The 206,213-nt window shown below is 44.9% G+C and overlaps 7 protein-coding genes and 1 long non-coding RNA gene across 13 annotated transcripts; 5 read left to right on the top strand and 3 right to left on the bottom strand.

Annotated features, from left to right (window-relative positions):
• Positions 1-1,983: 1,983 nt before the first annotated feature.
• Positions 1,984-31,905, top strand: PUSL1 (pseudouridine synthase like 1). 3 transcript variants are annotated; one of them, XR_005102957.1, is made up of 9 exons: positions 1,984-2,140; positions 3,426-3,483; positions 10,649-10,836; positions 17,902-18,051; positions 20,298-20,471; positions 25,203-25,257; positions 29,146-29,308; positions 30,354-30,440; positions 31,804-31,905. XR_005102957.1 is itself a non-coding variant. In XM_037378954.1 (8 exons), exons 1-8 carry the CDS (start codon positions 2,082-2,084, stop codon positions 30,383-30,385), a joined length of 879 nt encoding a protein of 292 aa, XP_037234851.1. In that variant the 5' UTR covers positions 1,985-2,081; the 3' UTR covers positions 30,386-30,501. The 3 variants fall into 3 exon arrangements, 1 of the variants encoding a protein (XP_037234851.1); XR_005102956.1 differs by lacking the exon at positions 31,804-31,905 and adding an exon at positions 31,481-31,552; XM_037378954.1 differs by lacking the exon at positions 31,804-31,905 and having other exon boundaries at positions 1,985-2,140; positions 30,354-30,501.
• Positions 31,906-36,177: 4,272 nt separating this feature from the next.
• LOC119144072 (lysophosphatidic acid receptor 6-like) lies at positions 36,178-39,515 on the top strand. Its single transcript, XM_037378953.1, has 2 exons — positions 36,178-37,273; positions 38,038-39,515. Exon 1 carries the CDS (start codon positions 36,199-36,201, stop codon positions 37,255-37,257), a length of 1,059 nt encoding a protein of 352 aa, XP_037234850.1. The 5' UTR covers positions 36,178-36,198; the 3' UTR covers positions 37,258-37,273; positions 38,038-39,515.
• Positions 39,516-39,628: 113 nt separating this feature from the next.
• Positions 39,629-52,058, bottom strand: INTS11 (integrator complex subunit 11). Of its 2 annotated transcripts, none has more exons than XM_037378952.1 (18): positions 52,001-52,058; positions 51,148-51,236; positions 50,120-50,217; positions 49,063-49,136; positions 48,635-48,863; positions 48,404-48,502; positions 48,275-48,309; positions 47,441-47,579; positions 46,787-46,851; positions 45,950-46,139; positions 45,173-45,256; positions 44,539-44,628; positions 43,784-43,946; positions 42,862-42,969; positions 42,181-42,242; positions 41,293-41,435; positions 40,622-40,751; positions 39,629-39,796 (listed from the first exon to the last, which is right to left on the bottom strand). In XM_037378952.1, the coding sequence occupies exons 2-18, from the start codon at positions 51,173-51,175 to the stop codon at positions 39,731-39,733; spliced, it is 1,803 nt and encodes a 600-aa protein (XP_037234849.1). In that variant the 5' UTR covers positions 51,176-51,236; positions 52,001-52,058; the 3' UTR covers positions 39,629-39,730. The 2 variants fall into 2 exon arrangements, with proteins under 2 accessions (XP_037234849.1, XP_037234848.1); XM_037378951.1 differs by having other exon boundaries at positions 51,148-51,333; positions 52,001-52,052.
• Positions 52,049-54,349, top strand: LOC119144074 (ceramide-1-phosphate transfer protein). The gene is made up of 2 exons (XM_037378955.1): positions 52,049-52,230; positions 52,308-54,349. The coding sequence occupies exons 1-2, from the start codon at positions 52,118-52,120 to the stop codon at positions 52,819-52,821; spliced, it is 627 nt and encodes a 208-aa protein (XP_037234852.1). The 5' UTR covers positions 52,049-52,117; the 3' UTR covers positions 52,822-54,349.
• Positions 54,350-56,233: 1,884 nt separating this feature from the next.
• Positions 56,234-62,290, top strand: TAS1R3 (taste 1 receptor member 3). The gene is made up of 6 exons (XM_037380844.1): positions 56,234-56,412; positions 57,458-57,758; positions 58,497-59,276; positions 59,652-59,855; positions 60,150-60,270; positions 60,866-62,290. The coding sequence occupies exons 1-6, from the start codon at positions 56,234-56,236 to the stop codon at positions 61,798-61,800; spliced, it is 2,520 nt and encodes an 839-aa protein (XP_037236741.1). The 3' UTR covers positions 61,801-62,290.
• A 6,926-nt stretch (positions 62,291-69,216) lies between these two features.
• Positions 69,217-173,860, bottom strand: DVL1 (dishevelled segment polarity protein 1). 3 transcript variants are annotated; one of them, XM_037378841.1, is made up of 16 exons: positions 173,343-173,859; positions 136,340-136,409; positions 119,805-119,926; positions 114,691-114,803; positions 97,310-97,448; positions 90,372-90,465; positions 89,299-89,368; positions 88,361-88,500; positions 87,963-88,039; positions 87,439-87,506; positions 85,859-86,008; positions 80,741-80,872; positions 79,653-79,820; positions 78,924-79,130; positions 77,498-77,544; positions 73,791-73,903 (listed from the first exon to the last, which is right to left on the bottom strand). In XM_037378841.1, exons 1-15 carry the CDS (start codon positions 173,510-173,512, stop codon positions 77,534-77,536), a joined length of 1,731 nt encoding a protein of 576 aa, XP_037234738.1. In that variant the 5' UTR covers positions 173,513-173,859; the 3' UTR covers positions 73,791-73,903; positions 77,498-77,533. The 3 variants fall into 3 exon arrangements, with proteins under 3 accessions (XP_037234736.1, XP_037234737.1, XP_037234738.1); XM_037378839.1 differs by lacking the exon at positions 77,498-77,544 and having other exon boundaries at positions 69,217-73,903; positions 173,343-173,860; XM_037378840.1 differs by lacking the exon at positions 77,498-77,544 and having other exon boundaries at positions 69,217-73,903; positions 85,931-86,008; positions 173,343-173,860.
• On the top strand, positions 173,383-190,371 carry LOC119144048. The gene is made up of 4 exons (XR_005102952.1): positions 173,383-173,461; positions 175,239-175,398; positions 180,042-183,358; positions 190,144-190,371. It is a non-coding gene; the product is annotated as an uncharacterized LOC119144048 (long non-coding RNA).
• On the bottom strand, positions 185,134-205,914 carry MXRA8 (matrix remodeling associated 8). The gene is made up of 11 exons (XM_037378850.1): positions 205,774-205,914; positions 205,314-205,391; positions 197,770-197,790; positions 197,024-197,332; positions 196,353-196,454; positions 194,710-195,168; positions 190,384-190,542; positions 189,279-189,309; positions 188,221-188,297; positions 186,407-186,484; positions 185,134-185,523 (listed from the first exon to the last, which is right to left on the bottom strand). The coding sequence occupies exons 2-11, from the start codon at positions 205,360-205,362 to the stop codon at positions 185,498-185,500; spliced, it is 1,311 nt and encodes a 436-aa protein (XP_037234747.1). The 5' UTR covers positions 205,363-205,391; positions 205,774-205,914; the 3' UTR covers positions 185,134-185,497.
• Between the last annotated feature and the right edge of the window lie 299 nt (positions 205,915-206,213).

Raw genomic sequence — 206,213 nt, 5'->3', positions numbered from 1 at the left:
ATCCTGTTACTGCTTAATCTAGTTTTTAATTTTCTCTACGCGGTGGATTTGTTGCTGCCATCAGCCATGCAGTAAATCTGCAGTAACTCCTGGGAAGCCAATGTAATCACCCAAGGAAGGAAGACATCTGGGCTTGTGGGTCTGGCCGAACAGATCACATTTGCCACAGGACATAGCAATGTAATGTGGCATGGATAAATGAGGCTAATTACAGTGAGCTTAGTTCTGATCCTCCACCCATCCAGCACCACACACAGAAGAATGGTGTAACACCCCTCATTCACTGCAAGTTTTAGGTGAATTTAAGACTAAGAAAAGGGCGTGAAGTGTCAGGGTCCATGACTTGAGAAAATGCATCCTGTGTAATATGGACCTAAACTAAAACCAGGAGCCGGACAAACACCAGGGCCAGGGCATCTGAATCCAGGACAAAACATGATGATGAGGCCTTACCTCAGCCATGGGCAGAACTGTGATGACATGAGATGAAATAAGATGTTCAATGCTGTTTCTGTACACAAACTAGAGCCAAGAGTCACCTCTAGACCAGGCTCCCATTTCTGTCTTGAGTTCCCAGATCTGCTTGATTTGTCAGCCACAGTCACAAGTATTTATGTGCAAGCAAAAGTCTGACTTATTTGTCACAGTTATCAGATGCTGGCGTCTTCTGAGGAGCAAAGGAAGTAGCCCCCATCGATCACCTCCGTCCAGGAGAAGGGGCAAGGTGACCTCTTGTGGCCTCTGTTTTACATGGTTTCATAAAGGTCAAATCAACACAAATCTTTTTTTTTTTTTTTTTTTTGGTTCTTCCAGCACAGATGAAAGTGTGCGGGTGTTTCTGCCTGCCTGTGTATGCACAAACTCAGGGATTAGAAATTACCATCCTCTTTAAAGCTGAGATTCATCAGTTTCGTTATAATAGAGTCTGGATGCCATTGTGCGAGTTGAAAGCTGGTGGGATTTTTCCATTCAAAACAGCTCTCAGATTTGTATGAGGCAGCCAGGGATTTTTCTGTTGCTCTCCCTCTTTCTCTAATGAGTTGGGCATTTGTTTACTGGTTTTAGGCCATTGTACATGCAGATATTGCAGTTCAGTATGACAGAAAGATGAATAAAGATTTTAAAATACAGAACATAGTCACGAAGAACATCTGCAGCCTTTTGTTAATTCTCCTTATCTCAGCCTATTTTGGTCCCTGTAGCTGTTCTTTACCCTCAGCAATTGGTAGCCTGCACACATCTTTCCACAGGCAGGCTGACCGGGATGAACGTGGGCTGGCCTGCAATGCCCATGCTGGTTTTTGCGGGGATTCTGGCACAGCTCTTGGCAGTCGGGAGCGGTGTCGCTGCAGGTTGGGAACATTGGAGCCTTTAGTCAACAATCCCAAACTCCCAAGGAACCAGCAGGCAGCCCCTTGCCACGGGCACTGCCATGTCCTGGGCCTCACCCGGGAAACTTATGGCCCCATATAAACCATTTTTTCCTGTGGGAGTTACATTCCTGCTCTGCTGCTTGCCGAAAGGTGGTTGCCTACAGTCAAACTTGAGAGCCGACAAGAAGACCAAGCACGCGGGTTCGAGGGGGTTCCTTCCCCCGCCATCGCTGCCCGGGTCACCTTCAGTCAGCCTCCTCCACGCACAAGGGAAAACTCCGAGGTGCCCCCGGGGCTGGGGAGCGGCGGCACAGCCCGGGCCTGCGCCCCCCGGCCGACCGGCGGCTCCAGGCAGCCCGGGCCCAGGCCGCGGGCAGCAGCCCAGGGCCACCGCCCAGCTCCCGCCCGCCTCCCCCGCGGCCCGGGCCGCTGCCGGGCCCGCCCGCCCCGGGCCTTGAGGCGCTGCCGGCGAGCGGAGCCAGGCCCCGGCGGGCCCGCGCTGCTGCCCCGGCCGCCGCCTCTGCAGGCCCCGGCGCTGGCGGCCCCCCCCGGCGCGGCGGCGGCGGAAGCGGCGGAAGCGGCGGCGCGGGGCGGGCCGGCGCCCGGGGGAAGGCGGCGCGGCCCGTGGGGGAGGGGAGGGGAGGCCGCTGGGCGGCACGGGGGCCCGCTGGGGCCGGAGCCTTCGCCGTGGGGCCGTAGGCAGCAAAGATGGGCTCTCCCCCAACTCGATACCTAGTGTTCTTTCAGTACCTTGGCACTAAATATAGGTAGGTGCCTCAGCATGTGCTCAGCCATGTGCGGTGGAAGTGACCAGCGCCTGCTGTGGCCCTGGGGGTCACCCACGGGCCGTGAGGGGGGAGCCGGCCCTGCCATGGGGGTCACCCACGGGCCGTGAGGGGGGAGCCGGCCCTGCCATGGGGGTTACCCACGGGCCGTGAGGGGGGAGGTGCAAGGAGGTGGCTGGGGAAGGATGGGCAAGTGCAGTGGTTTTGGTGAGGGATAAATCCTTTGCTGAGCAAGTGAGAGCAGATGGGGAGCTGGACGATGCATCCTACTGCTGTGTAGAAGTGTTAGGAAGGGGGATGGTCTGGGCAGGAAATGCATAAAATGGGCAAAGAGAAAATAACAAAGGATGGAGGAGGCGGCATAGTTGTGGTCTCAGGCTGGATGGGGGAGCCAAGTTACTGTGTTTCCTGTGGTGGTTTGTGGGGTGCCTGGTGGTGTGGGCAGTTCTCAGTGGTTCAGATACCTGCGCTGCTCGAGAGATGCAGGTGAAGTGAAATGTGGGCTGGGAGTCCTGCAGGGTAGCAGAGGCAGGGTTCCCCTTGGCCTTAAAACATCCCACATGTGTTGCTGTGCTTATTTACATATTAAAAAAAAAAAAAGTGTGTGGGAGAACTTGTGCAGCTCCAACTCATGGAATGGTGCCTATCTTCATGAGGATTTTACAGATTAATAGCATCATATTCCAAAACCCACGATTCTTTTGTAGTGTGCGGTCTGTGTCACTGTGGGCACTGACCTAAGTTACTCTGAGTAGTTACAGGTAGGTTGGGTTTAGCCTTAGATGTATCTCTGCACTTCAGCAGGGTTTGTGAATGGCTGTGACTTCTGTAGTAGAGAAGGAAGCTCATCACAAACTGTTTTTGTGGTGTTTTAGTACTTTTATGACATCCACAGAGCCTGCAAGAAAGGGACCTGCAACTGGCAACCAACTGGCCCTGGAATAGTTTTATCCTTAAACTCTTTTCTACTGTAATTTGTCTGCCTGACCTTCTTGTCAGTCTCCGTCTGAAGGGCTAGTCCAGATAGTAACATTTGAAGACATTTTTATTTCCAGCCGCCTTTCTTGCAAAATCAGCGCTACATCTGTTTTCCTGTCTGTTCATCAGAGTGTTTGGTCCCTGCAAGTTCTGTAAAAAGATCGAGGTCGCTCAATAGCAAACAGTTTCTTAATTGTCCCGCATTAACTTCTGGATGTATTGGTGGACTCTGTCATGTTCTGGTGTCTTGACTCCTACCAATAACTATTGTATTTGTTTTGCTTTGCAGTGGGGTTATGGGGACTTCGAATGATCAGTCAACAGTTGGAGTCCAGAATTACTTGGAGGTACGTCCTTGCTAATCATATTGTTATTAAAATGAAACTTTGAGGGTCACATTGTTGAGCTACAGATATTATCAAGGATAAATATTTTTAGATTGACACTCAGTAAAAGACACTTGCATAGTGCTAAACACTGTAATACTGAAAACACTCGGAGTGCTTTAGAAATTATGTCAGTATACAGGTGGGAGAAATAGGTCAGGGTGAAGTCAGGGACATTAAAATCCTGATACTGAAAAAGATGTGGATCCTTCAATAAGATTTGAAATTGAGGCATCCAAGTCCAGAGCTATGACTCTGAGAGCCCTGGCTCAGGCGCTGGCCCACCTGAACGTACTTTAGTATGTGAGCTTCATTAGCATTTGTTGCCTTGCCTCCTTTTATTCTTAGAACTACTTTGGTTCTGAACAGGCTTAGCTGCTCTGCTTCTGCTTTGTGTCTAAGTCCTTTATGGATTTAGAAATTAGATGCTGTGTCCTCCTGGGAGAGGATATCTAAGATAGACATTTTTCAGAACAAAGCATAGCAGGATATCCATTGTTCCAAAGAAAAAAAATGCTTGGTTTCCATTCTTCTGGAGTTCTTCTAATATGCTGGGGATAAAAAAAGGTATGATCCTGTCATTGCTGTTGTTCCTGCACTGCTCCCAGGGATTTCCCAGAATGTAGGAATGGATTTTGGAACCCAGATGCTGTTTGGGCTTGGACTGTGCAATAGGAATGCAAAAGACCCACTGTTACACCAGGAAGTAGGGAGTGGGTTGCTTGTGTAGGGTAAATGCTCAGCACACCTGGATGTTTGTGCAACCCAGTTGTAACTTAATTACAAGCTGCTGTTGAGCTGTGTTTGTTTGAGCGGTGCTGGTGAATCCTGTGTGTGTGTGCAGGGCAGGAATGAAAAGGAAGCTGCTTTATTTTTCTCTCTTGTCTTGGAAGTAGTCAAAATGAAACTTGTGCCTCTTTATAAGATAAGAGATTGTTGAAGAGGTTGAAGCTGACTGCTTTAGGTCAGATCACACCTGTATATTAATAGCCAACCTTTCTGTTACTCAGTTCTCCTTTTTGGTCGGACTGTCTAACCGGACATGACAAACGGTAGCAGTTTGAAGGTGGTGCGCCAGCCATGCTTGCCTGTGATCGTCTGCGCTCTGCCTGCCTTAGCTACAGTTCTGGTGTTGTGAAGGAACAGTTGTTGAAGAGCTGGTCCAGGAGCAGACTTGCTGTCCCACCCAGCCACGCTGTGACCATGGCTAGGATTTCCACACTGTGTCTTGGTTTGCTGAGTGAGTTCTTGCCTGCTCTTGCTAAGTAGTTTGCAGAAGGAAAGTGTGATGAATTATGGCTTGAGTAAGAGTTCTCAGGGTGTATTTGTATGGCTTCTTGCCTGAGACCATTGTGGAGAAAGTGTATAAATATTGTGCAGATCTTGAAAGAAAGAAGAGCCCCGAAGGACTTTCTATCTCATTTATCTAATCCTCTGAACCATCCAGTGTCTCAGCCCCAGGCGCCGGACTTTGGGTGAGCCCAGCAGTTGTTTTGCATTATCCAAGTAACTTTGTTTTAACAGGCAAGTGGGTAGGATGGGTGATTAAAGGAGAAAAGAAAAAGAAAAAGATAAACTTATTTGGTGTTGTCTTTTCACAGTATCAGCACTTTGCAGGCCAGTTCTGGGATATATGCTTTGCTTTCATGTGGTGGTATTGATGCTGGGCACTGCTGAGCAGGGCTGTGTGTATTAGAACCACATGGGAAGTCTTAAAGCAACTTTAATAGAAAACTTCTGGGGCCTGTAGGAATTTAGCTTCCTTCCTCCATTTCTGTGTAGCCTTGAACTTCACAACTTTCCAAACCCAGGAAGGCAACTGAAGGGAAGGGCAAAATTAAAACTCTAATGAGATCCTTATTGTATTCTAAATATGTTCAGACATTTGTTTGCAGTTACAGGCAGGCAAATAACCTGTGAGGTGTAGACCTTGTATTTCAACAACTGTATCATTAAAAGTGTAATGGACTGGTTTGTGAGAGTGTACTGCAGCTCTCTGTGTGATAAAGTAAAACTGCTGGACTGGGGCTGAGCAGAAGGCCTGTCTATAACCCTTTGTCACTGTAAAGTGCCATATCCTACAGGACACAGAAGCTTTTGCAGTCCTCAGTGCTGCTATGTAACAGAGCCCTGGGACTGTATGGAGGAACTGGAGACTTGTTATAGTTTGGGAACAGATGTAGATATTTGAAGGAGCTTTTAATGTATCTTTGAGGGGGGTGAGCTTTGCAGGCAACACTTTCTTGGAGGCAGCATACTTGTCTTGAAGTACTTGAAGCCCAGCTTGCTAGTGATGGGTTGAACATAAAATGCCAGACCTTGTTCCCCAGGTGGCAAAGGCTGAGTCCTGTGACTTGGCTCCCTCAGGTTCCTTGTGGAAGCTTACAAGATGCAGGACTTCGCTCTCTAGTCTCAATTCTTACACAAATGTCATTACTGTAAAGGAAGGTGTCCTGTGTAGCACCTTTTGCTAAAGTGGGTATCTGTTGCTTGTGCTAACAGGCACCGTACGCAGGGCCTGCTAGGATCTACAGAAAGTTCCCTTTCATGTTTGGTTTGAACCATCTCCGGAGTGTGCTGTTTCCCATTGTGCTGGTGAATGCTGTCCAAAACTAATCTTCCCCACACGAAGCTCTGTTTTGGCCAGCAGCCTTGTGCTAAGGCCAGATATTATTCCTCACGAAAGGAAAAGGGGGAGTAGGAGAGGAGAGAAAGAGAACATACACAATCTCCCTACTATGCAAGGCAGCTTTGGTACACACACATGCACCACCACCCCCCCAAAAAAAAGAAAAAAGAAAGGAAAATGGACCAAGAGTACTGTCATCTTCGACCCCTGTTCTGATTATGATTTCAGCCACATAGAAGATTGGTTTGGAAACCCTTTCTTCTAGCAGAAGCTACTTTCTCAGTTTTTTCTTCCTGGATTTCACTTCAACTTGTATCTGTTCCGCTAAAAATGAGTTAGATCTTTAATTAGTTTCAGTTGACGTAGCACCCATTGAGTCAGTGAGGCTGTGATGACTTGCAACCAGAAGCTTGCATGTTGTTATTAGAACACAGCAATTTATAAATCATGCAGCATCCCTGACAACACAGCACAGTCCCTTGTATCTGTGCAACTAATGCCATCATGCATGATGAAACCAGTAAGCAATCCAGCTGGTGTGAAAGAGAAATAGACGCTTATTTTTCCAAAACATTCCTAATGCCTGTAGAGATACCTGGCTGAGTATCTTGAGGATCTTTTTATTTAGACTTCAGGGAGAGAAGTGGATGAACTTGTGCTTCTCCGTCATAGGTGGTATACATTAATGGGCCTGTTCTTCATCTTGCCTTTCCAGCATTTGTACAGAGGAGAGAACTGAGCTGCGAGTAATAATAGCAATCTGGAATGTGGATCCATATCATTCTGGCATGCAACAGTGGAAACTTCAGTGTGATTCAAAATGTGGAAGTGCTTAGTGAATGAAACCTGTTAGCAGAACAGATCTACTAAATGCAAATAGTACTTTCCCCTGCATCACCGGTATGCAGGGTGTTAGAGGTATAAATGGACACCATGGGATGCTTGTTGCTGCGCCAGGAATATGGTTGTCTGGAAAGACTGTGACTCAGGAAGTAAAAGCCAAATGAAAATGGATGAGATCTGGCTCCATGAAAGTCCTCCAGCAGGTGCCAAGCCAAGACTTCAGTGTGTTTGTAACACCTGCTAAAGAGAAGGATATTGGCGTGCTCTGGGGCTTAAGGAAGGGAACAGAGACCTGTGAACTCCGAGCACACGGGAGGACAGCTCAGCTCCCTCCTTTATTCCTGTATCTTCTCTGTTGCTTTTTAGCTGGGTGCCCACGGGTAAAGTGCTTAACTTCTGCCTCAGTTTCCCTCATAGGAACGTGTAGATGATACCCAGCAGGGTAGGGATCTGGATTAATAGCAGTAAAGCCTTTTGAGTGCTTCAGATAAAAGGCCTGCTTGGTTTTGGGGGCTTGTTTTTTCTGAAAGGGCAGGAAGAACTGGTTGCTATCCAAGCAATTACTAAATGTAAATAATGCATCTTTTTTGAAATTCAGCGTGGGTGATATTAACAGATTAAAGTATACAGGAACCAGAGGAGGAAACAGTCAGCTGCCTATAGGCTCAAAGGACATCTGGATGGTACAGATATGAGACATTTGCACAGGTGAAGGGGTCATTTCTGAATTGCCTGCAAAGAAGTTCAGCAGTTCTGAAATTCTCTCTTTAAGGAGATTAATTAGGATGGGCTGTAAATGAAATTTTAAAATTGAAACTGGAGGCAGCAGTTGATAGTATATTATCCGCTGCATGCCTGTTAGGCTGGAGGAAGAATCCATAAACACAGCTTTCAGTTTTCAGAAACTGATTTATTGTTGATGGTGGTCCCATTCCTCCTTAGATGCCCAGCACATACATCCTTCGGTCATCCCTCCGGAGAGGTGCACCTGGAAGAAAATTGTGCTAAAGGCTGCAAAAATCCCATTTGTTAAACCTAGCATCCAGTCCTGCACCTTTGTGGATTCATTGGCTGACCTGACGGGGGAACAACCAGATTTGCCTTGGAGTCTGCAATCCTCTCTTCCTCTCCAGCCTGCTCTCCAATAAGGCTCAATTCCCACTGGCAGAAGAGAAGAGATCCAAACAGTCTTATTATCCAGCTTTGTTCAGATGCAGTGACTGAAATGGGATGCAGTGTGGGATCCAAAAGAGTGCTGCATCCAAACTTCTCCAAACCCCTAACAAGGAAGGAGGATGTTTTCCATGTTCGCTCCTGTTCTCTTTCTCCCTCTACCCCCATTCAACTATGTTCCCACTGGCTGGTTTTTGCCTGATGAGAAAGGAGGGGGAGAAGAGGGTGGAGAAAGGGAGGAGCCTGCAAAACCCAAACGTTATCTTTGCAGAAACTTTGCTCTTAAAATGCAACTTCTGCTTTAAGACAGATTGCTGAGGCAGAAATCAAGGTCGGCTGCTGAACTATTTAATTTCTGTCTGCTTCTCTGTGCTTAAGGGTGATAAATAAAGATTTTCATTGTTAATTGTAACCACATGTGAACTCCAAACAGAAGGATTAGGAAGGGAAAAAGGCTAGGGTCATTTTTGTTCTGTTTCCCAGGTCTTCCCCAGCAGCTTGGTTACGTTTTTTCCTTGCCTCCCTGTGCATTTTAAGAGTATGTTTCTGGGAGCCCAGAACCCCGTCTGCTTAAATAGAAGAAGTCTGGAAGGTATTTGTGAGTCAGCAGTTCAAACTTTACTGACTCTTGGTACCAAATTAAAGTCTAATCAAGACCACTGCTGGGTTCACTACTCGGGAGCGGAGATGGGAGAGAAGGAAACTAGCTTCTAGTCATTTGGTTTTCTGCTTATTTTTGGTGATGTTTTTCAGTCTTTCAGATATGCTTCACTCATTCCCTGTAACAGATTACGTTGGATTTTCTGTCTAGGGCCTGTCTTCACAAAGAAAAAAGTTGCATTTTGCAGTGCTCCAGCAACCTACTTTAAAACCTTATTGTAAGTAAGAGCTACTATAGTTTTAACATTGCATTAGAAACCTTGGTATTCCAATGACTTCGTGACCTACCAGCATTTGTCCCTTACCAAAACCCACCCTGGCTTTGCTAAACTTAGGCCAGTCTAGACAGACCCTTTAATATAGAGCTTCTAATTAACTGTGTTAGCATCTCTTTTGCTCTGCCTCTTTTGTGTGTTCGTCTTGATTAAAAGACACCATATTAATGACTCATTTAGCAGGATTTTATTTACTTTCCCAGCAGGAGCCTGTAGTAATTCACCCAGTTGTTTTTCCAGCCCTTTGTTAGTGGGCAGAATGAAACGGCAGAAACAGGGTGGGGATAAAATCCAGCCGTGTGGAGAGGAACACTTGGGAAGGGGAAACAACAATCCTAGCATCGGGTGGATTCTCCATGCCAAAATCTGTGCACAGAACCTAGAGGATCTGAATTACTGTCCTACCCCTTGTGTTAATAGTAAGTTTCAACTTGTTGAAATACAACATTAGCCAACTAATTTTTAAAGTGTGTCTCAGCTGCAAGGGTAATTTAGGGCCTTTGGGCTCCAATAAGCTTGAACTCTGTGATGGTGTAAATGTTTGTCATTTTCTGCTTTAGCCTTGCTATGGCAGAGGTCTTAGTGTGAGTGAGACGTCATCTGAATATTAAGGCAACTCTAGCTCCTGGAGAAAACAGTACTCTTGAGGATTAGCCAAGTCCTGCATTAATGCAACTGTGGAAGCAGCAAATATAAGGAAATTCCATCTTGTAACTGCCAGTAGCGTGTGTTTGTCCTGTGGTTATTTGTACCTGCTGGGATAGCTCAGTGTCAGCTCTTCAACTACTGGTGTGTTTTATGAGTGCTGTGTCTTGATTCTTAGATCTGTCTATATTTATATTTCTCAGTGGGACTAATAAATGCATTACGTCAGTGCTATGCTACTCCTCTTCTGGTCCCCTGGCTCCTCCTCTGCTCTCAACAATGAATGGAAGCATGTTGCTCTCTGTAGCCTTGCTCCCATTGGGGATGGAAAAGAACTTTGGCCTGCAGCAGTAAGCTGCAGTATTTTACACCATACTTGGCCTGCACTGGAAGCAAAGGATGCAGCCTGAGCTCCTTCAGGTGTCTTGGCTGATGTCATTCAGACGTCACTGCATGCTGTTTCCATCCCTTTAAGGACTGGGTTCTGCAGCTCTTTAAGAACTGCTAAAGTAATCTGAGTTCTTAGCAGTAAATTGCAGGGGTGGTGTCTGGGTTTAAATGGGTAATTCTGTCCTCTTTCCCACTCACCCAATGATATAAAGCAAAGGATAGGGAGATGAATATTTTTTTACTTTGTACACATAACATCCAAAATGCCATGTGAGTCTCCTTCTGTTCAAGGTGATTTCAGGACAAAAGGTGAGAAGCCGCAGGTGCTAGGAGAAGTCCCCCAAACATGCTCCCCTCCATCCCTTTCTTTGCAGCCCACAGTAAAACTTCCAATTACTTTTCTGTGTGAGCAATCAGGAGACATGTGGTTAGCAAGGAGGACAATTTTTTTTTTCCTGGTTAACTTGAAATGAGTCCACTATTCATGAATCCACCTTGTGTTGGCTTTCAGAAGGCAGCGGAGAACCTAAAACCCGTTGTTCCTATCAAGTTCCACATCTCCAGCCGAACAGATACTGGTGTCCATGCACTCTGCAACTCTGCTCACCTCGACATCCAGAAAGCACCGGGGAAGCCAGCTTTTAAAGAGAAACAGCTCATCTACAGTCTTAATTGCCACCTGAGGCCTGAGCCAATCCGGTGAGTTAGTGGCAAGTCAAAATTTTTATTTTGCCCTTGTTGGAGAAAGGAGGAGATGCAGCAATGATCTCCCATCTTCACCCAGGCGATGTATTTTCCCGTTACATGTGCTGGCAAACCACTCCCTTGCACATGTGTATTTCTGCTGCTACCAGACCCCTGGCATGTTAAAGATCAAACTTGTTCCACCATTGTCATTATGAGATAATCTATGCTGGTACCCCTAAAACAGGAGGAGTTTTGAGAGACAGAGATCACCATGTAAATATTGAATCCACTGGGATGACTCTAGTTTCACGTGTGAGCCAGAACACTACTATTTTAACTTCCAGTGCTGCTTTATTCCCCAAACTCCCTAATTTTCTTTGTTCATTGAATTGGCATTTAGCAAAAACTTGGCTGCAGTATTGCCGCTCACCTATATCTGTGCAAAAAGATGAAGAATAAGCAAACAAAATTGTTGTTAGTGTTAGCATAGTCTACTCTTCCCTTCCCACGTGATCAGACTCTTTTTCTTCCCTGCTAGACCAAGGCAACTGTTTGACGTGGTTTAGAGAAGTTACATCAAAAGGCCCAGTTTAGTATTTTTATAGCAAGACTTGATGTTTTATTCACTGTTCACGCTATACCCAACTGTTAATGACTAGGGAGAGCTGCATATGAATGTGTAGTGAGGAAGTTGGTACAACAATCTGCAGAGAGCAGAACAGCCATTTCTTCTTCCTGTGTTCTTCTTTCTTCTTGTTAGAGCTATTACTCTTGCAGAATTCCAGAGCAAGCTTATTCTGCATGAGCTGGGTCTGAATGCCCACCCTCAAAGGCAGAAAAAAAAGATCATTAAACTAACAGTTTCTGTTAGGATATTGAATCAATTACATAATTACTATGCCTTGTGAATTTTTCAAAAGGTGGATTGAATTTCATTTCCTTTGCTTTTCTTCTCAAGCTGTTGTGCAGTTTCTCTGTCAGCCATCAGTTTTTGTGTTCTTCCCCAGACATGGGCACATTTTCATGGTTAAAGTGTAAATTGAATGTAGCGTTGAGGTTTTTGGACTAAAAACTAAATCTGTGCTGTGTCATAAAATCAACATATCATTTGCCAGCAGCTGCTTTGCTGCGCTCTATTCTTTCTTGTGTTACTTTGTCTTATTTGCATAAACTAAAAACTCTTCAAGGTACAGACTGTCTTTGTTTGTACAGCATTTGGCACAACAGGACTTGGATCTCCATGCAGTACCCTACTGACGAGTGTGTCAAAGCACTACAGAGTGTTGTGCAAGAAGATGGGTAATTTATAGGAGGTATTTAGATGAGCAGAAAAACTTTGATGCAAGATGCCAGCTAGTAATTACTCAGAGGCCCAGGCTGCTCTGCTTCATGTTACTGCAGTCTTTCTGATGTCTGGTGATGTGAACATGAAGGAAGATCGTGGAGGCAAGTTTCCCGTGCCAGAGCAAGGGCCCAGGACAAAAAAAGCACATCCACCCCAATCAAGGGATTGTTGTGAGAATAGCAACATTACTATGAAGTACGTCCCTCTTCCCTTGTCACCCAGTTAGTTTTATTTTCTGATCTCTTCTGTATGAAATAAGGCCTGACCCAAATGCTGACATAGCAAGGCCTGTGATTTGAGGACTGACATCATACTTGCATCTGTTCTTGGTTTTGCAAGGGAGGATTCAAGTTCTCCAGGGCTTGGGGAGCGGTGAATCCAGCTCTAAATGTGCAGGTGCTCAAAAAGTGTTTGGGGTCTGAAGGAGGGAGACATGAACAATGGTTTAACTTTTTTCCCAGGAGGTCTTCCGTGCATGTTCCACATGCTGTATAAAGTGAAGAGTGAGTTAGTCTAAGTTGGCTGAAGCTGTGGTGTGCTCTGCGCAAGGTGTTGATCTGCAATTCAATCAGCTGTTTAGACTTTTTGAGAGCGTATTGCAAGCATTCTAACCTTAAGCAAAGGAAGGAACCCGAGGAAAGCAGTCCCAGGTGGCAGAGTCTTCTCTAGCTTTGACTACACTGGCGGGCATTGAGTACCTCTGGAAACCAGGCCCTCAGGATCAGACTCTCCAAGGTGTCTGCTGCTTTTTAGAGGCAACAAAGCAGACTGCCTGCCCCTGGTTGGCAGCAGAGATAGGTTGCTAATCTGCAGATGTGACTAGGGGGTGAGACATTCCAGCGTGCCCTGGACATGCCAGTGGCACCTGCAGTGCTGGGCAGAGGCTAGCTAGGTTGCAGAAACTCTGCATCTGCTTTAACATTCTGTGAAACACAGGTTAACTAGTTGTTAAGCTAGTGCTGGAGCAACAAGTTACTTGGAGTAAAATAAGTTCAGTGTTGGTCAGCAGTCCCTGACGTGACTTGCTCCAGACCTTATACTGACTCGGTGTGAATCACAGATGGACTGAAGGGGTCACTTTCTGGTCTAGTGGCCATTCTCTAGACCATGTGCTGTGATGATGCAAGGAGCGCTATTAGGTGGAGGGCCTCTGCCGCCACAGTTCTGCTGTGTCACGTCTAGAGGGCATATTGATTCCAGGGAACGAATTCCAACCTATGCTGATAGTCGTGTATGTGTGTGAGACTGGTAATTTGACATTTGTTGCTGTAACAAGGTACATTGTGACTGGGATCCCACCTAGGTACCGTCTGTAGGCCTATGTCGAAGAAGTGTTTAGTGCCTGTAGCTCTCATGGCCTCAGGACTGGGTTTTGCAGTGTCTGCATGCAGCGTTTCTGGAGTTGTATGTCAGTGATGCTTTGCATTTATTTAAGTATAGTGGGACTTTTTACTGGTGGGCTCTCAACTCGGTCAGTGACTGGAGCAGAAGCTGCAGCAACAGTCTTGGAGCCAGCTGCATTCTTTCGCCTCTGAGCAAGCACCAGGGGAGCCATCAGAGGGTGAAGGGAAAGAGGAAGTAAAATCCGTGGAATCTGAGCTTGGGAAGGAGGGCAGGAAGGCACTATGAGAGCCTTATTACCAGAGGCACATAGTTCTTGTTAGTGACTGTTTATTAAGTTGGTTTAACTGACCTTTTTCCCTGGAGGTTTAGAGTTCCTTTGACAGCCCTCAGACAGTTTGGGGACAAGCATAAGGCCACACTGCTTTTCCCGTTTGATCCTAACAGTCTTCTGACTGTCAATGTTAGCTGTTGCTGTCCCTCCGTGAGACCCTCTTACGATGTCTTGGGAGTGGGTGAGCTCAGCCCAAGGGCAGTGTGAGATGACTGTTATGCTGCTTGGGCTTGATTTAGAGTGCATCTGCTGTTAGAAATGCATGACTGTCAATCCCCAGAAATCCATAAGGGAAATTTCTCCCGCCTCCCCCACCTCATTTACAAAAATGTGTTATAGCAGTTTGCGGAGCTGATCGAGTGTTTCTCTGAAAGCAAAGGTTTCGCATTGGGTACCTGAAAAAAAACCAGATACTACTGATTTCACTGTTTCTACTGCACAGCCCACAAACAGCCATCCAATAACAAGTCAGACCGTGCATCCCAAACCTGAGATTGAACATTAGCATGATAATACAGGACTAACAGTTTTGCACTTAAAAATGGCCTCTAAAGTAGCAGCTAGATTCCTCTACAGTGAGAGGCTAGAACACAAAGCAAATCTCTCTCTCTCAAGCTAAGTTGCGTGCCTAACATCTGCGAGTTACTGTCCCTTGACAGCTTTCACCTTTTTTGACGTATGCGTGAAGAGTCTAATGCAGCTGCTGTGGGGTGAGGCTGGAGAAGATTTCTTTTCAGACTGCTGTGTCAATTTTAAAAAAAAAAAAGGATTCTGAAATAGAATTTGACTTATGCAGGGTTTTGGTTGTTATTTTTGCTCAGACTGAAAACTAGGTCAGAATATATACTCCCTGGAAGTCAAACTGTTTCTGGGCATTCTAGCAGTAACAGGGAACATGAAGTAGGTCACAGTTTTGATTTCCTTCCTTAAAAGACTAAAGCAGTTGTTTGGGAATCAAAACTAGCTGATTCTACAGCCAGAGGGTACCACAGCAATAATCGATCTGTTCTGTCCATCACCAGCCACTGAATCTCAGTCTTTTCCCCCCAAGTTTAGGCTTGTAACTTTGAGTTGTGTTACCTAGCTTTAGTGGAATAAGTTGTCCTCAAGAGCTAAAACTACTGTTGTGACCATGCCACTTTCAATAATAGTAGTCACACATACATAGTTACTGCTAGCTTTGTGATACCTTGACTGATTAGTCCAAGAGCAAACAGGAAATTTGCTGCTGAAGAAAGTTTTAAGTTAGAGAGTGTCTCCAAAATGAGGGAGCAGTGGGAATCTCACAGATGGGAAAAGTGTTTTTTTGTCTCTTGCTAAGATCTGGCAGGTACGTGTCAGGAGGTGGTATCTTCTGACAGGATGCAGTACAGCCCTGATCAGTTAGAGTTGATCAGGATGCAGTCAGCTCTACTCCTTCTGCCTTGGCCTGAACCTTTTAAAAATGGTTTAGCTGCATTCCATTAAGGAGCTTGGTGATGGGCATGAGTCTAAGTGTATTCAGCAGGCACCTCCTCCCTGTGTAAATACTACTTTGCCAAGAAGAATTCTCTCCTAACGCTGAAGAGAAAACTCAGCACTTTCATGTGGTTGCAAGCAGGGGGTGGTGGAGAGGGATCTTTGTGAGAGCACATTGTTGTTGATAGAGCTTGGAAGCGAAACAGAATTCCAAGCTGGTTGACTGACTGTATCATCAGCAATAATAATCTTCTTTGTAGCACGATGGGTCTCTTCTATCAACTGCTCTGTCTTAGATTTGCAAAGCATATGTGGAAGGACCTTGTCTGCAAAGGCCAGGGTGTGTTTCAAAGATGGGGTAACTTTAGGAGGACTTAGCTGTCCCTTAAGTAGCGATGGTAATACAGTAGACTCATACCTCCTATTTCTGGTTTCGGTTTTGTGAGCACACAATAAAAGCTGTCTGAGTGACAACAAGACAGAGCTGGAATTCCTCCCACCTCTTGCAAATTGGCATTTAGTTTCTGTTGTCAGTGGAAAGAGAAGGATGTACTTCTGGAGACGGTCTTTGTATCTAATATATTGCCATTTCTGGTTAGATGTCTTCAGGCTTTTTTTCCTTCAACCTGTGAAATTCAGGCTGTGTTGAAAAGGTAAAGAATGCCATGAGACTCTTATTTTCCAGCAGTCTTTCAAAAAATGGGATCTTAATGAGTGCTGAAAGGTAGCTGCTGGAATAAATGCTGGAAAGACGTTTCTAGCTAGCTAGAAAGAGCCTATGGTAGCGATTACACCTGCTAGGAGAGGCAGGAAAGGATGCCTCTGTTTAAGAGCATAAATAGGCTTTTCTGAAAGAATCACTCTTATCAGGGGGACTGAAAGGATGGTTACTTAACAAAAATCACATAAGTGTTAACAAGAGCAGTTCAAGATAGATTAAATGCTTGTGGAGGCATGTAGATAGAGGAAGATAAATGTAATAATTATATTACTGTGTTTAGAAAACACTGGAGGTCCCAGGTTCAAACTCCAGTGCAGGCCTGGAGGATGTAGTTTGCATTTCTACTGAGAGTTCATAATAGTGGAGCAATCTCCTGGGCTTGTTATTGCAAATCATTGTGGAGGCCTGTGGCTCAACTTTTAATTTCTTCTTCTGTGGTCTGAGCCTTTGCAGTCAAGGAATGGGAGCCAGAGGGACTTGAGCTGGCAAAAATCCCTGAAGCACCAACCTTTTTAAGTAAATAAATAGGTTTGTCTATTACCTGATCCCAAATGGTATCATATGTTTTGGCTTCCCTGGGTCCCTTTTCCTCACTATGCCAAGCTCCAAAGACAGAAGGGCGTGCAGCAGGAGAAAAACTACCTTCTAAGGAGAGGTATCCTCTAAAGTAACACCTGTAGAGAGATTATGCCTGTGTAATAGCAAATTCTTGCTGTGTGATCCCTGCAGTACGGTGAGTAGCCAGTACTCTGGGATAAGAGAAACAAATCCAGTAAAAACTGCTGCTGACATGTTCAAATCAATGATAACACTTTGGGAGAGGTGCAGAAACATAGGGAAGCTCTGTTTTCTCCCTTGCCAGAGAGAAGGGTGTTTTCTTCTCTGACAGCCTTCATACCTTTCCTTCTGGCTACCAGGCTGTCTGCGTTTGATGGTAATGGTGGTGCTGGCTTAGAGAAACAAGGCAATTTCTCCCTGTTGCTTATAGAAGAAAACAGGGGAGTTAAGCTGCCTAGAAAGCTGCTTCTTGATTTAACTGCCCAGAGTCAGTGGAAGATAAGTAGACACGAACATCCCCAAAAGACATTTTCTGCACACATGAAACGCGAGGTTCCCAGGAGGTCTCCTGCATGTAGCATTCCACTGTTTTCAAGATAGACTCAGTTGAGATGATGGGTGGGAGGCACCTTTTTTTTTCATTGCTGCAGCAAAGTCCGATTTGTCTTGGAGGTTGCGGGGGGAGGTGGGAGGGAAGTGACCTAGTTTCAAGTATCTCCGTCTGCTACAACGAGCTGCATAGCCGCCTTCAAGCACGGAGGTCTCTGTTACTGGGGGAGTCCGTCCCGCTCTTGTTTGGGACTGTGGTTCTGCAAAAGCGGAATGGCACAGTGTTCGTAAGGTGTGCTCCTCGGCTGGAGGTAGAGGGAGTCAGCTTGCTTTGGGAAGTCGCAGCCTCTCACCTTAAGCATCGCTAGGAACACATGTGCTCTCAGCCAGATGTGCAGTACAGTTTGATGGGCTGGGTGAGCTGTTTGGTTTCACGGCACAACAAAGAAATCATGCTATCAGTTGCCACTTCTCAACTGTGGGCCTTTTGTGATGGTGTGAGTGTCCCCAAAGCGTGGTAGCAGATGACCCAAAGTCAGTTTCACTGTGTATCTGATGACAGGGGTGATGCCAGGGCTCTTCTGCCACCTTGTAGATGCCTGTGGCAGCCTACAGGTGCATATCCTCGGTCACTGGTTAGTCATTGGCTGTCAGGAAGTGCAGTGTCTCGAAGAATCCATTGTATGTTTTAGTTACCATCTATGTGGTGACCAGGCGACAGCTTTTGAATTAGCACATGACATTTCTCTCCATCTCTTTCTCTCCTAACAGCATTCTGAATGCCTACCAAGTGGCCAATACCTTTCATGCACGCTTCTGTGCACTGTCAAGAACCTACGTTTATCGGCTGTTGTTGGGCTGCGCTCATCATTCTGAAATACCAGTGTTCGAAAGGGATCTCTGTTGGGCTCCTGCGGGAGGGTAAGTGTGCCCCATTAAACCTCCCTGGGGAGCTACCTCATCAACATTTGGAAAAGGCTTGGCTTTTGGGGAAAGCAAGGGGGGAGTAATTTCCATGCGTGAGACCAGATTCCCCATTTGTATTGACAAGATTTCCCTGTTGGAAGCAGTGCAACTGCACTGAGTTATGTTCACTGAGACCTGAGACTTACAGACTTTTTTCATTGTACTGTCAGTTGTACCTGTGACAGACATGCTTAGCACTGCTGAAATAACTCAGTGACTCCAGGCACAGTCCATCAACAACTTTCTGTGTCTCTCCCCATGGCGGTGATGAGCGTTTCCTCAGATGACCTTGCCAATTCATACAGCAAACCCATTTGGACAGCTGGCTGAAGGGAACAGCGCTCTGATATGATGCAGAGAGGCAGAAATGCATTGCACGGCAGATCTCAGAGTTTTAGGTGTGACCATACAGGCAGGCAAGAATGAAGGCTGAAAAGTATTTATTTATTTACTTATCTATTTATTATTTCCCCCGCCCCCCCCCCAGTCCTGTTTCTGGTAGCAACTGTATGTAAATCTGCTGTCTTATTCCTTGTCTGCGTGCTTGTATGTTTGAATAGGGAGAGCCATGACTCTGAGCAACCCTACAATAACAAACCCGTGTATCTAGCTCAGTGTTCACTTGCGTTCTTGGAGTAGCCACTGAGTAATAACAAATCAGTGCTTGTATATGCAAGGGAAGAAAAACAAATTCAGTGCCATTTAAAAAAACCAACAACTTAGGACATGATAAACAGTGAGTGAGGAAAAAACAAACAAACCCCAGAAGATAATTTGTCATTGTCCTTTCAGTTTATGTTGTACTGAGATAAACATACATTGGAGAAAACTGGTTTTCCACAACATTATAGAAAAACAGGTTTGTAGCTGGTTGTGGCCATTTCATCATCACTATTGGAATAACAATTGTGGGTAGTGGAAAAAAATGTAATCTCAACTGTCCTAGCAGAGGAATGAAGATGACATTGTCCTAACGTTAAATTGCTGACTTTCTTTTCTGTGGGCTGTGGAAGGGAAAAATAAGTATGAAATTGCAAAATTAGATGTTATGTGCACAACGTGCCTTCATCTCAAGCTTTGTGAAACAGCATTTAATTTAATCCAGACACTGCAGTTAACTTTCTCAAATAGCAATACTACATAAAGGATAGGGTGAGTATTTAAGAAACTCTGAATGGGAGCTGTCTCACTAAAAGTTGGGATATTTGGACTGCTAGTAGTGGAGAAGCTGATAGCTTCTACTACTTGCACTACTGAACACATCTGGTGTATGAAACACATAATAAACTTTAAACTTCTGTAGGCATCTGAGTTGCCAACTAGGTGACATCAGCGCTTCTCAGTGTGACCAGGATACTAGTAATTTTTCTTGAACACAGTGAAAAAGCTTAATGATGTTGGAAAATCTCATCTTGATTTTTTTTTTTTTTTCTTCAGGAGCATTTTGACTTCTGCTAAGATCTGAAAAACTTAAGCCATACATCATGCATACTTGCTCAGGGTGTTCTTAGGAGAAATTTACAAAAATACAATAAAAATAAGCATCTGTGCAGCAAATGTATTTGTAAATCTAAATTCCTTTGCTTGAGACCTAGATACTTCCAATGAAAAAATCTGAATGACACTTGACATTTGGAGTTTTACCCTTGGCCCTTTCTTCTGTAAAATCCAACTTTGGGTTTACGCTGGCTTCACCTCTGAAAGTTTGCTCACTCATTCCATTTCTGTTACTTCCTAATTTCGGCTTTTGGCTGTTGCAAATCTAAGGTTTGGAAAGCCATCATAGTGTTTGATGTTTTCTTACCTGGCAACATCTTTTTCAGTTTATAAGATCCAGATACTGCAAAGGATTTTGGTTCGGTTGCCCTACACTCTAGCCAACAATTTGAATAGAGTTATTTGAATTGAGCTGTTACAAGCACAGCAGGATAAAGGTTTGCGTAAAAGCATGTGCCTGCCAACCCCTCATCTAGCCTGGGGTTTTCAATACCTTCAGACCTCAGGTCACTTGGCATCTTGGTTTGTGGTTTGGGCTGTTACAAGACAAACTCCATTTTGCAAAATGTGTTTCCACAGTGCTGCAGTGTTAAATCTGCATGCCAAATTTAAGCCTCTCACCAATTAACTGGACTTTTGACCCACTTAACGTACTTGGTCCCACCTGATGCTCCTTTCCTTTTGCTCTGCATGTTTGATTTCAGCTACCTGAATGTGCCTGCCATGCAGGATGCAGCACAGTTCCTGCTGGGAACCCACGACTTCAGCACCTTTCGCTCACTTAACTCTGAAACACCTTTTCAGTCTCCAGTCAGAACCATCCTCCAAGTAGACATCCAGCCCTCTTCTGGTTTCCTGTCCCACCACTATGAACACAGGTGAGAGCCTCGATACTTCGCTGCAGAGCTGCTCTGGTCAACTGGTGCTTGCTTTGTCAGAAAAGCTGCTTTCCAGCACTGCTTTGGGAACTGGCCTCCTGTTTGCTGTGCATTGCTTTCACAGTCCTGTGATGGTGTCAGCAGGGTTCTGCCTCGTGACAGCTTGGAAAGGACGTTTCTTGCCCTCTCCTCCCCGATGTCCTGAGGGACAAAGATGAGCAGGAATGAGGGCAGGGAAACTGGTCCAGTTATTTGTACATTAAAACACAGACTGTTATAAACTGGCGTATGGAATCTGGTACGGAGTAATTCCTACGAGGTGCTTCCAGCGTTTATGCTCATTTTTGTTGCTAACAACCGGCTCCGCCATGGGAGGTGGTATTTCCCCCTCTCTGCCCCCGCCCCAGTGGTGTCCTGGCTTTGCCTAAAGGCTACAAACAGAAGGAAAAAAACCCACCCAACACCTAGGTCACTGCTGTAGCTATGCAGATCATTCAGTTCACACCAGTAACTCCTACTATCTTCCCAGGGAATGCTGATGAAGGGAAGTCCAATATTTCTCAGTCATTACATAAACAAAAGATTGTTGAGTGTCAGGTTCTTTCAGGACCAGGTCTTGCAAGTATTGAAATTAAGTGGCGGGATGTCTTCTCTCTCTAGCAGAAACTGAAGTTTTTTTCCCAGAAAGATAATGGGTATTTATGATCTGAACATGGATTTTGCTTTCATGCTTGCTTCTTTCACGGATAAGTGGCTGATGCGTTTCAGCTTGAAAGCAAACCTTGCTGTTGCCTGTCTCCAAACCATATTTTCCTGTTTTCTGATTAGGAGAAACCCCTTTTCTTTGTAGTTTTCCCCAACAACCTTCCATTAGATTTGAATACCTACCGAGTTGTCTGTAACAACAAGTGCCATGCTCCAAGCTTTGGCAGAGCCTCGCTGCAGTTTGCAAATAGCCTACTGTTTCTTTGTCCATGTCATAGAACAGTGTATGTTGCTAGCAGTAGTGTAAGATAAAAACTGAAAGCGAGCTGCAAAAACAGAGAGATCTGTATGCTCTGAGTAACCCTGGTCTTTCAGTTCCTCCCATCTTCTCTGATTCCTGCTGTTCCTGCTCAGCGTTGGTGCTTGTCAGTAAACAGCTGCATTATAAAGAGCCACCCAGTTGACTATGGCACTTCCACTGCTGCTCTCTGCTGTATAAGCACAGGGATGTGGGCAGTTGGTGCCAGATACAAACACTTCCTACCTTCTATGCAGCTGAGAAACATCATCCCCATGGGAAAAGGAAGGCTGGAGCGGAAAATGGGTGCTTTCGTGTGGCTGCATTCTTGCTGTTTATTATTGGGTTGCCATTGCTGAAAGGAGAGCTTGTCCTCCCTCTGGCAAGTGTGGTTGTGCTTGGGGACGCAAGTAACAGTGAGATGCTTCATCCACAAGATTATCTTGTCCTTTATGATGAGTAGCATTGTAAGTGGCAGGGTCCAGAGTTAACCTGAAAATAACCATTAAAAGTCTTGTTAAGATCACCTGTGAGTGCATATATACCAGGTTACTTTCCAAATCCAGAACTGCTGTTGTCGGTTGTCTGATTTCCGAGATGTAATACGGATCGGCTCTTTTCTTACGTCTTCGATTTTAACGGTAAAAGGGAAATTGCCATTCTTCGCATAACTTGCTGCATAAACCCATCCCACATGAGGCCAAAAACAGCTCATACGAGAGAGAGAGAGCAAACCTAAACTGGATCAAAAGCATCAAGGAAGTTGCTGATGGAATATTTTTGCTTTTGGTGACACATGCAGCCAAACTTGTGTTTTATAGTGAGTCATTTTTATAAAGTGTTGATATTAATTGATTTAATGAATGCTTAGGCTGAAGGGGATGGCTTTGAGAAGCCTAGTTTCAGTGCGTTAAAATGGCATTTAACTCTCTTAGACTACTTTGTTAGTAACAACCACAACCGTGAATTTTCTGATCTAGAAGAAAAGTTGTGGGGTTTGGGTCTTTGCGACGGGCTAGGTGGTGTTGGGGTTTTTTCCCCCTTTGTTAAGGGGTTTTTAATTACAGTGTTGTAGTTACTTTTAATCTGTAAAACTCTCTGAATGTGAACAATTGCACTCATGGAGTTCAGTGTGTGTTTGTCCGTTCTGCAAATAAGACACCAAATATGCCTGAATTTGTGTATATGTGTGTATTTCTTCACTGCAGTAGCAGAAGTGAACTGTTCCTGCAATGAAAGGGCTGGGACAGCAGTAAAGCTTAGAAATAATAGAAAAAAGCTTGGGTTTTTTAGCCTAATCTAAGGAATTTTTTTCCTGTTGCAGAGGGAGGAATCCACAGAATGATAAACTGTGGTCTCTTAGTCAAATAATGCAGCTTTTCTTTCCTTCTTTCCTTCCTTTCTGAACTTAAACTGTTCTTCTCAATTGACCACTTGTCTGTTTAAAAGACTAACTGTTAAAATGATTCTTTCCATCAAACTCGGTTGCTCAGCAACAGTGGAAATGGAGTTAGTGTCCCATCCATACAGAATGCTTTTGAATGCTAAGGATGTGTTCAGAGACTTAGCCCCATCACTTATTCCTAGGGAGCGATTGCTCCGTCACCTGTTTTCGAGCAGAACATGTATTATTCATTGCAAGGTGCTGGCTTCTGCTGCCAAATGGAGAAAGACAGCTGGATTTTTTTGCTGGTAAGCAAAATTATCTGTGAGATTGACAAGAAAAACACAAATTCCCCTTAAAGAAAAACATCTTGTTCTCTTTTGAAGTCTAAGAGATATTTTTCCCCAAGTATCTCAGCTCATCTTTTGTGGCTTAATATATCTTGTCAAGACAACCAAGACAGGAGAATCCTGGCTAAAGAAGGTGCATGCAATTTGATGAGAGGTGGATTTGTCTCTGTTTGAAAAAATTGTCTCTTGTGCTTTGCTAAAGAGCTGAGCTGAATTATGACCTCGATATACTGGGCGTTTGTGCATGTGTGTAGCAATGCACATGCCTGCATGCCATGCACGTTGAGCTGGGGTAGAGCAGACCATATGTAAGTGGTAGAAACACTGTCATTTCCTGACATAAAGAGGAATCCGGAGGTAGGAGCTGCCTTTGCATATGCCCACATACACAACAAGGAGGGCTAAAAGCAGTAATTTATCTGTAAATCCTGCGACAAAACAGCTTGTGGCTGCTCTCTGCAATGACTATTTCAGTTTCTTTTCCTGCTAGCCCTGCCCTGATGCCCCATGTGGGCCTGTGAATCGTGGTGTCCCTGCTTCACCTTTCTTCTGTGGCTTGCAAGAGCTGCCTCCTCTCCCAGGGAATGGGCAGCCCCTTTCCTGATACTCAGGTGTTTCCAGCAAACCCAGCCTGTCCATCTGAACCCTCCAGGTGAATATGTTGCAGCTGTGCTTTTCTCACAGCTGATTCAAATCTCCATAGCCCTTTGATACCCAGCTACTGGGCTCGTTGCAAGGGAGGAGAGCAGAGGGTTTGCATGCAAATACTTAGTTTTCTGGCTTATGTCAGGTAAGTTTCATTTCTTTTTGCTGTAGGAATGCTATGGGGTATAAGGACCACTTAGAAACAAACTTGCTAACAGTTTATTTTTATTGTTATTTTATTGTTACTTTTATCAAAGCAGCTTCTAGGATTTCTTGGTAGCCTGAAAGTTTGAAGATGCAGGTATTGAAGTGATAACCTAATTTTTGTGCTGTTGATACTTGTGTACGTGTTCTTATATATCTAATATGCATATCAGATTTTTATAATTTGTAGGAAGGAAACGTGCATACAAGTTCTTCCCTGCAGGACTATTCCTGAGAACTGCTTTGCATTGGGTTTTAGTGTTGGAAGTGGTACTAGAACATCAACAAAAACACAGAAGTATTTAGAAAGCAACTTGGAAAGATTTAGCAGAGGATGCAAGTGTCGGTGAAGTGTTGGAATAGTTAGCTTCAGTAGAGTTCTTATGAGAAATATAGGTTACTACCATAAAACCTTCTGGAAAATTGTATCTGTATGAACAGACAGATTTGGTGAGGAGAGAGGATGTCTTCTTGCATAGTAGCATCCATGCAGCCATCCCCAAATATTCATCTGCTATTTCCTGCTCTGCTAGCTCTTAGCCTGGAGTGCTTTCTTGTCTGCCGTCACTGGTGTTCTTATGCTGCAGCTCAATTTCTCAGGCATGTCTGTGTCTTGAGTTGCTTCTCCTGACTTTTCCCGTAGCATGTGGATGTTGCAGTAGGCATTGCTGAGTGTTGGAATCCATTCTGCAAAACCTGTAAAGACGACATGACTCTCTTAAGACAGCTCCAAATGAAATGGTAGAGTTGCTTCGCTACTGGGGGTTGTTGCCTCCTTTCTCCAGGAGGCATCAGACTGCATTCCTCAAATCGGTAGTACCTTAGCAGACCTTAGCCCTTTCCCTTTTATTTGAATCGTTATATACCTAGGCGTAAGGTAGCAGGAAGATCAAGCCCCATTAAAACTAGGTACATACAAACCAGGCAGGAATTGCCTCACCCTAGAAAATGTCTGCATTGGAGTAGCAAATGAGCAGTCTGGTATTCAAAAGCTCATGGTGCTCTTTGGGGTTAATTGGGGGCTGTGCAGCTTCTTATCCTCTTATCCATTCTGCTCACCTTCACCTGTGATTTATACTTCTCTTGTGGGTAGAAGAGCCATTTGAAATAAGAATTTTAAATGCTTTTTCTGTTTTTTTCTTTAGGGGGCTGGAGTTTTGGGAGTTGACGTTCAGGAGCAGAGCATTTCTTTACCGACAGGTACTATTTGGTGTTTTATTCAGCACACAACCTTCCAAGAACCAAAGTGTTGCTGTAACTGTTAATCAGTTTAACAATGTTGTGCCATCTCTGTTGCACAGCTGGTGTTACAGCTGCGTGACACACACAGGGACTTAGCATCAGAGAGGTGAGGTTTTGTGTTCTTTGTTTGATCCAGTAGAACCAGAATCTCTTAAGTTTGTCTCTAAAATGAATGTCCGAAGTCACAGAATTGTGTGGGAGGACGGAAAGTTTTGTTTTCCGCAATCTTTGTCTTTGCAGGCTGAGTGGTAAAAACCAACAGACATATGTTCTTGCTCTGCTGAATGGCACTGGGCCCAGCAAAGACTGCCTGGAATTTTACTTTCTGGCTTCGGAGCATGAAGTAATTCTCAGTGTTGCACAAAGGAGAGATGGGAAGACCTGATTCAGCTATGCAGGCATGACTGCAGGATCTTTCCCTCTGCCATGCTGTCTAGTCTCCACTGGGTTTTCTTTGAAATAACTCCAGTGGGGTTTTCGCTGCTGTCCTCAGGGGAGACTGCTTTCTCCGCAACTTAATGGATCATCTCATTAGGAAAGAGTTGGCTGTTCTCAGTCTGCCCATCCTGGCCATGGTCACACTCTGGAGACAGAGAATAGGCAAGAGAGGGCTTGTTTTTTAGAGGAGAGAGGGGGTGTTTTGTGGGAACAGCAAGCAGCTATTTTTTATTCTGTTTTGACAAACCAAATTTGTTTTTATCCTGTGCCAAGTAATGCTCTGTAAGCTCTCTGACAGTGGGTGTCTGGATACGAGCAAGGGAAGAACAACAACATGCTCGAGAAGGGCTTGACATACAGCAGGGATTTGCTTCATCAGATACTCTTGTGACAAGGAGGAAATGCTGGTAACCCATTTAGTGCGTTAGGACGGAAATGGTACTTAGTGACATTTTGCAGAGAGGACAGTTACCCGTAATGCTCGCCTCAGCCTAATGCCTTCTTTGAACCTTGTTCACAGCAGCCGCCTTGCAGTGAGCTGGCAGGCTATAGGGTAGCAGGAGCAGGCTGCACTCGCTGAACTTGCACTCTTCTACCTGAGCATCAGCTTCCACCCTCCGTCGTAAAGAGCAGACTGAACTAGATGGATCTCTGCTGTCACCTCATATAGCTGCTACAAGTATTGCCGTTTGGATGGTTTTATTAGAGAAAAGGGTTACACAGCCCAAAAGGTGTACGTATGTATTTTTGCTGAATAGCATGCAGGAGGGAGACACCAAGCACATGGCTGTTTCAGACGCATACCATTAGTCCACTTTTACACTAGCAAACTCCCAAGTGTGGAGGCATCAAAGCTAAGTCACAGCATACAATGACCTCTAGTGAGGGATGGATAAAATAACATATGTCAAGTATCTGTGCTTCCTCTCTGCTGTCTGCTTAAAGGCAGGCTCTCGGCACTCCACAGTCAGAGCACATGGGGAGAGACAGTGCTTGCCTTTGGATTAAATATATCTTGGTTTGCTGGACCTTTTATGTTAATGGTGATAAACATGCTCAGGATGCTTAGTGGACTTTGGTTTATTCTTTTGTAAACATTAATGGGTCGGAAAGTTAGACCAATGCTTCATTATAGCACTGCGTTTATGTTTCTGAAGAGCTTGGTGCACTTTGAAAGGTCACTCATAGAATGAATGTTGATTTAGGCCAAATGACTGACTGCACCTGCACAAGTCGGGGGTGTTCTGGCAGCGGTACGAGAAGGTGAACGAGGCAGGACAGTGTCTGCCTGACCGGTTTCCTCCATGTGGGCTGGTAACTGCTGTTGCCTGTAAAATTTGAGACCGGAGGGCAGTTCTTCCAGTGTGGACGAAGAAAAGCAACTTGGAGATGGTGAAAGTGGGGTGACTTGGGATCAAGCGGTGTGAAGGGCTGAGTTTCAGTGTGGCTCCTCTGTCAGATAAGACTTGGGTCTGGCGAATGTGTGGCATGTTCCCTGAGGTAGCGTGATCTCTCCTGTGAAAATGAGTGCAGGTGAGCCCAAGCAAAGTGCTGGCAGGTTCTGGGAGGGGGTTCAGCTCTTGCCTAGCTGGACACCACTGGCCTGGTTAAGTTCACTGCACTGTGCTGTTTCTTTCCCCTCGAGAGACACGTTTCTCATGATGGGACTGTTTGGACAAGCCTGTTCACCCCAGTGGCACTGGGACAGAGCCTGGCTTTCCTTGAGTTTCATCTCTTGCTGAACAAAAGGCTGGAAGCCCTTCTCTATCTTCATCCTTTGTTTCCCCAGGGATCCTCTCTAGGATGCCTTGCTGAGAGTACTTTGGGCACAAGTTGAGGGGCTCGAGGGGCTCTTCCTTGTCAGTTATTCCTCAGCAGCCACTTCATGAGGTTGCCTTGACATGAAGAAGCAGCAGGAAGATTGGTGCTCAGTCCTCTGTTTTCAGAAGGACGCCTTCAGCTCATGAAAGGGGTGGAGAGGAATGAAGCCACCACACAGAGGTGTAATAGATAGCTAGCCATAGGGAGCTAGCATTTGGTGTGCAGGTGGCATTGGCAGATACATCTTGGCCCTCCTGGGACAGCATGTCTTCCAGGGATGTGGAAGCAAAGGATGTTCTTTAGCCAAGAGGATGCTGGAGTGTGAGGGGTGCTCACGCAGGAGGCGAGCTCTGCGGTGTGAAATATGCACTAACCCGCTAGGTCTGGAACTGTTGAGTGTGGAGGGAGGGAAGGGAAGTCGTGACATGCAGAGGTGTTTGAAATACCAGCTTGCTGCGCTGGGATGATGTTGCCTGGTGGGCTGTCCTACTTGAGTGGTTTTTTTCTCTCTCTTTTTAAGCTTTCTGAGAGAGAAGCAAGCTGCCACATAGTCCCCCACCTGAAAACAGTATTGCTTATGTATTAAGAACCTGTGAGCTCAGCTCTCCCAGAAAGCATATGAGCTTCCTGCCACAGACAGATGTGTGGGTGCTGCTGTTTCTGAAGCAGAAACCATCCTCTGCTCAGCTTTCTTGCCACATGTGATAAGACCAAGCCTTGCTTCAAGGCGATGCAGTGTAGCTGGAGATCATTCTGTTACAGGTCCTCATTCTTACCAATGTCTTTAGCTGCAGGGAGGGAAGACTTAAAGGACGCAAGATAATTTTGCTAGTTCTTCTCCCTTCCCTACCATCAGCTTTGGTCACTAGAAGATGCTGTGCCACTACACGTTGCAGACAAGCTTAGCTGCTGCATGCTGTCATGTCACCCCTGTCAGTCCAGAACCTGGGCAGCCCATGCAGTCCCTGCTAGAAGGGGAAAGAACACCTTTCCTCTGCAGACTGTGGGGTGACTGTGACTGCTGGGGTGTGCTTGGGGACTAAGGGAGTATGAACTTTCTGAAGAAATAAAGCGAGCACAGGAAATGCTCCCTGGAGGTGTGTGATACCAAGGGCATACAGGGGGCAGCCAGGACTGGCTTGAACCCAGATGGGTGAGTCTGGACCTGGGATACTTCAGTGGCACCTAAAACATGAGTCAAAACATTCTTTGTGTGGAGCAATGCTTGCTTCTTAACACCCAGCATGTTGGACTAGGAGCAAAGTGCACAGCACTGGGAACAACTGATAGTACTGGGAACAGCGGAAGAGCGCCAGAAATCCGGCTTTCTGGGAATTCTGGGTTTAATAATGATGTACCTATATTCAGGAGCAGGCTCATATGAAGAAATGGCAATTTTCTTTCCTGAGTGACAGACACTAAACTCTCTGATTAGGGTTTCCAGTTTGACTTGCCGTCAGTAGTAGCAGTGGGCTGTTTTAACAGCCCAGTGCTGCTGATAGCGCAAGTCCAGGACTAGCCAGAACTTCCTAATCTCCTTAAATTTTATAAAAGGCAGCTCCTAAGCTATGTTCTCTCTTTGTCCAGGTCCGAAGAATGGTTGGGGCTCTAGTTGCAGTTGGCCAGGGAAAGTTAACACCTCGTCATATAAAGGAGTTACTGGAGATAAAAGATTCACGGGCTTTTCCATCAAATGCCATGGCTCCACCATCTGGACTCTTTCTGAAATCAGTGGAATATAACGAAGCAGGTAAGAATACCATTCCTTTTGCATTCACTTTTTGTAGGAGTCGGATCTAATACTGAAGGGAGCAGTGACACCCACAGTCTCCCCTTTATGTGCCGCCTGACCTGTGGCTCACAGCTTCCTTCATTGACACCCACGTCACAGCGAGTGCCCCAGACTGTACAGGTGTTTACAGCAGTTGCTGTGGAAAAAATGTGTATTTTTTTTTTCCCCAGGTAGATTTCCCCCTCTTAGTTGCAGGGTAGTAAAAAAGAAGTTGACAATGACTTTGAGATCTCATGTGAATGATACTTTAAATTCTCATAGATTCTTCTTCTGCCCCTGACTGCGTATAAAGACCAAATCTTCTGTGGTATCTGGGCACCTACAGATCCATTGCTGTTCACTGACTTTCCCCCTTGGTATTTGAGTACAGACTGGAGGGCAGAAAGCAGATCATCCTTTTGCTTATGTGGTGGCTCTCTTTAACAGCATCTGAACTAAACTATTTAAATTTTTTAGATTAAAAAAAAAAATAAATGGGTAGGGGGCAAATTTGCAGAAGTAGCAAATGGTGACGTAGTGGAAGTTTGACATCCATGCTAGGGGTAGCAGGTATTTAAACTGCAAGGATTAACCTGCCTCTGATTAATCCAGTGCCCACAAAACATAGATAGAAAGGACTTTCCACCTTTCCACCACACTGCAGACCTTCTCCAGGCTGTGTTGTCTCATGCAGGTGGGCTTAGAGTACGCTGTCTCCCGCAGCAGCACTGCAGACACTGGGGCTTAAGGAAGACACAAGGGAAAGGGAAGCAACGAAGAGCTGTGCGAGGAGCTTGAACGTGGTCCTGGGCGCTCGGCCTGCCCTTGGGAAGGCAGCTGCTGCTTGCTGGTTGTGGTCCTCTCCGATGGTGCTTTTCCTCACGGTGCTGGCTGCGGAACTGTCTGTGCCAGTGCGGAGGGAGCCCAGGCAGGAAATGAAGACTACAGATTTTTAAGTGCTTTCAGGTGGTTTCAGTGCCAACTTTTTCCCTAAATCAATGTTTTCTTTTTTCCCCCCTCTCAGATTTGAACGCTACAGTTGCCCCAGGAGAATAGCAGCTCTGTGAGATACAGCCACATCCGAAAGGACTGTTGTGGATGTGTGATGGAGGTTTGCCAAGTGCTCTTTACACAATACACGATCTTGTCTCAATAAAAATCATTGACCGTGACTGTAGGCATCTTCCTATGATTTCTTCTTGCTCACTGAGACTGTCAATGGGAGAAGGAAGAACAACTCCATGCTGCTTTCAGATAACTTTTATTTTTTTGAAATTCTGGTGCCTGTCTCTCAAACAGGAGGAGGGAGGAGTGGGGCTTGGTGGTTTTGTTTGTGTGGATTTGGGTTTCTTCCCTTCTGTGGTGTGTGTGGGAGGAATACAGGTTTAAAACGGAGGAGAATGAAGCGTTTCCAGCCCTCTCCTCTGTAGCCCTGCCTTTATACGGCATGGTTGGGACAGCAGTTGCTGTTTGATGCAGCGACTTAACAGAAGCAGCCTTTGAAAGTACTCGCCACTTCCTCTCCTCATCAGCAGTTGCCCTTGCTGAACTGTAGTAGTTTTTACATTATTCTGTTCCCTGGTACAAAGTCACATGTGTTACACTTAAGATGTGGCGTGTTACAGAGCCAAGTTCTTTTGAGGTCACTTAAACCCTGTCTTAACAGTCGCAGCCTGGGCTGGTAGCAGAGGCACAGCTGCCTGAGTGAGAGCCTAGCGGGCCGTGAAGCGCGGTCGGCAGCGGAGGCTCTGTAGCCGGAGGGTGGCTGCCACGCTCTTGCTGGGCTTTGGTTTGCTCGTTGCCACCTTCTGCTGTTGGCAGTTGTTGGTGCAGTGGTACTGCAGAGCGTGCTGAAGCCTAGCAGTGATCTAAGGGCGTGTGAATCCTAGTGCAGAGCAGGGAGCAGAGAGAACTCTTTTTTTTTTTTTTTTTTTTTTTTTTAACCCCGCTCTAACCTCAGGTTTTGCCTGCTTGCCCAAGCAATAAAATACACATTGGGTAACTTGTGGGGTTTTTTTCTTATGAATGACACCAGAATCTCCGTTTTGGTTATAAAATGACTGAGTGCCAGGTTACAGGAAAAAGGACAGGGAAAAAAAAAAATACTTCTGAATTTCACAGAAGAAGCAATACCCGATTTAAATCCTGCAGTGAAAGCAACGTGCAGCTGAGAGGCCTGGCACCACCATAATTAAACTCCCCTCTGTCTATGAGAGGAGAAGAATCACCGAGAAAGCCAGAGCAGACAGCCCACTTGAGGACTGTGGAATTTCTGGTCTCTGTTTGCACGGTGGAGAGCAGCAAGGTAGGCAGAGGAGGGGGCAGCAGTTCTTTTTGACCTCTTTTAAGGCCTCCCTTGTCTTTGGCAGCGGGGGGTTGAAGTAGTGAGTGGTCCTGATACAGAATACGAGGATGGCCCATTTCTAGGTGTCCGCTCACGAGAACTGATGCATCTCCTCCCCGCTCTGTTCCAGGTAGCAGTTTTGCCAGCATGGGAAGGAAAGGCAAGGTACTTCTGGTTACTCTCTCCCTTCCCGTGGAGCATGCAGACTGCTCGGAGGGACCAATTCCCAAAGAAGACAGAACCTGGGAGGAGCCCTGGTGCTCTGCCGTGGAGAAGGAGAGTTGAAGCCGCTGTGCCGATGGCGTGGTGCCTGTTGGTGCTTCTCTAGTACAGCCTTGCCGGGTAAGTACCCGGGGGCAGGGATGCTGTAACACGCTGGCCTGATTTTTCAACACAAGCACCGGGACTTCCCTGCTCCAAACCTTGACGTGCCCGTGTGTTTTTACAGCAGTTTGTCTGGAAGGGAATGGCAGCGGATCTCGCTTTTCCTCCCTTTGAGGGGGAAGTGAGCGCAGCTACGGGCCCACTTCAGAGCACCTCGGACTGATGCCCTGGTACCTGGTTCCACAAAGGCAGGCCTGGCGCTGCAGGCGGCTTTGGGTGGGAGCGTTGTGCCTCCTCTTGCAGTGGAGGGAGGTAAAGCGTGCACTGGTGGTGTGTTGGCTGTGTGCTGTGCTCTCCCCCCAGGTCTGGGGGGGGCCACGTCGCTAGCGGGGCAAGTGCTGTGTCTTGGATCTGAGTGACAGCTTTTCATCTTCGCTTCCTGTGGTTTCTCTCTGTAGAGCAATGTGGGAGAGCTCTGCAGTGTGTCTTGCAGGGCAGTTTGCTCTGGTGAAGAGCTTAGTGGTGACCTCTGAATTGCGAGAACTCTTTGGAGAGGCCAGTGCACTCACCTGCAGCTTTTGCAAGAGGGACAATGCTCTGAGCTCTGGTAAGTTAACTTTCTAACTAAATTTATTACGGATATTTACAGGGCAGAAAACTGACCCAAATACTAATGCTGTTTGGGTGTTAAAACACGTTAACTGCTGCTGCAGACTGGGGTATCGTAGCTGCAGTGCAAGAATCGCTGCTATCGATGTTTCTGCAAATGTTTCCCAACTTCTGGTTACAGTAAAAACGTATTGTGCTTATGGGCTGGTCATCGAATCCAGTAACTGAGCGCCCCAGGTTCAGCTGGCCGGGCAGTAGTCTGGAAGCAGACTGACTGGCGAACTCTGCAGTTAGCGTAAAGAACTGTTGTGGGGTTTTGCTTTTGTTCTTTTTAAATCCCAGAGCAACTGTTAAAATTAACCTAAAGACATTTAATTAAAGAACGTGCTCTCTTAGCATCAGAAAATGTACCATCAGTAGAGAACTTCTGTGCACACTCCTACTCTGAATAATTTTTTTTTATGTCCATCATTAATACTTGTTAGTTATCAAAGGGTATTTTAGCATTCTGCTCCTTTTTATGTTGCTGCATTACTAGTTTCTTTTAAGCTGATTCAATTTGGACAGCCAGTACACGGGGAGATCTGTCTTTCTGATTGTTTGACAGTGATGCTTTCAAACTAAAACCCAGTAAAACCTCACACTTGACCAGAGTTCAAAGACTTAAGCTTGGCTTTATATGAAAACAGTTCTAATAATTTAATGAACTCAATATCCAGTGGAAACTTCAATGTATGCTTTTATGTGTTTTTGTAAATCAAATCGCTTTGTACAGAAACAGAAGTTCAGTAGTGTTTTTTGTTTGTCTAGAAGAAATAACAGCCTTCGTCCCCCCTCAAAAAAACAAAAAAACAAACAAACAAAAAAAACCCCCAGAAAACTACAAAAAAACACCAACCAACCAGCCAACTCCAGCCAACCAAGCCAAAAGCAAACAAAAAACCAACAAACAACTCTGGGAAGCAAAGCTGAATTTTGAATTTGATCAGACTCACGGTAGATAAATAAATGATATGTTGTTATAGGGTATGGAAGTGGCTGTATGGTTGGAAAATGTATGTTTAGTCGTAGACTCTGTCACTGCTATTACCTCTCACAGGGAATGAAAATATTTTCGGGCAGATTTAATGTACATGGTGGGGTCCTGCAGTGCGTATGCAACTGTTTGCAACTGGTAGAAGACTGACTTGTAAAAGATTTGTAAAATACTCCGTGACAGCGGTTTATTTACCCCTCCACCTCTCTTCCACTGTTTGTTACTTCCATAGTTAAGCTTAGATGGGCTGCATTTAGGCGCGGTGGGTGCCAGCGGGCACAAGGGTCTCTGTGGCCAGTTTCATGTGTTACTTCCCAGCAACGGAGCTGGTGGCATTGCCCACTGCCCACTCTGAGAATATAAGACATAATCATAGAACCATAGAATTGTTTAGGTTGGAAAAGACTTTTAAGATCACAGAGTCCAGCTGTTCACCTAGCAGATGCGGGCTCCTGTTTCGGGAGGGATGTAGGGGATTGAGACTACAGGTGCTGAAAGGGAACAATATTCCTGTGGTATCACGGTGCAAGCAGCTTCGTAAGGCCTCACAGCCGTACTGCCAGGGGTGTGCGCGGAGGCAGTTTTAGGCAGTCAGCAGCTCTCATGTCTAGCTTCTACAGAACCCTGGGACCGTGTGTGTGCTGTGTGGAAAAACTCCTTTTGTTTTGGAGCCGTTACCCGATAGTGTCTACAGCTGTCCTTACTGTGCTTGTCTTGTGAGAAGCGGAAGCTCATCAGTCTGCTTTGCCTGTCCTGCCCCTTCAATGATTTTACAGGCCTCTGCCTTATCTTCCCGCAGCTGCCACTCTATACTTTGAACCTAGAAGAGAGATGTTCAGTGGCTCTTGCTCTGGTAAAGCTCTGAGATAAAGGCTGTTTCAAGTCCTGTGCTGCTTGAAGTTATGCCTTAGCCACGCCTGGGTTTGTATTAATTTTCTTCTGTGTGTACAAACCCTTTGCTGGTCAGTGAAAGACCCGTGTAAGCAGATACGTGTGCTTGCCTACTTAAAGTGAAACCATTTTTTTCCCCATTTTTAGTCTTCCAGTTATCATCTTGGGTGCTTTCGACTTCATTAGATAAACAACTGTTGGGAGGAAGTGTGATTTCAGAGTTTCCTTTGGAAAGTACCCACTGAATTTTGTTGTGCTTTCAATGGCTTAACTTGAAGAACACTGCACATATTGTACTTGGGTTTAATTTCTCCACTGCCTTTAAGGGATTCTGTTTAGGTGTCTATGTTTAGGTGTCTACATTTAGCTTAGTTGGATTTTGTTTCTATTTGATGGAGAAAAACTGCACTGCTGGAGTGCGGTTTATTGCTTACGTGACACGAGTGACCTAGCTGAGAGGCGTTGTGCTTGGACAGTGCCTCTTTCCCACGTTTCAAACACTAAAACTAGTCCTTCAGGCCCCCTTTGTAACTGGGGTGAGTGGTAGTTTCCCTCTGCAGTGTGCCTGCAGAGGCGGCGTAGGGTGCTGTAAGTTCACCCAGCAGCTCACACCGAGCCGTCCCGTGTGTACCTGAAGGTCAGCTAAGGCGTAAAAGCGTGGGTGGGAAGGGTGGAAATCCCGCTGTGTCTCTCACGTTGTCTGCAGGCATGTTAACCAGGTCTTACGACGACCTCGGCCTGTATCCTGTGCTCAACACGCTCCTGCAGAGCAGTGTTTGTTCCCAGAGGCCTGGCACATCTTGCCTGCAGTGCTGAGCCCTTCCACTTACCGTTACGTGACAGTGGTTAGCTTTACTCCTGGCGATCCGCCCTGAACTCTCCTCCTGCTGCCACTTTATGGTTTGCGTAACAGCTTGGTACGGATGCCAACTACCTGTTTCAGTTCTGTGCTTTAAATACTATTTCTTCATTTTAAAAGGAAGGTTCCACACGTGCTCCGCAAAAAAACCTGCGGCAGCAAGGTTGAAACAGCTCAGTCACGCAGACTGCAGGGCTAACTGTCACCTGGGAGCCACTGGAAAAGCACTCCTGCTTGTCTTTTTGGCACTCCTGCTTTCCTTTTTCCTGGGAAGTCTGCACAATCCAGCCCTGTGGATTTCTAAGGACAGAATAATAACATCATAATAACCCCTCGGCAGTGATGCAGGAATTTTGGTAGGGCTTAGGAATGAAAAATTAATGGCAGGACGTCCAAAGGTGTATCGCTGCTACAGTTCTGTTGTACCGCTTCAGTTTCTGGCCCATCCCTAGCCAGAGCTATAGCTTTCCACGTCTCCTTTTGGGGCAGGGGGAATTGCTACCTCTGTTATTTCAGTATTGTCACTTTGTGATGATTTTAATGCCAGTGAGGACTCTGGCTACTGCGTAAACTTCAAATGCTTGTGTTTTAAATGATTTATTCTCCCATACAGCCACGCTGCTTTCCATCTAAATATACCGAGCGCAGGCGTCTGGATGACAAGACTTCACCAGACTTGACGTCGCTCAGCTGTGTGGCTTTAGCTCTTACCTGCTCGAGGTGAAATAACACTCAAGAACCTCCTGAGGTGAGGATGGCTTAAGACTCTTATCCCATGTCGGACATCCTACGCTCCAGCAGAAATCATGGCAGATGTTTCCTGGACTGGAGAAGTCTCCAATGAGACAGCTGCCAATGCCAGTTCAGAATTCAGTGTGGAAGCAGACTTCCAGTATTGCTTGTTTACTGTCATCTACAGCATCGTCTTTGTGCTGGGACTGATAGAAAATGTCTTGGCTCTGTATCTCCTGTCCTGCAAGGTAAAGCACATTTCTCATTCCTATATATACATGATCAATCTGGCTCTGGCAGACACCTTGTTTGTTTGTGTGCTGCCTTTTAAAATTCATTACCACCTGAACTGGAACAACTGGATCTTTGGTGACATGGCCTGCAGGATAACTGGGACTCTGTACTACATCAACATCTACCTGAGCATTGCCTTCTTCACCTGCATCTGCGTTGATCGTTACATTGCGGTGCTGCACCCCTTCACGTACATCCAGATCAAAGTCATCCATTACGTGACGGTGGTCACGATCCTTTGGGTGGTCGCTCTGAGTGTCACGGTTCCACTTATCCTTGGAGGTCCCCTCCACAACAGAGGGGTGAGGAACACGACGGCATGTTTTGAGAACTTTGCTACGCATAGCTGGACTTACCGCATGGCGCCTTACAACATCCTGGCCTTAGTTTTTGGTTTTGTGATCCCATTTTCCATCATTCTGATCAGCTACCCTCTCATCGCTAAGAGGATCTCCCAGATCAAACACGCCGCCCGCAAGAGGAAGGCCGTGAGCACTATCTACATCATCTTGGTCATTTGTACTTTGTGCTTTCTCCCCTATCACCTCACTCACTTGTTCCACTTCTTAATGAGAATCCAGGTCATCCAGAATGAGTCATTCACCACCTTGATCTACAAGATGCGAAGGGTCACCTTAGCCCTGGTGAGTTTCAACTGTTGCCTTAACCCCCTCTTGTACTACTACACCTCTTCCAGCAAGAAGTGGCGCTTCAACCTCAAGCTCAGATTCAGGTCCAAAAAGGTGTACACGATCTGCGACCAGAGACTCGGGGAGTCCTGCGTTTATAAACTCCAGCAGACACATGGAAATAAAAACCCCAGAGATGAAATCAACTGATCTACTTCGGAGTACGGTATTTATCTTTCAGTTTCTTTGAAAACAAAGCTGTAAAACCTACCCTTTTTTTGGTACAGTGGCTCTTCCATCAAGGCAGCACTGGAGGGAAGGGCCTGACAGCGGTTTTGTTAGTCAGCTGGGACAGTGCTTGGGGGAGCTGCGTTCCCTGACAGCACATGGTGGAACACTGTGCCTTGATGTTTTTTGGTCTCCTTTTGTTGACCTTCGGGGCTGGTAGGACACAGGGCTCTTCTGGAAAGCCGTACAGCCCGGGAAAGGGTTTATTGAAAGAAACCAGCCTCCTAATTGACACTCTAAAAGCTGAGTGGCTCAGGGCAGTCCTGCTTGGCTTGCCCTATTTTGGAGGGATCCCGTTCTCCCCAGGGGCAGGCTGTAGCCAGCCGGGCTCAGAGCCTTCCTGCCTACATTCCACGGCCAAATAAGGGCTTCTCCTCCCTGCTCCTGAATCGATTGATCGGCTTCCCAAGGAGGACTTCAGCCCAGGGTTTCTAGCCTGCATGCCTGTGGATTCAAGCTGGACAGCTGTTAATGAAAGTTTAGACAATAACAGGGCCAGGTATTTCTCAGTCAGTTAACCCTGTGTGCGACCAGTGGTAAACAAGCTCCTCTCGCCCCACAGCCGCGGAGGGGCAGTGACCAGGAGCTGGCACACCTCCTCAGGCCCTGCAGTCCTGCCCGTCCGTCACGGCTCCCCGTTCACCGTTTGTGACACTGTGTTTGTATCTGGCCTGTCTCCCCCCTCCTCTTGTATTAACACAGCCGCCGAGACCTGCCGGGTTTTCCAGGCTGTGACATGGAGACTTTGGAGAGAATTTATCATTTGTGGGTTATCAAGAGTCACCAGAAAACCACTGGCCTGGCTGACAAACCTGCTTCATAGCCAACGGGTTAAACAAGAGGATGCGATTTCTTTGGCAACAGCAAAACAGACTCGCTCTGCTGTTCCTTCCCACGCCACCCCCAGACTTACAATGTGTGTATGTGCTACTGCCCCGGAGGTGCGCAAGGCTCGGAGCAGAGGGGGTCCCGGGGCTTGTTTAGCCGGGAGCAAGGGCTGCCCACCCGCGGCAGGAGCTGCACCCGCATTGCTGTTTCCACTGCCACAACGCAGGCTGAAAGCCACGCTTGGCCCGGCTACCTGGCGCTGTTCCTGGGCTTGGAACAAGAACCACTGCGGACCCTAAATGAGGGAGGGAGCAGGATGGTTGGGGCAGAACAACGATCGCGTGTCTCTGTACAGTGCAGTTATACCTCTTTGCACAGCCACGGATGCTGCAGCTTCTGCCCGTATTCAGCCGGTTTTCTGATGGCACAGTCAACGCTGGTTAAGGACGGGAGGGGAGAGGTTTGGAAAACAAGCAGCAGTGGTGCTGGGGTACACTGGGGGTCTTGGTTTGTGGGGAAAGCCCACGCGTTATGCTGGCAAGCAGGGGCCGAGTGTGGGAGTCTGTATCGATCAGTCAGAGCCAATTAATAAACCACTTTAGCAATGTGAGCTGGATGCAGCAAGCAGACCGAGAGCAGAGCTGAAATGACAACAAGCAGCGCTAAGCAGCTTTTGTGGGTGCAGCATTGCCTGTTAGGGTGGGCCTGACTCACGTCAGTTATCGCTACGTGGGGGTTGGACACCCGTTAGTGACGATGGGTCTGCTGCTGACCTCTCCCTTCCTGCATTTTGTTTTAGCTTGGAGGAATTTTTAACGATTGGTGAGAAAACCTCCTCAGACTTTTCTAAGACACTGAAAATAACGATTCCTGCCTTCCTTTGCCTGACCAGGCCGGGTAAGGCAAGTGCAAATCCTTGCACTTGTAAAATGGAGATGAGGACGGCCTCCGAGGGAGTACTGGGACAAATTAATCTTTTACCTTCCATGAGAGACTGCTGGTGTTGTCCCATTTATAGGCTATGGAAAAACCTCCCAGCCCTGGAGGGGCTGTTCTTTCCAACTAAGCACAATTTTTATGTCCTAGACAAAAGAAGGAATTTTTTTATTAGAGACTCCAGCCAGGAGTGCAGTTTTCCCGCAGGCTTGTCAGCTGTCACGGAGGGAAGTATGGATAATTAGAGAAGTGACACTGCTGAGTAAATAGCGTGTTTAGGGCTTTATACTGTCATCCATTATACTCTGCATTTTAATTGTGAAGCTTTGAAAGTTCCTTGTTTCGGTAGCACTGCTGAGGTTTCAAGGGAAGCGAGCTGGGGGAGGGGAAGGACGCTGTTATCACTCACCTCAGTGCTGGCAACTCGAAGCTTGTTCCTCAGACTCTTTACAGCCGCGATGCCTCCCTGGATGGGTCTCTGCTGGGGGATGATCGCGGTACTGTTGAACAGTATGCACTGGCACTGCACTAATTGAACACTTTAATTCCTTTATTAAAAGAAAACCAGAAACATTCACCGTGTAAACAAAATAAAATCTAAGTCTCTCTGAAACACCGCTGTGCCTGTTGCTCATGCCGTGCTCTGGGGCAGTCCCTTTTTCAGGAGGGATGTGAGATAGCTGCCCAGTTCTTCATCCTAGGGAGAACAAACAGGATGAAAGCCATCGCCTTCTACTTGACTTTCCCACCTGGGCCAGCAAATTCAACTCTGGTACCTAGAAACAGACTGAAACAATTCTTGGGCCCAGCACAATCTACTGTTACCGCTGCTCGGAAGCGGAAGCCAGTCCGGTTAGCACAAACCCATTTCTGGGTGCTCTTTCAAAACACCAGTGTCAAACTCTCATTTGTCAAAGTCGGCGCCTGGACCTGAGGTGTCACATTTGAGGAAAAGGACCATTTTTCTTGAAAGCAAAGCATAAAGAACCATTGATTTTTACTTGTTTTGCTTTGCCCTCAAGAAGGCATTCCCTTACTGCAAATAAAGCATTTAAAAATACAGCCATAGAATGTGTACCTTTGAAAGGAAGAAAACACAATGACTATGTCTAATCTTGCCACAGCTTTGTGTTAGCTAGGTGTAAAACTTCAACCAACAAGCAGAAAGCTAAGAAATAGAATATAAAACACTGCCACGCTCTGTATGGCAGCAGTGATACAGCTGAGCGTTCAGGAGCTGGATACTACAGTGTCCTTGAAATGACTGTAACTATGTAAGTGCAGTTACTTCAGATCAGTCGCCTTGAGGTCAGCGGTCCCAGAGAAAACCGACTCAGTAGAGTTCCTGTAAAACGATTTGTACTAAACCTAAAATGGTGAAGAAAACGGCAGGGACTGGCCTCACCATCTTGACTCGAGCTACCTCAGTGCGGTGGCAGAGCGGCCCAGGGTGCAGGACAGTTCGGGCCGCACGGAGTTAAGGTCAGAGCTGCCGGAGAAGCGTGTCTGCAGGTATTCCTACCTGGTAAGTCCAGGATACGAGCAGGACTTTGGTTCCTTGATCCTCTGAGTGTGCTGTGGCTTGGATAAGAATGGACTCCACTGTTATGGAGCCGTCGGGGAGGTGCTGCACGGAATAATCCTTCAGGACCCTGGTAAGAGAGAAGACACGTGAGCTATTTTCAGTGGGAAGTGCAAACCAGCTGAAGGGTGGGTCACCCCCTCTAGTTCTGGATCCCAGACACTAGCACGTCGTTACTACCTTCAGCATGTCTGAGCCAGCAGGGAAGGGAGAAGGGGCCCGAGTCATAGCTTGCTTGGTTTGGTTCTTACATTAATCAAGTAGGGTTCTTACAAAATTTGTTTCTGTAGCTCCAATGTGAACGCTGTTCATCTGAGCAAAGGGCTACTCTGAATCCGCCAGCGTTTCAGGTTTACCTGCTGCTGGCTTGTGAAGGAAGAGGTCAGGTGGACCGCTCTAAGCTTGGCAAAGACTGCGGGCTTGTAGGCTGACTACCAGCCTCTGCCACTGCAGTGTAACTGCTGCGCTGGTTACATCAGCTACACAGACTAAAATCTAAAAAAGAGAATTTTCTCTGTGTTCCCTGGAGGAGGGGGCACTAGCACGACCTACATTAAGTGTGATAAGCTCAAGTCCATCCCTGGGAGGGATAAAAGCGGCTATGGACTCACCCTTTGAGGTGGTTGTACACACGAAGCACCGTCTCATGTTCTTTCCGTGGATCCTGGATGTGAACGCGGCAGGTGAAACGCAGCTGATGTTCTGTAAGGCCCAGCTCCTTCAGGGCCTGCTCAGGAGAAACCAGGCGGAAGCTCTGCAAAGGAAAATACAAACCCCTTATAAACCATTTCTTTGCACTTTCTGAAGTTTTACTCCTGCTCACAGGTCTTTCTCCCTCACTGCAAAACTCCAGCAGGCAAGATCCTTTCCTTTCAATCTCTGAAATGTCTCGGCACATTTCTGTGGCTACTTGCAAGCAGTAACAGCTGGGCACGAGCGTATGACAGACAACAAAGGCAGAGCCAAGACAGCGGCAAAACATCCACCTAAAGACTCACACCAACACCTTATTTCCCCAAATGGAAGTTGCTCTCTGAATGGAAGCTGGTTTAACCTCTTTATCAGGGGGAATGATTTGCTTAAATATAAACATGAGGTTACAGGGTAAGAATTCCTCCCTCGGCGCCTTTCCATCCCTGTCCCACAAACCGAGGCGTACCAACAACAGGCTGCTTTGGGAGTCTTTTGGTTTTTACAGGCACGGTGAACCGGGAGCACCTTGGATTCGGAGATGGAACCCCCAGTTTCCTCAGAGTGGCTGCAGGGGGCCAGGGGGGGAAACAAGCCTTAGGACAGAAGCAGCTCTTCAGATTTACCCATTTCATGAGACTACCTGTGAGCATGCACCAGACTGACCAGTAAAAATTCTACCACCACCCGCCCTGCGCTCATGAATAGCAAGATCCTAACTCTGGAGTTGTGGGACTAGTGAGGACTATCAGTCAAGACAACTGACAAGCTAAAGAGTCTGTTTTACAGATTGCTCTTCTTTTACTTACATTATCCTTCATCATTAATGTGCCATGCATTAGCTTGGGCTTCTTGGCATCCGGTAACAGACCTAAACCGAGGCCAATGGAAGAGAAAGACGACAGCGTTAATGACGATGCACGCACTTCTCACACCAGATGACTGCTACAGGACCGAACAGATTGGATTTCTGAGTCCCTGCTCAGGTTCAGAGACACAGATTTTACATCTTTGTTCTCCTGTCCGTTGGAGCGCCTGGTGCTTACACCATTGTCAGAGCTCCAGGCACATAAGAAGCCATGTTTAGTAATACAGAGCAACTGCCTCCCTTCCCATGGCGCTTCCCGATTTGGAAGGTTTTAGATAGCTTTTTTTAAATTGGGTTTATAAAAGTAATTATAGTTTTCACAGACTTAGCGAGTAAAAGCATCCACGGACTTTGTTTTCATAGGGAATGGGCAAAACAAGGTAGTGTGTGTACTTGTTTTTAAAAGTTATTGAATATACAATCCCAGCACAGTAGCCACTTCATCTCACAGGAAGCCTTCTCACCCCCTACGTGCTCATAAAAGCAGTTCTTGGACAGGAAACGCTGCTGTCAGCCACCACTGCTGCAGGCAGCCCTGCAGCACTGCTCCCACCTAACGCAAGCAGCATGCGACACAGCGGCAGGGCCCAAAAGATGAAATCCTTGGCTCAAAGCGCATCACCTATTGCTGTTTCTCTCTTCAGGAGTCCCAGGGATATGTCCACTGGAATGCTGGGATTGGTGAATATTGTGGCGGTCTCCCCGTTTGCAGGCATGTAACAGTTGACATCTGCAATGTGAATGACCCACGTCAGAGGGGCTGCGGCAGCAGCATGGCCAAGCCCAGGCTGCCAGCGCACCCACAAGCAGCCCGCGCGCAGCCTGCGAGCGCTGTCGTTTTGGCAGAGGCCTCTCGCAGCTGTGCGGGACAGGGAGCGAAGTTTAACAGCGATCTGCTGAAAATTAATACCAGGGATCTGAAAAGAGGCTGTAAAGTAGAACTGCTGCTCAGACTAGAGGCTCACAACCTTACCCGAACCCTCAGAACCCCCCTGGGGGGCAACACCCAGCAGCCTAGCTGTCCTGACCCCCTGCGGGGCGTGACACACTAACAGACTGCAACAAAACGGCCCCCACTGATGCTGCTAACAAATCACTGCAGTGACATTGTGACAGTGACCATCCCATGTGAACTCTATGCTTTCTCCACTCGGCATTTAAGAGCTGGCTGTTTCCAAGGAATAATATTTTTTTTTCCCCAGAGTTCATTCCATTTAACTGGAGTTGCTAACTTACAATTTCAGCTGTACCCTGCCCACCTCACCTTCTTTTAGGAGTCTAAAGAAATAGAAATTCAGTAAGTGCTGAACTGTAACAATACAAACATAACAAAAAAACCACCTACTTCAAGTCCAAACGGGCATTAAAATTAAATGAGCTTAACATGTTAAGTAAGATATGTCATGGATACTACATTTCTGAAGGGTGCCCGGTCCCGTGTGTTAATTATGCCTGACTGTGCTGAGGTCCGGTGGATTGAGCACGTGAGCTGTAAGGCCTGCCTTCCACCGCCATTCCCTCTGCAGTACCAACACCATACGTACGAAATTCCTGTTCTATTTTCTGCTTCAGAAACTCCATTTTCTTCGCTTCACCATGGACCAGGAGAACGTTTCGTGGCTCAGCCTGGCGAATCAGCTGCATTATTCCCTTGGCATCTGCGTGGGCACTGAAGGACATGTACTCCACCTGCATCTTTACTTCCAGCTGCAGAGGAGCAGAAAGCACGGGCTTTGTGGGTCAGGAATCGCTGTGGCTCACTACAGCTTGTACACCACACGCAAACAGACCCCCCAGACTCCTCCGTATTTAGTTTAAGGCAGGAAGCAGAACAGCTGAATTGGAAAATGAGGTTGGAGAGGGAGCTGCTTCCCAGCACAGACCGCAGGCGATGCTGTGCAGAGCAGCTTTCAATAACTTAAGGATCAAACTGCCCCATTTCAGAGCACGGTACATGTCACACATCTGCCAAAACAAATCAATATTTAAGGACAGCTGGTATCAGGTTTCTTAGTGTCCCCGTCTGCCTAAAAATATATCAGTTTTACCTAGCTGGCTAACGGGGCCTAGTTATTAAACATCCTAAATATGCCCCTGACAAAGTCTTACAGCAGAAAAAAAGACAAACTGTTGCTAATGTAAAGTATGGCAAATGGGAAGAAACCCTAGTCCAACCGTTAATTGGGCATTTTCAATGCTGTATGTAGCACGTTCCCATTACAGGTACACGGTGGTGTAACTACCACCTGAAGTTCTGAGGAACTTCCCCCAAATCCTCTTCCTTGAAAATAAAACTTACTATTTGTCTTCCTTCCATTTCCAGCTTGCGCTGCCCACTCAGAATCTTATGGCCTACAGTTCCCTGCACACAGTAGCCAGGCATGATGACCTGAGAAGGAAACCAGAAACATCTACCAACTCGGCACGCGGACTGTGCGCAGCGTAGCTGCCGTGAACAGAAAAACGGCCACAAATGCATAATGCTGATGTTAATTTGTGTTCCCCCCATTACACAGACCACCCCACACTGGAAAGCTGCTTGCTTTGTTCTGCAGCTTGCGAACACCCAACCCCAGCACACACATCAAAATGAAATTAGAAAGCAAACCGCTGAAATCTATACACCACTAAGGATTAATGCTAGTTACAAATGTCTCTGAAGCAGCTTCATAGTAGTGAAAGCATTTCTGAAAATAAAGTCTCTCACAGCCTCCTGTCTGAGACAATGACCTCCTCCTCTGCGTGCCCCGTCACACACAGCAAAGAAAACGCAGTTTGAAAGACTCTGCCCCGGGCTGGTTTGGTAGAGGCCTCATGTCCCTTACCCCCAGGTACTCGGGAAAGCCTTCCCCACAGCCTCTGCTCCTACAACAGCATCAGTGCCGCTACCACGTTAACACAAAACATCACTCAAGAAAACAAGAATTTCTTACCATATTCTTTTCATTCCCTGCCCATTTCCTGAAGATTTGAAGGGACTGTCCCGCATGAAGCATACCAGGCGTTGCAAACACAACCTGGAATTCGAAGGTGTGCCAAGAATCACCACACAAAACACAGGTTTTTTCCATTACTTGTAATATATAAACAAACACCCTAAAACTGTGGAGTATCCACTAATACACGTTACAGCACACTTACTACAGCAAAGCTCTAATGGGGACTTTTCCTATTTTATTTTTTCCAACCTTGTCTAATTTTCATGGAAGTTGAACTACTGTTGTAGGAAATTTTTGTGAGCATCCATAGTGCCTGATAAAAGCTTTGAATGGTTTTTTAATGGCGCTATCATGCTCGGCAGATTCCTCTTGCAACTGCTGCCTAATAAACCAGAAATAAAACCAGCAATAACAGATTGTGTTGGGAAGGATTTGTCTCCTGACTTAAGTAAAACAATATACTGTAAAAATTATCATTTGGATCAAACCCAGAGGTACAGATTATATGAACATGCAATCATTTTTATTTTCTCTGGGCATTTTACCTTTACTGAAATGAAGATGGAAATATCTTTAATAGTTACAGAGATAAAAGCACTCAGATGGCCTGGCCACAGAAGGGTTTTAGATGGGATATTAAAGCTGATATTAATGGGGTAGAGGATGCCTAGCTTTTGCAACTGCCTGTTTGCCTTAGCCAGAAACAAAATGGTACAAAAGCAGTTCCCTGAACCTGCAGCCCTGCCCCATCAGGTGTTAATGCCCACCTACCATAGGCCCTGGGTTGTCTGCAAAGGCCCGATCGAACGCTTTGATGTGTTTGAATTCAAACATGTTCCTCTGCACAAATGTTTTCCGGATTTTCTGATTCGTCCAGGTGATGAAGAGCTTGTAGTAATGATTGGCCTTCTCCGTCAGTCCCGTGGAAAAATAAATTGGAGCCTTCAAGTTCATTCTTTCCCTGTAGAAAGAAGCATTCCAGATAGGTGTGAAGGCCAAGTTAGGATCCTGGCTATCCATGCTGGAAGTCCGTAAATCCATGTAGGCACCAAAGATATTTTTTAGTGCATACCCGACTCTCAACAAGCTACAAATCAGTACTATGATGATGCTACGTCACTATGCATTAGCTTCACCCCCTCACCCACTACACACAACTTCCTTCTGTTACAAACACTAATCACTCTGCTATGGGAAATAATTAAAAGCAGTATCATTTAGTATTATCAAAAACATTTCCAGACAATGTTTATGCGTAAGTTTAATACTTGTTCATCCCTCCTCCCACTCCCATGAAAACAATTTTACAATGTGACAAAGACGCAATCGCGTTTTTTAAAGGACAGTTGATCCCAAGTGTCTGGGGGAGGAGTGGAGAGTGACTGGGGAGAAGAAAACGTTAGTTTCCTGCTTAGAGCCAGGAACATGGGGAAGTACGTGGAAAGAAGTAATTCTGCAACTGCCAGCACGGGCCGACACAGAGAGGAATATTAATGAGAATAGCTGTACTAAACAGGCACGAGAGAATCACAGAAACCTGCCGGGACCACAGCACGAGGAGGACAAAAAGGAGGTGAAGGAGTCACACACAGGGGAGACTGCACTCACCAGAAAGTTTCCAATAAAATGCAAAGTTCCTGGGCACGTCCAAGGGCAAAAACTGGGATAAGAACCTGCAACAGAGAGATGATTTACAGGCTGAGACCCCCAAACCGCCATCTCTGAACAAGCCCTCAGTTCCCTCTCACTCTCTGATACACTTTTTGCCGACCTTTCTTTCCACAGCAACGTGGTGTTCTGCAGCTTTGGAGCAAAAGGCACTGAGATTTGATGAGCACCTGCCTGCTCGGCTAAGACCTCTGTCACACACACTGAGGAAGATCTCTGGCAGGGCACGGTGCTCATGAATACATTCAGTTCTGTCCTCTCCTGGGTTATACGAAAACAAGTTGCTGAGAGCAAAAATTCTGGCATCATTTATAGAAATGGACACCAAGATGATACCCTCAATATTTGCAGACTGTAAGCATAGCACTTCCCTTACTCTCTCATTAACTCATAGTCTGGTTTCCTTCCTGGCATAGTTTAAATGCTTCATATTCTCTCTTTTAAGGTACAGACGGAGGAATATAAAAATTCTTTTTCAGTTTCACATAGTAATCATACATAGGTGCCCGAGTTAAATAGTTGCACAGCACTACAGAGCCAACAAGAGCTTCACAGAGGAAAACCAACATCACTTAGATTATCAAAATGCCATACCTTCCCTCCTCTTTCTACAGTCTCATGAACTTTCTTCAAGAAGTCTCTTTCTCTGCAGCGTTTGGAATCTCTGATAGTTGTGGCATAGGTAGATTCACTTATTAATAAATCTGGGCGACACTTATCGATCCAGGCAGCACTAAAACAAAAATAATTTTATAAAACACCAATCAATTTAAGAGAAGGTAGCTGGCACTTCTGATCTGCAGGTCTCAAAGGTGGAGAACATCACCATCTCCATTTGCAGGAGCTGCAACATGATGCAGATGTGCATCAGCTTCCCAAAGCCACCCAGGAGTTCTGTGGCAGCACCAGGACCCTCTCTCTGCAGGCTATGCTTTCTTTAAATGAATGCAGTTCAGAAGAGACTACAAATTTTGAAAAGCAGTCCTTCTCCAGTCTATTACTTCTTCTAAATGCATTAAAACATTACTCTAAATAGAAGTATTCTAAATCTCTCATATATGCTAGTAAAAATAAAATTAACATTAAAGTTTGTGATTGGCACTCTCTTAGAAAGTAAACACATTTAGAAGATACCGTGACAACAAAACATTTCAAACATCTAAGTCCCATTGTAATGCAGCCTTAAAAATAGATTAGTGTGAGTATTCAGAAGAAGATTACATTAAGGTCTGTCTGGAAGAATCAATGCAGCTCTGTTCATTCTCACAATTCAAACTTGCATTTATCTTTCCAGCAAAAACATCACTAAACATTCCAGTCTCCTAACAAAGAATCAATGCTGATAAGCCCCTAGTATAAACAGAAGCTGTGCTAAAATCTTCCTGGCAGAAACATATACAACTCACAGAAACTCAGCTTCCTACTCACCCTAAATGTCTGTCTGGTGTCATGTTATAATCACCCTAATGGAAGAAGAGAGATCCGTTAACATGCTGAAGGTAACCGGGTGGGCCATTAAAAGGCGGTGCAGGTATCTACGCCGTCGTCCTTACTTACAGTGTACACAACTGACTCGCAGCCAACCTTAATCTGGAACATGGCTGCTCCTAGCACATGGCCTGCATAGTATGCCTTGATCTCCAGCTCCTCATCCACCTACACAAACAGGCAAATGCAGCATTAGAGCAAACATTAAAAAAAAAAAACCAACCACAAACGTAAAATTGCTCTGCCTTCTACAACAATCCAGTTGGTGTGACCCAAGAGTATGCAGAAATGATCGTTTACCTGAACTGTCTGGTGAAGATGCACAGCAACTACTTTTTTCATACAGTCTTTAATCATTTGAGAAGTGAAGAAGTTTGTTTCCCCTTTCTTATCTACAGTTATTTTCCGATAGTCCTCCAGGAGGATGGGGCAGATGGCCTTGGTAGGATGCGTCATGTAAATGGGCCCATCGTAACCGACCATTTCACTGAAATATGGTAAAGCTCCACAATGGTCCAAATGAAAGTGGCTGCAAAAAGACACAAAGGATAAAGGAAATGTGGCACAGGAATTTAGCTTGCCCGGTTCTCAGATCTTGCTTCAGATTTTTAAAGCTCTGCAAGACATAGAGGAACTAGCCAAATGATGAAAGTTTGTGTTGCTAGGGACACTATACAAAGCTTTCCCGTTTCCTGTTTGAGCTCTGACAAGGAAGGAAGCTTCCTCACCTGATGATCACGCAGTCTAGAAAGTCAGTCAGCCTTCCATTCTGAGTAATGTAAGAAAAGTCAGGAAAGCGTCTCTGCAAAGACAGGAAAAAAACAGGCAATCTGTCACACAACAAAGCTGGTTAATACCACATTACTAATCCAACAAAACAACGGCGTGGATGACCTGGAACGCTGGGAAGGTGCTATAATCCATCTCGAGGCAAAACTGCAGTAAGGCAGCAGACCGCACCAGTGTCAGCAACACGGTAAGAGCTGCAGGCAGCACCATCAGTGGTTTTGGGCAAAAAGTGTCAAAGAAGGGAAGGGCTGCCAGAGGGCAGACAGGGAAACTGACCTCACGAATAAATAAATTACAGCCAAGTTGATCTTCAAAGTAAAACAGGTGACCAATGTGTTTTAGCTTCCCCGCAGGCATTAAAGCAGAAACACTCAAAACCGTTTCTCTAATGGCGCGTTTGCCGTGTCATGCTTTAGCTCTGTCTATCTCTCAGAGGATTTCTGCCATCACTCCTTTCCTGTGAGTATCAAGTGACCAAACATCTGGAGTATTTCCTGGCGCTCTCTCTAAAGCATCAGAGATACATCACGCAGATCCCGCAAGTAATTAACTGCCCAAAACCAAGCGTTGTGTCAAGAGTAGCCTAGCTATGCTTTAAAGCATTAATCCTGTCATTAGAAGAAATACAGGAAGACCAAAACCTCCCCAAATGCAGCATTCACAGCTTGCTGAGTATTTTTTGAGTCCACAACCCTGGGAAAGGATGGTCAGATGGTGGCACAGACCAGGAATACCTCTTATACAGGAAGGCAACATGTTGGGGGGGGCAACAGTTCATTCTCTGGCACAATCCAGCTCCAGCAGTGGCTGATACACGAGCCCGATAATGCACATCTAGCTAATGTTACCCCCACATCACCTAAGATGAGCCAGGCCATGTTCAAAATAAAAGGGAACGGAGCAGAACAATGCACCAGGAGCCCTGCTGGGAAAGGCCAGGCAGACGCACCTGGAAAGCATCTCTACACCATGTTCAGGCTTCTCCACCATACTCACATCATCGTTGTAGCCCATGTGCATCCCACAGTCAAGCATGACATTTTTCCCGGCAATAGACACAAGGATACAGCTGCGCCCCACATCCTGGCCAGCTCCTGACCCAAACAAAAGAAAGACAAATAAGACATTTCTGGGAATATTTACAATCACTTCCCAAGAGAAGCATTTAACAGTCCATACAGAGTTCCTAGCCCTTTTCTGATGCAAGAAAAGACTACGTTCTTTCGCCCAAGCGAGTACACCTGTTGCAAGCAGATCCTGCAAGCAAGCAGAGGGTAAGCAAATCTGAACTGACTTACCTGAGCTTACGAGAGGGTCTTCCAGCAGCAGCTGCAAAACTGCAGTGAATACAGCACTGCGCCCAAACCCATAAGCAGCTCAGATGCAGGGCACGTGTGTTCTCTGCCCGCTGCTGTGTGATCCCAGCTACAGCTTTGAGTAAGAGTAAAATAATCTCTTATCTGGAAAGGACTAGCATGGAACTCAAAGTTCCCAGGGCTGCACCGCCTCAAGTACTCTGCCTCTCAGTGAAAGCACAGACCTCTGTTAAGAAGACTCTCTTGACTAGAGCCAGGTCCATACCAAGCCAGAAAACTATTCCCCAGGATAAAGCAGCTGTTCAGCACATCCTCTGCCCTCACAGTACATAAAGGTATCTCAACAATTTCTGTGCAACCAATAAAAAAAGGAAAGAGAGAAAAATTTACTTCCTGTAGATCTTTAACACCGTTAACTAATGCTCTATCAATACTGTAAAATACTATGACGCCTTTACCAGTATGCGCTAATGAAGCCTGTAATCAAAATAGTTACCAGGCTGTTTGAGGCTCAGTTGATTGAAAAGGAGGACAGTAACATACGAACAAGAATCAAATCAGGATGCTGCGTGATGCGACCCCATGGCCAGCTTTTGGTGGCATGGAAAGGCACACATGTCCCCAGCAGTCCAGCGCATATTACTTTGAATCCTGAACTCCACAGTTATTCTGTGTTTCTATTCCAGGATGATTTTAGATTGGACTTACCCAAGGGAGTGACTTTGATTTCAGGCATTTTAACAAACTCTAAATCTCAAACTGCATGGCAAATTATTTTCGAAACAGTCTAACGGGGACTGCAAAAAGAAGAGACGATTTAGCCTGTTTTACAGCTGCCATTTCAATTCTTTTTCAGTACCAGGCAGAAGACTTAAGCAGAGGTCCAACTTCTTCCTGGAGGGAAGACAGTCAGAAAACACAAGTCAGATCAACACATGGATGATTAACAGCTCCTGGCAATTCGGGCCTGATGGGCTTTGGTGATGGGCATCAGCGCTGTGAGCCAGGAACAGGGGCCCCGCGTGCAGGCAGGGAAAGGAGCAGGCTCCTGCGGGGCAGCAGCAACGCGGGGTTTCTTTATTCATACCATACACAACACCGCATTTCTGAGCGTGACCTGGCAGCGCCTGCTGGCCTTCGCCCTCATCGAGGAGCCGGTGCGAGGCAAGGACAGGCTGGCCCCAGCCCCGGCCCTGGTCAGGGAGAGCTTGTGCAGGGTGTGGATGAGCCAGCCCCGGCCCTTGCCAGGGACAACCTGCGTGAGGGACAGACAGGCCAAGCCCTGCCCCGGTCAGGGAGAGCCTGTGCGAGGCGCAGCCAGGCCAGCCCTGGCCCTAGCCAGGGAGAGCCTGAGTGCAGGACGGACAAGCCAGCCCCGGCCCTTGCCGGGGACAACCTGCGTGAGGGGCGGCCAGGCCAGCCCCGGGCGAGGTGCATAGGCCGGCCCTGGCCTGGCCTGGCCAAGCTGCGTGAGGGGCGGCCAGGCCGGCCGTGGAGCTCCCGCCAGCCCCGGCCCCACACCCCAGAGCGCAGCCCCCCGGCCCCGGCCGCCCCCTCTCACCGCCGTGCCGTGCCGTGCCGGGCCCTGCCGTGCCGGGCCGTGCCGACCCCGCTCCTCTCCTCAGCGCCGCCGCCGCGCAGGCGCAACCGGCCCCGCGCCGCCCCGTGCCGCGCGGCGATGGCGGGCGCGTTCAGCCTGCGGGAGGTGCTGGCCGCCTTCCAGGCGTGCGTGACGGAGCGGCGGGAGGTGCTGCTGGGGCCCTACCTCAGCGGCTGGCGGGGGCTCATCCGGTGAGTGCCGGCCGGGGCGGGGAGGGGGAGGGGGGGGCCGCCGCCCGCTAACGCCCGCCCGTCTCCCCCGCCGGCAGGTTCCTCCACACGCTGGGCGCCATCTTCTCCTTCATCTCCAAGGACGCGGTGGCCAAGGTCCAGCTGATGGAGGACTACTGCCGCGGCGAGCAGCGGGAGCAGTACGTGTCGCTGCAGGCCATGGTGCGCTACGAGCTGGCCCAGGGGCTGCTGGACGCCCCGGGGCGCCCCGACTCGGGCTGCCGCACCGTCCTGCGCCTCCACAGGGCCCTGCGCTGGCTGCAGCTCTTCCTGGAGGGGCTGAGGACGGCCCGGCAGGACTCCCGCACCTCCACCATCTGCACCGACTCCTACAACGCCTCCCTGGCCGCCTACCACCCCTGGGTGGTCCGCAAGGCCGCCACGGTGGCCTTCCGCACGCTGCCGCCCCGCGACGCCTTCCTGCAGATCATGAACGTGGGCACGGCCGAGGAGGCTGTGGCCATGCTGGGCGAGGCCTTGCCCTACATCGGCGATGTCTACGACATCACCCAGCAGCTCTTTGCCCAGCACGAGCTGCTTGACCTCCCCTGAGGGGGGGCACCCACCCCAGCACCCACCCCAGCACCCACCCAGCCCCGGCCGGGCGAGCGCGGTGCCACGGCAGGGATGCACAAGTGCCTGGTTCTCTGTCCCTGGCCACTCGTCCTTCCCTTGTAGACAGCTGAAGCTGGCAAAGCTATTCAGGATGCCTCACTTCATATAAACGTGCCGATTTTTTTATATATATATATATACACGTATCTCCATCTGTATGCACATAGAGCCTGGGCTCTGCACTAACAAAGCGTGCTTAAGGGATTTCTTCCTGAATTCACCTTCAGCACCCCAGCTAGCCTGGGAGGAGGTGTTTTGCTTTCCTTTTTAACTCAAACTCTACAACTGAGGCAGCTCCTGTGCGTTTACATCGATAGTTAGGACCTCACGTGACAGCACAACTTCCAGACCTGGCGTCCCAACACACGTTATCATGCAAGCTCACATTGCCACTTTTTTTTACAAGCTTGTGCCCTTGGATAGATGGGGGGGTGGGGGTGGGGGTGTTTACCTGTTTACCCTCTGTTACACTGTAACCTTGACTATAATCCTGAGCAATGCACATCTTGGTCTTTGTGTCCTTGTGGTCACAGACTCATTCGATTACTGCTGCTATTTCTCTGTCCCCTAGAACTAAAGAAGGAAAGGGTGGTGCAGGACACTTAAGACTGTACCTTGCTTTCCAGCCCTGCTTCTAAAATTGTGTTGTTATGATTATTTTTTTAATGAATGTGTCAAACGTCTTCAAAAATGACTTCTCTTACTGTCAGGGGAGAAATCCAAACTTGCACTGTTAAAGTCACTACCTTGTGAGGCTTATGGCTTCTATTGCAAATCACTGTATATAGCTGGGGTGTCTGTATATATACACCCCAAAGTATGTAAAATGAAGTTTACTTAGCTTTTTGAAAGCTGGAAAAGTACCACGTTGTTAGTTCTGTGAGGGAGAAGCCCACAGGCTGTAACATGTTTTACTGTATCTCAGATCGGAGGCATTTTAGTCTAATATAACATTATGTAATTCAGGAAATCACTATTACCTCATGGAGATGAGACTTAACTGGACATTAAAGTATGTGAATAACATGCTTCTGAAGAGTATCTTATAAGCTATCTGGTTCTGTGGGGCTGGAAGGGAGCAGCTCCACGTTAGAAACTACAAAATGCTGGGCCTCCCTTGCTGTCTGATGCAGATACAGCTAGTGTTTCATCTGTGTAGCGTATTAAATGCCTTAAATTATGTCAGATAATGTTCTGTGTCAAGTCAAAAAATGTTGAGGTTTCTGGTATTGGTTTATCACTTGAGGAAATGGTAGTATGACCACATGGGAAAATGAATGGGACAAGGGAGAAAAAGTAATTCTCACCTATTCCTCCGATGAGATAAACATTGATGTTGAAGATTAACTTGATTCTTGCCATTAAAGAATTTATCAGTAGGGGAAAAAAAAAATATCTTTGCTGTAAGTTTATAACCATTCCTTTTGTGCAAAGTATGCCTCAAATAAAATACAGCTTTCCATCAGTCCGCCTGTTCTCATTAAAACCAGATGTTGCCTAACGGTGATTTTGGTTTCCTGGTGTCCTGCTCTGCCTCCAAACGACGGGGACCTTTTTAACAGCCCCAGTGAGTTACCACGGAGTAAAACGAAGGTCTACACTTGGCTTTCGGCAAGCTCAGAGCCTGGCAGCTTTCACTAATGGTGCCAAACTCAGAAAAGTAAAACCTTCCCCAGCAGCGAGTGTATTTGAAAGCTGCAACGGCACACAGATTCACTAGAGGGTGTTGAATATTTTGCACAAAAGTCCGTCGCATCAGCTATCTCCTGTGGCACAGCAAGCACGGACAGGAGTAAGTAATTGTCTGTGTGAGACTTCTACACCATGCAAACAGCTTTTTTTTTTTTTCTTTTTTTTTTTTTTTAACTCTCCCTCCAGGCAGCTGAATTTGTATTTTGTAACTTCTTTTGAAAAAGTTCTTAGTTAAAGCTAACACTTGAATATTCCATTAAGGGGAAGGTGTCCTCAAAAGGATGTCAGTATTAACATGTCTGTGTAATGTAGCGATGGATACAACTGTTGCTTGCCTGAATTACTCACATACTTGGCTTCCTCCAGCGTACCTGCTTCTCTTCATGCACGGAAAAATACCCTACCCTTGTAGCAAAATCGGTGTAGCACTGTGGCAATATAAGCAGTTTTTATGATACAGTATAAATATATAATAAACCAATAAAATGCAGTCGTTTAACTTTCCAATTTTGAGCCTATCCTGTTTTCTACAATTCAAACCTGACAGAAAAAATGCAAACCACGATGCAACCTAAATTACTATGCTGTGGAACTTACACCTAAACCAAAGTTTTTAAACTGAAGTTGAAGTCACAGCTCAGGGTGAGAAAAATTTAGATCGGCCAATAACAATTTCCTAAAACCAGCAGAACAGCTCACCAGCAGCTCACCAGCCCTGCAGTTCAGGGATGGATTGCTCCAGACACGTTCTTGCGATGCACTGAGGAAGATATGATTGTCGCCACAGCGAGGGGACCTTGAATTTAAGAACAAAAAAAGAATAAAAATTACCGCTGTGTAAGTTTCCTACCATTACCCTTTAGTTCAGGCAACAGAACACACTATCCTGAAGTTCATTTAAAAATAAACTACATGCCATTTATTCAGTGCAGGCTGCTTCCAAGTGAACGTTTGGGTGGGAGACAGCCAGGGACAACCTCGGGTGACAGCAGGAGGCAACGCTGGCGAGTAAATTTTTTCCTCCTCAGCCTCCGTATGGGTAATGGTTGCGTGATGGTAACAGGCACCACTCTGCACAGGGCACTTCAGCTCATTGGATTCTGGTCCTGCCAAAGTGCCTTCTCCTTGGTGATGCTTTGAGGCGAGCAACCTGCACTCATTTTTTAAGATCTGCTCCCAGCATTAGACAAGTCACGCTGTTTGTGAAAGCTGTAAATGGGGACAGTTTCCACAAACATATTCTGTTAAAGATGAGGGTTCTTCTTGGGTGGGGGAGTTAAAGCAAAAAAAGGTGTCCAAATTAGAGTGAGGCACCTGAATTCTGCCCTACAGAAGTCCGGAGCTGTGACAAGGACCTCAGTTAGTCATTCTGCTTGAGTAAGGGCTACTCACTGAGCAAAGGAAACCACGATCAGGCCAGTGATTTGCAACCAAGCGCACTCCCAGGGTGTTGCGTATTTAACTATTGCCCACTAAGCACAGAGTTAGACATTCAATGCATTTTGCTAAACAAATTCTTCCCCGTTATTTTCATCTTCCCAAGTTCTATTTAAAGAGACCTCCCCGGAACCGATGAGACCGGATCCGCTGCCCCGTTCCCTCTCCCACATTCGCTTGGCGATTTCCTCGCAACATTTCCCCCAAAAACAGACAAATAATGGTCACTGACCTGCTGCTGGGCTTGAGCTTTGGTTGTGCAGCAGCCCTCAAACCCACGTGCCTATCAGCTCAGTTTCAGCAGCCGGGTGATTATATCATAGGAGGCTTGTTCCCTCTTGGAACGGAGACCGTAAACCTGACGGCACGATCAGAGCCCACACTGGTTGTGTGCAAAAGGTAAGAGGAATCTTAATTTCATGAGTAGTTGCTGGGAAGAGAAAGGAAAAGAAAGCAGTCCTGAGAGCAACTGATGGTCCCACAGCCGGGCGCGAAAGCTGAGAGGGAAACAAGGATTATCTCCAAGGTGCTGGAGCGCTGGTGTACGGCGCCATCCATTTCTGATCCCAAAATGGAAAATGTGTTTGCATTTTCTTGATGCTTCGGCATCTTCACGCTATGGCAGTCACACTTCAGGCACAACCAGCCCCATGCTGATGAAAGCTTTTAGTAGCACCCGCTTCCTTCGTGTGTTGACTCTAACACACAGAGGTGCCAACGTCGCTGTCGCTTGCACTGCGCTCCATGGGCAGATGACAGGTGGAGATGGCACCATCACCTTTTAGAAGGTAAAAGGACACTCAGTGCTGTGCACAAGGCAAAGGGGGGAAGGGAATCACCTACCCTGCAGGCTTGCCACCCTGTGAGCAGTATTTGCTACTCAGTTACCCCAAGGGGGCTCGCTCCATCCCACTACAAGCTCCTTACAGCTCGTTGTGAGGAGAACGAAAAGACAGGCTAGTGTCCTACGGAAGTGCATGAAAGCGTGGTCCAAACTCTTTGTGTCTTTACAAGCCATAAAGCAGGGGATATGCCCAGTGCACTGAGCTCTACAGCGGAGGAAAACCCCAGGAAGGTGGACATCTCTCCTGAATGAGCTCACACAGCACTTTGGGAGCCCCTGGCTTCATGGCCAAAGTACACAAAGCCAAAAGCAGGGGGTTGTCCAAGTCTTGACCCTCTCAGCTAAACACCCTGGTCTGTCTATACCTCTGCTTCTTCTCCTGTGATGCCCAGAGGATATATTTGCTGATAGACAAGATTAATAAGATTTGAAAGGTGCTCAGAGCTTTCTCTACTCACAGAACAAAATTCACAAAGGCTATGGGGGTACAGGGATGCTCTGCTGACAGTGGCAACAGACAGGATGCTAAAATGTCAAGGAAAACCTGACCACCGTTGTAACAGCTCGATTAAACCACGTTAATTCCACCTCCCTTTGCAGGTTATTTGTAGATGGGCTAATATGGGCTCTCGGGATGAAGTTTGCCATCGATCAGATCAACAACTCCACTTCGCTTCTCCCAGGAGTCCAGCTGGGCTACGACATGTGTGACAGCTGCTTTGAGCCAGTGGTGGCCTTACAGCGCAGCTTGCTCTTCCTGACCCGAAAGGGCACCACGGGCATCGGGGTGCTGTGCAACTACACTGACTACCAGCCCCGTGCAGTCGCTGTGGTAGGACCACATAAGTCAGATCTCTCTCTGGAAACGGCCAAACTCTTCAGCTTCTTCTTGATCCCACAGGTAAAGAAACTCTCCGGAGAAGGAAGAATTCTCCTTTTTGCTGGGGGAAGGGTTTGGATCAGCAACGCTGTCGATGCTCTAGGTCTTTGAACCTAGAAAAGACTGGAATCTGCGCTTTAACAGTCGATTCCAGCCTTTTCTGTGCCACGGATTTCCCAAGTGATCTTGGGCAGGTCACTAAACTTCCCTCCTGCAACACCCTCCAGCGTCTACCTTCCTGCAGAGAAGAGGGATAAGTCAGGCTGCTCTGTGATCCATGTAAAATGGGAATAACGGAGCCCCCAGCGTAAACTGGGAGCATCCCATGAAAATACACCTGTGACTAAGTACTCGGGTACCACAACAGAGCGAGCTATAATGCTCAGGTAAATTTAGCCCTGAGCTAAGATACTACTGAACCTTGGGTGTGCCGCCCTTTGTAGAAAGTAGCTAATTATCACTGCCATTAATGCTAAGGGCTGGTGCTGTGATGACGGACACCACTGGCAGTGGAAGGAGATAGCCACGGGGGACAGTGCCACCAGAGGCAAGTGATGGGCCAGTTCATGGTTCTCCTGGTAAATGCACCACGTCAAACCTCTCCCTTTAGATGAATTCTTCCTTCCCACTACCCTGACCCAGCATTTTGGAAAGTTTAGCACGCTAAGGCTAAGCAAGGAGGGCGGAACGTGATCTGGACTGTGAACACTTCCCTCCGTTTTACTCCTTGACTTGCGTTGTCTCTTCTCTAACTTGCAGGTCAGCTATGGAGCCAGCAGTGAGAAGCTCAGCAACACAGAGTTGTACCCATCTTTCTACCGTACTGTTCCCAGCGATAAGAACTTGGTGGAAGGTATGGTCCTGCTACTGGACAAGTTTGGATGGAACTGGGTTGCCACCATTGGAAGTGATGATGAATATGGCAGAGGAGCCCAGGGGCTCTTCTTCAGCACAGCTGTCAATCACAGCATCTGCATTGCGTTCGAGGGGCTAATTCCTACAGACCTTGCGGACCCTAAAGCCAAAACCCAACTGGAAGATACCATTAAGTTAATTAACAAGACTCAAGTCAACATCATTGTGCTTTTTGCCTTTAGTCAGCCAGCCCAGGCCCTGCTGGAACACAGCATCAGGATGGGACTAAGCAAGAAAGTCTGGATTGGCACTGAAGCCTGGATTTTGTCTGACATCGCTGCCTCCACCCCAAACATTCAGAGCATTGGGACGGTCCTGGGCTTCATAATGAAAGCAGGCACAGTCCCTGGCTTCCAGAAGTATGTTGCTGATCTCTTTACCTCTGTTCAGCAGGATGAATTTTGCCAGGAGACTAGAGAATTCCACCACCCCACGAATTCTGACACACTGGACACACGTTGCGGAGAGTGTGACCACATCTCACTGCAGGAAGTCTCGCCTGTGCTGAGGCACTCGCAGGTACAACCGGTGTACATCGCCGTCTACAGCGTGGCCCACGCGCTGCACAGAGCGCTGGGCTGCACCCACCAAGCCTGTCCCAAAGCAGCCGTCAGACCTTGGCAGGTGAGAAAAGGTCGGGGGGACAAAGAGCAAGTATTTGTGCCCTATTTCTGCACCAGAGCTGCACGCAGCTGGACAGGGAGGGGGTAACGCTGCGCTCCTGCCCCCTGCCCTGCTAGAAATACAGCATCAGCAATTCCTTCAGCCAGGCAACCCCCTGCATCCCCCCACCCCGGGTCTACATCCTGGCTCCCGCTAACTGGGCTTAGCACAATAGACAGAGCAGTCGATAATACACCCAGAAGGCCAGTAGCTGCAATATTAACCCAGGGAAGGGGCAACCGATTTCAGCCAGAAATCAGCTTACTGCTTTACCATCCTCCAAGCAAGAACATCAACTGTCCCCATATTTACTACTAATTTTCATTTTCTCCTCAGCTGCTGCACTTCATGAATACCCTCCCGTTCAAGGTGAACGGCCGAAGTTTCAAGTTTGATCCATCCCACGGCACAAACACTGGCTACAAGCTTATATTCTGGTCCTGGACAAACAGCACCCTCACACATCTGCCTGTAGGCAGCTACAAAGGGTCCTTGTACGTCAATAAATCCCAGATTCAGTTTCACACTGCAGATCAGAAGGTAAAGACAGTCAATCGCAAAATGAAGTAAAATTATTTGCCACTTTAGCAGGACTGTTCCTAAGGAGCTCTTAGCCTGTGTGCTGCTCCGACGAGATCTGGGGGGCATCCAGTCGTGGCTCCTCTGCAAACACGTAACGTATCTCTGTTGTGCAAAACTAGAAGGCGGCATTCCCAGCTCTGTGGGAGATTCAGACCCAGGGTTGACCCCAGCGCAGCCGATTTCCAATTTGCTTGATGACACCGTGCTTCTCCTGAAGGCACCTGGCTGACATTCGTTCCTCCTCTTGCCTAGGAACCCGCATCCGAGTGCTTCAGGCACTGTAAACCAGGACAATTCAGACAAATAAAAGGATTCCACCTCTGCTGCTACGACTGTATGGATTGTCCAGAAAACACCTTCTGGAGCACTAAAGGTGGGGTATGAGAAATTAAATGGCTTTAATTCTCTGTATTATGTCTATTTACTGGTGGTGGAGGTTACACAGGCTTACAGAGTGAGCTCTGCCTCCATGAATCACTGCCAGGGCAGAATATTTGCCTCCCTTTTGTTGTGCTGTGCGTTGCTCAGCCTTGCTGTACAGATCCTCAGTGGGGGACCTTCCTCTGTTGATCCCAAGGACGTGTATGTTTTATCTCAAGAGGTAGGAGAGAGGGGTATGATGAAATCCAAGGGTCACAGGTAGGAAAGAGTCATATGATGAAATTCTGGGATCTTCTGGAAACTGGTGATCCTCCCTGGGGAAGGGAAACAAAGCCAAAAAATATGTGGACCCTTTTTGCGGGAGGGTGGAGAAAAGAAGTGGGGAGGGGGGAAACATTAAAAAAGAAAAAGACCAAACTATCAAAAACTCTGGAGATCCAATACTTGGGGGTGGGGGAAAGCAGACAAAGCAGCACCCAAACTAGCCACCCAACTCATGAGTGTGATCCATCCTCAAGGACTGCCTGCAGCAGGGTAGCAGCACTCCACTGCAAGGTGGTCCTCAGCTTCTTGCTGCTCCTTTGCAGACAGGTCCACCTGCACTCCCTGCCTAGAGCATCAGTGGTCCCCTGCCCGCAGCACACAGTGCTATGACCGCAGCGAGAGATACCTCTTCTGGAACGAGCCGCTCACCATCGCCTTGCTAACGCTGATGTCCATCATCATATCCCTCATCTGTCTGACAGCAGCGCTCTTTTTAAAGAATCTTGAGACTCCCCTTGTGCAGGCTTCTGGAGGTGAACGGAACCTCTTTGCCTTGTTCACACTCACGCTGCTCTGCCTCAGCTGCTGTCTCTATATAGGGAAGCCCAGCAACAACCTCTGCGTGCTCCAGCAAATAGTCTACGCCCTGTGCCTCAACGGTTGTTTCTCCACCTTCTTCATCAAGTCCCTTGAGATCACCCTGGTGACAGAGTTCCCTCGCTGCGCACCCACCTTCCTGGGCTGGGTGACCCAGAGGCGGGCCTGGCTCCTCGTCATCTTGTGCCTCCTCACCGAGTGCTTGTTCTGTTGCTGCTATCTTCACCTGGGCCCTGACTATCTGCTGTCGGACTACAAGTCGCTGCCCACTGAAGTTCTGCTCGTGTGTAGCACGGAGTCCTGGTTTGCCTTCGCCCTGATGCACGGCTGCAACGGCTGCTTAGCCTTCGTCTGCCTCCTGTGCACATTCATGGTACAAACGTCTGGGAAGAAGTACAATATTGCCAGGGGGATCACATTTGCCATCCTAATCTATTTCATCATCTGGATCTTCTTCATTGCTATTTTCACCACGCTGAAGACCGTCCTCAGGTCTGTTGCTCAGATTGGTACCATTTTGGCAACCAGTCTGGGTATCTTGGGGATCTACTATATCCCCAAATGCTACATCATCTTGTTTAAGCCTCATCTGAACACAGTGGATTATTTCCAGAATTCCATCAGTGAGGAGCCAGAGGAGGACTCCATGAACAGACAATAAACCAGATCCACGTCACCTGCTGCTCGGCGGAAGGTGGCTGTATTGCAGGGAGCTAATTCTGTTTATGATGACTCCAGCAGTCTGAGCTATGAGCCTCAACCCAGGTCACTTTCCTGTAAAGGTCACTGGTAATTTCCATTTCTATTAACTAGATAACTGCTCCAGAGATATATCCATGAATCTTTTCCCAGGCCCTATAAGAAATTTTGAATATGTTTGACAGCACGGAAATAATAACTAGAAAACCCTAAGGGAATCACATGGAAAGGTGTGAGATTATAGACCACAAATCGAAACCCTTGTGATAAACCAATGACACCCAGTCCCTACCTACGCAGTGTCCTCTCTAAAGACCTTCTCCTAGCATCTCCTAATGTCAGGAAACACGGCTCCTATGCAGGCTTCCCCCTGTGAGACACAGGAGGCAGGTGAGGAGGGGGAGGGAACAGACAGAGAGAACCGAAGGTCCTGCACGCTGCTCCGTCACTGCAGCCCGTACACCTGATACGTGTTTGTGCGCTTCCTTTATTAAAAGTGGAATCAATTACATCCTACAGCCTCTGGGTCTCTTTTTTTAATGGTTACAGTCAATGCAACCTTCTCACCTTCTAGGCTGGGAAGCAACCCTGCCCCATTGTCCTGTAAATAAGATTCCACGATGAAACACACTGATCCCTCGGGCTGCCCTCTGTTTAAACAGAGGGGCTCCAACTTACCAGTATGGCACCAATTTATTTTTTTTGCTCGTTTTAGATTGACCTTTAGAGGATACCTGGAAAGATATACACTCAATTAAGAACATGGGTGAAGAGTACACAAAGGAATCGATAGGTCATACACAAACTGAAGTTTGTAGGGAAACAACTGCGTTCGGATGAAGAAGGGCTGACCATTTTCACTAAACTAAAAGATAGAAACGTTAAGTAAAGCTTGTGATGACAAGCATCGCTCTTCTAGTTCGTGACACCAGCAGTGCACTGCTGCACCATATTAACTAAGAACTGGTTCTTGTATATCATCAAGTGCTGAAACAAAACAAAAGCAAGAACTCTGATTTCTCAAGAGATTGCACGTTTCACTCCAAGTCAGAATAACTGCAGTGATTCAAGCCAGAATCTCAGTAAAACTGAGAGTTTTTTCAGATAAATTACACAGTAACAGTTGAGATATCATAATGGAAATATCATAATTTCACGCTTCTTTTGCAGTAGGAAACTCAGTTTAGATATCATTGTCATGAAACAAAAAGCTGAACTTCCCAAAGTCAACGTTTACATTTCTGTTAAGTAATGTTTTCTATGAGAAAAACGTCAGTTTTAATTTTCTTGACTACTTTGTCACAAAATCCATAGAAACCATTCTGATACGTAAAGGCAGCTGTATGCATGATATGAAGAGTATATCACCCATTCAAATTTCAGTTCACTCATTTGTATTTCATTAGCGTGTGTTTGCAAAGAACATGGAAATGAGGACCAGACCCATGGAAATGAACAGAGTGCAAATCACACTATCCAAAGTCACAGCCAAACGTTCCTCCCATCTCCAAAAACATGCAAAAAAAATCACCAGAGAGAAACATTTCTTATCCAGTGGGATGTTCTGCAAAGGGGACAAAATCAATCAAAGGCTTTGAAGTTTAATAAATCTCTCTCAGCTGTATGCATACATGTACCACATGGCTCCTGCTCCTTGAAAAGCAGAATTCTCACGTGCATAAAGGCTACCGGTTTGCCCTGTTAAGCAACGGATTTACAGGAACAGGTAATGGTGACAGTTTCAGAAGGTGTGACAAATACTCATACAAGAAAAACACAGACTAGCTCCCTCACAAAAGGCACTTACTAACTATAACCAGTTAATATCTAGTTTATCTGTAACCCTTCGTGTTCATCATGGGTTACTGAACAAACGCTGATCCTCTGAAATGCTGAGCGTGGAGGTTCGATAACCCTCGGTAAACGCTGCAAGCTCTTTGCCGCTGGGGAGTACCGTCTATCATGGATTTCACAAGCCTATTTTTGTGGATGCAAAAATCACCTCTAATTGTCAGTCCACCTGCTTGTACCAGATAGATGTTCCTCACTGCCTAACAGCCACACGCTCCAGGCAGGACCTTCTGCACAGACGAACTACTCAAATCAAACCTGAACAAAGGCACAAGAAAACGCCCTTATTTCCATTCCTGTAACGACCTTTACCTTGCCCAGCAAGGGAATCGGCCCTTCCACCCAACACTGGACATCTCTCTTCAAAGTGGCACGAATCTGGGCCTGAAGGCGGCTAAAGGCAGGGAAGAGACGTGCAATTAGTAGGTACCTTCTGCACAGCTGTAACTGATTTGTTAATACCACGTAACATGCCCTTAGCAGGTCCCTTCTGCAGCACAGCAGTAACTGATGGCATCTGGATGGGCTGCGTGTGACAAAAGCGCACCTATAGACCCTCTAGACACATATATCACCAGAGCATTTCCTCCAAACCTACAGCACCCTCCAGGTTCCTGCCTCCCCTGCAGGCTCAGCTCCCACCCCCACATCCCACCCCCCCGCATGAAGGCGAGAGAACTGACCCACGTCACCACACCAGCTGGACCATGCTAACACTTAGGGGTGTGCTGGTGGCCTCCACCTGACAGGGGTAACTACTTAGTTTGTACTACTTAGAAAGATGCTACTAGTAGAATCACCAGGGCAGATGACTTGAACTCAACTCCTATTGCTGTCAATAGCAAAACCTCACTTAACTTAAACACAGGCACCTACCTGACCACCTTTAAAGCAACCAGACATGCAATGGACTGAGGAGCTTTGCAGGTGAAGACAAACTTCTGTTGACTTGTGTAAGGTGTTACAAAAGCATTTCAAGGTTTGTCTTTACTCACTACTCAGCCACTTGGGCATTTACGCTTGAGGCCATTTATTCTTCCAGTTGATTTGGACGTCATTTCTGTCATTCCTGCAGATCAGACCATGGTGGAAGGACCAGGTTACACAGCTTGCCAACCCTCTTCCGAGGGGTTGTATCTCTACCGGTGCCTGGATTCAGCCCCAACAGCTGCCAGGTAGGAGCTGACAGCAGCACACGGAGAGGCCAGATCATCCACCACCTGTCAGGTTCCTCCCGCTGGGCAGGGGGGTGTCACGGGTGGGAGTGGGAGCTTCCCCCCTCCGGCTGCAGAGCCCAGGGAGGGGGGGTCCCTGCTGCCAGGGAGGCTGGGGGGGTTGGGGGGTCCCCGCTCCCACAGGGGCCAAGGAGGGGGTGGGTTGGTGTCCCGGTGGGGGGTCCCTGTTCCCACAGGGGCCAAGGTGGAGAGGGGGGTGTCTCCGCTCCCACAGGGGCCAAGGAGGGGGTTGTCGTCCCTGCTCCCGCAAGGGCCAAGGAGGGGGGCCAAGGAGGGGGGTCCCCGCTCCCGAAGCGGCTCCCCCCGCGGGCGCGGTGCAGCACCACGGACAGCAGCCGCCTGGCCGCCGCGCGACGGGGGTCCCGCCGCGGGGGGGGGGGGGGGGGGGGGGGCTGGGGGTCCCCGTGTCCCGCATCCCCACTGCCAGCGGGGACATCACCACGTCCCTTATTCTTTCGACTGTCAGCAGGGAAGACCCCCGTGTCCCTTACTCTGCCCGTCAGCGGGAAGACGCCCGTCCCCGTCTGCAGAACGCTTTACTGTTCAGAGCTGCTCCTGAACCATCCTGCTGTGAAATAAGCAGGTAGCGCTTCCAGACGCTGCAGGCACACGACACGCAAGCTCTTTGAAGTACAACACGTCACATTCTCGCAGTAAAACTCCAGCAGAAGACAGAGGGTAAGTCGCTGTGCGGGCAGGACGGGACGCTACGGGATCTGACGAACAAGCTGCTGCTGAGAGCACAGATAAAGCAGTAGTGGCACCCGCTGCAGAAACCTGAGGGTGCCAGAAAATGAAACCCATGAGGGCAGAGGCTTGGAGCAGCACGACTCGTGCGGCGCTTCCCCTTCCCCTTGCTCCTCAGAGTGCCAAAGCTACAGGCACCTTGGGTACCCGGACACAGGGCAGGCAGTAGATGAAGGGCAAATGGACCTGCCAGCATCACATGATCTGGAGCTTTTCAGGCCTACTGCTCCGTGCAGCGACTGTGACAGCTCTCCAAACACGGGAAAACTGCAGAAAGCCTTAGCCTCCTCCTGCTGGCAGAATGTGTTTGCACCAAAACATTTTTTATAGCCAGTAGGACTAGTTCAACTACAAGTGTTAGTCCCATCTGTTCTTGCAGGTGTGGAAATTCCTCCATCCTTCAGGTCCCCCCTGCCAACTTCAAGGCATTGTAAAACCAGCGGGGGGATTGTAGCACGTGACAAAGCTGACTCTGCAGCTCAGGGGGTCACCACAAATCTCAATCTTCCAAAAATCGGCTCAGAACCGCAGACCCCGAGCAGACTCTATCCCAGCGCACCTATGGTGTTTTATTTTTCGCCTTGCCCTTTGAGACTTCTGGCTCCGCATAATGGAAGGATTATAATCCAGGACAGAAGAAGCTACGTTGCTGCTCCTACCCCTGTGCCTTCTGCCAGTTACTTTTAGAACACACGTGGTGGTGAGATCACACTGCCGTGCTTCACTGTGAGCACGCTGCCGGAGCACCAAGCGTTTGCCAGCCTCACAACACCACTGTACAGAAGCGGCTCTTGCCTTGCTTTACTCCTCCAGGTTTTCTAGATCTTTTCAAAGTGTTTACTATGACTTACTAGGGCTAACCTGACGCACCTACGTGCACAGGTGGTACAAGCTGATGAACTGGGTCTGCTTTGCTCATTGTCACGACTGCAGGATCGTTATCCCTGCCTCGCAGAGTCCCAGCAGCACAATCTCTTCTGTGTCTTAACTATTTTCAGAGCTAGTGGGGATGTCTGGCACTTTTGGTCCTTACTATAATACCGTGTTCTACATTATACTTCTTGTCATAAACATGAAAACACATTTATTACACCTCTGTACTCGTTATTACACACCTCTGTACTTCCAAAAGGCTGGAGAGAAACCAGCCAGCCCAGTACAGACACCAAGCAAAGATGGACAGAATCTTGGACTGTAATGACCAACAGTGTCTCAGTGTCCACTGAAGTACCACAAAGGCTGCCACGTGTACTAATGTAATATAAGGTGGCAAATTAGGTACGCTGCGCTACCAACTACCAGCCAATACTTGTTATCAAACGTTAGCCACTTAGTGTCTCATCGTGTCGGGAGAAGTGGCAGCTACCACTCTACTGTTACTTTACCTAACAGTGCAGATGAAATACAGTAGATTTGTCTTTTATCATGCTGTATCATGAAGGAATGATGACAGTATCTCTCCTTCAGTTCAAAACCAAAGGATACAACTTGATCCAACACTTACTAATCAATGCCATCACACTTATCCTTTCCTAAACCTGATAAAAGTACAATTGGACTCCAATCCAATTCTTAAAAAAACCTGATTTCGTGTTACTGAAATCAAGGAGCCAGCCAAGAACAAGTACTTTCTCAAAGCAAACCCAGGAATGTTTCAGTAAAGGCTGTTCACAGTTAATTTTTTATCTTTCAAGCAATCTTTATTCTACACTCCTTCTGCAAAAAATTGTCAGTGGCAAACCACAAAAACTGAAAATGGAAAAACTTCCACGTTATTTCACATCACTACCAGTGTCAAGTAAATACCAAGTCACATCACTAAAATCTTTTCTTTTCCCCACCCAATCTGACAAGCAACTGTATTTCCCAAATTAGATTTAAATGTTTTTCCATCTATCCGCTACGTGGTATTGGAAGTTAAGTCACCAATTTAGCTCAATTAAAGCACTTGCAAATCAATCTAAACCAGAAAATATTTTTATTCTTAAAACAAAGAGCTTTTCAGTACACTGCAAAGCTAGCCATCCTCGATTTCTGTAGCTACCTGTATCTAAAATTCTCCTCGTATGCTTGAGTAAAAATAATGTGAGACGTTTGACAAAAGTACTCCTCAGTGTAATTAAAGATAGCAAAAATCTGACCTGAAGACTGGAAGTCCTTGTTTCTGGAGACAGCAGCAAGTCTTCACCAGCATATTGTTGCACCTGATAATCTCAGCAGTACTCCTCACTTCAGCGCTGTCAGTTCATAGCAGAGAAGCATTAAGTAACTTTTGATCATCATTTCAGAAATAGAGAAGGCAATAAAAAAACTAAAATTGAATTTACTTCTATTGCTTCTCTTTCTGGCACCAGAGCCAGAGCCATGGGAAACTGTTTTCTCTTTGGAGGGAGGGAAACGCAGCCAACTTAATCGTTCAACCAATTCCAGTCACCTGCAGACAGCTCATGCTGGATCAGCTGCAGCCCGTCAGCCCCTGCAGCAAAAAGGCTGCAAAAGCACATCCAGAATTCTGATCTTTTAATATACGTTTCACTGGGGGAATACTGGTTAGACCATTTTGCGTCCTCTGTAAACAAATATGGTTTGAAAGGGAGAACAGGGGAAACTCTGCAAGGCTGTCTCATAGGTTTTTCTATAAATCTGCTGCAGAATCGCACCGTTTACAGTGGGTGGCTCCTTAATAACTATTACTTTCTCTCTCCCTTTGCTGCTTGATCTCCACCAGCTGAGATGAGGGAACCTGCCTCATCAAGCTGTGGTTGTTCCTTGTACGTAAACTACTCAGACCTGACAGGGAGGCTGGGCGTCCTTGTGTTGCATGACAAATCTGCTGTGGTTTAAAGCTTACCAGTTAGTCTGCAAAACGGTGTCCTAACGCGCCTAGCTCGCCTCTGCTGGAGTTTGTGCACAGAGTCCAGAACAAGGGAATATTCCCGTGAAACAGCTGAACACATTGATGGGCTCTACCGGCAGATTCATCTCCAGGGTCTGCAGGCAGGAAAACTTGTTCCAGCTCCTGTCCTTGTAACAGGACGTACCCTCCTGCTGTCTTTGACTTCCACAAACTTCCTTCAGCCTTCCCTGCATACCTACTCCTGCCAGGCTGCAAGAGGGAGAAGCTCAGTAATTAAGAGGGAGGGCAATTTAAGGGGAAAGCACAGCTTCGTCACCAATACATGAGTCATTAGCTCAAAGCTACAGCACTTCTGATGAATGGCAGGGTCTTGTCTCATTAACCTGCGCAGAAGAGCCAGGCCTCTGCACTTTAATCACCTGTGCCCCACTTTAGCGGGGAACTTTTACCGCATTCCTGTCATATCTGGAACTGTAAGCGCTTCTGAAGTACCATTAAATCACAGAACAGAACGCCCAGCTGCCTGTCAGCTCCTGAACAATCTTCTCCTGTCAAAAGGACAAAACTTCAGTGTGGCAGGGGGTGGGGGGGAAGAAGAAGAAGAAGAAAGTAAGATTCAACCAATATTTCATCATTCCTGAATAAAAGATAATGCAGTAGTGCAAAGAACTGAAGACATACACTGCGGTTATCACATAAAATTAAAAGCTTTTTAGTGTTTAAAATAGCATTTACACATAAGCAGCTATATATTAACTATACAGACACTTGGGTTTTAATACAATATCTACAAAAAAGAATTCAATTATGCAATAGACATTTAACGGGAACAGTGCAGTCCATGCTAGTAAGAGGTCACTCTTTGAGTAGAACCAATTCTAGAATAGGTGATAGTCTGGGTTTTCATTATTTAAAATCATGTAACTTTGTTCCTCTACTGTACATAAAATTCTTTACATGTATTTCTAATCACTGATTAGAATTAATAATTTTAAGTCAATCTTATTACAATCCAGTTAAATGCAAAACAAAAACAATTACATCAACTCATGAGCCGTCAAGCCTCCAGGTGGGACTGCCCATTTCAATAGAACAAAAACAATATTAAAAGTCAATGTCTGTGCATCATTGCTTGCCATCCAATATACCTTTGGATAAAGCGTCCAGGGGACTGCTACCTTCGAAAAGTAGATTTATTAACAGGAGGTAAAAGACAATAGCAGTGCTTTTAAGACTATTTGCCAAAAACCCCTACTCCTCAGAGTTAATACACTGGGAGGGTACACAACTCTAACAGATACCACCTCCTTCAGATTGGAGACATCATCCTGCCCTGTTTTCTCATAATTTTCGGTGGTCCTCCAAACACAGCTGTTAGTCCTTGTTAAAAGCTGTCAGCAGGTACGCACGAACGTTAAGCTCAGCTGCGGAGCACAGGCAGATGGGGACAGTCTCACTTCCAGAACAAAACCATCAGCTACTTCAGGCTCCCGTTGCGAGGCTGTTTCCATGCTTAACGCAGCAAAGCCACACCACCTCGCCGCCGTTAGAGGCACAGGTCATGCATTCTACAGCCCAGCCAGTGCCCGTTACTGGACATGAATATCAGAGGAAAAATTCAAGCCCTGGTGAGAGAAACAGACAGTTCTGCAGCACTCCAGCCTTCCCGCTTTCTTCCACCTGGCACAGTACTCCCCGTTGTACGTAGCTCGGTTGGCATCAGTGGCACTTCTTGCTGCAGGTAGTACTGTACCCAAGAGGAGAAACTCGCACAGCGAGGCCCCCAGGCCCCCTTGTTGCAAAGACACATGCACATGCATTGAAAGCCAAGGATGGGACCTGGGAAACCTCCCGTAGTCGTTCACTTCTGAAAATAAAGAGCTAGCAATGTTTCAGGCCTCACCGGCCATTCAGGCAACCAGCCCCTCCACCGTACGCTGCAAGGCGGGGAAATGAAGCTTTTGGTTTACACCCAGTGGCCGTGACGTATTGCACCGTTCACAGAAGGGTCACGTACGTTCTCCTGCTGCTCTTTGTGAGCAGCAGGTTGGACGCGCTCTACAGCATCAAGCCCCTCGCACAGCCGTCAGGACAGTCAGAGCGCTCCTCGTCGGCCTGAAAGGGATGCCTGCTTGGGGATGAAGCTCCTGCAGGCTGGATTTAGCAGCTCAGTTTCCTCAGCAGACAAATCCTTTCCCACCCCTACGTTACGGACCGTCAGCCTCCTCCCAGGGATACCCATAAACACGCAAGTATATAACACAGTCGTTTCAACATAGCAGCAAAGACCAGCAAGACACAGAATAGTTTCTGCCAACAGCATAACAACAAGACAAAAAAACCCAACAAAACAACAAAAAACTAAACAACAACCCAGCAGGTGTGTAAACTGCAACTCTTGAAAAGACAGAAGGAAATTAAACACATTTCTTCCACGGGTGAAAGCTCAGCCCCCGGCTTTAATCCCTTTTGGAAATACCTTATTAGAATGACAGTCTTTTCCTCCAGCCCTGTAAGTTCTGCCTTAAGACAAAAGTGGGTCAGAAAAATCGTTATATATAAGAGACCAGAAAAGTTAAAATTCATTTAAAAGTAGAACCACTAGTGATTGTCAGCAAAGTCACAGACTCCTTAATAGTGTCTCCTGGAGACACAGCAGAATTACAGAATTATTTCACCCTGATTTATTTCATTGCTTTCAATGTCAATCTCTCAAAATAGTTTACTGAGTTTAGTTAGCATCTTTGTGGTGTTACTGGGAGGAGGAAAGGATAAGAAAAGATACTGTGGCACAGTCAGGCTTTAGGTAGTGCTAATCTTTTGAAGAAGCCATCACCAACGCTGCAATCTATGCCAGTCTATCAGATGGATTATGACGAAAGCACTGCTTTCAGAAATGTCATGTAGCTTTTTCGGGAGATTCTTTTTATATAGAAAACTGTCCAAACCCCCTCAGCTAGTTTAGAAGCCTAGTAATTGCAGTACCTAGTCTGAGCGACACACAGTGTCCTAAATGCCCAGCTCCCTTTTGAAAGTATTAACACAGACATTTGAAAATGTTACTCTGACTTTTGTAAAAGGGATGTGTTTTCACGCAGACCTGGAATAAGAAAAGTAGTGGTGACAAATCGATCAGAATGAACAACAGGCAAAACGGGCAGTTTGAAGAGTAATTTTTCAGGGACAAAGGAAGATGAAACTGCACGTATCTAGTGGGAAAGACACGTTCTCTTTTGACATTCGTACTGGATATTCACACTACCCATAAAGCATGGAACATAACAACAAGAAGCTTCTTACCAGTGAAGAAAATGCTTATATACAGTAAAGACTGATTTTAAAGCACCTGTCCTAAAACCTGCCAGAAGCAGGTATCTCACCAAAGAAGATTTAACCGAGGCATGGCCCCATGGTCAATGCCACCGACTGCAGCTTAACACTTACTTCCCATTAAATGAGCCACCCTCACAGAGTGTGTGTGTGCTCTTAACCATGCCCTCACTCAGTGCCTTTAAAAAAAGCTTCTTAAACGTCAGTGAACGTTCCTGAACATAATTTATCAAGCATCCAGAGCCTCGGAGCAAAAAATACACAGTAATGCAATCCTGGGGATATACAACAGCAGTTGCTTCAGTCAAAGCTCCCCAGCAGGAGCTTTAGTGTGGGTCTCACTCAGCGTCAGGAATAAAGACTCATTCCTTGTACCATTTGTGAACTGTTCTCCAAACACCCTCTCCCTTCTCTGCTAACATCTGCGTTCAGAACCCTTGGGCAACACTGCAATTGGGATCAGACATCTCCAGGTTTGCCTTTCAAAAGAAAAAAAAAATAAAGAAAGAAAAAAAGAAGAGGGATATGCTCAGAAATTAAGAACAGAAAAAGAAGTGATCAAAATGAATAGCCATGTCTCAGCAGGAGCCAGGATTGCCCTGCATCTCTGCTATAATGGGATAAATATCCCCTTCGAAAGGGAAAAGCTGCAGCTACACTAACAGAATCATAGCGGCAATTGTCCTATTTCTGTGGAAATAACTTTTAAAACCTGTAAGCAATTGTGCATTATAACCAGAAGAAACAGACACATCTGTCAGCAGGGATGTGACTGAAATGCCCAGGAACGGACTGCAACTACAAAGTCACTACCATGATACTAAAGGAAATAACTTTACATGTTCTGCACAATGAACACATACAGTAGCAAGACTCCAGCACTCTCCTGATAGAATAATATCCCCCCCCCCAAAAAAAAAAAAAAAAAAAAAAGAGAGAGAGGGAGAGAAAGAAAGGAAGATTGATTCATACTGCCTGGACAGCAGAAGGTGGTCACAACTTTTTGCCTTCTGCCAGGAATCGGTTTGAGCCTGCTCCTTCCCAAGCACACGTTGTCCGTACACCTGCAGGTCTGACTGATGCATCCCAAAACAGCCTTACGAGGCAGTATCACGGGTACCAGCCAACGAGCATCTTTTCCTTGTCAGAGAAAAAGCAGGGAACAATAAAAGTGCTACTATGCATTACTGGAAATTTAGAAGTCGTGTGAAATAATAGTCCTTGAGTCAGCCCAAAAGATACACTAATTGCATTGAAGTAGGTGCCACAATTACCAAAGCTCGTTAAGATGTGAATATACACCAGCCATTCATAATCAAAAACAAGGAGGGGGTGGGGGGTGAGGGAGGGTAAAGAAAAGATGCCATCGATTTGCTGACATTTAACAATCCCAGAAGAATTATTTTTTTGTTCATTTTTATGGTTGGGTTTTGTGTGTGTGTGTGTTTTTTGTTTTGTTTTGTGGAATTTTCGGCAACACAATCGCAAACCAGGCAGGTGTGACATGCAAGACAGCCAAGTTTCTTCCATTAAGTGTTTGACAATGACCAGATTTGCCCACCCACCCCCAGCCCAGTCCCCCCCGCGCCCAGCCCTTCCCCGAGCAGAGTCTGAAGGCACTTCTTCTCACATGATGTCGACAAAGAATTCACAAGGGTTGCCCATAGCCTTCTGGAAGGACTGCCGGCTCCCTGTCAGCTCCGGAGGAACGGAGCTCAGTTCCCTCACCGGGGGTCCTCCGGGGGGGCCGCTGGTCCCGTAGACTTTGGAGCCCAACTTGGGGAGATTGTAAAGGGGTGGGACGCCCGGCGGCCCGTACGAATGGTGGCTGTGGTGGCTTCTCTCGCTGTGGGTGGCAGAGCCGTGGCTCCGGTGGCTGAGCTGGCTGACCGGCCTCTCCCGCCGCCCCCCGCCGGTGCCGCCCCCGCTGCGGGCGGTGTGGTCAGACTCGCTGCCGCTGCCGGCTGACTTGCGGTCCTTCTCTCTGCCAAGAGCTCTCCTGCTGTTCTCGCTGTTGCTTCGGTTCGAGCTGCTGCTTTTGCTTCCTAAAGCCCCCCAGGGAAAAAGGACACACAGAAAAGCAGAATTAGCTCAGCTCCCCGGCTGGCTCCCCGCTCAGCTCCTACCGAAACCCACAGAGCCCGGTATGACCATTGTAATGGCAACGGCGATGACAAAACCGGGCCTGAACGTGCTGATGGTGGCTTATGGGATTTAGCAATGACGGTCGGTCCAACAAAGCGGACAAGGTTGTGCCATGCACAGGTACACGGAGACACCTTAGGGCTTGCACAGTGAAAGCAGCAGCTAGCCTAAAAACACCGGCTGAAAGCCACCTCTGCCACCGCCACCGCGCCGGCTGGAGAGGGGGGATGCAAAAACCGAAGGAAGAAAGCAGGCACTTGGGTTTTGACTCAAGCAAGCGAGGTTCAATCCAATTGGAATTGTCTCTGCTATCTTCTATCGGCAAAAATATTTCAAAAAGAAACTCATTTGCCTTCTCTACCATCCTTGGTCACACTGGGCATACTCGCAGCCAGGGCCACATCACCTGAGGTTAACAGATGTCCTTTTCCTGGCTTCAGTGGGTAGATTCTTTTAGAATCCATCACTACAGTGTTCCAGTGTTGAAGAATTCGTCAAAAAACAGTCATTTGTTGAACTGCTCTACAGTGAATCAGTAACATGCAGGATGCTCCCAGCAGAAGCCACTAAATCAACTCAGAAAAACAAAGGACGGCTGCTGGCGTGTAAGCTGACTTGTTGTTACATACAACTTCATACATACATACAACATACTAAACCTCACTTTACATGAAAGTTGAAGGTCATACTCTTACTGTGAGATAGGCTAGGATGATGTCAGGAGACATTTCCAAGTTAATTATTCTTTTAAAAGCCCCAGCAAACCAAACCACTTCTCATGAAGTTCATGTCATCTTTGTGCACTGCCTTCTCAAAAAGGATCCCCAGCCAGCTGAACAGGGGACAGCTTTTGAGTCTGAACGAGCCACTGAGTCACTGGGGCCACTGAAATGGGAAAACCAGAACGATTCTGAGCTGCTCCTTTCTTGAACTACAGATGATCATCACCACCTGTCTGCTCCGGCTGATGTTTAGAGCAGGCTGATAGAAGAGACAGGAAAACAAGACTGTATGTCTGGTGGCACAGTGCGTACAGTGGCAAGGCGAGATTCCCCTGCAGCGTGCAAGAAAAGCTGGGCACAGATGGAAAACACAATACGAAATCACCAGACTTGAAGTCAATACTCTGAGCCTGGGGCTCTGAAGTGGTATTTGCTGACTGTAACCCCTTATCAGCTCTCCTCTGCTCTGGGATAAACTGTCCTGCTTCATGCCTCAGTTTTCTTCCATCCGTGTATAGACATCTTAACGTAGCATCAGCTACCTCCACCAAATACTACAAAGATTCACTAAGGTGAATCTTTTTGAAGAGGTAAGGTGCTCCCTGAGCTGTCATTTCAAATGTTTCCTAGCAATCTTGTAAAAAACAAATAAGTGAGGTGAAACTTATTTGTTAGCAGGTTGACTGTTCTAAAGAACAACACAGAGATGATCTCCCAGAAGCATCTCTGTAAGCTCCCCACTGTGGCACACTGTTCGCACCAGAAGAAAATTGACATTTTAACACTTCCAGGGCTAATAGGGTTTTACCTTTGGCTCATGAGGCATTTTGTTGCCACCCACCCAAGCCCTGATGCAGGCTTCCCATACATAAGGATTCATTGTCAGCTCCACAGCTTTTGGCTGAGTAAAGATCACGGTGTGGAGAAAGCAAGCTGCCCTGAAAGCGCGTATCACTGATCTTGAGAGGTTTTCCACAGTCAGTAGGACTGGGAGTGCCTTGTGGCAATCCATCACGTTGCTACTCCAGACTTCAGTATATCTGGAGTAGCAGCTCTAGCTGATCTGCCAAGACTCCAAGAGGTCAAGTGGGTAACGCAGGCTTCTTTTCTCAGAAGAACCTGGCTTTCTGCAGCTGGGCTCCAAGCTGATTACACGGCAGAAACAAAACAGAGAAACCATCTGTCATTACAGCAGCCTGTGTAAGAATAATCAGCAGCAGAGCCATTCTCCTCTGGTCGTGCTGAGGTTCACTCTCTCCCTGACATGCCTTTAAATCCTGCCACAGAACAAACAATCAGAAAGTCCTTCGAAGCCCGAGTTTAAAGGCAAAGTAACAAGAATGTCACCTTCTTGGCAGCCAGGGACTGGTCTTGGAGTCATGCAGCCCAACCTAAAGCTGAGGTTTGAGATGCTGCTCTGTCGACACAACCCATGCAGTGTTTGCTTCCATCTAAGGCCAACTTGAAACCAGTGTCATAAAAGGGATTTAACGAATCTGCATTTCAAGTGCCTAGAAAAGCTGCACTCAGCACTGCCACAATGTATTACCAGCCTTCACTCTCTGGTACTGCTGGACACCAAACCTCCACCGCCTGAAGCCACCGAGACTCCAGCTGCCTCAGTACTTCATGGGAACAGAGTTTCCATGTGAATCCTCCCGGGCAGGGGCAGGAGAGGCTCCAGAGGCAGTCTAGGGAGGCCCTGAAGACCCTTCTATTGTTCCTGTCTCAACAACTGACATCCTGTGAACTTGAACAAATCCATCCTTCCTACTCCTTTCGTCTCCTCTGGCTGTAACCTGACGATCCCTCACGATCCAGCTGTACAAGGAGCATCGGCCAGAACAGGGAGGTGACTCTGATCTAAACACTGCGGTAACAGAGGTGACGTTCCGCAGAGGAGCCGGACCTCACACCAGTGTCATTCCCCACAGCAAACCTGCCCAAGCCTTTAAAAATAACCTAAGCCCCAGGTACCACAAGCAGGGACAGATGATGGGGCTCAGACGAAACGAGCAGCAACCTAAACTGGAACGCAGCCTTGAGCAGAACTGGAACACCACATAAAACCTTGCTAAATCTTCCTTCCCATCTGCTGCTTGCCAGAACACAGTCACAGTCTGGCTCTTGACCCAAATCTTGGGATTTTGTCCGTAGTCATCAGCAAATACACTGCATCCACCAGGCTCTGGAGCAGTGCGCTTGTTCACCAGATGAATTCAGTTACAATCTAACATCACACATAAAAGAGAGACTTTGCAAGAAACCCAATTCTAACACTATATGGAGAGTGGGCGATGCAACCTTGTGTCCCAGTACTCCCGATACCTGCCTGAGACATCTGGACAGTGCTCAAGTGTCTTTTAGTAAATGAGCAGTAGAAGGGCATTGGTAGATAAATCCGATCCATATGGATGACATCAGTCTAATACATTAGCAGCTGGGATTACTGATTTATTTAATGAAGAGCAGTGGATGACTGGCAATACCATTTTCCCATCTGAGCTGACAGTGAGCTATCTGATGCCATTCCCTCCGTAGCTGCTGCAGCACAGTCACACAGGGGCCAGACAGGTTGATAGGCTAATGCCACGCTATCGGACTACTGTGCACTGAGACAGGTTGAATGTCCAAGACAATTAAAAAGAAAAAAAAAAGAAAAAAAAAAAGAAGGAAAAAAAAAGAAAAAAATACAGCTAAACATTTGGGTCACAAGAGTCTAAATGATCATGCTGTGAATTCATTATTATTATGGAGGCATTTGAAGCTTACCAATCCCCTAGAGTCAGCCATTCCTCTATGAATCCTTCAGTCTAATGCTTGCTCAGAACAAAACAAGGGAATAAAGTTACAAAACAAGAAACAACACAGAAGTGTAGTTTCCAAAAGAAGAACAAGGAAGGTGTTGAAACCCTTCAGAATTAAATACCTTGGCACCTTTCCAAAGGCTCTCTTTAGCCAGTAACACAGGTCGCATGGATAAAATACCATACCTTTCCTATTCCAGCAGCAGAGATCTAATATTCTACTGCCCACAGAACCAGCTGCCAAAAAAAAAATATAATCTCATACTTTCCAGTACAATCAGCTAGCAGTTCTAAAACTTCCGGATACAACTGTGAGCTTCCTCACAGACACTTCTTATTTTGAGATAAGATGGGAAGCAATAGTGCTAAAATCTTGTGAGCAAGTTCCTGTTAAAAAATTCTTTTGTGCAATTTTGCGAAATCTAACTGCCTGCAATGAACAGGACAAAGTTACATCCAAGTTACTGGATGTTAATGACAAAACCAGAGAATCCTCACCCTTTCTCTACTGGCAGCGTTTCCAAAAGCAAAACTCACTCTGGAATTGATTTTTTTTCAAAAATCAAAATCTGTACAGCCAAAAAACCATAATTTTTATCTACTAAGGTTTAAAAATCAACCACAAAATTATCCTAGGGCAGGAAAGGAGGAGGTCAGGTTTTTAATCCATGCAGTATCATCTTTTTTTTTCCCTGGCACATATTCCAAAAGAGACTCTCCTCCCTGTGAGCAGTGTTTCAGCCCTGTAAACCATCTGGCTGGCCACGTCACGCTTGTCTCACACAAGCAAAGAGCGTGATTTTCCTTCTGGATTGTGCATTGAAGTGAAAGCCAAGAGCACCTTGGTTCTAATCCCTGTTCCATCAGCGATGAAACGGCCTAATTGCTAGCAATATCAAGCGACTGCAGCCCCGCTGCTGGCAATGGCTCTGACCTCTAAAAAGGAGGGCGACAGTTTATCTGTTTTAACAGGGTGGACAATTGAGTCATTAATGTTGGCCTGATCAGCATTATCTAAGCAGCAGTTAACCGTGTGGGGCTGGGGGGTAAGAAAAGTCCAGCTGCCCACACCACCACGGACACGACAAATACTTGGCTCTGGTTCCCCATGGGCATTTTGCACGGGGCAGAGAACTACAGGATAACTATAAAGAACATGTATTCTGGTCTATTCTGCTGACTCAGAGCATCGCTGGCAGTTCCGATACAGAGCTGAAAGGCTAACCCACTCCATCACACACACAAACGGTCTCGATTAAGGGCGGTCGCACCAATTCCATGCAGGTAGCACACAAAACCACAAGACAGGAGCACAGACAGTACGGAGGAACTCAAGCCAATGGTCAGGGATAATGACAGCTGTAGAGATAAATACCACTGAACCGTCTTACCTTCACTTTGCTGGCTCCCTGCGCTGCCGCTACCGTAGCTAAAGCCTGGGTCTTGGTATGCTGGTGGGAAACATGGAGGGGGCAGAGGATACTGGTATGGGTATCCTTGGCCTAATGGCCAGGGAGCAGCAGGATGGGGAAGTGGAGCAAGGGTATCCTGATCCGAGGCTCCGCTAGAACCGTTGTTAAGGTTCAGTGCAGCCATATCTGGAAAAAAGAGAGAAAAAGTGAAGACTGCGCTCCGACCTGGCAGCTGGCTCCTGCACATCACTAATTCCCGACCCAGCACCTGGTGTGGCGAGGGAGCAGAGGGACTCAGCCTCAGGGTTCACTTAAACACCACAGACGGCAGGACAGACATCAGCGTTTACCGCTGAGCACCAGGGTACCGCTGCAGCACTTCCGTAAGGCAAGGAGGAATTATCCCCATTTTACAGATTGGAAACTGCCTGGCTGACAAGCAGGACGCCTGTGGCATCACCAGAAATAAATCCTGCCTTCCTGAGCCTCGGTGCACTACCCTGTTTGATGAGTTCATTTTTCTCTTCCAAACGGTCTAATTGCTTGGTCTGAACAAGTGTCAACCACTTATCAGGCACCCTCAGGCTGACGACCCGTTCCGAACCGCCACTTGTGAGATCCTACAGGGCTCCCTGTCCCCTGCGCATCCTGCCAGCACAGCAGAGACGACGCACATGCAGCTTTGCCCCTCACAGACGGGAAACTTACTGCCACAGAGGTCTCCAAAGACGTAATAGCACTGTTCCGAGAAGGTGATTTTGTTCACAGTGTGCCTGAGGTAGCCGTGTTTTAACATGCTGCTGGCGTATTTTCTAGCCTCCCGTCGGTCTTTGAAGCCTTCTACGTGTGTGTAAAGCCAGTCGACCACATCTGCTCCTAAAATGAGGAGAAGGAGACACAGGATCATCCAAGCCAAACTGACCTTGTTCAGTTTTTTAATCTTCAGATTATCACAGCCCACTAGTACTACCGTGCCAGGGACCGAATGCAAACATGAATATGTAGCAATCTTGCTGCAAAGAGTTTAAAATGTCATTTTCATGACTCAGCCTAACTGCTAAATTACTTACCACATCAATGGAGAAAGCAAAGAATTACCTTGCATCCAGTTGAATACTCCATTAACAGTGATACCCAAATACACACAGAGGAAGTTTTACAGGTACACTGTTCAACCCTTTCTGAGTCGCAATAATGAAAAAGGGTATAGAATGAAAATAACAGGAGTTACGGAACAGAAGTGACTGGGAGAGTCATCTTCCTCCAGAGGCAGATGTTATGTGGTCAAAAGACCTGGGTTCCAATCCTTTTCTCATCAAAAAGTAGCTACAACCCAGATTAACTAAATGTGACCACAGTTCAGGTCACAGGACAGTCAGAATCAAAGGCAGGCTAGTTGTGGTAATTTTAAATGTAATTAAGATGCTTTATTAAGCTTGTGTGGCTGTCTGGAACTGGAATTACAAGGATTTTTGCTTTGCTGAAATTGGGCAGATTACTAGAGCCACAAGTAGTTGCATGGAAAACCTAAGCTATAACAACTCAGGATGAATGACCAGATGTGCACAGGCATGAGAAACGTGCAGGATTTCTGGCTGTCCAGGCTCAAACAACAGCTATTAGTTATTTTCTGTCACACTTAGAGCTGTTCATGAATACCAAGTCAAGGGAATGTAAGAGGTCACAGCCAGGGGGGAAAAGGAAAAGTTCATAGAAAGGTAGTTTCTTCAGCCTGTTTCCAAAAAGCCACCGATTTGGGGTTTTATCCCCCCCCAGCACTCCTTTGATCTGCTTACCTATCACTGCGTTGGAGATGGTAATTTTTAACCACATCCTGTCCCGAATTTCAAGGCCTGAGTCCGGGAGCTGCATAACCTTGACAATAGTAGCCATGTCACTCTTCACAGTTAAGGGGCATTCTTCTAACTCTAAAAGGAAGAAAGGTTACATGCTTCTTTGAAATGAACCAAGTCTGAAAGGAACTTCTCAGCTCCCAGTCTGGATGAAACATTTCAAGGCACAGCTTTACCAACAGATGTAAAAAAAAAAAAAGACACAGAGGTTCTCAAATGCATCTTCGTCGATGGCATAAATTACAGCAGTCGTACCAATTCTCTCAAGATTGTGCTCAGTGCAACCGGTTTAGTCACTGGGATGGTGAGCCCCTACATGTCTTGACTTCACAACCCAGCTATGGGTCAGTGCTGCACTCTTCCAATCCACACTGCACCGAGATTTGCAGAAGAGTAAACCCAAGGAGCTCTAGGACCACTGCTTCCCACTTCAATTTGCCATGAGCAGCCCCTACCCACCCAACGGCTTGGTGCACTGTATGCAAAACTCTGTAGGACAAGTTTTCTTGGCTTGTTCTTTGGCTTTTGGTTTAATTGTCAGGAATAATACTCATCTGCATAGATGTGGTGCTTAGAGGCATGGTTTAGTGGTGGAATTGGCAGTGCTGGGGTAACGGTTGGACTGGATGATCTTAAAGGTCTTTTCCAACCCAAACGATTCTGTGATTCTATGGAGAAAACTGACAACCATGTCTCAATCAATGTCCGTTTGGTTTTTTTAAGATGTGGACATCAGCGTAATTGGGGAGAACTGAAATTAGAAGAGAAAGCTTCCATCACCCGGATAAAGGCTAGTGGTTTCCTTCAAAAAAAAAAAAAGCTTTCCAGGATCCCGATGACGGCAGTCTTACAAGTTAACAAGTTGCTTAACCCACCATCAATCATTACTTTGCCCTGCATCTTTCTCGCAGAACACTTAAAAAAACGCTGTTCCTAAATGCCTCAGCAGCCACCACTGCTCCATTCTTATTTCACACACACTTACGGGCAGAGCTGGCCCACCAGAGGCTTCGTTTTTTCCTGATCAATTTTTATAATAAAACCAGAACGCTAGGGCTGAGATTCACCCTGCTGAACTGGGTGGGCACCACAGGAGTCTAATTCCTTTAGAAACTCCTTCCATACCATACATGGAGGCAAAGTGGCATCTAATATTGAAAGCCCAGGGGGATGAATCTGGGTTCAAGAGTCTCCCAGCCTTTTGGTGTTCCGTGCAGAACTCAATCATCCTGTCTACACATAAAATGTTCTTTGGATACAACACCCAGTCCTTCCTGCTCCCACCTTCTCGGCCCTAGAAAATTAATGTTGAGCATGTGTGTCCTGTGCAGGTAGTTCAGACCCTTCTCCAGCAGGAATTCGGAAACCCTCCTCCCCTCCCTTCTCCCAGCTCCCCATATCACCCACCTTTCAAAAGCACAAGGGAACCGATTGTGTCCTTTTCCAGCAACCCAAAAATTCGATAAAAGGTACAACAAGCATGAAACAATGAAAACTGAAAATGCACTGCTAAGAGACATGAAAACATCCCAGACCACTTATGCATGCGGTTCTTACAAAGTTTGAATAAACACTAAAATTTTGCTTTTGCTTTAAGTTAGTTTGGTTAGTGGCAAAAAGCAACACATTTCTTTGGGGGGAAAAAAACCCAACACACCAATATTCAAGCATGTGGGGAGTAACGTATTATATTTTCTTGGAGACCTGCGATCTGCATATAAAGAACACTGGCCAAATGATCATCAATGTTTTCTAAGTTTGCTAGTTGCTGTACAAATATGAAAAATTCTAAGATGTATCTAAAATGCACCCACTTTGGTCTGAACTGAGTAAACCGTGGGTCTGCCCACCTGTACAGGTACGTGATAACCTGAAGAACAGCACAGGCACGAACTCCTTTCTGGGGAACCAGATTTCCTGCAAAGCTCTTTCTCAGGGCTTTGGTTATCTGGTTTGAGAAGCACTTTTCTCCCGTTAGCAGATCCTGGTAATACAATGAAAATGAAGTCCTACCACGTGTCACACCACTGCTGGTTTGGATCCTTATTTGAGTAAGGAGGTAAGCATTTGCCCAAACAAAAAACCCCCAGGAAATTCTGCAGTACCTCAGGCTGAACACTGTTAAGCAGAAATAGTTTGCAGTCTCAGTTCAAAATCCTCTGAAGTCCACACAAGAGCAAAAGAGAACTTTCCAACCACGTCAGTGGACCACCTTGGGAAATGGGAAGACTTTCAAGGAACACCTGAAGTTAATCTCATGGAACGGGACAGCACCACTGTGCAGAAAGTGGTCCTGTAGTGGCAGTACAAGGGCTGGAAAAATCTACCTTCAGGAGAGTAAACGAGGAGCAGAGTTTGCACTGACTGAGGCGGCGAGTCCGACATTCACAAACCACTGTGAGAGAGTATTGTCCTGCATCAGCCCGAACACTGCTGGAGAACGAGGAGGGGGGGTGTTAAAGCAGTAATTACTATTAAACACCTCAGTCTGCCTTGGTTTGCAGAGTCCTGTTTTTGAAGAAATACACCTGAGAAAATAAAGAGCTAAGACAGAATAATTCCTACTGTATGGTGGTGACTGATGTGGCCCCAAAATCTCAGCTACTTTAATCACTAGCGCTGATGTGATGGTGGCTGTGCAAACGCTTCAGCTATCAGAACTTCACTTTTGATCCAGAGGCTTGAGAGCAAAGGAATGTCAGAAGGAAAGCAGTTCTTCAGCCCACTGACGCCATCCTGGCCTTGCTACGCAGGGTAAACCAGCAGCCATTCACAGTACTTAAAGCAAGGAACCACGAGACAGACTTGTCTAAGGTGACTCCGTTAATTCACGGCTTCCCCTTTCACGGCCAGCCGCTATATTTGTAACATTTATCTAATAAAACAGTTGTTATATTTGCTGCAAACCTCAGTGACTCCAGCCTCAGAGGAACCAAAACTGAGAATCTTGCACTGGCACGTGAAAAGGCAGAAAACAATTTGCGTGAAGCTCTTCGTTCAGCCTCTCCTCTCCTCTCCCAGCCTCCACTCCTCCCCAAGCTTGTCTTGCCTGCCAAAGAGGATGGCAGGAGAGGTGCTGTGCACCTAGGGCCCTGCGGTGCTGCCTGGGGGGGTTGTGGGGGGGAACAGGGCTGAACTGAAAGCAGAAGGTCACAATAAAGGTCAGGGGTACTCCACGTTTTCTTGCCTTCAGCAAAGAAAACATAGTAAGCCACTGGCATAGAAATGAGAAGCTGTCTCCAGAAATGTGGTTCTGCTCCCAAATAACCTTTATTTTAAAAAATATGATTGAGAGGGTGCCTGTGTTCCACGCTTCCCAATCACATGGCGATATATCAAGGCACATGATACATGAATGGTTCAAGAGGAATGCAGAGTAACAGACTCTCGTCGTTTGACAGCAATCAGCAGATACATTTGATTCCCACGATCTTTAGTACCTGTAAGGCTGAAAACACATCTCAGGATAAAGCGGTCACCAGGTGAGCAGTTCGCTTGCTTTCTACTGCGGATGTATTTTCCCTTCAGCGGTCCTGCCTACTACCTACGGAGGCACTGAGCTACTACGCCGACTGAAAGGATAACTGCCCTCTCAGTTCAAGGTGAAGTGTCATTCCAGGAACTACACGCTTATAAAAATCTGAGAGAGGACAGAAGAAAAAGATGCAGACACCTATGTAGTCTGATAGGACTTAAGTGGTCCCTGCAAATGCAACTTTTACACTTCAGCCATGCATCTGTCCAGGGAAGATTCTGTCACTAATCACCAACACCACAGTGGTCTTTGAAATCCACCAAGTGTTGGTTTTCTTGTTCATTGTGTTTTGCTCAGGTTTTTTTCTAAATGACATCCTGCCTTTCTCTCTGGAAAAATCTTACAAAATGAAAAAACAAATAGTTACTCAGTCCTAAATGTAAGACTCCAGGTCTGGCAGACACTTAAGCATCCCTTGTTAAACATGTAAGTATTTATCTGGCTTTCAGTGAATACACACTGAGGTAGCATCATTCCACAGATGAGATAAACTCCTCAGAACTTTAAAGCCACTTCAAGATTTCTACGTGTATATAAACAACCAGAATAAATCTTGCTACAAGATGAACAACTCTGATAGAAAGGTTGCACCTCTAGGGAAATTCTTCCATAGTAATATTAAAGGCAACAAACACATACTAATGAGGTGTAAAGTACCTCAAAACTTTCCTGTCAAGCAAACAGAAGTGCGGTTTTAAATAGGGACACTTTTCTGAGACAGGACTTCGGTGGCCAGTGTCTCCAGAGATGTCTCCAGATGTCTGCAGAGATGTCTCCAGAGACATCTGCTCCTCGTTTCTTTGTCTTGCCTTACTGCCATGTATTTCAAACCAAATGCTAGCTCTTCTCCCACGCTTACAGCAGAGAGCAAGGGAAGAGGGGAAGAAAGGAAGAGTTTATATTCCGTAAACAAAAACTTCCAAGATAAGGAATCATGACAACTTGTTGGTTACATGGCTATGACTTTAGAGACTGCCACAGACCAGGAAAGAAGGCTGACCTCTAACCATAACTTCACGTGGGACATTACATTTGTTTCTCCCTTGCTCAGTAAATTCTAAAAGTATAAAAAAGTATAAAAGAAGGCAATGCGAGTATCAGAGGAAGACTTCCTAAACGATACGTTAACGTTATTATCCAGTGATGCCTACCTGAAGCAAATTATTTAAATTTATTTTAAAAGAAGTCAAATGCAAGGAGGAAGCTCTCATATTCATCTGAGGGTCAGAGCTGGAAGCCTGCCTTGCAACTTTGAAAGGGACCAGAAGCCACCTCTTCCTCAACGTGAACCCTGCCACAACACCACTGCGCTCACTTCTGACCTTTGGGGGTGCGGGGGGGGGGGGTGCGGGGGGGGAAGCTTTTATGCTCCCCATCAGAATTACAGATTTAAGAAAGCATTCGAGAGTTCTGTGGCGGCTGTCGTTTTCATCGTGCTTGTGGCTGGGGTCGGGTTTGTGCACAGCTCGGCACTGCTGGCCCCGAGCAGAAGACGCCTGCCCTGTGCTGGCCGCAGTGTGACTTACTTTCCGAATCGGGAATTGAGCTTGTTAGTGAGGAGCTGGTAGATGTGGTGATGCTCATGGAGGGGCTCATACCGTAACGGGGGTACGCTCCCGTCATGGCTGTGGTATGAGAGATCCACGCTGCAGGGTCAATTGGCCTCACTGGTTCAGCTGCAAAACAACCAGGAAGGGAGAGAAAAGACAAATGGAATCAGTGAACAGTAAGACCTAGAGTAAGAAGGAATTTTGGTTTTTTTTGGAGGAGGGGGGCGCACACGTCCTTGCCATTCTGATGGTACAACTGGGATAGCCCCAGCACAAGGGAACAGAAAGCACCTTGCCAGCAGCAGTGTGTTTCCTCTAGCAACTGCTGCACCAGCCTAAGAGGATAAAACTGATGCTCCTGTTCCTGTAACTGCAGTAAGAGTGAAATATTTCGCCTTCTGGGAAAGAAGCTACCAGTCCAAGTAATCATATCTCACTATTATTCTATACAATGAGATAGACTCTCATTTTGCTGTGATGTGAATTGGTACCAAACGCTTTGCCCCAGCTGATGGGAAGACCTCTTCCTACTCTAAGCATCTTGGATCCAAAATAACCTCTCAGAGCCACATAGCAATTAATTTTTAAAGCTGGGAATAAAACCCGATTTTCCCCACAATCTGGATGACTTCTTTTCTTCTGAATTATAGTGACTGTTGTTCCATTGCCCTAAAACCAGAAATTATATAAAAAAGAGCTCTGCCTGTGTTAGGTATTCCCACAAAACACACATTGCTGCAACCACTTTAGCCTACAACAGTTATATGGCTGTTTGCCTGGGATAAAATGCATGCACCTTCGCTGGACAAAGGACAAACTGATACCACAAGCTCTCCCTGTAGAAAAATCTCAAAAATGTGATTTGTGGGATTTTTCTGGTTTTTTGGATGCTGGTGTTCCTAAGGACTTCAGCTGAGTGAGGTCCCGCAGTCTGCACAAGTCTGTTGCATTAATTTCAACGGGCAGTGCCAGCCTCACCTGCTTAGGACTGGTAACAAACTGGTTTCAGTACCATAAGCTGAGCACTCACCAGTAGGAGGCAGCTGTGCTTGTCACATGAGCACAGATCTTTTATTACTACTGAAGGCTTTATTAAGCCAGAAGTTTTAAAACTAGATCATTTTCAAGAGGTTTTATGTATATTCATCAATGTTGTTTGCCCCAAATTTTAAAAATACTCTTTTAAAAGCCTTTCCAAGAAGTGTACATGTGACAAAATGAGGCTTTTTAACACTGAAGTATAGTTATCCTCCAAACTTTCTATCAACTGAACAGTTAAGATCATGAGGATATAACCACCAAAAGGTTAAAAGCTTGGTCCAAAGCCATATGAATCAAAAGAAAAACTCAGATGAATTCAGTGGGCACTGGAGTCTCAGAAAGAGTATCTTAAACCCCCACACCTCCCAAAACAAAAAGCAAACAAAGAATGCAACCAAACTTAAAAGTATCAAACTTGTAGGGATTGAAAATCTATTCAATGCCAAAATAGCTGAAAATATTCTAGACGTGAGGGCTCCACAGGAACCCAGCAAAGAGCACAAATATGTACTCACCCCTGGGGATGGTGAAATAACTCCTGGGAGTAGGGTCCCAGCATTTGGCTACTGTTAGGCTGATAGGTCTGGGAAGAAAGAAAACAAGTCAGGGTGACTCTTAAGTTTCCCTACAGAAATTGTGATTGCTACAATGAGCTCTCTGAAACAAATTTACTCCTATCCAGCAGTTGTCAAGTTATATGCAGAGAATGCTTTTGAGATGTTTGGTGAAGTATTTTCAGTAGGAACCAGTATCAAAATGTTTCTGGTTTTGCATAGATCATGCACGCTATCAGTGAAATCTGTCAAATGATCAGCTCTTGAAATATTAAAACACTCATTGTATAACCAAACAGCACTACTGAAACCAGGCAACTCCTAGTTTGTGTTGGTTTTGGCTGGTACGTTGGAATTGGTCTCATCAATTCATCATTTAGAGTGAGAAGTTGCGAGTTGAGATCAGCAGTCACGCTGGTTACTTATTGAGATCAAAATGTTAATTTCTCTGAGGTTTGCCCAAAGCGGTTTTGTCATATGCTTACCCTGGTTTGGAGACTATTTCCCGTAAAACCCGTACTGCGTCGTCATTGCTCATGTTCTCAAAATTGACATCATTCACCTAAAACATTGCAAAAATCAGAAGTCGGGCTTTGCAACAGGGAAGTTAGAAATTTTAGTTATTAATTTCCAAATACAATGCCTTTGCAACTGTTCCCATTCCCTTGAGCAGCTGCAGAAATACTGTTTCTCAGAGCACATCAACTATCCAGCAGAATTTGCAAAGGATTATCGATTTTAGTGAGAATAGTCTTTATGACACATTTCTCTGGGTATGAAGGAATTCTGTTAACGGATTACTAAGGACACGGATCTGGTGGGATGACTGAGCTAAGCCACCAAAGCGCAAGCCAGCAGCATGTATTTTTGGACACGGACCAACCTGCAGAAGCATGTCTCCTGGTTCAATTCGGCCATCTGCTGCCACAGCCCCTCCTTTCATTATAGAGCCAATGTATATGCCACCATCACCCCGGTCATTGCTCTGTCCTACAATGCTGATGCCCAGGAAGTTATACTTTTCTATACAGATAGAAAGTGGAGGGTGGGGGGGGGGGGAAAAAGCAAACAAAGTGATTGGAATGATAGTGAAGAGCAAACACCAGGCTACTTCAGTTTTGAAAAATCAGTTCTTTCAACACACCAGCTGGGCCATGGTTGACTTACAATTATCTCAAGTTGCCCTATTGGTGTGTGTCTGCCTGGCACGTTCAGGGAAATGCTGCTAAAGACATTATGTTTTCATACAGCACACTGAAAAGTTACATTAAAAAATAATAAATAAATGAGCAAGAGAAACAACATTGAAAAGACATGTCTACACCTAGAAATTACGCACCCAATCAGCATTATTAGGCAACTTTCTCTCCACCAACTTTCTCTCCACATGTCAGAGCAGCAGGAAGAATTTGGTGCTACTGAAAGGTGCTGAGTTGGCAGTCCTACACATCTCTGCCTGGCTAAGCAATGAAATGCGTAAGCCACAGAAGCGCAAACCTCCAGTGTCCTGACAATGCCTGACCCCTTACCGTTCCTAGAAATAATGGCAGAACGCCATATCCTGGAGTTCCAGCTCCTCCCCTGGGATTCTCGGGAAGAATACTCATTTGCTCATGCCACCGGCAGAGAACTCTCCAGCACTGCACTGGGAATCCAGGTACAGCCACCAGAGTAGCAACTCTCAGCTGCCATTCCCTTTAGTTCAGCTGGCATCCTTCCCAATCAAGAAACTTTCTCCTGGCTCCAAAAGCGACTACGCCATAACAAAATACATCTGTACCGCTCGAAATTCATCATAGAAAGCATCGCTTATCTTCTTACCCATGTTGAGTGTGACAGTGATGATATTTAGGGACATGGTAGAATCAGTGATGCTGCTGAACGAAGACGACTGCAAAATACAACAGAAAATTCTCAAGGTTTTAAACGGCTCAGAATAAGACAATAAAAATAATTATTGAGGATTAATTAATCAGGAACTGATTAATAGGTTTCCATTTGGAAGGCATCCACAACCACTGTGGCCACCCCAAAATTATTCTTTGTTTAGAGTCAGTAAGGAAAAAGATCTGCACACAACCTGCACTTTCTCCAAAGACTTGTTTACAAAACACACAGAGCAAGCTCCTAAGAGCTTTCTCAGCTGATCTTTACAATGAATCATTTCTGCCTCCTCGCTACGTGACTGACAGGCAGATGTTTAAATACTACAGTGCCCAATGTGAATTACTATGTCCACGGCTCTTCCCTAAAGAGAGGGGTGAACAACGCAGGATCCTTCAGAAAGTGAGAAGAAAAGACATTCCCCCTCCTCCAAAACGAAATACAAATGTGCTTATCAAGTATCTTCTAAAACATTGCTCCAGGTCTTGTGATGAAATGTGTGCATACTCATTCTTTAATCTGGGAAGACCAGTACTCATAGAACGGAGAAGTATGTCATTTGGGCCATCTTCATTCTGCTCCCGTAGGACTAGCACGGAGAAGGGCAAGAGAACAGATCTGTGATTGCCTATAAACGCAGATTTCTCCTTTCAGCAGAATGCCAGTCTCAGCAATTTACACATCAGATGTCTACCAGCACAGAGCTGCCTTGCCCACCTCAGCCAGCAGCGTAACGGAGGGTCTCCTGCAGAGGCTGGTCTTGGAAGAGACAACAAGAAACGCAATCACTTCCCGAGGAAAGGAGAAAGGGAGAGGAGAAAGGGAGCCTTGACTGTAGTGCTGCAGAACTTCAAACGTTAGAGATTTAGTCCAAGGTAGACCGGAGCCAAAGGGAGCCTTTCCAATGAATTCAACAGGGCATAGCCCTCTTCTGGGTCCCTTCCTAATTTACATGCTACACTCAAAAAATCACGGTTCACCTCCTTGGAAAATTATGATGCCAACCTTACCCTGTCAATCTGCCGCATCCTTTGTTTCCTCCTCCTGCGTTTATGCTTCCGTATGAGCCGGGATGAAGTGCTTTGCTCAGTGGAGCTACTCAACCTGAGGGAAATTGAGAGCAAATGTCAGCTCCGTAAAGCTGAACCATTTGCCTTTCTCTGCACCCTGCCAAAAAAAAAAAAAAAAAAAAAAAAAAGCTGATTCCTGCAAACGCAGGAGAGAGTAAAGCACCCCGACACCGTCAGCGGGCTTGCAGTATATTGCTCGGCTCGTTGCTGAGTTCCTGCTCAATCCTACCAGGTGCTTCTGCCCAGGAGCACAGAGAAGACACCAGCTAAACTCCAGCACGGACTGGGGTGCCATTTACTGACTTGCTTTCTTTTAGGAGCAAGACTGAATGCAAGCCACATCTCACCAGGCACAGATCACCCCCATTTAACCCCCCAAAAGTCAGAGGTAGAACATCTTCCACTACTTTAAAGGTGCTCCTGACTCCAGGCTCATCGAAGAAAAATGCACGCTATAAGAACAGCCATACATTAAACAAGGATTTTACTCTCTACTCTGAGAGAACAACAGACAACCGGGAGAACCTCTTAATATTCATTTTTGTCAGTCTCGTCATGGTGCTGTTATTTTCTTCTGCTGCTATCTACCCTGATAACAGGAACTTAACGTTGGGGCTTGAACTCAATGAAGTAAAGTAGCAACTGATAATAGTTACTACCAAACAGTGACAGAGGATAGCAAATGTGATTTACCTTTACATATTCTGTTAGTTTTATTCTGTTGTGGGGTTTTTTTCAGGCTCTTCAAACTTGCAGAACCTAAACGTGCCACATTCTACATACAAATCCTTAAGATCTCCCTAAGAGTTAGGAATGCCCATCATTCTCATTTTACAGGCAGTGGACTGAGACACAGAAAGACATAAATAGATTTGCCCAAATTAATTTCAGAAGCCTGGAACAGAGCCTAGATTTCAGATATACCAGTGTAACACCACAGAGACATCTCTCTTCTATTTAGTATGTTAAGAATGGCAAAAAAAGACAAAGTAATGCCCCATCATTAACCAAGATTAAAACCCATCCAACCCTATACAACACAAGTAACTGACTGGCACTATCACAAAGAAAACAGTGCCAGTCTTTTTCCCCTGTCTCCATGTCCCTGTCTTCAAAGTTCTTGCATTCCTGCATGTGGCTAGAATACCTCAAGCAAACCTTGGTACCAGCAACTTCAAAAAGGAGCTTGCTGTCATGAGATTACAACCCACCACACCGGGAAACCCATCTTGCATAAAGCAGGTGTGTTTTACTCAAGCAAACGGAGCTGAATATTAGTGCTGATGGAACTGCTTCGAGGGTTTGAATCTCTTTACAATCCCTTTGAGTTCACCAAACTATTTCAGGCATGTTAACCTCACACACTCCTTTTTTCCCCTCCCAGCAAGGCAAATTAATTTAAAGAGCCAAGAGGTGGTATTTTCAAAAAAGATCAAAACGTTGCTAATTCTTTATCTATGGAAACAGCTCACAGCTCCTGGTTTTCTGAGGCTTCACCATTTCAAAAGGAAAAATAAAGAGGTCGCTCAGAGCAGGGTTCCCAAAACTGGGCTTGTTCAACATTCACCACTCTTCTTGAAAGTACTGGCAAAGATCGTACATCTTACGTTTTAGTCCCAATGTTCTCCCTCTTTCTATTTCCTCTCTGATTTCATTCTCCTCTTCTTCTCTATGTCTCATTAGTAGGATTCAGCTAAAACTTTCTAGCACGCACCACTTTAGGAGAATGGGAAGAAAGGCAAGGCATGTTGCCCACATCACAGTGAGCCTGCCTGCTCTTTGAGAAGGGCAGCAAAAAGAAGAGAGGCAAAAAAACCTGGGGGAACTTTTCTGCATAAACACAAGTCAAGCAACAAGATACCTTCAACGACTATGAGAGAGATGTGAGTGCCCTTCTTCCACTGATAAGAGTATGAATTCAGCACTCCAGTCTGCAGACAACCCCCCGCTTACAGACTCTCCTCCCTGCTAGTTTTGGAGACAGCTGAGCTAGTCCATAAGAGAAAGGGAAAAAAAGCTTAAAATTTTATCTGTCTTTTTGGCTGCTATAATCACACCTTGAAGTCATTCACAGCATCCAGGCAATTGATTTTCATTGTTTACACACATACTACACCTACTGCCATATCGTATTTTTGACTTTATCCCAGTGTGCATCACTTAAGGAGTATGCAATACCTCCTGTCACCAACCTTTTTAGAATGGCATCCTCTAATGGTTACTGTGGATAAAGAGAATTCATTAAATCCATACGCATCATTTCATTTATTCGGTTTCCCATTGCTACATCCCTGAAAGGGGCAATGCCTCCGGCTAAACATTGCCTGCTGTATGAAACAATTTTAAGTTAGCAATGTTCACAGAGCAAAGAAAGAAAATGGAGAGAAAAACTATACTGCCAGTCAACCTGCCTGCAGCAGGAGACCGCGAAGGGAATTCACCCAGTGGCAAAGATCTTCCTTCCACTTTCCAGACAACAGGTATTTTATCTGGATAGCAAGTTAGGGAAATGAGGGATAGGAACAGTAGAGGTTCAGCAGACAGTTCACTGAATTTCTTTGTCTCAAGCAGTCTTGGCAATAATCTGGTGCTATGTCATGGCACTTCACATCCTAAGAAGCAAGCTACTTAAAAGTACCTTCCAGTGCGTGTTAGTATGCTTCCTCTGTCAATATTTTTCCTGATCACAGCCAGCACATAAGAGATGACTGCCAGGGGTGACTGGCTATGCCAATTCCTCCCTCCTGCTCTCGAGCCCATCAATACGCTGTTGCTCAGAAAAACAAAGAACTATTATACCCAACTTTTAGTCTCATTTTCTAAAATTGGACTGGGCAAAAATACCTTTTGCCAGCACTGAGCATAGCTAGAAAACAGGATTGCTCTCTGACTCCTTAGAAGAGATGTTTTAATCTACCATCAAGTATGGGACATAATACTTTCATTGCTATCTTTAGAGCGATATAGCAGCAATGAGTTCAAAAAGATGGGCTGGAAAAAAAAAAGAAGAAAAGCCTAAGTACACTGCAGAAAGCAGGCAGTGATGAGGTGATGAAGGTGTGAACAATTAGCTGATACTAGTATCAGCATCTTGTTCCTTCTTCACTTTCGCCGTCCCTATTTACTTTGACAACCTGGGGGTGAGACTACTTTGGAATATTCGTTCCATTTCAATACATGACCGCAAATTTGGATTCCTCTGTAAGCAGTGAACATTTTGAATTTTTCTTTTAAATTAAATTTAAAATTAAATATAGTTTAAATTAAAACAGCAAAACTAGAGTTTACTGGCAAATCTCTAAACTTTTCTAAATCTCTAAATAGATGATAATACGTAAGAAATTAAGTTCCTTCCCACAGTATTTTTTTTTTTTTCATTCTACTCAACATTAGATTGGAAGAATGGAAATCAGTTCTTTAGAAAAGCCACAGTTCGGGTTTAGGTCAAAAGGACAGACAATATGTCAGAGAAGTAACTACTTGAGCTGAAACAGCCTCCCACATTAGTTGCACAAAACTGATGATCAGAAGGCACTGCAGAAACATTTTTGTGTGCTTACACATTGACTTCTATACAGATAAATTTAGAAAAATGTTACTTATTACACCGGAGAAACCATACACAGAGAGCTCGCTCAACTCTGGGGTTTCATCCCTTCTTGGGGGAAGCTGCACAATGACTTAAGTTGCCTTAACAAACCTATATGTAAGTAGAAAGCAAGACAGCTTCTTCTGCAAGACTCCCACATCGTGTGAAAGCGTATTTGTAAACATCAGGTTTTACGGTCTCTGCAATTTCTTAACAAGGAGTCAAGCCTGCATCTATTTTTCTGTGGCTATGGTACACTTCATCATCTCTTCCTGTTATTTCTTTTAAATCCAGAGTTTTAATACATCCTTGCTGAATCATTCATAAACACTGCATCTCTCGTACTCCAGGAGTACCTGGATACTAAATAGCAGCTCAAACCTGTTCTAATGAGGAGTAATATTTTGATCCGTGAAGTATCCCTAGAAATGAGTAAAAGTTGTTATTATTACAATTTGATGGACAAAACAAGAGGGCATATTTGAGCTTTTGGGACAAGCACAGAGATGAAAAACAAATCTGGAATCATAACTACCCGTTTCCTGCACTAGCCACTGGCCAAAACCCTTCTAACTTCTAACAAAACACTTCTAACGGAAGGGCTAGTAAATCCCACAGAAAAGACTTTTACCAAGAAGAATAATAATTTATCCAATCTACATTCCCCAAAATAAGGAAAAAAAAAGGTAGCAATTTGTTAAAGAAACAAAAGGGGAAAAAAAAGCTAACAACTTGTTAAAGAAACCTTATCTATATAGTTTAAAAAGAACTAATGTTAATTTCTTAAATGCGAAACAAAAATTCTGCAAAAAAACCTGCATTTTTTTGCAGTGAATTATTTTAGTTATATTGAACTAAGAATACTAATCACAAGCTGCTGACAATAATCCTACAGCTACAGATGACATATCTGCTGGACCTTTATTTTCTTAACAGAAGACAGAAATCAGACTCTTACTGTAAAGTTCACCATGAGCTCCCTACAATCTGTACCCAAAATACCACCTACCTGCAAATAACACTAAAGTTCAATTCTAGTATACTTTGAAAACAAAGGAAATAAGTTATCGCACTACTGCTTGAAGGGTTCTGTACTGTCAGGTAATATCTCTGAAAAAAATGAATTCACTGAAAGAAAAAAAAATATTCTTTCTCTCTAACTAAATGCAACAGAGCTTCCTTGGACTGGAAATGAACCAACTGTGTTGCACTGCTCCAAGCTAAAATAAAACAAACCAATGTCAAACACACACTCTTAGAAAAGCATCCTCAACCTTACAGCCTCTTTGCTTCCAAGACAGCAGCATCCTTTACATCCGATTTCTTCTCTCAGTGGCCTCCTCCACATACAATCTCCTTTACAAGGCAGGTTCTGATACCAGTGTTCATCAGCTGTTATTAAACAAACTTACCCCCTCCAACCTCTCTTTCCCCAGGCCGCTGGCTCCAGCAGTTCTGGAGCATTGCTCCATCTTCTATTTGCCTGTATTTGCCTCTGAAGTAAACTTCTCCCTGCCAGCACAATCTCTCATCTGCTGGAGAACATCATCACCCTAACACAACAGCATACCTTGGAGCATTCCATTTAGTTGTTCTTCCTGACTAGCTGGCCTGGCAGCTATTCTGTGTGCCAAAAGCTTCTGCCCTAGCCTAGAAAGGAAAAAAAAAAACCCTGCGCAGCAGCTTCGAAGAGTCTCTTTCTTCTCAGGTCAGACGCAGGAAGCTTTACTTTATTAAATATCGAAAGGTTTAGCCTGGGCTAGTATAATGTGCTTCAGTGGCCACCCTGACTGTGCTAATCCTGCCCTACCGCATATCTTGCTGCCATGGAAATTATTAATTTATTTACAAGCAACAAAACCAGCTGCAGGGTTGTTGTTCTTGTGGGATTGATTTTTTTAGGGAGGGAAGGAGGGTTAGAAGCCCTAAAGGCTTTAGGAAGGCTCAGAGTGCATTCAGGTTAACTACTGATCTTGCCAACCCTTTATGCACATGAACATCCAGGTGAAGTACAAAGCATCCAAAAGGCTAATTTTCTGTGTCTTCAGGTGTTGGCAACTTCACTGTAACTGCAAAATAGGTTCTTTAAACTAATTCAGGACCAAATCTTAAATGTTCTTTTAGTTACCCTTTCAAGCCTTTGGAAACACCCAGCCTGTAAACAGAATTTGAAGGAACTGCTGTTCTTCAACAGGTGTTTAAGCTATGACTAACTGCAAGCCCAAATAGATCCACTGAGTTCAATCAGCTAATAACCTGCTTGTAAACACAGCAAATGTTTAAGTATCTCCAGGACGAGCTGTTCTTTGCTGTTCCCATTCTACCTAGAATCTAAGAATATCACGTTGCACCTTATTTGTTTTAGCTACAGGTCTCTATGAACCACCAGATATCTGTAACCTTGTTCTCTAACAATTAACAGAAATCCATAATGGGTTTTCATAGCTCATTTGGATGGACAACAGCTCTAGAGACTCCGTTCAAATGCTGTCACTGCAGCCAGCAAAGGGAAGAATACCAGTTTTGACTGATTTTACATCTTTAAAAACAAGTGTTTTGAATCTGAGAAATTTATTGGCTTACAGAACAACGGAAATATCTTTAGAGGTTAACAAGGATGTCTTGAAATGGAGAGTTTTTCTGTAAAAAGCAAGGAATAATTCACATTCTCTCTGTCTGCACAAAAGGAAAAAATAATTAAGTCATAAATATATGGCATCACAGCCTGCCTTTGCAAAAGCATTAACTTTGATGAATTCCTGTACTGCTCATAGGTCTTAGACTATGCAATTACATAGGAATTCCTTTGCAATTCAGCATTAATGAAGTGCATACTTATTAGGAATCTATGCTGAAGGTATTTTGTTACAATATTCACACCATTACTTCATAAATAGGTACAGTTGCACATCGCTTTGATCTTAAAATGTGATCATTCTTGCTATTAAAAGGAAAGAACAGGAACAAAATTTTTCTCTTAATTGGAACAGTGGCTATAGGCAGCTTGGACAGTGATCCCAATAACTTAGCTTGCTTCTCAGAGCAGTAATTATATACAACATGATGTTATGGATGAATTATCAGTGCTCAAACCATATGTAGCAGAAACAGAAAAGAAAAGAAAATTTTAAAAGGGAAAGAAAAAGGGGGGAGGGAGGCGGGGAAGAGAAGATATAAATCTTCTCATCTGACCAGTCAGTGTGTTTCAGGAAAGCCTGGAAATAGTCAAGTGGCTGGGAAATTGATGCAAATAGTATTTAACAGCTCACTTGCTATGCCCATGCCCTACCTGCTTGTGTTGTCATCATCATCAGAGTCAATGAAGCTGCTGGATTCCAGCTCGCTGCTCATCATGGTAGAAGAGCTGTCATAACCAGGAGGGTGCTCGCGGTGTCTGTCCAGTTTCGGATGGCCATTGATCCGAGGGACTGTAAAAACAAAACAAATGGAGTATTACCAGGCAAAGAGGAAGAGCAAGGAAGAAGTGGCACAGTGAGCAGCACGACAATCACACTGACAGCTGCAGACAACTCTGCAGGAGCATCCCTGTGCCAAAAGCAAGCTCTTTGCAGAACCTGATGTCATTCAATGGCTGGAAAGCCTACTGCCCTGGCTGGCCTGCCTGCCTACCTACCTTTTTCCATTTCTCTGTGGCTCTGTTCATGGGCAAGCCATAAACAGATCGAGGCAGAAGTAGCAGGCATGAACAAGCACTATAATGGTACCAGAACATCAGTTAGAATGGCCATGAGAAGTTGACGTCAATAGGAAGGTACCTATGAAGATGTTGGAAAAGCAGCAGATAACACAATTTGAGTTTGCTACGGATAGGCTTAGCAGCACAGAAAACATTAAACAACATGACTTGATGAATTCTATTAATATCTCACCAATAAAACCACCTTTCCCTTGAGCAGTGCTACGCGTTCCTGTTCCCAAACCCTCACCAGCCTGTCTGGGCAGTACAGCTATATCAAAGTCACATTGTCCTGACCATTCCACATGCGTAAGATGCTTCAGAACAATTTCTTACTAATCCCTGGCTGTGCCAATGTTGTCAGACACACAAACATTCCTGATCACCCCCTCAGTGAGAACGCCATTTACTTGAAGGCAGCGGTGATTCATCTTTTTCTAGAGATGTTTTATGGATTTTCCTCTGCAAAGCAAACTCCTCTGCCTGCTTCCTTTCAATGACCTCTCATTAGAAGACTCAGAATCTCTAAGTGCTCTATTTTTGCCAAGAATATTCCTTTCCCTGAAACAAGAAAGGCTCTGCTTGATAAGGCACCTGGTGAAGAAATAAACATATCAGGCTTCACAGACAGACTGATATTTTAAAACGCACTCTCCAGACTCACACTTCCCTCCCCTGTCCAAAGGATCTGCTCTTCAATTACAGAATAGAAAACCTTCATAAAGGAGGAATGTCTGCAGCAGGAATTGTATATGATGCTGGGCAACTGTACACATCCAAAGTTAATTGATAGCTCTTGCTAACTACTACAGTACCATGGTTTGAAAAACCAAGAGCCACCCTAAACACCTGGCTATGAAGCCCACCGTGGCTAGCCTTCGCTCCTCTGTTTCAAAATGCTCAGCAGTGAGATAAAAAAACCCAAACCTGATTTGTTTTCTTCCTGCCTGAGGAACATGGGCCTAATTATTTATGTCCATACAGGATTTGAAGAGATTCTGTAAAAGGTAACAGACATCTGTAAGATCTCTTCTGAATCTAAACCATAAATTTATCTCCAAAGTGAAATAACTGAGTAAGGCTGTAACAAATTCTCCTGCTACGTCACTTCCATATCCCGTTTGATCACCCATCTTCCAGACACCTCTACCAGCACACAAAATAGGTGTGAAAACACTTAAGATGGCTCCCTCAAGATGACCAAACCTTCTTCCAAGTCACAAAGCAAAACCAAAGCCCCTTCCCCCCTGCAACAGCACCAAGCTTTGGTTGGAAGAGCACCTGAACAGTACCAACCCTTCATCTCCCTTCCCGGAACTGATACTGGTTTTTCATCCTGCCGTACGCTGAAGGGCAGCCGAGATGGTACCGGTTCTTCAGGCTATGAATCCTCTTCCAAAACCAGCACATGCTAGCAACGGTGAGGCAGGGACCCACTGCTGTCCTCCAGGAGCTGCCTCCAAGCCAAAGGCTGGGTGGTGTTAAAAAAATGAAGCTTACCGGGTTTCGGTTCCAGACTCTGCCTCCAGAGTCCCTGACCCCTAGCATTGCCATCTCCCACCGCCCCGTGTGTAAAACCGACAGAACAGCATTTGCCAGAGCTTTTTAGGCCACGTGTTCTACAGTACAGAAATCCTCTCCTCCCAGAATGTGGCCATCACGACTACCCTAATGTGCTCCCAGTACCGGGTGGTAAAACCAGATCGCACTGAAAAACTATTCATCAGCTTGTCAACAGCATCTCACGACTGCAGAATGACAGCTCTTCAGAGAACAGTGGGGAAAAAAGCATTTAAAGGCTTTTTTATTCATCGGTTTCCTCAAACTCTACAGTCCAATGTAAAGTGGACGTTGACTATTAACGTGCTTCAGCCGGTACCACAGATGATCAGGTGAACATCAAGTACCTTCAGGAATCCCACATCCACACTGGAACAGTCTCCTAGCTCTGCCTTTACACTAAAATCTAAGGAGCAGCCAGCTATGCTTGCATATGCCAGATGTATCCAGATAAACAGAAACAGAGGCTGGCCCAATTTTACTCCTAAAGCTGGCACGAACACCTCTCTCAACCAGACAGCGTAGGAACAGATGCAGCTGTTGATGGCATCGTTACTGAGGAGGTGAAGACTACTCTGCATTGTTTCTTCTCATCAGGAACAGGCAACTTGGACCTTTGAGAGTCAAGGTCAAGTAATCCATGAATTACAGAGTCCCTCAATGTCCAATCCTGGCTACTCGTCCAGGCTTTAATTTTTTTTTTTTCGTAAGTCGCTTTCATCCACAACAAAAATGGGAAAAAAAAGAAGGGAAAAGACATCCAAATTCTAAACCTGAGAAAACAGCGCTTTTCAGCAAATTAATAGGCTTTAGACAGAGTTCTGTCTTTTAAGACTAAAGAGAACATCACAGACTTCAACAATTAAAATCCCTCCTTTTTGTGTGTTACAAGTCTGGTTTTAGGTCTTTATGTAGTGCAGCCTAGAGTCCAAAATATTTCATTTGATCTGGAAACCTGGCTGACAATCACAGCACTGGACAAATTCAACACAATCTCTTCAGCCTCAGTTTAACCACAAAACCAAGCCCAGCCACCTTCCCATTTATTTTTCGTTTCTACGCAGTGAAACATCAGAAACCGTGGAGTGAATTAAAGCCTCTTATTCCAACAGATTGCATAATCTAAATATGCATTCATTGGAAACAGTACTGGAATGGCTAACGACTGACACTGGCACCAACAGCCAGATAACTTTCAAGGAACCAAAGCATCCCATGCTCTCATCACATGAACCCCCTGCATCCCTCCTAAACACACAGCACCTTTAAGCCTGATTTCAGGAGGAATTGCTGGCTTGCGAGGACATCATCACCAACAGATCACTGCGATGGACCACTAGAACACACAAGGTCTGCACGGTTTTCCTGAAGAGGGAACAGCAACCAGAAAAAAGGTGGGGGACATGCGTAGAGCATGGTTTGGGGCAGTGCTGGTGATTCTGAGTTATAACGGACACTCACCTAATGAAAATCCCACACAGTCCCAAGCAACTTCGAGTTGGTTGCTGATTACTCGATAGTCTGGCTTCCACTGGCATCTCTTTTCTGACTTCAATAAGAAGCAACAGCAAATCTTAGAAATTAGCTAGCTAGCACACAATTTACAACAAATTTATTATCTTTGTTCCTTCCCGGTTTAAAATTTTTATTTTTCATAGAGGAGTGTTATAAAAGCTAGGACAGATGGAAGTCAGAACATCAGCCATGGAGAAAACTGACTTACATTTCTCCACTTGAAAAAAACCATTTTTTTTTTTTAACTGTGCTTGTTTTTCCTGCCTTCCTCTGCTACTCCTCACTTGCAACTTACAAAAGTAATCACATCAATGTTGGGTGAAAATGCTGATTTCATCTGGGGAAGCCGACATTAAACAGAGCCCTGCTATTAAAAACAAGCCCCTGTCAGAAGCAGCTATCCCAGCTCTGACTGGGGGGTAGCAGATTACAGAAAACAATGACTTGGATTTTATCCACATTTAGCTGGTATAAATAGGAAGCAAATTTGGGCAGCATGCTTCTCTCATCAAAGATCTTTTATTTACGTTTGGCTTTGATTATTATTAAGTATACAGCCCAGAAAGAAAGTTGCCAGCATGATTTTGTCATCTTTCTCTGCAAAACTAGTCTGTTTATGCAGCTGGGGAGGGTGGGAGGGTGCCTCTGGATATCAATAGGTGGGTTGTCTGAAGTGCCCACCAGAAATCACCAGTCCTGGCTTTCCCACTGCAGGTCATGACTGGTAGACAATGTAGATCCTTCATTCCATTCCAAGTGGGTGGTCTAAAAGCTTTCAATCTTGTGGCCCCTTCCACTCTAAAAGTCCATTTTGCATTCACTTCTCTGCTGAGAATTCTGGATGTCATCAATCAGGGGCCGTTAAAAGTAGGTATCTACCAAGTGCAGCCTCCAAACTCTCACCCAGACCTTGCACAGCTGGCAGCAAGGATTGCTACGAAACCAAGATATGTTTCAAAGTGTCACATCTCATCCGCTGTGGGCTATTTATTCAGAAAATATTTGTCCTTAAAAACCTCTATGAGCAGATCGCTATTTTAGTGAATTTGCAATTCGGAGTCCTTTGCCTAATACCTTCAACAGATAAAACTGGCTGTAACTCACCTGATTTGTTTTTCCTGACTCCAGCTACTGGACACCACACTCAGCAGTTGTGTGTATTTTCACTCCTAGTAAGAAACTTCCCAACTCCAAATCGGAATTTGCTTCCCGCTAGCATCCGGAAAGACCATTCTCATGCCGACCTGAAGCAAGCTCCCTTCAAAATTTAACTTTGTATCTATGGCACTAAAGAATAAACTAAGGTGTCCCCCAGCTCTAATTGCTTAGCACTGGGCTCAAATACCAGCTTTCTAACTGCATTCTGTGTTCTTGTAAGTCTTATTTTGCGTGTGTTCTTATAAGAAATGCTCTTCTGCTGCTGCTTGACCTACGATACATGGATTACAGCACAGCAAGCACATACAACATGCCGTGATTATTTTGCAGTCTACACTGATGGGAGCTGAAACCTCTTTGGCTTCCCGGAACATCCTACACTTTACATTTCCCCAAAGTACATGTTCGCTGTTGTTTCAGAGACTATAAACTTGAAGCCAGGACTTGTGCTCCTATCAGATGGACCAGGACTACTAATCCCATGTCTAACACCGAGTCTCAAACAGTTTCCTCATTCATTATTAGATGAATAATTTCTCTCACACAGAAACTTGACCAGTTCACAAGCATTACGAAGAATTAACGGCCCACATCAATGCTCTAGGCTCTATAGTTCTCAGCAAGGAATTTCCACACAGAGGACAATTTAAAGACCAGACAAAATTTGCAACCAGCTGAAGGCTGCCTCGAACACGCTGTGCAAAACCATGCCAGTGGAGTGCCTTTTTTAGCATTCTGCCTTTCAATGAAACAGCAGTACCTCTACAGCACCTCTGTTACACCGCTAGATCACCTGCATCTGGCAGTGAAAACACCAAACTTTCACTCATTTGCTTTTCAACTCAAGCAAAAAAGTTTAGAAACCTTTTTTAGTTTAGAAAACTAAAGAGAAAGTTTAAGACAAGTGATGCTTAGTGCTCACCAAGGATTTTCCAGCACCAAGAGAACAACCAGCAATACAGAGGGAGCCAAGGTGTGGAAATGGCTTCCAGAGGTATTTTCCCCTCCAGCCTGGGCATTTTCTGCGTTTAACCAAAGACTAAAGAAATTGCAGCTCGACACAATGCCACGGCCTGTATATGAGGTATGTCTGAACCACTGCCTGTCCCCGCAGGGATGCTCTACTAACGCCGAGGACTCGCATGGCTGGAACGCTGCAAACTGTGCTGTACGACTCGCTTGAGAGCCTACAGGACCACCAGCAGTCCGGAGGGCTTCTGGCAACGGTCCCTTTTCTGTGCAAAGGCAACAGAGCTCGTGCCCAAGGAATCAAGGGCAGCACCTGTGCTGCAGCTTATAAATCCCAAGGAATACTCAGAGCAACGGGTCCGATGTGGCAGGACCCAAATTCAAGAGACTGGATTGCATCCAGCTGAGGATTGGATCAATGCTACAGGACATTAGCATGGACATAAACTCCCCAAACCCAATAATTACCACCCAAACTTTCACATACCCTTTAGATCTGGTCCTTATCATCTCATTTTTATACTGAGTTTTTTATCTCCGTTTCCCTGCACAAAATAAGGGCACTGACTGCTTAGAAACTTCAGCTGAAATGAACATTAATACCTACAGCGATACATGCGGGGCTGTGCTTCTGGATAACATCTGACTGGTTCCAGTGGCCTCAGCAGGTGGTGACGCCACTTGTGACAATATCTCCTACTGGGAGCGGGTCTCAGAGGGGAACGCTGCTGTGAGCGGAGCTCCTGTTGCCTCTCCTGCTGTGGCTGTCTCCTACCAAAACACTTCAAAAACGTGCGAGTGACCATTTCCCTGCCCAGGCTGTGCCCACTTCGTGCACTGTGACTATCACTCTGTCCAAGTCCAACCAGCGTATCCAGATGTACGTGGAGCTTCCCACAAGTAGTTATTTTTCACGCACAGTGTGAGAGAATAAAAGAGCCAGTTGAGGGCTCCTGCTGGGACACTGGAAAATTCCATGTCTGAAGACTCAAAGATTATGAAAAATACTATGTATTTTTGCATGCTCTTCCTCCATGACAGAATCCCAGGGAGGCCTGTGCCCAAGAGGCAGCACATCTGGTAAGCAGTGTATCTTGAAGGACTGGGGAAATAGAACAAAAATAATTTGCATTGACTTTGCCAGTTGCCACTCTGCCATTTCCACAACACACTCTGTAATCGCATCTGCTGCTACAAGTCACATTTTTCACGGATCAGTTCTGAAAATCCAAATCCTTTTACAGCCACATTTTTAATGGGATCCTGTTATACAACATAGCACACTCTATCCCAATAAACCACACATAAACAGACCCTTGGAATTTGCATAATTACTTTTTAGAGTATAGTCAGGCTACTAGAGATTATACTGATCTGGGGATTCTTTTAAATCATGTCTTATTTTAAAGCACTACAGAAATGTATCTCAGATCTAAAAACTTGGTTTTCCAGTCTCATAACACTCGTCTTTCTTGGAGACAGAGGTGAAGGAATTTTTCACCAATAATAATAAAAAAAAACCCCACGCACAGACGTGTGTTTCTCATCATTAAATTCCATATACTTCTGCTAGCGTCTTTACCAAGAGTAAAATGTTTCTCAGCTTCAACCCAAGGTAAATGCTGATGATGGAACGACTCTGCTTGTTCTGGAGAAAGTCTAAGGCAGACAGATTGTTCTGTCAGGACACAAACCACTTAAAGCAGCAACACTAAAAGTTCACAAGGTCTAAACATGGGTGTCATCATCAGCAATGGTGAGACAGACAAGTTTCACAGAATCAGTTGAAGTTTGCCACATGGCAAATGGCAGCCACGCTATAAAAATTGATGTCGGGTCTCGTACGTGTACTAGCTGAGATTCACCGAGACTGGTATTTTAAGGTCTTCACGCAGAATCAGGAATGGAGCACACCTTGGTATCAAGCAGAAGTTTCTGTTTGTTCTGGTGAAACCTGTGCTTGACTTACAACTGATAGAACTTTCTTTCCTGTACCTAAATACCCCCCAACCCACCTGCCCGGGCGTTACCGGTGCGTACTCACACCCCGCAGCACAGCAGCAGTGTTTGCTGAATTACTGACTTCTTACCAAGGAACAAAAACGTCAGAAACTGTGAAAATTTGCAGCTTCCATGCCATTTCACAAGGACTCAAGGCTCAGCCATTCAAATGTTACAGAAACAGTTTCGTGTCCTTTGACGGGGTCTTCAGGACAAACACCAACGAAATCAATACAGCTTTAATTTAGTAAGACAGCACATTTAAAAAGATGATCCTTCCAAGTGATATTACAATTGCATCATAAATATTTTTCAAATCCTCATTTCCCTGAAAGTTTTTTGTTAGCCTTTCTTCCCAGTTGTTCCTCAGAAGTGTAAGGAATTAGGACAAAAGCAAGATGATGATATTTTGTGTAAATTAGTGTTTGCTTTTAGTGTCATTAACAGCAGCAAAGTTTAACATTAAAATTCTCATATGGTGTTAGTACAGATGCGGTGTTACCGCAGATGCTAAATTAGTACCACAAACGCTAGATTTAAAACAGATTTACCATATTTGCTCAAGATTTTCACCTGAGCTCTTCAAAAACTAAATGTCCTCTAACATCATCCAGGTTTTGTCATCTGACTGGGAGACTGTCCCACTATTTATGGATTACTTGGGTATGAAGGAATCCATTTTTTTTAATAAGTCTCCATGAAGTTGTAATGCTTCATAGGGAACAGCATTTTGAAAGGGTACCTTTGCTCCTTGAAAAGTTCACTGTCTCTAAAGCTGAAGGAATCGTCTCTCCCCTTGGTTTTTCCCCCAGACTATGGTCATCTTCAGTCATGCCGAACACCCTGGGATGCTTCCCCCATCCGAGAGCTGTCTCCTGCCGCTGGGCAGCATCATCCTGCTTTTCTGCCAGTCCAGAGCGCAGCCGGCTCCCCTGCAGCCCCACCGATCCCAGCACAGCGCCGGGAGCTGCAGCAGCAGGGAAAGCCGTGGGGATCGTGCCCGGGATCGTGCCTGGGGGCTCCCCCGCCACCTCAGCTGCATGTGGGCACCGACCTTAGAGTCCTTCCACCGAGACTGGGAACTGCTGACAGAAGTAAAACCCTCCCCTGCGGATGATGCCTTTGGGGGTGGGCAAACTACAGCTACTCCTTGAATGACCTGGGACAAATTCTTCCAGCGGGAGCAAGGCTGTCCTTTAAAAATAAACAAAACAAAAAGGACAGTCCTACTGACACGGGAGCTGGAGTGGCAGGGTATCATGTTCCCAGTATACAAAGAAAACACAAAGCACGTGTTTTTAGGGTTGTCTTGTAGGTTCAGGAAACCCACCAGAAAGAATAAGCAAAAACTTTGTCCCATCCCATCCCTGTCTTCTAATGGGGAAGGAAAGCAAATTGCTCACGTGTAAAGCAGATTGCGGCAGCAGGCGTCACACACCACTCAGGGGACTAGACACAGATTTACAGGGTGTTTTCAATGGTCCTTGGATTCGTCACAGGCGTTAGGTACAAAGAATAGAATCACAGACTCATTTCGGTGGGAAAAGACCTTTAAGCCCATCAAGTCCAACCATTACCCCAGCACTGCCAAGCCCACCTCCAAACCATGTCCCTGAGCACCGCATCCATGTGGTTTTTAGACACCTCCAGGGATGGTGACTCCACCGCCCACCTCCCTGGGCAGCCTGCGCCGGGGCTTGAAAGAAACGGACGAGTTGAGATGGATGAGTGATGGAAGTGCTGTGTGTGTTTTGTCTGCCTGCCGTGACTCAATCTGACGGGGATTTTGCTGCCTGCAGCAGGACTGCACCTGGAATGCAGCACTCAGATCTAAATACCACATCAGCAGGAATCTGCTGGCACCTTTAAGCCCATTCCAAACAGACAAAGCAATGGCCAAAACACTGTGAACACAGGTTTACAGGAGGAAATGGAAATGACCTTAAATCAGTGCCTTTTGAAACATGGTGGCGATTTCTAAGTTTGTTTCTGCGTGTCACATCCAAGCCACAAACTTGGTCCCACTACAGAGGTGCAAAGGAAAGATCCCAACAAAGGAAAAACCTGTATTTAACTGCAGTTTCCCTCCCCTTTCCTCTTTAATTCTTAACATCTCTGCAGTGACTTAGTTATATCAAACATAAACATCATATTATTATTGTTGTTATTGTTATTATAATAACTAAATACCCTTATTATACATACATACGTATATTTTTTAAGGCTTCTGATTAGCAATGTGTTAGCCTACCTGTGTAAATTAAAACTTCATTATATGGCTTTTCTCATATTGTTCAATATAAACCAAGAATGGAAGTGAATTGTTCTTTGAGCGCTGTTAAAGGTCCCCTTCATTGCTTCCCTACAAGCCAGTGCACAGCTGGATTCAGCTGGAACCGGGATGAGCGAACAGGTAAGGAGAAGGGTTTGTAGTCTCATTTTGCAGATCTGAAGATGCACGTCTGAGATCAACTTCCATATTTCTAGATATTCCAACTAAAATACACCGGGTTTATATATTAGATCAGAAGAGCTCACTATACTAATAACGCCTCCAGTTTACATTTTTTCCCTTTCCTTTTTCCAGCTCTATCTTCCCTGTTAAATTTTAAACAGAAAAAATGGGTTCAACTTGACATGTTTCCTGTTTGAACTAAATCTTCTTTATGGAAAAGCTCCTATACGCTGCTACAATAGATAGAACAGGCTTTACCAGTATGCAAATACACTTCAGTTTTAGCAACACTTTATACCTCCCAAACAGCACCAGGTATTGGCGTTCGCAGGAAAGGTTTGCTTACTTGAATTCACGGGGAACGTTTGCTGTGTAATTAAGGTGTGCATTGAAATCCATCAAGATTTTGTAATCTCTCTACCCATTTAAAATTCCCTTTTCTAAGTTTTTCCAATTTAGAATTTGTTTGAGGGGTGGGGGTTGGGAACCATTATTAGAATTGAGTGAGTACTTTCACAAACCATGATTAGAAAGGTTTTATTCATAAAATGCTTGCATGTATCCAAGTGCTGAGCCTAAACAAGAATCAATCATTCTCTGCTCTGGCTGAACGCCTGTCCCACTAATAACAGGACTTTCTGCCCTGCTGGCTCCCTGCTCCTGTTTCTTCATTACAGGATGACAGAGTTCACCGAGACTGTCTGACAAAAGCCTTTCAATGTTTCACAGAGATTAGAATAAAGCATGGCCTAGGAGGTTAAAATACGTCCTCCTTGACTTCTGTCGAGCCCTGCCTGAGGGACAAAGGCACATCAAAGTGCTAAAGCAAATCAGCCTTGAAAGCGGAAAAGAGCGGAGCAGCATCTGCTCAAGGAGGCTGTAAAGAGGGTCCTGTGCCACTGCGGGGAACCAGGGTGGCAGTGTCCCAGGAAGAAGCCAGAGCCAAGCTCCCAGCTAAGAGAAAAACCAACAGAGCTTCCAGTCACCACTGATGCAGAGAGTCTCTACCTGTTATGGACAGGAAAAACATCACCACTTTTTCGATGAAGGCTTGCAACCCCATCCGTGCAGCTCGCTGCTGCGTGCAGGGGTCAATCTCCGCTACGTAAGCACGGAAGGATGAGTATTACAATGTCTGCTCCTGCTTGACGCTTGCTATGCATGCTATATATACCCCTAGACCCTGACCTGTCCAGTGCTTGAAATTCCCTGGAACCCTTCAACAGCCCCCCTAACCCCTCCTAACCAGAGAAAGGCTCCAAGACATTGCCATAGGGTAGACTACGAGCAGTACCGACGTTCCTGCTCTCACAGGCACACAGTCCTACGCTGCCAGTATCCCATGGCATGGCCATCTGGGCACCTCAAACCTTCAGGGGTTCACCAACCACCTCATAGTTGTTTACACGTGAGAGAGTCTTTAAAGAGCAACCACTGTCGCAAACTGCATTTTCAGCTACCACTGTTTAAGTTCCTGCTGCCATTGCTTTGTAGTCCCAGCCCTTTTTTTGTTCAGATTCCTTGGCATGCACTATGGTAAAGAATACATACGCTGCAGCAAGGACTGGAAATCTGCAACAGCTCCTCTTCCCAAACCTGTGGGGATCCTACAAGTGTGTCCACATTCAGAGCTCCTGAAAGCATAGGTCATTATCCAGCATTTTTCAACTGGCTGCACAATACTGAAGTTCACCCCACAGCAAACCCAGTGTTGAAACACTAGTGTCAACACTTGACATCTGCAGGCTTGTCAGAAACCGAGCAGGAGCTATAAAACATTCTCTAATGTCAAAGAAAACTTGTCCCTTAATTACCTCCCTAATTAGAGCTTCCACAGTCCCCTTTCCCACTCCTCCTCAGGAAAGTGACATGGGAGCTTTGTTCTACACAGCACGGGGTCCCAAGAACATGTGCCAGGCAGACCTCCCACATTTCTAATTAAGATCCTCACTCTACTTTCACTTAATAGGACTTTGTCAACTTTCCAAAGCAACAAGGACTTTTGTTGCTTTAAGAGAGAAAGTGAAGCTCTGACATACTGACAGCTCAACTCTTTCAGACTAATTTTAGATGAAGCTAATGCCAGGGATAGATTTGCTACTAATTAGTGTGAAAGATGATCAGGAGAAGACGTATTCCCCAACACATACAAAGCCTCTTTGGATACAAAGCCTTTAAAAAAAGAAATCATTTCTCTGCATATGCTGCCTTGACAATATAACCATCATTATACCTTTATACACATATATATAGATATATATACACACACACACACAGAGTAGCTTTGTCCATGCTTACCTCACAGGGCTCATCCTTCTCAGCTAGTTCACTTTATTAAGCTCACTGAGAATACAGCAGCAGTATCAGAGCAAAACCTCTTTCAATTTGCACTTCTGGTGTGCAACCCCATGCTTGGAACATCAGAATAATACAGCAAATTTAAACTTAGGCAATTCCCTGGAGAAAAATTACATCTATGCTTCTCGATCCTTCATGGTTTCCCGAGCTTTACTGAGCATCTGTGGATAAGCGGTGTGTGCTTTGCATGCATGACATCATACACCATTCTGGTTCCCAGCAGCAGAGAATGGTGTATTAAAACTTACTGAAAAGGAACACAGATGAAAAGCTGGAGACTGTATAAGCAAGCACTCGTGCTACAGGTTAACAGGTCGGTGCACAAATAACCGCAGCCCCGGCAGAGGAATGACATAAAGCTTTTTTTACAGCGTCAAACAGCTATAAATCAGGTCCAGGAGCAAAGCCCGGAGAGCAGCTTCCCCTAGCACCTATCAGGCACTCAGTTCGATGCAGAATTTCAGCACATACTTCAACGATGTAACTGAGGTTGACCAAAATCACTTGGATTTAAGTAGACTTCCCTTAAAGTTAAGCAGGTGCTTAAGTGATGAAAGACTCAGCAACAAAACCAAGAGCATCGCACGGCTGATGAGGCTGGGAGCAGGCTCTGCTGATGTGTATTTGGACATTTAGAGTAGGTAAGGAAGGAAATTAGTGATGCATTGATAACTGCCCCCCCTGGCCAGCCTTCCTCCCACTCTCCATTTAAAAGGAAAACTCACGCTAGGCAGGATTCATCCGAGCCACTGCTGTTCCCTGATGCCGTGAGCTGTGCAGCGCTACCACAGAAAGGCTTCTAGGCATTGGCATGGGACAGATTAAAAACCTCCTCTCAAGCACAGCAAGATCCAGGGTGATAATTCTTTTGAAACTACATCCCTTCTCACTTTTCTCCCTATCTCTGGCAGACGTTTCACCACAAAAATTATAAATGCACTTTCATAAACTTTTTTCCAGATCAGCTTCCCTTATGATTTTCTTAGTATCTGAAATGTCACATACTCTCAAACGCACATCGATGAATGAAGGAGTTTCATTATGTTCCTCAGCCCATTCCATTCTCTTTGTATGTATATTTTTGAAGACACAAGCATAGGAGCATCAGTGGCTATTTATTGCCTCTGGTCTTAAAATAATTTAAGGAAAATGGGTGGAAGAGCTGGCAAATGCCCTAGCCTGTGCTGTTATCAGAGTGGAACCCCGGTCTAGTAAATCACATCCTCTCTGCTGCAAAATTCTTCTGCATTTTCAATGGAAAGAGGTGCAAAAACTTTGCCAGACTACCAGGTGTGTCCCACATCTTCTGCCTGCAGTATGCCATCAATATTTATAATGGCCTCTGTATGGAGGAATATAATTGCCCATTAGCAATTCAGCAGAAATAGTTTTTCTGTGATGAGTAATCCTACAACAATGAAGCAAAGCATTTGTCAACAATCCGCCCATGATACCACAGTTTTAATTATCAGCCATCAGAGAATCTGGCTAGTTTACCAACACCCAGACTCCTCAAACCAAAACTGAAGGCCTCAGTCAGAAACCTGTTGCAGTTCAGGCACCGACTGTCAGACTGACCTACCCATGTTTTCCAGTCTGTTGTACAATTAGGAAAAAAAAAATGTGCAAATTAAAATGGAGGCTAGGACAGAAATTGCAAAGAAACTGGTTTAACTCTTTAAGGAGTTCAAATTTATTTTTTTTCCTAGTATCAACAGTAGCTACAGAGGAAAACTCCCTTTTTCCCATGCCTGTTTTCCCTGCCAGCTTTTGTCTCGCCTGTTTCCACTATCAGCTTTTCAGGGCAAAGCATCTGTCTGTTCTGAGCTCTCCATATAAAACTTTGCCCTGCGAGCATTTTGAATAGCTGTCACTGCAAAACAAAGAGGAAACAAGTCGGCAATAAACATTTTTTAGTTCATACACTGTCCTCATGCACAGACACACAAAAATGCTTAACCCTTCAGCTTCTTGCCAACTCATTCCTACCCCTTTCCCACACCATTACTCCCCCCCCCAAAAAAAGAAAAAAAAAATTGCATAGACCAATTATTTGAGCATTAAACTGGTCTTTTTATGAATTAAAATCTGTGATTTAAGAAAGACAGGGATGATGCTTTAAGGACTCCACTGCTATGTAGAATGACTGGGGAGCAAAAATAGGTCCGTGGGTCTAACCCTTAGTGAGAAGGAATGAAAGGCTGCCCACAACTAATGGTACCTGTATAGCTCATTACCAAGTATTATTTCAGTCTTTCTAAAAGATGAAATTTAAATCCATTTGGGAGATTAAGATGAAATTCGCTCCTACTCATGATGGAGCCATGCAGTGGGGGGCTGGAGGGCATTTAAGGGAAAACTAGCAGCCAACTGAAAAGGAAACTTGTGTCATGCTCTGAAAACGGCAGTGATCCCTAAACACCAGGCTGACAGGAGAGAGGTTTTTCTGCATAGTTAGAACTCTGCTTTTCTGCTTACATTTACTTTGAGATATTTTCATTTTACCTACATTCCCAACAGATCTGTTTTGCTTCCCTTCTCGTCCCTGCCCTGGGGTTTTCCCAAGTCAGAGCAAGAACCTCATTCTGTTGAGCCTCCCAGTTCCACAGTGACTGGGGATCAGTGGAGCAAGCTTGCTTGACCTGTACAGGTTTTAGTTCACTGTGTCTACACCTATGCAGGTCCCAAATGGCTCATTAGCACCTTCTCTCACTTCACCTTGTTTGAAACAAATGCTATAATACACTCGTCAGTTTTTCCTTGTGGAACAGGTACTTCTTGCCCTTTGCAGAACATCCAGGGATATCCTCATTGTCAGGGTGGGTAAATCTTTGTCATTCACTTTATACCATTAATAAGCTCAAACAGTTACAAACACTATGTGGCACATGTTGCTGTACAGCTTGGTGAGCTGGCAGGACCGTACATATGTCTTGGCTACTCTAATAATACCTATGGAACAAACCTATGAGTAAGGCAGCGCTCCAAGGAAGATCCCTCACCCTGCCTCTCTGTGAACTACCAGAGCTGTAATTTTGGTATTATTTAAACAAGTCTCTACAGGACAACATCAAACACCCTAAGTGCATTTCCTTTTCTCTGCTGGGAAAGGAAGATTTACCACTAGTTCATAATGACAAGCGAGCGCACAGCTTCTGCCCCTGAAGTAACTGTGAGCCAGGTGTCACAACCTCCCTGCCCTTCTTCCACCCCTCTCCCCCTTTTCCCATTTTCCACCCAACTGTGCCCCAAGCAAATAATACATGAAGACTCAAGAAAAGCATGGCTCTGCTAACATGCGACCATTGTTATGAAGAAGCCTTAAAATCCTTCTCCAGGAGAAGACTGTTTTACTTTTTTTAATCTTTTTAAGTGGCAGTTCAGGATATAGTGCTGAACTGTGCAATTTGGAGACGTGCTTTCAACTGAAAATAACACACTGGTTGTTTCGGGTTTTTAAATAAAATATTCTGAGCACAGAAACACTGTGGACATTAAATAATATATTTCATGAGACCAAAATGATACAGCAGTGATCCCTGCTTTATGCACATTAACAAAACACCTCTTGCTCACACCTTTAGCCTGCTTCAGGTAGGAGGCCTAAATTGTTTTGAGAACAGGTAATGTTAGCATTGCTGAGTGACATGTTCTTGCCTGAGTACAGCTTAGGCTGACATGAGAAGGAGGAATTGTTATCCCATCTCCATCTAAAGGGAAAAGTATGAATTAGTTGCGGACCACAAGCAGGCAGAAACTCCTGCGCTTGAACAATAAATAGCAGACGAGCAATCTCGACTCTGTTCCTAGACTAGACATGCAACAAACAGCTCTTTTGCCACGGATGTCCACGGCAAAACATGCATTGGCACAAGTTTAAACCAATGTTAAAACCAAATCACCTTCTAACATTCCTCCCATAACAAGTTTTTAACACAGCACTGTCAGGAGATTCTGCCTCTTTCTGTGATTTCCCAAAGGAATTTGCAGTCGGATTCCTGCAAAGACAGCTCTCTGCTCCACCCACTGAGTAATTTCCCTTCGCTCTGAGTCAGTTGCAAGTTGGGAGGGTTAAATGAACAAAAAGACACCTGCCTCTAACACACAGTATATAACTTCTGGGTTTCTAACTGGAGGCAAATACTTTAGTGGGTGGAGCTGTGAATGAAGCCTGTGATGGCATCTCTTGGGCCTAAGTATTCCATATTTTGGACCATTTTAAACTCAATGGGTGGCACCTATTAATTCTTAATTAAGCCTAGAAATTCTTGCCTGGCAACAAATGAAAAAAAACAAGCTTACTTTGATGTACAGACTAGAGGCAAGGGATGAAGTTCTGTAGTTTATATATGTCCTTTGTGTCTATTTATGTACAAAAAAAGATCTTGAGAGCCAATGCGCTGTCGTTATACCAGCATAAAACACTACCGCTGATCCAAGCCCAGAGAAATCAACTTACATTATTTCAGAGTATTTTGGCTCACATCTTGCAATGTTAAAATACTAAGACTCTCAAACTGTCTACCCTGCAGACTCCCAGCACATCACACAGTGTGTTCTACCTTTAAATGAGCAAACTTGAATAATGGAGGCAGCCTAGCTGTGACAGTATGGAGCTCAGCATTGGGTGTCGTTATTCCTCTCCAAGCTAATCATCTTCTAACACTATAGAAAGTTCTGCATATTGTCAAAAAGAATCTCTCTGACACTTTACTGTAGGCTGTCTGACATCTTAGATGTAATATGTCTGACATCTTAGAAAATGCTGAGCTTCAAAGAGTTTCAAAGCAATTATCAAATTATTCCATTGAAACAATAACAGTCCCTGAAAGCACACAGGAAGGCAGACACACTTCTCTTCTGCAGGATTGATGTGAAAGTAGTTGTTGCTCTGAAAGATTATCAGAAAAATTGTTCTCTCTAAATGAAAAAGAAGAAAAATGACAATAGGACTCACCATCCTCATGCCCTTCTCTATTTCTCCGTCGATGTCTGTCTCGCCGGTGGCTAATAACTGACTCTGTTCCTGTCTCATTGTCCAGGCCATCCCGGCTGCTGGCAGCATTTGGGCTGTAGAGAACAAATAGGAAGAAACAGTGGAGTCATCTCTTCTTTTCTTTTTGATAAAAACGGTTGCAGTCATGTTGGTTTAAAAGCCAGAAAACTATCAAGCAGATTAGCTGCAGTCTTGCTGCAGCACTGCAAGCTCCCCCAGACTGCTCCGCTCACCCCAAAACCACCCGAAGGGTGAAGGCAGTTCAATATCAGCACTGTGAGACACAGTGCTATTTGCACAAGTAGTATCATCACGACATTGAAAAAGCTGCCACAAGACTGTTGCATGAAATTTCCATAGAAAAAAACCCCAGCCTACTGGTAGGCTAACACCAGCTAAGAAAAGGATGATTTTAGCACATGCTGAGATGACAACTACCTACGAGACAGCTTTAGCTGCTAACGCACTGGCAAAGGACATGGGATTTCAGCACAGTCCTATCATGACAGCTTTAATGTCACAAATTTGCACCAGACCTGCCTAACACAAGACCAGGCGGATAACACTGGTTTTTGGAAGAACAACACTTGTTGACCCTAACACTCATCGTGGCCTCCAAAACACCCCAAGTTCCTACGCATCTCCCAAACTCTCCCACGTTCATTCTGAAGAACACAGATCCAAGCCATAAATACAAGTACGTATATGCTCCTCTAGTAACGCCAGCGGATGACCTGCTTTATCAGGGGCTTATTCTCAAGCCTGGGAATTGAGCTGCCTTTGCTACAATATCCCAATACAAAATTTCCTTTTTTTTTTTTTTTAAACTAAACCCAGTGTTTCAGCTCACTTCCTTAAGTGCTTGTTCACCCTGAACAGGTTTATTTTCCTGACAATAACAGGCAGCATGCTGACAGCCAAAGAGCAGAAGCTACAGCTCACCGTGGCCACTTTTGACACAGAGTGCTGACCTTGAAGGTTGAAGTCTTGCAAATCACAGTAAAGCTCAAAATAATTAAGCACCTATCTGTGAAATGTGCAAATAGACCCAAGGTCCTTTCCTCATGTTCTCAACTGAAAGCTACACAGATATGCCAGCACCATACGAATCCAGTAAATCCCAGTGAAGAACCACTATGAGCAAGGAAGCTTTGGGCAAAAAGCAGAAAGATCTTAACGATGATCTCAGTGGCCAGATTCCTTCCGCTTTGCTTTTGCAAGGGGTTTACTGAGAGTCACTTTCTCACCACTACAATTAGCCAGAACAAAACGTTTTGAAGAGGCAGCAGAGAATTTGCGTGGGTTAGGGCCACTTTCTGGGATGAATCTAAATAAACAGCAATGACAGCTCCATACTCTTGAACTTCCAAGCATCAAGGAAGGACCCAGTTCATACAAACCAGTCTGGCTTTCACTTCTAACTCCAATAGACAAGCCAAGTCGGATAACCAAGAGCAGTGGTGAATATATATGACTGCTTATTTGCAACCATCTGTTTCAAGATCTCTGCTGAAGGAAAAAAAAAATATATCAGTCATGTTAAAGCAGAGTTGGCTGGAGCAAAGGGGAAGATGGAGATGCTCTTTTTCCCCCTGCTGAACAGAACTAGCTTAGCTATTTAGTTTTCCCCTCAGGCTCAATCTGTTTTATGTTTCTCTGCTATTCTTACATTTAATAAGCTCCCTTGAAGTGCTCACATGGAAGGAAATAAGAAAAGCCTCTTGCAGTGCTGGCAAAGGCCATAGCTCATTTTAATGGACTAAATTGTGGAAACTGATCTAAAGCTCCTGAAAATAGAATAGTGCATGATCTGCTGCGGGCTAATGCTCTGTGGTGAAAGATTTCCCTTCGAAAGTTACTGGTCATAACCTTTCTCTCTGTCCCATAAATACCACCCGCTTAAAAAGGAGCCCAAATTCACATCTGCCCTTTGCACCTGCTACTTATGCCTGACATATCCTACTTATGCACAGCGAGTGCATAATGGCCATCATTATACTTACACCAAAGCATGAGAGTCATTCATTTATTTCTCCTAGAATTCCAGGAGGCCAGAGTACACTGCCATGCACATTTTACGTGGGGAATTAAACTACCAACAATCTAACCAAGTGGCGCCACGGGCTTCTGTGGAAGTTGGACCCAGTGCTGGTATATGTGTAAGCGCATCTGGATAGCGTTACCTTTACGAGGGCTGCTGAAAAGGCGTCCGCACACGCACGCACCTTCTTTGCCTTAATGAAATGTACAGACATGCCCAGCACACGAATTGGGAAATCGAGGTTGTTATTGAAGAAAACATTTGACCGCACATTTGAAGCCACCAAAATGCAAGCAGGGATGTAAGTGTTGTCACGAGCCACGTTCGCATTTCTTGTTCCAGTCCAGCACAACTGGAAAGGGACGGAGGGTGACAGTCTCCGAAGGTCACCCTGCGAGGCTCCCAGACATCTCAGCAGCACCATCTAGTGAACACTAGTGACATACTAGTGAACGCTGACACTTCCCACTGCTAAATCGCTTCCAAGGCTAGATCTGCCCCCAAAGGTGGCTTACGCCCTAACACAGGGTGCAAAAGGAACCTCAGAGCTGGCTCCTCTCCCCTCTCATTGCTGAGCCAATTCAATTCCGTTCCATTTTTAGTGCACGTACCCAAGAGCTGTGTAAGAAAGGTAGCTCAGGGGTCACCATGCTCAACTCACTCCTGCACCTCCACCACCTGACCCGGAGCAGCCTCACCCATTCGCATGAACGTGGATTTGGCAACCACTACACAGAAGCAGCGGAGCATGAAATACAGGATGAACTTCAGAACCCTCCTTAGGGAGGAGAAAAAGTAAATTTTCTTTGGATTTAATCAGTAATGAAGCAAACTATCAATGCTGTCAGGCAGCTAGTTGAGATTACCACTTCATCTCTGATAAGGATCTCATTCCCTTGGATGGTATTGCCTGCTGACCTGTCCGCTTCATCTCTTCTGTTCTTTGTTGTCCAGCAACACCTCTGTTTGTACAATCATACAACACCTAGCTCATTTGGGGCCTCCTACGTAAATAAGGCCTCAATCAACACTGAGGAAGGAAGACAGGACAGGACACATCTCTGGTAGTTTGAATAGCATCTAAAAAAAAAAAAAAAAAGCTCTGGGATTTAGGAGCAAAGAATCTAAGTCACACAAGGGGAGGTGACAGGTGAGTATCAGCAATATTGAAGTTACAGTTGCGAAAGTTACAGGGTTGCACGGCTGAGCTCTTTAAATGGAAATACTATTCAAGGAGACAGTATGCAGAAATGGCACTGAACTCACTACTGCAATCACCGTGCCAAAATCCCAAGAAACATAATTTTTAAAAATTGCTGGAGAACCGTAAGTGATCAGAAGAAAATAGTCATGATTCAAGTTCTGAAAGCCACGCTTTACAGTGAAAGACTTGAGCAGCTCAACTTACTTTGTTTATCCAAGAAAAACAATTTCAAAACATGGCACATTCTTTATCGCTTGAAATCTTTAAACCTAAAGTGGGTGTGTTTTAAAGCGAAATTCTAATAGTGAAACAGAATTAAGGGCTTCATGCATAATAACTGAGTGTGATACTCTGCCCTGTGTTATGGAAATAAACTTAGGTCATCATAAGGCTCTCCTCTGAATTGAAAAAATAAACCACATCAGCCAAGAACACGGCAAAACGTTAAGACAATCAATTGTGACAATAAGAATCAACAAAGGTATTAAGGGAGAACAAGTTTTAGTCCAGAAGACTAAAGCCCCACAAGCCACATTCGCTACTGCAATTTAAAACAAGAAAGAAAAAAAGGCTCAGGGGAGAGAGAAAGGAGGAAGGTGGTTTACCTAGGAATGAGAACACAGGCCACAAGGCACAACCTCCTGTGTTGCTACTCCTGACTCAGCATGACCTGCATAAATTACTTCACCCCTTTGAGGATTCCCACATTTGCTTTGTAACATGAAGATATTATCACTTGCAGCACTGTGCTGACTGACAGCAGGAAGATACAGACAACATTTTTGGAATACCATGGAAGGCAGCAGGTGCATCAGCAGAGCACAGCTTAAATCTCATCATCTGAGTACACACAGTTATCAGCAGCAAGTGGTTCCACAAACACAGACTTGTGCCTAACTTACAATGTAATGATTTTTATTTAAATACAGTTCGATCCCGCAGCTATGACGTGTAGGTATAGGTCAGGAAGACAATGCACTGGTTGGATTTGCCGGCCATGTGGCTGCACTCATACCGGCCTCTCCAGTCACCAGAAAGCAATTCCCGAACGCAGGAGGGCAGTAAAGCCTTTGCAAGAAGACAGTGTCAGGCAGGTTAGCACTTTTCAAGATTTCTTTCCCCCTCTCAAAGGTATTTACCTGTAAAAGACTCATTCACCACACTAAGGGCTCTTCCAGGCAATAGCTATCCCAGAAAGCAATGGAAACACACAACACCAGGCAAATCAAGACCAGGTTTCCTTCTCCAGACATGAACCAAGATCACACCTAGAACCAGCTCCTGCTTTAAATCCTCCTTGTGTATGTTCAGAGGGCCTCCCTGAAAACGAAGGTGTCCTAAGGATATACATTGGCCCTGCGCATGTAAAGGGCAATAACAAGGCTACCATTAAATCAGATGATCCCCAGCCTGGCTCCACGCAGTTCAAGCTGCCAGCCTGTGGATGCACGTGGAGGAGGCATTCTTCCTGATGTAAATTTTTTCTCTTGATACCAGTGCTCTGCTGGCTCTGCATGCTACGTCATCAAATAGTAATAAAAAGTTGTCATCTGTACTCCACGAAAAGAATTTTTGTCTCCCTTGCTAATTAAGTCTCCACAGTGGGTTTCAAAATGAGATACATAGGATACATATTTCATCCTAACAATGACAGGGTTTTTTTTCTTCCCATTCCCCTTTTAATTCTTCAGTTCTAATAAGTATATAATTTTTCTAACTATTAGAATAAACAGCTGGTTTGCAGCAGCAGGGAGAAATGCGGGGAAGAAATGGACAAGAATAGCATTTTCTGGTTTAAAATAATAATAAAAAAAGACAACTTGTTCTTACTGGAATGACGGAGGCCGGGAGTCTCCGATGCCGCCTGTTCTCTCAATGGGTGGCGGAAGGTCTGTGTGGCTCTCGGTGCACTGGGAGCCTGTGTCAGAGTGGGAGCTTTCAGCCAGGACCAGCTGTCAACAGAAAGAAGAGAATTGCATACACTTGTAAAGGTTTCTCCACTCTGACATAAGGTGTTCAGCCACTGCTTTGCTAAATATTCGGTGAGATCTAAGGGAAACCAGAGGAAAGGAAGCGCTTAGTGTCTAGTTGCATGGATTCCTGCCAAACTTTCATAAAATCAGGTTACATTCAATCTCAGCATGAAAACATCCTCAGCTAGGATACGCACAAAATCCTGCAAGCACCACAATTTTTTTCTCATCTAAGAATGAACAAGCAAAGCACACCAGACAGGGAGTGCACTTTTTCTTGTGACTTGCCATTACAGCACTCTTGGAGTTGCCCAAGCGTGCAAGTTGTCAGCATTCCTTGCAAAACGCACGCACATTTAAGACTGTGCTCTCCGCCTGGTTTTGCCGTGACAAAACCAAAAAGCAAAAGCTGAAACTTGACCGTATGATGGCCCAAACATGGTATAACTGCTTATAAAAAGACCTTCAGAACCCCTAAAAATTCACAACTTAGTCTGGACCGATCACCAAAATCTCAAGAGTTGCCGCCCTCTCTATTAAGAGTCTGAATTAAAACCAAAATTCACCGAATCTCAACAGCCATATACTTTAGGAGGAGGACCAGGATCCTGATGTTCATCATACTTTTGTCTTCTGTGCCTGTTTTGTCTCTTAATGTTTCCTTAAGGCTAAGCTGCAGATAGGAAAAGTTATTTTCCAATTGTGCCATGAAAACAAGGACATTGCGTGCACCCTTCTGTAATTCGTAATGACCTGAGAAATACACTTCTATAAAACGACACAGCTGTAACCATCACCTTCAAAACTCCTCTGACACTGACATTTACATTCACAGAAGGTGAAGGTGCCTGGGAACCTGCCAGCCAGGGCAGAAGGGTGCTGCAGAGCACCCAACACACAGCACCCACGTGGGAAGAGGTAACTGAAGACAGGCTGCAACACCCAGTCCCCTCAGTACAAACAACAAGCATCTACATACAGTTTGGGAATTATTATATATTCCAGTCCCATTACAAGGCAGGGTGTAAATTCTTCATTTACTAATGCCAGCACATATTTCTATTTCCCATTAACATCCTCAATCATTAATAGGGATGCTCCTGGATAATGGATCACAGGCACAGTCATGGCACACAAGAAGCTTACTGTACTCAATTTTACTTCCAATAAATTCAGGACAGAAAGACCATCTTCATTTAGTATGCCTAGCGTGACATCTTTAATCAGCAGATAAACAGGAGAAAGAAGAATGAGTCTCTCTTCCCACCCTCACCCTCCTGGTTTGTAGCTCGTTGTAATATACTGATTGACAGAGGATCTACCATTTAACTATGATCTGATTCTGTCCACTTATCTACCAGGCTGGTATCAATTTTCTGTATTAAGAATTAAAAAAAAATAATAATAAATAAGACAGAGATGCTCTGTGTTAAAGAATCCTTCTGTACACCTAGGTGAAACTGGTTTTCCACATTAATTTTTTTTTTAAATCTTAGTGCTGGAAGAAGCTCTTGGTTGAAGTCTACACCCAGGAACCAGAGTGGGTCTCTTCTCTAATACTAATTCAGTAAATCTTTTATAAGAAAATTGGCACTTCTGCCTCAGTTTCCTAACCCAGAAAGGAAGGATACTACCAATTTTGCACAACCGAGTTAAGATAATTAACATGCCTAAATGCAATATAAATCCTAGGATAGAAGAACCATACACACTGGGTAAAGCATCACTACAGAAAAACAAACAACGTGCGCTGATCCAAGATTCTTTTTCATTTGATTCCTAATTAGCGGTTCCAGTTCTAATTCAACTTCACCTGCTAGATTATGTGGTTATTTTTTATTAAAAAGCGTAACAGTGGAGAAAGAGATTCCAGTCCTCTACTACTCAAATCAGGAAGGCAGATGACTAAGGTGCGAGGTTTTGTTGCCCAAGATGAAAATAGAATCCCATCAACTGAAAGACTTGGTTAGTATTTTAAATGACCACATAAAATTACCCTCCCGTTAAGCTGGGCATCTGATCTGGATGAACCCCCCCAAGGCCTGTGGGTACTTCAGACAAGCAAGATGAAGGAAAAGGCAGGGAGGCAGCACTGCCGACACCACTCCACTTGCTCAGCCTCACACAGGAGGTCGAGAGCAGCCTTGAAAGTCAGTTCAGATCTTGCACACCCTCACCTAGTTCCATGCTTCCCTTACTGTATTTGCAATGTTTTTGCAAGAAGGGGAAAAAAAAAAACCTGCCTAACCAGAAAGGAAGCTAAAACCGACTCATGTATTTCAACAGCCCACTGACCACACACAGCACTCTCTGGCCAGTACCAACAGAAGTTAGACTATAGTGACCTAGAGGTGAAAAGGTTTATATCCTATTACCAATCCCCTAAGCCACCTAATCACTTTACTGTGTCCCTTTTAACAACATAGTTATAAGGTCTTTAATTAAATAAATGCTCAAATATAGATTATATATAGAGATTATTACCTTTCAGAGCACCTTAAAGAGGCAACAAGGTCTCAGCTTCCCTCTATTTTTAGCTGTAGAAGAACTAGCCCTATATAAGAGATTCCACTATAACTGGTTAATTTATCAAGGGCTAATTCTAATATAATCATCAGACAGATGCTAAAGAAGCGGATGGAGAAGGAGAGGAGGGGACTGGCATTCAGGATGCAGCATGTTACTCCTAAGAGCCTGTATCATAAATATGAGAAGGCAAACACACATAGACTGTCAAAAAGGAACTGCCTGAAGACAAAACAGTTCTCCAGCACCCCATGGAGTCAGCTGCGTTATTCAAACTCTTATCACCAAAGCAAGAGCAACAGAGGAAACACTGAAGGGAAAAATAACATGAGCTTTCCTAATAACTTGATAATTAAGGTTTCTTTCTTTCAGGTAGGGAAGTTAATGGGCGATGTTTAGAAAGCCTGTTGGCATGATGGGGATGCAAGAATGTCTCTGAGTCTGGCTCATCCCCTGAGGATCCTCTGTGCAAGTGCTTTCACTAACAAAAATCAAACCAAGGGATAAAAAGAAGGAAAAAGAATGAAAGGAAAAAAAAGAACAAAAGGATAAAGAAGAAACTGGGTGCAGGCAAGACCTATACATCCCCTCACCCTTCACATCCTAAATTATATCAAACTAAGCAAACAAGCACCTGGCCTGAGTTACCTGAAAACAGGAAAACATGTTCCTCCTTCAAGCCTTTCTGCTGAGCAACACCTGTCTCAAAGATGAGCTTGATGCGAAAAGAGAGATGAGCCAACAAGACAAATCCTTTCCATATTTCAGGATATTTGTTCTTTAGTATTTCCCTGCTCTGGAGGAAGAAGTCTTGGCGATGCAGAACCCATTATGAAGGCAAACCCACCAAACTGATCATCTCGGGAGCGCTGCTGAGCAGAAGCAAAATTCACTGCAGCAAAGCAAGTCCTTTGTGAATGTTGCCCCTGGGCTGTGATTTCCTGAAGGATAAAGCACTGGGTCCCCACTTCTTCTTGGCCTTCAGTGGGATCAGAGTCACAAACAGCCTCAGACTATGCCATTACCATTATAAAGGGAAGAGAGCTGCAGAAATTACCCACGCTCATCTTTCAGCTGCATTCAGGAAATAGACTGCTTTAAACCTCAACCAGTTCACTACCAGACATAGTGAACTGGAGATACATGCCAATTTGAGAAAAAATAGTAGCAATATCTCCTGTTTCCAAGCAGCTTGTTAATACTAGATGAAGGTCTTTCAGATTTCAAGTAGTAACTCATAAGCACAACAGCCGTGATGATGCAGTGGCCAGTGCAGAACTTCTCATGTTCACCTTCCCTATTAAGATCTGCTACTCGCAGCCTGGCTGAGGCGTTTCCACCCAAAGTACATTTATTGTAATTCAGACACATCCTCTGGGGTGAAATCTTGCCCCTGAGGAATAATAATAAACAAATAAACAAACGAACCCAATAGCCTAACAGTTTAAATATGTTGCCTCATGTGATCTTACTCTTATGAGAAGCAGGACCTGGGAGCTCCTGCAAGAGGACCTGATTTCAGGGATTTAAGTGAAAGAACTTGAAGCAATTATGTTCTTCAGACACAGATTGTCCAGACCTCTGTCTGGTTACAAATGGAGCGCCCGCCCTTCATCAAAGCTTTTATTCTTGACTTACAGATCTCTATGCTCATGAGCACTAAAAACCACAAATGGATGGCTGCAGACCAAATTAACAAAAACACCCCAAAAGAGCATTATAAAAACATTGGTTGTGCTAGAAAAGAAAAACTGGAGGAGAAGATGGCACATGCAGCGAGATGAAGGCCGCGCTGTCTAGCTGATTTTCCAAAGGATTGGACAGGTATGGAATACCGGGGTCAGGGGGAGCTGTAGTGAGTTAGCAGCCCCACTTCTTTCCAGACACCTCACATAACACCTTGATTTGATGAAGGTTTGGCTGTGACTGCCTAAGAGGAAGAATTCTAGGGGGGTGTACGCTTGTTGACAGAATTCACATGTCAGTGCCCTGGCTCCATGTGTGGGCATACAGAATCGCTGCTCCCTGCTTTGCCATGCCAGCTAGGAGTTCCTCATTTCTTCCAATGACGAGGAACACTCTGTAAATCATTAAGCATTTTATCAGCTTTAAGATAAATTGTGTCCTTTCCATTGACAAGCTACGGTAGGAATAGAACGCTCCAATCTTATATCACTTTGAATGGAGAAGACAATGCTCTACTGGACTGCTGCATTATAGACTTCTCACTGTGCTTCTGGGAGAAAAGCAGCGTTAACCCCAGCCTCCTGGCCAGAAGCCAGCCCTGATAATTATATTTCACCCATCAGGCTTTCGCTGCAGTTTTCACTGGCAGTTAGCATTTTAATCCACTTCTTTATTTGCACTGTGTTGGTACTGTGTGCTGCTCGAGAGCGTGCCTGCGGGCTGTAAAGTCCCACCCCAAAGGACTGCATTTCCATGTGAAACGGGGATGTCTTCCGTGTGGCGCACATGGAGGAAGTTAATAAAGAAGTGTGGAACTAATTGCAACTGTTGATTCAGTTCATTCCATCCTACTGAACGCTGTTTGTTTTTTCAGCTGAGATCCTACCGTCACACTCGCTACTAAATCTTTTCCAGGAAGTGGAGAAAGCGTATCATCCCTGGCAGGTTAGCTAAGGATCTCATGTTCTTCAGATATCCCCAGCGATTCCCACACAGCCACTTCCAATCCATAACTGTACATGCAACGGCGTGCTGTGCAAGTTGGCTACTCTACGCTGGGCTACCAAAACACGCAGCCTACTCCTGCTGACAAAAAGCACCTCTTTCCTTCCGTGCTAGAGAAGGCTACCCAGGCACTGCTAGGCATCTGCTAAAAAACCGTTATCTTGGAACTCACTTGCAAAAATGAAGTGTTCAGTTCTCCGTCTGCGTCAACACTGCCCACTTCAGCAACACTCCCCATCTCAAGTCCTAGTACCTGCACAAAAGCCAACTACACACCAGCTCCTTCTGCATGTTGTAAGCAAATCCAAGTGATGGAAGAGCAATTAGCAGGAAGATGGCTGAGCTCTCAAATGCAAGCAAATGAGGGTAGGTCTCTTCTCCCAGATAATGAGCAACAGGACAAGAGGAAACAGCCTCAAGTTGTGCCTGGGGGGGCAGGGGTTAGATGGGATAAGAGGAAAAATGTCTTTGCTGAAAGGGTGATGAAGCCTTGGCACAGGCTGCCCAGGGAGGTGGTGGAGTCACCATCCCTGGAGGTGTCTAAAAACCACATGGATGCGGCGCTCAGGGACATGGTTTAGAGGTGGGCTTGGCAGTACTGGGGTTAATGGTTGGACTTTGTGATCTCCAAGATCTTTTCCCACCTAAATGATTCTGTGAGTGGCTCAAAACACCAGCACCCCAGCCAGAGCCAAACAGTGACACCAGGCCAGTGAATGCTTCCAGTGCCAGGAGAGCTCATTTTCTTCCCATTATTGCTACCAGTCTTCAGTGAGTCATTGGATCAATTGCTTCACCTCTCTATAGCTCAATTTCCCTTTTTCTCCTCTCCATCACATTTGCTTCTGCTTTTCACTTAATTACAGCAAGGACTGCCCTTCATAGCACTCAGCAGACATCTCCAGCTCAGGCATTACACCAGCTCAAGGAACTGGTCTGTGCAACATCCATGGCTGAAGACACCAGAGAACAAGAACCTGTCTGGGAAGGGGAAAGAGCAAACATGGGTACACTCTGCTCTCATATTCTCACCTGGCAAAATATTTATTCGTCTACCAGCATGAAAACGACAATATTTAAATTCTCAGCGTTACTGAGAGCAGCAGCAGCTCTTGGTATTTCACTCAGCTCAGGGAGAGGTGAGGGATTGATAACAGGAACTAAAGAAATACCCCAAAAGAGCCATTTGTATTTCTGACAGCAACTTCAGAACAGCCACATTCATCTACAAGTTGAAAGTAATTATTTCCTATAAAGCCACAGACATCTCAAATCCCAAGCCAAAGCTTCAGAGACGTGGCCCATTATCCACACGATGGCTGCTCCCTGAGGACCAATTGCACAAAAGGACTTATAGATGAGGCCCTTTATTCCACCAGGAATTCTGTCAAAGGCAACAGGACTCCACATTGCTAGAAAGCCTGCAAAAGCCTAACAGGAACGTGATGTTTATTTTAGCAAGGAGAATTGTCTGTGCTGGGTAGATTAGGCCTTCCCTTTTTTTCCTGCTGAAAACTACAGTACATTTGTTTGGGGTTTGCTCCAACCACGGACCATAACTACTCAGAGAATACAGGATCAAGCTTATATAGCCTGGAAATCAGAAGCTGTTACAGGCTGAAAGGAACAATTTTAAGAAATCTGTGGCTGCCAGGTAAAGGGTGACCTTTAGTGCTCAGAGACAGAAAGATACAGACTGGGTTTCAAAATAAAATTGCCAACTTGTATCTGTGATTTTATCATCTTCCGCTTTCTGTCATTGAAAGAACATATTGTATCTTCATGAAATATACGATCTCAGATTACTCCCAGATTCTGTTAAGCATCTCAGGTGTTTGTTTATGGCACAGTATAGCAGGCTAGCTGTGAAGCACATTCAGTTTCACGCAATGACGTTTCACAGCAAGTACTCCAAACACAGGATTACCTGCCTCGTGGAGAACATGTGCACTCAGAATGGGAAGGAAATAAAGGATCTGCAATCCTAGAATCCTATTTCCCTGTCTCGCCCTTCCAGATTTTTTCAGCAGGTTGGTCACTTTTTCTGTGAGTTTACACATTCCTCACCCCAGCTAAAAACAGGTACTTTTTTTAGTGAAAAAAAAACCTAAAACCCCCTTTTTTTAGTTTTTTTTAGAGTGAAGTGGAGACCTAGCGTCCCCACGCTTCTGCAAATGCTAGCGAGCACTCCAGCCCCACGACTAAGGAGGTAAGGCTTCCTTACAGGCTCCTTTCCCCACCTGGTGCTGATTACAGTTAGAAACAGGACAGCATCTTTCGATTCAAATGTGAAATAAATCTAAGAATCCTTGAACGTATCAGACTAGAACCACCCAACGTTACTTTAGCAAAGAGAAGACCGTAAGATTGTAGAGCTCTGAAGCTTCCTCATTCAGCACATTCTTTCATTATTTTTTTTCTTCAAGTCCCCCATCCTTCACGTTAACACGTTTGCTTCTTCCCCACCTCTTTCTCATAAAGGTCTAGCACTCCAACCCCTCAGAGGAATTTAATTTTCTTATACTAGGACTCGGGTCCTTCCCTAATAACTCATCCCGGTACATTAAAGGTTAGGAATCTTTTCGGTGCTCCCACCTCCCTTCTTTATAAGCTCTAAACATTACGGAAGAAGATACTATATTGTGCTAATACCCTTTTCGCTTTGGGTCAGATTTCAGACACAATATTGTGGTAATACCCTCTTCCCTTTGGGTCAGATTTCATGCACAGCTCTCTTATTTTCTCCTGTGCAATAATTCCATCTATCAACAGATGAATGAGTGTATATATATAATCTGTGGAGAAAAGAAACAGGTCCTGAAATCAGTTCATTTGATACAGAAAAAAATCAACCAAGCATCTGCATCTGCGGATTTTCATTCCCTGCTTCAGTTCTGTGCCAAAAGGCACCAATGCACTTTGCTGAAGATCATTTAACAATTCCGAAAGCTCCTGTGTTGCCTTGTGTGGTAGAAGACTAAATGGTTCTACCCAACAATGTTAATTGCAATTGCAAATGCAGCGTCTAAAAAGCTTACATACAAACAGGACAAGTATTATCTGTTGGCACCCAGATAATAGAGAAGAAAAAAGAAAAAAAAAAAAAAGGGAAAGCTCACACAAGGCTATGACATCACTGCCAGCCAATAGGAAATATTCCCAGCAATAGGCATATTCCCAGCAGCCAGTCAGGGAATTGTTCCCAGATGTTGCAAAGCCTTCCTAAAAAACACAGATAACAGCCAGCCGACGTTGTGCAAACTGCTGGCAGAGGCCACTCCGCTGGCTCCGATCTGGCAGCAGCCACAAGCCTATTCTTTCCACGTTCCCAGCTTCCACCAGGAGGCTGTTCCTGGACTGTGCAAAAAGAATAGAAAAACATTTTAAGCTTTTGCAAAAAGCCTGAAGGTAATGTATTCTCTCCCGTACAAGCTATTTTTCCAAATTGCCCTGTAAGGACCTGAACCTGAAAAAACAAAAATGCATTAATAATTTCACTCAGGTAAGCAGTCCCAAAGAACTGAAAACAAATTACCCTCTGAGAAAAATTGCAGCCTATATTTTATGTGCGTGTGTTAGCAGAACAGGCACGTATATCAGCCATTTCCTGCAGAAGATGTGTTTGTGTAAATGCATTTACAGTAAGAACTACTAGATGAAGAACTCTGCCATACAATTAATGCTAGGTTGCATATTGTTGAAAAACCCAAAGGTCAACCACTGAAAAGGAATCAAGTAAGTAGTAGCCCTCTGTCCCAAATTACTTAGTTGTTAAAAAAAACCCAACGAAAACCAACAAATCCCCCCCACCAAAAAAACCCCAAACAAAACCCATCCCAAAATCAAAAGGACAAGATCTAAGATGCAGAGGAGAAAAACAAGCAGGACACAGGAGGGGTGGGGAGAAGCTTTATCTATAGCTAATTAGCAGCAGTAATTCTAATTCTAATGCTAATTCAAAACTAATCTAGCTGCACACTGAGTTCCCAGGGCAGCAAAAGTAAGCAACAACTAAAGACTTGCAGATCCTCCCTGAAAATTTTCCCCTATGGAAACCACTCCTGCATATGACACCAAGATCAAAGTTCCTACCTACAACAAATAGAAGGATTCAAATGTTATTAAAAAAGATGAAAATCTCAAATTTCTCAATGTCAGTCATCTTGTAAACTTCAAAGTAGCCACTGTATCAGTCAAGAGGGGAGTTGTGGGGGAAGAGACAGCTAAGCTGCATCGCGTGCACTTAATGTTCCAATTTTAAATCTGTCATCTCATTAGGAAATACACACATATACATTGCTGTAATTTATAGTGAGGATGACAATTACCACAGATGGTTTTGTGAAAGAATCCCAAGCCGTCTGCTACCAGCTGATGCACAGTTTATAAGGCAGGAGACAAAGTTCAGGCCCATCACCTTAAAAACCAGATAAGGACACAGCCCTGCCCCAAACACATTTTTTTGAAAAGGTAAAGACCAACTTTGCTAGCCCTGAAAGATATGTATGCAATTATCTGTTAAATTCCAGTGAATAGGATATTAAAGGGTTGGAAACTGTGAACAATTAACTTACAGTAAGATTTACATAAAACTCCTCCAGTAATTAGCAGCAAATAGAGGCAGATAAGCACTGCAATTTTATGGGTGTTAGTGTGGAAAAAGTAATTTGCAATTCCTAATGCAGGTCAGACACCGATGTTTCAGCTGATTGTTCAGCAGAGCGAACAGAAACCCCTGTCAACATCATCTGCAAAAGGTGCACCATATGATCGCGGAGAAAAGAGCTATAAACTGAATCCAAAGCAGTGGGATATGCATATAAATTTGGAAACAAGCTGATGGGTGAGAAGGGAGGAAAGAGTCTTTATGTCTTTTGAGGTAACGTATCTATCCATACCGCCTGCAACAATCTGTGCTCACTGTCTCTGCCTCAGCAGAAATAGATGGGTTTATAGTGCATTATGTCAGCAGAGCCTGTGAAGAGCCTGCGATGGTACAGCACTCACAAAAGGCTCTGCAGAACTAATTATCTGAAACAATTTAAGCCACACATCTAAATTTTGCTTTGAGATCTTTGCAATAGCACCATTCCAACTATTAGAGACTTCACTACTGACACAGAGTGAACTGATACTTGGGTGTTAAGTTCCTGGGTTGGCATTAAGAAGAAAAACTATTTCACTGTTTATCATCAAACTGATGTTATTTCACCTAAGAAAGAAAGGCAAATTGAACTGGTTCTTCTAAAGAAAAGATGTTAGAAATGAAGGAGAGATTGTGTTCCAACTTGGAAAACCAAATTTGTCTTTAAAGGTAGACGAGAAACTGCCTTAGTCTGTCATTAAAGAGGATGATGCAAGTATCAGAAAAGCTACAGAACAAGCAGTGAATCCATTTGCAAGATAGCTGACATTGCAACGGACCTCTGGAGACACTCTAGTCCAACCACCCTGCTCAAAGGCAGCTAAAGCAAGTTGCTAAGGGCCTTGTTCAGTCAGGTTTTAGTTATCTCCAAGCATGAAGACTGCACATCTCTAGGCAGGCTGTGGTTTACCACCCTCCGAGTAAAAAAGGGGGTTTTATGTTTGAATGGAATTTCCTTTATTTCAATTTGTACCTATTGCCCCTTGTCATGTCACAAGCACTGTTGAGAAGAGTCTGACTCAGTCTTCTTTACTCTACCCATCAGGGACTGATACACATTGATAAGATTTCCCCAAGCCTTCTCTTCTTGAGGTTAAACAGCTCTCTCAGCTTCCCCTTGTATGCCAGATGCTTTTGTCCCTTAACCATCTGCAAGGTCCTTTGCTAGACTTGCTCCAGGGTGTCCAAGTCTCCCTTATTGTGGTGGGTTGACCTTGGCTGGACACCAGGTGCCCACCAAGTCGCTCCATCACTCCCCTCCTCAGCAGAACAGTGGGGTAGAAAATAAGATGGAAAAAAACCCCTTGTGGGTCAAGATACAGGGAGTTTAATGAAGCAATAGCAAAAGTCACATGCGCAGAAGCGAAGGAAAACAGAAGATGCTCTTCTCTACTTCCCATTAGTGGTGATGTTCAGCCCCTTCCCGGGAAGCAGGGCTTCAGCGTGCATAGCACTTGCTCTGTGAGACAAACGCCATAAATAACGAATGCCCCCCCTTCCTCCTCCTTTCTCTTAGCTTTTCTATCTGAGCAGGCGTCATATGGCGTGGGATATCCCGCTGGTCACTTTAGGTCAGCTGTCCTGGCTGTGTCCCCTCCCAAGACCTTGCCCCCCCCACCCCCAGCCTACTGCAGGGGGGAGGTTGGAGGGGCAGCCTGGGTGCTGTGCAAGCACACGCCGGCGCCTTGTCACCCCCTTCCTGCTGCCAGCACAGGCACAGCACTTTGAGGGTGCTGTGGGGCTCAGCCAGACCCAATACCTTGTTCTGAGGTGCACTAGAGCTGGATGCTGCCCTTCAGATGTGTCCTCAGCAGGGGCAGGATTAGCGCTGTCCCACTGCTGGTGATGCCCTTCCTGACGCAGCCTCAGGCGCTGCCCATCTTCTCTGCTGCAAAGGCCCTTTACTGGCTCACAGTCAACCTGCTGTCCACCAGGACCACCAGTTAGGTTCAAGAAAATAAAATGTTAACATTTTTTTAAAAGGCTACCTTCAACTTAAACCTGGTCATAATCTCATTTTACAAAACTAGCAAAAAGAAGATTTGAAGATGAAGCAATCAGACTATGACATATCTGCTGCCAGTTGCAGAAGACTTTCTACATGACCTTAAAGGGGAAAAAGAAACAAATGTAAAAAACTTCTGTGTCTCAGTTCCCACCCATAATGTGGAAAAAGCAAATAGTAAGAAATTACAAGATTGAGGTCTCTGATCAGCAGCTGTGTCTCCCACCGTGCACATGTGCAGTGCACAGCAAAAGAAGAAAGGAAGGAGCAGAGACATTGATCATGGTTGCAGCCTCCAAGCAAAACTGCAACGTGAAAAATAGAAATGGGTGGGAAGATTTGAAACAAGGTACAAATCCTTGGAGCAAGGATTCTGCATTCTTCTACATTTGGAAAGCAGCCAGCCACCTATACTGGAACAGGAATCACAATAAATTGAATTCATTCTTAAAGTGCATTTCAGAAATCATAACGTTTCTCTGAAATTAAAACACTTAAGTCACAGAATTAAAACATAACATTTAATTCATGTGCCTGTGTACATATATATATTCTTGTTCTGACCTTACTGTTCTTTACATTCTTCTATTTTTCAGCTGGAAAACAGAAAAGCCATATATTTCCATATTTCATATTATTTTAGAAGCTGGGAAAAGAGTTCAGCTCTCAAGTCGAGATCAAATGCCCTCGGGTTTTTAGTTGGGGGAGGGAAGGAGGAAGAGGTTACAGATTAGGGATGTAAAGAGGAATTAAATAATCCACATGCTTATTCATGTGGAATAGTTTGGGGTTGGGGGTTTGCTTTTATTTAAACTCCAAGAACACTGGCCCTTGTTGGAACAACCTGAGTCAGGCTGCACTGAAGAGCCTGAATAGCGTATGCAAGTCCAGAATGAATCATCGGTGCTTTAAATCACCAATGCAAAAGATACATTCTTTAACAAGGCTGCACAGATAAAAAACACTTCCCTGCTCCTGAATGCACTGGGAAGAAGAAACCCAAGTCAGGGATGCAGAAGGCAATCCAAGTATCAGCCTGTTTGAATTAATTTATATCAGTTCAGCAGCATGGGAGAAAGGGGAAGAAACAGGGAGGGAATGACACCAAGGAGCAAATACAGTGCAAGTGCTACATACTGAGGAGGAAAGGGGTTCTCAGGATTAATTTGCTCTCCTGATAAGAGCTACTATTCATTTCTACCCCTTTGCTTTTAAAACAGATGCTGCTCTCACGCTATGGCAACATAAATGACATCTTCATAGCCTTTTTTTTTATCTGAGGCTTTCAGGATGCGCTCTTCAGCTTGTTATTTACACATGAAATCCCTTTTTGTACAATCTATTCCCATACTGTCAGAACACCATGCTATAGCCCACAGTAATCCTTGGACTGAAGACAAAAACCAGCACCGCCAACATTCATAGTACAAGCGTATCCTGAAAGTAGCAGATTCAGCAGCATTGAGCCCTTCAGCCATCTCCAGCCCCTCAAAGAAAAACGACCCTCATACCACACCGGTGGTCGTCAGCACGCATGTTCAGCCATGACTTGGAGAAGTTAACACCATCAGATGTTCAATTTCCACACAAAAATGGCCATAAGCCAACAACCTCATTAAGGAAGAACCTTGCGCTGTCTCCCACGGTACTAGGTGAACCATGAGTTCTCAAAGACCACAGCTGTTTCTTTAAACATTCATTTTACTCTCTAATGCCAGTGATTTTATTCTAGACAACGAGTACTGCTTTTACCAACCAATTTACTCCTCCACGGAGCACAACACATGGGGATCCTTCCTTCTTTGTGAAGGCAAGTAGGCAGATCCCTGTTGCGTTCATTTCTTTCCCTTGAGTGCAGTGGCTCACGTTGGCATCAGCATCACTTTGCTTTGAAACACTCACCAATTTTCAGTTTTCAAATTTTCAAACCAAGGCGTTTAGTTGCCTAACACCCACTGCTGGGTGGAAATACATGGTGCAGTTTTACAAACAGCTTTGAAAGTCACACTGGTCATTAGACAGCTATTGTTGCCGAGTCAAAAGGTTGTGGCAGCAAAGACCAAAAGTAGGGTATGGAGGTCCTACAAAAAAACCCAAAAAAACCCAAAAAACCAAACAACAACAACAACAACAACAACAACAACAACAAAAAGAGTAGCTTTTCCTTCTGCATTTTTCGGTGACAAAATTGCTAACTGTCAAGAAAGTACAGACTGAAGGGAGAACATTCTCCTAATTTTTAAGACCTCAATTCAATACAAAATCTGGTAAGTGCTTCTGTACGCATTTGGGTGTGTAGGAGGACTAAGGTTAAGTTCGTGCATTAAGAAAGCCATGTGTTTTCCTTGCCTAATACTAAGAACCTGTTGGGACTACACAGTTGCCAGAGTCTTGAGTGCCTTAAAATTGAAAGCAATCAACAGAGCAGAAAGAAGTGATAATAGTGTATGATACAGCTGAGCTCAATTCATCTGCCAGCCCCTGCCCTCACATAAGCAGTGTTTTCAGCTGCTTAGAACCCAGCAGGGGCTGTATTGGATGAACGCCAAGGCATCATTACTTTAGAATCAAACTGATATTTAAAAGATACATCACACTTTCCTTACACGACAATAGAACGCACTACTGTGGGCAATAGCATGCAATCAATATACCGTATTTGATTTTCTACTGAAAGCACCCATAATCCTGTCTGCAAGAAGCCAGGCTTAGAAACTATAAGCTACCCAGCATGATTATATGCAAGGCCCAGACAGGTTTCTTCATCCTGTATAACTTCAGTGACTGGGATACTGAAATATTTTAGGGGTACCGACTGTAAACGTATAAGCAAAATCTTCAACTCCTAAAATCATCATAGGACTGGAAAAATAGATGGAGACAAGGAAGTTCATTCCAGCTGAGAATCCTAAGTAGCCCCAGTTGTCCTAACCGTGCAGTTGGAGAAAACTCCTGTAAACCTAAACTACTCTGACTTCCCTGCTTATCTTTATCCTACCAGAAATAAGAAGACTGCAAACATATATCCAAATGTACATCCAATGCTGAAAGGTTGTCCAATATCTCTAGTTACCTCAGCAAAGTTCTATTTGTGGCACTACGGTTTCTAACCCTACTTGCATCACTTGTTGAAGCCAAGCCCTTAACAAAAAAACACTTCATACTTGAGACAAACTTGAGTTTTGAGGAAAACGAAAAATTCTCCTTGTCCTTTGTTGTGTTCCTGATACACAAGATTGTATGGTCAGCTTGAAAGAGGATATTAAAATCACAGACTATGTCCCAAATGCTTTTTTGGTGTTAAAATCTAAAATACTAGTGCCCTCTTTTCTGCTTAAAGTTGCAGCACTTTAACCAATCTTGACAGGTAAACCTCCTATCCTCAGACGGAGAAATACGTTCACCAAACGGCCAAACACCAACTTCACCTGCATGTTTATCTGTGCCCCAAACATAATCGGAAGGTGGGAATTCCTGTATTTCACACAGTAACCCTGGGGAGCCACAGACTTTTATTGCACCTCCATTAAGTAGACCACAATGTGGCTAAGGAACTGTGCATGTGGAGAAGCGAGCACCTATTACAGGTGACAAATTCATGGCATACTGGAGAAATGAACACGTTAAAAACAGGCAAGAGAAAGAATAAGGGAGATGCGATCTGCTGAGCAGCACTCTAACTGGGATGAACAGCTGGATCACTGACTTCCTCCATAACTGGACAAATTACAACCCAAATTGCTCTGCTCTGCTTATTTCTCCAAGGCTATAAATTTTTCTGTCTTCTTACTGAATGTTGAGCTCAGAGATTTAAACCTCATTTAAACCTTCCAGACACTAACACAATACTGATACAGTGAAATTCAAATAACATAACCAAAATCCCCTCCAATATCACGTTTAGCTGTTTTTCAATAAGTTGTTTTGGCTATTTAAGTATTAAAACTCAATGATTCGGCAGAAGCCTGATTATTAAATGTGTAACGCAGACAAACGTGTGCTTCTACTCGCCTACCAACAGCAAGCTGGCTCTTACGTTTAACCTTAAATTGTGGGACAATTTCTTTTAAACAAGGATTAGAGCTTGGCTCTTACTGGTTTCCACAAAAGGTAAGCAAAAAAAAAAAAAAAAAAAAAAAGAAAAAAAGAAATGCTTTTAGAAAAAAGGTAAGAAGAAAAAAAAAAAAGAAATACTTTTAGAAGTCTAGGCTTATTTTGTGAGGTTTTACAGCATTATTTCAGAGCCCTCTGAGATTCAGTAATGCTTAGGAAAGGAAGAGACACAAGAGTGGGAAAGAAGAGGACACAACATGTTACTAATATTAAAGGTTTCATGTTAAAACCACTTTTTCAGCGCTGCACACACATTTGTGAACCTCACTCTCATTTTTAAAATAGATGTAATTGCTTCCACGCAATTTGAGATTCAAGACACTTCTAAAAATCAGGATCCGTGTATTGACCACCCTGCTACTGCACCCACCGTATCAAACAACACAGCGTACAGACACATTAGCCAACATACCCAGGACACCACTCTTCCGTTGAAGCAAGGTAGCTTTGCATTGTCGTCCGAGATCTCCTCCTTTACCACCCTGGAAAGAAAAAAAAACACAATAGGAAGAAAATCAAGAGTTTGAAATTACATCAGATCAGAAGGGACAATGGGTTTCTTAAATGCTCCAGGAAAAATACAAATTTTCACTAAAACATTGGTATCGGCAGGTCTTCAATCTTTAAAGAATACATGACTCTCAGAACAAAAGAAGCAAGCAAAAATAAAGGGGAGAACAGTACCTTTCCAGACAACCATTCCAAATTGGTAGGCACAAAAGTAATTACAAGCATTTTTCCCACTTCGGAGTCTTCCATCTCACCACAATCTTTAAAGATCTGATGGTGATTAAAATCCCACTGTGCTGTGCAGTCTTGTGACCCCAGGTGACAAGTTAAGGCCACTCTGGCAGCAAAGAAAGGGCTAATCCCCCAATTTCCTAGAGTGGATTCGGAGCCCAACTCACCACCTTCGCTGCAAGGCACGGAAGGACTTGTGGTCAGGCTTTGTACCGAACACCATACTGAACTCACCTCCCATACATCGGACGGGCATCACAAGCTCCTTCGTTAACTCAAGCTCTCTTCCCACTCTCGCCAGCCAGACCCCCCTCCCCCTGCCTTGCTCCCTGTACATCCCTCCTTTTGCTCCAAGATGGTTTCAAAACGGTGAAGCGTAGCCCAGGGGAAGAGCTGATGTGGTCAAACACGGAGGTGCAGCTGTGCCTTGGAGTTCCCTCACCTACCCCGCTCCCTTCTAAACAGATGTAATGCCCATATAGCATTCAGCTCGGAGCTGTTCCAAAGGCTTAATCCAGAACCCAAACTCTTACAACAAAGGAGAATAAAACCAGCCATTTGTTTTACCAGCGTAAGGTTCTTCACAAGGTTTTCAGTTCTGAAGACACTCGCTGTGCTTCAGTGTCTCAGAACCAGCATTTATTTCAACAGTTTGGCCGGAGCTGAATATAAACAACACAACTACTGAGAAAACAGAAATGTTTCCATTTCATCAGACTTAATTCCAAGCTTCCAATTCAGCAGCAACTAAAGTTACTTCAAATGCTTCTGTTCTTCTAACTACCACAGTAACCAACATGGCCCCCATTTAACAACCTTATAGTCATTAAACTAGCCAGGCACAACCACATACATATATATTTATAGCCACAAAAAGATATTCTGAATTCTTCCCACAATCCAGTGCTCACTCACCCTCCTGGAAAGTAAAGTAATGATGTTTTAAGTCAGCAAGGTTTTTATCAGGTCTGCTGGAGGCAGTCAGGCTCCAGCTACCCTGTAACCCCTGGACCACGTAGCTGGCAGAGCTGGACCCGCTGGAGGCGGCCTCTCTCCATCCCATCCAGGATCTGGAAACAGCGGTGCTGTTGGCTACACTGGAGTCACTTTGGATTCATCCAGATGAAAAGAGCAGGTTCAACACCAGCTAGTGGTTCAGTACTACAGGGGGTACCCTCTTTGCAACAAGCCCCCAGTGAGCCAGCTTCTAACTCTACAAACCAGTGGCAAATGTCATCCTTCAGCAGGATGATTTACACCGTGGGGTTTAGGAGTGCTGTTTTAGGCTGGAGGGCTCCAACCTGAAGCAGCAAAGATTAAGAAAACCCTGCATTTGCATCACCTTCCTTAACAAACCTCCGTCATTTATGCAAGGCCATGATCTCTCAGACGGTGGTTTTTTGTTTTTGGAGAAGAATTAGACATTGCTGGTGGCTTCTGAAGAGACTGTCAAATGAGAAATTTTAAAAGAATCACCATTTCAGAACCCAGTCTGAGCAGTGCTTCAGTTTTAACATGTGCTTTATTACTTAATTTAAAACCAGAATCATTGAACTCTGCTAATTCTGAAATCCTGATTGGTAAAACAGGATTTAAAAAAAAAAATTTAAAAAAAAAATGGATTTGGTAAAACAGCTGGGCTGCTTTCACTGTTAATATTAAAAAGTTTCAATGTAATATGGCAGAGTTCCGAATCAGTGCTATAATGGATTCTCTCTTGATGATGACCCACAAGACAGGACAGAAAGGGTCCATGTTATCTACTACAACACTAGGTCTGGTTATCTCTAGGAAGGAGATACGGATGAAATGCAGGGCAGTTAGCTCCCCATTTGGCTTCGTAAGAACAACATCACTTCAGACATTACGCAGGACTCTCTTCTCATCCTCTCACTCCCCCAATAGGACACAAATCACTTCTGCCTAGAAAGCAGACCTTAAGGCACAAGCTTCCTTTCAAGCCTTTTTTTTGATTTTTTTTTTTTTTTTTTTGAATCTGCAAATTGGAGCAAACTCTAAACGCAGCATCTGGCAGAAGCAAGGCAGCCCCAGGCAGGGCAGCACAGAAAATCCCACACTATACCACACACCCTGTACAGCAATTATTGAAACCTGAAGCCCTGTGCAAACATCTCTTCAAATGCTACTGCTGCCTTCCTTGTAGCAAGATTCTTGTGGATTCTTCTAATCCTACAAGTAAGTGCTCAAATAGGGCTAAAATACAAGCACTCAAATGCAGGATGTGTCAAATTCCCATTTCAGGCAGCCTCATGTACAGAAATACTCCAAGACAACACAGCAAGCTTACAGGACATTTCAATCCACTTTAATCTCCTATTTCAAGAGAGAAGTAGTCCTGGTCTTGCCAGAATTTACCTTAATTCACTTAATCCATAGTGCTCTATTTATCAGACTTACAGGAACAGCATCAACGCCCATGGCTTCCTGTAAATGCAGAGCTCTCCCATTTCTACCTAGATCCAAATAAACTATGGCTTTATGACAGCCAAGACCAACAGAGTACTTCTGCTAAGTCCTGGGAGTCACTTGTCCAAGAAAGGGTTTGCTTCACGATCCTAAAGAGCCTGAGATACTCACAAAGGTGGCTGCCCAGGTCAGGGACCATCGGCTGGGTTTTCCCTTGGGTTTTGGTTTTTCTTAATGTACAGCTTGAAGGAACCGAGCTAACTAATAGAAAGTCACTCAACTGCAAAATCGCCAGGTTTGTTCTTAAGTGTAAAGCTTTACTACTACATATTGATGTGAATATTCAAGACATTCTTTTTGTTACCTAAGGGCTCCAACCAAAACTGGGAACCTTTTGACCAAGGCACTGTACAAACAAACAGGAAAGCTCTAAGTTTGTCTAACTATGGGCAGCGAGGAGCATGGTGCCGTGTTTATACCAAATCAGACAGTAGATCCATAGCAGAAATAGATTTCTGGCCTCAATGTCCCTACGCAGAACAGGGACGATTTGTTTTTGACAACCCCTAAGCTTTAAAAAAGCCAACCTGAAGTCTAGTCAAACTCAATGAAAATTTGTGGTTCCACAACCACATTTTCCTTTATTTATGTTTTTGTCTTCCTTGTTGCTGTGTAAAAAACAACCACAATAGCCACAAAGCAACTGACTATGCATGAAACAGTGTCATATTATGAGGGGGGAAAAAACAGTTAGGAAGGAGAAAGCAAATGGATAAAGAGTTTCTTTCCATCCTACTTTTGGAAAACTAGAAATAAATGACACCAGCACTAATACCGGCATTTGCACACTTTAAACCATTTTTTAAAGAAGGAATTAACATCCATTTCTTTCTCCACATTTATTTGCATTGTTAATGGCTAGCTGTACAATATTGAGCAGCCTTCACCCCTTTCCTATTATTGGAAAGAAAAACGTTTTAAAATATTCATTTAACTCCTAATGCATCTGTCCTCCCTTCACATTTTGGCAACAGGAAACAGATCACATGATTTCATTATCGTTTTCAGTCATTTATACCTAGACTCTACAGAGACAATTAAAAGTAAACACCATTGAAATCAACAGATACCCAGTGCCTCAGAAACCTTTCACAATTCACTGAAGCTCTCAGACCTGTAATTCTGGAGCTGCAAACTCTGTGCGCAGACAGAGGATTTCAACATCTGCTTGGATCTCCAGCCCCAGTGGATTGACTCAAATTCAAACATTATCATATGTGTTTCATAGAGTCCTGGAGAGAACACTCACTCAGCAAAGATCCAATGGTAGAATCAGGAAATAAAGATGCTGTATTAATTTTATCTTGACAGCTGCATGTTTTAAATGACAGTATCTTCCCATCCAACAAGGAAATGCCGCTTACTGCGCCCCAGAAATATATGCAGAAGTTCTGCACCAAGCTCTAAGATTTAGGCAAAGGTCAAGCACTAAAACCACAGAGATTGTGGGTTTCTCTCCAGAAAAGACTGGGGGGTGGGGGGGGTGGGTTTGTCTTTCTAAAACTGACATATGTGGTGGCAGTCAGGATACCCCTGCAATACCGCACAGACTGGTTCAGTTGTCCTCGTGATGGAAAACGAGCACGCTGAAGTCACCCCTTACAAAACAACGTGCTATCACAGCATTAGCCTTCTGTTGCAGCTAAAGGGAACAACTTCCAGATCTGTTGCAACTTGAACTACTAAATATAGCCTTGAGCTATGAGGCAGGAGAATGACAAGACTGTAATTCCCAGCTTGCTTTGGGTAGCAATCAACAGTGCCAAGAACATCAAAGACAGCAGCAGCCACTAATTTCAAATATCACTGTTTTACAAATCATTATTTGTAGTAAAGAGGCAGCTCCTTTCAATTCCCAGGAAAGATAAGCAATGGAGAGAAGGCAAGAAAGGAAGATGAATGGTTGCAGCCATATGCTTTTGTCTGAGGACAACTTTGTATTCCAGAAGACATCTTTTGCTCTACAAGAACTTAGAACCCGTGCCGTTATCTGCTTTTGGAACACACACGGTCCATTAGGAACTAATATACACAGCAGCTTAAACCCAGGGTGTTAAGGCCCTAAGTAATGGGTTCACAACCTAGACACAGCCCAAGCCAGCACGGCAAAGAAGAAGAGGTGATGTATTTGATCTGCCAGAGACAACCTGCTGAGGTGAATACTGGTACTGGATGCGGTTCGTCGTGGAGATATGACACCAGTGCTCTCAAACACAATCATTTTTGTTTTGTCGTTGATACTAACTGACTTGCCGTTTGATAATAAAACCAAAGATCATCATACCAAGGAACACATCCCCTGCTCTCACAGAGTTAAAGCTTCCCTTCGGAAGAGGGGCTGTTTGTTTCCCAGGTCACATCCTGCCTCCTGGCAGCACTGTGCCTCTGGAATTGCTGGCAAGGTTGGAACGCACGCAGTCTCTACCCCAGGATGCACAAATCTCCTGTTCAGCCTAGGTTATGAGCCACTTCAGGTCAGAGAGAAGAGAGCAAATAAACATCTATCCACAAAGCTGTTTACAAAGCTACCACTCCATGCACAGCAAACAGTAACAGAACAAACCGATCATCTCCAGACAACTTGGGGTGCAAGACCTACCAGCAGCAGGTCTACCCAGTACTGCCCTGCTGTGTTCCAGCTGTACACAATTCTCCTTTGCAAAGGGGAGGGAGGGCAGGCTCTGCCAGCACACCGACAATTCAGCTAGATCATTTTTCTTAAACATCTAGAGTCTTGTAACGTTTTCCTCGTCACCATACTCCAGGAAAATCTTGATGCACAAGATACTAGATCCTTTAGTCCACCCTTCAAATGCATCTACCAGGTAAAAGGAAGGTAAAAGAAAACCACTGGGGAACAACTCACCCAAGATCACACAGTATGTCAGCGACAGATCATGAAAAAGCCCCCACGCTCTTGAACACCCCCAAGCACCTGCTCTACATTGTCAGCAAGCTCCCCACTATCAAATCTCACATCAATACAGTCTTCACTTAGAAAGAGAATGTGCATAAAAGGGTGTAGATGTGCGGGGAAGGGGAGGGGGCAATAGTTCTCAGAAGCTCACATCCTCTGGCTTATTTGACTTAGAGGAGATTTAAGAACTAATTACTAAATGAAACAATCGCTGCTGGTAACAGCCCCTCCTTCCTCTCACTTCCTGGAATTGTGTCCGGATCCTCTGACTTTGCTACCACCCTACTCTGCACAAATAGGTATTTGTGCATTTACCGAAACGAGTCATGCTCACCCTCTCACACCTCACCTGCTTCTAGGATAGGTTTACACTCCTGGTTACCCTCCCAGCATCCTCACTTCTTGAGTTTCCTCCAAAGAGGATTTTAGTCTGAAATCCAAGGATTGCTTAGGCTTACCCTTGCTCTCATCCCTCTGCCAAGCTGTCTGCTGCCTCAAAATACATGCTGACTCCATATTAAGAATACCAAGTGAACCCCGCAAACCTCTAATGACTCTCTGATTCATAAGCATTTAGGCAATTGGAAATTAAACACTGGGTTTGATAGTATTGCATACACTTGCATTTTGATTGCATCATGCATGCCCGTGAGAGACCTAATCTCCAGAATTAGCTAGATTTTTTTCTTTCTACTCAGAAAAATGAGGTTAACAAGGAAATTCTCCTTTGCTTGCTTCGCCAGTTGCAAGCCCAATCTGGTTGTTACGGCAGTGTGGCCCCTACAAATTTCTTTCTAAGTTAATGTGTACCATGCCACAAAGTGCGCATCCTAATAAACTTTAGCACCAGATCAATTCTACCTTGTCACTGTGATTATAATCAAGTCTTTTCTTAATTCTTTCTTATTGTCCTTTATTGATGGGAGAAGGGGAAGAGAAGCTTCATTCATTACTTTTTATAAGTTGCTTGGAGATCCTTAGAGAGAAAGCGAAGTAATTAAGCCATTTGTTCTAAACACATCTCCAATGACCCCCATCACCACAAAGGCACGTAAGAGATTATTCAGATGTTAGTTTTGATTCATACTCATGTAAGTTGGAAGAGAAATCCAAGGGTCATCCAGTCCAACCTCCTGCTCCCAGCGGGTTTAGGTTGCTCAGGGCCATGCCCAGTCAAGTGCTGAGTATCTCCAAAGATGGAGCTTCCACAACCTCTTTAGGCAACTTGAATCTACTTATGCATCAGCAGTTTTCCAAAGCGCTGTTTAAATTTGTAGACCCGTATGTAATCATAATTGCGACTACTCAATTGGAATCCAAGGCTGCAGCTCTATAAATAGCCTTTCTGAAGCTATTAACATTTCAGTTTGAATCTCCAATGCAGAATTAAATCTTCAGGCTTTTTGTAGCTGAGGTCACAACACCGAGAGCCTTTAGCCACCCTTCCAACTCAGAGAAAAGAATGAAAACAAAGCCACCCACTGAATTTACAGGTGAGGCTTGGCTAGGATATACTGTTTATTCTGGAAATAAAGGGGAGAGGAGGAGAGAATCTTTTTGCTGAGCAGATAAACACTGTAATGCAGTGCAGCATAGAAGGGCTCTGCTCAACACAAAAGATCCGCAGCCTTCTGTGATGCATGAAAGCCTCAGATCTCGTCTGCACCCCACTGAGCTAGCGCGCAGGAGCCGCCGTTGCAGCGTTCTGAGGCAGACCTGCAGTGCTTCTCAACAGAAGGCTCATGCCAATCACTCCTCAAAATACCACAGAGCCCGAGCGCAACCAGCATTCTCCTTTTTAGGTTGTTATTCATAAACACCACTGACAATGCTTCGCCCTTCCATGTAGGCGCTTGCGTATGCCAGCTCCCACATAAACCTGTCAAAAATGAACATCAACACGCTACCCACAATTATGATATAAATGACACACCCAAGTGTGGAACAAAAGCCTCTTCGAAACAGTCTCCAAACAAAGATACCTAACTTTGACGCACGTGAGAGCTCTCCGAACAAACCAGCCGAGCAGTGGCTCCGCGTGACCAGCTACACCAGTTCAATATCCCTCCTGCATAAAAGCCATTTACTAAAGTCACCTTGGGGTTGACCTTCTGTCCTTCCACCACGCTCACTAGCTCCTTCTTACAGGTTCTATAGAAATTGTAGCTAGAAACTATGTGCAATGGGTATCAGGGAAGTCACCTCTTCCTGCACAGGTAACAAATGCATTAAGAAACTCTCTTTTTCTTCATTTATGTAATTAGCTGCTACTGTGTCTCGTGTTGTTCTTAACACTTTTAGAAATCTAAACATGCGGTCTTAGCGATTCTGCCTGCAATTAACAGTCAATGGATTCATGTATTTACACACCAGTTATCCTCTGCCACATCTGATCTTCATCATCACCACACTAAACACTTTTGCCCACATCACTGCCTCTTCCCTGTTTTCTCCACCCCACCTTTATTCCTGCAGGCACATCCAGCTGTTTGTCATGCCAGCCTTCTAGAACAGTACGGATAATTCCTCATCTTTCAGGAGAACTGCAGGATACCGGAAAAGTTTTGGCACTTGGGTCCTGTACCAAACTTAAACACATGAATGAAGTAGGCACTGCTGCATTCTCTAAGAGAGAATCGTCCTGCCTCTGCCCTGCATCTCAAACATAAAGCTTCACTTTCTATAGCAGAGTTGGAACTCAGGACAACTAAATTTCTTTAGGCTCCACTCTGCCACCAACCCGCTGCATGACCTTGAGGAGGTCACTTGGACTATTACACTCCCTCTTACTACAAGAAAATTATGGGACCTTCGTGTTTAAAAGTTAAGGTACTCATTTGAGCAGCAAAAAAACCTACTTGATTAGAGAAATCCAGAGTTCTGCTTAAGCAAGATCCCTGCACATGAATTAAAAAAGAATAACGGGAGTATGGGAGGGAGGGAGGAAAGCAGAGATTACTTGCATTACAGCTGCCTCCAACTCAAACAGGGGAATTTTGAGCTACAGCCATCCAGTTTAGCCATCTGCATCACACTCAAAGCACTTTCCAAGGCCTAACAGTCGTTACAAAGTGCCAACGGTCTGACACAGTGACTCATACTAAAAGGTTCTGCGTGTTTTGAACCAACTGGTACTTGGGCTCCCAGCCCAGATCTGTCTCATCCTTCCATTTCAGTCAAGTGCAGCACAACAGGGACTTGTGCTAGGCTACAGACCCCTGCCAGAACTCCTGCCCATTTTCTCAAAAGGGTCTCCAAATATAGCGGACTTTGTAGCCTCTACGAGGAAAGGCTTCCAACTAAGTATTTTAAAATATTTATGACTGTTACAGAGCAATGGCATATAGGGAATACAATTTGCTTCTCTTTAATTAACAATATTTCAGTGGTTGTGCAGATTGTGCACGAGGTATGAAAATCCCTCTAAAATACAAGCATTTATGGCATTATACGTTGGTATCTACAGAAATTAGGCTATTTTTATATTAGCACAGATAGCCCCAATTGTCCATAGTGTTATCCTCCACTCCATGACCAGCTAACTTAGCAGAAAAAAAAGCTTACTCTTAATTATGTGCACAGAGAAGTCAAGCAAACGGTTCACTTCTGGAGTCCTAAGGCCGTACCGTTTGTTTTCATCAATACCATCTACTCCCTCGGAAAGGGTCTGGAACAGAACTGGCCAAACTGCCCACAACAAGCAAAGCGTTTTAGCCTCACTAACAGTCTTCTATCTTTTCTATTATTTCCCTTTTTCCTCTACTCTCCATGTTATTTAGTAAATTATTTATGTGACTATATTACAATCTCACAGTTGTTAATGAATCTATTCTTGCAACTGTCCCAAAGGAGAGACACATATCATCTCCTCTGCCGTAAAGACAAGGAAGCCACAATAGGGAGGGACAGGTCAGCATAATTATGACCTGAACCCAGATTTCCAAGTCCCAGTCCAATGTCTTTAGTTATAACACAATAAATATTAACAAGCCACCATAAAATGAAATAGTTCTTGAAAACCTAGGAAAAATACTGTAAAAGAGAGGCTACTGCCAGCAGCAAGTTGGTTGTGGAATGCCCATTTGAAACAGCTGGCTCTGATTTTGCTTTCCCCAGGGTGCAATTATCTTCAAAACTCCAGCACAGGACACTCTCAAAATAGCACTTAGAGATGACATTCGCACAAAGTCGAGGCAGAGATGCAGCCTGTTGAAAATCTAAGCCTCTGCAGGCTGAAGTCAGGTCATGACCTTGCACACTGAGAGCTACATACCGATTCATTGAGATGTTGCGGTTTCTAATACACACTCCAAGTGCCTTTCTCCAAGCCAGTTCTGAAGCTGAGAACTGAAAGGCAAGGTTCACGATGCTTTTAGCTGATCCCGAACAGCTCGCAGCCCCATTGATAAACAGCAAGAGAGGCCGCATGATTTGTAAGTTTATTAGCCACTCCACCTACTGTATGCTACCAATAAGATCCGTATTTTTGTGCAAAGAGAACACTGATTTTGATAACACAGCCTCCCTCAGTACAAACAGACTCTCACAGTATGTCCTTTCAGCTATGCTTCCAGTCCTTTTGAAGTTACTTGGGAAGCATGAAGAGCTCCATGAACGCCCAAGGTTTTAAATCATCCTTAAGGATGTTTTGGGTAATGTAACTCTAATTCATCAACAGGCAAAAAGCATCACTTTGCAGCCACTATTCTTGGACCTCCAGCCAGAAGTGAGGATGCCTCAGCTTCAGCCTCAAATCCATCTGCTCAATATCAAAACGGACAAAGAAGCATTTCAGGCTCCTAAATCCAAGTAGTTTTAACACCGCAAGCTGAAGGAGTGACAACAGCAGCAATAGTTACACAAGCTTCACTACAGTCCACAGATTACACTAGGGACACCAGTACCTCCTCTGGCTGCCAGACCACGCTTGAAGCCAAGGCTGCCACAAATTATTTTGAGGACTTCCCATACTAACAGGATTCTAATTAAGACCGATACACTCTTCCCTATCACACATCCAAAATGGCATGCAGACCCCACCTCTCATCTCAGAGTTTGCACCTATAGAAAACTCTTCAGGCAGAAAGGGTGGACTGAATGCACGGAAGGATGAGTGACAGCAGGAGACACGAACTAGAGCCAGATGCAGCAGCACAGCTCTGTCACTGCTGACAAACCGATTTCAGTAGCTGAATTGAGGGCTGGTTACCAGGTCACTCCAGGGAATCGCTGCACCCAGTGCCAATAGCTGCTGAGGTTACAAAAGCGTGCAACCCAAGCAGACACTGACATAAAGATATCTGACAAGTTGAGTAGCAAGAAGGACCTGCGTGGAAAGGTAACAATTTCAGAATAAGGTTGGAATTATAGGACAACGCACCTACACACCCAGCAGAAAGAGTCCAAAAGAATTGCATTGGGGCACTGCAGTCCACTCAGGAGTCTCATACAATGTGTTTTCTAGCAAATGACAGCCTCAAATTCCCAACACTAACTTTTGAAGGTGTAATTCACTGCTGGGCAAAACAAAAGCACAATCACAACGTTCCACCTGACCTGGTCTTAAATAGTGTATCAGCTTCAGCACAGGGATGGATCTGACTTAGGCAGGGCTAAACTGACAAAGGAGGATAATTTGGAGGAAGGATACAGTAAATACTTCAGAAGGATGTTATGAAAATATGAGTGATATCCAGACCACTGTGTTATAGATCCTTTTCCAAAATGCCAGATGATTATTATGCAACAATCCATTATTCTTATTCATAATATTGACCATCAATAAGAACTGAGCCCACAGACAGCAGATGTCTCTTATCTTTGTGTATTTGCACACATTTCACAATGGCCAAGTGCCCAGGCAGTTATTTTTGCCCTGAGTTAGGACCTTGTTCCACAGCAAGACTTAACAGTCAATTTGCAACTTGTAAGCTCTTCAGGGTCTGAGTATCTTCTGTGGAAAGGCTGATATTCACACACATCACACTGCAGCCACAGAAAGAAGGGACTGCAAGAACAGCCCTTGTTTCTCTGCAACTGAAATAACATGCAGAGAGACAAGACCCCAATACCATCATGTGCCTGCATCTATGAGAGCGAATAAATGAGGCAACTAATGCTAGACAGCATACTGAGGTTTTGTGCTGAGGCAAACCAAAGTCACATGTTCTTACACTGCCTTCACAATTCAACATAAAAAAACCAGCTTCTCAGCTAAAGACTATTGCCAGAACGCTTTATTTGCATTACTAGACGCCAAGCAATCTATTTTCAAAGGCAATACCACCAACGACGTATTGTAACCTTATGAATCTATTTTCTGTCCTAAAGGGGGAAAAAATATACACGTACAGGAACATGTTACTTCCATCTCAGTACAATCCAGTTGCTGTCACTGATAATGCTGGCATGATCACACGCAAGTCAGAGCATTCTGCTTAACTATCTTTCCACTACAATGATTCTGGCACTAGTGGTACCAGCCCAATCTTGCCCACATGGTAAAAAAACATGCACAATACTTGCCCTTAATTATGTGGTATCAGTTCTTCTTTATCATGTGTTCACGCAAACACCATTTTAAAGATAACTATATTTTCATCTAAAAAGATAGTCTCTGAATATTAACGCACAGTATAACAAAAATCCCAGATACAGTCAGGTCCTCATTTTAGAAAATGAGTAACTGTTTATATTAACTTTGCAAAAATGTCATTGTCCACCTTCAGCATATGCCATGTTCTGCTGATAGAAGAATGAAGGAGAAGCAGAGATCTTCCTCTAAGATTGCAAAGGACAGGTGGAATGTCAAATTAATAAAGTGATGATCCTTCAGGAATCAATTCCAGAGCAATTCATAGAGAAACGAGTCAAAGGACTGTGCCTGTGACCCTAATCCCACATATTCCATCAAGTCCACTACTCTCAATATGGAACGAAGCACCTTTCTGGAGAGGTCCACTAACTTCCATGCGGTGAAATCACTCTCTGAAAGACAGCAGAAGAATGAGCTGTCTGAAAACACGCCCACCCTCTCCACTTCTCCGTCAGAATGACTTTCAGGTCCTTTACAAAAAAGCAAGAAACAAGTTCAACATGCGGCCTTAGAAATAGAGCATTTTTCCTGATCAACTAGAAGTGGGTTTATTTCTGCCATTCTAAGTAACCACTGCATATGGGAGCAGCTCCAGACCTCTTACTTTACAACTGTTCAATTCATTTTCAATAAAGGTGTCACACAACCATGACAGATACGGTGTCAGCTGCCAAACAACGCTAACCGAGGAATGCTAAACATACATGAGAGCAGCCAAGCTAAGAATCAATTCTTATTCCTCTGTGAAACGTTCCTTTTGTGCTCTCTCAAAAGTACCTTATTATAATAATGAAGCTAGGTCAAAAAAAATAATGAAGCTAGGTCAAAAAATAGCCAAAAGTGTTAATCAATACCTCACAGAATATTTATTTACAGACAGGTTAAAATAATTGCTAATGAAGAGATGAATGCCAACCTACTTTCACGAGAAACAACCATATTATCCAGCAGTGGCTACAGTACTCCAAGACTCCAGATTCTTGGGAGAGAAAAGAAGCTATTCATAAATTTATTTAGTATGGTCCCTATGCAGAAACCTCAAACACTTATTATAGATAATATCTCCCCCTAGGTTATTTGTCTAGACATATTTTAATTAAATGGCATAATTCTGGTCACTGATGTGGTGAAAACTATTTAGTTCATTTCAATAAGGTCTTTTGGTCTACACTCCTCCAGCTTCCAGCAATATAACTCACAGCCCATGACAAGTTACACATACGCGGTAATGAACGCGATAGCGCCTATTGCCTCCAGACCTATATAAAACACAGGCACAAAGGTGGAGACTACCACCTCTGTTTACCTTCAAAGCACATGCCGAATGGCAACTCTCCCACAGAATTACACAGAAAACCCTAAAACACCGTGTATATATATATATATATATTTATTTATTTTTTGTGGGAAGCCACCAGAAGCCTTCACTAGTCACTTCTTCACACAAGCTTAAGAAATGCATCCTACCCAGAGATCAGTTTCAGGCACAATTCCCAGAATCTCCATCGAGCCTCAAAGGCAAGCCAGGAGGGGTCTAATATGAATCCATTTCATGGCTGTTTCAGTCATTCAATACATGGCCTGGAAAGTCGCTGTGGACGAAGTATTTTGGAATTCAGGTCACAAGATGAAGTTGTCGTTGTCTCCACCCCTTCGAAGTTTAGTCTCCCACAAGGAACACGCTAGCAGCATAGGGGAAGCCCAGATAGAGCCTCCTCACATTTCCCTGGGATAGCAACACTGCAAGGCAAACTTCTAACGTAATGCAAAGCTGAGTTCAGACCTCTTACACTCAGATCTAGTAATAAATTCCACCCACACTTCAACTTCTAAGTATAACTGGACCTACAAGTTTGTTTAGGCGTTGAAAGAGAGATCTCCAGCTTGTCACAAAATCCCAATTTGGATATAAATTAAAGAAATGGGTAGTCTTTGGATACGTGCCTAAATGGGATGGTGATCACTCTCTAAAGACTTTCACCACAGTAAGTCAAAACTTTTGTTTTCACCATTGGAAAGGTGTTCCAGCAGAGAAGTGAAAGAAGTTCTTGAAAGCAAGCACAACCCCCCAGCCCCATGTTCACGTTCAGCCATGAGCTTGCTATTTCAAGCTACACTATAATGCGTTTTACAAAAATATCTACCATTTCATTTAGAAAAATGCCAAAGAGTGATAGCACAAATTGCATGTACTGATGTATTCAATGTGCTTGCAAAACCAAATTAAGAGAGGCGTTGCCTTGAGAAAACTGAAATCTTCCAGTAGAAGACAGCTGTCTGTATAAACATCAGCAAGCCACCCTCCCTCATCTCCTGCGTGGCTCCTTCGGATTAGAACTGGAGGACACTGGTAAGGGAGAGAGAGAGATGGTTGCTTCATTTCCTACTATACTCCTGAAGAACTAGAAGCAAGAAGAAAGCTGCAGTGCTCAGGGACTCACTTCAGTACTTGACACAGGTTTTTGAGTTCTTTATAAAGAAAGATTTGTTCAGGCTATTCTTGTGCAGTTCATACTTACAAGATTGAAAACAAAAAGAACTCCAAACCAAAACAAAAAAAGCTGTAATGAAAAGAGCCCACATTGCTGTATTTTACCATTTCCCCAGGTGCAGCACAGGCTTTCCCATCAGGTCACCATGTCCTCGCTCCTCATGAATACACCAAGAGGCGTTTGCCAACAGCTCTTAAGGCCATGCATTAAAGGAAAATAAAAATTAGACAGGTCTAAAAGACCAAACCGTTCAGCTAAGGCACCCTTCATAAGACAGGCAGCAAGCTTGCCAAGAACATGCATGGACTAAGAAATGGTCCTCCTCCAAATATTGCACTTGTGTAAGTATTACCTAGCAGCTGGTAAAGCACAAAGGCAGACTGTTTCAGGAGCAGCCCCCATTAACATAGGAGGTACATGCTTTTTACCTGCCTAGCTCTGCCTGTTTGGTTCCCCATTCCACACCTCCCACTCCAAGAGTCATTTCAGCATCCCAAAAGGCTGCTCAGAGAAACAGTTCAGATAAAAGGTGTTCAGATTTTATGCATCACAGGGAGAGAACTGAACCTTTTCCATATGCAAAGGGAAAGCAGGCAAAATGCAAACCCTTCCTTCCAAATCTGTACGAGCCCAAGTACATTTGACTTCTAAATGACTGTTTGTAGGTTTAAGTACAGAATCCTACAGAACCTCTGTCTTAATTTACCGGTGTATCAGTGTGGAAGAGAGAGGGGAAACATAGGGCCTAATTACTTTTTTTTTTTTTTTTTTTTTTAATTAAGGAGCATTTAAAGCCTTCTGAAACAGAAAACAGACCCTCATTATCCTGGCACCATACAGAACAAGATAAGCCGCCTATCATCTAAAACACGAGATGAAAGACTTATTGCATCTTTTCTAGCAGATGGTAAGATGAGGCAGAGAACTGTGTGGCAGGGTTGTCAACCGAACCCAGGTCTGCCAAGTGCTAGGGAATCACCTTAAGACACAGACAGCTTCCTGAAGAGTCTCTGTCATCATGAGCGTGGCATTTCACTAGGAACTGAACAAGAAAAAAAATGCAACCGACTCCCATTCAGAGGAAATTCACATTTTCAATCCGTAACAAGTAGTCCCCCTTGCCTAAACTTTACAAGCTTCACCACGGAGATTGCTACGGTATTTGCAAAGGTTGCTCTGGATTCAAGGGATTCATTTGCCCAGACTGGAAGATGCACACACGTAACACCCCTCCGGTTCTGTGCAGCGATTGTGGTTACTCTGCAGCTCTTGAGGGATCTAACAAAGCTCTGAGATGTTACCTACTTGGGCTGTGGAACGCATCACAGGGAAATCTGAATCTCCCACAGGTTTTAGATCGACAAATAGCACCCCGGGCAGCCCTATCTTTTCAAGGAAATAACCTGAACCTTGCAGAAGGTTTGTACATACTGACACCGGGCAGCACGCCCCAGAGATGGAGCCACAAAAAAGATAACTGGCAGCCTTTCTGCTTTACTAAAATAAGGCACGAGCCAGCATAACCTAACTCCCTAGAGAACTACATGCATAAACACTGGCAAGCTGTATCTTCAGGGTGCAGAGCACAGCTTCTTCACCCTGCCCAAATGGTGTCTAGAATCCATTTTGACTAGCTGTGCACTCTGAAATGACATGCAGCATCGCTAGGGCATGTCTGACAAATGCATTCATCGCCCCAAGAAGGCTGAGTTTGAAATTGGGAAGAAACTCTAAGTTCTCCTTATTGCTAGAGTTGCATCATCCATCTTTCATCAAACTCAGTGTTTTCCTGTCATGGGAACTTTATAAGCCATCGGGCCTTTGACTACAAAAAGGCATGTGCTGGCCCCACTTGCACAGCAGAGATTTCCACCCTCTCTTGAGAGAGCTGGCAGAGCACCAGGAACAACCTTTAATGAAAAGGCAGATGCAGCCAGACTGTGTTTGTATTAGGCTGCATAATACTCAGCTTGGGACACGCAGCAGGACTGCAAAAGATTTCTTCCAAATCCTATTTAGAGAAGCAAAAGCTGTTTGCCGTATCAAGTTCAAACTAATGAGAAGAGCCCAAATCCACATCCGAGTGTTCACAAGCACCAAAATCATATATGCCAAGCGCGCTACAATCCGTAAGTCGCAACAGTTTTTCACAGGTCAGACTTTCAATTGACTCAACGTCAACAATAACACTGGAGCAGGCAAACTGTAAAGTTTGATTTTATTCCTGCTTTTGTTACAGAAACAGTAAAGTGTGGCTAAACAGCTCCAACTCAACGGATCCACACCATAAATCCTGAACAGCTTCTTGAGCTTTCCAAATCCTATTTTTGCAGAAGGATACCGATAGCATCTCTCAAGAGTAAAACTCCACTTTGTCATTTCCTAATTCTGATTTCATTGAGACATATATCCTGCTGTTTGGCAAAGACAGATAAGAAGAGACCCGGTCCCAGAGGTTTTGTAATCTGTCCATTCTTCTGTTACAGCTGTGCTCCTATCTTTACTCATTTTCTGTCAGCAACTCAGGACAACCAGCAGCTCCCTAACTGCAGCAGTTGCCAATGGTTATCCAACCAACCACAGCCTCATTTCTTAATTAGTGATCCCTGGAGCCTACAGAGAGAAAAAGAAGCTATTAAAAGGAGACAGTATGGATCTGGGGGGCGGAGCAGGGTGGGGGTGGGAAGGGGGACAAGAATGGGGATTAAACTTCAACGCATAGACTAGTTGTTGATATTTGCCCAAAGACATGCCGAGTACCTTAGCCACAGGGAAAGGTCTAGCTGTTGCTTTTAAAACCAGTATCCAGTAAGCCACCAAGAACCCTGTTAAAAGTCAGTCTGTCTAGTGGGGAAATCAGAAATACACATTAAGCCACTACCTCTTTTACAGAATCTTAAAAATGGCAAATAGTTTAAGACACCTTGTCAGTGCCTTAGTTATAACTTTTAAACACAGATACTACCTTCTGACCATGTCCTGAGTCACTATTTTCAAAAGGAAACCTGTCCATAAGAAAACACAGCAACAAAAGGAGGTACTGTCAGATTCTCAAGAACATCGCGTTACTTTGCTTTGCCCTGGCAGACACTGTTCTCCAGTAGCACCGTGGCTCCACCCCCAGAGACACAGCTTCTTTTGATAACACAGGTTTAATAAAAGTTCAGCTTTTGTATACTGCCTCCACAGAACACTTTTTGGAATGCTATCTGACATCTGCGCTTACCGTTTAACACTCAGGAGAGTGAATCATATTAGGAAAGGAATAATATATTTTCAAGAGCTGGTTTTGTTTTGCATTTAAATTTCTCTACTTACTATCCTTAGAGAAAAGAATGTTTTAAGAGTTCATGAGCTGACAGATGTGCGTATCTCTATTGTTTTTATTTATTTTACCTCACTGCTGTAAGTAAAAAGAAAATATTTTAAAGAACAAGAATATACGAATGTGAGAAATCAGCACTCTTGGCAAGGAAAAGTCAAGGTTGTTCTAGGACTACTTAAAATAAGTTTTTAAGAGTTATGTGATTTTTAAGAGCCAGGTTTCCATAAGCAGCTAGAGAGTTGGTAACATTTAGTATTGTGCCTCTAATAGAGTAAAGGTCTCAATTACTTGCCAGCAGCACATTTGATTTCACAAGTGCCTAAAACATAGATCCAAATGCCTAAGACTGAAAGAACAAAATAAAATTGTTAAGAAGGAAATATTTGAGGCAAACTCTTAGAATAAGTACTGAAAATCAGAAACACATTTATCCAACATATGCAGCACTGGACACAAGTCTGTCTCACGCATCCTTTTTTAGATGCGTGGGGGATTGCTGATTGAGGACAACGCGACATCCAGTGTCCTGTGAGGACAAAGCAGCAAAGAAGTATGACTGGGGTGAAGAAGACTTCCCAGAAAGGAGAAGGAAAAAACTACGAACTCAAAGAAAGTTTAAACAGCTTCCTAATCCTGGAGAATGAAACTTTCCACTCATCCAACAAGCAAGCATAGATCCTTCAATCCCCCGAGGAACCTCTCATTGCAAATGGACATGCCTCAGCCTCTGCCTGTTGAGGTATCAACAGTGGGGCAAAGGATGGCTGTGGTCTGTCTACTACTAAACGCCCACGCACTGGAAGTTGAACCAGCTGCTCAAACAATCCATCATCCACAGCATTATTTGCCAACCTAAAAGCCCAGCCGAAAGCCACCATCACCTAACCTTACCAGATCCCTGAGGTCACGAAAGTTCACAAGAATGTCCTATTTGTATACAGTTATAAAGCCATTTCCTGATTTGTATGGCATTACTCCAAAGAAATAAAAAATACAGAGTTCTAATTATGATACTCAGCCTGCTGCTGAGAGTTCACAGTGTCCCAAATATTAACCAACATATTGTAAAGCTTCTTGTCAGCTTGGAATCCAGAGACAAATCACCACTGTTCCTGCTCCTAGAAGCCCTCAGGATAAAAGGAGAAAGGAACAATAAGACCCAACAGTTTCTAGCACTATAAAAAAGAAGAAAGGTCTTATTTTGCTTAATTTGAAGCAACACGTTATTGGAATGACAGTGATAGACTCAAGGTTGTCAAAACCAATTGCATCCAGAAGCAACCACTGGAAGCAACCTTTAGTCAGTTTGCCAGGCTTGACTAGATAATTATGTCATGAATTTGTTCTTGTATCCAGTATATCCCAGGCTATGGTCCCAGACCTTGGGCACAGAGAGTGATTATCATTTCTACTCATCCATTTTCTATTACTTTCACTTTTATTTCACGTAAAGCAAACAGCAAGATTCTTCCTTAAAAAGGACAGTTGTGTTATGCCTTAATGGATTTCTCTCTAACATTTTCGTATTTTGTTTGTGTCAGGAGGGGATGTATTTCAGTTCAGTACACCTATACTTAGCCAGATTACAAAACTTTTAATATTCCAGAGAGATGACTGGGATATTATCCAGAACTACCACGACACACTAATCGTACCCTCGCTCCTAAACACATCAGACTGTACTTTGATCTTGATTCTCTAGACTGCCCTCACCCAGCTGAAAAGCTTTACTAGTGCTCAATAGTTATCAATGGAAATAATAGCACAATGGAACTTCTTTACCTGCTAGATGAAAAAATTAAAGGGTTTTCTCCAACGGTTTCATTCACATGCTCACACCTATCATATCTGTGCCACCATGATAATTACGACAGTCTGAAAAAGCCTTTAGTAAATAGGAGCCGATCTGCCAAGCCTAGGAAGAGGTTCTGCCTAATACGTCCCTTTCTCTGTGGCTGTCAGGAGTAGGAAAGCGAGCAAAGTGCAACAGAAGAGCTGAACCTGCCCAGCTCACAATTTCAGTGCCTGATTCACGAAGCCTAATAAAGAGAGATGACGACCTTACTCTCTTCCGTTCCCTTTGTGTGTGTAAGATACATGCAGTGCTAAGGCTGCTCCAAAAAGCATGAGCTGTAGAACTTCACGGACCCAGAGAGCAGCCACTGCCCTTCCAGCAGAATGGTTTGCTTTACATCATCCAAATATAAAAAACCATAGCTGGAAGGACTGCTGCATCTTTAAGTGCCGGCGCTCAAGGAGCATGCTCTGACCACCTCAGAAGTGATTCTTCTAAAGAAAGCTCATGTTATACCACTAGGATAACAGAATCTTGGCTCCTTTTTTCTCCTCCAAAGAAGAGATCATTTGTGTGCATACAAAATATGCAAAGCTGGGAATCAAACCTCTCTCTTTTTAACAAGTTTTACTTTAAGCCCATTATTTACTGTACCATGATCCCCTCATTCAAACAAAACCCTCCAATGCTGCCTGTCCTTAAGTTTGTTCCTTTTTGCTTAGCTGCAATACAAGTTCTTAAAAATAAGGATTGTTTTCTTACTAGGAGTTTACACTATTGCTTCACCAAACATGATGCCCATCTTGACAAAGGATCCCCCACTGCACCAACAGTAAGGAACCACGCTGTATTTGCCTTTGCATCTCTGCCCCCTTTTTACAAATGTAAAGAGCAAGTGCAACTCATGCAGCAACCCACAGGACAAGGCCAAGACAGACCAGCAAAAGATGTCCCCCCCCAAAAAAGAGCCTGTTGAGGAGATGCCTCCTAAAGCTCAGTCACTACCCTTCAACGCCCATGAGCCCCTCCTGTCAGTTCTTTTTGCACTGCCTGGTTTTAGTCACACAAACTAAAGTCAGCTTGGCACTACAAATGCAAAGCTGCCCTGCAGCAAAGGATAATTCACAGTAGCGTTATCTTCAATTCACTGGCTTACTGTTAATTTGGTCTCAACCGGAGGGTGGGGGAAGTGTTAGCAAAGACAAAAATAAGCAGATGACAAATTTGCTTATTAACCACATTGAATAAGAGATGTATTAAAAAAAAAAAAAAACGTAAGGAGGGAGGGGGGATGAAAAGCAGGATGTGAAAGAAGCAGGAGCTGGAACAGCATGGCTAATGTCAACCATGAAATGCAACCCCTGCTGGGACAATTTGAAAGACAGAAGAGGCAGACTTTTTAACATTAACTGTTTGACCGCTTTCTTTCAGATGCATCTATCTAATATCACTAGCAACAGGATTTCCATTTACCCTGTAGGTAATTCTTACAAGCTAGAGACCCGAAACAGCACTGAACAACAAATAAACTCACTCCACACTGAAAACTGTCACTAGCTTCACTCAAAGTTCATCAGGACACACTGTGCAAGAGTCATCGTGAAACAAGTGACACACCAAAGAGCTCTTGACAATGCTCCAGCTGCACATTCACACAGGCTCCAGGGCCATGACTTAGTTTACCTTTATTCCAAATGCTCAGAGCTCTTTGGAAAGCACATTCTGTACTGTTTCAGGATTAGTTTCTTGTACCATTGAAGCCAGTGAGGATTTCTGCATAGATTGAAATAAGGAACTTGTCAAGCATGTCTACAAGCGTTGCACTTGCTCAACAATCTCTAATGACTAAGTATCCCCACATGTTTCCCCATGACATCAGAAATCCAACCTCTCCCTTGAACTCAACAGTCTAACTAGCACCTCTAGTTAGAAACAACATGGTTGGTCCAGAATATTCCTAAATATTCATGTGTTCTGCAGCACTCCCATCTTCCTATCGCTTACTACCACTGTGCAGCTCTCTTCCTCAGTACAAGCAAAATGTAATTAGTGTCAGACACTTCTTTGCATATTTTTTTGCAAATAAAGAAAAAGTTTGTCATATATCCTTACTCCCCCCTCCCCATCTCTGAACCAGGCAAGTCTCTGGGCTCAATTAGGTTTGTTACATTTACTGTACCTTTTTTCAGTTTGGGTCTATAACTAAAAGAGGTCATAAATTACAACGGGAAATAAACACATTTAAAAAGCAGCCCTAAAAAGTCTTGCAAACCCACTCTTTTAGTAGTTCCATTCTTTCTGCATTAGCAAATCATTTTTATTTATATATATAATTTTAAGAATTCAACCACAATAGTAAATTCAATGGAAAATATTACGTGGGTACAAACAGAACAATCACTGAAGCTGGTCACTGCGAAGAACTACTAAAATGACTGCCAAAAAGCAAGGGGCAGGGAGAGGAGAAAGAACCTCTCTGCTTCTCAGCAAAACAAAAGGAAAGAGAAGTCTGATAAGACACCACGCATTGGCATTAGTATAATTCTGTAAGTGCGAACTGGCAGCATTTACGCTAGTCTGCAGCCAGTGTTTTACCCTAATTTAGTAGTTTTTACAAATCAGAACCGAAACCCCAAAATAAAAGCCTCTGTTTAAGAGTTTCCTGGGCATGTAATCTTAACATGTTTTGAGTCCCCTCCAAAGGTACAACTCGGGTATAAATTAAGCTAGGCACAAGTTTAACTGTTGGTAATATCAGGGACTAGATCACTTCCTCAAGGTCAAACACAGAGTAGCTGGAAGAGGGAAAATTGAACTCGGACCTCAAAATCTCAATGCAGTGCCCCAACCCAGCTAATCATTCTTCTCTTCACATTCCAGAGAGAAGGTGGAGAGGTCTTTTAAATATCACAGGTTTCAGATAGAAGTTAACTAACAAAATGCTTATTCTGAGACAATTTTCAAATCTATCTGTTCCTCTTAAACTTTATGTGACAAATGCTTGGTTTTAACAGCCTAACAGTTGTTAAAACACAAGCTCTCGTCCCAGCTCCCCATAGTAAACAGCTCTCCAACAGTACTTCCATGCTTACTGAGGATTTTCCAAACGCATATACCTCTAGACCTCAGAAACGCAAAAGCAAGTTAAAAAGAATTAAATAAATCACAATCTGGAGGCTCCCTTTTAGGGCTGCTCCTCACAAATTGCTGAACAACCTCAATAGGACACTCCTTCCAAAATCAGAGGTGTCTTAAAAACAGAATTATGCAAATCTAGCAGCTTTCCAGAGCACTGAACGGACTCCATACCTTAGTCATTACTATTAAGACTGCAAGTTGCTGTGAAAATGCCATCCTAATAGAACTTGAGGGGCCTGAAGTCTCAAGTCTTACACCTCCCATACCACAGCCCTGTCAAGTCCGCCATCAGTCACATTCCAGTTAGATACTTCAGCATCCCAGTCACATCCCCCCCTTCCGAATCAGAAATTCTCATACTGATTAGACATGGTCTGCACCAATTGTATCGTTGCCAAACAAAGCCAAGAACACTGATCCTCACTTCACCTGCTTGATAAAAAAAAAGAGCCAGAGTACTTTTCAAAAAGGAGGTACCTTCTTCAGAAATGATGAAACAGGTAAAAGTAAACCCGATAGCCAAATGGTCCATAGCAAGTCAGTGGCATAGGGTGAAGGGGTTCTCTTACTATCCTCAAGCATTTCACTCCAATAACCGAATGGAGAATATCATGTTTTGTATGCTTTGACTATTCTTCCAAACAGTTTTCATACTTTATCTTACCAAGGCCACTGAAATAACTGAAAACAATCATTATTCCCTCAGTTACTTACATTTCACATGGAAATAAGCCACAACAGAATCACAGGGCAACTATTTAGGTCATTCCTTCCTCAAGCACTGTAAATTCCTCTGTACTTGCTCAGCAGCTTGTCTCAACTGATTAAACTCTACAGCAGAAATTGGAGGACAAGCCTCCAGTAGTCTTCTCTGAGAACTGGGACCCCAAAACAACATCAGCAAAATGCCCAGTGACATCCTCCCCCTTCCCCAACACGCTCATTAAACCATGAGACAGTGCTTAATTACTTTAGAAGATGGCATTCTAGTGGCAGGCCAATCCAAACACCCTTTGCTAAAAGGCAAGCAGTAATCAGATGGAAAAAAGCAGAGCCTATACATCAAAGCTTTTCCTGCACATATGAAGTACACTTAAAATCTTCTCTTAGCCCTGATGCTGAAACGGAATTGAGAGCTAACTGAAGATCCAGAGAACTGTGTGCTCATACTGCATATCCCCACTGCTTGCTACCTCAACAGTGACATTCATTGTGGAAGAACTCACCCATCCACGTTAGTGGAGCTGACAGGAGAAAGCTGGCTCAAGCACAGACGTATTTTTTCCTGCTGTGTGTCAGCACAACAGTAAGACTGTACTTATGAAGCAGCATTTTCAGGACCCAGCTCACTGGTCTTTATTGATTCCAAAACACAGCTCCAAAGAGGCAGCTGCATTGAACTAGCCATGACCAATCAATCCTTCAAACACATACATTCTCAGCATTCCATCTTCTCTCACCAGGCATTTTCTTGCAAAGAAAAGCTTCCAAATCTAGGGTCATTTATATACTATACGTACTTATACCCAAACTCTGGGGTTTTAAAGCTTGGAGCATCCCAAACTGTTTTCAGGAGGATTCGCAATCCTTCAAAGGGGAACTTGTGGAAGCAACTCCATCCAAACAGCTTCTGGTATCCAACAAAACCTGGACAAATATATTGGTAAGAAGAGTCTGTCCCAAAGTCCATCAGAATTGACTGTTAATTGTTTCTAGGTACCAGTAAGGAGGTTGAATCTGGCCCTGTTGGGAACTACGAGCAAGACAAGCAGTAAGGAACACCTGTGTAAGCGTATTACTATGTGCGAATGGGTTTGCTTCTGAGATTTGTGAAATAATAAGCATTCAAGTGTTTGACTAAATTAGGATCTAAAAGCTCTGTGTGTCACCAGTTTCCACACGCTATATGAACTGACGCTTGGATACCGCAGCAATGGGGCCTCAGGAACAGCCCCCACTCCCATCCCCTGCTTGGCCACAGAGACACTTACTCAAGAGTTCCATGAGGAAGACCACCTGGCTCCAAAACGCGTGAGTATATTCTGTTACCAACAAACAGCTGATGAAGCAGTAGCAGCAAAACGAACAGACCCCTGAAGGACCAGATACCCATGAAATAAAGCCCCAAGAACACAAACCAGTTCAACTCCATGGTCTCCACTTAAAAGGTGGAGATGTAAAAGGCTGGAAAATCTGTATTTTTCAGCTCAGATGGGAGTGTATTTTCACTATATTAAGTTCTCGCACAAAGACACACAGAGAGGACAAAGCTATCAGACCAAAACATCCTGCAAAAATAAAGATGGTTACACATACCCTTTTCTTCCCTGTAGAAACAAGGAGGACTAAAAAACAGCTTACACATTTTCATAAGACACTGTATTTCTTCTGCTAGAAAAGACAGTTACCCATTCACAAACAGATGCAAGTTTCGGTCCAAGTAGTATCTTTCACCTCAATGTTATGATCATGTTTGGGAAAACAAGCAAAATTTACTATCTAAAAGGATCTTCTCAGGAGATAGCTGGATGCAGCTCTTAGATTTGCAGGTTTTCTGGAAAGCAGACATGACCTTTTCATTTTTTTCCTCCAAAACAGGATCATCTATCTGCCAATTTTTGGAGGGCGTATAAGGAGAGGAATTTTCTGTCTTGTATACTCTCAAAGTAAAAGAGGGTCATAAAACAGTGGGAGCTGCCATGAACTCGGAGGGGTGGGGGGGATATCAGATGATACCATCAACAGATGCTGCTTCCTTGAGAATCTCTCTTATGAATTTGCCTTTCTTAACACATTTTTAGGCCAATTAAGATCATGATGAGAAAGTATCTTCCAAAATACTTTACCTGGCTACTGATGGACTAAACCTGACACAGTTGTGTACCATGTAGAAGATTCTGGCATGTCTGAAGCTAACCTAAGGTATGTCTCTGTATCGTGGCGTTGCAGCACGCAGAAGTACAGGCTCACACTTACAGTCATGCTAACATAGGCCTGATTCTTTTTCACTTCTGCTCTACCACAGGGTCCACTGTATCAGGGAAAGAACCACACCACAACCATTCCAGAGAGTGCTTACCTGGTCCCCTTTCAAGTCAGTCTCCACAAGACTACTTTGGACTATACAGGTATGTGCTTAGAGAACTGAAGACCAAGACAGGCTGATTGTTGTTCTATTTTTTACAACTTTCATACATTTCATCATCAGCAACATGCTCTTGAAGAGACATTTTGATTCAATCACTATTAGGCTTCCAACTGCAGTACTAGCTTTGTCAGGTAAACCAACGATGCAGACCAATTTAAAAGGAATACTGCCTACATTCACTGGTAAATCTTTGAACAGAAAAAAAATAAGGCAGCACCCACCCACCCCCACCCCCCCACCCCCCCCCGTCTTGGAACTCTTGAAAAAGCAAGACAAGACTGCATTTCTTAACACTAACAGCAAGATTTTCAGCAATGGTTTTCCTCTGACTTCACTGGAAGAAGTGTTAGACCTACCCTAAATGATTATGAAAAAACAACACATTTTGCCAGGACAAGAAAAACAGATGAGTTTAATCATCTGTCCCGATGCAGCACCCCAACCAAGTGAATAAAAGCAAGCACAGATTAAACAAACAGTAAAAGTGATATTAGAGATTGTCAGGAATGCTTTACTCCCCTTTTAATCTTCCCAATCCACCTACTCAGTGTATTTTCTCTGAAAACAGTCAGTACTTTGGAACTGGGATTGCATATATCTTGCAAAATTCATAACAAATAGCTCTACTTAAACTGAATTTACATGTCGTTTTCTCATTAGTTACATATACAGGGGTTTCAAAATGCTGGCTGCTGAAGTCCACAATACTCGAGACTACCAGAGAAGAGAACTCATTTGCAGATCACACAAGGATCCCTTGTGGGCCTGTTTTAATTACTGCCATGTAACACAAGTAAAGCACATAAAGTAGCCATTTAGCAGAAAATGAGGCACCTGTTTCCCTTATAAATAACATAGCCAAAGAAAAGATGCAGTCCTGGATATTGTAAGTCATTAGCCATTAAATTGCATCAGAAGATATTTCTGCTCAGTGCAATGTAGTAGATTACTGACCTCAGCTTTAGTAAACTACAAGGAAATACTTATGCAAAAAGAATGCAAACAACTGGATAAATAGAGAGTAACCACAAAGCAGGAACAGGCTTTTTTAAAAAATAACTATAGGACCAAGTAATATTAATCTGTCTCTGTTCAGTGCTGCATCCATTTTTATCAGAGGCCATTCACCTCACCTCCATTATTCAGTACAGTCAAGCTATCCAAAACATTCCAACAAAGGATCGGCAACAGCACAGCTTGCTCTGCATAGAACAGGCCGAGTCCTGTCAGTACAAGGGCAAAGCTAGATTTCAAGGAACAAAAGAGAAATTAAGTCTATCTGTAGCAGCCAAGCACTGAAAGGACACTGCCACTTTTTTGAGCTGCCTTCTCACGTTCTCTTTGGGTGTTCCAGCATGCAGCGTTCCGCACTGCTGCAGTTAGCGTAGGTGTCAAAGCAAAAGAAACACTCGGCTTCCTGGTTCACCTCAGGACTATCTGGTGGACAAAGGACAAAGGCTGACTTTACCTCCAGTACTGGCAAAATAGATGGTCAAGTCACATAGAAATGTGTCCGGTCAAGTCACACCGAGCCATCTTCCTTTTCCCACACGGACTGAAAACAGGAATAGAACTAGATACTGCCTTTACTCAGTAAGTTGTCATACTTGGCACTTTGCTTCCTCTCTCTTAATTTCTTTCCAAATAAAATCCAGAAATCTCAGCATTTTAAGGAAACAAAAGCTAGACAGAATAAATTGCAATAATGCATATGTAAAGAGTTGTATTGAGTCAGCATCATTAATTGGAACAATCAGCTGATTCTATTGAATTTTCCCTCCCATAACGTGAGGCACATTAAGAGAGGTACATACCTGCTGAGACAGGGGATCAGGGTTTAATGGCTTTAAGATACTTGACCTCAACAGACTTTACATGGGACTGGGCTCCAACACTGCTGAAAATTTCAAGGATAATGCTGCTCCTTTTTAGCTTACGATAAACACAGGAAAAAAAAAATAATCTGCCTCTGTGTTGTAGAAATTTCAAGTAAATTTAAAATAAAAAAGGCTTGCCACTTTGCAAACACCAGCTGATACGCCTAATTGTTTCACACAAAAGCAGGTGCAATAGAAACTTCAACCTTCCCTATTTCAAAGGGGCTGTAAACACAGCTCACTGCTGTAACTGCAAGTAATCATCCCACATATTTACCCTGGAGATCTTCAAACTGGACCAAGTAGCAATCAAAGGACAGTGGACTTGCTATTCAATCAACAGAAACATTAACAAACTGGGGTCTTGCAAAGAAATTCTAATGGCAAATCAGATCCCTACCCATCACAAGGTGTTCAAGACTGCAATGGGGTGAGTACAACATACTGCAAGTTACTTGAGGTCACAAGAATCAGCTGCATAAAGACATTGATGGATATCCTTTCTCATGTCCACTTACAAGGAATGACAGTAGCACAGAAAGAGTGAGAATTAACCAGAACTTAAGGGGCAGGGGGTGTGGCGACAATCACCATTTCACATGATGAATCATATGTGAAAAAGAATTTCACATGGAGATGAAGGCGGAAAAATCTACCGTTGATCATATCAAGCACAACAACAATGTATCTAATCAGCCAGATATACAGCAACCCCAACTGTTGTGGAAAAAAGAAAGAAAAGAAGTAACTTTAATTATCAGGACATCCAAATCGAAACATGTCATGATTCCTAAAGACCAGAAGAACGGGGAGAGAATTCTAGCAGTGACACCATTTACAGAAAAACCACTACTTGTGTTTCATAAACACCACCTTGTCAACCTTTCCACCTCACACTGTGGCACAACAGTTGAAATAAACGGTTGGGGCTCCCAAACGATTCTCTGAAAGTACTAATGAGAATGATAATTGGCCAGGTTGCACAGAGCCATGGTAACACCTGTCAGGCTGCATTTCCAGTGCCATCTGAAACGCACGCACGAACAAGGCTATTTTCAAAAACGCCAGACTCCTGCTTGAAGGTAAGCAGACTCCAAGTGCAGGGAGCCTGCTGTACTAATCTCAAATATACCATGGAAATCTTTATAGGCTTTCATACTGTATGTAAATTAGTTCCTTAATTCAAAATTTTAATCTATTCCACAGCTATTCATGTTCATTTCAAAGCGCTGAATGTAGATCTCCTTCTGGTGCACCTGGATCTCCTCCTGGTTGCCTGTTCACTCTCCTGTGGCATGCTAGAATGGTGATAATCTTTCAAAAATTATTAAATAAATCCCATTTAATCCAACCTACTTCACAGGCAAATTTTAATTAGAGATACAGCAAGCCCATAGATAAGTTGCTGAACTTGAATCCTATAGAGAAGGTTCATGTTTCAAACAGATACACAGTCTGTGTGTGTATTCTTAAGCCAAAACAAGTCTACCTGAGCACTAGAAAAAATAGAAAAACAAAACTGTGCATACACTATGTGGAGGCGTTCATTAAATGAACAGTAGTAAACTTGTTTTTCTAACTTGTCCCGCTGCAGATCACTAGCCGCAGGAAGCAGACCAAACCTGATGTATCCCTTTAGCGTGTTTTCATAGCATTAGCTTTTAATAAATATAACATACTCCACCCTCAGAGCAGAGCAGTCCTCAGGTTCCAGCAGAAAAAGTGGTTGTTTTAAATATTTAGATTACATTACAGTTGGGACTTTAAAATAAGCAGTGACTTGTACTGTAGACAGCTATCAGGATCAGCTTGGCAGAATACGTGTAAGCTAACCTAGTGTGGTTACAAAGTATGAGCTTTGAGGTCTATTAGGTTGGTGTTCTTATACATATTTTTATTATTTGTACTACAATAGTGCTTTCTGATATCAGCAAACAGAAAAGCACCACAGTGCTAGATGCTGTAAAAACATAAGTAGTAAGACACACAGTCTCCAGAAAGTTTATAAAATTCCAGCAGAGAAAATGGGAAAAACCTAAGAGAAATAAAAGCTATTCTCGTTAGGCAAACAGCTAACACAGGCCTCAATTCAGCACTACCCTTCAGTGTGTCCAAGTACTTTGTCGAGTCCAAGCCTAAGTCTGTGGCTGAATACATTTTTTTTTTCTATTTCCCAGGTCTTAATTCAGTGGTTTAACTATCCATTTTCTCCTACTAGGTAACAGTACTCCAGTACTCTCCCTTCCAGTCTTAAAATTTCTCCCTCCCTCTGAAAGCCTCTGTGTGGTTGCTGTTTATTCAGATACTCAGGCCAGCCGAGGACCTGAGTATTAGTAATTTTTTATTACTAATTAGTAATAAATTAGTAATCCAAATTTTCAGAATATTATTCCAGATTTATTTGATTAAATCAAGCTGAAACTTGGCCTTCACTTTTGAGCCTCTCCACCAACAGCAGATCAAGGCTTCTGCAACGTTTCCAGCATTTAACTGTGCAACAGACCATGCCGAGTGTCATGAAAGCTGGAAAGAACCCTGACCAACCCACTGAACTGTAAAGTCAAGAGTCACCATATTCAGTTTTATTAGTGGTCTCAAAGAGCTACTAAAAATATGAGCATCTTCGCAATCTGCCTATCTGGTTTGGTTTGTTGTTTGGGTTTTTTTGAGGAAAGCCTTCATTAAAAGGCATTCTCTTCCCACTGCACTCACTGCAGGTTACACGTTCAAACCAGTGCTGTTCATGTGACAGAATTAGTTCTGCTAGAAACTGGCTCAAAATTCAGTGCAGTTCAGAGGAAGACTTAGTGACTTCACCAGGCTTTGGATAAGACCCAAACGGAGCTTCAGCACTGCCAGATACCCTACTGTAGCCTCCCAAAGCAAAGCTGGCAGCAGCAGCAGCCGAGAAGGGTCATGAATCTTAGCCATGGGCTGTAACATGCCTTGCATTCATTTTCTTGGTCAACCGTGCTTGTTTACATCACAGGAACAACTGTCCCAGGGTGACCTGAAGACACCTTTGACTATTATGCAATCATTCCTTTCTAGCCTACAGACAGGCAAACCTGGCCAAAAAGGGTACAGGATAAAAAAAAAAAAAACTTTAAAAGAAACCCATCTGTTGCTCCATCTGTTCAACCAGGCTTGCTATCCAAAAGATATTTTCAGTAAACATGCCATAGGCAATTGCAACAATCTATACCGTAAATTATGTGACTGCATTACCAGTTGAAGCCCCAACCCTTTTTGACCTTGTGTCCAAGTAACCTGCTGTCTTTTTCTCAGCCAAACTGTACCTCAGATCTCTGGATATCTACTAACTGATGAAACAGCCTGAGATAATGGAGAAAATACAGAGGGTTAACACTGAAAGGACACAAAACTTCAGGAAGCCTGCTTTCATTAGTTCTACCCTCATGGAACTACTTCGTTACTCACTCACCCCTCCTAAAAAAACCCTGTTCCCTCAATAACACTGAGAGTAAAAGAGACTAAATGGGGAGGGAGATGCATGTGGGGAAACAAGCACACAGGGGGAGATTCTACACGGATGCTTTGTAAAAATAATCTTGCTTGTATTTCAAGGCCAAAAGTTATACGGTACAACTCCTCCTATCTGCTTATCTACCTACCCATCATCCAGGTCAGTAACGTGGACGTCGTCTTGAATTGTCCGACTGCTCTGCAGACCCTCACATCCAGCACACATACAGGTCTTGCAGTCTGTGTAATATTTCTGACGTTTTCCCTTTATACACCTAAAATTCTTGCCAGAGCTTTCATCATAGCAGCTGCCTCACCATCCCCTTGCCTAGTTCTGATCCATACAGCCTCACTCTGTGGGTATCAATCCTTGTCACAGAGCTGCAGAGATCATTTTCCTAAACTTTTATTTTTAGTACATGCCCCTCTGCACATTAGTCTACCAGCTCCGTATTTTCTAATGCAAATATGAATCATTTGCCTTCATTTTATTCTGTTCCAAAAAAGACAGACTCCTACCTGTAACTGACCTATATCAGCCTCTGTCACCTGCTTGTTCAGTTTTCAAACAAGTATGGAGGTAGGCATCCTTTCATGTTGCTCTTTAGTCTTGAGAGGATCTCCTTAAAAACACCAGCAAAAATACCTCATTAAAATCTTTGTTGCAATAACTACCAAAAAAAAAAAAATAGAACCCCAAACCCAAAACCAGGCTCTTACTACTACACAGCAGAGTCCAGCTAAAAGGCAGACTCCTACCTGCAAGGCACTTCGGTCCAGTATGCTGCCTGATCCCTGAATAACTATGGAAACAGTTTTCCAAGCACAGAACTCAGCCCAAAAACCTTCTCTTGAGCTTGGCTAGCTCAGAGTCTAGAACTCTGTGGCACCTGATTGACAGAGAAACAGGCAGAAATAAGGCTTCCACATTTTCGCCCAATGTTCCTTTCCCTGCTGAATTTTTACAACAGCTTTCATAGTTACATTTAATCAGCGTGGAATTCTGCAAATATAACACACAAATCAACATTCTGTTTTCCAAATTATCTACATCCAGTGTCCAAATGGCACTTCAAGCATCAATCATCTAAGCTTTATTGATTAACAGGCAACTCCTACTTTCATTTGTCTCCATAAAAATTATTTTGAGGTGGGTTTTTTTAGTATCTGGTCTCTAAAAGCTTTCCCAATTATTACATTTTTCTGCATCCCCACAGCTAGACACTAGTCAACTAAGACTCCTGTTTCTCAGTCAGGGCAAGGCTGAAAACAGAGACAATACCTTGCCTCTATGAGAAAAGACACAAAATAGTGCTTCTCATGTTCCTCTTCTATCAAAAATTGCCCCATTCAGCTCATAATCCCAATCCCAAACTGGATTCCTACTGCTTTAAATCACAATTACTTGTTAGTTTTCAACACATCAAGTATCCAAGAAAATCAATTTATGTGCAAGAAACAGCTGCACCTAAAAGTGCGGTTCCAAAGGAAGTTCTTTTGCTGATACCAAAGGAATGCCTGAAAAGCCACTCCTCAAAGTACTCCCTAAAGAAGTACAATCAAAAGAATATTAGTTCACACAATGGAAAGAATGAGGACTTGAACCTCACCCAGAAGGATGGCAGAACAGACACACTCTGGTATTCGATGGGGAAAGATTGCAGAGCCGAAGATCAGCTTGCTCTTCCCATCCTGCAGCACTGCAAGGCACCCGCAGCACCAGCTCCTGCCCCAGTGGTATTTGTTCCCTGAACAGCGCAAAGGAAGCCAGAACAATGCAGGAGAGAGCATATTTATCCACGTGAGCATTCGTACAGACCATGTATTTGGTACAGTTCCTCCCCTGCATCTCTCCTGCCATAACCATGTCGCAGCACAGCATCCTATACTGATCAGAGATGAAACAGTAGCAGGGAGTCTCAAAGCAGGTTACTGTACAGCAAAATTAAAACACATAACTTATGGGAACACCTGGATTACATACACATGTAATTTTGTATTTTTGGCATTTTATGACAGTGTTTTTACAGGAAAACCTGCAGAAATACCAAATATTTAAGAGCAGACAGGTAGGAATTCCTCTTTTAGGACTTGCCATGCAGATTCATTATGAATCATTTGGACCCAACAGTTTATGCAACTGTCAGAGGCCCAGTCACGAGAGCCCAGGCATCACAAACCATAGCTTTATTTTCTGATGTATTCATTGCCATTTGTCAATCATCGAAGAATCAACAAAATTGCATTATACATTATTGCAAGGTCCTGTGTGGCCGTAACCTTAGAATTAACAATTCCAGTGATCAGAAGTGACGTCTGAGCTCTTCCCCTGGAAAGAATCTGTCGCTGTAAGCAACTAAGCAAGCTGACGACACAGCTCCTTGTCTATAAAACACATATCACAAATATCACCTTTTCTAGATTTCATTGCTGGCGGATACTATCACATAAATGAGTCTGATCCTGTAATGTCCCTGCTTAATTTCCCACTGATTAGAATAAAAACAGAAGCTACACAGCACTTCCAAGGGCTGCGTCTTAAAGTCAGAACACAGTTAGGCATCCTGCATCTGGGAAACAACATCAGATCTACAGACAGTCAGTAGAAAAGCCTGGGCTTTCACTATAAAGACAGATCCACCCCATCAAGAGTCAGTCCAGAAGTCACCCTTGAGAATGACACGGCACAGGGAAAAGTGTTTTTAAATCAAAGTAACACTGCCAGGAAATTCAAGATGAACGTTCCACATTGTATCTATTTTCCACAGAATGTAACATGGAGACTAAAAGGCAGAGTAACAAACTAAACTGTAACAGAAGTTCAGGAGGATATACACCATTCCCACAGCTTTCCTCTCCTGCCACTTCCCAGAAGCACAGCTGAAAGCAGGCTGGTAACCCAACACAGGTACACAAAGCACGTAACTGCTTAATTTCATAACACAGCTCGATATGGCTTCAACCCATATTCCATTCCAACCCTTAGCAACTCTATCTTTCATGCTTGGAAACAATTCAACACATCCACTGTTTCTGAACACGATTATTTATTACATTATCTCAGGATCCAGGAAAGGCTGCGCCTTAATTACAACAACATGTGCAGTATTGCGAAGTCGGTTCCCGATCACTGGCTTCTCAAGGAGGCTCCACTTCTCCAGGAAAACATTTGCTTTCCTAACACAAGAAGTACTTTTCACTCCACATTGGGATTTACAAACCGCCCTGCCAAGCAGCAGTCACCATGCCAGATCACAGCTCCGCACAGCCATTCAGCAGCAATATGAAGAACAGAAGACCAGAACTGCGGAACACTACATTTAAAACCAAAATGTTACTGTAGTTGAAGCCTAAGTACCACTTACAGAACACACAGAAAAGAATTTCTTTGGAGGACATTTTCAGGCACCGAAGGTAGAAATTAGATACACAATTTTGTTCTGGTTAGTGGCAACTGCATCTATAATTACCTATTCACAACAACAATAAAAAAAAAGTCAGCTTGAAGACAAGATGATGAAAATAGCCCAAATTTACTATTAACACTTGCTAAGACAGTCAAGATTCATGTAAGTTATCTTCTACTTTTCTTCTAATTCTCTATTTTTCACAAGTATTTAGGATTCAGAGGGGAACATATATCTGGTTGACCAACAAAAGCAAACAATAATCTGACTGACAGCTTACTGCCTTGCAAGAGTCACCATCTATAGAGTCACTTTAGCTGTCTCAAGACAATGGACCAGCACCCTAACGGATTCAGCAGTTTATTTGAGACTGTTGTTTAAATAAGAGAGACAGCATTTACAGGTCCTAATCCTCATCACCCACTTGCAGCCCTTCATCTTCCATCATCTCCATTCCCAAGACAACACAAGAACAACAGACAATTTGCACCCCGGTTTCCAGGCTAACGAGAGGGTCAGCTGTAGGGCTGACGTTACTAACTCTGTTACCTGGTCAAAGAACAGCCCAAGCACGTTGAAGATCTTCCTAGTACGTTCAACATGCACAGTTTACATTTTTCTAGCGCTACGTTTCTGTAGCAGTGGGAATGAACACATACGCTGTCCCAACAAACCCAACATCTTTTATCGAGGTTGCACCACAAAAACTGAAGAGCTTGAACTTATACGACACCCGCAGGGTTTGTGTCCCTGCCACTTGAGGGTGAAGGAGAGAAATTTATGCACAGACGATTTCAAAGACCTTATTTTGAAAACAAACAGTTTGTATAGCTGTTTCCCCCCAAAATGTTTTCACAATCCAGACAAACAAGAAGCCAAGACATGAACAGTCCTACAGTAACACGCCAATACTAACAACTCGCCACATAAGAAATACATGTCAACAAACAATATCCACATTCCACCAGGGATAAAAACACAATTAACATTAAAAGCTTCGGGTCTCCCAGATAAAAAAAGAGGCTACACAATGTGTATGAGGATGCTGGGGGTGGTTGATCTCACCAAACATCATCCAGGGCGTTATTTTAGAGTCAGGTCCAGATTAGTTTCCCACAAACCTGCTCTCTTTTGTACCAGCAAGGTATTTAAATACCTTTATTATAATATATTTATATACAAGTTATTTTAAAACCGTCTTGCCAGCGACAGATGTGCGTACAAAGGCGAGCGATCTCCTACAAAAGGATTAAGAAATCTGGAAAGTTGCAAAGCGTCGAAGGGGGCGGGGGGGGGTTATTGGGTGATTTTATTACGGCTGTAAATAAACCCGGTGGCAGGCTGAGCGGGACCGGAGGGACATCAGATCCCCCCAGCTGCAGCCTGGAGGGGCCGCAGCGGCGCTGGCAGCCTGCCCCGCACCGGGACCCCCCCCGCCCCGCAGCGGAAAGCCCGCACCGGGACCCCCCCCCCACCCCGCCGCCCCGCAGCGGGAAGCCCGAGCGCTTCCATGGAGGAAGCCGCCGCTCCCAGCGCTGCGCCTCGCGGGCCGCCCGCAGCCTGCCCCGCCGGGGGCCGGGGCTCCTGACAGCTGCGGCCGCCGCTCACACAGCCCGGCCCCAGGCTGCGGCCCGGCCCCGACGGCCGAGGGGCCTCCGCGCTCGGCGGGGCTGCCAGCCCCCGGGGCGGCCGGGCGGGCCGCGGGGCAGGGCCCGACCCCCCAGCCGGCGCCGGCCGGGCCGCCATGTTAGCGGCGGCGGCACTCGCGGCTTCCCCCGGGTGCCGGCGGGGCCTAGCGCCGGGCGGGCGAGGGCCGCACCCGGGCCGCCGCCGAGCCCCCCCAGCCCGGGCGAGGCAGCGCCCGCCGCCGCGGCCCGGCAGGTGCGTCCCGCCCGGGGCTGAGCGCCCTCCCCTCGGCTGTCAGCGGGCAGGGGCGCGGGGAGGGGAGGAGGGCCGGGCCCGCCGCCCCCCGCCCCGGCAGGCGGCCCCGCCGCCCGCCCCGCTCACCCGAAATCCTGGTCCATGGACTTGAAGAAGAACTTGTAGCTGTGCACGGGCCGGTTGCTGAGGACATTTTTGAAATCGGCCAGAGTGACTTTCTCCGGCGGGACGGGCAGCTTCACCAGGTACGGGGTCTCCTCCTCGTCGATGTGGTAGATGATTTTAGTCTCCGCCATGGGCGAGGGGGAGCGGAGGGGAGGCGGCCCGGGCCCCCGCCGCCGCTCGGCTCCTCTCACGGCCTGCGGCCCAGAGCCGCCCCCGACAGGAAGGCAGCTCCCAGCGCCCGGCCGCCGCCGCGCAGGGGCTCCTCGGCCGGGATTTCGCTCCCTGCACTGCTCTCTAGCTGCCCGACCCGGGAACGGCAGCCCGCCGCCGCCCGCCCCGCCTGCATCCTCCGGCCGCGGCTCGCCGCACCCCCCGCTCCTCCTCTCGCCGCCGCGCTGGGCTGCGGCCCCCGCGGAGCCCGTCCCCGGGCAGCGGCGGGAGGCGGCGGGGGCGCGGGGCGGCCGGGCCTGCCGCCCTCCTGCCGCCGCCGCCGCTCTGCACGCCCCGCCGCCGCGCTCCCGCACGCTGCCCCCTGCTGGCGCGGCGGCGCCACAGCACGGCACGGCCAGGCACGGCACGGCACGGCGCCACGGCTGGGCCCGGGCGGCACGGCATGGCGCGGTGGCACCACGGCCGGACCCGGCACGGCACTGCCCGGCGCTGCCTGCCACCCCTGCAGCCCCCCGGGTGGGTGAGCCGTGCCGCCGTGCCTGGGACATGAGCGGGCCGGCAGGGGGGCACGGAATCCGGGCGGATTTCGAGCAGGCAGGGCAGATGCAGGTTTCAGCAGATGCAGGTTTTGGCAACCGCAAGGCATCGGCCCCATCCTTCCCAGGGGAGCTGGGTGCCAAGGTGCTGAGCGCCCGCTCCTTGCCCTGAGCATCACCCTTCGCCTTCGGGCTGCTCGGGGCACGAATGCAGCTCCGGGCACCCCTGGCGTGGCGTGAGCTGCCCCAGTGCAGCACCAACATGCTGCTCTCCCTGCATGAGCATCCTATGGAAAACAGCTGGTGTCCCAGTAAATGTGCCTCACGGGCTCCAGCAACGCTGCTGGCCCCCTTGCAATGCTGCCCTTATTTCCTCCTTCTAGGAATTAGCAAACACTTCCCAGGCACAGACCCCAGGCATTGTACAACGGCGGGCAGTGTCCTTACACCGCAGCAGGAAAAGGGAGTTACATTACTATACGTATACTCGCGTTAGTAAAGCGTTCTAGCCGAACTCGGCGGTCCCTACAAAAGACGCAAGATACATTCTCTGCGATCACTTTAGAGGAGAGATGGGCAGGGCAGAGAACCGACTGACGTGACCCACAGCGTTACAAGGGCCAGCAAACTGCTGAATTCCAGGTATCTGGAGGATTCGGACCCCTCGCCCCCAGCGGCCCCGTGCCCTTTTGTGTCTCCTGGGAGCTGAGGTGGGTTCTGTTCAAGCGATGAGCTCACGGATTCTCTGCAAATCATGACATTTTCCGCAGTGCAGTTGGCTTCTCCACAGCTTATGCTAATAAGAGAGCGGAGACACATTTGTGGCTTAGAAGAAATGGCTTTTAATAGCCACTTCAATGGAAGCCTGTTGGGCACGGAGCTCGCTGAGGTGCTTGGCACAGAGCGAGCTAAGGGTTGCTGGTCAATGCTATCAGGTGACATAGGTATGTTTTAGAGCACACGTGTTTTGCAGGTGATACACTTGGGAAGAGTTCACCTTTCTTTCTAGAAAACCCCAAAAATGACAGCCAGAAAAGGAAGATTTCAGAACTGTGTGCTTAGGTCTCAAGGAATTTTTTGTTCATTGAAAAAATACTTCTTCTGGAAAATCCCAAGCTAATCACATTCTCTCTTTTACCCTTTCAAAGAGAGAAATAGTCTTTCAATATTCTTTCAAACTTCCCAGAATATTCCGCTGCTTTCTGAGAAGGGCTAAATCCCAGCTCAGGGACTGAACTACCTGCGGCACTGGACAGATTTTTCTACCAGCTTGAAACAGAGGAGCCAACTGTGTTAGAGGCTGCCAAAAGGTTTGTTAACATTATTGCTATTTATTATTTTCAATTTTCTGAAAGTTTAATCATTACCAGTTCCCAGATCCTACCAGCACACTACCTACCACATGAACGCTGAGATACCGCTTCCAGAGCCCAATTGTCCTAGGCAGAGCCAGATCTGGTACCTCTCTACCAACAGCAGGGTTAACCCGCAACTCAACAAGATTTAACAATATTGAAAAAAACCCAAAATTGTCAAGTATCTGCTGTCATTTCTGGTACAGTGAAGCAATTATGAAATCACATTCACTGGGGCTCTCCAACACCAGTGATTTGCTCATCTGCTGACATTCATACCACTCAACACTGCCCAACTTGGAACGCTTGCATGCTCATCAAGCAAGGTAAGGTAAAAAGCAAAGGTATGGCCTTAGTCTTCATCACCTAACTAGCTATTTGGTACTGGTTTAAGTCAGGAATGACCTACTTAGTACACTGCAAAGAGTACTTCCCAAGAATGGTAGCCACCGATGGTCAGGGATTTCTCACTCTTTTAGTTTTGGAATTCTGAAAGAGTAAGGCGTAAAGTACTGAAGATTTCCACGAACTATGCATTCAGCTTTCTGTCCTGTGTGTACGCGCAGACACATGCCACGGTTCTGCAAGCACCTGCGAATACTCTTGGTATGGAGAGTATGCCCTGAATCCGTCAATTCCACCACACACAAGAATCTCTGAGCAAGAATGGGGAAGGCTTCCTTTGGCAGGACAGTAAAATAACTCTCATACAGGCTATATTTTCTGAGATACTGAGCTTTATGTTGTTTTTGCAGTATGAAAAACTTCAGGTTTTACTTAATGACCTCCTGAATTCCTCAAAGATGCAGGTGGTATCCACACAATGATAAATCTGCAAAGAGCTCTGTTCTTGCTCTGTTAGCTTCGCTTTTACTTTTGACAACTGATAATACAATGAGTTGTGTAATTGTCAGATGACTACCTTGGAATAGGCACAGTAAGACTGGATCTATGACTCACAAAAAGCTTTCTGTGTCCCCATAAAGCATAGAAGAGAGGAGATAACCCACTTTCACATTACAGTCCAACCACAAGCTAATCCAATTAAAGAGCGGACATAGGAACGCAGAATACACCACCTTAGCAAACCACTGGTCCATCAGGGCTAACACCTTGCTTCTTGCAGAGCTCAGGGCTTAACATTTCAGTGGAAAATAAATATAAGGCATAAAATCTCTTGCTATTAGTGCTGTGCTCTCCCTGATAGAGCAAATAGTCTTGCTGACTCCTGCAGGAAGCAGGTAGTGTCCTGAGGCATAAAAGCTGCTGCCTACCCTTTTCTTAATAGCGGTGCACTTCGTTACCCCATAGAGAACAAGCAAGCCCTTTTAAAAAGCCATCCTTTGAATTATAGTGATGGCTTTTGCTTATCTCAGTGAATTCGAAACACTCATCACACTCCGGATGCTTAGCAAGAAAGTATTTGTTTTAAAGAGATACGACAAAAAGAAACCCAAAGCTCCAAGTGTCAAAACTGTGACTTGGGACCCTTTCTGAGATTTCATGGATATTTCTTATCCACCTGCAAGAATTTATCTTTCACTTGGAGGATGATTTTTTCTCAGGAGTCAGTCGCTGGCAGTTTTGCCACTCATGTTGATAAAATCAGGTGTGACTATGAGGTCCTTTCATTTGGGCAGTCAACCCTAGGAAATGAAGACTTCTGTTTTCATTTGTTTCAGTAACACAGCAGGATCAATGCGGTTAGTGTCGCCCCGAGCATCCCATCATGTACTGCCAGCTATCCGTGCCACTTGTAGGACCAGTGGTACCCTACAAGGAGGCCAGTAGTGTGGATGTATTAGAAACTAAACTGATGACACCCGCTAGCCATGGAAGATTCCTTCCAGACTGGAATCACAGTGACACAAAATCTGGGTTGTCAAAGTACTGAGTCCCATCGGTAGATCTAGTCTTTATATTCCTTTGCTTAAGTATTTTCTCCAAAATGACCATTTTAAATGGTTTTAAAATAAAAGGAGAAACTGATTTTGGACTTTTACCATTGAAGGGCTGTATCAGAAGCTGGTGTCTAAGTGAACCACACAGGATCTGTTAGCCAACCTATTCCTCGTCTTCAGAGATCCTAAGTTTTCCCACAGGGCGCACTATGTGAAGACTTTCAGCACATTCAAAAAGCCAAGTTATGCAGCTACTCTTCATCTCTGGAGCAAAGATTCCATCTCGTTCTGCCAATTCACACAGGCAAGATTAGCATCAATGCAGAATAAGAACTAAACATGGAAATGATCCTAAGAGAGGAAGAGAAGCAGAAATAAATAACTGCAACCACACAGTTTGGATGTGCTTAAAATTAAGATGCTGTAGGCTGGCTCCCAAGCTGGGACACGTCAGCAGGATGCACCCCAAGTCAGTTCACGCTACTCATGGATCTGGTCTAAAAGATCTGCAAGGGTGTTTTTTTTCCTTTTATTCTTCCTCTCTGTGCAGCAGACCTTGGGCACAGTCAGGTCATGGCAGTATTTGGTCCCTATGGTTTAGAAGAAAATAAAGACATAAAACACTAGAGGGAGGCAAAACCTTTGCAGTCCAGCCATCTGCTCTCCAGCCTCCCTGGCAAAGCTCCCCAGGGCTTTCATTGCCACTAGATTCAAATACAAATAAACCCAAATAAACCTGAGGGGGAAATGACAGAGGGTATTTTCAGTGACATTTCCAAAAACCCTCTTAACTGAGGAAGGTGTGTTATGGAGGGATATTGCCCTACTGGTCTGTAGGCATGAGCACTGTATACTTTGCACGGGAGGGGGAATAAAGAAAAGGACAACATTCATGTTGGTGCTCTACAGGGACTGCTAAACAGGAATTAGAAGAATGGAATGGAAAACATTAACCAGCATCGTCAGCAGATGCACACAACATATGGGATTCATGGGAGGAGATACTCTTCATTCCTGTTTCAGTCACTTTTTCATCTAACTTGAGTCAATTGATGATTGTTCAGTTACTGCTATGGAAAGTCAGTTCTGTTACGGTGTGATCCTGGACTGCTGGAAGAATTATCACACTGAACAAACTATGTTCCTGTCTTTTCAAGGTCTCCCAGCAATAGCAAACCTCAAGTGAAAACCACTCATATGGAATGGCATCAACCTCCCTACCCCTGCTACAGAAATGCTGCTAACTTCTGTCTCGGAACTCAACGGTACTTTAAAACAACAGCCAAAACAGTGGAGATGAGTCTGGAAAGATGTGAAATGTTATTGCAAAAGGCAACAGGTTGAGCACTTTGAATCACTGAGTGACATCAAGCTGGTATGGATGGAAGTACCTTTATCTCCATCATGTGCTTGTGGTAGATGGGTCTTCAGAGGGAAATTTGTATGAGATGCTCTGGTGTCTGGGCAAAAAGCTCTGACTGAAAGCAAGAAGTGATGCCTTCCAGGCAAGCCCTTCCTTGCTGCTGAATCACATACACAAAGCGCTGTGGGTTAGAACATCAGTACTCCAGCTACGAAAACTCAGCACTCCCACACTTTTTTCTGGAGCCTTCTTAGTGCCAGTCATGGAGAACCAGTCACTAGTGCACACGTAGACTTTTGGCAGTCTCAAGCATTTGCAAACACTTGCACACGATGCGCACCTCATCAATGAGTTTAATGTTGATCCCAGCTCACACTCATCCTGACTCAATCTATTTTCTTTCCTCAGCCATCTTCTGGTTCTCCTACCTCTTCATAAGCAGCTGCAGCACTTTTTTAAAAGGGGAGAGCCACACTTGAAAAATGTCCCTGCAGCAACTGTCTTCAGAGCAGCTGATCTACAGAGCCACATACACGTTTAGAAACTTGGCCTCTAGGAAACAGTGGAGGCTTTTTGCTTACAAATGTCTATTTGGATCGTTATCCTACTTCTCTCTGTTCCCTGGTGTTTCTTCTTCCCCTCAGAAATTTGTTCTGGTAATGACTAACAAGTCCCTCTCCATGGGCAAGACTCTCCTCACCGGAGGCAGGAGGAGAACGGGGATAATCTGGACTTCATTTCAGACAAGTCAAAGACAATGAAAATATTTAAGTGGTCTGCAAAGCAGGCCCCGTGGTTGCTGAATTAGTTGGGTTTTTTTTGTTTCCAGCTGCTTTCCTGGAAAATCAGACCCACTGCCTACAGAGACAGAGAAAAGTAGCAAGATGCCCCAGCAACAAATAACCAACAGTGCCTGGGCTGGAGTCTGCAGAAACCCCATGTACCAGCAGAAAAGAACAGGGCTCAAAGCATTAATGACACTATGCAGTAAGACCTCACTCTTCAAGATAATTGTGTAATTGCAGCTACCCTTTTTTTGCAGGCTCCCCCATGTTTAGAAAAAAGAAAAAAAAAGTGCCACACTGGGTTCAAGAGGGAACCAGGCAATTTGTACATGCACAGTGTCAGGCAAGTACAAATAAACAGGCCTGCAAACACTGCATTTGTATTTTTGAAGCCCCCCAAAAAACTCCACTCAAGCTCCATATTCCCCCAACGAAGAACAGATACAGAAATCCAATCCAACATGTGTCAGTCACCTCCATCCACCAAAATGGTAGCATCTCTAGCTCCCAACATCAACAGTATAATTTGAATATTGTTTTTTTTTACAGCATGGTGCTCTAGTTTGCCTGTGCCATTTAAGAGGAGGGGAAAAAAAAAAAAAAGGTAAGTTTAAATCTTAGGAAAATGCTGTTGAGTCAGATGTTCCCAGTGGGGCTGGCATCAGCTCCAGGATGATCTCACTTTGCCCAAAGTATCTTTTTTCAGGAGGTCTCATTTGGCTTCCCCTCACCATGAAGAATCTCACCTACAGATTGTAGCAGGGGCTGACCAGGAAAGTCCCACAACAATACCAGAATGGGTACTTCAGAGGAGATCTTTGTCGTACATGGCCCCTGGCTCTACCTGCTCAACTTTTTTCTTTGTTGTAACAGAATTAATTTTCTGATCACTCGTTCTCAGCGACAGCAGAGGCCAGAGAGAAGGAACTACTCCCCACCTCCTTCTCACTGTCTTCAGCTCCCAACCCTTTTAACCTAGGGTTTACACACACACCTACACCCCCACACACCCCCACACCCTCCCCAGTTATCTGAGAAGACACAAGCAGCCATCACTGGGCAATCCACCCTAGTGAAGACGTGGTATGAAATGGCTGGCTGTAGTATGATTTCCAACCAGGTGAGAGAAAAGATAATACTTCCACCAGAGGTAGACAAGCCGGTCCATAATCTTAGTTTGCTAAATGCACTTCTTTGCCACTTTTTAGCTTCGTATCCTGCTTTGATCCTTCAAATTCTTGCACCTGCACTGTCCATCCATGCAGCAATACAAGCTGTTTCCATCAGTGTCCCTGGAAGAACTCTGTCATGCCAGCTGGGATACTACTCAGTGGGTGGAAGTCCTCCAAGAGCAGAATGTGCAGCAGGAACTTTGCAAGGTGTTAGTTCTGCAAGGAAAAGAGGAATTTGGGCTGGAAGTGAAGTATAAAACTGTGCAGCTAACTATTCCAGCAGGATATGTTACCTTCCCTTCTGGCCCTGCCAAATTATGTACTATGAAGGAGCTGCCAGCCTTCAGTTCTGATAGATGCTTTGAACATACCATCTACAGCTGCAGATCTGTTCAGTATACAACACTTCTGAAAAGCTAAAATCCGTCTGCGGGCCCCATGACCAAGTCAAATGATGATATCCCATGTGGAAACCACATTGAAATCACTGGAATAACTTATTGCATCCGCTCTGCACTTTGTCAAGCACTTTGGGATGCTCCAAGATGAAATATACTGCACAGCTATTGGGAAGAATTAGCTAATGCTGGCTAATGGCTTAGATAGCATCTCCAAAGAGCAAGAAATAAAATCAACCTTAACTTGAAACTCCATTATATTCTCCTTTATTTCTTAAATGTTAGGAGAGTTACAGAACAATGATAAATGGTAAAAGTTAAGTGACAACAATAATGAAAATTAATTCTGTTACAACAAAGAAAAAAGTGTTACGGAACAAGCCCTCCTCTCTGTCTTGAGAGGAAGCAGAGCATGCACAGAGCTGAAAAGAAGGGGCTCTTGTTCTCGTCTCAGTTTTAACCCCTTTCAAGGTCCCTTTTCTTGTTCCACAACAAGGGCTTGCAGTCCATACATCACCCTAAAAGAGACTTCCATTTCTCTGCCCTCACTGAGCTACAGTACTCACTGAGAAGTAATTGGTATAAAAATACTAGGGGTTATTACTATTTTAACTAACTGAACATAAAATGCATGTCTCGGGAAACCAAGGAGACTATAACAAGGCAAAGTCTGCCAAGAGCCTGCCAAGTGACAGGTAAAGAAATCAATCAAGATGCAGCATGCCATTAGTACAGTGAGAACATTACTCTGAATAACTCAGGTGAAGCACGTTTACCCAAGTGCTACACACCTCAACAAATTGCTTCTCCACGAGAGGCAAGTTACTGTGCCGTATGAGGGCAAGAAAGGCTGAGATGAGAAAGAGAGAGAGAGAGAGAGAGAAAGCCAACCTGTCTAGAATTGCATGGAGTCTAAGGCAAAGTAGGAACCGAAAACAGTGGTCCTGCCCCTAAGCCTAGTGGATAATCGTGAGTCAAGCCTTCTAAATTTCATTTGCAGGATCAGCTACGTAGACTTCATGCCAATGCCAAAGACTGCCAGAATACAAGTGCACATGTGAAGGACCTAAATGGCTTTTCACCAGTATTTAAGGCCAAACAGCCTTTAAAAATTCCTCCGTGTTAAGAAATAAACAAACAAAACTCTTCAGTTTAGCATTCAGTTTTCTTTCTCTCTTTTTTTCCCAACAGTTTGCAACACAACTGATTACCCAGCAGTCTTGCCTGGATCTCTTTCAACCAGAATTTTAACATACTAAATTACATACTGGATGTGGCATGCTGCTTTTGAAAACCACTGTTCTGATCATCAGTCCCATCACACAATGTATGCCACTCCTGAAAAAAAAAAAAAAGGGCCAGAATCTCAACTTGGGCTCCTATCTTGATCAGCCTAGGCTTATCCTGGCGTGTCTGACCATTACCCAAATTCAAACTAGTGATCAAAGCAAAAATGAGGAACTTGTAAAGTTCTTCCTAGTCCTTGTTTCAAAGAACATATTAATTTTTTTTCCCCTTAAGCTATTTTGCAGCCTAGAAGTCAAATAAAATATTTAAATGCCTCTGGAGTTTATGAGTAACCCCACTTTGAGCTGGTGTCTGTATGAGCTGTGCGGAGCAATTCGAACTGGCAAGTAAAGATCTCCAACCTTTGACTCACAGACATGAAAGGGAGGGAGAAAGACGTTAATGACAATTGCTTGAGACTGTGCCACCCTGATGGAATAACCAGCGCAGCCTTATGCACCTGCAGGAATGCGGCTTGGATTTCAATCAGGTCCAGCCAAAGGCAGCCTGCTCTGGGGGAAGGGCAAGCAAAGAGAGCCCCCAGCCCAGCCCCAGACCCTCCTTTCCGCCCGTCACGGGTCTGCCCAGGCCGAGTGCTTTTGTAGGGGTGACTCTTAAGTGAAAATAAAGGCCATTAACCACGAATCACAGAAACTGTCCAGAGAGCAGTGGAAGGGCTAAGCAAACTAAAAAATAAGGATCTGCCCAGCTGTAGCTTATGAAGGCTCGCCTCCACCTCTACTGTTACATTCTTTTAATACTTGTAATATTTGAAGGCATTAAAAATAAGGGTCCCCAAAATATTTATTCTTTAACCCAGTCCTCAGTAACAGAGAGAAGTATTAATACCTATAAAACTTGACACGGTCCGTTTACCATTCCTATAAAAACTATGCATCGAAGTACTGACGTCCTAGCTTCTGAAGAGCCAACACAGTTCCTTCTGGTACGCAGGAGGTCTCACCCACCACGCTTCTGGCAGAGCTACGGAGCTGAGCTCCGCTCCTATGTAAGTAGCTACAACTTGGCAGCCATCACCCCCAGCACAGTGTGCCTCCAAGCTGCTCCGAGCCTTACTGAGCCCCCTCACACACCAGCAGCCATCAGTGGTGGCGGCGGGAGGAGGGAGAGGGGGTCTGAAATGGGATTGAGGTGTCCAAGAACATTGGCGTCGGTCAGACGAGACACCCACGTTGGCAGGGGTGGGAAGGGTTGGCTATGGGACTTGACATTGGTTCCTACATTATGGGGAGCTCTCAAAACAGCACCACACCCTCACAGTACATGTGTTCCTGCAGCGGGCAGCTTCACCCAGCTGTGACAACCACTCTTTCCAGTTTGACCAGACTCGTGCCTCTGTTAGACGGCAGTGATGTGAGAGAAATAGCAAGGGTGGCTAAAACAACAGCCAAGGCACGTACCATACCAGGCAGCAGGTCACATTCCCAACTGTTCAGCTGGTAGACTGAGATGCTTTCCTTGGACCACAGCTACTTCAGCACCTGCAAAGACCTCAGAATTCTCCATCCCCAGAAAGAAATCCACACTGAGATACCAGCTGCAAGCAGAGCACTACTTCAAGACTGAAACCACACCATCACCCTCACGGTAGTTCCACACAAGGTCCTCTTCACACTTCCACCACCCACAGCATCCTGGAGACCCTAACCCAGTTCCACCCAGTCACCAAGCCCACGTGCAATCCCTCCCTCTGCCATCCTCTTCAGACCACCAAAGAGGAGGCTGGGAACCCTTGGCCATCTCCACCCTTACACAGGAACACAAGCCACTGCCATCACAATCACAACAGCAGGAAAGACCTTTGCTTCTGTGCCCCAAAGACAATGGGTGTACTTGGTTTGGGAATGGTGCCACAGAATATCCTGAGCAGTCAGAGAGGCTGTGTGGAACTGTTGACATTCTCCAGCTTTCCTGATTCTTTAACTTGCTTGGATTACAACACTGAGTTACTGACTTCCAATTTTTTGACATCCCCACCTGACATACTATTAATATGTAGAACGTTCCTTCAGCCCAAAGCCCCATTATCTCAGGTATCCCTGAGCTCCTGCAAAAAAAAATCCACAAGAATGGACTCATCTCCCTCCTAAACTCCCCTTCTGAGACCCTGGCCCATGAAAATTCCTAACAGGCCATTTAGTGGAGCGTGTTCTTACTCTTGGTCCTCATGGTCTGCTCATGAGAAGCTACTCCTTTCAACAATCTGTCTACCTGTGCTGTAATCATACCTTGGTTCTGAAGTGCACACAAGCTCTGTGTGACCTGGATCCACCCAAGGACTGCAGGAGAATCACCTTCCAGATTCCACACAGGAGTTTAGCCCTCTCCATAATAATTCTGGTTCTGATCTAACTGAGACTGGTATGAGAGCACTGTAACTCCATCAGCTTCAGCTGAAAGTGTCTGCTCATGCCAAATTTGATTTGGTCTGCACTGAAACACAAACAGATCAACAAACAAGCTTAGAATGAGAAACACAGAGTTAGGCTTCCAGAGCTCTTTGGAGCTGATCCCAACCCTACCCTTGGTCATTTGGATGCCTCCCTTTCCCCTGTAAAATGAGGATATTGACATTTCCCGATTCACCAAATGAGGTATTTACATTGTCATTTGTGAAGGGGCGTACTCTTTGTACTTCACCTGGAATACGTAAAGTGCTATGTGACACTGATCTATGCCAGCCTATGAGACATCACAATCAGGCTTTACTGTTGTTTTTCTGATGAATACACTATATGGAAAAATGCCTGATATAACGATGGCTCAAGATTAGTGATGCAAGTTGGTTTATTTAAAGCAGTAACATCAAAGCAAAAGGTCTGCTGATTCAGCTCATAAAAATCATTGATGCATAAACCCAACAATAATACCAAGAAAGAGAAGAAAAATGGAGGATGAGGAGAACAGAAGAAGAAAAGGCAACCCAAACCCATCATAAGTGTGCACAAGACAGACTAACTCGTTCAAGAAGCATTTGCCAATACCCTTGTGCTTAGTGGGGAGAAAGTCTATGTGGAAAAAAAATCTATGGTAACTGGAGGGACACGATATTAAGAAAAGGCATCTCTCTTCCATTTATTTATCTTTGATTGACGCTTCTGGTCCAGCCAGCAGCTTGGGAATGTCTTCATTTACAATATTCCTTCCTGAAATCTGCAAGCAAATTGAAATGGAGGTCAGTACCTGAAGAAAGATTTCAAACCATCCAAAGCAGCGCATTGTAATATGGACTTAGCTACACAGTGACAAGCATTTGCTATCAACCATGTCCCAAACATCCCCCCTATAAAGCCCACAGTGAGAGGTACTGTGTATAAATTATTGCACAGATCATCTCTGCAGAACGTAGGCAAAAATATCATGAGAACTCCATCAAGAACAGCAGGTTTAAGGCAACTCACAGACTCTCCAGACCAGTCCCTTCTTGATGTCATTTCAGTCACATTTATTATACTGTAAATTCGTATGAAAGGAGTCATGGAACCTAACAACTTCTCACAAACACTGCTTGACATAAGTGTGACTCTACAAACTGAGGCATAATACTCTGGATTAATACTGGGTAATAGAAAGGAGATTCAGCCACTAGGGAGGGAGAGTTGCTTGCTTTTCTTGGATGAAGTAAGTGACTACCCGTTACCTATAAATTAATTCAACTCAAAACACTCTCTTCTGCACAGTGTTTTCTTCTCAAACACCATGCCAGGACATTTTTGAGATACATCTCCCTTTGAGGTTACAGCACAGAATGCACTATCCCAGCCCTGCGAGGCATTCTTTTCCAATAAAGAAGAATTCTATTTGTGCCATGCCAAAAGTTTTTAAAAGCCTAATCACTACTTGCATCTTGTGGCTCCATGATGAAAGGATAGGAAGGGAACTAGCTTCTCATTCCTGCAGTCATTTGTCATGATGTTTATCATTCCTCATTTGGCTGTGGCTTGGTCAGCTCACTGCTAAACTGTGCTCTTCCCTCCTCCCTCCTTCAACCCATCAGAAGGCTCCTACCAATTAGGGTGAAGCAAGTCATTATTACCTTTGTCTAAATCAATGTTCTTTGCTGGGAAGCTTCTGGCTTGCTCAGCCTTCTCCTTCAGGATGTTGTTTTTGTAATCTGTGGAAGGGAGGAGTGTAATTCAGACAGGCATTAGAACATGAAAAGACAGCAAAGCTTTACAGGCAAGGCGGACGTGATCGGTCCTTCCCTGAAGTACTCTAGGCCTGGCATCTCCAGATCTCTAGGAGCAACTCACGTTGTTACTCAGCCGCTCAGCAGGAAAAGGAAAGCTGCTATGACTTCACTTTTGCCCCTGGCACTAACCAGTTCTGCATACTTCAGCCTCCTGCTTCTCACAGGCACCACAGATTCTTCCAGCATATAACAGAAAGTTCTGGATTATCTATGTGAAGCTCACCTGAAGGTGACTGATGCAGTTATTCCAAGAATTTGCTCACAGGGGAGCTCTCCTGAGGCACACAGAGAATTTGTACTTGCTGCTGTCCCGGTTTACAACCCACCCTCTGCAATTCCTTTGTCTTTACTTCAGATTTTGTATCCGCCTCTTGTTTACTGGGGCCCTTTACTGGGGCAATGCTGCAGCTTGGGACCTAAAGTTCATCAGCCTTAAAGGTTGTACCTTTACTGGGGGTGGGCAGAGGGGAAAACAGAGGGACAGCCTCGGTTGTTCCCTGGTTTATCAACATGCTCACTGACATAGGGCAAATTGCAGCAGGTACAAACTGCATCATGGCAACTCTTTAGGAATCAGGGCAGTGCTGACAAGAGGATCAACTCCGCTTTACAGACAATCCACTCCAAGTCCAAACAAGAAGACACCCCTGATCAATTGCTGACACAATAAATTCAAGGCTGCACCTTCAAGCCCTAATAAGAAGCAGCATCTATCTTCAGGAGCGCTGTGAGTCCCCCAAGTCAGTCCTACATATTCCAGCAAAAACACTTTCACAGATCACCAGTGAGATTAGCTTCCTTCTCCACTTTTCATTATGTTTCATGTTACCATGAGTTCCAGGGGGGGTTGTATTTTCTATCTTTTGTATTCTAAGACCTTTGTTGCAAATTTTCTTCCTACCACATTCCCCAAGTTTATTTGTCCTAATCGCTACCACAGATCTTCAGAGAAGGCCCAACTGGTCACGAAGTGATTTGACATCCAGGGAGGATGAAATTGTACAAATTTAAACCAAACTGGCTTCAGCAGAAGGCTAACCTAACCCATGACATCTCTTTATCCCCACTGCAGTCAGCTACAGTTCATCCCCACTTTCAAGAGTGATGATGAGGTCAGTAGCTAGTACTGAAGACTGTTGATCTAATTTTTTTTTCTCCAGAGCACTCGCTTTGAGCTATTTTTTATTTACTGTAGAATGATGATATTCACATTGACAAATGCCTTTAGTTTCTTGGACAGGAGATTCTAGAGACCTGCCTTGCTGATCCTCTTCCCTACACAAACTGCTTCAGTTTGAGGAATCCTCTTCCCTAGACACTGTCTTAATCTCATTCCACAATGTTTTGCACTCACTCAAATTTGGCTTTCAGGTGCATGTCAGACAACCCCAAAAAGTGCAGGTGAAACAAAAGAAGCTGTGCCTCGTTACTGACCAGCCTCACCCATCAGCTTCTGGTTAAACTCAAAAGTCAGGCCTGCCCTCTCCAGCTGCAGTGTCCCTGCTTGCACTGACTTATAGGTTGATGAGATTCTCAAAGCTGCCATTTAAAATCAGGAGGTTAAGTCACTTCAAAATGGCATCTAAACGCCATTAGAAAATCCTCGGTTACGACGGGTTTTGACCTGGTTTGGAGAAGGGTTGCTAGCTGATGCATACCCAGCCTGATGTCTTCACTTTTGTACTGAGTCAGATCTGTTGTGTCGACTGTAAATTCTTTAAGATTTACATCCTTCCTGAAAAAAGAATAACAGCAAAAAATGGTATTGTCACATCTTTTAGTAACTGGTTCTTTTCACCCTTTTTCACAATTGCTTTTCTAATGCTACTTTACAGAATTTAATTTACAGTCTTTATTTGCCACGTATCTGGAGAAAAGTTGAAAAAATCCATAGATTTCATTCTCTATTAAATACTGGTGATTTTCACATCAACCCTTAGAGATTTTTTTTCCAGTTTCTACAAGGCTTCCCTGGAGAAAGCATGCCAGTTAGGTAAGAGCACTGGCAGCCACTGTACATGGGTACTTTTCCTGTCTTTGCCCCTAAGATATCAAACAGATTTCAGAAGGTCTTACTGCTTACTAGTGATTCTGGTTGTCCTCTCTCTGATTAGCTTTTCTATTAATACCTTGAGATCTCTGGCTAGCTGGCTCTTTTGTCCCCTTGTGTTTGTCCAGACCTTCGAACAATGGGGAGCCAACCTGCACTGGAACTTCCCCATCTCTTCCAGTTTAATAATATATAATAACAGATAAAGGAACCCAGCTACACAACCTTGGCCCCATCTCACAGTAGGGTTTATGTTAGGTCTTTACCCCTTTACTACTAACTCCTAATGACATCTCACAGAAACATCATCCGTGAATCAGTTCCCAAAGTATCACAAGAGGAAATGCAATTGCCAAATCAGCCCTACAAACCGTTCCCTCCTTCGGTACTTCAGCAGCATGGAAGTTGCTCCCCGATATGCAATCATTATGCAAGTGTGTATTCCTGGAAAAATTACACTAATAATGACTAGAGCGTAAAACTGCAAAATAATTGGTGGAAAGCAATGAATAAACTCTATCAAGCAGCCTATGCCGTACATGTCTGTACTCGTACTAACCAGATCCTCAGCTGTTCTAGGCTCTTAATGACAGCTGAGGGTTGAGGCCTATAAAATCACTTTTATGCATTCTCATCCTAGATAATAGACACTGGAATTATACTTACTCTCCGTATTTCTTCACATTGTATTCATAACCTAAACAGGGAGAAGAAACAGAATAAGCAGTCACATCCAGTCCAACCCACCCTCCCCAGGGAACAGTGATAACAGTAACACCTGGTACTTAATCACACTGCTCTTTATTTGTGACCCTTACGATGTTCACCTTCGCAAGCCCTCCAACACACAACAACTCAGGTGTGTTCCACTGCCACAGGGAGCTTCCCTCTCCTTTACTCACCAGCTTTCTAGTGGTCTTCCCAGATCTATGCATGACCAGCCAGGAGAAACCGTAGCCAGCGCTGTATTTAATTTCTTTCCACCTCCCATTTATTACAAAAATATCAACCACGCCTGTCATCTCTCATGTTCTGGTGCTGCACTGGCCCATCCCCAACTCGTTGCTTAGGCCTGCATCCATCACATGCTACAGATACTGGTTTTCATCAGCCGCCCACGTGCCTGGTACCTAACTACACTCCTGCCTCACCCCACCCTGCAAGAAGTGATGATTTTCTGTCTGTCCCCTCTGTGACTGCAGAGTAACTCCACTTAATAACATTTTGTGTTATTGCTGATCCCCTGACACACAAATAAGGATGAATGTGGTCCTGCAAAAACACACCAGAAGGCAGACATTCCCTGGTATTCGCTTTTGGTGTGGCATCCAGAACTATTTGTGTGGAAGTCACCAAAAGATCTCAGTGTCCATTTACCTAATAATACATGGAGAGTCACTCAGCGCAGGGAGTCCAGCAAGGAGTTTAGACATCTTAGTTCCTAAGGGATGCATGAGGGCCTTCTGCTCTAAATAAATGCCACTTGTAAAGAGCAACTATCCAACAGTTCTGATTTTCTTCTCCCTTACAGCACAGCAACTCAGCAAATCATGGCCTGGAAATTTTTACACCACACTATTGAATCTCCCTTGGCATCAGCACCTGCAAAGACTCCCCACTGTTTGCTGGTTTTCCTGAAGAGGATAGCTGCCTTCAGCATTGTGCACTGCAGTATCTATTTCTATACACAGATATAGTATCTATTTCTATATCTACATCTCTGCTGTCATGAGATATAAGCACCACAGGGCTGGTCTTGTCCAGCACTTACCTCTCTGCCGACGCTTGCGGGTGACGAGGATAACAATGATGAGGAGGACAATGAAGAGCAGCAGAGTGGCCAGGATGTAGCCCAGCTGCTGGAAGAAGTGCATCCGACTCTCAGGGATGATGACATTTATTACGTTGTGGCCCCTGACAACATTTGGATCTGATAGCAAAGGAAAACAGGGTGATAATTGTAATTGGCATCCAAAGCAAAGCATGTTCAGTGAGAAACTCCTCTGAACTGCAGGAAGTAAAGGGCAAACAGCTGCCCAATTTACAACATACTGCACCTTTGTCAGATGGAAGATGCCTGCAGTCTTAACAAGACCATTACACTTCCCAGGAGCATGAATTATTAACAGTGACTGCTGCACAGCCCTTTCCTGCTGCCCAGCTATCAGTGCGTTCTCGTTTACTGCAGAGGGCAAGGCCAGAAGAAGCCACGCTAGAGAGCCCCAGGTCTTTCTGCAGGGTAACACAGCCCTCCTCTGGAGCCCTTACAACACACACACCACGGTGCTTTGGCTCCAGACAGCTGAAGTATGAAGCAGCCCCTCCCTGCCAAGGGTTATAATTTACAGAGTGGGAGGAACTTTCAATGCCAAAGAATGAGTTTCCTTTGAAATAAAATAAAAATCGATAAAATAAATAAAATAAAAACCCACAAAGAAAAGCCAAGATTCCATTCCATTCCATTTGTGGGTGCAGCAGCATTTCAGTTCCATAGCACAGGGAAGGGTAACTCAAAACTTTTACGTGGAACGTTTCTGTAGATCTCAAATAAATAGGTCAATGTTTTACACATATAGAGAGGAAGCGACTTCTCTGCTTGCAATAGTCAGTGGAATGGCCAAACCCTGCCCAGGCACAGACAGCAAACCCATAAAACACACTGTGCTGGGAGAGGCTTTTTTCTTCAAAACAGACTGAAAGGGACACCCCCTCCCCCTGCCAGGGAACATCCACAGAGCACCCAGCAAGACCCACCATTCTCTTGGGAGTTTAACCCCGTAAATTAGCCAGAGGGAATAAGGGGGGAAATACCCCAAAAGCCACAGTGCCATTGAACAGATACATTCTAATGTGAGAAATGCTGACATTTTTGGAACCGCTGGCGTAGTGACTGGTTCCAGTTTGACAGGCAGTTTGTTTCCAGCATTTAAAAACACCAACCCGCCAACAATAAAGTCAAGCAAAACGATAGTGAATTGAAATAAGCACTTCAAAACCAGGGATGATCGTTTGCTAATGCTAACAACAGTCCTAGAAAATGGAGAGGTTTTTAGCACAGGCTCTGTTCTGGTAGCCCAGCCTGCCACTCCAGCAACTTCCGCTTCCCACTGGCCTTGCTAGATGCCCTGTGCTTGCTGGCTGTAGTGCTGAAACCCAGCATGTGTTTTTCACCACTGCTAAGCTAAAAAATACCAAACCAAAAAAACCACTTGCAAAGCTGCAAACAGTATACGTGACTGTTCTACTTTAACGGATCTCTGGATGGTGAAAGGCTTCTTCAGCAGCTGCCGTAATGAGATGGTAGCCGCTGGACCAGCTGTTGAGCTAGAAGTCAGCAAACATAAATGCATTCTATTCCTGGCTTTTTGCTTTCCCACAATACTGCAAGATAGGGCAGGAGCCGAGTTAAACTTTAGTCAACATTGGAGAGGTCACTGTAACAACAAACTCACTAACTTTGGGCCTCGTGGCTTAATCAAGTAATACTAAAGATACTTGTCGTATTAATCTTTTGACAAAGCATTACTGCTGGACTTCGAAGTGCATCCCCAGGCAGGCAGTGGAATAGATCCCATCTTGTAACTGGGGAAACAGGCGCAGAGTAACAGTTGACTCAGTGCACCCAGCAGATGAACTGTCAGCGCCTAGCACAGTATCACACCAAGGTAACACAGACCCTTCTCCTCATCCTAGCGTTGTGTCAGGATTTAAGCTGAGGTGACGAAGGTTTTATTCTGCCACCAAGATCTGAGCTTTCGGTACATCTCGACACAGCATGCCCATCTGCCTCCAGTTCACTCACGTGATCTGGTTTAACTACTGGGAAACAAGCTCTAATGGTGGGAGGGGAAAAAAAAAAAAAGAACAGCGGCGCCTTTACATTCCTTCACTGAAGTGTCACGGGTCAGATTCTTCTGCTGGGAAAAAGGGAGAGCTCTCCACCAGGAAAGCTCCCAAATGCTGGCTACCACGGCCCGTTTTCTTTTCAAGGCTAGCAAAGGACTGAGAATAGTTTAGCAATAAGCACAAGATGCCATTCTTCAATCACTTGCTCCAAAGCAAGCACGCAGTAAAAATGCACTGAATTATTAGACATACGCTGTATTTATACTGCTGAGACCGAGAGCGGAATTGAGCTTATGCTTATATTCAAAACAGGATGAAATTTCCTGTCTGGAAATGGCTCCGGGCCTTGGAGCTCTGCCAGAAACTATAGCTGCTTGCTGAAAAAGCTGATTGTTTTGCTTTTATTATCTCCTGACGTTTTATTTTTCTGTTATATCTTCAGAATGAGTTCTACACAGTTTTTCACGGAATGGGGCAGCATCTCTGCCTCTCCTGCTATACACAGCTAGGGTGCCTGCATCCCAGCAGGATCCTCAGCCGGGGTGGGTTTGAAAAAGCCCCTCCAGATGTCTCCGTTTCTATCACATTCCCATCGACTCAGCACATTTTTGTGCATGGTGCTTTTGGACCAGCTGAGCGTTCACTGCCCATAAGGGACAAAGCTCTTCCAAGGCTGTTCTTTTTGACAGTGGAAATGACTTTTCTCAGGAAGGGAAGTTCCTCCAGCACGGAGGGCACTACTGCCGAGCTAAGACAGCCCTGGCGGGTTAAATTAATTTGTAGGTTCTGCCCAACTTCTGAGCAGGTAGGTAACTATTCAGTGACAAGCGGGACAACAGGTAGGAAAAAAAGGAAGAAATTCCTGGGTGGGCAACTCTGAAAATGCACAAAGCTCTGAAAACTCTGCACCATGTGAGCTGGATAGGGCTCAAGGGCAGCAAAAGGGCTGCAGGCAGGGAGACTGGTCTTTGTGTGTCCTGGCCTCCACGGCGGCTCAGCCCCAACAGCCACCGCTCTTCAGTACTGCCTCCGTCTTCCGGACACCAACCTTAGTCCCAGGGGAAAGGTTTAGGTTTCTGTGACTTGAAAAAGCGAATTGCTAGGGAAGAATAGACCTATTTAAAAATGTATGAAGCACGTCAAAATTCTGTATTAAGCAGCCAATAAATATCAAGCCACAATGAGTATTTCAGAATGTTGACACAGAACTAACCCCCCAAAAATTAAAAAAATATCAAACTTGGGATTTTTATTTTATTTTTCTGCCTGAACTAAGCCTGATGGTTCTGAGTTTGGACAGGCTGTCAGACGATAGCTCACTGCGGTGGAAAATGTGAAAATTGGTTTAAGAGAAAAAAAGAAAAGCTGAAGGGTGGAGGAAAATTCCTAGTGCTTGATTCCGCGCAGTCTGGCATCTTGCACAGCCTAAACCTCCCTGCAAAAGGGAGAGAAACACTTAACAATCTACCGCTGAGAACAGTGGCACATCTTAACAGCAAAGGCAGAGCAGAATCGACCCCAGCCCCACACCTTCTCCTGTTCCATAAAAGCAAAGAGGAAAGGGAGCCTGTTAGAAAAACAGCTTGTTTGCCTTAGGGCATGTCAGCATTGCAGAGCAGAGCAGGCTGCAGAATTGCCCTGGAGCACAGAAAACACAAGCTGGACACGTCATCACTACAGCCCTGCAAGCAGGGTAATTAACCCTGATGAGTGGGATGCTTCCACTTTTCGTGCAGCAGAGCATTAAGGCAGCTCTGCAGGATCCTCACTCCTATTGCTAGGGACGCAGCTCCAGGTACACCAGTGTAATGTGCAATGGAAACAGCTCAGAAACAAGCCCATATGCTACAGCCATGTACTAGCAGCAAGGGAGGCAAGACCTGATCTAGTCTTCTAACCCGAAGGGCAGGAATAGCCCCTGGCTCAAATGTGAGAACATAGAGGAGACCTCAGTGCTGCTCCAAATGGCACCTCTCGCTCCAGTGGTGTCCATGGGACTCCTGCAGGGCACAACTCTGCCTTGACCACGCTGCCTCCTCAGGGCACTGCGTGATCCCCGCAGAGCACTGCGGAGGGAGAGGAAAGGCAAGGACATTTTGGCACTTGGAACGAAGGCCTCCTGAGGTGATGACGGGGAGTAACATGTCATATTCCTGTCCCATGACTTACTGAGCTCTTTAGAGCTCAAAGGTGCAGCTGTAGATACTTATCTCTTCCTCAGTCAGGAGAGCCACTTCCAGAGGCCACTTACCTATGGCTGGGGCAATGTTGTGAGTTGTGAGGTTCACCACCTTCTTCTCTCTCACCGGCTCTGTCACAAAGACTTGGTAGATCCTGCGCTCATGCAGGCCACAGTAGTGATGGTGCAGGTGGCAGGAGTAAGTGCCTTCATCTGCACTTTCCAGCTCTGAAATCCGCAGGGAAAAGTCACCCAGGGCAAAGGCTGTGTCAGTGATGTTCATCTTCTGACGAATGAAGAGAGGTCCATAAGAACGGCGCTCACCAGAGGCGTACAGATCAATGAGGCGGTCGGCCCGGTCATGAGGAACGCCTGGGGGCTGCCTGTCCCAGTGGACCACTTGTTGTTCCTCCTCACTGTGCCGTTCAGTCCAGATGTGGTTACGGTTCACACAGGGGAGCATCACTGTGCTGCCTTCTAGGGCAACAATCACAGGCTTCTCCCCATCCCAGTACTCGTTTGCATCCTCAGCTGTGGAAACAACACAAGTTGTGCAACCCTGGTATGTGCACCTTTACACACTTGTCCTATTCTTAAGGATGCCCAGGCACACCTAAGATTGCTCTCAGATCCTGCAATCCTATAACACATCCCCTCCAAAGATATTGAAGTGTCACAGGGGCAGCGTGTCCTGCTTACACTTAGTTCAGCAGTTAATAAAGAAACGCAGCTTTATCTTCTACATCCCAGGTCAGCGCATTAAGCAAGACCACTTTCTTCCCCTTATAACTGAGAGTTAATCTCTTGCTTCAGAAAGCAGGAAGTATACTCTTTCTACAGACTAAGAATGGAACGAGAATAACAGATTTCATCTTCAATATGCTGTATCCCAATTCTCCAGGCAGGAAATACTTTTCTACCCACAAATGCCCTAATTACTGGAGGAGTTCAAGCAGCACTGTTTTGTATTTTGTTCTTGAAAAGGATGAACAGAAGAACCAAAACACAGATGAGCAGATGGGGGTTCACAGGCCTGCCTGGGTGTTTATTGCATACAAGCTATGAGAACAGCAGCAGGAGATGCTCTTCTCTACCACCCCACTGGCCCTTCAACAACTTCCCAGCACTATCAGCCCCAGTACCTTCACTTGTGCATTATACAAAGGTCAGTTTAAATGAACGGTAGCGATGGATGTGTGCCATGGGTGGCACATGCTGCAGTTGCCAACAGCCCTCAGAACCTTGCTTTCAGAGCTGGAGTTAAGGTGTAGTAACTTGAGGAGGCTTTTAAACTACAGGCTTTCGCAGGTAAGCTCACCAACCGATGTACAGGGCAGATCTCTGCAGGTAACCTGACTGATGATGGAATGCTACTAGGGATGTTCTACAGCTGGAGCACTAACAGGATAGTTAGCTAACTGGGCTGCCCAGAGCAAACATTTAACTTAACATGGAATACAATTTCTGAAACTCAGGGAATCTGACAGCAAACAGCACAGTGAGCACCACTCTCTCCTGATGCTTTCCAAGCCGCCTACAGGATCTGTGCCCTGAACCTGGAATTGAGACAGCACAGGCAAAACGCTGCATCCACACTGCTCTTCTCTGACACTAGCAGCACGCAAGGCCTACCATGATCAGCTCACAAGCCCCACTGTGAATTCAACAAAGTCCTGGCAGAAAGGAAAGGAACCCAAGCTGTCCACCACACCTACCTTTCTTGGTGATAGCTAGTTGGATTTTCACAGTTTCATACAAGTGGCAGTAGTGATGGTGAAGATTACAAGAATATGTGCCTTCATCACTCTCTGCAACATCTAGTACAACAGGGAAGAGAAAGGAAGTTGAATGTTTTATATTCAGACAATAACTACTCTTGTCTTTTATACAGCTTCCCAAATGCTTGTACAGATGCAAAAGGGCCTTTCTATAACTTAGTTCTAACCCATCCATATCACCAAGGTGGGCTAAACAGAGAAAAATCATCTCACCTCATGTAACAATTTGTTCAGTCTATTTGCTCTTGTGTGGAATGTATTTGTATTAACAGACGGAAAAAGAAAGCTGATTTAAGTTTAGCCAAGAGTGGGCACAGGAAGGATGGCAATCTTGGGTTTAGAGTTCAGGAACTGAAATACAGTCAAAGGTCCACAAGAAGCCCAAGGCAATGAGTTGTTACCGCTTCTCTTTTAAAATGGGACTGTTTTGAAGGGAAATAAAACACTATTGCCAGTGCTTCAGAGAAACTCATTAAACTGATATATATGTATTTATTTATAGAAAACGCTCCGTAAAATAGCCATTTTTACTGAAAAACAGAAAGCCAGTTTAGTCACGAACCCTCTGTTCTGCGGACAGCATAGGGAGAAAAGATGCTGTTTAGTACCTTTGATCACCAAGGAGAAGTTGCCATCTGTAAACGCATTCTGGGGCATGAATATCCTCCCTTGGTTGTAGGAGCTGTATACACGCTGATCTCCAGCTGAGTACATGTCACAGAGCCTCTCCATCTTGTTATCTCCATAATAGTTGCTGTACACATCCCAGTGGACTACACGCTGGCGGTCATTCAGGCGATCCTGGGTCCACACCATGCGGTAACTCTTGCAGGGCAGAACAGCCTGTGACCCTAACGTAGCACTGATGTTTAACACTGACACTACAACACTGTCTGGGTTTGAGGCATCAGCTGGGACTGCAAGCCAGGAGCAAAGAACAAAAACAGAGTTACCAGATTAATGGGATGTGAAAAAGACACCAGGGTAGTACTCAGACCTGTTCTAGAATCTCTGCACACCTTCCACCCAAAAGAAAGTAATCTTCAGGACAAACAGAAAGCTTTCTCGTAGAGAAATTATCAATAGAAAGCCACTTAAAAACACTGATTTCATTCCCTGAAAGCAATGTCTACGATGTCTGTTATCAGGATTGTAAATGTGACCTGCCCTACCTACCCTTCCTAATCCTAACCCCCAGTTTAATCAACATTTAGATAGACACTGGTTCGAGGGATGCACGGTTCATGCCTATGGAAGTTAGCAATGAAATCCCCACTGCATGGCGTGGAATCAGGGTCCCTCTCATTTCTTCTCATGATCACAAAAACAGGCAGATTACAAAGACATCACTCACCTGAATATAAATAAACAGAACCTGTCAAAGCAGAAAAAGAAAAAAAAGGATGTTACTGACAACAAAAGAAAGAAAAAAACTACAAATACAGTCACAGTCAGCAGCCATCTGTTATTATTCCATCTATTCCTCCTTTCTCTGTTAATACACTTACTTAACACATGTATTGTGGTTAAGGCCAGAGGCTCAGACCTTGATTGGTCTGTACACTTAACAGCAAAAGGCAGTGCCCGACACAACAAACTTAAGCTTAAGAGCAATGTGGGATACGCTTAGTCTGCAACTGAATTTCATACAGCCCATGTCTCTATTTCACACCATCTATAGCCACCCAGTTTCTTCTACCATGCTATTCAAACATCACACCAAAGGTATCTGTCCACACAGCACCCACCAAAACTGTGTGAAAGGCCTTTTTTACCCAAGAGGAAACCCTTAAACAAATGTTGTGTAAGACAAACTCAAGAACCCAAGGAGGCAGAAGCAGGCAGGGGGGAGGCACTGGTATTATCTTAGGATCTGATATTAGTCCTGCAAAAAAACCAAGGCATCAGCAGAAACAGTATGGCAAGAACAGTTCATAGAATCATAGAGTTTGAGTTGGAAAAGACCTTGAAAGACCCTCTGGTCTACGCCTCCTGCAACAAGCAGCGACATCTTCAACTAGATCAGGCTGCTCAGAGCCCCGTCCAGCCTGGCCTTGAACGTTCCCAGGGATGGGGCATCCACCACCTCTCTGGGCAACCTGTGCCAGTGTTTCACCACCCTCATCGGAAAAAAAAATTCTTCCTTATATCTAGTCTGAATCTATCTTACTGTAGTTGAAAACCATTACCCCTTATCCTGTCACAACAGGCCCTAAAGTCTGTCCCCATCTTTCTTATAAACCCCCTTTAAGTACGGAAAGGCTGTGATAAGGTCTCCCCAGAGCCCGCTCTTCTCCAGGGTGAAGAACCCCAGCTCTCAGCCTGTCCTCATAGGAGAGGGGCTCCGGCCCTCGGATCATTTCTGTGGCCTCCTCTGGACCCGCTCCAACAGGTCCGTGTCTTCCCTGTGCTGAGGACTCCAGAGCTGGACACAGTACTGCAGGTGAGGTCTCACCAGAGCAGAGTGGAGGGCTACTACCCAGATGTGACCAGTTAAAACCACGTTCCTTTTTGTGTTGTTTAACCGTTGTGAAATGAATGTGAGTTTCATTTCCACCTCTTTCGCAGCAGACACCCACATCTCAGTCAACTTTCTCTGCTAAGGCACCTATCCTGAATGGACTTGGAGACAGAGCTGACATCAGCTCATTTGCCTGGGGTTAGAGTTGCCCAGGTAGAGGGAAGCAGATCCACACTGCTGATGCACTAGACTGAGGGTCAAAAGATAACTTTCATCTCCAAGACTCCAAACCAAACTCCTATAAAACTGGGAATTCTGGAATTCTGCAGTATGCTGAGTCTACCTGTCAAATGAGGAGTGGTGTGACCTGGCTGTTTCACTCCACACTCCTGACACGCACTATTGTCAGCGCTCTGCTGGGCAAACACATCTTGGCTTGGGAGCATGAGTCTCTCCTGCTCAGATTCCTGGTCTGCCCAGTGAACACTGTAATGCTCTGGCTACAACGGCAACCCCCTCCAACTCACATGGCTCAGATCTTCAGATCTATGCAGGAAGAACTTTGCAAGAAATGAACTAATGCCTTTGTTTCTGCATTTCTCTGGTCCAGTCCCTCCTGCTTTTTGTGTAGGAGGGGTCTAGGAGGTCTCCTGGCATCATGCTTCGAGAGCACAATTCAGATTCCCAACACAACAACATCATTCATCTCTCTAACCAGTCAAGCTCAAGTGGGGTCCAGCAAGATCACTGGATGTTTTGTCCCGCTAATGTCGTAAGCACAACGTCCTCCAGACAAAGGCTGTATTTTTTAATATTTTTTTTTCAGTGCTGGAATTTATGCATTTCAAAAGAGAATAAATTAACTCCAGGCTGGGGCTATTTTAACCACACATCCAGTGCATGGGTTGAGAATAAACTCAGTTTCCTTTCCTTTTCCTATCACAAAACACAGGGCAGTGACACCAGAGAACAAAAATGAGCAGCACTGGCTCTTGAACTGCCAGTTCAAAGACACTCCAAATATAAGTTATTTTTTATACATTTATAATCTCAGCATCACAAAGAAAAAAAAAATCTTGGGCAAAATCTGTACTGCTCTGGATATAAGAAAGAAACATACACAAGACATAATTCCATCATTTGATGATCTCTCCTAATAGGTTGCAGAAAATATAAGCTGCCAGCCTGTTTCTCTGGAAGCCAGGACTTAGATTTGGCTTAGAACAACAAAGGAATTACGCAAAGCTATTTTACAGCACCAAATCAGCCTTCTCCAGGAGCAATTGCTCTCACTTGCTACAGGACAAGCAGCTCTCAACACAACAGCATCCACTTGTATCAGGGTGACAAGGCAATGCCCATGTGTCTGAACTGGTGGCATTTGCCCTGTGGCAAAGGAACCACGCAATATCCCAACAGGAACAGTGCCTTTCATGCGAGGGAGTGGTAGCTACGAGCTGGCTGGCTGCACAGCCAGTGCTTCCAGAGTCGTGCGTTACCGCTTATTAACCAATTGATTTGGTGCTACAGAAACATCCTCTCCTGGCTCAGGGCGAGGAATGCATTTACTTTGCTCCTTTCCTCTTGCAAGTTAATGTGAAAACCATTGAGCCCTAATGCAGCATCATAAACCTAACAACTGACAAAAGATCCACCTAAGCCTTCCAATATCCTCTGCTCAGCAGCCTGCTGCAGCCCTAAACTAAGAGCAGCACTAACCCCTGGGTTTGTATCTTTTAGGGGCCCTACTGGCATGGTGAGGACCACCCAGGTCCTGTCTCTCCATCCCACCCATGGGGGCCTTTTGCCAGGCTAGCCTGCTGGAGCTGTCAGGCACTCGCACTTCTCCAGCACGCTTCCAAACACAACTCTCTGTAAAACAAGTGGTAACGTTGTCCATAATGTAACAGCTTTTTAGATAAGAAAAGCTTATGTCTTGTAGGTTTTGACAGCTTCTTTTTCCCTCCACTGTTAAAGCTTCAGCTAGCAGCTCCGTAAGAAGCAGGGCAGGAGCACTCTCGCTTACTCAACAGTTACACTCCAGGGTCTGTCTAGGTGTGCCCCTCTGTGACCAGGAGATGTTGCTTCCTGTTGGGAAAAGGGAAAACTCTGGTGCTGCCTTGCCTGCATTTCACTATACTGCTGGTTTGACTTGCCAAGTATTGCCACGCAAAGCTGAACATCCAAGGGTGACAGTGACATTATGCACTAGAACAAAACCCATCCAAGATGAAGGCACAGCTAAGTGTTGTGTTGGAGTTCAGCACAGAGACCAGACATGGAAGAGAAAGGGTTTTTCATGGCATGTCTGTGCACACTTAAATCCACACACACAGATTCTGGGCAGAGGCTTTGGGTCTGAAGCCTGCCCTAGGGTATCATTCACAGTCTCAAGGTGGTAGGTGCAAATATCCAAAAGACAGTGGCGTAGCAGCCAGTAAGCAAAGTTCTAGGAGGGAAAGAAAAGACAAGTCTTTACCAGAGACACAGGAACTCCACAAGACAAAGAAGCAAGAACTGACTGTTCTGATTCCCCAGCAATGCCGGAAATCTGTGCACGTACATCAGGTCATGGGCAAGACTCAAACTTATTTGACATAGCTGTAAATGAGATCACTTAGAAATCTAAGGAATCTGGAATGTCTCTGATCTCTTGTATGCCTGGAGAAAATGGAATTTAAACCAACGGACTTTCAATAACCTGAACACAATGCAGTAGTTAAAGAAGGAATAAGCCTTTTTCTCTTTTCAATCTCCTCCCTCTGCTATGTGAGACAAGAACAGCAAACAAGGCATGTCCCCCAGCCATGCCTTTTAAAGTTACTGTTTGTGTAATACGGTAGCTACTGAACAAAGAGAGAGAGATACCCATAACCCAGCAAAGTTGACAGCTTTGAACTACAGGACTGGGGTAAACGGGAAGCAGTTATTTTGGTGAGTCACACTTCCCAGACCTGCAGCTGTAAAAATTAATAAGCATTTATGCACCCAGTGAAAGCTCAGACTTACAGCATCACAGGGCTCCAGGACCTGGAGCTTCAAAAGCACCAAATACCTTAGTACTTGTCATTGCAGAACCCACTGTAGCTTTCCTTTTAAAATTTCAAATTCCACGTCACAGATGATCACTTTGTCCTCTCTGTGTGATGAACCCACACAAAACCAACAAAAAGACATCTATATGCTGTTCCTTGACACGTTCTGTGCAGACTCAGCATGCTTCTCTGCAGGATCCCAGAGGAATTCTGCTGGTCTCACATTATAGGAAGAGGAAAGCAGCCTGCAAAAGCGCTTCCTAATCCCTTGTAAAAAGCGGAGCCAGCTCTCACTTCTTGAATCCCATCCACTTTTCAAGTGAAGAATTAAGCCACAGGACTGTAGGCAAACTAGAAGTAAAAGCCTCAGGCTCTGAAGGACATCTTACACACTCAGACCTCTCTAGGCAGTGTCCCTGGAGTAGTTCAGACAGAAAGCTTGTCCCTTGAGTCTTGCCTGAACAATACCACGACTTTTTTCCTCTTGGAGACAGCTGCTGGCAGAGGGTCTGCTTCACAGGTAGATGCATATGCTAACGAAACCACTAAGTTCCTCGCTCATACTGGAGGAATGAAATACAGAGCAGAAAAGGAAACTGCAAACACCGTTAAGTGGTAACCTGAGTGCCAAGTGGCATATACGCTCCATGGGACATGACAACACCAGCTCTACCTGCAGTGTTTCTGCTGAACTCAGCAAGAGCCTTGCCACTGATGTCAGCAGAGCGAGGATGAGCTGCCTGGAACAGTGCCTCACGAGGCAATAAGCATCACCAAAGTCCAGATTGTAGCAGCGGGCAGGAAAGATAACAAACAAGTCACCGGAGAAATGAGTGTCATAACCCACCAGGTGTGTGGGTTGAAACAACAGCCTGTGAGGCTGACACCCCGCTTGCCTAAGCAAGCTTAGCTCATTACTCCTTTGCACACCTTCTCCAGTATCTCCTGCTCTGTCTCAGCTTCTTCTTTCTTTTGAAAAAGGAAGCGACACCACCTTTACATTTGGGGCACAGCAGGATGGTCTAGTCCTAGAGAAAGGACACGGTCTTCGTGAAATCTGTGTGTGTCAGATTCCTTATTTCTCCCACAAATCCCACTGTCCATGCAGGGGATTTAACGGTCTCTGTAGACCTGTTACACAGTTACTGCACTAACAGCAGCCTGTGCTACCAAGCTGTTTCCAAACGCTTCTGGGGAATGGCACTGGCTCCATCCGGACTCTTTAGGGAGCTGACCCAGCGTCGAAGAGGTAACACCAAGGTGACAGCTACACAGATGAGCTCAGCTCTCTTCTGGTAGGCATTTTTTTTAAAACCCGCTGACCAGAAACCAGAAGTAACACGTGGGCCCATCCTGAAGAGGCGAAGGAGGGAGGTGGTGAGCAATACAGTTCCACCTAGACATCTCCCATTCACCACCTGTGCTGGCGGGCCCAGGACCGCAGGACTAAGCTTTCCAGTAAAACAAAGCCTCCCTTACAAAGCCAACTGATTGTCAAGCCAGGCTTTGAAGTAGGCTTTTATCCAAATTTCTATGTTTGTTTATTTTTAAAGGCTTCCTGGGACAATTTTCTCAACAGCAGAGTCTCCTGCTTTCAAAAAGGATGTCAGGCCTGGAGAAGCCTTAACTACTCATCTAGTCCCAACAATTCCAACACCTCACTGCAGGTAGGAACATGCCCATCAATCGGCAAAAAGCAAGAATGTGCTGCCTTGGCAGAAAGAAAAAAATTCTTCTGTCGGTACAAGAACGCAATCGCCACCTTGGCCACTGCACAATCAGGATCCCTCATAGATCTGCCCTAACTTTCTCGCAGACAGTTCCGATACCAGCTCAGCTTTAGGAACCCTTCTCTGCTTTGTGTGATTCGTGTTGGCTCCAGGCCCACAGAACAGTTTGTAGAGCCATTCCAAACACAGCGCTGTTCCTCCCTGCAAGACATTAACACTTGAGGGTGTGGTTCCTCTCCAGAAGAGATCATCTCAATAAGCATGGAACAGCACCGATTCCCTCCCTTCTTCCCTTCCAGTCTTCACTCATTATGTTATAACCTGACTGGTGTGGGGATAGCAGAACTCAAACATCAGGGCTGCCTGGCATATGGACAGTTCTGTCTCAAAAATACACCTGAAAAATTCCGTCAGAGGTCATCCATCCTCAGGTGGGATACTGGTGCCTCTGCACGGCTCCAGCGCTGCCCTACAGCAACCCAATCTGCTATTCCTGCCCTGGGTGCTCCCCAAGCTCTGCCAACACACTAAACCACACCGAGGACTAGCTGGACTGGTTGGGGCTTCTGAAATACAGTTTGTGGCCTCTCCTCCTTCTCCAGGCTTAACCCACCCCACACACTGCTTTCTGAGCCACTGTAACCCTTCCGTCCCTATGACTGATCCCACGTTGCCAATTCCTAAACCTTGCCTCCAGGCATTGCAAAACGAGGGGTGATGTAGTGACATGGGAATTAGATTAATTAGGGAGCAAACTAAGAACCCTTCAGCTTGCCCCATCTACATACTGAGGAGTTGTGGAGGCTCAGGTACAGCCTTTCATTACCAGGGCTGTGAAGAGCAGAGGGGTCATCAGTCCCCAAAAAGTCTGTGCTCCTCACCTCCCGCTGTCAGCACCCTGAATGCAGTCTCTCCCCACTGTTCTTAGAGCTGTAATTGGTCCTTTGCTCACAGGTGCCTTCCTTAGAGCCCAAAGTGTTGCAAAAGTGGATTTGCTGGGATTTTTGCAATTAATCCTCGAATCTTCTCCAGCCATCCAAGCCTTACTGGGGTTTGTTTAGCTTGGGGCAAGGCTCTCAGGACCCTGAATTGCTTTCAGCTCTTACAGAAAACTCTGTGATTAAGGAAAAGGTACAACCCATTCTGTTATCATAAGCTCATCAGACTCGTCCTCATCACTTTCTTGCACCTTACCCAAAAGTGATTTCCTATGTCTCTGTCTTTACACTGACAGGAAAAAATAAACAATAACAGCACTTTAATTTTTTCCTCCACCCTGAACACACACACACACACACACACAGCTGTTCCTGCCTCTTCAAAAGTATAAAATAACCTCAGATTATGTAAATCTAACTATGCAAGCTTTACTGTACTTACATTCAAGCTTACTGTTTTTGAATTTGCTGATCAAGGTAACTGACAGGAAAAAACAGATTTAACAAACATGCTGAATGGAGTACCGCTTAAACAACCTCAAACATTTCTCCAGTCTCTCCTCCTTCCTCTCCAAAAAGCGTAAGAAATCCATGATTCCCGCCCCTCACAAACAAAAACACAGCTAACTTCAGAATCTGCACAAAATCTTATAAAGATAACAGTTCAAAATCTTCTAGCTAACCTCTGCAGTTGAAATAAAAAAAAGTACCACACCGATCAGCTAGGAGCTTACTTTGCTGAAGCAAAATCTGCCACAGAAGGAGTTTTGCTAGTTGCTTCATTTCTTCAGCTTCTCCGTGTTTTCGTCTCTCTTGAAAAACAAGGCGAAGACTTTTTTTAGTATTTTTTTTGTAACTGGAAAACACTATGACCTCATCAATTTACACCCAGAAAGCTGCAGACAGCAGCTCATATTCTGCAGAATTACTCCACCTACAACTTCCAATTCCCCACCTCCCCACTCTGCTCTCCCCCTACATTCACACTCCACCTCCTTCCTTTCCCTAACACTTTCTGCACAATCACTACAGACACCCACTCTCCTCTTTCCCCTCCCTCTGGGACCTTCTGATCTGCCCCTGACTTTGATGTAAAAGTTTTATCGGGTGAAGCTGGTCCCGTACAGCTCTGGGCTCACGAAACAATCTTCCTCCCTCCCCCTAGGGATGGAACTAATTTTCCTTGTGCTTTACTTGATCCAGCTGTTCCTTCCTTTGTTTGACACTCATCCAGCTGTCTGCTTGAGACTGGATTTATTCTGTTGCCTTCAGTGGTTTTTTGATCTTTGGTCTCCTCATATGGTTTTGCTTCAAGTTCAAGTCTCCAAAGACAACCTAGAAAACAATATTTACTCTGTCCTGTGATTTGTAAGCAACGGCTTAATAGCAGCTATCTTAGAAAAAGGATAATAATGATAAAGACTGAAAATGCGGGAGCTTAGGGCAGTGCAAGCACAAGAGCCTAGAATGCAACTAAGAGCCCCAGAATACTGCAACGCGGGGAACAGGTTTCCCTATCACAGAGGCCAGAACACGGAAAGCTGGGTCAGATTTAGAACTTGAGCTTTCAGCCCTTCACACAAGAACTGAAATAGGCTAATAGTTGCTTGACTGGTAGCAAGACAAACAGCTGA

This window comes from Falco rusticolus, chromosome 3 (assembly GCF_015220075.1).
Source record: "Falco rusticolus isolate bFalRus1 chromosome 3, bFalRus1.pri, whole genome shotgun sequence".
In the NCBI taxonomy this organism is placed as follows: domain Eukaryota; kingdom Metazoa; phylum Chordata; class Aves; order Falconiformes; family Falconidae; genus Falco; species Falco rusticolus.
The sequence above is the reverse complement of the archived record's forward strand: the minus strand, read 5'-3'. Positions and strand labels throughout refer to the sequence as shown.

Excerpts from the sequence above, each read along its gene's own strand:
- INTS11 (XM_037378952.1), bottom strand. The coding sequence starts at position 51,175 with ATGCCTGAAATCAAAGTCACTCCCTTGG. Across the intron at positions 48,310-48,403 it reads GCGAGTCAGTTGTGTACACT|GGTGATTATAACATGACACC; the intron begins GTAAGTAAGGAC and ends TTCTTCCATTAG. Across the intron at positions 45,257-45,949 it reads CAGACAACCCAGGGCCTATG|GTTGTGTTTGCAACGCCTGG; the intron begins GTAGGTGGGCAT and ends TTCGAATTCCAG.
- PUSL1 (XM_037378954.1), top strand. The coding sequence starts at position 2,082 with ATGGGCTCTCCCCCAACTCGATACCTAGTGTTCTTTCAGTACCTTGGC. Across the intron at positions 20,472-25,202 it reads TCCCACCACTATGAACACAG|GGGGCTGGAGTTTTGGGAGT; the intron begins GTGAGAGCCTCG and ends TTTTTTCTTTAG. Across the intron at positions 25,258-29,145 it reads GAGCATTTCTTTACCGACAG|GTCCGAAGAATGGTTGGGGC; the intron begins GTACTATTTGGT and ends CTCTTTGTCCAG.
- TAS1R3 (XM_037380844.1), top strand. The coding sequence starts at position 56,234 with ATGGTCACTGACCTGCTGCTGGGCTTGAGCTTTGGTTGTGCAGCAGCC. Across the intron at positions 57,759-58,496 it reads GCTTCTTCTTGATCCCACAG|GTCAGCTATGGAGCCAGCAG; the intron begins GTAAAGAAACTC and ends TCTAACTTGCAG. Across the intron at positions 59,277-59,651 it reads CAGCCGTCAGACCTTGGCAG|CTGCTGCACTTCATGAATAC; the intron begins GTGAGAAAAGGT and ends TTTTCTCCTCAG.
- LOC119144074 (XM_037378955.1), top strand. The coding sequence starts at position 52,118 with ATGGCGGGCGCGTTCAGCCTGCGGGAGGTGCTGGCCGCCTTCCAGGCG. Across the intron at positions 52,231-52,307 it reads GGCTGGCGGGGGCTCATCCG|GTTCCTCCACACGCTGGGCG; the intron begins GTGAGTGCCGGC and ends CCCCGCCGGCAG.
- MXRA8 (XM_037378850.1), bottom strand. The coding sequence starts at position 205,362 with ATGAAGCAACTAGCAAAACTCCTTCTGTGGCAGATTTTGCTTCAGCAA. Across the intron at positions 189,310-190,383 it reads CCGCAAGCGTCGGCAGAGAG|GTTATGAATACAATGTGAAG; the intron begins GTAAGTGCTGGA and ends CTCCCTGTTTAG. Across the intron at positions 186,485-188,220 it reads AAGTGAAGACATCAGGCTGG|ATTACAAAAACAACATCCTG; the intron begins GTATGCATCAGC and ends TCCCTTCCACAG.
- LOC119144072 (XM_037378953.1), top strand. The coding sequence starts at position 36,199 with ATGGCAGATGTTTCCTGGACTGGAGAAGTCTCCAATGAGACAGCTGCC.
- DVL1 (XM_037378839.1), bottom strand. The coding sequence starts at position 173,512 with ATGGCGGAGACTAAAATCATCTACCACATCGACGAGGAGGAGACCCCG. Across the intron at positions 88,040-88,360 it reads CAGGAGACATGCTTCTGCAG|GTGAATGATGTCAATTTTGA; the intron begins GTTGGTCCGTGT and ends GCAATGTTTTAG. Across the intron at positions 86,009-87,438 it reads TTATTTCACCATCCCCAGGG|CTGAACCAGTGAGGCCAATT; the intron begins GTGAGTACATAT and ends GTTGTTTTGCAG.